Source organism: Phyllostomus hastatus, unplaced genomic scaffold, assembly GCF_019186645.2.
Source record: "Phyllostomus hastatus isolate PE091 unplaced genomic scaffold, TTU_PhHast_1.1 phas_scaffold_501, whole genome shotgun sequence".
Classification (NCBI taxonomy): Eukaryota; Metazoa; Chordata; class Mammalia; order Chiroptera; family Phyllostomidae; genus Phyllostomus; species Phyllostomus hastatus.
The window spans coordinates 39,408,597-39,657,812 of NW_025334033.1; the positions used below are offsets into that span (position 1 = coordinate 39,408,597).

A 249,216-nucleotide genomic window follows, 5' to 3' on the forward strand; every position below is an offset into this window, starting at 1 on the left:
GCTGTGGGCTGAAGGAATAAGAGAAGACTTTAGGACAATGCGTCATCGCGTGCTTCTCTGTGTGGGGCCATCTGTGAGTGTGGGAGAGTTCCGAGGGTGAGCAGAGTAGGTGGGGCAGAGTGAACGGAGCAGGCTTAGCAGAGAAGATAACACTTGACTCTGGCCTTCAGAGTAAGATTTCAGTTAGTGGAAGGCTCTCTGCAGAATGGGAGTGGGGTGCGGGGCAAGAGCCAGGGCCAAGAGTGAGAAGGGACCTGCAGGAAGATCCTGCTCTCTCCACCTTCACAGCCGGCCGCGAATATGTAGAGTGTTTAAACGCTGATGTGCCACCTGTGGCCTGGCTCCCTGGGCACACCCACCATACAGCCATCCCCGCATGTGGCCCCTTCCCAGAACCACTTCTTGGAAGCCAGACACCAATCCCCTTTGTAACCCCATCTCACAGGTGGGCAGAGAAGGGTGTGCAGGACCCCCAGCCCTCAGCGCTTCTCAGTCCCCAGGAATTTCTCCCGTAGGTCTCCCCCCTGCTCTCTTCAGAACCTTCTCTCTCTCTTCACTCTCTCCAGACACCCAGCGTCATCCAATCAATGGGCTTGCAGTCTTGTGAAAGAGAGGAAAGGCTTCTAGTGCTGTGCTTTCCTCACACAGGGAGGACTTCCAGTGGGTCCAGGTAATCTTAGCACATCCGGGAGAGGGGAAAATTCGGGAGGCAAACAAAACTACCTCAATACATTATGCTTCCTCACATTTCTCCCAGTGGCTGTAGGACCTCTTTCTGTTTTCCTAAAACAGGTATAAATAAGTAAATGTAAAAGCTGTCAAAATAAAAAGAGTAGGAAGTCAAGCCCAGGTGCTGGGTTCCAACCCAATCTGTGTCCTCTGGGGAACTTAGAATCTAACAGAAAATACCGAAGCCCAGCCGGGACATTTCTTGCCAATGACCTTGTTAATTAAATACTGCAACAGGGCCTGGTGTGGGAGCAGGACCCTTTGTAACTATAAGATCATTGAATTGAGGAGAGTACAAACTGAACTGCGACAAAGATATTTGATGATGATTTGCCTCTTTGAGAGATGAGATTAAATAACTCAGAAAATTAAGTGACACATTGGAATTCAACACCACCAGTTTTCCCTCCACGGCCTGCTGCTCAGTCTCCTGAGACCTCCCAGTGTCCCAGCAGTGAATACTTGGTGCACATATCGCAACAGTGCCCAGTGGAACAAAAGAAATATTGACAGCAGATGGGAATGAATTGATTTCAAAACCAAAGTGTAAATAATTTCTCTTTACTAAAGAGGAGGTATGCTCCCATCCTGGTACTCAGGGAAGCTGCCAATTTTTTTTAGGAAAAAACACAATTAGCTGAAGTGCTTGAAGAATAGAATATTGAGGTTACCTCGGCATTAGCTAGAAAATGCAATCTATATAACTTTATATGAAAAGCTGAGAATGCATTATAAAATAATTAGACTCGGCCTATTTTCCTGCCTAAGTATTAATTTCCTTATAATAAAATTAAATTTCTTTTTATATAAGGAGTATTATGTAATAGGTATAGTATATGTTTTAACCTCCCTTCAGCACCCCCATATAAGCATCCAATGGTGGACTTTTCTAATCTCAATTGGGAAGAAGTTGAAGGGAAAACAGAACTTTGCTTACATCCCTCCATTGTTGGCAGGAAGGTTCCTGCCCACTTCTACGAGCAAGTCAGGGCCCGCAAGGCATCCCTAATATTCAGAGCTAGCTGGTCTTGTTCTAGGATTTATGGTCTACTTGCATAGTTGCTTTCCAGGGTCCCCCTACCAACATCCCAGAACCAAAAGGAGCAAAGATGTTAGCTTCACAGAACACTGTGTGGGAGAGGTGTTGGCCAGAAAGCTATGGCTGACACGCTGCACTTTTCTCACTGCCTTGTAGTCTGGTTTTTGTCATGCTTGTTGTTGTTAACAGCACCTAATTTGGTTACCTTAAACAGAAGGACACCTTAACTGACCAGGGTAGAGCTAAGGTGGCAGGAGTTCTGTTTATTTTAAAATGACGCAAGCCCTGTTTACTGTCTCTGATTATGTTGCTTAGAAACCTCGTAATTGTGGCTTGATTCCAATTTACAAATGGAACATTTGGAAAACTATGGAAAAATGTTCTTGGAACTCTGTCATCATTCGGGGAAACTTTTTTATGTTAGCCCTTTGTATCTCTCCATGTATTACATACAAATTTATAGATATATGTAACTTAAAAGTATTGCTTTTGGGTTGTTACTCCATATATCATAGAGGAAACATTTTCTTCTTTTCCCCAAGTTCCTGCCTCATGATAAAAGAGACTCTTCCACTAAATTGGTGGTGTTGGAAAGAAACCTTTCACCGTCCTTTCCTCCGTTCATTCTTCCCAAGGAGGGAGAGTGGCCAAACCTAGTGAGCAGACCAGCCCCTACAGGCCAGGGTCCATGTGTCAGCACCCACGGCCTACATGCGGCCCCTCTCTTTCTCTCTAGTGAGAGATGGCTTCGCTGCACCTGTCTCTACCCACCCCTCCCCCACTCTGAAGCCTGCTGAGGAAGGGCCTGTCCCTGTAGGTAAAAGCCAATACTTGCCCAGCTGCTTTGCCAGGACTGGGTTGGTAAATGCAATGCAAGGCATGAGGACTGAGGAAGGAGTCTTGGTCCCTAGTCCAAGCCACATTGTCCAGTCCAGCTTTCCCAGCAATCAGCTGTTGCTTTGGTTTCTTATTCCTACATCTATTTCTCAGTCTGCCTGGAACTAGGCTGTGATTGAGTCAAGCCCCAGCAGATGGGCAGCATGAAATCATGGACCAGGAGCATCTTCATACCTGGAAGGAATCTTACACATCATGCTGAATAATTCTCTCATGTTCTGTGAGCAAATTAAAATCTGGAGGCTTTAAACTACTTGCCTAAAGTTACTCAGATAGTTGGTGATCAAGATGAGAGGAGAAATAGGCTCTCTGGGCTTTGGATTCAGTGCTCTTTCCACTACTGTTCTGTTCTTCAGGGCCAGCCTTGGTCATAGGCACTTGAAATCTTTGTACCATATGTGTCTCCTGCCATCTTCTTTGGGGGACTTCATCATCCGAAGATGCTCTTTTAGAAATCAGGTCTCTCAGCTCCGAGGAACCTTTGCCATCGCCTCACCTGAGGAAATCACTGTAAGAGCCATGCATGCTACTAAACTTACTGTGGCGATCACTTTGTAAGATATGTAAATGTTGAATCACTGCATTGTATACCTGAAACAATACTAACATTGTATGTCAGCTATAGTTTAAAATAATTTTTTTAAAAAAAGAGTGGTGCACAGAATATTGGCAATAGCTGAAGCTTCTCCACCACCAAAATCAATGAGAAAAATTTCACAGAATAAATTTACATTACACACTAAAAAAAATCTACCCTGGCTGGCATGGCTCAGTGGATTGAGCACCGGCCTATGAAACAAAGGGTCGCTGGTTAGATTCCCAGCCAGGGCACATGCCTGGGTTGCAGGCCAGTCTGTGGTGGGTGGTGCATGAGAGGCAACCACACATTGATGTTTTTCTCCCTCTCTTTCTTCCTCCCTTCCCCTCTGCCTAAAAATTAATAAATAAAATCTTTAATTAAAAACCTTCTATAAACCTTGAAAGGTATGAGACGACTGCCCGTGCGATGTGGCAACATGGTTCCTCTTGCACACTTGGCCAAAGGAGGGGTAGATGTCTTCTTTCCCCTCAACTATGAAACCACACTTCCTCTCAATTTGGTTGGGCCACTTTAGGTCATGGGCTCCCTACAAATAACTGTCACCAGCGGTATGCTGTATGAGACAAAGGGCATGGGATTGCTAACATGGCTTATATGTCCTGGGAAGAGAGGCCATTCTTCCCAAACCGTATGACCGTGAGACAATGGCCAATAAGTGTTGATACATCAGCCATAATGTTCTCGACCTCAACCCCTTGCCAAGCTAGTAAGTCCCATTAATATTTCAAGTCTCAGTTTAGAAGCACTCAATTCACTCATTCAGTACATATTAGTTGGGTGCCCGACACTCAGCTGGGTTTACAGTGGGAAACAAAATAGACAGAATCCCTGTTCCTGCGGAGTTTGCGGTTTAGTGGACAGGACAGAGATAAAACAAACAATTATAACGTGTGCCGGGTGCTCCGTGGGACAGCGGGTTCCTATGAGAGTGGGGTCCAGATGAAGACTTGGCGTCAGAAATGGCCATCTCGAAGAAATGCAGTTCAGCTCCACCCTGACGGGCGCATCAAAAGTCACCAGGCGATGGGCAGAAGAAACAACAGACAGAAACATGTAGGAGAAACAGCTCAAGGTTACCGACTAAGAGTCTTGTCTCTTTTCACTTCACTGATCTTTGGCTTCTTGATTTTTCCTTCCTGAATAATTTTAACATCTGGGGACACTTGTAATATAATACAAAATTTTTAAACCTACATAATACCAATGTAAAGGCCTCACTTCCAGCAGGTGAAGGGGGCAAATAGAGAGGGAAAGTCAGGAGGATAGGTGTACCAATGTCCCATCTATATAGAGAAGGCTTGCAATACTGACTACATTGATGGGACCACACATAAAAGTATAAATACATTATTTAAATTTATAAAACAATTAACTTCAGCTTTAAGATAAACTTGGGCACAAGCTTTGGCTTTCTGTCCCTTTCGAGCCCCATTGGAATAAAAATGTAGAAGTCCTAAGATAAAGAAAATCATCACAAGATATTAGAGCAGGGGTCCCCAACCCCTGCGCTAGGGACCTGTACCCATCTGTGGCCTGTTAGAAATGGGGTCGCACAGCAGGAGGTGAGCAGCTGGGAAGCGAGGAAAGTTTCATCTGCATTTACAGCTGCTTCCCACAGTCCTGAGCTCTGCCTCCTGTCAGATTAGTGGCGGCATTAGATTTTCATCGGAGCACGAACCCTACTGTGAATGGCACACGTGAGGGATTCTAGGTTGCACGCTCCTCGTTAAGTATCCAGTGCCTGATGGTGGTGGAGCTGAGATAGTGATGCTAGCACTGGGGAGCGGCCACAAGTACAGATTATCATTGGCAGAGAGACCATAATAATTCAGCTGCTTGCAGACTCATATCAAAACCCTATCAGTGAGTGGCACATGACAATTAAGCTGCTTCTGGTGGCAGGCTATAAAGCCATCACCCCCCACCCCCAGTCCATGGAAAATTGTCTTCCACAAAACTGGTCCCTGGTGCCAAAAAGTTTGGGGACCACTGATTTACAGAACAAAAGAGGGAAGGAAAGAACCTGTCCCTGGACTGCATTTGATACCATGGTTAATAATATAAAAATTTTAGTTGTTCTTTAAACAATACTTTATATGCTCTGTTAACAGAAGTGTCTCTGCTTTCTTTTTTTTTTGCATTTACTGAATTTATAATTGTTTATTAACCCTAGTGTATTTATTTTATTTATTATTTAATTAAATTTATTGGGGTGACATTGGTTAATAAGATTATGTAGGTTTCCAGTGAAAATTTTTGTGATACATAATCTGTATACTGCATCGTGTGCCCACCATCCAAAGTCAAATCTTCTTCCATCACCATATACTTGACCCCTTTTACCTTTTGCTACCCTCCCCCACTTTTGTTTGGTAACCACCATGCTGTTGTCTGTGTTTATGAGTTTGTTTTCCTTGTTTGTTCACTGTTGCCTTCAGGTTTATATCCCGCATATGAGTGAAACCATATGGTTCTGTCTGACTTACTTCGCATAGTCTTATATTCTTAAGATCCATCCATACTATTGCAAATGGCAGTATTTTATCTTTTCCTGTGACTGAGTAGTATCTCATTGTGTAAATGATCTTACTGTATAAATTACCCAATCATCTATCGAAGGACACTGTAGTTGTTTCCATGTCTTGGCCACTGTGAATAATGCTGCTCTGTTTTCTGTCAAGTAAAAATCAGTAAGTGAACAGAGTATCCTTTTAACCATTCCTTCTATTTCAAAGCAATAACTGCCCAGACCCAGAAGAGGACCAGAAAATCTCCTGGTACATCTTGTGTCACATCATGATAACAGACTGTTACGTATCTCTAAGGTGGAAGAAACCGGAGAGGTTTTTCTATAAAGACTTCAGAAGTGTCTGAATATTGTGTTAGTTTCATTGAAATTTGAATATTTGAAATTGTGTGCTGTAATCTATGGTATTATGCAAAAAAAAGGTGTTAAAAAATAACATAGTCTAAGTAGTAGTGGCAAAAATTCAGTGCACAATGGAACCTCATCGCTTAAAGACTGGTGTTGTTTTGGTGGAAACCTGAGAAATTATACAAGATTGGCAACTGGGTTTGCTCCTCACCTACCTGGCTACAAATCTCAGGGAGTTCAAGATGAATCGCGCATTTGGCAATAGCTATGAGACAAATTTAGAAGTGCCATCCATGGAAAATCTGAGAACAGCAAGGCCCTGCGCGCGGCAGGAAAGCTCAGCTGGCTGAAGCTCGATGTTACCCTGGTGTGGTCTCGGTTTCAAGTCCCTGCCATCTTCAATTTAAACTGAAGATAGTACAGTCGCTTTCAGAATTGTCAGCAAACAGAGTCAAAAGAATATTAGATTTATAACCCAAGGGGAGAAATGGGCAAAGTCGACTTTATACAGTTAATATTACCAAATATTTTATGCATCAAAATACCCAGATGAAAATCCAGCAGGACAGGTCTAAGTTTCATGTGCGTGGAAGCTATCCAACTTGGGTCTTAGGAAAAAATTTCGATTTAGACTCCGACAACCTGGGATTCAGCCCCAGCTCTGGAAAAGTTCTAGCTTTCAATCTTAGACATTAAGATAATTTCTATTTCGTGGCATGGATTGGAGGGTCATTTGAGACCATGTGAATGTTTTGTAAACCATGATACACTGTGCAAAGTATCCTACTCCAACACCGCTCACCTGTTTCTGGACCATACCCTTTCCAACACCTCCAGATTTTGTTCTATAAAAAATTCCCAACACTCCCAGGGGAGAACCCCATGTGAAGATGGAGGCAGGGGTCAGAGAGATGAGTCTGTGAGCCACGGAATGCCGAGACTGCCGGCAAGCACCAGGAGTTGGAAGAGAGGCATGGAACTGACTTCTCTTCAGAGCTTCTAGAAGAAATCAACCCTGCTGACATCTTGATTTTCAGACATCTGGCCTCCAAAACGGCTGTTTTAAGCCAGTAAATTTGTGGTCATTTGTTACTGCAGCCCTTGGAAATTAATACAGCTTTTCATCTGAGAGCTGACCGTTCAAATCCCTTAACACTCAGCAGCCCCATTTCTAGGAATATGCCCAAAGAAACTTTGCACATAAACACCTCATTCATAAAATAATACACTTTGTTCATAAAATAATGCAACTTGTCCCACCATGGACTGGATAACGTAACACAGTCACAAAATGGAATATTTATATAGTAGTGAAAATGGATGATTTACAGCTACATGCAAGAGCATGGAGAAGTCTTGGGAATCTAATGTTGGGTGAGAAAGTAAGTCCCAGAAGACTACACACAGTGCAATTTTGTTTTTATGGAGTGCAATACTAGCAAGAATAAGCAAAATATTGAGCAGACATATATCTGCAATAAAGTAGTTCCTTAAAAAACTACATATGTCCTTACCATATGATTAAGCAATTTCACCTTCAAGCAATTATCCAGACAGATTAAAACTTAGGCTTACACCAAACCTGTACACAAATGCTCAGCCTCTTTCACAATAGCCGACACACAGAAACAAGCCAAATGCCTCCAACAGATGAACAGGTTAAATTGTGCTACATCTCTATGTGGAATACTACTCAGCAATAAAATACATAAACTATTGATAAACACAAGAACTTGGATAAATTGCATTATGCTGTGTGAAAAAAGCAAATCTCAAAAGTATACACACTATATGATTCCATTAATATAGCATTCTTGAAATGAGAAAATAATAGAGATGGAAAACAGGTGAGTGGTGACTAATGGTTAGAAAGTTCCACCACTATTTTGTCATATAGTGCTGGAACTATTACAACGTTGGGGGTGGGGGGGATGGGGACAACTGTAATAGAACAACAATAAAAAAATTTAATTAAAAATTTTTTAAAAAGAATCTTCCACTTGGCAGATACATTCAAATCTTCCTCATTATAATATTCTCCCTGACCCCTGCACACACTGTGTTGACAGCTAACCCTTCACAGCTGAATTTACTGAAAGGCTGATGGCAGTGGAACTGTCCCTGGGGACAGGAGAAGGACTTTGGCTGCTGCGGTCACCTCTATCACTGTCTTTCAACTCTGGCATCCATAGCAAGCTGGGAATTCCACCAAAATGAAGGAAGCTTCTTTATCTTTTAGCCTAGCTTATGAAGAGAGAGAAAAAAGCAGGTAAAGACACAGAGCCACTTCTTGTCATAAAAAGGCAGAGGAGAAACCTCCTGAAGGTGTGAACTTGGCCACCTTTGAACCCATCCTTCCATCCGACCTCAGCACTGATCCCTGCCTCCCTCTCCTGCCCCACTTCCCGCTCTTTTCTCCTGCCTTTGCACATTGCTCTTCAGCAACATCGAAAGTCTTGTTCTTTTAAGTTCCCTTATCTTTATGTGCATCCTGTTTCTTCTGCTTGGAATGCCTTGCCTGCGCATGCCCCTTTAGCCTTAAACTCCCAGGAGACCAAGTTGACCTTTAAACACTAAATGCACAGACCCTCTATTTTGGTAAGAACAATGAAGGAAGTTGAAGAAAAAACAATAATGTTTCTGATATAACTGAAGTTGTTAGGATAACATAAAAGAACTCTGAAGGCGTAAAGTCCAAGTATCTCAGCATTTTGCTCAGGGGATGCTCCTAAAAATAAAGGGAGAGAGTACTATGAAAATACGAAGCACTATAACAAAGAATCTAGTAGATGAAATTAGAATGACTAAAATAGCAAGAAAAGCTAGTGACAACTATGTGCGTTACATGTTCCAAATAGCATTTGTCATCTGGATCAGAGGCACCCACGAAGTGAGCCTTTAGGTCTGAAAGACATTGAAGCTTCTTCACTGTCACCAAGTCCCCGGTGGCTAATGTGCTAAACTCAACTCAAACCTGAATTATGTGAATGAATAGCCGTCAGCATAGTTATGACACAATCAAGAAGCAAATTGTTTTCTTCTATGATGTTTATGGTTTCGGGTCTAACACTTAAATCTTTGATCCATTTTTAATTTATTCTTGTGTATGGTGTAAGAAGGTAATCTAGCTTCATTTTTCTACATGTATCTGTCCAATTTTCCCAACACTATTTTTGAATAAACAATCTTTAACTAATTACATGTGCTTGAAACCATAAAAATTATAGAAGAAAACATAGGCAGCAAATCTTGGACATTGCTCGTAACAATATTTTATCAGATATATCTCCCCAGGCAAGGAAAACAAAAAAATAAATGGGACTACATCAAACTAAAAAGGTTTTGCACAGCAAAGGAAATCATCAACAAAATAAAAAGACAACCTGGAAAATGGGAGACCATCTTCACCAGTACATCTGATAAGGAGTAATATCTAAAAGTTATAAAGAACTTACAAAACTCAAAGCCAAATAAACAAACAACCCAATTAAAAGATGGGCAAAGGACCTGGACAGACACTTCCCTAAAGAAGACATACAGAGGGCCCATAGACATATGAAAAGATGCAAATTAAAACCACAATGAGATATCATCCCCCACCTGTCAGAAAGGCTATCATCAATAAATCAACAAATAAGTGCAAGGGAGGATGTGGAGAAAGGGGAACGCTTTTGCACTGTTGGTGGGAATGCACACTGGTGCAGCCACTGTGGAAAACAGTATGAATATACCTCAAAAAATTAAAAATGAATCTGCCTTTCAACCCAGCTATCTGACTTCTGGGAATATATCCAAAGGAACCCAAAGCACTAATCTGAAAGAGCATAAGCACCCCTATGTTCATTGCAGCTTTATTTGAAATCACCAAGATATGGAAGCAGCCCATGTCTATCAGTAGATGAGTGGATAAAACAACTATGGGACATTTACACGATGGAATACTACTTGGCCATAAAAAAAGAAGAAAAATTTTACCCTTTTTGACATTATGGATGGACCTAGAGACTATTATGCTAAGTGAAATAAGCCAGTCAGAGAAAGACAAATACCATATGATCTCACTCACGTGGAATCTAATGAACAAACTGAAATAACAAGGAAAGTGGGGACAGACTCCTAGATGGAAAGCAGGATGGAATCTGGGGGAAGAAAGGCTGTGGGGTAGAGGGACTGAGCAAAAAGGAAAAAGGACTCATGGACATGGACAACAGTGTGGTGATTGCTGGGGGGGAGGGGGATATAGGGGGGCAAAATGGTAATGGAAAAATAGAGTAAAGATTAAATTAAAAAATTAAAATTAAAATTAATAAAAAGGAAGTACATTGTCCAGGTGCATAATCTCTTATTGCACAATCACTCAGTAAGTCTGACACCATCTGTATTTCAAAGAGGCAAACAGCTTACTATGGCCTTTAAATTATTTCTGCCATGAGGTGGAATGGAAGAGGTATTCCCTTTTTAAAAGAGGGATATGTCATTAACGGGGACAATCAGACCGTTTCTGGTCACAGTAAAAGAACGAACCAAAGGGTCTACACGTAACTATTACTTTTTTCTGTGAATCTTTTTATTACCGTCTACCACATCTCTTTCACTGCTCTTATGACCCCCTTCTGCACCTCCTAATTGTTGCACATTTTCACTCTGCTGTGGTTTATTTGTTCATGTATCTGTCTCTCTTCCTGGACTATAAGCCATTTAAGGACAGAGGCATTTGGTACTGTTTTGCTCTCTGTGTCTGCTCAGGCTTGACCATGTAGCTGCCTGATTACACTAACCCTAACTAAAAAAGGACTCTGTGTCATCCCCAGGAATGTTGCTGGTGCATGAGTATGCTAAGCAAAGCAAAGAATACACATGCATTTTATTGACCAGAACTCTGATACCTAAGTAGGAGCAATATTCAACACAAAGCCCAGTTTCCTGACAGGACTTTAAATCAAATGTTCTTTGTTTTTGAGAATCTCTCCCAATCTCTTGCTGCCTTTGTCTGTTCTTGGTGATTGTCTAATGCTCTCCTCATAAAGCTGTTTTTACTTCTAACATCATTGACCAAAAGGTATTGAACACCTTATTAAGAAATAGATTTTTTCCTAATCTACTTTTAATTTAAATATTTATTGTTTATGCTATTACAGTGTCCCAATTTTCCCCTCTTTGCTACCCTCCACCCAGCCCGCCCCCAACTCCTGCAGTCCCTCCCACACTGTTGTCAGTGGCCGTGGGTCATTCATACATGTTCTTTGACTAATTCCTTCACCTTCTTTCCACCAGTCCCCACTTGCCCCCCCTTACAGCTGTCAGTCTGTTCAATGTCTCTACGCCTCTAGTTTTATTTTGATCGTTAGTTTATTTTGTTCATTAGATTCCACTTGTAAGTGAGGTCATATGATATTTGAAAAAAAGAAATAGTTTTTTAGTGAAATTAAGTCTTACATTTACTTCCCAATTTTGCACCCCTACCATCACTCATCCCAAAGATGATCTAGCCTCCCCTGCACAGTACATCAGTTACCGCCCTGTGAGCGTCATCCCCTTAGATACAATGTAACCAGAGCTCCTTGCCTAGGTACCAGCTTAGCACGTCCATCCCAAGGCTTGTTGGCAAAGTAGCCTCCACTGTGCTTTCCTTCATACATGCTACACATCATTGGGCAATTCATGAACTTGAATTTTCTATGAAAATACCCTTGAAAAAAGTGCAGTCTGTCCATCTTTACATAGAAAAGCCAGCAAAGGAAATAAATGGCTTAGGGATGACTTTTTTCATGTCCTGATAGGAAGCATTCCTTTTGCATGATGGAATGTCTAACTATCACGATAAAGATACATTCTCTCCGCATATCCTCTGTCTGGGTTGTTTAGCCGAGGGGCAGTGCCTGAAGAGAGGAGCAGAAGGCTGGAAGTCATGGGTTCAGCATTCTAGACTCAGCTTGGTATTAGCTCTGTGACTTTGGTCAAGTCACCTACTTCTTTCAGTTGTCATTGTTGATTTCACCCGACAAGCCCTTGAATTAAGCTTAAATAAAAAACAAACTAATAAAAAACTAAAACTGTGATAAAGGTGTTTTCATCAAGAACTGTGAAGGGTCACCCTGGCCAGGTGGCTCATTTGGTTGGAGTGTTGTATAGCACTCCATGTATAGCACATATAGCAAAAGGTTTTGAGGGTTTAATTCCCAGTCAGGGGACATGCCTAGCTTGTGAGTTTGATCCCCAATCAGGGTGCCTGTGGGAGGCAACTAATCAATGTTTCTCTCTCTCTCTCTCCCTCCCTTCCCCCACCCATTCTGTCTCTAAAATCAGTAAAACATATCCTTAGGTGAGGATTCAAAGAAAAGAAGAAGAACTGTGAGGCATCTAAGATTTACCCTACTTGAAATTGAAAAAGTTAGCCTGGCACGATTTCAGGGGTGCTGGCAAAAACATGAGAAAAAACCCTGTTATCATGGCATAGGAAGCAGCATGAGCGCCATTGTGTTTGCATCAGCTCTTCATGTGCCCAGGTCGCACGGGTGTGACAGCTGGTCCCCAAACGAAGACTGCACGTAGTTCATTGCATTTCAGGGCAGGATCCCTGATTTTAGGGAACCCGAATTTTTTTACAGTTAAGCAATGAGCATGCCTGCCTTTGCCTCAGAGGGAGACACTCCATCTTCCAAAGCTGTTTGCTATACACATATCCTTGAAAAGAAGCACAGAGCAAAGAGCAATCGAAGCCTTGCTCAGCAGACATGCAGAAATGTGGGAGACCCATGCAGACTAGGCTCCCAGAATTTGGCAACCTTTGTGTAAAGGAAGTATGTCCTACTCATCTATCACTTTATTGGGAAAACTATTTCTAGATGATGTAGTAAATTGATTTTTCTTTAGAGTTCAAACTGAATGCAAGTGATCTTTTTTCTATAATCACCTCACCCTATAGGAGCCTTAGTTTCATAAATGTGAAGTATTGATACTATATCTATTTAAGGGGACTTCATATTGAGTCATCGTGTCTACTATTACTGGGTACTGATATGGACCTGATACTGCCCTAGGTCTGTGCTTGACATATTTTATCTCATTTTGACTTTAAAAAGTACTGCAAGATTTTACAGAAGTTGGAAAGTGACGCTAAATAAATGATCAAGATCAAAGTACTTCAACTTTCTACTGCCATGCCTTCCCACTGACCTGTGTGGTCGGTTAGTTGACAACAAACACCATGTGGAAGTGACCTGATACCTAAGTCATAGTCGCTGAAAATTAAAGTTCACTAAGTGCTGCCTGGTCGTCAGTCATTCTTCCTGTCTCTGGTCATGAGGGCATCAGTTTCTAGAGTGTCTGAGAAATTATCTGTGGAGGATGTGAAGATGCAGATTCCTGGGCCACGACCCAAGAGACTCTGACCCAACTGATCTTTGTTGTGGCCCCATAGCCTCTATTTTAAACAAGTTCATCGAAGTATTTTAATGCAGGTGCTCATTGAACATCGTCTGAAAAACACTGGGACCCTCGGCTACAAAGAGAATGACGACAGAAGACCAGGTTGCCACTCCAGAACAGATGACAATTCTACAAGTGTCAGAGTGCTGGTGAATTTAAAAGGCTATTAAAAAGCTAATTGGGAGGCAAAGTGTATTAATCAATTGATTGACTGATTGATCAATTCATACATTATTTTTAGCCAGATGTGGAATCTAGCTATACAAAACATTGGAAAAGATAATATCAAAATTTGGTAAATACAGAAGTGATCACACTGGCTATTTTATGACGTAAACTAAGGATTGTGGACCCTGGTCTGCTCATAAGGAAGGTTTCTTTCTTACTTCCCAAAGGTTTCATGAGAAATAGTAATGAGAGCCAAGCAGAGAAATGCTGTGAGATTTGCGCCTCTTGCAGCTTCAGCATTTTGCTGAACTTTGGATGTAATAACATTAGCTGGTGGGGGTTTTGTACAAATGAAGATGATTTTCCAAGTGCCTACGCCTCACACAGTGTAGGCACTCGTTAGGTCGCAGTAATACTGCATGCTTCTCTGTGTCTCCACCAACATTGGAGCAGAGGGAAGATGCTGCTGACTCCGCCTCCGTCAGGTTTAGCACAGGGTGTGGGGTGCGTGCTCGCGAGCGCTGGCAAAGCCTAGTTTTGGATCCGAGCCCTGGGCTCCGTGCTGAGGGTCCTGCCGAGAGCAGTGCATATTCCAAGGAAGAGCTTCCACCAGAAGGCGGCACTTTTACTCATTGTAGATACGATGTCAGGTTTTGCCTGTTTTTCAAGGTTGTCTCCAGTAGAGCTGAAGAGAAATCACTGATATTGTATTTAATGATTTCAGTGCGTGTTTTGTAAACACAGGGTCCCGCAGAAGTAATGCCTGCTTGAGTGTGGTTGGTACGGTAATAACATGGGTGTAATAATTTATAGCTTTAATTTGAACATTTCACCTAAAATGTCATATGGCATGCATGAGTGTGCTAGTGTTATGTTACACAAGTATATGCTTATGGTTTTGTAATTAAAAAGGGGGCACTATTTGTGCTGGACCCTGTATAATAGGAGGTCTAATCCTAGTGAAATGAGACAATTATTTTATTTTAAATAGAGGATATAGATAGGCAATAAGATGAAGTAAAGGTTGCAATATATTTTAGGTTGGCATTTAAAGGCCATTTGTCGTTTCCTGTGTGAAAGCTGCAATATATAACTCATTAGCTTTTTTATTTTTGTTGTTCAAATTCTGTCTTCAGTAGAATGAGCCAAACAATTCCTTTCATGCCCTCTACTGGACATTTGAATTAAACCTCAATAACACGACAAAGTAGCCAAAATAGTAATATACAGGATCTTCAAAACCTTTTTTTTAATAGCTTTTTTAAAATTAAAATTTAGCTACATCAGTTCACTGGTGTCAGAATTCTTTTTTCTGTGCCTAAAATGCAAATTTCAGAGTCAGCTCTTCCCATTGTGTAGAAACCATTGGCTGAGGGGAAGGGAGTGGATAGATGTGGCTTGCATTGCTGCCGCCTTTGGGGCTTGGGGCGTCTCTAAAGAGTGGCTGTGCTGCTATGATACGTAGAAAGCCTTTACTTGCCCTGGCTGGGCAGCTCAGTTGGTTAGAGCGTCGTCCCGATGCACCAAGTGTGTGGGTTGGATCCCTGGTTGGGGCACATACAAGAATCAACCAATGAATGCACAGATAAGTGGAGCAAGAAATCACTGTTTCTCTTTCTCTCTGTCTCTCAAAATCAAATAAAAATAAAACACAAATAAACAATCCTCTATTTCATTGCTGTCCTTATTCACCAGTCCTATCTGCGGGCAGGTGAGACTCATACAGAAGGGTGAAGCGGTAGAATGGCCCATCAGTGACAAATTCTTCCTATTAGCTGTCCGTTGCACACACAGAACCCATCAGGAAAACAAAGGAGTACCTCACCTGACCATCTGGTGGCCTATGGCCATCCCTACAGAATAACTTGGCTGTCTGGCCTGATGTCGCCCAACCCCAATTCATCCCACCTACTCTCTCTCAGGGCTGATTTTTTCTCAGCGGGACCATACCAGTGATTCAATATTGAACTTGTTGCAGGGCAGTTGGTACACAGCCACTCCCCTTGGCTACCACATGCCACTCCCCACCCCTGGACCTCTGGGCCTCCCACAATCAAGTGATTGAAAGGCCTAGTCTACTTGCCCTAGGAAACGTCCTGGTCCAGTCCACCCAGCCTCCTAGATCCATCAGAACCTACTCGGGCCCACACGGCTGCAGTCCTGTCTGCGTTAACCACGGCCTTCATACATCACTCTCATAGTGTTACTTACTACGTAGCTAGAATTCAGCAGGGCTACAGTAGAAAGCAGGGCTTCCAGTTCTCAGCCTATGATTTCCTATGTGTCAATAATAGGTAGTAAGATTTCTGGAGCACTTGCGAGCCAGGCACAATAGGCATCATTTTATTCACTCTTTACATCAGCCTTGCTTGACAGATGAGTAAACCAGAAACATGCCACAGCTAGTGCATGGGAGAGCAAGAATGTGAGGCAGATCTGAGCAATACCAGCACCAAATGGTTAGTGAGACTCCCCCAATGTTGCAACCCGAGGATAGTACAGAGACTTCGCAGCACTGCGGAGGTGCTGCGGCAGAGCAGTATCCGGAAGTGGTTTACACGGAGGCAGGATCGCTGGGATGCATGCAGGGCCCCCAACAGGGAGATCGCACTGGAAGTGGACAATCTCCCACCTTTGCTATCATATCATCTTGGTTACGGAGTCATCCCCTCTACTTCAAGGAGGGCAAGGGAACTGAACTTTGGATCGCCTGTGCTTCTCGTAGAAACCGCGTAGGAGGGACCCAGACTCCTCCTTCCACTTGGATTTTATCGTTGAGTGCTCAAGGAACTTTAAAAGAAAGTACAGTGATGACTCTCATACAAGTATAAAACAAACATGTGTTAAATCTTTCATTTAACTAGTTAATTAAGTGAGGGAACTGGTAAAATGAGGGCCTCGAATAACTCAACAGGAAATTCCATTAAGTAGATAAAAGTATAATTACTTGGTAATTGAGAGAGTAAGGCTCCATTAACAACCAGTTCAAAGGAGAAGCCAAAAAGCAGAGGCACTTATAAACTGGGAATACTGAAATGAATTTGCAAGTGCAAACAGTACTGGTACATTTTTGGAGAAGGGAGGAGAAAGTCAATTAGCCTTTTACTGGATGGAGTTTACTTGTATGTCTAAGACATATTTCCATTGCTCTTAGTTTTTTACAAGTTAACCTTGCACTTCCTGGAATTATAAGATACCCTAACCAAAGGCATATCCCCAGTGGTTCCAGTATCTCCTTGAAAAGATATTAATCTTGTTGGCTAGTTCCAGTATCGTCAATGTTTCCTTACACAAATCCAGTAGAAGAAAAATGAATCAGATTGATCCATGAGCACTCCCCTTCCCTTATGAGCAGTTGCCATTTGGTGTGGATTGAGGAATTGGTAAGAAAGATCAGGAAAATTAACTACTTACTCTGCAGCACCAGTCCCAATAGAGTACCTCAGAGATGCATTATAGAAGCAAATATATTTTGTCATTCATTTGTTCATGCAACTAATTCTTATTGACACCTACTACATGCCTGGCTCTAGGAAAACCAGGAGTTTACATGGTTTCCAGGGAACTATTCAAGTAACTGTTACTAAACAAACAAACAAACAAACATTTAACCCCAAATACAGTGAGCTACAAAGTTTGAAAGCACAGTGTAAAAAATCCTGTTCACCTCTTAGTGGTCTGACCAGCTTGCTCATCCATGTTCTTCATGGTTGATACAAATTGTGTGTGATTTTTTTCCACCATAATCTTCTTTCATCCACTCCCACCATCCCCAGCCCTAATGCCAGAACATTCTTGGTTATGTTAAAAGTCTGTTAGAATACCCCAGCAAAGTAGTAGGTCTTAAAGCTGACATCACAGTGCGCCTGGGGTAAGCTTTTTTATGTTAAAATCATATCCTTCTCCAACAAAGGAATAAGTCAAAAGAGCCTTATTTCCAGTTATCTGGTCCTCAGTCATCTTATCTAAGGCATTATCTAGACTGGATTCAAACTTTGCAAAAACTTCAAAGTAAATTAGATCTGTGAGAAGGGAAACACAAACCACAAATGGGCAGGAGTGCCCTGAGTGGGCTGAAAGAAAGGTGACACATATTCACCAGTAGGTGGCAGTGTTGCTTCTTCAAACATCTCGCATCAGACGGGATCTTAAATCTAAGGATAGACACTAAGTGGGTATTTCTTGATTCATTCTGCACTTAATTTGTAAGTACTCTTTACAGAAAAGAATGTGACTTAATTCTATCTCAAAGTTCACCATAATAATAGTACTCAAAATATACATAAAGGCAAAATATAATAATAAGAATTGTTTTGTACATTGTGAGCCCATAGACACATACTGAACCATCACTATGTGGAAGATTCTCTTCCAGAAGTTCTGAGCAGAGGACATAGAAGAGTAAAGGACTTCGACCTTTAAGAAATGGGGAAGATACTTGGAAAGAAAAACTATATTCATAAAATCATCAGAACTTCTCTTTAAAAAAAATAAAATTTTTCAGGCTTCAATCTAACTAAGTGCTCCTAGACCATTCTTCCTCAGAGACACTCAACTTGTCGCTTCCTGTCTAACCCTGAGATTTTTCTTCATGCTTAGTCTCTTGGGGCCATGTTTTCCTTACCCCTTTCACGTGTTGGATGTAAAGTTTCTCAGCCCTTTACATTTTGGTGCTGGAGGCAAAGAAAATAAGTCTTGAAGTAGCCCCTTCCCAGTGTAAGTAAAGTTTTGCCAGACAGCCAGGTAATCCCCCCACACCCCTCCCCCGCCCTACTCCCAGATCCTGGATGACCCTGACTTCTCAAGGCCAATGTGGTACTGCTCACAGGGACCGCAGTAGTAGAACCACACTTAGCAAAGTTAGGCAGCCAAGAACTGCAAAAAACAAAAACAAAATTTAAAAAAATGTTAAAGGGCTTAATCTTGCTCATATTCTCGACTTGAACCATTTAACAATCTACATTTCATGATATTTACTAACTTGTTATGACAAACAGAAGCCCCTCTGTTTGCCAAACAGTAACAATAGTGACTGATAGCCTGTCCTAGGTCTTTTTCTCTATCACGCTAGGAAGGCTTTGCCTTGGTCTTGATGAAATGAAAGTCACTGTGTGAACACCGCATCTATGGCATTAGGCCCTGACTCAGAAAGCTCATTAGTTCATCTCAGGGAGTGTCTCCAGCACAACTTAGCATAACTGCAGAATTCACATAGCTGGGGTAGAAGGAGTGATTATGTGTGTGTCAGTTTACTCTACCTTATTTACAGGCAAAAAAACACAAAACACAATCAACCTTCCCACGGCCCCCTGATCCATCTACTGCTCCCTCTTCTCACCACCCACCTCTTAGGTCTGAGATTGTTTTGCTGGTTAAAGCTCACTGCGGAGAACACAGCAGCTAATGCTACAGAGCTGGGGAAATGCCAGGTCAGTAAGTGAACCACTAAAGCCGCATGCGCCTGCTCCACAAATGCCTATTTTTCATAGTTAGTGGGCTTCGAAGTTAAATGGCTAAGACAGACAATGTGAAGAAAAATAAGACCACAGCCAAACAGAACCTACACTAGGGCTAAAATTAAGTCTTCATACTAATCATGCATTTTTAATGTGAATGTTTATGAAAATCGCCACTTAATGCTTCAACAGTGTTTTTCTTCATTGGTTATTTATGATGTTTTGAACTGAAACCATGAACTAAATGGGAAAGCCGGAGAAAGGCCAGGGGTTTATTTAACACCCAACAACCTTGTCCTATCATAAATAAAAAGAAGAAAGCCCATCATCTCTCTGAGCTGCATCACAGTAAGTAAATTTAAAAAGAAAAAGCTACCAGAATTCGTCACACGTTTTTTTCCTCCCATCCTGAAATTCCCTGATGACATAATGTCTGAGTGGTTTGTTTTCTCTGCTAGGGATTCTCTGCCGATTTGTTTACTTTAATTGTGTCATTTTATTGTTTGGAATGTAACTATATAGAATCATTTTTAATAAAATTGGACAGCTAATAATTAAATGCCTTCACCCAAGTGAAAACATCTTGGGGGAAAGGGAGGCGGTGCTGGAGATAACACTAACTTAGGTCCAGAGCAGAAGAAAGAAGGGCCTGCGCCCCAAGGAGTGAATCCGGACCCCTGGTCTGTTCAATTCTTTAGGGCCAGACCCCTCCTGGAATGCAGTTTTTATTTTGAATCTTGGGTGCAAGATTCCCTAGGGGAGTATTAAAGGTCTGCCGTGGAATTGCCCTGGGATTAAGCTTCTTCAAACAAATTTGCCCCTGAAAAAGGAGTTCCGGAGCCCACGTGCTGAGGCTCCGGGCCGGACTGTTGTTTATTTGCTTGTGTGTCTCTCGAATTAAGATGTGTCCTAAACAGTCATCCGATCAATTCTGCCATCTTCGAACAAGCTGACACTGGTGCTGGCCTCTGCGTCCTGAAAAAAAGGCATGAATCCCCAGTTCACACTCAGAATAATCCCCAGAAATGTTGTCGACAGATTTAGAAAAAGCTCGAGGTCAACGGAAGATCTGGGACCCACCCTAGGGGACTTGTGAGGCAGCTTATTTCTGTTTCAGGTAGTGATCTGTGAGTCACTCTGGCCATTCCCACGTCTAAAGGGGACTTTCCAAGTTCTGTTTTTACAAAGACAAGAGATTTTGCACCCCACGGCAAAGGAGGCGCAGCGAACAAGATACACTGACCACTGTAAGTGCTCTCATCGTCCATTTATCCTTGGAGAATGATGGCTTTCCTCCTGGGGACCATGTCGCGGCTCCAAATCCTCCAGCTGAGTTGTTGGTAAAGGTGAACTTCACTTGAGACATGACAGACGGTGGACTGTGCTGGTCTGCACCTGCAGCTCGCTCTTAAAATAGAGCATTCTTGCCTGGGCGCCCTCTGAGGTGACCTGTAGAGCTGTAGTAAGAGGGGGTGAAGCAGTTAATAAAACCGGCAGGAGCTGCCAGGCCCTCAAACCTGAGGGTTAGCTGGGCTCGCCCAAAGGGCCGGCTCATGGCCAAGGCTGAAACACTTGGATTGCTGCAGATTTCCCTGCTGTGTAGATAGGGGGTGAGGGCTCTTCCATAACAGTGGAACCCACTTCTAGAAGCATCTCTAGCTGTGCACACAGACTTAGTGCTAACCACGTGTGGGTCAACACGTGACACCAGTAAGTGGTTTTAAGAATAAAACAAAGTCACAGTTATTTCTCTTTTATTCAGTTACAGTTGATCCTCAATGTTATGTTGGCTGCAGGTGTACAGCACAGTGGTTAGACTTGCATGTAACTTACAAAGTGGCCCCCCGACAAGCCTGGTACCCCCGGCAGCACACGTAGTTATTGCACCATTACCGACCGTGTTCTCCATGCCAGACTATACATCCCTAAAAGTCACAGCTCTTTCTCACTCTGAGTTGCATTACATGAGTGTGTTCACATTGTGAAAAATCTTCACAGGGCCCACTTAAAATTGTGTGCATTTCCATATACTTCAATAAGAAGTTTACTTTTAAAAAGGCAGAAGATGGCTATAGATATGAGGTCAGCAAGTTATGGTCAGTACGCCAAATCTTGCCACCTACTACTGCTTTTTATTGCCTGTGAGCCAGGAATGGTTTGTATGTTTTTAAATAGAGGAAAAATGGTAATGTTTTGTGCATGTGAAAATCACTTGAACTTCAAATTTCAGTGTCCTTGAAGGCTTTATTGACACAGAAACATCAATTTCTTCACATAGCGTGTCTGGCTGTGTTTGGGCTGCAACAGCACAGCTGCTTAGCTGAGAAAGAGAAAGTGTGACCTGAAAACCTGAAATATTTGCATTTACACTTGACTCTCAAACAGCATGAGTTTGAAATGCATGGGTCTACTTACAGTGAGGGTTTTTTTCAGTAAATACTATAAATGTATGTTTTCTTTCTTATGATTTTTTAAAAATGTCTTTCTTTAATTGATTTTTCAATTATAATTGACACATTAGTTTCAAGAGTGCAGCACAGTGATTAGACATTTATATACCTTGCAAAATGATCATCCCAGTAAGTCTAGTACCCATTTGGTACCATGATTAGCTATTAAAATGATTTTCTTAAAAACATTTTTTCTCTAGTCTACTTTATTGTAAAAATAGAATATGTAATACATATAACATACAAAATGTATGTTAATCGACTGTATATATGATCACTAAGGCTCCCAATCAACAGTAGGCTACTAGTAGTGAAGTTTTAGGGGAGTCAAAAAGTTATATGACAAATGTCACCTTCACAGTGGGGAGGGGGTGTCAGCGCCCCTCACCCCTGCATTGTTTGAGGGTCAACTACGCATTATTATATTATAATATAGCATATTATGTACAAATATTGTATTTATATCTTGTTTTTTACAGAAACTGTTTGCTGACCCTTGTTCCTGGCTTAAGAAGACAAAGGACAAAGGACAACTACATGCAGTGCATGATTCTTGATAGGACCTAGATCAGAAAAAAAAAAAAAAGGAGGGGGCATTTTGGAAGCAACTCCGGAAATGTAAGTACACTCTGTGTGATTGGGTCACATTGTTAAAACCGCGTGGAACTTCCTGGTGGATAACAGGGTCCGGTTATGTGGGAGAACGTCCTTGCCCGTGGGAGATGCAGGCTGTCGCAACTCACTCGCAAATGACTGAGGGAGATGCGCTCAGAAAAGCATACAAATTTACCACAGATGTGATAAGATGTTAACAATTAGTGGATTTAGGTGAAGGATGCGAATGCTTAGCCTACTAGTCTTTGAACATTTCTGTAGTTTTGAAAGGTTTCAAAATAAAAAGTTGGGGAAAATAAAAATACAAGCCTAAAAACCATAGTATTTCAAAAAGAAGTCACACAACATAATGGATGGGCAGCCCGTGCTGAGGGTCAGTCAGTTAGTACAAATGGTCTGAGGTTTGCACATAAACCTCTCTGGCAGTTGTACTCGGGGTTGCCATCCGTCAGCCCACGGCTCTCATCTGGTGGCTTTTTCAGAATTCTCCTTTCTGTTTGTTTTTTGAGCCAGTTCCAGACTGCAAGGGGTTTACCAAGATTTACTTGTTACTCGGTCTCCACCTTCGAAGCAGAAGTGATAGTGTTTATCCAGTCCTTAGGGAAACTAAAAAAATTACCTCCCACATAAATGTACTTTTTAGTTTTTCCTAGTGCGCCACAGAAATGTGTCATTAACTGTCACGCTGCCTTTTAAGAATTATTAGATTCCTTGAAGATTTATTATCTCTTTAATCAGAGCAAGCTCTTAACACACCAGTAATGATCGGTAGTGAACCAGTAATTATACACCATTTTCAACCTATATTTTATGTGTGTGTGTTTTATGGGAGTTTCTTTTCTAAATTATGCCTCTGTCTGTGGGCAGCAATTTTGAGGTTTAGGAACCAGCTGAGGGATCGATTATCTTGAAAGGTGGCATGAGGCTGTGCAAGGGCGTGGAAATTCTGTGTAGAAGCACTGGCAGGCAGGGGCCTGGACGCATTGGCAGCTCTGGAATGTAGTAAATGTCACTGTCACTCTTCAGGACAAGTCCCTTGGCTCCTGTGTCAGGTTGACTTAATGTTATTTTATCACAATTCATTTTTGTCTCAGGTTGTCGAGCAGAGACTGTGCAGGTTGTGGCTTCTCAAGGAAACGAAAACAGCATTTGTTTTATTAATAGAGTCAATGGTCTTTTCAGAACAAAACTGCAGATCAGAAACAAATTATTCTTTCCTTACTGGCTGAGATTGAAAACAGCTCCCAACTGTAACAGAAAGGAACTAGGCTTAATGTAAAAATGCATGAACCAATTTCTAAAAATAAAATTGGAAGCACTTTCATTGCTACAGCCTTCATTCCAGGAAAGTGAGTTATGTGAGTGTCTTATATTGTTTTATGGAACTTGGAGATTAAAATGATTTTTGGTAGACACCGTGTCGGCTTCCTCCTCGAGTCAGTCCAGAATGCAGCCGAACAGAATTTTAGGGGAAAAAAATGAATGACTGTTACTGGCAGTGAAACAACTGGCCATTGCCAATAGCTTTTTGAGCATATATATACACTGTTTGCACTCCGTTCAGACGGTTTGATCAGTCGTGTCCACACAGACTAGACGTCCTATCCCAGCAGCCCCTCTCCAAGCTGCTTTCTGATGACCCGCTTGCTCCACTGCTTGGAGGAAGGGGACAGCAGTTAGCTCTTTGTGGCCCCATCCTCAACTCCCACTCCAGGCCAGCCACAGGCAGCTTTCTCCTCCACCTCCAAGGAGACGGAGCTCTGCTGGAAATGAATGTTTGGTGAGCCCTGCAAAAGGCTTTTATAAAGGAAAGCACAAATGGTAAATAGTCAGACACAGGCATGGGAATGATACATTTTCCCTCTCCTTCTTGGGAATTTCTTTGTATTCTCCAGTCCTTCTGTCTTTTGTGCTGAACCTTGAGCCCGAGGCTTCTGGCCAAGGAGAAGGGAGGACACCAAACAGCCCAGGAAGGACACAAGAATGAAATAGCTGCCTTCGAAACCTGCAATGAATTCCAAAACGGGTTCTTAAACCTACGTGATCCTATTAACCAATGTCACCCCCATACATTTAACAAATATTAAATAAGTAAAAAGTTAAAAATAAAAAAAAATACGTTCTTAAATCTATGGCAGAGGCAGGTTCAGAAGGAAAAAAAAAGGGGGAGAAGGGCAGTTCTTGCCCTGGCTGGCGAGGCTCAGTGGATTGAGTACCAGCCTGGGAACCAAGAGGTCACTGGTTTGGTTCCCTGTGGGGGCACATGCCTGGGTTGGGGGCGTGCAAGGGGCAACTGCTCTCACATGTTGAAGTTTCTCTCCCTTTCTTTCTCCCTCCCTCCCCCTCTCTCTGAAAATAAATAAATAAATAAATAGCTGTCCTGAGCTCCAGAAATGAAAGAACATGAAGTGTTCAGAACACAGTCCTTACATTACAAAGTCCAGTGTCTGACTGGAAACTCATTTTTTTCTGAAATACAGGGAAAAAAGTAAGAACACTTGAGGGAGGAAGCTGAAGAGACAAGGAGAGTGAAAAGACAGAGAGGGAGTTAATGATGTGGGTCTTTGTAAAAAGCTCCTGGGCCCAAATCCTTAGGAGGGAAGGGGTGATGGGTCCCCCCAGAAAGATGTGGGAAGACAAGATGGAAGGACGACTGGTGCCCTGGGTCTGTCTGGCGTGCTGGGAGGAAATGACCTTCCAGCGTACCCCATGCCAGTGTGGAGTGGCATGGGAAGGCTGGGGCAGAGGCAGAGGCAGAAAGGATGTGAGGCTGACCCACATGCTCCAGATGCCACCTGGAGTTCCCTCGGCACCTGCAGCACCTGAAGGAGGCCTGAGAGTGATCAGGGACTGAGTGAGCCCAGAGAGAACCAAATTGCCAGAGTACAGAGGAGGGAGAGAGGCTCCTGCAGCAGAGGCTGCAGAGTGGGCAGCCAGAGCTGGAGATGAGATGGAAAAAGTTGTTGAGTTTCAGAAGCTCAGCAGTCATCGCCAGAGTGAAGTCAGAAATCACATCAACGGGGGGAAAGCTTCAGCCAGCAGAGCGATTGCCCCGAGGCAAGGCAAGCCCGTTGTGAGAACCAGCTTTGAGTTATATCGACAGCAGAAAAGGGATGGCAGCCCAAAAGGTCTCTCAATGCCAGGATTATACACAAATCCCCCAGGGCCGAAGACCACTCACTCCTGGGAGCTGAGGAGAAGGGGGAAGGAAGAGGTGCAACAGGAAATGATTATGCACCTCCAAAGAGGCTGGACCTAAGCTAAATGCAGTGGTTCCTGAACAAAGGCAGTTTTGTCCCTCCAGGGACATTTAAAAATGTTTGGAGACATTTTTTGGTTGGTACATGGAGGGGGAGGGGGAGTAGCTACAGGCGTCTAATTGGCAGAGGCCAAGGATGCTGCTAAACACTCTGGAATGCTCGGGACAGCCCTCCCAACACAGAATTACCCAGCCCAAAACATGAGTAGTGTTGAGGGTGGGAAACCCTGAGTCAAACTGATTGAGTTACCACCATTAGCAGAAATGAAAACATGGGAAATGTTCAAAAAAGTTATATTTTTGCACAGTTGAGTTTATGTGACTGAACAAACACACGTGTGGATATATGCATGCAAACAATACAATACAAAGGCAGATATTGGAAGAAAATGATGAGTTACAGCACAGCCCTGAGGAACTTTAATGTTAAGGTTAGGGAGGAAAAACCAGTAAAGAAGACTTGGGGGAGGGACAGCAAGCCTCACCCCCACCTCCACCCCCCCCCCAAAATAAAACCCTAAGAGTGTGCACTGTCAAAAAGAAAAGAGCAGGTCAAGGACAGAGCAGCCAGCTATGTAAAACACTCTAAGTAGTGAAAGTGACTAGTAAGAAGTGTGTCAATTAAATTCAGTCTCCTGTCTAGGAGGTGGGAAGCAATGAGATCCAGAAGACATGGGAAGGAATTAGCTTTAGATAGGAAAGGAGCTTCCTCCTCCATTGCAACCTCAGAGGCAAAATTGTCTGTTGAGTTTTCCACATCAAAGGCAAAATTGTCTGTGGAAACTGAGATGGAAAGAAAAGAAGAGAAGCCAAAGAATGTGGAAGCTTTCAAATGGTAATTATGAAGAGTAGGAAGGTCAGTCAATGAAAGAGTCATGGTAAGGCACATGGGCAGTGTTGAACGCCCCTTTGAGGTTGGTGGTCCTGAAATTGTAGTGATAATGATCAGTGTGTTATGTGATAATTTCCCCAGCACTTCTCAGCTCCCTGATGCATTCGCAGAGAAGATACACAGCTGGGTCAGCCAGCCTAGGGTTTTGTAGGAGCAGGGGTTCTTAGCCAAGGGTTTGTGTCAGACTCACATTGGAATTTTGGGGAAACACACACATGCATAGACTACATCCCAGAGTTCTGGCTCCATAAACCTGATGGTTGTGGTCCATAAATCCCTTTAATTCCTCACATGTGCAACCCCAGTTAGCAACCACTCATCTATTTGGGTGTAACCAAAGAGAGACTGGCAAAGGGGTTGTTAGCAAGGACGGGATTAGAATGGTGGCAGTAACATCTAAACCGGATTGAAGAAAGAAGTCACAGCATCTCACAGGTCAGAATAACACAGAGATCAATAGATAGGAGGTCTCAAAGAAGTTAAATAACATGATGTTCTTTGTAGAAAAAGTATTGATAGCAGGTTTTGGATTAAACAAATTTAGGGTACATTTTCATTTGCACCATAAATTTTTGTAGAGGAGAAAGAAATAACCTGTCATTTCCCATAAAGCTGTGTTTTCTTATAAACGACGGCTTGTCATTTCTTTGGCACTAATTGAACACTGACGTTGCCGAAGCCCAGCTATGCCATACGAGGCTGCCCACAGGGGTGCTAAGCATTTCCGCATTATTCACAGGTGTCTTCCCGCAGCGGACAGAGAGCAGAGAGGCAGAGGCACTTGAAGCACTGGAAGAGGAAACCCGATGAGAAGGGCTGTCCCCACACGGACCACTGAGCCTCCGCCCTTCCACTGTGAGCCACTGTCTTGTCCTGCAAACTGCAACACAGCAACACTGAGTAAGAGGCGGAAATGGAGACTTTCTTAAATAATGCAGACTTTGCCATTTTCCTGCACATTTACTTTTATAATTATCCTTAGAGAAAATAAAGCGAGTACGAAAAAGAACATTATTTTAGGCTGGAGGCAGAAGGAAGACTTAGGATAGTAAGGGCTTTGGGAAGTGAACTGAGGAGAATATTTACCTCTGGTCAATAAATTATCTAACAGATCATCTCTGTAAGACCAGGGAACCTCTAGAGCCATCTCTGAAGCTGTCTTCTCCTCTGAAGAACATCGGCTGACATTCCCGTCCCCCTCGGCCCTTCCACGCAACTCTGTCAGCAGCGGAGCTCGGAAGGACCTCCTCCTTGCAGCATTCTCTGCAGGACAACTTACTCTACTATAATTATGTAGCTCCCAAGTTTTTGTTTTTAGTTTTTCCAGGATTGGGTCCAAACTCATGGGAGGGGCAGAGAAGGTTCTTCACGGTCCAGCCACTGGCTCGCTCTCCAGCCCTATCTGCTATCACTTCCCTTTTTCTGTCTCTGAAGCCTGCACGTTAGTCACACCAAGCAATGGCATTTCTTGGTGACAATATGCTGTCATGACTGTGTCTTGAGTATCTCGGAACACACTCTCCCACATCTTCAGGATGGGAGACAGAGATGCAGGCTCTAGCCTCAGCTTTGCCATCATACAGCGGCCTCAGTTTCTCCCTCAACAAAATAAGGGGCTTGGAGACTTAGCACTTGTCATGTGTGGGCCCTGGGTCAAACCTGGCCCCCGTGTACACCTTGATAGGCACAGTGGGGGGGTGTGTGCGCGTGCCAGTCTCCAGTCCAGCCTATCCCCTCCCCCGACTCTCTCACCTGTACCCAGCAGCTGACACATTTACATTAGTACCTGGCCCCTGAAAGCACGTGAATTGGCACCAAAAGGCCAGATGATTTCTAAGGCTTCTTCCAGGTCTAACAACATGTGAAATAAATTAACTCCAAAACTCAGATTCGAGCAGATGGTAAATGTGCAGGAAACGTACAACCTCAGCCTCAGGTACCAGAGACCCTATCAAAAAGTCCTGCACCGACACCAGAACCTTTCCAAAACCATCAGGTCCCCTTGATTGGTCCCACATGGCTAACGAATGGGCTCTCTCTTACCATGCGGCTCAGCAGGTATCACCTCCATTGCTCCCAGGATGGTCTGTTCTCCACAGGAAACCAAAATGATTTCTCCAAAGAACACCTGTTTCTTTTGAAGTTGTAACCCAATGATCAATAACCTTTATTTCCTTCCTGAATAATAATTTATATGAGAGAAAATGTAGGTCCTAATCTTTCTCATTCTAGCACTGCCCAGCACCTGCAGGTTCAGCTGCAGCGGAGGAAAGCTGGGGCCCATTCCCCCCAGCACTTGACGCTGACAGGATCACAAACCACTGGAATTCCGGCCCGCTCTGGGGGAGCTCGTCGTTCAGGCTCCGTGATATATGCTCACCGACTCCCCACATCCATTGCCTTTGACATGAGGAGGACGGCCTTTTCTTTGACCAAAGCCCAACTCATCTTGAACTTGTTTGAGCTTTTTTTTTCACGCTAAACTCATGCTGTTCAGGTGTGATAAGAACAAATAAATCACCCAATTCACCCCAAAGGGGAAAGGTATGACAACTGCTAAAGGGCAGAGGGCTGGGTCAGAGGGTCTCTCAGGACCCCCGCTACCTCAGCGATGTTATGACTCCAAGTCCGTGGAGAGATAATGCCAGACTGGGGATGCCTCGCTGTATCTTATGAATAAAAATTGCTGGAAAAGTGTAATGATCTACATTAAGAAATTTCTCCTCGAAGATGAAAAAAAAAAGGAATCATTGAGGAAGTATATGTGGAGACACCAACTTCTGGACGTGAACAAGAAAAAAAAAAGGCCAAAGTAAAGCAAGAATATGCACCCAGAGATTTGAGAATTATGTTCACGCGATGATCTACAGCTCTAGAGAGTCCAGACCTGGGGGACTCAGAATGATTTACAACTGCCAAGCTCTGTATAAGAAATATAGTGAAAGGTGGAGGAAAAGAAGATAGCTAGTGTCTCAATAAGTGCCTATAACCCTCTGAGAAATAGCTAAGCACTTTAAAAGTTATAAACAAATAGATGACCATTTCTAACCTTGATTAACCTGTTGGAAGCAAGTACATATTATGACTGAAAAGACAGGGTAGGGGTATTCATGCAACTAGAATCATAGCAGTTTTCAAGTAATTTCATTCATTTGAAATTATCTTTTACTTCTGAAACTCATTTGGTTAGGCAGTGTTTCAACTAAAAACCCTACAAGTTGGTTATCTAGTATACATGTAGAACTGCATTTTAATAACTCTTTATCCACACAGCTGACAAAAAGCATTGTCTTTCAACTACATTAAAAAGAAAGATCAACATGAAAAAGAGGAGAAAAAAGCAACAAAAGGGAAAGAAGGAAGGAGGGAGAGAGGAAACGAGGGAGCAAGGCAGGGAAGAAGATAAGGGAGGAGGAGGAGGAGGATCCAGGAACAGAGAGAACTTTTCTGAAAAGATGTTTGAAACAATGGCCTTTGGGAAGGTAGGTATCAAAGTGCTACAGAGAGGCTAGGATAAGATAAAAAGGCAGCTCAGAGAGAGGAAGTAGTCAGTCCAAGATCACACAGATAAGGGATAGGGCAGGACTTGAACTCAGAATCTAGCACCCTTTCCCACAATCCCAAGCTGTCTACCTGGGTAGCAACCTGGCCACTCAGTGAGTGTGGCTTCCCAAGATGGCCCTACAGGTTACCACTCAGCAAGGCAAGGTTAACAAAGTTTCCCCCTCCCATTCTCTGCCCCCAAAGGAATGACAGCATTGGTAATTGATAAACTATATGTATTTGCAACCAAAGAGAATAAAAACAGACTCTCATTCCTAAATAACACGTCTGGGGAAAAGTCTGCATAATTGGCGAACATTTGGCACACTTTATTTTTCTCCTCTGTATAAATAGACAACATTAAGTATTTGTACGGCAAATGCAGAGCAAATCAAATATATGTGGCCAATGAACCTTGTTAGAATGCCTTTTTCTGCTTCACCAGGCTTTCCTGCAGAATCGGCTCCTTGGGAAGTGAAGGCACACACTGGTGTGGCGTGTCAAGCCACACCTTGGGCCTTCCACTGAATGTTTCCCAAACACGCAAGGGGAGCTATCCTGTTTAACAGCTCTGAAATTTCCCCGCCTTTTAGTTGCAATATGTTGTATGTTATAGTGAAAGAGGAGCTTTTGATACTATCTTGGCTGATTTTATGGATGCTGCTTTACAAATAAAATGCATAGAAAATTTGAATCGATTTGGTTATGGCAGAAACTGTTTTGAGGCAACATGCAAAATATCCATCTAAAATATTTCTGCCAGAAATTTTTAGAAGTATTTTTCTTAAAATATGGGCATATTTTTCCTCTATTTATCCATAAGGCAATAGAGTAAATTAAGCCTTTAAGTTTTAAAAATTCATTTTGTTTCAAAATTTAGCCAAAGAATCCAAAATCTGATTTATTAGTTAAATAAATTTTAAAACATCAGATGTATATCCACTTAAAAATCAGGAAAAAAGCACAGCAGTAATGAAATAAAACAAACTATAACACCCCAAATCTCTACCCATGAGTAATCATCAAAAAAAATGTTATACACAGTCATTAGGGTCACAAAATAGAGAACTAATGCTAAATTCAACATTTTATAGTTTGATTCTACTTATGTTCGGTTTCATGAACAATGCTAAGTAAGACAACTCAGTTCCCTAAGTCTGAGAATCTAAGAACCATATAGCTGCCATTTACAAAACATTTGCTGTAACCCAGCTACTAGACTGAGTACCTTACGTGCATTACCTCCCTTGTTTAATCCTCACAATAACTTACGAAGTGGGTAGATTTTAATTCCATGTGATAAATGCCTAAAGTTTGGAGACATCCCACAAGGCCACGGAAATAATAAAACTCTCCTGAGTCAAACTATTCCTGACTCCTGAAGCTGGGCTCAATCATTAAGCGATGTTAACTTGCTATTAAAGAAGTCCATTGTGCATTCATTCAAACACTGCTATTGATCGGAGAAGCAGTGGGAGTTTGAAAGCAGGATCAGACTCGGTTTTTAGGGAGCTCATTCAGGCAGTGGAGTGGTGTTACCTACATGGAGGAGGAAACTGGTGGCGAGGGCCCAGCTTAGGATGCCATTGCAGCAGTCTGAACGAGACCTGAAGAAGACCTCCGCGTAGGTAGCTGTGATGGAGACGAGGAATCACTCAGTATGTAGTAGTATGGTAGCATTAGTAACAGTGGGTGGGAAACTGAATAGTGGCGGGTGAGGGAGAATGAGTTCTGGAGGATGACTCTGTCTTCTAGCTTAGAGCCTGTGTGATGACATTGATGACAGATAAAAAGGCTCAGAACAAGGTGAGGAGGACTGTGGGGTGATGAACTCGGTTTGGGTGTCTGAGGTTACTCAGCTAGGTATGCAGAGCTAAAGATAGTTTTAGGTAGGAATCATGACCACCAGCATGGAGGTTAAAGTCAAGGGAATAAGGGACTCACTCAGGAAGAGGTTATGGAGTTAGAAGAGGAAAAAGACCAGCACATGGAACCTTGTGCAACACCAGCACCTACGAATCAGGCAGAAAAGGAGGAACAAACAGAAGACGCCCAGAAGCAGAGTGCTGAGAGCCGGAGAACTGTAGGGAGCTAGCTGTACTCTGAAAGCAAACATAGGCATTTCAAGAAGGAGATGATACAGGGAAGCCAAGCAGAAGAGGTCCAAATATAGATCTTTGGATTTAGCCATTAAAAAGCTATCAGCACAGGGTAAATCAAGCAGTGGAAGTCGATGTCATTTTAGAGTTACTGGAGCCTGTCTGGGATTCGGAATAAACTTCTGTCCTGATGGGAGGCGGCTGTAGGAATCTCACTATGGCTTCAAAAAAATATAGGCCTGGCACTTGGTGTTCCTACAAATTCTGAACTATGTGTCTAACTGGATTCAAAACACTGATATTGCTTGACTTAACTTTTTATTTAAATTCAAAGTGAGAGGACTTTTAGACAATAAATGCTTGGCTTCCCAGAATTGTTTTTATGTAACGAACAGGAACATGCTACACAAAGGATAGAAGCCCCGAGACTTTGCTTAAATCTGTACACACATTTATTTCAAGACCTGTGTTATGCAGGACTAGTCCTGATGACAGAGATCTCTAGTTTGTTTACCTAAATGGCTGACGTGAGGCTATCACATGCCTGGCAGTGTTGCCAACGGTCCCCTGGGCCTGCAGTTTTGAAATCATGTGATTTGCAATAAATGTTTAATTTGGGGATTCCCATCTCAAGTTTTGTACATTAAAGAAAACTTTATTTTATTTTTATATTGTATTATTTTAATGCAGATTATTCAGATTCACATAAAATACACCCACACTGTTTGTATTAAATAATGTTACTTTACATATAAAATAATTAAGTAGGCTTTTCAAAGGATAATATTTGACAAATTTAACTGAGATCACATTTTTACTTTACCATATCAGTTCCTAAAGAAGCTCTATACTAGTGTAAGATATATTAATCTTATCTTTAATCAAATATCAAAGTAGTCTAACATCTGGCCATTTAATATCCGTCTTTAAGAAGCTAATGGAACTTGTGAGGTGTTTGTGTCAGTTTGAACTAATCCCCACTTTGAGTGGGCCGCCTATGCCAGCCCTGTGTTTTATGTGAAAGGCATAAATTATTCTGTTTTACAGTTGAAACACTGCATCTCTGAGAAAGTGAAAAAGACAACTGGAGTTATGCACAAGGCAGAGATCAGATCAGACAAAGAATGGACCAAGTTCTGGGCTTCCAGGCCTGTTCTCACCTTTGTTACACCAACAGGCACTTCTGCACCCACACCCAACTCTGCCAATCTGGTGGAATTGATTGTATTGTTTGGGTTTCAGAAAAAAGTCTTTGTTTTGTCATTTTCATTTATAGTCAAATGGTAAGATGACAATGTTACCATATCTAGAACTAGAAGTATCTGTTACCTCAAAATCACAAATGCCAATGATATGTAATATATAATGGGTGGATATTAACGTGTTGACAAAGTCAACGTCAATGCTGACTGAGAAAGAATGGCTGTGTGAAGTATGTCCAGCTGCAAACATCCCATAGTCACAGAAAATAGGAGGGACTCTTTGAATAGAAAGGAAATCACTTAGTTTAGAGGCCTCAGAGAAGAAGACTTCAGCAACAGCAGTTGAACAAAGGAAAAAAAAAACACAATTTCATTTACGGTCCTATTCTGCAAAGACTGAATTCTAACAGAAGTGGGCATGTGAGAGAAAAATGGGTCTGACCAATGGAACAGAGTGTGGGGGAGGGATTTAAGTTTGGGGCTAGGATGCTGGAGTATCTAATTTTAAGGTCTTGCCAATGACTTGCAGCCTGATTTAACCCTAATTACTTATGCCCCCGCTTTCCCTCCAATGTTTCAAACTCTTTATCTACAGAAATCGTTGGGGGGAGGGATTGTTTGTAGTGTGCTTTGTGTGATACATGCTAAAGTAACAAACTAGGATAAAGAATTGTATTCAGTCCCAGCTGGAGACCAGTTAGATAGGCTGGACCAGCCAGACAACCTACAGCACGGGTGAATTTTTAAGAAGCAATCATTTTCCTTTCCTGTTCTGCATTTCAGTGTGGAAAATATTCGAAAGTACAGAAAAATAAAAATAATGGAATTTAACTATAAATCCAGAAATCATCATGGTAGACATTTGGTATATTTCTTGTGCTTGTGACACACTATTAATATGTACACTATTAAAGAGAAAAAGATTTTAATAAATTATAATCATACTGTATATAGTGCTTTGTAGCTTGCATTTTTCACCAAATAGATGATACCAATATTTTTAAAATAATCTTTGAGGACTTTTGGTAGCTCCCATATTCTGTTTATGCCACATTGGACATCTTTAAACATGAATCTTTGTATCTAATTCATATGATTAAAATAAATTTTGGGTGTCAAAATCACTGAGTAAAAGGATATGAACATTCTGGGCTCTTGATATATGTATATTCCCTAAGAACCTTCTAGAAAGGTTGTATCAAATTCAACATTGTTCAGTATTGTATGAGTGTACATTTCCTTGAAATTTATTTTTATTTCATCTTTAATATTTAATAATGTTTTTAAAAGAGTATTATGCTTGTTTTAAAATTTTTATTATTAATGAGAAATCTTATTGAGGTAAGATAAGTATATATACATTTTAATTGGTATTTCATCTTTTTTTCAGTCTAGAAGATACAACCTACCAGCTCATCAAAAAAAATGTCTAGCAGAGAAAAATTCCAACTTACTGTTAAAAAGAATCAGAAACTGGAAGCCCTAGAGGATGCTCGGCAGTCTACCAATGATCTAGAACAGGGATGGAGAACTTACCAAATACACGGTGCCTTTGTTCCTCCTCCTCTCCCTCCCCATTCATGGGCAGATAATTGGTCATCACCCTGTCTTCTCAGTTAGCCTAGATGTACTCTCAGAACTCTTCTCGAACCAACGCCTATCATTCTGAGCTATTTTTGAGTTGGTACTTGAAATAAAACCAGTTTTCCTCCCTGACCCAGAGTGTAGCCTACAATTCCAACAGAAAAGCTACAGGTAGAGAACCTACAATGTTGCGTGGTCATGGGACTCTTCCTCGGCTCTAGTCCCCTCTCAAATGTAGGTCACAGAAATGCAGAGTTGGCCACACACAAATTTTCCCACTTCATGTACTCCACTAATACATACAATGCGCTTGTGGAGGTTCCCATCCCCTTTCCACATCCTCCCGAGTTTCTAGAATAATTCTCCTTGAAGATACTCACTAAATGGCTGGCTGCCTAACAATGTAATTGTCAGGATTCACCTTAGGTCTCTTCAAGCTCAATATAAACTCTTCCTCCAAAGCTTGCCTTCACTGTCCAACATTTATTTATGTTTCTTCTCCCTTCATATCCCTTTCTGTTCAAATGTCCCTTTTTAATGAAGCTGTTACCATTCCCTAAAGAGACAGCATTTCATGGGACCCTGAATGGCCATGTCCATTCAACAAGCACATTAGAGGGTGACTGCTGTGTGGCATCTTTAGGGATTAATAAAATCATTCTTATGTAGCCCATCAATCTTGGAGAAATGGTTCTTTTTTATTTTGCTGCAAAAGAGGAAGCAGCTGGTGAAGAGTCGGTAATGAGAGCTGCACTTTCGATAAGCAGCAGGAAGGACCAGGCCAGAGGAGCTGATGACGAATGACCAGTCAGCCTTTCCCAGAATGGAGTTTCGCCTGGCTCCCAGTCTCTGCATTCCTCCTCTTCCAACAGCTTGGGCTGCGACACCCAATCCTGACCCTGTGCAGGAAGGATTTTGAGATATTCTAGTTCGATTTGAGATACAATGCATCTAGCTCTGACCTTGGTTATAAGACCTCATCATGGAAATTCCTACATATTCATTCAGTCACTTGTTATTCAACACTTTTGAGCACCTACTATGTGTCAGACACAGTAGTGAACACAACAGGCGTGATGCCTGACGGCGGCAATATATAGAATAATTGGGGGAGGCTTTAGTTGCTCCAGAATCTCCATCAGTGCCCCATCACACATCTATTCCTAGCCCTTATTCTAACCAGACTGCCACTCAGATCCTCTCCTATGGAAAGTCTGGAGCCACCACTTGTGTGGCCCCTGCCCTCATGGAGCTTACATTTAGTGGGTCAAGCACCAACATTTAAGCAGTCAATGGCAACCCAGGAGTACAGGTGCTCTGATTGGGGCACTAACTGGAGCTGTGGATACTCAAGAGGGACATTGAACCCAAGTGTTATCTTGGATGAAGGCTAAGGGAAACAGGGCAAATCACCAGATATGGGGCTGGGGAAGTGGGAGGGGCCAGATAAAAGAGGCTATATGCCACAGGGTTTGAACTCTATCCAAAAAGAAATGAGAAGCCAACACATTGACAACTAGCAAATAAATGGATCAGTTTGTGTTTAGAAAGACAACAGGGTGAGCAATGGAAGGGAGAGAAGCAAAGCTGGAGAAGAGGGCTTCATCCAGCCTACATATGGTCATGCGGCTGAAGCCAAAGGGTAGCGATAGGAAGAAGTATGAGAGTTGTATTAGTTTTCTAGGGCTGCTAGTACAAAGGACCATACATTGGGTGGCTTGAAACAATAGACAATTTATTAACTCACAGTTCTGGAGGCTAGAAGTTTGACATTAAGTTGTTGGCAATGCCCTGCTTCCTCTGATGCCTCTTCTGCAGAGAATCCTTCCTCACTCTTCTAACTGCTGGCATCGGACAGTAATCCCTGGCTTGTAGATTCACTGCTCCAGTCACATGGCCATCTCCTCCCTGTGTGTCTTCTCATTCTCTTCCCTCTGTGCAGGTTTGTCCCTGGGTCCAAATTTCTCCATTTTATAAGATCACCAGTTATATTGGATTAAATCCCACCCTAATGACTTCATTTTATTATATTTTTTAAATTATATTTCATTGCCCTGGCTGGCATAGCTCAGTGGATTGAGCAAGGGCTGCGAACCAAAGTGTCGCAGGTTCGATTCCCAGTCAGGGTACATGCCTGGGTTGCAGGCCATGACCCCCAGCAACTGCACATTGATGTTTCTCTCTCTCTCTCTCTCTTTCTCCCTCCCTTCCCTCTCTAAAAATAAATAAAATCTTTTAAAAAATTATATTTTATTGATTATGCTATGACAGTTGTCCTGATTTTTCCCCCTTTGCCCCCTTCCACCCAACACGCACCCACTCCCTCAGGCAATCCTCCCACCATTGTTCGTGTCCATGGGTCATGAGTACAAGTTCTTTGACTACTCCATTTCCTACACTGTACTTTACATCCCCATGGCTATTCTGTAACTAACTACTTGTTCTTCTTAATACCCTCATCTCTTCACCCATTTCCCCTCCCCCCCCCATCTGGCAACCTTCCAGTAACCACTTCTTTTCTCTTGCTTTTAAGAGTCTCTTTATCTTTAACCTTTGGCCTTTTAATAATGATATGTCTTGCAGTGGGCCTCTTTGCATCCATCATAATTGGGACTCTCTGCACTTCCTGGACTTGCATGTCTATTTCCTTCACCAAATTAGGGAAGTTTTCTTTCACTATTTTTTCAGATAGAGTTCCAATTTCTTGCTCTTTCTCTTCATCTGGCACCTCTATGAAGTGAATGTTGGACCTCTTAAAGTTGTCCCAGAGGCTGTTTATACTGTCCTCATTTTTTTGGATTATTTTTTCTTCTTGTTATTGTGCATGGTTATTTTTTGCTTCCTTATGTTTTAAATTATTGATTTGGTTCTTGGCTTCATACTTTCTACTGTTGTTACCCTGTAAGTTGTTACTTATTTCTTTTTTTTTAAAGATTTTATGTATTTATTTTCAGAGAGGGAAGGGAGGGAGAAAGAGAGAGAGAAACATCAATGTGCGGTTGCTGGGGGTCATGGCCTGCAACCCAGGCATGTACCCTGGCTGGGAATCGAACCTGCAACACTTTGGCTCGCAGTGTGCGCTCAAGCCACTGAGCTACATTAGCCAGGAAGTTGTTACTTATTTCAATTGGTGTATCCTTCATTTCTGACTTGGTCCTTTTTGTACTGCTGAGGTCCTCACTAAGATCCTTGAGCATCCTTATAAATATTGTTTTGAACTCTACATCTGATAGATTGCTTATCTCCATTTTGTTTGGCTCTTTTTCTGGAGTTTTGATCTATTTTCTTATTTGAACCATGTTTCTTTGTCTCCTTGTTTTGGCAGCCTCCCTGTGTTTGTTTCTATGTATTAGGTAGAGCTGCTTTGACTCTGTGTCTTGGTAGTGTTTCCTAATGTAGTAGGTGTCCTGTGGGGTCCAGTCATAGTCTCTCCTATCACCCAAGCTGGGTACTCGAGGTGCACCCTTTGTGTGAGCTGAATGCACCTCCTCTTGTAGTTGAGACTTGGTTGCTATTGGCAGATCAATGGGAGAAATTCACCTGGGCCAGTTAGCTGCAAGGATTGGCTGTGACCACTGACCACCAATCTCCACCTTCTGTGGAGGATCATCTGTGCAGTGGCAGGGTGGTGGTGCTCCAGCATGGTCCTTTGCTATCCACCGCATGTGTCCGCCCTGGGGTTTCCTAGGTATTGCAGGTCAAGGTCAGCCCCCACCCGTGTTTTGCCCGGAGCACCCTGCCTGAGCTGTAAAGCAATCAGAGATGACTGCTACTTGTTGCTAGTCTTCAACATTCACAGGTGAAGCCAAGCTGTAACTCTAATCTGGCTACCGCTCACTGAATCCAGCTGCTGCTTGTTTGATAGGCTTTAGGAACCAAGAGCAGCCAATCTTATGGAAAAGAAGCTTGAGTGGGCCCATAAATTAGAGTGGGTAGAGCCTCCCTGAATCTCTAAGGTGGGTCACACAGTGTTAGCCAGATTGATGGAGTCTCAGATTTGGTACCAGTCAGCTGGCTCTGTTGAGGGAGGGCTTAGGAAAGGGACAATGGCTTCTGCTCACCCTGATGTCAGACACCTCTATCTCTCCCTATATACCACTCTGCCCTTCAAGCTGCCACCTTGGTGCTGGAGCTCAAAGGGAGTAAGTCTAAGTAGGTGAGTCCATGTGTGGGTTCCCCAAGAGGAACTGCTTAGGGCCCCAGCAGCCTCCTCCACCAACTCAATCCCCACTGGTTTTCATAACCAGAAGTTGTGGGGACTCATCTTCCCGGCACTGGAATCCTGGGCTGGGGGTGGCCTGGTGTGGGTCTGGGGCTCCTTGCTCCCAAGATATCTCTCCCAAATTTTTATCCACAAGGGTGTGGGGCCCGCCCATTCCCTATCCACAGCAACTCCTACCAAGTCTGGATGGATGTGGTTTCTTCCAATTCTGTAGTTGTCAGACTTCCATTCAACTCAATTTCTGGTGTTCCTGAGTGACGGTTGTCCTATATTTTACCTGTAATTTTGATGTAGTTGTGTGAAAAGGCAAGCCATGTCTGCCTATGTCACCATCTTGACCAGAAGCCATGATCTCATTTTAACTTGATTACCTCTATAAAGACCCTGTTTCCCAAAACAGTCACATTCTGAGGTTCTGAGGATTGAAACTTCAACATCTCTTTTTTGAGGGACACAATTCAATACCGAACAATTTACTTCAAGTCCCAGTTTCTATCGGATGCCCTGGGTTAGATGGGTGCTTTGTTTCTTGAGCCTAAGCCCTTATCCTCTAAGCCTAAGCACTGCCTAGTTCTTAATAGCCTTCCTTCCAAAGGCTGGAGACTTGGCTCAGCCAGGGAAATGGGGTCTTTGGGACTTTCCGACTACCACTGCTTGCCAGGTCAGCTCTCAGAATATTTTCTGTATCTGAAGTCGTCAGCCAAATCTCTGTCAGTCTTCCACAACAGCTCATTCTCAGGATGCAACATTCCTGTTGTCAACTGCCATCCCTGACTATCATCTATTACCTATTTTACAATCCATTAGGTCAGTGTTTCTCAAACTGTGATCCACAGACCACCTGCAGCAGAAGCACTTAAGAGTCTTGTTAAAATATTATTTTACCCACCCTACCCCACTGAATCAGAACCTCTGGCTGTGGGTCCAAACTTCCATGTTGCTAACAAGCTGTCCCAGTGGTATTCATGAATCCTCAAGTTTAAGGATCGCTCCCCTGTCTTATGCACTCTGCTTCCCTGGATTTCTTGCAGCCCTTGCTGCAGGCTCTGCCTCTCAGTGTTAACACTACTTCTGGCTCGGCTTCCTCTGATGCCTCTAGCAGAGAATCCTTCCTCACTCTTCTAGATGCTGGCATTGGACAGCAATCCCTGGCTCATAGATCCTTGTGCTAGGCCCTCCTCCCTTTCCAGCCCATGTTATTATGGTTAAAACAATTTAGATCTCATAACCAGAGAGGGAAGAATAGTACCAAAGTAAACTATTCTTATGAAGGGAAGACCCAAGTTTGGAGATTTCACTTAGCCTAGTAAAGACATGTAATTACATACAACTGTAAAAATGAGAATAAAACTATTTATTGAAGGGCTCTAAGAATAAACCCCCAAATTAAAAACCTGATAAAGTATCTCTAACAAAACCATTCAAAGATTAAATATATGATATATTTATATATGTAGAAATGTATAAATATTATATATATGCATAAAATTAATGGTAGAGACAGACTATCCAGAACGATGATTGTTTCCCACAGCTCAAATACTCATCCCCACTCCATGGGGAAAAAGAATCATGGTTTGAAAGTTCTCAGTTACCTGATATGTAGTCTAACAGAGCAAATCTACTTTCTTCTTGGCATTTTTAAGGGTTTAGATTTTGGAGGGTTTGGCTCCAGTATAAGCAAGTTATACAATAGATGTATGCATGTATGTAAAAATACTATGTATTTTTTTAAATCTAAAAGTTTTCTTTTTATAATTAAATGGAAAAGAATATTATGGAAAAAGAATAGTCTGCAGGTAAAGGCTACAGTTGTGTCCTACTAGCTCTTTTTTGAAACAGTTCATTTTTATTGTATTTTTTCCATTAGCACTTATGCCCACTATACCCTCTTCCACCTCCACCCCCCCTTTCCACCCCAAAATACTTTAGGTCACAAATGAATTCTCACAATAGTCTGTAAGAGATTGAAGTTTCAACTGTATTTAATCACCAGAAGAGAGTGGGCATGGGGCCCAGTGTAGAATCAGCACTCCTGTGGGTACTGAATAAATATTTGATGATGTTGATTATATTCTTGCCGAAAGCTGAGAGACTGTCACTGACAGAGAGGTAAATGATCATCCCTCAAATGGTTTGTTCTTATCAGTACATAAAACTCATATCAGACTTTTACTTGTTAATAATATTACATGTGGTAACGACTGAGTTTTCTAAGCACAGATGCCTACCAGTTATTTGTAAGTAAAGCTTTCAGAATATCAAATTGGGTTGAGAAACTCCAAAACAACGCATGGGTTGGCAGAGTGACTGATCTCACTCTGTCATCAGAGTAAAGGAAGAACTGAGGTGATTGTTTAAATAGATTAAGTCTACATTTGATTGGATTTCAATAATATTTCCTGGGCATTTCCATCAAATTGTGTTGTTATTCACTTCATTTGTCCATTTTATAAAGATGAATGTATCACGATTACACTAAATTTAAAAGAAAGGTGCTTCTGTTCAATTTTTTTTAATTCAGCAAACTTGTATTTCTATCACCAACAATTAACGTGTTATGCCACCGACATTCGCTATGTCTTATTCATCTGTTTTTATCCATAACTCAAAAATAAACACCTTCTTGATTTTTCTTTTCTGTTTTTTTACAAGTATGTTGCTTAGTTGATGTGAGGGTGACAGTGTTTCATAGTAACTGTCAGAGCCAGGAGTTGGTGAATGTCTGATACCACTCGAGCCCTAGCAAATTTTACTCGAGTAAGAGGAAGACTGTCTTCGCTGCCTTCCTGTCTCCTTTGGTTTCAGGCTTACCATCTTCACCACACTCTCCATATTGAGCTTCCCTAAGTCATTCTTTGTGGTGCAAAGCCTCCTACTAAAATATTACTTAGGGTTGACACCCCATTACCCTCACCAAGTACCATGTAAAAGAAGAGACATAAAATGCTGCCATTCTCATTTTCCCCACTCCAATTCAAAGTATTTCCCTGAGCTCGGAATTAAGAAAATTTATCTGATTAAAGTAGCTCACGTTAATGTCATATACAAAGGAAGAATCTGTTAGATAAAATGTGGAAAGAAAAGAGGTGAAATAGGGTTCCCAATGTCATCAGCATTCAGTGACCCTTACCATTGCTGTCTACTTCTCCATGACAAGAGGAACAAATGGGATACCCCATCTTTGAAAAGATGCCCCCCTCATTTTCCTGTTTACTGTATCCCTTCCAATCTACCTTTCTATAACAGGTTAATTTCAGCCTTTCAAACTAAATATAACTATGCTTATTTTAAATATTTCAGCTACCATTGGCATTCAATATTATATTAGTTTCAGGGGTGCAGCATAGTGGTTAGACATTTATATAACTTACAAAGTAATTCCCCTGGATAAATGTATTACCCACCTGGCACCATACATTGTTATTACGGTATTATTGACTATATTCCCTGTGCTGTACTTTACATCTCCGTGAAATATGGCTATACATTGATGATCTTATATTTAGACTTCAGAAAGAGTTACTCTTTCATCTAGTACTTCTTCTGACACCCAAACAGAATTAAAGAAGAAAGCTTTGAGTTTTACTTCATTTTGTCTTCTTTTTACACAGGATTATCTTTTATATTTTTAGATATTGTGGGTAATTCCCAAATTATGTAAACAACCACACCCCTCTCTAAGTTTCAGTTATACTTAAATTAAACAACTTCCTTAAAGGACTTTTTGGAAAGCAGAGGCTGGCTTTGAAAGTGTGTGTCAATTTTTTGTTGAACACAATTCAAAAAACAGGCCCATAGCATGTGGTTGTGTTTATTTTTAATGTGCCGTTATAACGGAAGCCTTTGAGAGTCACAGAGTTGAGTTTTAAAAGGCCAAGGTAGCGGGGTTTTTAAATAATTACAGATTTCATAAGTTTAAAAATTGTGAACTACTATCCTTTATACTTCTATTTATTTTCTAATCAGACACATTGGGCTAAGTTCTATTTTCAAATGTACCTGAGCCCAGAGAGAAGAAACTCAAACAAAGGTCCAGCATACGGGTCCCAGTCAATCTTGAACCTCTAAGATCCAAACCCCACCAAGCTGAGTGAGCCTAGCAGCAGCACGAGCTCGGTGTAGGGGCTGACACACAGCAGTACCTGCACAACTCACATCGAGCAAAGCAGCATTTTGGGCTCAAGTCTGAATTGCTGTAGGAAGGTAAGTTTATGGCATTTTTTCCTCCATTTTGAGATTTGCCAACAGGGCTTCACATTAGGGAAAAAATATGACTCATATAACAGCAGAATGCATTTGTACAGAAGGATCGATAGACTTCAGCATGCGGATAGCCAACTTGGTACAGAAGCACTTCCATCTGATAAAAGTAGGGACAATCAAGGAGAAGCTACAACTAAGCACTCAAGAACCTACAAGGAGGACTGAGCCTGATGCAAATGCTGAATAAAGAGTAACACTTGAAGGCAAGCTGGTTGGTGACACTGCACCCATTACTGTGCAATACTAGAAGTCCACAGAAAAACCTTTATACTAGTAGGTGTGATGGCTGAAATACAGGTCCAGATACTACAACAAAGAGACCCAATAGTATAACAGCTTAAGTATGATGGGAATTTATTTCTTTCACACATTACTGACCAGAAGTAGTTGAACATCCCAGGGTGAGTAGGTGGCTCTGATTCAAAGTCAGATGGGGAGCCAAGTTGCTTTGATTTTGATACGCTGCCTCCTGCTAAAGTGCCCTCACCTCATTCTCGTGACTGATGGTGGCTCATTAGCAGCAGTAGACTGTGGTCCAGCCCTAAAGAGCAGGGAATGAGAAAGTAGAGGGCAGCTAGCCTTTTTCAATAACATGCCCCCAGAATTACATACACCACATAGCCTCATAACTAGATCCAAAGGAGTCTGGAAAAATCTAAAATGGACGGTGGAGCTTCTGCTCAAAGGAAAGTAGAAACTGGCGTGCAATTAGAATTTTCCCATAGTAGTTAAATGACAAGCTTCAAAATATGTGTGTGTTTATACACACACTCTCATACACAAGCATTCGTGAGAGTAGTTAGGGGTTTATGTGGAGAGCAATGTAACTTAATGGTAGATGGACCAAGAATAGACTTTGAGGCTAGGGAGGCCTGAGTTTGAATCCTGACCCTATCATTGACTGGCTATATAAGTTTTCATACCCATAAACAGGAGATAATTTTTACTTCATAGAAATGTTATAAGGGACCAATTAAATAATGTGTATTATTGGATAATAAAACACTTTTCTGGTCTTTGTTCTGAGTGTCTAGCAGGGAGTTTCTAAAACTCTTAGAATTTCCCAAGTGTCTTTGCCATTCATGAGCTCCTTAGGTCCACCCCTGGGTTTGCGCTAACAAGACGGAGATGGCTGAGGATGGGGCTGGTTAGCAGAAAGACCAACCATGTGATCAGAGTGTTGGGGCTTTGGGCCATGTGACAACAGCCCAATCTTCTGACTTGGTGTGTGTGGAGTGGTTGGTGGCAAGAAATGAAGTTCAGTCGTGTGGCCAATGATTCAATATGTAATAAAATCCCAATAAAAACTCTATGGACACCAGAGCTTGGAGGAGCTTCTTGGTGAACACCTTCTTGCCAGGACAGTGATGCTTTCTCATCCCACAAGGAGAACGCAAGGAGCTCAATGTTTGGGGCCCTCCCAGACCCTGCCCTATGTGTCTTGCCCTATTTGGTCCTAATTTGTGTCCTTTATAATGAAAGTTTAATAATAGGTATAGTATTTTCCTGAATTCTGCAAGTTGTTCTAGTGAACTATCAAAACTGGAGGGGCTGTAGGAATCCTTAAATTTGTAGCCAGCCAGTCAGTCAGATGGGCGGATGGCCTAGGGACCCCGAAGTGTGGCTGGCATCTGAAGTGAGGGCCGTCTTGTGGAGCACTGAGCCTGTATCTTGGATGGTTAGTGACAGAATGGAATCGAAGTCCATCAGTTGGTGTCAGGAAATGTTTAAAATGTTTAGACAGTACCTGGAAATGTGAGAGCTCAATAAAAGCTAAGTGCTATTATCACTTTTAATTAGTATTGCTAGGGTTATCATCCTTAATTGAGTGACTGGAGTTCCAGTGATGTTGAAATGATATTGAGCCATTATTCTACAGTCCTTATCGGAGTTTAGTAAGTGTTTTCCTCAACATGTGGCATCTCCAAGCCTCGTTCTACAAATAGAAAGTTGAAATGATTGCCTTGTGTCCCTACCAAGTTAGTGAAGAAAACCAGTACACCCCCAGGCCTTGCCTCAGATGAGAGACAATGACCACTCTCACTAGCACTCTCACTAGTTCAAAGGTTCCCATGTGACTGCCACTTACAAATGACATGGGCTTCTGAGCCCCCCAGAATTTGGAGTCATCTGAAGGAGGTAGTATTTAGTTTAAGCTAGAGGTCACTTTATGTATATATTTGAGGGCTGCCACCACGTGGGAAGGGGTTCTCAACTCACAAAGTCACCCTGCCTGGCTGGCCAAAGGCATGCGCTTTATAACAAAGAGGAACTATCAACATCTGGGCAAGGCATGGGGAAGATTTTTAAAATACAAAGGTGTGATAGAAAAAAACAAGTGATTTCCTGTTTGGCAGAACTATGTTCAAATTTAACCTTTTGTCATTAGCCAATTAAATGATTAAATTTTTTAATCTCTCTGAATCTTAGTTTTCCTCATATAAATTGGAGTAAAAGTGAGTTACTCATGAGGTGTTTGGGAGGAAGTGCTGCGATCAGATGATGCATGTAGGGCATTTACCACAGCACGTGCCTTCCTAGAAGCAACTGAATGCACGTTAGCTCCCATCCCCTTTCCCTTTGTGACGCATGGTGGGAGGGCAAGCCTTCCTCTCACTTACTATTTAAAAAGCCCAGTGCAGAAAGCTTTCTAGGATCGGATTACCAGTTATTCTTTTCCTGAAAGGCAAGTCTTAAATTACAGTTCTACTGTAAACATCTCCAAAACACTACAGGCAAAAAGATCAAGGAGATTTGCAGTTCTTAGAAGGATTCATGATATCCCCTGCAAGTTCATATTTCAAGGCTGATCTGTTGGTTTGATGGGATTCTGTCATCAGGAGTTTTCTTTCTCCATGTGGCTTATTAGAAGATAATCTGACCTTCACAGTTTATTTCCCACAATTTGTCCCTTAGCATGAGTAATATTTTCTATCACTTTGGCACTTTAGAGAACATTTCTATTCAGAATTCACCATATGGGATGGAACTGGATGCTTCCACTAATGAACATTTTTTAAAATTTAGTCAGAGCTTTTAACTCTTCAACTCTCCTCTCTCCCTGCTGCTAAAATCCTGCCTGCCTATCCTGCCAAGGCAGAAACAACTGCAAAGTTCAAGGTCAATTTCAACAGATAACTATTTATGTGATGCCACAGGGAAGCAGGATATAAATCCTTCAGAAGAAATATGCATTCATGGTGCACATGATCTATACATTTCTGGGCTTAAAAACTATACTAAGCAATTAATAATTAAGCATTTATAATTAAGTGTGCACCATTAATTATGAAAATGTTTACCCCAGTATTTCTCAGTGCTTCTACTTCATAAAACAGTAACTCACTGAAAAGTAGAAACAAACTAAATACCCAACCAATAAAAAATTAGTTAACAATTATGGAATTCTATATAATAGGACACTATTTGGCCATTAAAAATACAGAAGTATATTTATTAACATATTAAATATTAGCAATCTATATGTGCAAAAAATAAAATAATGTATAGTACAATGCCACAATTACATATTGTAAATTTATAAAAAACACAATTACATATTTATGAATTATTTAAATGCTATAAAAATGCCAGGGAAAATGTCTAAAAGGGTACGCACCAAAACACAAGGGATAGAACTACAGCTGATGGTTATTTTCTTCCTTTTTCTTGAATATAGTTTTTGTTTTCCTATAATGAACACGCATCATTGGCATCATTTTTAAGTCATTATTAAAATGATTATTTTCTGATCATCATACTAGGCTCAGTGTGATATAAGAACATCATAATAAGGCTTCACGGTAAAGAGAGTGTATGTGCTAGAAGAGGCCTTGAATCAGAAGTCCTAGCCCCAGCTGAGCGCCAGGATGCTGTGTCCATAATAAACTCGCTTCTGCACGAGATAACCTTGGGCAAGCCCTGCTCCTTTTCTATACATCACTTTTTCCACGTGGGAAAGCACGATGACATTCCACACCTCGATACATTATCAACGAGATTGGGTGCGTGCCTCTTACATGCTCTGGGTCACAGGAAAAGCCCGCCCGCTGTCAGCACGCTGAATTTCCATTAGTGATGTGAGCTACAGGGTTTGTTGGAGTATTTATTTAGTATTTCTATTTATTTTGCTATTATTAGATTATGTTCTGGAAACTTTTCCATGCATCATGGAGAGAGGCTTCTCTGTGGGTCATCTTGCATTGGTAATCATTTCCATCAGGAGCGGAGAGGCTGGGTTGCTTTTTACTTCTCTATTAAGTTTGAGGCTATCTTTCATAAATCTTTGTGTTGTTTGGTTTTGCAGTGAAGATTTTACTGAAGCAAAATTTTCCCTCTGACCACGGAGCTGGACAATTCAGTGAAAGGGAAATTAGGAGTTTGTAATGTCTGACTAGATAATAATAGCCCACTGATGAGAACATAGATTATAAACCGATTGGTTTATAGATTACCATAGATTGGTCTTCTTCAGCTTTTATGGTCTTTATTATTCTCTGTAACACTCTCTGGTTCAGATGCTTGGATCTTTCCAATATCTAATGATATGGGAAAACATTCATCCAATTATTTAAAAAAACAAGGGTTGGGAAATTGCTATCCATTGTTTCTTCAAATTAAACTTAACAGGATGAATCTGACATCGGGCCTTGAAATCAGCGTAAATAACAGCACCAATAAGCCTCACGTGGGTTGGTGAGACGCTCTTCCTGATTGGCTCTGCACTATTCACATTTCTGTGTGCGGCAGAAAACTGGAGCACCGAAAGCTTACTCTGAGGTTATGGATAACGGGTGGCTAACCATGATTCATTTAAAATTTCAATTAAATTGTTAATTAAAGTAGGTATCCCTGACTTAATATTTGATGCAAGAAAAGCTAAAAAAAAAAGTGATATACAACACTCCTGAAAAGCCACTGCCTGGTTCCATTATCACCTTTTTATATCTGTTGCTCACAGTAGCTATAGTAACAAGTTTTTAAGATGACAAACACACACCATCAAAGTCCTAGGCTGGTGCGCGACAGCTCTCAAATGGCTTTGTTCCAAGTCTAACATTTCCCTCCCTGCTTTTGCATCGCATTTCACCTCCAAAGCCTTGAGTAACTAACGTACCGCATGGGGATGGGCAGGCTAAAGGGAAAAGGGGGTGGAGGATGTTGGAGACAGGCTGCATTAGGGCCACCTGCCCTTTCAGAGAGAAAAAATGCAGAGGTCCAGTGCAGTGAGTGGGACTCAGGCCCCCCGGTGTGCTCAGTTGGGAAAGAGAAAGGCTGGTCTGTGACAGCTGTTGCATTGTTGAGAGCGAGGCTTGGCCAGCCCCCTCCGGGAGCAGAGATGGGGTCAGGCCCTGCGTTGCCGGGCCGCAAACTCACCGTAAACTCTCTTGGGCAGGGTGTGGGATGGGAGCATGGCTTCCAAATCTAGACTGAAAAAGGACAGATGATTTTTCAAGTACGGAAATACAGGCAAGGAAAGAGAAAGGGAGCAGCCAGGGGGAGAGGGAAGCTAAGCTAGAATTGGACTAGTGATTTTCATTGGGACTTACATACATTTTTGTATATTTCACCTAGTTTTTAGCAGAGATAGATAACGTGTTTAAACATGTTGTGGTAAAAAATAAAAGTGGTAAATAGAAACTATTCCATTTGGGCTTTTATATTTTTAACATAAAAGGGAGTCGACACTTGTATCCAAGACTGGCCTAGTATGCTAAAAGCACACTTTTCTGGCATTCCAGCAATTAAGAAAAATCTTCCAAAAAGGGGAAATTGCAGACTCCAAAAAACCCCTTTGGAAGACTCCGTATGAGCTTACAATACAGGGCATGTTACATGGGATAATTTTACACACACAAACTGAACGACAAACTAGTAATTTCCAAGCATTTCTTTAAAGGAAGCTTAATATTTTGGTTGGCAGTTGTGCCCAGGGGAAGTATTACATTAATAATACTTGCTTTTTACACTGTTGCTTTTCTTATGTAGTCAGAATGCTTTATGGTAGATCAGAACCACAGAGTGAAAAGAGAATGAATACATTTTAGCTTTTATGACTTACTGTTAAGAAGCACAAAAATAAAGCCCTGTCTCATGCCTGAGAGAAAGTTTCTATGATTTAAATGGCTTGAGAAACATAAAGATATGCGTGTGTGTATGTGTATAATAATCACTTAATCAGATGTGAGAAAAGTATACAACATTGCTTTGCTAATGAATATTATAATTATGTAACCTGGTCTTGGACTTACCGCATCGGGTTGGACCAAAATCCAATAATCCGGGGAAAAAAGCATTAAAAATTATGACCCATAATTCAAATGCTCCATTTCCTTAAGTCCTTGGTTTAGTCACATCTCTGACACAGCTAAGTGGAGAAATGACTTGTAGGAAAGAGTTCTAGAACTTTCCTGGATGTCTGAAGTGCTGCATATGACAGGTGGGCCTGAAAATCTCATTTGTTTGTTTCATTTCATGATGAGTACCCATGTAAGGGGTGGGCCAGGCGAGGCAACTATGAGTCCCATTCTGTTTATCTTACTGCTCTTTTTCTTGCTAAACTCAAGAGCAAAGCAGCAGCAGTTAAGAGGTCCAAGCTGTGCAATTGGTCCTTTATTTTGGTCCATTGGCAGACAAGTATGATGTGATTTCTTAATGCAAAGAGACAGATGCCACATATGCAGCCATCAGCAAAAGAAGGGTACGTTGTATTGATTGTGATAGCTAGGAATTGTGCTGATAAATACAGAGTTGGCATTTATGAGCATTATGCCCTGAGAAGTTAGACATTCAAGGTTAGACATATAAGGAAGTTGGGTGGGCTGTGGAGGGGCTCATCCCATCAGTGTATCAAAAGGCCCACTGAAGCCAGCACCCTCCCTGTCATTATCCCCCAGAGCTACCCCAGGGCATAGGCTTGGGGGCACCGGAGAGACCTGATATCATACACAGTTGTGCACCTTGGGCAAGTTATTTAATGTGTCTGAGTCTCAACTTATTGTCTATAAATCAATGTACTATTTTGAGAACTAACAAAGTATACAAAGTGCTTACTTAGCCCAGGGCCAGGTACAGGTTAGGCCTTTCCTCTTGCTCATCAGTCTTGGTCCCCTGCCACTTACTTCTCTGCTTTAAACCTATGCAGCAACAGGAAAGCTGTTCTTTTGCTTGATACCTTCATTTGCTCAACATTTTATTAGTCGTTGGTCTTCCAATTTTTTTCACGGTTGAAAAAGAACCATAAAAGGAGCAGAATGGCATAGAGTTGTCAGGAGGATAAAAAGAGGTAACGCACATAAGGTGCATGTTGGGGGTGGGCGTCCAGACTTTCATTCTCTCTACAAATACTTGCTGTGTGTGATGGCCAGGGGTGGAGGCAGACGTGCCCCCATCCATGTCGGGTGGGATAGGGCTACAGGGAAGTACTGGGACAGGGTGGGACACCAAAACCACCTCCCCAAAAGAGGTAATGACTGAGTTGAATCCTGGAATAAAAGAGAGAGGCTGCCAGATTGGGAGTAGGGGAGTGTAGGGAGAGCGTGTGAGAAAGGGAGGCGTGGGGAGGGAAGAAGGGCCAGGTAGATAGGACACCCCTGGAGCTTTCAGAGCCTGTCTCAGTTTCCTAATCTCAAATATGAGCAGCCAGGGATTGCCGCTCGGTGAGGAAAGCTCCTAACGTGAAAATGAGAGATCGTACCCCAAACAAACAAATGAAAGCTTTACTTTAAGGAAATAAAAATAATACAAGGACTTTACAAAAATCATTATTAATATCATCATTAAGATGAGGGCAAGTTCTGCGGCAGGATCAGTGGTTGCCAGGGGCTGAGAGCAATAGGGCGTGACTGCTAATGGGTACAGGGGTTCTCTCAGGGGTCATGAGATGTTCTAACATCACATCACAGTGATGGTGATACAACTCTAGAAAGACTCTAAAAGCCACTGAACTGTACACTTTAAATTAGTGAGTGATGTGGAAGGTGAAATATATCTCAATACATCTCCATCTCTTTTAAAAAGTCCCAGAACTATGGAATCATGAGAAGGGAAAAGCTTTATGAGGAAAACGACATTTCATCTTTGGATTAAATGTTGAGGAGTAGTTTGTCTCATTGAGAAAGGTGAAAGGACTTTTCAGGGAGAGAGAAAGCTAGGAATTGCAAACTGCACGGTATTTGGGAAATGCGCGGCCAGCACACTCCTGGAAAGAGGTTAGTGGGACGTGAGACTGGAAAACAAAATGAAGGTCTGATCAGCCGGTCTCAGCAGGAAACAAGAAGGAGTGATCAAAGGAGGGTAAGGAGAATGTGATGAAGAGATTGTTCACAGAAGGGAAAAAGGACCGGAACTCAGTGAGAACTACAGCCACAGGCAAGCGCCCAATCAGTTAGGGCCGTAGGTGGAGGAATGCTGCCAGACCTGGGAGGAAAGAAGGCCAGGGGGAAACGTACTGTGACATCTCTGTCTTCTCACTCCCCAGTCTTCTGTGAGCCGGCCCAGAAGGCACCCAGCGCAGCACCAGTGGACATCGTCCGCACAGGTCAGCTTCCTGGCGTGGAGAGCTGGGCTGGGCGTGAGGAGGGAGCCTGGAGAGGAAGCTGGCCTTGCCAAGGAGCCTGGACTTCGTCCTGCAGACAGGAGGAAACCATAACGGGGGCTTAAGTAGGGAAGCGACCGCCTTGTGCTGGTTTGGAGGGAGGGAGCCTAAAACTGGTTCCCAAAGTGTGGTCCCCAGACCAGCAGCACGTGCATCACCTGAAAACTTAGAAAGGCAAATTCTTGGACTCCCTCACAGGCTGACTGAGTCGGAAATCGTGGGCCTGGGCCCAGCAATCTATAGGCTAACCGCCGTGTCCGGTGATCTGATGTGTGCTGAAGATACAGAACCACGAACCTACAATGTTTTCCCTGAATCACGTTCTCAGCAAGATTATTGGAAAGTTGCAAATCACACCTGTCTGAAAGAAGAGTGCGGCCCAGCCTAAGCAGGGCCCCCACTTACAGGTTAGCAGCACCGTTCAGATAGAGTACCACAGCCTGGCTAACTGGACAGGGTGGAGAAGATACTAGGGACACACACGTCTTCCTTACTAACGAGGATTTACAGGAGCAAACCTCAGTCTATGGGGAAGGAAATGTAATAATCCTATATATCAGGATGATGTAAATCTTCAGTCCTAAAATAAATGGCCATTTGTTGAAAGAGCACACCTTTTCCCCTCGGAAAGAGACTGTGTGTGAAGGATTGCTTGTCCCATGTAAGAACCAGACAGACTGAAAGTAATCATACTTGAAAACAATCTAAACTGTATTCAAAACTGGGAGCTTGGCCAAATAAGTGATAGTACATCCTCAAATATAATACTATAGAGCATTATAATTGATGATTCATAAGAACATTTAATGTCATTTAAATTTTTGAAATTATTTTTATAATCTATATGATTCTATTATTTAAAAAAATTCCATGAACATTATGTATGCATGGAAATAATCTGGAGGGATATACTTAAAAATATTAATAATTCTTACCTCTAGCTGGTAAAATTACATGGGTTTTACTTATTTCTTTTATTTGTATTTTAGCAACTTTCAAAATTATCTTGCATTTTGAGATAATAAATACAAGTTATTTAAAAGAGAAGGCAGAACATATAATGAAGATATGGTAATATTTAAATACTTGAAATTTTAAAAATATGTACAATAGCTAAGTTACGATAAACAAAGTTAAAGGAGATGTCAGACTGACAAGATATTTGTAAATTATATGACAATGCATTAATAAGAATACCCCAATATAAAAGTTGGCTAAAGTCATAAACTGCAATCTATAAAAGAAGAAATATGAATGCATTATAAAACTATACAGGGCCTGTGTAGAAAAAGTCCAGCCATTGTTAATATAATGAGAATGCCTTGCACAACATCAGTGTAACCTGCAGCCAAGGAGAGTGGACTGGAATGTGAATGTGTGAACAATGACGACTTCACTGTACTAGTCAGTGGGGGTGGTAGATGTTGTTGAGTGAGCATGTGTACTGTGTGGCCATCGTATTCAAAATGACTGAGCAAGTACAGCAAAGAATCTGCATCAAATTTTGTGTTAAGCTTGTATTAAGCTTGAACATTCTTCCATGGAAATTATTTGGTTGATTCAGAAGGCCGCAGCTATGGGAAACTGGTGATTGGCAGCTTCATCATAAGAACACACCCACTCATGCATCACATCTAATGCAGAGTTTTTTTGGTGAAACATCAGAACACCCAGATGACTCAGCCCCACTACAGCCCAGATTTGGTGCCCTGGGACTTCTGGCTTTTCCCAAAACTAAAATCACCTTTGAAAGGCAAGAGATTTCAGACCATCAATGAGATTCAGGAAAATACAACAGGACAGTTGATGGTGATTGGGAGAACTGTGTGAGGTCTCACGGTGCCTACTTTGAAGGGGAATAAGGCATCATTGTCCTTTGAACAATCTTTCTTGTATCTTGTAACTTCTTCAATAAATGTCTCTATTTTTCATAGTACATGGCTGGATACTTTCTGAGCAGACCTAATGTATATTTAATCTTGCCAGTAATCAAAGAAATTAAAAATGAAAACAAGGTATACTGTTTTGCTTTTCTGATTGACAAAGATTTAAAATGAATAATCCAGAGTTTTTGAGACTGTGGGAAATAAATATGTTATCATGGCTTTGAAAGAATATAAATAGTTTCAAAATTTTGGGATGAAAATTTCAAAATGTGTTCTGAAAGCCCTAAAATACAGCCTTTGCCCACATAGGATTTTTGTTTCTGAGAATATAATTAGATAATTGTACATAAGTTTATGTTTAGCTATGAACATTGGAAAGGTGCTTAACCTCACTACTAACCTGAGAAACTCAAATTAAAATATGTTATCATTCACCCATGAGGCTGTCCAAATTAAAAATTTTTCTAATGTCAAGCATTGTCAAGGTTCTGAAAATACAGATATGTACTGTTGTTAGGAAGCTAACTTGGTATACCCCGCTTAGAAGACACATGTGACACCATTTAAAGAAGTAGTGTGCTTACTCTGTGACCCAATGATTATACTTTTGTCACATCTGACCTAGAGAAAAAGATGCACATCCACAAAGAGAGACTCATAAGAACATGTATGTCCATACAGTATTCATAAAAGACAAGAAAAAAAATAGGGGGAACATTCTTATGTAGGAAACAGAGAGGTAAGAGATAGTGAAGTCATAATATGGAGGAATAAGTTAGATTAATGTGCACCTACATGGGAGAAAATGTCAAACACATATTGGTGAGTGAGACAAGCAAACTGCAGAATGATATATACAGAATACAATTATTTATGTAAAAAACCCACAAGACATTACTAAATGTTTTTGAAACATGTGTTGCATGTATATGCACAAAAATAGATTACAATATGCACCCAACTCATCATAGTTACCTCCTCTGACGAGGAGGAAGGGGAACAGATTGGGAATTGGTCACCAAAGGGAATTTTTCATTTAAAAGACTCATCTTTTTTAAAAAAAGAATATTTGTACACTTTAAAAAATATTTATGTACATGGAAAGGCTGGGAAATAATGTGTTGAAACATGAATAGTAGTTAATTCTGAGTAGTGGGAAATGAGTGTTAGTTTCTGCTTTTGACATTTTTATTTATCAAAAATTCAAGATCTTTCCCCAAAGAGATGTATATAAAGAATTTTTATTATAGCTGTGTTAAAAAGAAGGAGGAGGAGGACAGACTGAGGGGAGGGGAGGAGGAACAAAGAAAAGAAAACTCTAAAAGGCTACATAGTATATATTCCAATCATATGACATCCTGGGAAACTCAGAACTGTAGAGACAGTGAAAAGATCAGTGGTTGCCAGGGGCTGAGGGAGGGAGAGGTGAACAGGAGGAGCACAGAGAGTTTGTAGGGCAGGTGAACTACCCTGTTGTGGCCCTATAACACTGGATTCATGTCATCACATATTTGCTCAAATCTACAGAATGCATGAAGCCAAATGTGCCCCCTCCCGTGAGCTGTGGACTGTGGAGGATGATGACGATGTGCCAGTGCAGGTTTGTCTGCTGTAACAGATGCACCACTCTGGTGCGGGTGCTGACAGTGAGGGCGGCTGTGCACGCGTGGGGGTGGGGGTCTGCAAGAACTCTCTGTACCTTCCCTTCAATTTTTCTGTGAATCTAAAACTGCGCTAAAAACATAGTCTATTTAAAAAAAGTAAAAGTTCTAACATTTGAGGTTTGATGAAAGTATGGTATATCATGAAAGAAACTGTCATTAAATAGATTAATGGTATGGATAAAGACATTTTTAAACTTACAAATATAAGATCAAAGTAAAAAAAGAAAGGCTGATGCAAACAGAATGTATGTTAGAAATCCATTCTGTGAAAAATACGCTAATTGTTTCCAAAGGATAGGTCTGCCCGAAACTTCATTTACCCATATTTTTCTCACTTATCTAACGTGAGCCTTACTGATTAAATAATAAAATTGATTTTCAAAAAAGTCTAGCAATGGTAAGGAAGAAAGTAAGTTAATGGCAAATCTAGTATCACCCTGTGATTTTTATTTAGCTTATATACATCTCTTTTATTATTTTTCTAAGAAATTACCCAGCAGATCCTTATTCCAAAAAGACACTCAGGATTTCATGCTCCCAAGGGAAACTTTATGATGGGCAAATATGATTTCATATGAAAATACAAATGATTTGTTGTGTTACCTCTAAATGTGGGTGAGCTAAGGACACAGCAATGAGCCCCATGCACAGGAACCTGGGTTCTAGCACCCGCCAGTATTTTTACAAATACTACAGTTTACACTGTAGAGAACCAAGCCACCTGACTCAGAATTACCTAGGCTTGTTAAAAATAAAGGTCTGCACAAGGTCTGACCCTCGGGAAGACCCTCTAAGGTTCTTACGTATGCTAAATTTAAAAGCCTTGGCCAGAGACTAACCACCAAATCAGTGATATTCCAGAACCATGCATTCTCCATCAAGTGCCAGTCCTCACAGATTGCAGGGAAGAAGACACAATAGCGCCCTTGAGCTTGCTTTGAAAAGCCCAAACACCAGAGAGGTGGAAGCTATTGTTATCAGTTACACTCCCTCCTAGACAGAGCCTTGGCATTTCAAAGAGCACCAGAGACAGAAGGAAAGGCTTCCAGGGTGAATTATCTGTAGTAGTCTCAGGAAAGATAGTAAGTCAGGGGATTCCTGTCGGTCCAAACCACAGCGCCAGGCCTATCAAATAGGTGATGAGCTTGCAAGATAAACTCCTAGGATGCAAGGAATCCTCCTGATACATCACAAAGGAAGTCTGCTTTTGACAAAGGACTTTCTTCTTCTTCTCAGTACCTCAGGATGATAACAAGCATTGCTTAACTGCTCCTTGGAAAACTTTAAAAATGATTTCCCTCTCCCTTTCTTGCCTCCAACCAAGTGCTGACTTGCTGAGGTGGAGATAGAACAAGAAAGCCAAGTGTCCCTCCTTAGTATGTGTGAGCTTCAGTGCACACAGAGCACCCTCTGAGGTGAGATATTCTAGACCTGCACTGTCCCCCATGTAGCCACTGGCCACATGCGAAAACAAGAATGTAAACAATCTAAATAATTTTTGATTACGTGTTAAAAAGATATTTTGCATATATTTGGTTAAAATTGATTTCACCTCCTTCCTTGTACTTTTTTCTAGAACATCTTAGAGTACATATGTGGCTCACAGTTTGTTTCTATCAGACAGCAGCTCTCTAGAATGAAAAGGTAAGCAGATGCTGCCTAGCAAAAAATATAAGTGACAAGTGTTTAGTTAGTCCGCTGCCTTTCAATCTAGCTTAAACGGAAGCACAATTTCCACTTCAAAAATGCCTTTCTCTGACCTTCACTCAAGTCACTGAGATTTCTCCCCCTTTCTCTGGTGAAGTTCCTTGTGGTGAAATGAGAAGTTCCTCAGAATCAGGGGTCTCATTGTGTGCTGACTTGTGCCTGGCTCCTTATCCACTATAAATGCAGGATAAAGATGCAGCCAACAATAACCACCATCCATGCAAGCACCTTGTGGCATTTGATTAACGTTTGGGGTTGTTCAATAGTGTTCAGATATGTAGATGCACAACTAGAGCTAATTGCTGGACATTTATTGCTAATGAGTGAAGGCTGATTAAGAGATGATATTAGAGGGTTCTGGTTAACTCTGAACAATAGATCAAAGGCAATTTAAGTGCCAGAAGAGAAGACACCTGTTTTGTGCAGAGCATAGGGAGTAATGAAGGGAAAAAGAAGCAAAGAGATTAGACTTGCAAAGAGAATATGTGTTTTGTAATCATAGCAGGAATACCTTGGCCTGAGAGGGGAATAGATGGACAAAAGGAATTTTAGATGTAAGCTTAGATTTTAACGCTAAAACAATTTCCCTAAACTGGGCAAAGCTGGAATTGATTGCACACCTTTTGCATTTATTTACACATTGAGCTCTTCTTACAAAATGATAAGTAGTTATGTGTGCATACGTACATCTGCAACCTACTCCAGCACGTGCACGTGTGGGCATGCACGCACACACACACACTCGCTCACACACTTCAGCTCACATCAACCCCCTTCTAAGGCTGGGAGCTCCACCGTTCCCATAACAACCCCTCATGGGAAACGTGGAGCTTTTCAAGTATGAATCTGAAAAAAATCTAGAGGATTGCAATGTTTAATTTTCAAACATTTGTTATTCTGGAGCTGCTTGTACCAGTGGGCAATGACCAAAACAGGGATTAACTTAAATCCAACTTTGGCCACATCAGGAAATCTGTGAGTCAGAAGGGGGAATTTGTAAAAATCACAGACACATTTTAAAGGATTAAGCAGCTCCCTTGCAGTGTCCTTCTGTGGTACCTGCCCCATTCCATCCTCTTCCAATACTCTTTTATTCTGTCCCCCCAACTTTTATTCTGCCTTGGTTTTTTGTATTATTTGTTTTCTAAATGTCCCAATATACTGTCAATTAAAGATAACTCATTTGCAAGACTCCTTTCCCAAAATTCATATGATTCTAGAAAACTAAGGACTAGCAGTTATTCACACGTTTGTGTAAACTTGTTTAATGACTGCTTAAAGCAGCTGTGTTAGAAAAATGGATGGAGGGACTGTGACTGAGAGGATGAGAGAGCAAGTGATTTTCGAAACCCGGAGCACTTTAGTAACTCAGACGGACATGCAGAGGAGCTGTGGTGGAGAATACAGAGTGAGTGGAGGAAGTGGGAGCCCAACGTCAGGGACACCAGACGCTGAGAGAGTGAGGCGAGGCATACTGTGAGGTGAGGCAACAGGTGCGTACATACTCCCCAGTTTAGATCTTTCTGGGGGGCCATCCATTCGCTCAGGAGAAAGAAAAGTCATGCTCTTTCCTCTCCTCTGCTCTTCATTCTTGCCACAACTGCCACTGGTCCCCACCATTGAGGACTCAGGCTAGCATGACTGATGCTGTGGCTACTTTACTCTGGGATGGACTTGCATTTTGGGTCATGTCTGAGGACCTGGTCACTATTAATAACATTATTTTTTTAAAAAAGCAAGTATTCTCTATGCAAGCAGGTGCAATGGGCATAAAATAGAGTTTTGGAACAAAATAATTCTTAAGATGTAAAGTACCCATACATATAGTTTAGATAACAGCTTTATGTTTTTAATAAAGTTGTTATTATTCTTGAGATGATTAACCTAGGATCCCAGAATAATGAATCATCCTTTTAATGAAAAAATTTCATTTCATAAAAAACTCTCCACATTGTTTTTTTTAAGATTATTTTTATCATCATGTCGCAGACTCATGAAAATGTTTTTAAGGACAGCACGTGGGGCCCTGTTCTAAGCTGCTCTGCAGCCTCCGTGCCAGTGCAGCTATTCCAGAGCTCTCTCTGCATCACATCTGATACCCGCAGCCACCCTGAGCTGACTTCCTCCTCTTCCTGCTTCAAAACCACTTGCCCCCTGCTAAACCTATCACCAAGTCCTTATTTCCTGTTTGAGGGAAAATGCTCCGCTCCCTGAACCGAATGAGGAATGGGGCTCTTCTTTGCTCAGGATCTGATGCCATATTTCTACTCAAATTGAATTAAATGACACATGTGCTCCATTTCTAGAACCTAACAGCAGAATGAAGTCACAAGAGAAAAACACAGAGCATTGCAGAGCAGTTAGAGGAGGGTTGTTCTCTTCTATTACAAATGCAGGGAATGGAAGTGCCAGTTTCACAACAGGGTCTGTGGGAGAAACCCTAAGCAGTAGCATTTGCAGATGTCCATCATGTAACCTCTCCCGCCATCACTGCTTTTGACATGATGTCACTGACTGCGGAGTTGGGAAGAGATGTGGAGTGGTACACCATGACAATAGAATTCCCATCATTCAAATTCGGGTGGCATCTCAAGACCATAGATAATAGTAGTAACAGTGAACAAGGGATGAGTTTTGAATAATCACTTTTATTTCTAATATAACTTATATAACTGTAAGTTTATATAATTTATACTATTAACTGTTTTTAATAAATGGCTCACAAAATTTCCAAAATCTAGCAATGGTTTCCGTGAGGCTGTGTTGTGGTTCCCCAACATACCCGTGATGTCCGTCTGCCTGGAGTGGGGGACTGTCGCCTGCATGTCTCCAGTAGGGATTGGACAGAGTGGAAAGCCTTCCTGAAATGATGGCTGTTGGGATCTGCCAAACTTATTTAATATTATCTTAGAGACATCTGGTGGGGTGGGTTTTTTTCTTTAAGATTCCTGTCCTAGCATTGACCTTATTCAAAGCTACTCAACTTGAAAATTCTTGTGGGCTTGTAGCCAGAGGTGGTGTAGCTTCCAGCATAGTTAACATATATCCAAAGTCAGGAGTGGACGACCCTGTTACTCAGAATCACTGTCAAACATGAGTGAAAAGTAATGGACTTCTATTTCACTTGTTTTAATTCTGTTTAGATTTAAATGAGTGTAATTTCCTAAAACAATGACATAAATCCCAGAGAAGAAAACATGTCACTTGTACGAAAGCAAAGCCAAAATAAAGCATTCCAAAATCTCCTTTTCCATTTTAACTGGGTGGCTTGTCTTCTGACAACCCCAAATATTATTTTAGGAGCTTGAGACATAGGGAGAGGGCAGAGACAACCCCAGAGAAAAGGTTACAATCACAGCTTGGTGAAGAGAAAATACTCTCACAAAGATAATATGCTATGACATAGTGTACTGAAGTGTGGCTTTCCATGAGAAATTCCACATCACAACGTTCTCATGTAAATGCAGGACTAAAGTCATCCCTAATCTCCAAATCCAGTGTTTAAGCGCTAACACAACCTGCTGTGAAACAAGGCTCTTACATAAATCCTGCACACTGTAATATTTCAGCTACAAAGGAGAATATATCTGCCAGGATAATTCCCAATGAGGAAAGTTCCAGAAAAAGTCAACAGAATTCTTTTTCTCCACAGAACACCCCCCAGCCCATTTTTTACTTGTAGACAAGGTCTTGCCACATGCGGATTGCCCATTTTAGGGTAAAAGAGCCCATACAGAAATTTGACATTTAAAGAGAAAGAGAAAATTAAAATTGTGTGACACACTGGGTAGGGGATGTTTTTGAAGCTAACACGGGATGGTTTGTCTAAAACGTGTGGCCAGAAACTCATACCAGTGGAAGGTCAGGGGAGTCTTCCTCTGAGAAGTCAGTCCTGACCAAGAGCGAGGGGACTGCGAGACTTCGGTCTTCAGAACCAGAAATAGCCAGCACCAGGGCTTCCATGTACGTAATTCGGGAAGCTCTCTGCATTTTCCGTGTCTGTTATTCTTGAGTTTTGGGTTGCTATCTTCAATTTTCAGATCTATTTTTATTTCCTAATCAGCTGTTCTACTGCTTTAGAACTTACATGACTAAATTGATTAACTAGCTCAGAATTGTTACCAAGTTGTCTTCCTCAAGAAGAACCAAATTTTACTGTTAAGACCCAGATAGATTTACCCGCTTCTCCTGACACTTCTTGGGGGTGGCTGCCAAGTTCAGTCCTGTTTCCCCTCTGGGAAGACTCCCACACAGGGCTAGGTCCTGAGTGATCACCTCTGAGCCACACAATCTTGTAATCTTTGCTATAGATGAGTGGTTCGGAAACACTCGTGTGTCAGAATCAGCTGGAGGACTTGTTAAAACACAGGCTGGGAGACCCAGCCCTGAAGTTGCTTTTCCAGTAGGTCTGTGGGTGGGGCTCAAGCATTTACACTTCTCACAAGTTCTCAGGTGACATTGATGTTACTGGTCTACACTTGAAGGACAGCTGCTGTGGATAATCAAGTCAGGGAGTTACTTTAAGATAGGGCAATCAGTGTCTCTCAGGTATCTGAAATTTGGAACAAAGAGACCAAGAGACTGAGGGCTACTAGAGCAGTGCTCTGGAAAGAAGGTCTCTAAACCACCACTGTTTAGATTTGCAGAGCTGGCCTTGGTTCTTAGGTGGACCCTTGGTTGTTCAACCCTTTGAATAAATCCTATTACATTTTTAATTTTGCATAAAATGGCCATAGAAAGTTTCTGTAGTCTGCCCCCAAAAGATAAGACATGAGTATATCTTAAGTGTTCCACCATGAAAACAAAATCCACTGTATTTAAAACATATATATATATATATATATATATATATATATATATATATATATAGTACAGGGAATTGGTCTCCTGGGTGATAGAAGTTCTAAAACAAATGGGCAATGAGAGATTAGCAACATCAGGAAGCTACCGCCACCCTTTGGCTAGAGGGACAGAGGGAGAAGGTGGCATTAACAGAAGCTGGAGTGATCTGGAAGAAGCTGGAACCACAACAGACTAGGCCAACTGAGGAAATGCTGCTGATGCTGCCAGGAACATCACCCAGGGCAACTCTGCAGAGGTGGAGAAGCACCCTGGCTTCTCTCTTCCTCCTGCTTCCTATCTCCCAGCAGCCCTCCCCACGCTGAGGACCTGGGGGAAGATGGCTTGTGATACTGAGGACAGCTTGGGGCACTGTGGAAGGGCAGAGTATGGATATGAACACTAGCCAAGAACTAGCACTGTCCCATTTGGATTTTTTTCTTCAAAGTACATTTTGCTTACTTAAAATTATTGAGATAATATGTACATGCTGTATAATTTCTCAGTTTCTTGTTAAGAATAAGATTTTCAGAAAATTCAAATAGGATTTTATTAACTTGTTTCATAATTCGGATAGACATTTCTAAGAATCTTGCGGGAAAAAATTGCAAATGATAACAAGAACTAGCATTTGTATAGCTCTTTCAATTTGAAAAGTGTTTTTATATGTATCATTTAATTTAACCCTCAAAAACCTTGTGAAGTAGGTTGCATTATTAGCCCCATTCTTAAAATAAGGAAACCAAGGCTCAGAGAGAATAAGCCACACAAAATAAACAAAGTCACACTGTTCAAAAGTGGTAAGATAGCATGATCCCCAACCTGGGCTCAGCACACAACATCAATTGTTGCAAAACAGCAGCCTACTATGTGAAAACACATGCAAGGCTACAAACGTAAAATTCTTTCTCTGTTGATATCCCATTTTCTCCCTTATCTAAAACCCAACATAAAACTTTGTAACCAGAACTAAGAGATTACTTTGAAAAATCAGCAAAATACCCTATGACATCTTTCCCCCTCCTTTACCTGTAGATGGTCAATTAAATCTGTTCTCAGTGGTCCCACAGCTTCCTAGTTAATAGGCAATGATTATGGGACAAGACAAATCATTTCTCATAAGATCATTCTAGAACAGCAGCAGTTTTTTTTTAATAAGAAAAAACGTAAAGAAACTCATTGACTGATAATATAAATTAATAGACAGAATGGGTATTTTTGTTGGCTATGAGATTATTTAGTTATCTAGAAAGAATTAAATACAACTCATAATGAGAAAGAGAGAGAGGGAGGGAGGGAGGGAGAGAGAGATAAAGAGAGAGAGGGAGAGAGAGAAAGAGACAGAGAGAGAGAGGCAGAGGCAGAGAGAGAGAGATATCCCTTCTGTCTCCATAGGAGTTAAGCTTCTGGTCCTAGGTCCACAGACTGTGCTTCTCATGCTGAAGAACAATCTTTGTTTCCCCTGGTTACCAGTGAAACAGTGTGCCGGAATCAGTTCAAATCCATTGCACTTATAGCAAAATGCTTCCAAACATAATGCCTTGCTTTCAATATTTATCTATGTTTATATCTGTTTCATAGGAACTACAGCATAGGAAGCACACATGCACATCCCCACATTCATGTGCTTATACTCTATTGTGCACGATGTCCTTTATATATGGAGATGAGCTATGTAATATGGCACGTCCTTATAATATTAATTGCTATAAAGAATAGATTTTTTCCCCCAGCAGACTCCATTCTCTCCTTCACTGCTGAAAACCCAAGAGAGCTTGCTGTAAGGGTTTGTCCTATAAAGTTACTTGTCAGTGTTCCTGAATAATATACTTTTTTTCTATAAGGATAAGCCCTGCCTTATGGAGACTCTCCACATCCAATTTGACTAAATTAATATCAGGCTCACTGATTATATTTCCATCTAAAAGCTTTACACAGTCATAAAACTGGGAGAGCTTTTAGAATCATCCCAGGTCAAGTTTCTTGACTATTTTCCCACAATGAAGTGCAATGCATTAAGCCTACTAAACCTTCCCATTAGCTAGAGTATCACTGATTGTACTCTTGATCTGATGGCCAATGGAACATTTGTATTGTCTGGGTTTCATTTAAGACAATATTTGGAATGGATGGAATAGCTCAGAACAGGAGAGCAACATTCAAAGTTATCTTCCTTCAGTGGAGAAAAATGTGTCTGGTACGTAAGCAATAGGCTTGTTTAAAGAAAATCGGAATTCGGCACTAAAACACCTCTCAGTAGAACAAAGCATTTTCCTCTCCCCTGAGATCCTCAACTAGTTTCATGAATATTTTTCTCTTGAAACTAAGTTATCGTTGCCCAATAAAATGAGAAACTAAATGATAAGGCTTCCATCAACAATTAGGTGGAGAATTGTTTAAAATCTTAATTGTGAACTTTCTTTTTACAAGACATACAGTATTCAAGAGATTTTGCTAGCAGAGGTGCGGTGTGAGCTGATCGATAAATGTGACTTCGACATCAAATGCGGTTATAATGTATTCTACTTTTACAACTGGAATAATTAGATGCACTTTTTTTCCTTTTAAAAATGAAAATGGAGACTGGCTCTCAATGTTAATTTTTTTCATATTTGGTATTGATTGGACAATCAAAAATGCCACGGAAATATCTTACACGTTAAAAATAAAACCTTGAAGGTTCAGAATTCAGATACACACCTTTTGCTCACCTTTAAATAAACGTTTAGGTATATATTAAGATCACGGCAATTTGCGAACTGCACATTGTTCGATTTAGGCCATTTAAAATTTTTTGAAGCTAAAAGCATGGGTACAATGTTACGGATTTAAAAGTACATTTGTACGTATACATCTCATTTATTAAAACTTTAGAAAAAGATGTCTTCCTGAGAGTTGAAAGCCATCAGAGCGGGAAGTCTGCCGCAGCGAAGAACAAAAGCATGGCTGCGCGGTAGTATTATCTCTGCAGCCGCAGCAGCAGCACCAGCAGCAGCAGGCTCCCTGAGGGAGGGTTTGCGGCGACTGTCTTGTCTGTTACACTGCATTTTTATTAGTGACAGCCTCCGTTATTCTGTCAGCCCAGCCAACTAAGCTGTTCCCCGCGAACTCCGTTAAATGGGAGAAGGAGAGACAGAAAGGTAAATTATACCGAGTGGGGAACACGGGGATTTATTTCTCTCCTTCAAGGTGGGCTTCGCTTCATCCTCGGGGACGTGGGGGAATTCCTGGACTGTATTTAACCCAGAAACCCGTGCGTCCAATTAATTAGTTGCTACACATAGGAAAGGCAGTGAAAGGCTTTATCTTCTGTTTCCAGCTGGGGCCAACAGCGCCGGGCTGGTCAGAGCTGCCTGGCCGGTGTGCACTAGCCCCGGACCCTTTCGGGCCCTCAGAACCCCCACCCACCGAGTGGAGGTCAAGTCAAAGAGCACGACCGCAGGGTGCCCCCCATTCTCGCCCGAGCTGTCCACAGCTTAGCTTCTAAACGACCACCGCTAACACTGCAAGGCTCGAGGGCGGGGAGGGGGCGGGTCCTGATGGGGGCGGGACTAGGGGGCGGAGACCTAGAGGCCGGGAAATGCGTCGGGAAGTGTAGTTCTGCTAACCCCAGTAGCGTAGCCACCCAGTCTCTGCTTGTGAAATTGGGACTACAACTCTCAGGAGTCTGCGGGCCCAATAAGGGAAACCCATGCGCAGTGGGCGCCACATCGTATCCTATCAGCGGAGGAGAGGGTGATGTCACCTGCGAGTTGGTAACCTACGAGCGGCTGTGAAGGAAACTGTTTAACCGGATCCCATTGTACCCGGAGCGCAGAGCCGCCTTTCCAGCATGCGGGGGCTGCTCAGGTAAGGGCGCTGTGCCGTCTCCGTCGCCTCACTCATTCATTAAGTGGCACCGCGCGGTGGCGTGGGGGTGGGTGCGCTTTTTCGGGCCGGCGCTTGTTTCGCGGCGCGCCTTCCAGCTGCCTCCCTGGAGCTCTCAGACCAGTGGGTAAATATTAAACTCGTCCTTCAGGTTGGGTCTGGGTGGGAACAGGACCTAGAGAGCTCCCGGCTGCCAAGCTGGATTTGGGAAAATGGCTGCAAGCACGGCGCAAAGCGAGGCGAGCACAGAGGAAGGCGCCCCCGAGGATAAGGGTCCCTCCCTCTTTTCTTTCAGAGTAGCTCGGATGCCGGCAGGGTACCAGGTACAGCCACCTTGCTGCAGTCACGCGGGGGCTAGGGCGCTGGGGGTCTTGGCCTCGGCTGCGCGCTGCGGGCAATGCTGCTGTTGAAAACTGCTGGCTGGGGAGGCTCCCAGGGAAAATCTTGAGGTTTGGTGGATTCAGAGGTGGCGACAGGGAAGGAGGAAGTCTGAGAAGAATCCCCACCACGCCTGGCACCTTCACTTACTCGAAAGGGATGGGACAACTGTAATTCAGGCAAAGTTGTAAGCTAAAGGTTTCAAAAGAGAGAGGGGGAACCCGCGCTGTGGAAGGAGCAAGGGGTGTTGGCGACTGCGGAGAGGGACGCTGCGCCGCCTGCGGACCGGGTTCCAGGCGCAGCAGAGCGTTCCTGCCCCTGGTCTTTCCGAGGAGGGCGCATCTTGGTCCATCCTGTACTGATTGCTCCCTCGACAAAGAGCACCTGAGCTGGAGTGAAGCGTCTGCCCGCAGCTCTGGGGTGGGAGGTGGTAAAGCAGTGGAGGTGTTGAATAATCTACTGGTAAGGCTCGCTGTGGGGCAGGAGGGCTCGGTGACCGGGTTTTCCCAGCTGGTGCCGAAAACTCAGCTGCTTGTGATGTGCTTGACCTTCGATGGGAGAAAAGTGCGAGGCCCAAGAACTCTATAAAGTCCTCTGAAAACGGGAGTATTTCCTTTCCCGTTCTAGCACCCTTGTTCTTTAGCTTACTCACTGGTTGATCAAACCCTGCTAAGGGCAGTGTTCAACTTGCTCACAGCCTGGTTTTCTGTGTCCAGGAATAGATAAACCCACGTTCCATTTCTCCCAATCACGCCCCCTTTTGCCCCGCTGCCCACCACCACCCGCAGATGAGCATCAAGAGAAAATGCCACCCGTGACCGTTTTGCTGTCATTAAACTGGTAGTTTCTTGAGGCTCGAGAAGGACCTAGTGAATTGAATCGAATCGGAGTTTGTCTGCAAGATGAATCCCGTTGCCATGGCGACTCCTGCCGTCGGAATCTTAACTGCTCTCACTGCTGTTTCAATTCGATGTGGCTCTGCGGGCAGCTGGGAGGGAGTGGCCAGTGAGAGTGGTCAAATGCTCGCCCTGGGCCCAGCTGCTCTTTCCTCCTCACCGGTTTCACAGCCCTGGGGTTCTATCCATTTTCGTGTAAATGGATTGGACACAGTTCTTAGCCCCTTTCCCTCTCAGAGTGCCCATGCCTGTCTTTTCACTTCCCTTCCCAGAAGTAATTGTTTGGAGCCTTTTTCCTGAGGCATATCTGAAAATTACAATTGAAAGATATCTTTTCCCCTTTCAGGCTAGTTACTTCATTTTCCTAGTACCGTGTATTATAGTGTTGGAGGTACCTTCCCCACGAGGGAGCCCTCTGTTCTACTGGAAGAGAGCTCCCTGGCCACCAGTAAAGGTCCTTGATTTGACTTAGGTACAACTCACTGGAAGTTTTTATGGACAAGTAATAACGGAAATTGAATTCTGGAAGTCACTGCCATCCCTTGTGGTTCTGATAAAATCTAAAAGCCTGCCTAGAGGATTCAGGTTCTTGAGAGTGAAGCAAGCTGGCCTGGGATCTAGGAAGCCTGCTCTGGGCCCTAGGCTGCCTCTGGCACTACTGGCTACCCACTGTGGGGTTAATCCCTTGTCTGGGGACCTCAGTCATGGTTGGTGTGGGGAGAAGAGTACAGAGGGTTTCCTAAGGTTGGTTCTAGGTAGAAAATTTTGTGACTTTAAGAAGGACTTGGTCATTGTCTTTTGTTTTTCTCAAAGAAATCTGAAATGAGAGTTTAAATGCAGCTTCTAACACTGTGGCGTTGGGTTAATATCTCTGAGCCTCATGTGTATGGCAAAATAACCTTGCTATTCATGGCAAGCCTTTAAAGTGGGCAAGGCAAGACATGTTACTATTATATTATTTCTACTACTACTATTATTTCAGTATATGGACTTCTATTTGTTCTTTTATGTTAGAATTAATTGTTTAGATTTTGCCTTTTTTGAATGCAGTTATTTGCAACTTAGTTGCATTAAGTATAATTGATTACACAAGTATTTTGTTTCTCTTCTGCTCTCATTTCATACCAAGGTGTGTTATCCCAGATATTGCTGTTAAGGGGGGGTGTGTATCTGTGAGCATCTATACACGTGCCTTTGTGAGTAGGTCAGTGCTTGGGGGTGCTATGTGCCAGGTGGTTGACATTCACTGACTCCTTTTAAATAGGTAGATATTTCCCCATGAGGAAACAGAAATCAGAAGTTGTCACTTACTCTCTCTGGTTTTGTCCTAGATTATCAGCTGAAACAAAAATCTCTTTTATCTATTTACTTCCTGTCTCCCTATAATTCTGACACCAATTCCCATGTATGGAGTTTTCACCACTCCTCCAAGGTCTTTGAGAGCAGGGTCTTTGTCTTGTCTATCCCTGCCTCTCCGGCATTTAAATCAGTGCTTGTCCATGTGGTACTTAACAAATATTTGCGGAATCAATATTGAGTAGTAGAGCCATGACGGGAGATCCAAGATCTGTATTCTTTCCACGGATAGTTCTGTCATCAGTTGTAACATTCCTCTTAGCTTTCTGTCAAGCCGTTTCATCTCAGCATAAACTAAAACTCCTGTGTCACCTGTGACTTGAAGTATAAAAGGCCCTTCTATGTGTTTGAAATAGACATATTTTGTAATTATTTGCTTTTAGAATACATTCACCCATACAGAATTTTCCCTCTATAATTCTTTTTAAAAAGTTTTTATTTATTAATTTTGGAGAGAAAGAGGAAGAGAGGGGAGGGAGGGAGAGAGGGAAAGAGAGAGAGAGAGAGAAAATGAGAGGAGAGAGACATTGATTTGTTGTTCCACCTACTTACGCATTCATTGGTTGATACTTGTAAGTGCCCTGATCGGAGATCGAACCTGCAATGTTGGTGCATCAGGGCTATGCTCTAACCCACTGAGCTACCTGGCCAGGGCCCCTGTAATTTTTAATACAATTCTTATTACCCCAGACCAGACATTTCTAGATTTCTCTCCATTGTACTATCCTTGGCCCAGATAACATTCCCAGGAGGTGAATGACAGGAGAACAGACACTAAGACAAAGATACTTGGAAGCTTTTGCCAGGCCACCAATGGCTCCTGGGGCACCCTTTGGGTAGCAAAGCCCGACAATAGTGCTCTCTCTGGGATAGGGTTGTTCTCAGCAGGATCAGTTTGTTCTGGGCTGACCCGAGGGAGGAACAGGGTGGGAGACATTTGTCCAGTATTTGCAACATTCTGCTACCATGTGGTGAGTCGGGTTCTGTGGGTTTTCAGAAGTATGAATTAGTGAGGAGGTGTGATGGTGAAGAGGGTGTGGTGGGTTATGTCCTTGGGTGGTGCTTACAGGAGCTCAGTGAGTAGGTGCCAAGGAATTTGAATTCTGGCTTGCTTGCTTTGTGGACACGCTCTGGCTGTTACGAACGTGTGTGTTGTGTCTGCATGTGGTTTTATGTGAGCTACTTTGTTTAGAAGGCTGCTTTTGTTGGTGGTAGCATGGTCATCAGACCAAATCAGGTGTTTACCAACAAAATATAGTTAAGATTGAGAGTGTTTCATTTTGTAAATGTTTGGGGGATGGTATAAAGAGTGGTTTTGGCTTGAGAATCTCGAGTTCTGTGAAATCCCTTAAAAAGTTATAGCTGTTGGATGAGGGGAAGTGAGCTTTTCCAACAGAGCTTGGTACCACTGAGAACTTCAGGTGTTTGATTCAGGAGCTAATCAGAGAGCTTGTAACTTCTGTGGGACCCGCCCCCCCGCCACTCCGCCCCCCAGCTTCATGTCATGCCCCTGGTATTTCCAAGTGTTAAGTCTGTCCCTTATGTTGCAGGAAACAAAGCGATTTTGCCAAGTTATGTTAGCCACCTTGTTTAATTTCTAGAGGGGGCACCAGTCAAAATGAAAAACAAATTTCTATTTTATTTGTGATTTTTTCTTTGAATAGACACTGTGAACTATTGTCACTTATTTTAACATTACAATTTCTAACTTGGTAATTGGGGAAAACCTCTAAATGAATATATATTTTAAACACAGCAGTTCTTAGTGGTTTTCCCAAGAACTCAGTTTGGAGGCAATTGATAGCACAGGTAACATTTAAGAAATAGGTAAGGAGGGCAGTTTCTGTCTGTTGGCAGGGCAGGGTGGGGCAGGCCAGGCCGGGGCTGAGGATACTTCTCTTGAAGTTACATTCACTTAGCAGGTGCACTGTCTCAGCAGGATGGCTGAGAGCTGCTGATAGAGATTAGAACTGAAGGATAGATCTCTCTCTCCCCACCTTCACCCAACTTCCTCCAAGGCACCCCCACTGAAAGATGGACAGATGAAGATGAGATGCAAGTTGATTTTGGTGACCTACATTCCACTCGACTAGCAGACTATTTCTGTAGCAAAAAAAAAAAAAAAAGTACCTTTTTATCTTCTGGTATCCAGGGGAACAGAGAACTGAGCATTTCACAGCGAGTTTACATTCATAGCATACGTGTCCAAAAGTGAGTTCAGGGGCAACCCTGGAAATACTGTGATGGGCATACAGAGCCCCTTCCCTCCGTTAAACTGAGGTTGCCAAATATACCCTCAGCAGCCGTGGTGAGCTTATTGTCCTTGTTGATGATTAAGCATGCCTGGTTTTTCACCTCTGTCTGTGAATTTCTGCAATAATGGCTCCCCTCAGCTGGGGTGTGCACTCTTCTGAGTGTCTAAATTCTCCTTGTGCTTTCAGATTCAGCTGGAGTGCCACAGCTTCCAGGGAGCCTTCCCTGACTAGCCTTCAGCTTTCACCACCCGCCTCTGCTCCTTCCTCCTTAGGGCCTTTAGGCTGACCACACAGCTTAACTCTTACAGCTAATGTGATAACCAATAGTTAAGGTATGTGAAGTGCTTACCTTGTGCCAAGCCCTTCCTAATACTTCACGTGAGCTTAACCATTGCCCTCTCACAGCAACTGTATGAAGTAGGTACCATTATCACCATTTTGCAGGTGAGGAAATTGAGGCTTGAGGAAGTTAAGGAACTTTTCCTAGCTCAGGCCACACTGCTGGTAGGTAGCAGACCAGGTGGGGCACCCAGGCAGCATAGTTCTTTGCACCCTACACTCTGGTCTTGCTTCTAGTTTTCCAACATATTCTTTTTGCTCCGTCAAGTTGGGGGAACCACAACTTCCTTAACACTCTTAATTCTAAACAGTGCTAGGTCAATAAATGCTGGGTTGATTGAGAGTAAAAATGCTTCTACATTGAGTGGTATCTTATATGTAGTCTGATTTTCTGGAGCAGAAAATGTTGCATGAAGTTAAAAATGTTGCATTTGCTTATTTGAATGAGAAAACTTTTAACTCCCTTCTGTTTGCTGTGTGTAGGATAAGCATATTATTTGAAAATGGAAATGCTTATATTCCAAATCTACTTGGAGCCTGTCTAGCATTAGACCTATTTATTAACGGAGATAACTTTTCAGTAGGTTGAATCCCTTATCTGAAGAAAGCCCTTATCCAGAAAAGGGCCGCAGAGCCTGCCTAGTGAGTTAAGACTCCCATAACTTCTTAGCTTCCTTCTTCCCTGTTGTCTTTTAACATAAATTGTAAACGCTATTTTGAAGAGAAAATACTGAAAACTTTAGCAGTAGTCAACCACGTAATCTAATATTGGGTATCTTTAGATATTAAACTAAACTTTTTTTTCTCCTGCCTCAGAAGAAGGACTTTTATTTATTTTTGCAGTGGAGCAAATTTGGTGCCAAATACACAATTGCAATTCTTTTAAAACATAGTCATTATTGTGAATTAAGTGTGGAAAACTAGGGAAGCAAGTTCAGTTTCCAATGTAGCTGGTGCGATTTCCTGACTTACAATAGATCTTTTCCTTTTGGCTTAAAACTGGATATTATATCACTTTGGCAATATTTAATGAAGACAATTCACTAAAAAACTGTCATTCGGGGAAATAATAGGAAAATTATGCTCTAACAGCATATTGCAAGGGAAGGAAAATAACAACAAAAGACTTGTTAGTCATCCGGCTACTCAAACATAACATTCATTCACCAGACATTAATTTCAGAAGCTTTTTTATTTTTCCATTCATCTTGTTACACTTCCTAAGTATGTCATGCACCTTCAGTGACAACCTCAGCTCATTCTGTTCTATATATTGCACCAGGATTGAAGTTGAAGGTTGCCTGTGTTTCTGCCAGGTACACTATTAGGGTCACCTATTAAATGGGTCTTTGTCCTTTTCATTTAAAAAAAAATCTGTGACATTGGCAAATGTTGCCCATCTGATGGACTTTCTGAATTTAGACTTTTAAGAGAAGATAGCCCAGATCCGAGCATTGGGGATTGTGTGGGCAAGACAGATGTCCATCTTTTGTTTTTGAGATGGATTCTTCTATTCTGGCTTGTTGGCTAAGCTCTGTTTGTTAGTGACGTAAAATTCAGGTCAAGGGCATGGCTTAGTTTGACTTGTTTTGGAGCCACAAACTGCACCTGTAATCCTAGTCAACTTTTTTTTTCTTTAACTCACCATGCTCTTGGTTACAAAAGAGAGTAGACAGGACAATGTGGATATGTCAGTGCAATAGCCATCACCACTAGCAGCAAACAATGGCGCCAGATGATAAAATGAAGCGATGTAGGTCTTACTCTTTTCAGACTCCATGGATTGAGAGGCAAGGCTGTGCCAGCAGTTTGCCAAGGAACTATATGCGTCTGACAGGTATTCATCTGGGAAGAGAGGGTCAGGATTAGGGGACCCCTCCTAAAACTTTGTCAGAGCCCCGTAACGTGTCTTTTCCTTTCTTGGGTTATGCCTGAGGTCGTTAGGGGGTGTTTTGGTGCCACTTCTGGTCTTTACTCTCCTTTCATAAAGCTTTTGCAGATGCATACTTTAGAAGAAGAAGAGTGAGGGGTGGTGGTCAACATCACTCACAGGGTGAGTCAGACTGTTCCTGTGTGTCTAGGTGTAAATCTGTATTTGTTTCTTAGAGAGTTGGTAAAACCAAGCAGTGACATGTCTAGAGACAAGTTAAGTTAGAATCTGAAGCTCTATGATAGGGTTAGACTTGGGGCCCTCCTAAATCCCGAGAATGTATTACTAAACTTATTGTAAAAAGTTAAAGAAAATGAAAAGGACAGATTTAACCATTGAAGGATCTTTTTGCATTTTCTACTTTCTTCTTGGTAGCTGGTGAAATTGTGGATACAGAAAATGTCCTATGGTTCTATCCAAGGTCATTTATTTGTGTTTAAATGCATTTGCAGTTACCTCATTAGTAGTTGATTTAGGATGATGGTGGCAAAAGAAATAACAAAAACATTTGTTTCCTATTATGTTTGTATGTGGCAGTCATAGTTGCATTGGAGGTAGTCCCCCCCCCCCCCCCCACTTTGGCCAGCACTTAGTGGCCATTCAGACTAAAAGTCAGGGTGTGGAATGAAAAGTCGGGGTGCTAGAGTTGAGAGTTGAAACTGATGGCTGAAGTTGCATCGTGTTTTCGGAAGGTTAAATGAATGGCTTGTTATTATATTTTTGTTTTTTAAATCAAGAATAGAGATTGGATGGGACTGGAAAACCTCTGCCACCCACTTGGACATTTAGAGCTTGACATTCTGTGAGAAGGTGACACTTGCAACGACAGAAGTTCCAGGAACTGTAGCAAGAAACTGCCTTGCCTGCGACATTTTCTGCTAAGAGATTGATTTAAAATGTTAAAAAATATATGTTATTTTTAGTTTAACCCAGTTTCTTTTCAGGCTGTGACCGAAGCTTCCTTTCTCTCATACTCCATCTTTTCCTACTACAGCCCTTGCATTGTAACGTGAGTCTGGAGGACCAGTGAGCTGCGGCTCTCTTGGTGCCCCCAAGACAAGAAGACTGCTGTCCCCCGGCTTCCAGGTTCCATGTAAGGGGAGCCACAGTCTCTGACCTTCCAGAGGAACACACCTTTCCCTTTAGCCTAACAGGTGGGGAGCTGTGTAGCACAGAGAGGGGAAGGTTTACATTTCAATTCTCCAGCACTCAGGTTGTTTTTCTGATGGAACAAGTTGGGGGAAGTCAGTGGAAGGGAGGACGAGGGAGTTACTGGGTTTCACTTATCTTATCACTTGTTTCCCACTGGATTGTCTTTGTTTATACTGTCTCTTCGGGCCAGGAATTCCTCCAGCAGAAAGCATGCATGCGCGCGGGGAGACTCGGATGGCGCTTCCGTCTTGTGTTCTGCTGACTGGGCTTTCCTCCCTACCGCCCGGTACAAAAGGAGGGCCGGAGAGGTTTAACTTGCTTTAAATGTTTCCATTATGTGGATGAGAGAACTTAAAACACAGATTTGGGGCAAACATGTCAATGACTTTTCTGATGAGGAAAGAGGATGATGCTGAGTAGGTTAGAATTAAACATATAACTTATTTACGTTGGTAGAGAGTTTAGTCACAAATGTTTGACACCTTGAATGAAATCCCTTTGCCTTTGGTTGCTGCTTTGCAATTGCTCCAAGAACAGAGAAACACCACCAGTTGATTTTAGGTTCAGGTTTGGGTAATCTTGGCAGTTCCTTTAACATCCTGGGCCTCTGTTTCTTCCTCTGTGAAACAATGTGAAAATTCTAAAATTTTATGAGAAAGGCAGCACCTTAAAATAATGACTTCACTCATGTGGCACTGTGTAATGTTGGCGTACTATCCACTGGATTTCCCTAGAATGGAGATCAGTTGGCCACGGTTCTCCGCACAGCATACCTGAGACCCTGTTCTTGGCTGGAGCTAAGCCCTCCAGGCCTGATCTGTAGTGTGTTCTCCTTGACGGAACCGCTTCCAGTCACCTTCTCCAGTGTTGGCGCTCGGAAAGGCCCGTGTGAGGAGGCTGGGCAGTGTGTTTGAGGGATCGTCTAGTGCCGTTTAAGCTGGTAATTCTCTTTAAACCAGAGTTTGACCGCTGGTGGTACACGGAATAGATGCATCCAGTTGTCATATTTTCTTTGGCCAGCACAGTGTTATTCGTAAAACCGGAGCGATCTTAGCGAGCATGTACGCGCGGATTTGTCGCAGACCTCACCGCACCGTAGTGCTCATACACAGCCACTCTGTTTGCGTGATATTTCTCTAGCTCCTTGGCCCTCAAAGGCATTTGGGTTTGTGGTCCCTGTTTTAAGCCACATTAAGTTGTGACGGGAGTCTCTTCAAACATTTATCCAGCAGAGGGCCTGGCAGATGACCCACCCCAGGATCTTACAACCTCAGCACTGTGGACATTTTAGACTGGATAGCCCTCTGCTGTGCGGGGCTGTGCCATGCACAGTACATGTCCAGCGGCATCCTTGGCCTCTGCCCACTAGATGCCAGTAGCAACGTTTCCCCCAGCTGTCACAACCAAACATATCCAGACATTGCCAAATGCCCCCCGGGGAGGGGGCAAAATCAGCCTCAGTTGAGAGCCAGTTGACAGATTTTAGATGGTCCGAGAACTTTAAACACTGGACCAAGCTTGGATATTTAGGGATAAATTGGAATTCATCTGGGAAGCCCAGCTACCCTGCTGTTTTTATTTATTTGGGCAGTTGGTTAGAGCAAAGTAAAGGTCAGTGGATTAGGCCGTTTGGGGTCACTTCTCCATTCTTCCATGACCACTGCCTGGGAGGCCAGCCACATTTTCAGGACATGTCCTCGGTCACAACAGGGGACTCTGTGAGACACTGATGCTGGGTCAGGGCAAGCCCACCAGGGCTAGTGGGTAAACAGCTTTGAAGCCCGGGGCCTGTGTTGGTGGATCCGTAATGTTATCTGTGGGTAAGGAAGATGAAGCTTTGGGGAAAGGAAAGGTCATCTCTGTCATTATTGCCAAAGGCCAAAATGTTTAAAAAAAGAAAAAAGAGCCTGCAGCCTTTAAAAATGACAGCTTATCTTAAATCAGCAGTGTGGGAAGAGCTCTGAAAAGGATTAACAGAGTGACATTCCTTTTTTTTCTCACCCTTAACACAAGCAAGTCTTTAAAACTCCAAAACTTGGGCTTTGGCAACACTCAGACTTGCCTTGCCTCTCAGAAAAACATTGATAAGATTTTCAGGGTCCAAACGGAGAATGTTGTGAAGTTTCAATTAACCAACCCAAGCTCAGTTCCTGAGGAACTCATGCAAAGATAACGCCTGGGGAAGCACAGGGTTTCGGTTAAAAGGTAAACCTGAGTCGCTTCTCAGAGGGAGAGGTGGGACCTCTGAAGGGATGGTGGGTGCCTCTGCCCCACGGCTGTGTCTGTTCTACGTCCTGGGTGTGCACGTTTGTTCGTGGTGGATTTTAAAAGGAGATGCCTAAGGGTTTTGATTCAGTAGATCTGTGGTTTGGGCCCAACCTCCAGGATACCTCGAGCTCCGCAGGTAACTGATATTTAGCCAGGACTGGGAGCTAGTGGGAAGAGCAAGCAAGGATCCTGCCTGTGGGAAGTGTGGCTGTAGTCACAGATGTGTGCTGGGCCCATGGTTGCCTGGTTAAATTTTTTGTTTTTAAAAATTTTACCTCCACTTTGGCTTGAATTTTTTCTTTAACGTTTCTAGAATTTTGCATTTGTGAAAAGAGATTGCTCATTTACCTGTGGTATATTGTGTATTATCTGATACATGGAACCTGATGCTTCTAATAACCTGGAAGCTGTATTATATTTTTCAGGCTTTACTGAAAAGCTTGTGGAAGTGATCTTTTTTTCCGAGATGGTTCCCTGAGAGGATTCAATTTGTATATTAACCTATTGTTTCAAAGCTAAGGAAGCAGACCACCCTGTCCCAAATGACAAACACCATGAGGGCCCTGGAGAGGAAGTAGGTGGGACAGTAGTGGTTAGTGCTCTCTTACTAGCTTCTATTCTAGAAAATTCTCTAGGAAGGATCTAAATATTTCGCAGTTAAGTTTAACTCAGGGAGTTTCCCATCACACTTTTCTCCCTGGCATCGTAAACATGGGGTAGTTTTGTTTCTTGCAAATTTCCTTCTTGAATAGAGTCCTAGCGTTGTAACTGCCAAACATGGGAAATAGAATAAAATGGCTCCTTTCACTTGGATTTTGCTTAGAATTTTAGATCCAGATTTCTATCAAGCATAGCAGAGGCAAGGGAATGAGTAAGTGTTGGGGGAAAATATTATACTGGTCATTTTATGGACTATCTCATAAACCATGAAAGCAACATTTTAAAACATCATTCGTTTTAAAATGTCAAAAAATGTTTAAATGTTGAGCGTGAACATTTCAGAATGCTGTTCTAAATCCCAGGTCTTTTCCTTTGGAATCTAGAACTCCTGTTTTACTTAACCAAAGCTCAGATCATGCTCTGTTGTCAGCTTCAGAAACAAACAAACTACATTGTGCAATAGGCAAAGAGTCTCCCCAGTGAAAGACTCAGTTGCTTCCACTGGCAAGTCGTTTCATGTTTTGCTTTTTTGGATCATGTTCGTGTTTTCAAAGGAATATTCACAGCATTAGTTATAGGACGCAATACTCTACAATCACAAATCACACTTTTCTACTAATTGTTATGCCTACAGAGCAAATCTTCTATCAGTTTTAAAAAGATTTTATTTATTCATTTTTAGAGAGAAGGGAAGGGAGGAAGAAAGAAAGGGAGAGAAACAATGATGTACGAGAGATACATTGATCGGTTGTCTCTCACATGTGCCCAACTGGGGACCTGGCCCACAGCCCAGGCAAGTGCCCTGACTGGGAATCGAACCAGCAACTTTTTGGTTCCCAGGCCAGCACTCAATCCCCTGAGTGACACCAGTCAGGGCCCTTCAGTTTTTTTCATCCCTAAATGCTGATTTTGTGTCCCAGATGGTCAGTGCTTTCTAGTGCTAGAGAAAAATCTGTTAGCTTGACATACTATTAAAGAAAGAATGACAAATTAAAAAGTCTTACAGGGCTTCTTTATAGGGCAATGAAAATATTCTAAAATTAGGGGTAATGGTTACACAGTTTGTAGATAGACATCTGTCCTCCCTTATCCACAGGGGACATGTTTCAGGTTCCCCCCGAGAATGCCTGAAACCATAGATAGTACCAACCCTAAACATACTATGTATTTTTCTTATACATGCATACCTGTGATAACGTTTAATTTATAAATTAGGCACAGTAAGAGATTAACAACAGCTAATAATAAAATAGAGTAATTATAAAAATACACTGTAGTAAAAGTTATGTGAATGTGTCTCTCATACTGTCTCGTTGTACTGTACTCAACCTTGTGCTATGAGGTGGTAAAATGCCTGGTGATGAGAAGTAAGGTGAGTGACCAGGTATTGTGATGTAGCCTGGGATGCTACCATCGGCCTCCTGACGATCTGTCAGGAGGGGGATCCATCTGCTTTGAGCGTGTTGATGGTTGAGTGTCAGGAGCAGATGATGTCAGTGGTTGGGGCAATTCAATATTTTCAGACCGCGGTTTACTGTTGGTAACTGAAACCACAGAAAGCGAAACCACGAATTAGGTGGGGCAGAGGGAGGGTACTGACTAAAACCCACTGAACTCTACATTGTAAATGGATGAATTTTATGGTATGTGAATTGTCTCAATAAAGCTGTTATTTGAAAAAAAAACAACAATCAGACTAAGTTAAACTTTAGAAATATAATTTTAGAACCTTAGGGATAATACCTATGATTTTTCCATTTCTTTTCCTCATGTATATCTCAATTATTCCTCTAAATAAACAGAAGTATATCATGAACAAAGAATAGTTGTAATAATTCCTTAGTGCTTATGGACCACCTAAGACACGGGAAACTGTTATAAAGAAATTTTTATTGTAGTGGAATCTGGTTTATATTTTTCTTATACCTTCTAATTGTGAGCTAGGGCAGGTATTAAAGGGTAGAAAGCTTTGCATTATTTTATACCTGCTGTGATGATAGGATAGGCTAAGGTTTTGGTGATACATTCAGCTGTAGCACACTTTGCTTTAAACTTGTTCCATTCAATTATTTTGCAGGACTTTTCTGCTGTATAAGCCTTTACGCTGTAAAAAGCACTCAAGTATGTAATCTTGCCTGTAAAGCTAACTATGTGTGTTGGAAAAGAGATATTTTACTTATAAGGGATTATGTAACTGAAAGTTTCCCAAATTTCGATTAGTGACCCTTTGAGAAACACTGCATGGGAAGTTAGATTGTCGAATGTGTAGGTACTCACTTGGCACCTGCGGGATCATAAACTCGCGTGCAGAGGTAGGCTTCGAGTGCTGTGGTACTATTCAGGTAAAAGATGCTTATCCAGGCATATTAGTTTTATTGTTGCATAACGAATTGATACAAATTTAGTGGCTTAAAACTCCCACCAGGTCAGAAGTCCGACGTGCTATGGCTGGGTTCTCTGCTCAGGGTCTGCTCACGAGTCAGCCAAGGCTGCAGTTCTCAACTGGGGCTCAGGGACTCTTCCAAGCTCACTGGCTGTTGGCGGAATTTATTTTTTCATGGCTGTAGGACTGAGGACGGCTACCTGTTGGCCAGGGACTGCTTTTAGCTCCTGAAGGCCACCCACATTCCATGCCAGGTGGCCCACATTGGCAATGGATGTCTGCCTTCTTCCAGACTAGCTGGAGCACATTTCTCTGACTTTTCTTCTCTGCAATCAGTCAGAGAAAAGGGTCATTTATGGCCTCACCCGATTAGGTCAGGCCGATCATGGGTATTCTCCCGATGACCATATAATGCAACACCATTACGAGAGTGCTATCTTACCATATGGTTCTATTCACCCTGAAAAGATAGTGGAGGGGAGTCATTTAAAGTTCATCCTATGATACCATGTAACAAATTATGCCAATAGACTTTGCTGATTATTAAGATGAAAATCCAAAATTTAAAAACGAATGACACCTGACAAATGTGCTTCAGGACACCCTCAAGTCTTCCTAAAATAACTCCCCCTCACACTTACTGCTTTTTATCCCTACTTTTCTTGTTTTAAGTAGCATGAGCATGAAGATTTTTTAAAGAGCTGTATCATTGAAAAATTCCTACATACATGTAGAATTACTAATATAGCAGGTACGAGAATTCTCCATATACTCACAGCTTCACCAATTACCAATTTATGACTGATCTTTCATATCTACTGCCAACTACTTTCCATCAACTCTGGGATTACTTTATAGCATATTCCAGTCATCTTATAATTTCCTCTGTAAATATTTTAGCATTCATGTCCAAAAAAACCAGGAGTCTATTTTTTTTAAGATTTTATTTATTTTTATTTTTAAATAGAGGGGAAGGGAGGGAGAAAGAAAGGGAGAGAAACATCAGTGTGTGGTTGCCTCTCAAGCACCCCCTACTGGGGACCTGGCCTGCAACCCAGGCATGTGCCCTGATTGGGAATCAACCGGCAACCCTTTGATTTGCTGGCCAGTGCTCAATCCACTGAGCAACACCAGCCAGGGTGAAATCAGGACTCTTTTGAAAAACATAACTAAAATACCACTTTCTCTTTTTTTAAGATTTTAATTATTTATTTTTAGAGAGAGTGGAAGGGAAGGAGAAAGAGAAGGAGAGCAATATCAATGTGTGGTTGCCTGTTGTGCACCCCCCACTGGGGACCTGGCCCACAACCCAGGCATGTGCCCTGGCTGGGAATTGAATCAGCCAACCGTTGGTTCACAGACTGGCACTCAATCCAATGAGCTACACCAGCCAGGGCTAAAATACCACTCTTAAACCCGTAATAATTTTTATATTATTTCTTTAAAATTACCAAACACCTCATCAGTTTTCAAATTTACCCTTCACTTTTTAAAAAGTTTGTTCAACTCAGGATTTCAGTAAGTTTCATGTCACAGTTTTTGATGTGTCCCTTAGGCCTCTCTAAAGCCATGCAGTATTTTCCCTTGCAAATTACTTGAGAGGAGAACCCTATTTGTCTCACATAATTTCCCACAGCCTGGATCTCATGGTACAAATCTCTCTGTTTGTTGTAAACTGGTTAAGATGAAAATAATGCCATGGACCTATCTGATCACTAGAGACAGAAAAGCTGATTTTGTAAACAGAATGTATAGATAAAATTTACTAAATCTGTTTGTGTATACATATTTAGAAAAACATATACATATTTTGGAGAAGAGCAAGTAGGTTGGGTTATTCAGATAACTTATAGAGAGCAGTTTAAGTGTTATATACGTGCAGTGCATGAATGTACAGTTTAAATTCTTGTAGAAAATATACAACATATAGAATCATTAAGTGATACTTGGATTTGTTTAGTTTCTTGGCCTAAACGTTTTTGTTAAATCAGGTTTTAGCTTCCATAAAAGGAGAAAAAGTTCTTACGGAGGAAGGTGTTTTAGTTTTGAGTCTTGGAAAATAGCCATATTTAAAAATTCTGAACATCATGAAATAATTGCTTTTTTATAGTAGGGCTTTGCTAGTTATTTCATATCTGTAGGTTCTTCAAAAGCATATTCTTTTTTTCTCAAAGAATATGATATATAGTTTAAATCTTTACCATTGGACTATTCTGTTTTTTCTTTTAAAAAAATATTTTATTGATTATGCTATTACAGTTGTTCCAATTTCCCCCCATTCATCCCCCTCTACCTAGCACCCTCCATTCCCTCTGGCAATCCCCCCACCCTTAGTTCATGTCCATGGGTTGTGCATATAAGTTCTTTGGCTTGTCCATTTCCTATACTTGCTCTTAACATCCCCTTGCCTAATCTGTACCTACCAATTCATACTTCTAAATCTCTATACTTTATTCCCCTCTCTCCCCCCTCCCCTCCCAACTGCTAACCATCCAAATGATCTCCATATCTATGATTCTGTTTCTGTTCTGCTTGTTTGCTTAGTTTGTTTTTTAGATTCAATTGTTGGTAGTTGTGAATTTATTGCTGTTTTAATGTTTATAGTTTTGATCTTCTTTTGTTTATAAAGAAGCCCCTTTAACATTTCATGTAATAATGGCTTGGTGATGATGAACTCCTTTAGCTTTACCTTGTCTGGGAAGCACATTATCTGCCCTTCCTTTCTAAATGATAGTTTTGCTGGCTAGAGTAATCTAGGTTGTAGGTCTTTGCTTTTCATTACTTTGAATATTTGTTGCCAGTCCCTTTCAGCCTGCAAAGTTTCTTTTGGGAAATCAGCTGACAGTCTTATGGGAACTCTTTGGTAGGTAACTATCTGCTTTTTTCTTGCTGCTTTTAAGATTTTTTCTTTAACTTTTGGCATTTTAGTTATGATGTGCTTGGTGTGTTCCTCTTTGCATCCATCTTGTCTGGGACTCCTTGTGCTTCCTGGACTTGTATGTCTGTTTCCTTCACCAAATTAGGGAAGTTTTCTTTCATTATTTTTCAAATAAGTTTTCAATTTCTTGCTCTTTCACTTCTCCTTCCAGCATCCTTGTGATTCAAATGTTGGAATGTTTGAAGTTGTTCCAGAGGCTCCTTACACTGTCCTGTTTTTTTTAGATTCTTTTTTTCTTCTTGTTCTGATTGGTTGTTTTTTGCTTCCTTATGTTCTAAATTACTGATTTGATTCTCAGCTTCCTCCGCCCTACTGTTGTTTCCCTGTAATTGTTCTTTATTTCAGTCAGTGTATCCTTTGTTTCTGATTGGGTCTGTTTTATTCTGTTGAGGTCTTCACTAAGTTCCTTGAGCATCCTTATAAGTAGTATTTTGAACTCTGGATCTGACAGATTGCTTATCTCCATTTTGTTTAGTTCTTCTTCCGGAGTTTTGATCTGTTCTTTCATTTGGGCCATATTTCTTTGTCTCTTCATTTTGGCAGCCTCCCTGTGTTTGTTTCTATGTATTAGGTAGAGCTGATTTGACCTCCTGTCTTAGTAGCATGGCCTAAAGTAGAAGAGTACACTGTATGTTGGGTGGGACAGAGTTTTAGGTAATCGCCAGTGTGGGACAACCTCTGTGAACCAGGTTGATGGAGTCTTAGATATGGTGCTACCCACTCTGTGGCTCTGTGTAGGAGAGGGCTCAGAAAAGGAACAGTGGCCACTTCTTGGCCTCTGGAGTTTTGTCTGGGGGCAAGCTCTCCCCCAGCACTCGCCCTGATGCCAGATACTTCAGTTTTTCCCCAGATGCCACTGGTGCCCTTCAAGCTATCCCCCAATGCTGGAGCTCAAAGGGAGTGAGTCTGCATAAGTCCTAAGTCCGTTGCATTCCCTTTAAGAGGAGATGCCTGAAAATTCCAGTTTCCTCCACTGCTCCCAACCCCCACTGGTTTTTACAGCCAGAATTTAGGGGACCTGTCTTCCTGGCACTGGAACCCTGGGCTGGGTGGATCGTTGTGGGACTGGGATCCCTTGCTCCTAAGATATTTCTCCTGATTCTTATGCACCACATGTGAGTGTGGGACCAGCCCATTTGATGTCTCTCATCTCTGCCCCTCCTACTCACCTGAATGAATGTGACTTCTTTAATTCCTTGGTTGTTGGACTTCCATACAGCTAGATTTTCTTATTGTTCTGGGTGGTAGTTGTTTTGTAGTTTAGTTGTAATTTTTGCTGTGGTTATGCGAGGAAGTGAGTCATGTTGACTAGCACTCCATCTTGACCAGAAGTCAGAATATTTTTTTAAAGAAATGCAACACACTATTGTTTTAAGACAACAATCTTGTATGACTGCCATTGAAAGAAAGTAGAAGAGGTTATTTACTTTAAGTTTTGTTTTGTAGGGGAAATATCATTGGGTGGAGATAAGTAAAATGAACAGCATAATAGCTTAGAATACGGGATATAGAACTTTTTCTGTAAAGTGCCAGATAGTAAGTAATTTAGGCTTTTTGGGCCATACTGTCCCTGTCAACTATTTAATTCTTCCATTGTTATTCTACCCATGATTGCTGTAGATAATATGGAGACATGGATGTGACAAGTTGGGAAGAATCGACATTGTGACAATATTGAGTCTCCTTACCCATGAACAGGGAATGGCTCTCCATTTATTTAGTTCTTTGACTTTGTTCATCAGAGTTCTGTAGTTTTACTTATATAGGTACTGGCCTAATTAAAAGGAAAAAAAGTCAGAGGTAATCCCTGGAGGACCTGCTCTACCACAAATAGCACAACCCCGAAAAGATACTCAGTAGTCTCTCTTGCCCATATTTAAATCTTGGGTTTTTCCCCAAAAGTAGTCCTTTCTCTCACAACTGTTGTCCTCATGGGAAATTTGTTTAGTTTTTTAAATTATATTTTATTGATGATGCTATTACAGTTGTCCTGATTTTTCCCCCTTTGCCCCCCTCCATCCAGCACCCCCCATTTCCTCAGGCAATCCCCCCATCATTGTTTATGTCCATGGGTCATGCATGTAAGTTCTTTGGCTACTTCATTTCCTACACTGTACTTTACTCCCCCATGGCTATTCCGTAACTACCTGTCTGTACTTCTTAATCATCTCACCTCTTCACCCACTCCTCCAAACCTCCCTCCCATCTGGCAACCATCAAAACACTCTGCATATCCATGATTCTGTCTCTGTTCTTTTTGTTTGCTTAGTTTGTTTTTTAGATTCAGTTGTTGATACATATATACTTATTGGGATTTTAATGTTCATAGTTTTGATCACCTTCTTTTTCTTAAATAAGTCCCTTTAACATTTTATATAATAATGATTTGGTGATGATGAACTCCTTTAGTTTTTTCTTGTCTGGGAAGCTGTGTATCTGCCCTTTCTATTTTAAATGGTATGGAGAATTTATAAGGCAATTCTGAAGCTATTAGCTCAGAAACATTACATTCGATTATAAAAATTAATGTTGATTACTATATGAAAAAATGAAAATAAGGAAAGTATAAGGATGTAAAGAAAAATCTCACAAAGGAGACCCATAATGTTAACGTCATGGGAAAATGTATTTATGAAGTTTAAAAATATTTTAAATTACATATTATCTATGCTTTTTTGCATCCTTTCCCCAACCAAATGTTGTAATAGCATTTTTCAAGTTATTGTATCTTTTTTTATTGTGGTAAAAAATATCAATAAATTTACCATCTTAAGCATTTTTAAGTGTACAGTTTAGTAGTATTAAGTATATTAACAGTGTTATAAGACAGATTACAGAGCCTTTTTACCTTACAGACCTGAAACTCTTTACCAATTCCCCTTTTCCCTCTTCCCCTATCCTCTGGTAACCACCATTCTACTCTCTTTATGAATTTGGCTGCTTTACGTGCCTTAAGTAAGTGTAATAATATTTGACCTTTTATGACTGGCTTATTTTACTTAACATAAGGTCCTCAAGGTTCATTCCTTTTGTAGCAGGTGACAAGATTTCCTTCCTTTTTAAAGCTGTATAGTATTCCATTGCATGCATATACCACATTTTGTTTTCCCATCCACCCACTGATCCTCCATCCACCGACTGCTCCTACCTCTTAGCTATTGTGAATAATGCTGCTGTGAACATCGATGTGCAAATGTCTCTTTGAGACCCTGCTTTCAGTTTTTTGGGTATATATTCAGAGGTAGGGATATACCTAGAGCCTGGGTCATGTGGTAGTTCTGTTTTTAATATTTTGAGAAACTGCTATACTATTTTTCATAGCAGCTGTACCATTTTGCATTTGCACCAATAAAAGTGTACACTCTCACCAACATTTGTTGTTTCCTAGGGTTTTTTTTTATAGTAGTCATTTTAACAGGTGTAAGGTTATTAAAACTCTTAATAAATTTCTTAGATGGTGGCATTTATTTCCATTTTATGTGCTATATAGGGTAATCATTTTCCTAATGTTTTTTCCATTAAAAACATATGAACATTTTTTTCATGTTTCAGATCATTTTCTTAGGATACATTCTTAGAAATTAAATAAATAGGTCAAAAGCATGTAATTTTAAAGCTTTTTGTAAGTACTGCCAAATTGTCATCAAGAAAGGTTTTGCCAGTTGACATTGAATTATGTTATTAAAACATCTTTCACTTAACCAATGCCTATGCTGAATATTATCTTACAGTTGTCAGTGATTGAGTAACTGACGATTGCTATTACATTGTTGTTGTTGTTTTTTTAATTCTTACCAGAGGACATGTCCATTGATTTTTAGAGAGAGAGGAAGGGATGGGGGAAGGGAGAGAGAGAAAGAGAGAGAGGAACATCAATATGAGAGAGAAACATTTATATTTTGCTTCCCATACCATGCCCCAACTGGGGATTGAACCCACAACCCAGGTGTGTGCCCTGACCAAGGACAGAACCTGCAACCTTTTGGTGTACCAGACGATGCTCCAACCAACTGAGCCACCCAGCCAGGGTGCACTGTATTTTAATTTGTATTTTAAAAATTTGTTAAATCTTTTTTCTCTATACTAGCTGTAGTTTTTTCTTTGTTTCTCAAATAGCCTGTTTGTACATTAATCTATTTAAATCTCAATGTTTTGAATAGATCATAAAAGAGATTAATTAGCAATGCAAATATGAAGCTACCAGAACTTTTCATAAAGGCATTAGAAGGAAACTTGTGAGACCTCCAGGCACATTTAACATGACCAGAAATATTTCTCTGCAATTAAGGGTCTCAGGCTGCAGATTTGCAAAATTAATTCTCTTAATAAGCCCTTTCCTCATTATTTGAAGGGAAAACTTGGGTCAGCTCTGTCGTTTTATGGCCAGTTTGCATTTCCTGGAGTTTGCCTCAGTGGTTTTCCGACTGCATGTGGTTGTTCTGCAGGTAATGAGATTGCTACACAGAAGACAGAGTGAACAGGGAGATGATATGTAGTTTTTCCATTGGACTGAATATGTTTGGAAGAATAGGAGGTAGAACAATGAAATAATCCAAATATTATGAGGAGGGAGGCAGAAGTTTACATTAGAATGGTTTATTTGATGAAAGAAATGTTATGCCCAGTACTTTTTGTTTATAGGTAGTGTTGTAAAACAGACCCTCAAAATGCTTAGCTAAAGTATTTATAAAGCTCTGCCTGTGTACAGCACGTAATATTATAAAAATGCTGTACTCCTCACAGTCGGGTTGTCTTCATGTCATCGGTGTATCATAAGTCAATATTGTGGGGGAAATGGGTTTTCACCGACCCTAAGGGCTTTACCTTTTTTCTCATTTAAACAGAAACTAGTTGTAGATGGTTATGGTAACCCACTAATAGAACATAATGCAGTGTTTCCCAGCACATTTTAGAGAAGACCACTTATTCAGTATTTTCATGGTTCTGCTCCTATATTTTTTTCTGGGACTCTTGTTTTGAGGCTCCGAGGCTGTCCGTCTTCTTTCAAAGAATAACACAGTGCACCCATGTCCTGTGGAGCTTTCTCCAAGGCAGATGTGTGCAGGTAGTCCCTCTGCATTTGTTGGGAGATATGGTTTGACCCAGTGTGTGGAGGTTGTTAGGAGAGTGTTCTCTGGAGTAAGGACCAAGATTCTGAGGAGATCACTTTCGCACCCTCTTCCCTGAAACATCAATTCATGTCTTCCCAGTCCGGAAGAACGGACATTTCAGCCAGTTTGTTAGTTCCTAAGTACCATTCACATCACAAGTTGTTTGGCTCACTGTGAAATGGATGGAGCAGAATTTCCAAGAGTACCAAATGCCCTCCCTTTTTGACACATCTACTGAGAAGGTGGAGACCATTCTCAGCAATCAGACTGCTGACATTCCAGAATATGGCAATAGGATGTACAATTATTGTGAAGGCCTCCAGAGGCACCCAGCAGGGGGGCTCAGTCACATCAACCCAGAACTTGGTCCTCTTGGAAAGAAAAAGAGGCTCCAGTTGACAATTGGTGGGGAAGTAGAAAGGAACTGACTACCGCTCGCACTGTCTACTGTTGAGTACGGACCGTGATTACACTGGCCTTCCCTTACAAGCTGAGGTTTGTGTATATGCACTGCCTCATCAGCATTGTTATTCAGGAGAGTGGTCCTCTCATTGAAATTAAACATTTCTTGGGCAAAAAATACATCTGCAGGGTTCAGGTGAGGTCAGGCGTTGCTTGCTCAGTATCTCAAGCCCAGAAAGTTGAGTTAGTTCTTGAAGGAAACGACATTGAACTTGTATCAAATTCAGCTGCTTTGATTCAGTAAGCCAAAACAGTTAAAAACAAGGATATCAGAAAAATTTTGGATGGTATCTATGTTTCTAAAAAAGGAACAGTTCAGCAGGCTGATGAACAAGATCTGAGTTGCTCAGCAAGATGCCAGATGATTCTTCAGACTTATTTGTGATATTCTAAAGATGCAATAAAAGCCGTGTATTGATCTCAGGGAATAAAAGTACCAGAAGCCTTTCTAAGTAGGATTCAGACACTTTGCTCACACATTTTGTGGACAAATAACACCTCCAATGTAAAGGGGATCGTGAGATGTTTGATCTTAATTTTCTATGTTTTCTTGACTTGCAGTGGCAAAGTCTTGTGAAATATCTTCAATATGGAACAAAACAGAGACTATGATTTCTTTTATTCTGTGGCTGGTAAAGTTCTTCACTAAAAGTATTCAAACATGCTTTTCTTGTTAATGGTAAGGAATTCCATATTATTTTATGAATTGACCAAAGAAAGTGGTTTAAGAAATATAAAACACTGCTGTGTCATTTTCTGATTCTGCCACCCCTTATTAATTCTTATAAAGGTTTAGATAGACTGTATGACCAACGTATTTCCCATTTGGTAATTTTTTAAATTTAGATTTCATTTTTTAAAAAGGCTCGTCCTAAGTGGGGCAAACTTTGACATTTTGTAGGATAGTGTTAATTTTCTCTGGAGATTGGCAACTATTATTTGGTTTATATTTACTGAGAGTCTCACATGTATAATTTATCATGTTTTGAAGAAACATTTTTAATTCCTAAACTTAAAAGTGACAAAGTATAGCTTTATTTAACAGCAGTAATGCTATAATTTATTTAATACATCATGTAGTTGAGAGGCATGAACTTTTTTGAAGTGAGAACTTTTTTACAGTATCAAACCAATAGCCCTTATATTATGAATTGTCCCAAAGAGAACTAAGACAAGTTAATGGAGTCAAAGTTTAAAACTATATATTTTGACTCATGCTGTGTAGAAAGCTCTCCAGTGGGTGAACGCAAATTCCTTAGCCTGTTATCTCCTTGTATGACTTTGGCCAACCACCTTTTGGGCTTCAATCCCCTCAGCTGTGAAATGGAGAGGTTTGGGTTGACTCCCCAGTTCTGTGACAGTTCCATTGTATCTCCAGTGGCTTTTACAGGAGCACAGCATTCACTGTCTGAGTCGCCTCTGTTCTGAATCAGAAGTCAGGATGCCTCTTTCTCAGGCCTGGCACAGTTGAAACCTGGAATGAGTTATTTGACTTTCAATAAATTTAGTGTGATGACAGAATCAGAGTTAGAACTCAGGTCTCCACTAACCATTATATCTGAGATGATTAACTGACACTGGCCTGGATGTCAAATACATGTGTCCCTTCCCTCACTTCCTATTCCCTCCGAAGGCAAGGCCGACAGTGTTTATCCAACGATTGTCTGATGTGACATTTCCTCCCCAGCCCAGACAGGGCCTCAGAATCCTTCTCAAAGCAACATTCTAATGGCTGCAGCTAATGGACAAGGGCATCTAACTAGTTTGACATTGTTGTTAGTAGAATCTTTAAAATAAAAAAGGCCACTGTAAATTCTGTTAAGGAGATGTATATTGTTTAACAAGTGGAATATTGTTGCTTTCTGTTTAGCAGGGGTTCCCAATGTGATGATTCCTGTTGAATTTATAAAGCAACTATAGATTCCCATATGACCATGAACTTAGTTACACTTGAATGGATTTCAGTTTTATTAATCAGCGTATAAATTTATTTGGAAAGTGAGCCTACAGATCTGTATGAGATATTTCATATGCTTATAAATGAAAGGCTCCTTGTAATACCTTCCCACCCCACTCTCCATTCCTGCAAGAGTCAGGCATTAGAAACCATTATTGTATACTACTTTGTCTGTTTGTTTGTTTGTTTCATTTAAACTTTTGAAGTAGGATGAAGTTTTTGTTTTAAGAGATCTCCAGTTTTCACGCTGTGTGCAGTGGAGTCCCAGTTCCAGGAAGAGCCTCACAGGAGACGCCCCTCCCCATGTCCCACACCCCTTCCAGCATTACCCAGCCTGTCTGCCTCCAGCTCTTCTGTGTATTCGGGTTCTCCGTGAGATTTCATGTGGATAAAGGGTTTCACAGCTTTAAAATATCGAAAACTGCTGCTAGTTCCACCTTCCCATTTCTCACACAGTGTTTTGGGGGTTCCCTATAAGGATAAATAACCAGGATGCAGAGCTAGACCAAGGGACCTACAGGCCACTCCCCACCTGAGCTGCTGCTCACAGAGCCCCTGGAGGATGTCAGCTGATGCCACGCCGCTGGGAGTGCAGCACAGGCTCCCATGGGGGAAAAAATTGTTTACGTTATAACACCGGGGACTCAAATCTGCTTCCACCCTTGAATAAAAGGTTATGTGGTATGCATATTTGTAAATGTTGCCTTGTTTGGGTGTGGGCTTCTCTGTTTGTGGTGGGTGGAGGGATGGTGAAACCTTTTTTTAAAACTTGATTTTCTTTTGAAATACTAAAGAGCGATGCCATGGGCAGAAGACAGTTTCCTTTTCCGTTTCTCCCAGCACCGCGTCCCTTCCCTACTGTGTTTGCAGCATGCTTCCCTTGTCCTGATTTCAACCACTGTCCGAGCAGAGTCTTTGTTCTCTTCCCTGGATTTTGCCATCTATCAAAGCACAAACTGAGGGCTTACTTTTCTGCTGTGGTCACCTACTGCCGTCATTATATCAACATGCCATTGAGGTAGCAGCCAAATTATATGAACATGCCTGGTCTGGGCTACCTCTTTCTTTATTTTGCCTGGGTTTTTTTTTTTTTTTTTTTTTTTAAAGACTTTATTTATTTATTTCTAGAGAGGGAAGGGAGGGAGGGAGAGAGAGAGAAACATCAATGTGCGGTTGCTGGGGGCCGTGGCCTGCAACCCAGGAATGTACCCTGGCTGGGAATCGAACCTGGGACACTTTGGTTCCCAGCCCGCGCTCAATCCACTGAGCTACGCCAGCCAGGGCCTTGCCTGGGGTTTTAGCATGAAGCCAAATGTCCCTCCAAAACTTGCTGTAATTTCAAAGACTTGCTTCCCTCAGTTTACCTGGGACGTTCGGGCTGTAGGTGATCCAGAATGACAGTTTGCAGAGGGTGCTGTGTACAGCTCAGCTGCATCCCTGGGGTGGGGTGTTAAGTGTGTCCCGTTCAGAGTCCTCTGGTTGGCAGGGCCTGGGCAGTGCCGACTGCTCCCGCAGACCCCGGCAGGCTGCCTGCCTCCTCATGCTCCTCCGCACGGTCACGGCCTCATGGGCAGAAACGCTTTTCTGTTAACCGCGGCAGAGCCACGCACTTCGCCTCAGTCAGGACTTTCAACCCCCCCTTGTTGCTCATCGGATGAGCCAACAGTTAGGAATATAAAAGGAAGAAAGCAAACAAAACACAGGAAAGCCTTACACTAGAAACCTGGTCGTTAGACAACCGGGCAGTAACTTCAGCATCTAAGCCATAAAGCTGAGGTGGGAAGGGGGTTTCGGGAACTCAGTGAAAGACTCTCACTTGAGCAGGGATTTCTTCTTGTCGTTCCCCACACGGAAATTAAAAAGCTCTCTCTCTTTGTGGGTCGTATTTTCCTCTCATCTGTCAGCCCTCCAGCAGTCTCTTTTCTTCGGAGTGAACTAGGACGGCTGATCGCGATTCCTGTCCACCTAAGGTCAGACGCTGTACGAGAGCTTTAGCTGTCACAGCGCGTCACCAACACCATCACGAGCACCGCCAGAGAAAGACTCACCAGGCTCCCTTCCAGGGTGGGGGGAAAGCTGGGTGAGGCACTCCAGAGTGTGAAGGGCCCTTAAAGTCCATACAAGCTTACTTGCTTTGGTGAACATGTTTCACTGATGGTGACTTAGTTTCTTCCCCAGGCAAATTAGGAATTGGGGGGGGGGGGGGTGTTAAAGTATCCACTGCTCATATCTGTGTCACTGGAATTATTGATTAGCTTGCGACAATCACAGCCAAAATGACTGCTGTTTCAGGTAAACAGAGTAGCGGGTAACCTCAAGGATTATGACCCAGAAGCTGTTTCAAAAGGCATCCCTAGAAATCTGAGGAAGGTTTGTAGTCTTTAATGTGTCAGTGTCAATTTCCTGGTTTTGATAAGGTACCACAGTTATGTAAGATACCACCCATGGGGGATGTAGGCTACTTCTGTATATACATATTTGCCATTTCTTATGAGTCTATGGTTATAAAAAAAAATCAAAAGTTAAAAAAAAACCTGAGAAGAGTAATTACCATTTTAGGTGAGATGTTTCAGGTCTGAATTCTCTCCTTCCCTCCCTTCCTTTCTCCCTCAGCTTTGCTTTATTGTGGTATATTTTACAAACATAAGTCAACTGTTTTAGAGTCCAGTTAATTAGTTTTTTCTCAGGTCATTGGTTCACAGAATTGTACAGCCATCACCGCATTCTAACCCTAGACATTTTCAAGTCTCCAGACAGAAACTCCACAAACATCAGCAGTCATCTGTGTGCCCCACCCTCCCCACCCCTGTTGCCCCCTCCCGCCCCATCCACATCCCAGGCAGCCAGCAGGATGCTTTTTGTCTGTATATATCAGCCTATTCTGGACATTTAATATAAATGGAGTCATACAACATGCTGTCTTCTGTGGCTGGCGTCTTTCATTTAGTATAATGTTCTCAGAAATTCATCTATGTCACAGCATGTATCGGTACTTAACCCTTGGTTTTTGCCAAATAATATTCCATTTTATGGACATACCACATTTAGTTTATTCATGGACGTTAATGTTGTTTTCCTTCTTTGGCTAGTATGAATAATGCTGCTGTCAACATTTGTGTATAAGTTTTGTGTGAACATATGTTTTCAGTTCTCCTGGGGAAATACCTTAAGTGTGGGATTGCTGGGGCATATGGAGGCTGTGTTTAACATTTTGAGGAACTGCCAAACTGTTTTCCGAAGCGGCTGCACTGTTTTATACTCCCACCAGCAGTGAATGAGTGTTTCAGTTTCTCCACAGCTCAGGTGTTTCCTAAACACTGTGTTTTTGTGTTTACAAAATGTTTCCTCTTGTCTTCTAGGTGTGGGAGCATGGAGCTGAATGATAATTTGGAGGAAATGAAACAAATGAAAATCAAATAAATTATTTTCAGATTGGCTCAGTGTAGCTCTGGAAACCTTTCAGCACTGAGCCTACAAACCTTCCTGTTTGACTGGATATGACATTACCAGGAATTTTACTTTCCTGCTTTTATTCTCCCTGAGGAGAAAAAAAAAGAAATATGTCTTTTCCTCAGCTAGACATGGAGGGTTCAAACAAACATAAAAGACCCTTGAGTTATTAATAATTCCACGGGAACATGTGCTTGGGTTATGCCCAGATTAGTTTCTCTAAAGTCATTCTCTTGGTGCTTCCTCTGCACTGCTCTCCACCAGAGCGTAACCTAAGAGCTGAATCAAGGTTTGTTCAGTTGGTGTTTGGAAAAGAAACGGTGACTGGATGCTGGTCAGCTGGCTTGGGGCCGCTGGCAGGCCTGCCACCGGCCATGCTGTCTGCAGGCCGGAGCCGCTCGGGTTTTTTAAAGGCCTGCAGCAGGCGGTGGTGTTCGACTGCCCTGAGCTCAGAAACACGGGACCTTTTATGATCCGCCAGGGCAGTGAACAGGCCAGTCTGGGGATTCTGGAAGTGGCCCAGGACAGCAGCCAGAGACAAAACCCCAGCTCCTTTGCCCTGGGTGGCCAATTTGCAGAGTAGGCAGGGAAGGGGACACAAAGAAGTGTGATTCTTTGTTCTGGTATTATAAATATGACCACTCTTCCCGTGTTCTGGCCACTCTTGGTTACTTTTGGTCACACATTGGCAGTAAACAATCAGATTATTTTGCCGGCTAGAACCATTATAACAAAGGTTTCCTCTTATGATTGCCTTTCTCACGTGCCCCTTTTTTGTTCTTGCTGAGCAGAACTTTATGAGTGGTGTTTGCATGGGTAGATTCCCTCCAGGTTTTCACTCATACACCTGGCGTGAGCCTTTGACACACACTGCCCTCTGGTTGGGGCTCTCCACCTGCAGGTCGGGTCTAGACTGAAGGTGAGTGTTGGCTCTGAGGGCCTCTCCAGTGCTGCTTCCGCTGGTCTCCTGGAGCAGTTTCCAGTCTCACCTTTGACTTCCCTGGGATGTCTTAGCTCCAATCAGGAGGGGACCCATGTTCTGTTTTCTCTCTGTTAAAAACTGCTCCTCTTAGGCACAGTCTTTCAATGTCCTGTGTTATCTCTGTCAAGTCAATATCTTCCATTAAAATGAGGTTCGGGACATGTATGTATATGTATGTGTGAGTGTGTGGTTGAAATACCTGCCTACTTACAACACCATGATTAGATTAAAAAGTCTTCTAAAAGATTTTATTTATTTACTTTTAGAGAGAGGGAGAAAGAAAGGGAGAGAAACATCAATGTGCAAGAGATACATCAATAGGTTGCTTCTCACATGCTGACCCCGGCCCCTGCCCCAGGGATCAGGCCGCAATGCAGGCATGTGCCCTGCCCAGGAATGGAACCAGCAACCTTTCGGTTTGCAGGATGTTGCTCAATCCACTGAGCCATACCAGCCAGGGAGACCAAAAAAAGATTTTAAGCACATCATTTTCAAGGGTCAACTTGAAAATGTTAGCACAACAGAAATGTGTTCTGTTGGCTAACCCATTGTGCAATTTCTGCAGTAATTAATGTGTTTGGCTTAATGACATCAATCAGAACTAAAAAGAATTGAAGTCTAATGATATACAATACGTATATATTTCTTTTGACTTGTGGCCCAGCCATGCTTTGACCAGACCGAGAGTTCATATACCTTCCCAAACTCTCCAGAGTAGAAGTTCCCAGCAGTTTTTAAAAACGGACCTTCAATATACATTTGTTTGCCTGGCATTGTGTTTGCCCTGGTCTTGGGAGAAAGAGAACGGTCTGAAAAAGCTTGGTTCTCCTATGGGTGGGAAGTGGGCAGCTGGCTCTGCCTAATCTGTGTGTGCGCCCTTTCTGTTCCCGATCGCAGGGACTAGGAGAAGCAGCCTGTCTGACCCGCCGGGCTCAGGACTGCCTCCCTGTGTGAGTGGAACTGGTTTCTAAGGCAGTAGGCGGTTATCAAGCGTCAGTCATTGTTAACACTTCGTTTAGCTGCCTTTCCACTTGAGTGCTGTAAATGGATTTATCTACAGTGCATCTTACCCCCCAGAAAATCATCCTTTTATTTCTTTGTGACATTTTCACCTTTGATGGGCTTCTGATGATAGCAGTGTGGGTTTATAACAAGCTCTGAGTAAAGTTTGAGGTTTGATTCTTCTAAATAAAACATGTCTTATGTTGTTTAATAGGGTAGTGACTCGCTAGATGTAGCTATTTAAGTCGTAATTAGTTAAAATTAACAGTTCAGCTGCTCAGTCACACTGGTCACATTTTAGACTTTCATCAGCCTCCTGTGGCTAGTGGCAACTCCGTCGGACAGTGCCAAGTAGAACATATCCATCAAAACAGCAAGTTGGCTGGCTGTAGACTTTCCTTTACCCCAGAGGATCCAAGGAAGACATTAATCATCGTAAAGGAAAAGCTTTGCTTAGGTGAATTTAGGAGCTGGAAAATTTCTGCTGTCTTGAGCCTGAAATGAGAAAAGTTGTGTCGTTTATGGTGTTTGTTTGTTTTTCCTTTTTTTTTCTGGATAGTGTTTCCTGCCTGTGGTTTTGTTTGCAAAGGTCTGTGAATGTCCAGCAATCAGACTTGCTTTATTCAAATGCAAGTTTAATATTCTAAAATGGTATGTAAATAAGTTATTGTCTACCACCTCCTTCTAATTCTATGTCCAGGAGTAAGCTGAGAGTCAGTTAAAAATTTATCAAGATTTGATTATCACTAAGGATCTATTTTCTAAAGGTGTACATCTTACTCAGGTTTTGTCTTTTTGGGAGTTCAAGTTCACTTTGGTTTAAATGTATGTCTCTTGGTTTCTAGTTAAGACTGGGTGTTTGTTAATCATCTTTATCCACTTTGAAACTTGAATTTACAAGTTATACTTTGTAAATGGAAAAACTGAGCACAAATCTCCTCCTTTCTCAGTCCTCCATATATGACTGTTAAGTTATTCTTGCTTTTGTGTGACTGACAGGCAAGGGTTGGGGCTGCGTACAAGCTATATCACATACACAAACAATGCATTAGTTAGCTCTCCAGGAAGGTTTTGGCAAATGGACAGAAGAGTGACAATTAACTGAAAGACCTCTCCTAGATAATGTGAACATTCTCTCTTTAATTTTCAGTAACTTGTATAATTCTCAATGGCTTGAGGATATATAAGTGCATTCTTCCTAATGTTGGCATTTGGTGGTGATGGTGTATGTATTGAAAATGATATCTAAATTCCTCTCCAAACTTAGGCCAAGACTGTGATGCTGAAGAGAAATTTTACGCCCTTCACCCCCCTCCACCCCATCACCAGCCTATCTTCGAAACATTGTAGGTGAGGTAGTGTGAGTTGTTTGTTTTTTCTTCTTTTTAAAAAACAATCTTCGTGAGGGCTGGAAAAACTTACTCCATAGCAATTAGCTGGTCCGTGCCCTAACCTCCAGGGGAGGTCGTTGGTGTACTGTGGTGAGTATTCCGGTTCTTGTTCTCTGCTGCCTTCTGGCACAAACAAGGACACTTTTTATTCTTGTTATAGCACTTCAAGAAGGATTTTTACATTCTCTCCTTCATGAAGGATTACTCACATTCTTATTCTGTTGTTATGTTTCACACCTGCTTACAATTTGTGGTACAGTTTTTATTTTTTAAGTCCCCGGTAAATTTGTATGTAGACTACTATACAGTATTCTTTCCTCAAAGACTAGAGCCTAGGTTAAAGTCTAGATGACTGGAATTTCTACTCTCCAGGGCTGGATCTTAGATCTAGTCAAGACTTAGTGCCAGGGTCTTTTATATGTTCATGAACATATAAACATGTAATGGTTAGTGTGAACATGAACTTGGCCATCATGTGTTCTGATTCATTCAGCTCCTACTTTGGCTTCTTGCTCTCAGGATCCTGGTTTTCTAGAATGCCTTTGGTGCCTAATTCTTTGCCTCAGGGATGGTGGTACTACATCTAGCCATGCATTTACTCATTCTTTTTCTTAAAAAACATATTTTGCCCTGGCTGGCATAGCTCAGTGGATTGAGTGCAGGCTGCGAACCAAAGTGTGGCAGGTTCGATTCCCAGTCAGGGTACATGCCTGGGTTGCAGGCCATGACCCCCAGCAACCGCACATTGATGTTGCTCTCTCTCTATCGCCCTCCCTTCCCTCTCTAAAAATAAATAAATGAATAAATCTTTAAATATATATATATATATATTATTGATTATGCTATTACAGTTGTCCCAATTTCCCCCGCCTTGTCCCTTCCACCAGCATCCTCCATTCCTTATGGCAATCGCCTCCCTGCCTTTAGTTCATGTCCATGGGTCGTGCATATAAGTTCTTTGGCTTCTCCATTTCCTATACTGCTCTTAACATCCCCCTGTCTATTCTGTACTTACCAATTTGTACTTCTAAATCCCTACACCTTTTCCCCTTTTCTCCCTTTCCCCTCCCAACTGCTAATCATCCAAATGATCTCCACCATGCTTATGATTCTGTTTCTGATCCGCTTGTTTGTTTAGTTTGTTTTTTAGACTCAATTGTTGGTAGTTGTGAATTCATTGCTATTTTAATGTTCATAGTTTTGATCTCCTTTTTTAAATAAGTCCTTTTAACATTTCATATAATAATGGCTTGGTGATGATGAATCCTTTAGCTTTACCTTGTCTGGGAAGCACTTTATCTGCCCTTTGATTCTAAATGATAGCTTTGCTGCAGAGAATAATCTAGGTTTTAGGTCCTTGCTTTTCATCACTTTGAATACTTCTTGCCAGTCTCTTCTAGCCTACAAAGATTCTTTTAAGAAATCAGCTTAAAATGCCAAAGTTTAAAGATAAAGAGAGAATTTTAAAAGCAGCAAGAGTTAAGCAGATAGTTACCTACAAAGGAGTTTGCATTTATTCATTTTTAACTGTGGTCCAACATCTTCCTCCAAATGCATGCATTTACCTTGTGTGGGTGCTAGCCATAGACTGTGTTTGGGCTCAAGAGTGGTTTCTGCTATGGATGTGGTTATTTGTTTTGAAAATACACATTCTCTAGCATGGCATCCATTGCCCATCACTGAACCACAATGAAAAGTATCTTGGCTTCAGTTTTTAATTTTAAGCATCTGACCCAAGTTTCAAGGCGTCTGGGATTTTGTTTTACTAGAAGCTGCTGATATAGATTGACCTGAGGAAGAGATCCAAAGAAGTCAGACAACTGATGGATCTGTTCTCTACATTTCATAGAATTTAACTAAAATTTAAGCCCCTAAAAGACAAGGGCAAAATATTTTACTTTATTGTCTATACTTAACCTATAAGAAATTAGCCTATGGTACTTAATCTATAATTGGCTGATTGACTAACTCTAGAGCAAACATGCTTGGCATGGTTTTAAAGTTTTTGTTAACATTCAAAGGTACTAAAATTAAATATTCTACATTAAAAATTGTTGCCTAGTTTAGACAAAGAACTGGCTTATTACATGGTTTTCTCATTAACCACACATTATTGCTTCCAACAACACTTAGTCTGAATCTATTAATGATAATTAATATCTCTCATGAGGAAGCCAAAAAATGAATGTGGTTAGTGATGCAACACTGATGAAACTGTTTTTCCCTCTGACACAAGGTGGAATGAGGGCCTCCTCTTTCTTTGCCTTTGCTTCCCCTCCTGCCTTCCCCCGCAGAGTTGTTCAGCCCCATCACTCCCATTAGGCACCGGGAACCCTGAGAGAAGTACCATGTAGTTCGGGGATTCTGAGTTTGTCAGGGCGGTGCAGTCGCATGCTGGGGTTGGCAGGCAGAGATCTGGATTTGAGCCTGTCCTCGGGCCAGCTCTGCCGCTGCTAGCTCTGTGATTCCTGGCAAGGTTTGATCTAATTTTCCTTTTTATAAAATGACTGTTATGATGCCTGGCCTCTCTGCCTACTTACAGGAGGCTTGTGAAGATCAAAGGAGAAATGGTACGTGGAATCATTTTGCACTATACTGTAGGATGTATGATTTTACTATTAAAAAGCAATCAATTTCCCATGTATGTCTATGGATTGATACTTATATTCATTGAACCCTCTTATTCATGTGTCCGGAAGCTCCAGCTTTAGGACTTTGGGGCAACTAAGAACAACTGCAAGGAAGCGAATGAAACATATGCTAAAAATGTTTTAGTTGGTGGTTGATGATTTTTTTTTTGTATTTGATCAACTTGGTACCTGTCACTATTGATATTTTCAGGTGGTTTGATAATGCAGTTCGGGACATTTCTCACTAGAGTCCATAAGCAGACTTTCTACTGGGGGCACTCAGTTTGGTAGAGGGGTGCTGAACCGATGCCTCCTTCCTTGGTTTATGCTTGTCTAGGCTGGCATGGTTTGTACCTCTAAAATAGCATAGAGAAAGCACTAAGTAGCTCCAGAGTGGCTAATTCTTTGCTCTTTTCCTTTTAGTTAGTGCATCAGAATTATTTTGATGGCAAGTAAGAGAAACTAAACTTAAGCAACAGCAACAACAACAGCAACAGCAACAACAACAACAGCCAGAAGATTATGGAATAGTCTTTTTACGTGTAAGAACAGGTGGAAGGCACAGATGGCTCTGGAGATTTAGAACTCCAGGGAGAAAGTCTGCTTAGCCTATCCTTGGTCTTTGCTTAGCATTAGCACGTTTTTGGTAGGGTTGGAGGGATGGGGGACCTGACACCAATGGTGCAGTGAAAATCCTGTAAAATCAGTATGCCAGCCAGGCAAAAAGAACAAGAGATTTCAGCAGGATTCTCAGTTCTCTGAAATTAGGGGGCAACTTCACATGCTTCTATCCATGTATCTACCAGCATAAGATAAATCTCCCTTTCCCTTTTATTAGCAAGAGAAACAGAAATTGAGAAAGATTGAAGAGGGAAAGATCTTCATTGAGAGGCATTTGTCCTGTATATATAATATGAGGGCCCTTTCCCTAGACTCTAGGAGTGGACCATGGTACTCAATAGCATCCTCTGTCACTTTAAAGGCAGTGGGTGTCTATATAAGCTGACACTGCCTAGCTCCAGTCACAGAAGCTGCAGTGTGAATGGTGTTCCTGGAGTTATGCAAAGTTATGGTTTCTACCTTCCCATATCTTTGGCTATGTTTCTGTCAGATTGTTTTCCCACTTCTGGACTTTAATAAAAGTATCCAGTATATCTCTGTAGAATTCTCACTGAAACAACTAACTGCTGTTTTCAGTCAAAATATTTATTTCTTTTTCTATGGTCAAACTAATTAATACAGAGCATACCTTCAAAGTAATTCTCTTGTGTTCTAATTTTAGAGTTTGATTCTTTATACAGCCAGCCTAGCAAATACCAGTGGTGCTTTCAGAGAGTGAACCACTGTCCTGAAATAGGCTTACATGTGAACAGGAAAGGTGTGGTGCACCTTTCATTTCCTTCCTTCTGTTCCTCACTCCCGAACACGTGCTTTCAGTGAGGAGCGGGGAGAGTCTCTGGCTCTCCATTGCAGACCACCTGTGTAGGCCCCATCTTGCCCTCTTCCAGTGTTTGACCGAGACCACTGGTGGTGACAGTGTGAGATCTGTGATTCTGAAGGGCCTGAAGGGCCTGTTGGGGATGGGCAGGTATCAGAAGTGTAGTTTGCAAGTTTAATTTGTTCCAACAGAACATTTCTGTAGTGTTCGTCCTGTGCTGTATGAAGTATGCAGAGCAATGGGGGAGTTCCCGTGTGGGCCTGGATTGTCTGGATAGGTTATCTGTAACCTCATACTTGGGCCATTTTTCCCAGTGTTCCACACCCGACCTGGTGCTCACTGTACACACTGTAAGTACTTCCACTAAACTTGACTCTTCTTGAGAGTAGAGATGGGAGGGACCTTGTTTTCTGTCGTGGCGTCCCTGTTGGGCCCCCATGGGCACACCTAGGACAATCCAGTGAGTGGCACTCACTGCCAAGGGCAGTGGGACTCGGTGGCTTCTTATGCCCAGTCACCCCCACCAAGCTGTGTCTTTGTCTCATACCCAAACAGTTGAGGCAGCGCTGGCTGAAAGGACATCCCCATGTGACTTCTCTTTGCTCTCATATCCTGAAATGGGATCCTTTGGTACTTCATTTTTTTCCTGTTTGCACTTCCATGGCAGTTATATAATTTTAAGTAGCATGGAATGATGGAGTAAGGCTGTCTTTTTCTGCCCGCCATTGGGGAAAAGGGTTTACCTCAGCTGGAGGCAGCACCTGGCCACGAGTAGATACCCCTTCAATATTTTTTGTGGAAGTGCTGAAGTAACAACATGTTTTGATCTGTAGGTTGGTTTTTCCTACCACTTTCTTTTTCTTTTTCAGTCTTACGTTGGGGGGACCTAGGTGGTGATACAAAATCTTTGAAATTTGTGTCATGGTTGGAAAATGTAATCACAATGTCAGCATTCTGTCATTCTCTATTTATCTTTCTGTATGGAAAAAAATTATTATGGTTCCCACGGACACAATTCCGAGGATCTGATCATTTCTCATGACATAAGTTAGATATTAAGATGTTTTATCTAGAGGTAATCTCAGCTCATAGAATTTAGAAATTATATTCTTGCCCAGTATTGTCCATTGTCTCCCCACCCGAACATTTACATACAAGAGAAAACTAAAGGAAGGGGAAATTGAATTTTTACTATCGGTTGAAAATGATTTAGAGCATCACTTGATAATATCTGGAAATTCACTTAACTTAAACTGTTTTGCCTTCCCACACATTTTGAGTGAACTCTAAAAGAAAAATACCTCTGTAGAAGCAGATGGGTTATTTTTAGATTGCACTCCTATATTTGGGGCTTCATTACTCAGGTTTTACTCCCCCGGGGCCAGGCTCGTATTTGTGTGCACTGTGCTCGATGGCTTTTCCTTGTTTTTCTCTGTACCCAGAACCACCTGGAGGCCAGCACACTCAGCACACATGTCAGTTTGTAATCTGAATAAATCGTGTGTCTTATTTGTGGACCTTTTTCTTCTGCCCTTTTCCCAAGTGTTGTAGATCAAAAGGTTACTTTGTGTTAGATTTACTTCTGGCTTCAAGTAATTTATTTCTCCTGGTTACCAGTGGCAGCCATTGGTTGAATGAATACTCTCCATTTTTCTCTGAGTTGTAAGATGCCTTGATTTTCCCTTTTTTAAGAAAAGATATATTACATTTAGAAAATATTAGAGAAGTAGTCCAGTGAATTCTTTTTTTATGAGGATTTGATTATGAATATTTGTAGCTCTGATTAGCAAGCAAGTATTGAATCCAAGAAGCATTAGTAGGCTGATTTGGAAGATTCCTTGTAGGGTGCTTCCTCAATGCATGCCATTTTGCCCAACCTGAACATGTTTCCCAAAGACACTTGGTTTTTATTGAGCAGAGGATGCTCTTTGTAGTTTGTTTTCCATTACATTTGGAGATCTTCCTGACTCCAGTGAATCATTTAGCTTTCAGTTTATGTGAGTTGCAGTTTCTGATTTTTGTGAGTTTGATGTACAAACTCATTTCACATCACTCTTAAAGGAAGGTGATACCTAGAATAAAAAACCATGCAAATAAGATTAAAATGAAGGACTTCCGGCAAGATGGAGGCATAGGTGGACACACCGTACCTCCACACACAACCAAGATTAGAACAACAACAATTTAGAGGCAGAATAACACCCAGAACTGATAGAGAGAATTTATCTGAATGGAAGTCGGACAGCCAAGAAGTTGAAGTAGACCCGTTCATCCAGACTGGTAGGAGGGGCGGAGAGGAGGAGCGGGCGCGGGTCTCGGCGCTCTGAGTACAGGGAGAACTGGGCGCAAAAGGCACCCGGGAGTACGTAAGCCTTCTGGGACGCGCAAGATTGCAGCAGTGGACCCTGAGTACACAACCGGTGGCTGGCGGACCCAGTGAGGCAGCATTGTGGACCAGGGCAGAGCACGCAACGCAGGATCCCCGGGGGGGGGGGGGGGCGGGTACTGAGGCCCCAGGAGAGTGGAGCTACCGCCATTGTTCCCTCCTGCCCCCACATACAATGTCACAATCTAGCGACTGGGGTGCCCAGCCCCGGGGAACACCTAAGGCTCCACCCCTCACTGTAACAAGAGCGACCAGACTGGGAAGAAAAAAAAAAAAAAGGAGAGAGAGAGAGACATGTCTCCAACAGAAGAACAAATCAATCCTCCAGGACTCATCTTTTTGAGCAACCAAGAGATAGCCAGTCTATCAGATGCACAGTTCAAAACACTGGTGATCAGGAAGCTCACGGAATTGGTTGATTTTGGTCGAAAATTACATGAAAAAATGCAGGTTACCATAAAAGAGATGAAGGAAGATGCACGGAGAACCAATAGTGAAGGGAAGGAAACTGGGACTCAAAACAATAGAGTGGACCAGAAGGAAGAAAAAAACAACCAAGCAGGAAAGCATGAAGAAATAAGAATTCAAAAAAATGAGGAGAAGCTTAGGAACCTCCAGGACATCTTTAAACGTTTTAACATCCGAATTATAGGGGTACCAGAAGGGGAAAAGGAAAAGCAACAGATTGAGCACGTATTTGAACAAATAATAAAGGGGAACTTCCCCATTTTGGCAAAGGAAATAGACTTCCAGGAAATCCAAGAAGCTCAGAGAGCCCCAAAGAAGTTGGACCCAAGAAGAAACACACCAAGGCACATCATAATTACATTAGCAGAGATTAAAGGTAAGGAGAGCATCTTAGAAACAGCAAGGGAAAAGGAGACAGTTACATACAAAGGAGTTCCCTTATGGGAACTGTCAGCTGATTTCTCAAAAGAGACCTTACAGGCAAGAAGGGGCTGGAAAGAAGTATTCCCAGTCATGAAAGGCAAGGACCTACATCCCAGATTGCTCTATCCAGCAAAGCTTTCATTTAGAATGGAAGGGCAGATAAAGTGCTTCTCAGATAAGGTCAGGTTAAAGGAGTCCATCATCACCAAGCCCTTATTTTATGAAATGTTAAAGGGACTTATCTAAGAAAACAAGATCAAGAAAAAAACATGTATAGTAAAAGGACAGCAAACTCACAATTATTAACAAGTACACCTAAAGCAAAACCAAAAGAAACTAAGCAAACAACTAGAACAGGAACAGACCCACAGAAATGGAGATCACATGGAGTGTTAGCAACAGGGGAGTGGGAGGAGGAGAGAGGGGGAAAAGGTAGGGAGAATAAGTAGCATAAAATGTAGGTTGAAAATAGATAGGGGAGGGTAAGAATAGTATGGGAAATGTAGAAGCTAAAGAACTTATAAGTATGACACATGGACATGACTGAAGGGGGGATATGGGTAGGAGAGGGTACATAAGGTGGAGGGGAGTGAATGGGGGGAAATGGGACAACTGTAATAGCATAATCAATAAAATATATTAAAAAAAAGATTAAAATGAAGACCTCCATTTGATTGTAATCTACCCTGGTCCTTTGTGTATTCATTCTGCTGTCAATTTTGAAGTAAACACAGTAGAAAGGTTTCTCTGTTTGTGTACGTGTGCCAGGTGGTCAACAGGGGAGGGCTAAATTCTGGAAACTTGGGAAGAGTAAATAAGCTTGTTTAAAACCTACTTAATTAAATTTCTTGGTTGAAATTCAAGGGAAGGAGGTTTAACCCTGCCTTGTGGGTCGGCTTCTGTTCTCAGCAAGCCCTCGAGGACCCTTCAGCAAAACCATGGCTCTGGGTTGGGTGGTGGTTTCCCTCTCACAGAGGCACGGCTGACTTCCTGCCTATAAATAGTTCACTGTGTTGGATGAATGTCAAATAAGTTTCTCCCCCTATCACCCATTTTAATAGTAGTGTGTTTGAGATAATGGAACAGTGTGAGAGGGATAAATTTAGCTCTGTCAACTTACTAGTGTAAACCTGAGTTGATTTTCAGTTTCAGGCCCATCGTTAACTCACTTCCCCTTGGAAATGGAATTTCAGCTGTGGTGTAGAAGAGACAAACCATGTGACAAATCCATTCTTTCTCTGAGGGACTGTAGGTCTCTAGGTGGGCCTCTTAGCACTTCCTTACAAATAGATCCTCACAGGTGAGGAAGCGGAACTGGACTCACGCAGCCTTTGTTAGCTGGAAGTCCGACTGGGGCAGGGCCGAGAGGAGTGTAACTGGAGCAAACATTGCAGCCATGCGAGGGGGTGGTGGTGTGGACACTGGGGCTTAGAGGCTGTGTTCACAAACGGGAGTGCCCTTACCCAGGGAGGCAGTAGTGTTCCCCAGGGTAGCATGGAGCCTCTTCCGGGTTTCTTTCTGCTCAAGCAAATTAAACACTTAAAAAGATAAAACAGATATTAACTCAATTGACTAGAGACTTCTAAATCATGTGAATTTAAGAAGCATTATTCTATGGCATGCTAGACTCCTTCCACCATTCTGTTGTAAGAATAAAAGTTCTCTCTGTTGAGTAACTGTATAGTTGCTGTCAGTGTGTCTTTGGCTGCTTACAGTGATGTAGAGGGTAAAACACACCAAACTCAAATGTTTCTAGCAGCGAGGTAAAGTGAGTGATCATGGGCAGGAAAGCAGTCATTCCTTTCTGCACATTAAACACCCAAGAATATCAATTTCCACCTGTCTCCCATTTTTCTTTGGACATGTGGCAGGCTGTCTTCTGTTTTCTCACTTTTGATAGAAATGCAATCCCAAGAATTATTTTACTTTCCTCCTAATTCTTCTATAGGAAAAATAAAAGTACAAGCAATAATGATGAAAAATGGCAGCCAACCCCTGGCTTTGGTGTTGGAGAAAGAATAGGGAATGGTGGGACCATGCACTGAATTGGTGCTGCTCGGGAATGAAAGTCCTGTGCTAATGGAATGCTCAACAATTTGGCAATTAATGAAACTGCATTTTTAAACATTATTATTTTTTTAGGGAGACTTTGGTGTACTGGCTAGGAGTTTGGCTCTGGAGCCAGACAGCCAGGGTTCAAATCTTAGCCACATCACTTATTAGCTGTGTAACCTTGGGCAAGTATACTTAACCTTTGGGCCTCAGATCCTCGCTATAAAACGCCAATATTAAAAAAGATGTCATGGGCTTGTAGGTAGAACTTGATCAGATAGTTTATTTGTTGGCAAACCACCAATATACAACTTCTGTTTCAGAGCATAGACTGTGGGCATTTACTGCATCTTTGGTCAAGTTATTTAATGCTTTTGAGCCTGTTTCTAATCCCTTGTAAGTATGGCACAACAGAACCTGCTTCTGAGTCTGATGGAGATTCCGTGAAGTGAGGCATGTGAAGTGTGGTGGGCACAGTTGATAAATATACTGTTTATTGAGCACTTAGTAGAGCATCTGCCCACTCGAGGGCTGATACTATTTTACCCCCACTTCACAGGAGGAAACTGCGAGTCGATTGTGGGAGCTGCGCTGCGCAGGCTTTTCTCTAGCACGGCTGCAGCTGGAAGGTTCCCACTGCCGCATTTTTCTCAGAGTTGTTCTTCTGCAGCCTGTTCACATCTGCTTACAAACATCTGTGTCTGTCCCACACGGTGTTCGCCACGAGGAGAGCTTGTCCTGCGGCTCCGTGCCTTGTCACGGGAGGGCCAGTTGGATGTCATTCCTCCAGAATGTCTCAAAGGTAATTTTTCCTCCTAAATTTTGGTTGTTCACTGGTTTTATCAGAGCACCGCTGTCTTGGCCTTTCTTCTGAATGCCCTTGATGTCTTTTATTTTTGGATCTGAAGATGGAAAGTTGTCTTTTCAGATTCATACATCCTCTAAAAAGCTGGAGAGGAAAGGGGATTAACAGAGAGAGTGATATGGTAGCTGTTCAACATACTGAAAGTCAGCCCTCCATTTAGTTTGGCGATGGTGACACAGCCACGTGGTGCATCTCTGTAGGCTTTTGAGGAATAGTGCATTTTGTCCAAACCAGTCAACTCCTTGGAAAGATTTCTGGTGGGACATGCTCCCAGTTGGTATGCAGAGGTGGTAAGGAGAGACCTCACCTCATCCAATGAATAGCCTAGTAGACTTAAGAAAATAGACTTAATTATGCTTAATAACAGGAAGTTCCCTTTCTTTAAAAAAACAAATCTCATTTGAAATGGTCACTTTATGTCCTTACAATGAGAAGCACAGTCAGTCTTTTTGTGGACTGTGGGGAGTGAGTAATCACTTCCTTAGTAGAAACTGTTTCTAACAAAGTGTTCTTGCTTGAGCTCCTGGCATTTGAGGCTTCAGGTAATTTTTGGCAGATCAAAAGGAAAAAGTTGTGGCAGAATGAAGTTGCCAGAACAATCCTTACATTTTGATTAGTTTTCTATCTAGTAGTGTTTTCAATAGCTAAGGATCTGAAGACGGAAATTTATTAGGCTCGTGATTTTGCTTATTACTCATCACACATGTTCTGGCTCTCGCTGGCCCCTTTGACTTTGCCTTGGGTCTCTTGATCTCTTGTCCACTATGCTTCAGGTACATTAGTCACCTTCTTGTTTCTTGAGCAGGCCTAGCATTTCCTCCCCTCAAGCCCTTGGTTGTTCTCTCTGCCTGGGACAATCTTTAAATTTTTGCATGACTGGCTTCGTCTCATCATTCAAATCAGTTCCAGTGGCATCTTCCCAGCTGTCATTTTCATGGCCTTGCATCTGCTAAAGAATCACTACCTCTTCAGAATCCTTGCCCACTCTCTTTTAATATCCTGTTTTATCTACCTGAAATTAGAGTAATTATGTTTGCCTGTCTCCTCTCCCTAGACTATGACCTCCAGGAAGATGGGGGCCTGATCTTTCTGGCCCATTGATGGGCCTCTGGTGCTGAGAACAGTCCCCAAAGGTAGTTAATACATGCTTGTTAAATTAATGAATTAGTTTATTTTTAATGTGTTTTTTTAAACAACCCCAAACTTCTCTTATTTCATGCACTTAATGTAGACCAGGGGTCAGCAAACTTTGTCTATAAGGTGCTAGATTGTAACTGTTTTAGTTTGGAGGGGCCAACATATCTCTGCCAACGACTGCTATAGACAGTCTATAAACATGAGTGTGGATGTGATGCAATAAAACTTTATTTACAAACACTGTTGGTGAGGTGGGGCATGCCACATTTGGCCTGTAGGCTGCAGTTGGCCTACCCCTTGTGTAAAGTCCATCAGTTTTAACTTACACGTTCTGGAATGTATGTGGGAGAGTGTGGGATTTGAAGAGTACCTTTCTTAATTGGAGGCTCTCAGGTCACTTGGTTTACAGCTAGAGCATGTGAACATCTATTCCTATTCTGCTAGACAAGAACATGTAGTAAAATTATTTGTGACATGATTGAAACATTCTAGAAGAGCGACATCCCCCACATGGTGGAATACATATGGGAAATTGTTGTAACAGAAAAATTAAGTACTGATCTAGCATTGCAGTGGAAATACCAGGAGGAATATTTACAAGAATTGAAAGTCAAACTAGTTTATTTGGACCACGCCTGGCCAACCTAAGCCAATAGAAGGATTTAGTTTAGGCTAATGCAGCAAATCTAGGGGATGGAAGTATCTGAAGTTAATGGAGCACCTGATGTGCTTTTCTTCTGAAGAAGGAATAAACTCAAAGATACCTATGTGCTATTGAGTATACTTTTGAAAACCTAAACTTATAAAAAAAATTTTTTTAAAACTGGGATTGATACAGGCCCTTTTGACTCCAGTAAGACACTACCACATGACTGAGCTTCCCAGTAGCCAAGGAAACTGTTAGATCCTGGACAGTTTCCCTTCTCCCCACACTGCTCCTAAAAGCAGGAACCTGGTCAGTGGGACGTCTCTCTGAGCTAGCTCTTTCAGTTATTTGAAGGATCACAGATTCACAGATGATATGCCATATAGTTTGTCACTATATGCCACTTAGTTATGCACTTGTTGGTGGATCCTTGTGTACGCCCTGACCAGGTGTATAAGGTGTAAAAACCCTCAACCTTGGTGTATAAGGATGACTCTCTGACCAACTGAATTACCCAGGTAGGGCCCAATCAGGTTTTTTAATTGTGGTAAAAAACACATTCATGTAGGATTTTGAGATTTATTTGCTTGCTCTAGCTATTAAATTATCAAGAATCTATTTAGAATCACTTCTTGAGTCTTATTTCGTTGACATGTTTCATAATTAGTCTGTGACCTTGAGGAAAGCATTTAATCTCATTGCCCCATTATCTAGAAAATACAGATCAGCCCTCAAGTTTCTTTTATAATTTGTGATGAAGTTTAGTTGAGCACATACAGCAGCTCCAGTTTTGCTGGAAGTGGGAAAATTAGTGAAGTTCGTATATCCCTTTGAAGCTATCAGCTTGCTTTTAGATGATGTACTCATCAATTGCTTTTCCTTCAAAACTAAACAGTGTGCTTAGAATGATGTGTGAGGATGTCATTGACAATTTTGAAGGGTGGGATATTTGTTCTTTACATTGCGATCTTTCCCCCAGTGCATAGGTATGAAGGCTATTTAGAGAGAAATGTTGGAGGCACAAATAATTCATGTTCTTAACATAATGGCTCAGGCCCTAGGAAGATGAGTGTCCTGGATATCTTTCCTCAGTTTTGTTTGTGTGTTCTGTGAGATATCTTTTTGATCTTGTGAATCAGGGGGAGTTCAAGGAAGTGCAGCAGCACCCCTGTTCTCGGCTAGACCCAGATGGAACCCAGAGTTTCTCAGAATGTATTGCTAACTGGCAGCAGGCAGCTGGCTTATGGGCCCTTCCTTCAGCTTCACTAAGATGTAACAGTTCTCTAAAGGCCCATTCATATTTCATCTTTTTAAACAATTTTCTGAGGTCATCCTAATTGGAAGTGCCCTTATGTCCTCTGATCCCTTACAGCACTTAATGCCTCTTTTGTGGCTGTTATGTCCTTTGTTCTGTATTTTGCTGTGTTCATGAGTCTCTCCTCTGTTAGACTGTAAGCTCCTAAATGACTGGAACCAAGTGTGATTTCTCTTACTATTTCCCACCCTATCGCGACGTCTTGCATACAGTTTCTCCTTCCCCTGTGTCCTCAGAGCACATCTGCAGGTCAGCTTCTCCCTTTTATCTGCTTGATTTCTGAAAGACACAGAGTATGGCTTGTTCCATTTTGTATTCCTAATTTTTCACATACAACCCCAGACAAATAGCTGCTTAATGGATGTTTAGATGAATGAGAGAGTGAGTAAAGCTATAATTGACCCAATAAAACACTAGAATGTCTATATTTGTATGATTTTTTTGCTGCTATAGACACCTCCTGAAAGTATAATGCATTGCTCTTTAAAACATCAAATGTGTTGATGACACATAATAATCATCTATTTCAAACATAATTTAAATGATGTTTCTTCCATCGGAGCCTTTCAGTGAAAGAGCCTCAGGATCCCCTTTGCTGGGTGATTCTAGGTTGGGCAGGCTGGTGTTGCAGAGAAAATGTAAAAAGGATATTCTGATTTCAAGTTCCTACTCTGCTACTTAGGAGTGGTTTGACGCTGTGAAGGTCACTGCAGTACTCAAGGCTGGTTCCTCATCTGTAAATGTGAAATCATAATATCTGATTGCTTGTGCCTCCCTCTTCCTTTCTCAGGGTTGTTGGGAAAATCAAATGATGCGGTGCATACACAAGTACTTAGAAAACCATAAATTACCTTACAGAGGGAGTATACCATTACATGTTATGAAATAGGGTGACACCCTATCGTTTTAACACTTACATTTTTTGTGGTTATATAAAAGAAGTAATCCAACCTACAATTAGGACAGTTGGCTGTTACCCAGATAGGGGCCTCAAGTTCCACCTGTTATACACAAATCCTGAAGAAAAGGACAGCAAGTAGTGCCCAGTTAGTTCAACAGTTTCTTTACTGCCATGTTACTAGTTCTTTCTCTTCATGGAACAAGAGAGAGAAGTAGCTAATGAGTTTTACGCTCAGAGTAAAACACTGAATTTTATTCCCCATTTCCTCCTGGTTTCTCCGTCCCCTTCTCTCTCACCTTCTCCAACTAGTTTGATTACCTTTACCCGGGACACTTTTTTTTACAGGCCCCATGGTCGATTTTCAGATTCTTGATACTTTTCTTAAATTTTGCCTTGCTGTATGCTCCTCCCTCTCCTGTTATGTTTCTTCCCCTTCCTTCTCTCAAACTTGACTCCCAGAGACGGAGTTAGAGATGAAAATAAATAGTTTTGGACTGTGGCCTGTCTTTGAGAAAGAGGGGTGGGGGTGGTGATTTCTGAATGCCCCCTGCTTAGCAATGGTGATAACTTGTACATTCTACTAACCATCTCTTTTCAGCACCGTATCTACCAAAATTTGCATTATTTCTAAGCTTTGAGGAGTAAGTTCCTCATTAACTTATTTAAGATTCCTAGAAAGTCAGTGTAGCAAAATTTGTTTCCAAAAATAAGAACCTTTTGAGAAAAGAGGTGTTACATTATGTGCATGCTGATTTGTGGGCAACAAAATCTTTAGCATCTTCTCTAAAATGAGACATTTGTCTTTGGGTTTATGTCTTTATTAGGTTGACTATTAGGTTGGTTCTTAGAAAATAATAACACAGTAGCTTAAAAAAGATGAGCTTGTGGTTCCAGGGGCTATGGTGTGCAGAGAGAGAGAGTGGGCTTTGGGATGAGACAGGTAAGGTTTAACTGTTTGCTGATACCTTCTAGCTCTGTGAATTTTGTTCATATCTTACCTTATTATTGTGCAACTGCGATATGTTCTTCTGAGCATGATTATAAAAATGCACTAAAATCTTGCATGTTGATGTCCCACATCATCTTGGGGACTTGGGAGGTTCTCTGTAAGTGGTAGTGTCATCTCATTTAGTCAAGTGGAGCATGGATCAGGGTCTTTTGCATTGCCAGGGAACAGAAACTCCATTTAAATTGGCCTAAGGGGAAAAAAGTTCATTGAATCATACACTGGGAAGTTCAAGGGATATTTGATTGTGGCTCAGCTGGATCCAGCAGTTAAGTGATGTCACTGAAACCTCCTCATCTCCCTATCCCCCTTGTCCCTTCTCTTAGTTCTGCTTTTGTCTGTGCTGACTTCATCCTTGGGCATGTTCCAACATGTGGTGGGAAAAACAGCTATTGAAGTTACAGGTGTGTGTGGTCCTTCTATCGCATGATTCCAAGAAAAGCAGAGCACCTGTTCATCTGCAGCATCCACCCACACAAAGACCTCTGGTCTTCTTGGTGTTGTGTGCTCCTCTCTAGATCAGTTGCTCTCTCCAGGGGATGAAGTGCCCTGATTGGCCAAGGCAAGGCCATGTGCCCTTCTCTATGGACGGAGAGGCAGGACTTACTTAGTAGACTGCCCCCTTAGAAATACATGGTGGAGGTGAGGTAAAGTAATCCCTAAAGGTGTGCAAGGTAGACAGATAGGTAAGAGACGTATCCATTAGAGGTAGCTATCAGAGGTCCCAAAGACAGATACAGAATACTCTCAAATTTGCCGCGCGTGCGCGCGTGTGTGTGTGTGTGTTTAGGTTGATTATCCACAGACATCTCTGTCCTGGTTGCTTTTCCAGTATGAGCAAGTACAGTTGTTAACCAGCACGTTTTTCCACAAAGGGACCGGCTTTTACCTTTCATGTGCCACCACCCAGTGAGGTGGGCGGTGTTTAAAAGAGGAGTCACCAAGGAGGAGCCAGTAACCATATTAGCAAGAACATTGGTCACAGCCCTGTGTGCTACCAATGATTGAGAGAGAGACCTGCCGAAACAGATCGTCCTGGTTGATTATGTTCGTGGAGTGGAAAGTGGTACCTATAAGGTAAACGGCAACTTTAGAAGGAACATAAAAAAAGATGTGGGGCAGAGGGAAAAGGTGATGGTATATATGTAGAAACTATAAATAAGTAAGAATTAAACATTTCTGATCATGTCTTCAAGTAGTAGATTGAATGTTCCCTCGAAATACAAAGCTTAACTTTCTTGACTTTGGTATTTTGAAGTCTCTTTTAATGTTATACACCTCTGATTTTGGCATTGATTTTCTCGTCCCTCTTTAAAAAAATAGCGACCAGCATTTTGCCTTCATCTTTTGTGAACAGCTGTTAGGCTTGCATGTGGTGCCCTTCTGTATGTAATTTATACTTCCTGTTACTGTATTTGCTCGCCTATTCAAGGTGGGGTCAGAAGCCATGACAGGATCGGGGTGCACTGATTGCACTGCTATTGCAGTCCTTTCAGAATCTGGCTTTAGGAAGCAGGACTTTGGGATTGCTAAAATGGAACAAAACAATTCCTTAATTAGATACTTCTAGCCTTTTATATAATGTTCCTGGGGCTGCCACCCGGCGAGTAGATGTTCTAGAGATAAAGAGAGTAACATTTACCTCTATGCCAAACAGCACAGTGAATTTAAGGGGATTCTGAATTTCCCTGTGTGAGGGAAGGTGAGCAGCCGTGCATTCTGTTGCTGTGGCGGTGAGATGGGATCGGGTAGATGTGTAGCGCTGTCTTTAGTAAGTGCTTTGGTACCCTCTCTTCCTCCTCTTCCCCTTCCTCCTCTCTGATCCCATTTGAAATTGTAAGTAAAGGGAGACAGTCATTGCACATGTTGGTGTTCTACAGTTGAACAAACTGTTTTCCTTTGAGAGCGAGCAGTGGTAGGGTTGGGTGTCGTGACATGGCAAAGTGCGGAAATGCAAATGTTCTGTGAAGCAAGGTCGGTTCGTAGATATCCATTGACCTTGGACTGTATTCCCAGGAGGACACAATGAGATACTTAAGGATTGTTGCTTATCTCTTTCATTAATGCAGATAATGAATGTATATAAAGTACATTGAAAGTGCCTGGTAGATTGAAGAGGGTTATCACTAAGTTATTTTTAATTTTTATTTTTTAAAGATTTTACTTATTTGTTTTTAGAGAGAGAGGAAGGGAGGGAGAAAGGGAGAGAAACATTGATGTGAGACTCATTGATTGGTTGCCTCTTGCATGACCCCAACTGGGGACCTGGCCCACAACCCAGGCATGTGTCCTGACTAGGAATTGAACTGGTGACCTTTTGGTTTGCAGCCTGGCACTGAATCCACTGAGCCACACCAGCCAGGACACTTAAGTTATTTTTTTAAAATACTTGTTGGTAAACAAATATGGCTGTACCTTTCTAAACTTCCACAACAGCTTGATAATCAAAGGGAAAAAGAATGTAGTCCAAGCCCATATTTAAAAAAAAAATAAAGGGCAGATAAAGTGCTTCTCAGATAAGGTCAAGTTAAAGGAGTTCATCATCACCAAGCCCTTATTTCATGAAATGTTAAAGGGACTTATCTAAGAAAAAGAAGATAAAAAAACATGTATAGTAAAATGACAGCAAACTCACAATTATTAACAACCACACCTAAAACAAAAACAAAAAGAAACTAAGCAAACAACTAGAACAGGAACAGAACCATAGAAATGGAGATCACATGGAGCGTTAGCAACAGAGGAGTGGGACAGGGAGAGAGGGGGAAAAGTTACGGAGAATAAGTAGCATAAATGGTAGGTAGAAAATAGACAGGGGGAGGGCAAGAATAGTATGGGAAATGTAGAAGCTAAAGAACTTATGACACATGGACATGAACTAAAGGGGGGAATGTGGGTGGGAGGGGGTGTGCAGGGTAGAGGGGAATGAAGGGGGGTAATGGGACAACTGTAATAGCATAATCAATAAAATATATTTAAAAAATTAGTAGAAGGGACCATTTCCCTTCCTTTTCCAATCTCCACTTTATTCTCTAGAAGGAGCCACTCTTTATGGGTTTTTGTATCTATTATTTTATCGCATGCTAGACAATTTCTTCTCATGTTTAAATAAGTATATGTGATATACCTTGTTTATTGTATAACTAGAACTTTTTATTTACTATAATTTAGAACTTGGAATATCAGAAAAGATGCCTCATTTTTTAAAAGGCCATATAGTATTTCATTCTACAGGGCGGCCCCTAGGTCATGTAACCAGTCCTGTATTGATAGCGTCCCATATTTAGCCTCTTGGTAACTTTGGCTGTTTGACAGTATTCCTGAGAATATGAAATCCAAGTAAGTATGAACCTCAGTCCAGCTACTCTAGGCTTGGTAAATGAGTCCAAATAGCAATTTCAAGCAGAGCTTTTCTTATTACCACATTTAGAATAAATTTTGCAAGAGAAGCAGTCTCTTTAGTGTCTAGTCTTGAATCACCCAATAAAGCAACTACTGCTCTCGCCTAATTATACAGAAAATTATACCGAGTGGGGTGGAGTGGGCACACTGGGCAGTAGTCAGCTGCCTTCACACATCCCTTTTGATGACTGTGGAGTGAATTCTTCTTCATTTGGCTCAGGTTTAAATCAAGAGTGTGATAATCCATGTGAGTAATTAAAATTCAGTAAAGATCTTTCTTCACTATTTGTTTAGCTCCTGCCATTGCAGAATTGTTTATTAAGCTATGTGAATAACTTCCCAAGGATATTTATCACATAGAATCACCCGTGAAAAAACACACTCCTTATTGCAGCTGCTGCTAAGTTGTATTTTGGTTGGTTATTAGCTTTGCTTAATGAAAAGAAACGATCTATGAGTATGTATTAATTAATTTACCTGCTCAACACATGTGCTGTCCTGTCCTTGGCAGTGACTGCGAGTACTCACAACTTTTCCCTATTCCTTCTCTGTCCTCAAGATCTATGCATCACTTTCATTTTGTACAAGGTGGGTAGGCGGTTTCAAAGTGCCTGTTAAAAGGTGAGCACTTTTCCTGAGAGTGCATGCCTGGACTTGGTACTTCCTCAAGACTCTACCTTTGCATGGCTTCTTAATTCCCAGAAATGGCATCATTATCCATTATCCATTATCCATTATCCATCATCCATCATCCATTATCCATCTCTCTGTGTCATCTGGGATTTCTGGAAGTGACTTGAAACTCTGTTGCCAAAGGAGCTTGTTAAATCTGACAGGTATCAGAGCAAGGTCCTGCTGTCTTCGATATTTTCCCCAAGCTTGATAGGCACGTCTCACTGATGGATGCTGGACCATTTGTTCAGACCTGGCCACTTTTGTCCTATGAGCTATGTGTACTTATGTTCTCATAAAGATCTCAGAAAAATCCATTTTTGTTTCACTTTTCTGGGGAACATTTTCTTCCAAAGTAATGGTAACTTTATTTCCCTGAGACTGATAACAGTATACTGGTAATTACTTTGCAGTTTTCAGAATAAATTTCCTTTGCAGCTGTTTGCAATGAATATTTAGTGACATAGGAAGGAATCTGGTTTCAATTACATAAACTTTTTTGGAGGTGTGGTCAGGAAATAATTAGAATCACCGTATGGGACTGTGATTAGCATTCAGACCTCAATTTCATGAAATTCCTTGATAAAGTCTTAACTTGGTCCTGGGGAGACAATTTCTTACCTCCTATAAATCATATGATCACCATGTTTTCATCTGGTTCTGTAAGCATTGTGGTGACTTTTTTAGTGACTGATAAGGGGGGCCCCAAACATTTCACCTTTTAAAGATGGAGGCTCAGGAGAATGAACTTGAAAGACAATTGCTAGAAACCAGCCTTGAAGTTATTGTAGCCAAACAATCAGTGCCCCAATAAATATGGCTCATGCATCTTTTTTTGAAAGTACCTAAAAGTATAGAAGAATTTTGAAAATTGTACTAAATGTACTATTATACAGTTTTTAAAATATTTGACTGTATCTCAAAAATGTATTCAGTACTAAGTTTCATTCCCGTATGAGCATCCTTAAGCCTCTTGTTTTGGACTGTATCTGTGATGCCCTTATGATTTCTGAGCCACAATAGAAGTCTAATTGAAACGGAGCCAGATAAAAGGAAAATATAATAGAATTTCCTGACTTCTCTTCTAACTGGCCCTGTGACCATTTGAAGAATGTCCAACATAGTGGCTTTCGTGAACTGGAAATTCTCCCATAATTACCTCTTGGGGACATGCAGAATTTAAAACAAAATAAAACAAAACATTTTTTTAAAAAAGTTTGTCATGTTATTGTCCTTCTAGCTGGTGCCTGCAGCCTTGGGAATATTCTTCCTCTCTCGGTTTGCCAGAATTGGCATCTAGCATTGCATCCAAGTGTTTAGATTTGTTGACATAGAATCACTTTTAAAGGGGCCATCTTGGTGGATTTACAAATCAATATAATATTGACAATGAAGCTGCCTGCATTTTGGGGTATAGGTTTCAAGAATGCACAAAGCAAGCTGGAATTTTAAATAAAAGATATCAATGTAATGACTTACAAGTTTTCAGGTGTGTACTTAAGTTTTATGAGGTTATTGAGAAAGCTTACACACTTTCTCATTTTAATAGACTCCTGACATTTGCATGATGCATTTATGAGAGTTCATCATCCACGTGAAACTATTCATAGAGGCTCCAAAAAGCTTAGATGCACATGGAAATAATAGCCACCATTTATTGAGCATCTTCCATGTGCCAAGCATTTGGCTAAATATTTTAGTGACTTTACAGTTAATATTTCCACTTCTGGATGGATTTCTATCCATTCACATGTGTAGAAGTATGGATGTATAGAAGTATGGATTGTGTTGTGTGTATAGCTACAAATAACAGTTTTGTTTTAGTTTTAACATAAAAGGTGACACATATGTATTGTTATGCAACTTGATTTGTTTCTCCCCAGCCCCATGAATATGTTACATCTCTCAGTGTCAGTATCCATGGACCTAGCACATTCTTTGAACCTGGGCATAAGATTCTGTTTTCAGACTTGCCTGCCCATTAGAATCACCTGTAAAGTTTAGAAAAAGTCCCATGCCTGGGCCCTGACTACTGGAGAATCTGATATAATTGGTTCAGAGGCAATCCAGGGCATCAAGATAAGAGAACCAGTGTTTTATACTATGGATGCACCAACATGTATTAAAACATTCCTCTGATGAATGACACTTGGATGATTCTCTTGTTACCAATAACGAATCCTGTTTTCTTTATGTTACAATGTTGCAGTGTACATTTTGTTATTATGTCTCTGTGCCCATGTGTGAATGAGTATATCTGTAGGTTAATCCCTAGATATGCAATAGCAATTCTTAGATGTGACTCAAAGAGCTAGTATATTAAAAATAGCAGTAGGTAGATTGTCCCACTAAGGTGAACCAGTCAACTTTTCCGTCCACAGGTTATTAGATCGCCTGTTGTGGGGCTGAGGGCTCTCCCTGTTGTCCCCTTCCCCAGTTTAAAAAAAATAATTTTGTGCTGATTCTGGAGGGCTGTATATCTGAGTGCTTATGGCAGTTCCCAACATGAAGGGAGACTAGGGAAACCTCTGGTCAAAGCTTTATTTTCCTAGGTCTCTTTAGTGCCGTCCCTTTAAGATTAGTTTTATAGGCTGACATGACACAGTAATGCCTTCACTTCTGATTGTCAGAGGGTGTGTGTCTCTCATGAAGGGCTGGGGCAGTTCTGGTTGAAGACCAACACCCACTGACTAGAGCCATGCAACACCTGAAACAGGTGCAGCCCAGAGTGCCCCTTTACTGCCTTATTTCTATACTTAAACTTGCATTCCATTGAAGCTTTTACTATCATCTCTCCATAAACCTCTCCTGAAGATTTATTATGTAAAATTTGTAGGTAGAGTTTTTATGAAGGGCAGAGTGCTTCTTTCAAAGGGAGTTTCAGTTTTCATAATATGACTCCCCATCGTCTGTCCTTGTTGTTTCTGGGTGGCTTCTCCCCGCCTCGTCATGAGGAGGACTCACTAGGGAACAGCCCGAGCATAGGTGTGGCGCTCGCCTTGCCCAGAATGAGCCCCTCTGAGCAGCAGACTCATCCCACTGTCATTTTAAACCCAGGAATCGCCATGTATTTAGCTCACTATAAACATGTTTTATATTTGTAATGGCAAGTGGTGGCTGCGTCCACACATGTTCAGCATGATCTTGCTGAGGCAAAAGTGTGAAAGCCACTGGCCCTGGGTGCTCGCAGTGGGTTTTCTGTATTGGTGACCTATTTATAGTTACTTTCCTGGGCAGAGAAGATGCCCGTGGATGTAGAAAGCAGGCTGAGCAGTAGATGAGATCAGTGACTGAGGACAGTGCGAAGGGGAGGCGGGTTGAAGCTGCAGATTTCGGCGTCTTTGCAGGGACTGGGCTGGGTGTGCTCCGTGGTAGTTTTTGTGTAAGTGGTTGGACTGAACTGTTAAACCTGTTCAGTGCTGTAGAATATACAGGAAAGCGAAGGGCTTTTTTTTTTTTTTAATGCATTTTTGCACACACCCCCAAACCCTCAGAGAATTTCCCACAGTTTGCAGATAAGCTGACTAACCTGCAGAGCCTTGACTTAGTGATGACAACTGCCCTGTAGAGATTAAACCAGCCTCATTCCAGGAATTTGTTCTGCTGATACACACAGGAATGTCAGAGAAAGGAATCTGGCTCACATACTTTTCACCACACAGTAGCTGTCAAACATAAATTCCCCCTCCACCTTTGCAATATTGTTCCTGTTGCCCTTTGTAATGGCCACTCCACAGTCCGCCAGCTATAGAGAACTTAAGGATGCCGAAGTCATTCCTAAAGTCACTCCCAGGAAGAAGTGGTTGAGCTGGCACTGGAACCCAGGCCCTGCCTCCGCGGCTGCCTGTGTTACATTGTGTCCGTTCATCAGCTTTTCCCTAACCGAAGAGCACAGACATTGGCCGTGAAAACTATGGGGGCTTCCTAATAGCTGCCAGAGAAGCTAATTTTAACCAAGAACTTTGTTCTACATGGTGTTTCATTTTCTCCTGTTGCAATTGTATTAAAGTAATCTTGGCATAAAAGTAGTCGGAAGAACATGAAAAGAGGACCATAATTAGCGAGTTTCTAAATTTGCTTACAGTAAACATGAACATATAAAGCCCTCTAGGCAAGCTTTTCTTCCTTTATTTTCCGTTCAGAGAACTAGAGTTTCCCTAGGATGCCAGTAGACATTATCCTTCATAGAGACCTGTGTAGAAATACAAATTATACATACTTGGCAAGAGTGCTTTGATGATAAAATGTAGTGATAGCCTTTGAGAAGGAGTAAGGTTGAACAGCACTCGGCTGAGGCTGTGAAGGTCAGTGGCAGTCGTCACTTTTCCAGGGGACTGTGTCTCATGGCCCCGGGGCGGGGGCGGGGGGAAAGGGACCTAAACGTTGCAGTGAGGATGGCGCCCTGCGTCCTTGGCCCAGAACACTTCAGTTTGTCATCTCTAACTCACAGTGAGCGTTGCCTGGAGATCCGGAAAATATAGCTATTCAAACCAAGTGTATGACTGTCCAACTCTTCTCTCTCAGGGTTTGCCAGAATTGTTTCAGTTGTGAGAAGGTTCCCAAAATGCCTAATGATATATTTCTTTGGGGGCCATGTCTTTTAATATCAGTTGCATTTTCTATGTGGATGGCACCCAAAGGTTGGCTGGTTGTGGGGGAAGGCCTGAAACCTAAAATGCCTACAGTGTAGGGACCGTGGTGGAGAGACATTTGAAGAGGCCCCACGTTACCTGTAGCGGCGAAGGCTGATGTTGGGGCTATTTCTGTGGGATCAGCAGAGGGCCAGCGCATACAGAGTGCAGGTGGTTGCTGGTGTCTTGCCATGTACAAATGCCGCTCTTGCGACCGTGATGTTTTATTCTCGTGTCCTTTTTGAAAGACCTGCTTTCTTCAAGAGGCTGCCCACACTCCTGCTAACATGGTGCCCAGGACTGCGGGCTGCAGCCTGTGCACCGAGGGGCAGCCCTAGGGCCCAAGGGCAAGTGCTGTCTGGGCGCTGTGCCCCGGCCCCAGTCTGCTCTCAGTGCATAAATTCACAGAGAAACATGAGTGGGTAACAACAGAAAATGGTACTGGAACAGTGGGAATCAGCAATTTTGCACAGCAAGCTTTGGGAGATGTTGTTTACCACAGTCTGCCTGAAATTGGGACAAAATTGAACAAACAAGATGAGTTTGGTGCTTTGGGAAGTGTGAAAGCTGCCAGTGAACTCTCTTCTCCTTTATCAGGAAAAGTAACTGAAATTAATGAAGCTTTTGCAGAAAATCCAGGACTTGTCAACCAATCATTTTATGAAGATAGTTGGCTGATCAAGATACCACTGAGGAAGCCTGCAGAACTCGATGAACTAATGAAGGAAGAAGCATATGAGAAATACATGAAATCTACTGAGGAGTGAAAGTGGAACCTTCCTAAATAAAGTAGTATGAAATAACAACAAAAAAAGTTGCACGCTTTTTCTTTTCTCTCTCTCTCTCTGTCTCTCTCTCTCTCTGTCTCTCTCTCTCTCTCTGTCTCTCTCTCTCTCTCTCTCTCTGTCTCTCTCTCTCTCTCCCTCTCCCTCTTTCTCTCTCTCCCCGCCCTCTTTCTTTCTTTTCTTTCTTTTCTTTCTTTCCCAGCTTGTTAGAGAACAAAACTCGACCTCTTGGAAGAATGAGTGCTTTGATGTGACGATCAAGCTGTAGCTTCCTATGTTTGTGTAACCCTCCCACTGAACTTCGTCTTTGTACAGTCTGAGTGGAACACTTAGAGGCAATGAAGATAGAAACCCAAAAGGGGATTGTGATTTGCATTTCTTTCAGTTTCAGCTTGAATTTGTTTATTGACTGAACTCACAGACTGGCTGCGGGTCTGCAGGCCCAAGGGCACGGGCTCCCTGGCGAGGCTGTGCATTCTTTGGAGGGGAGCTCCGATGACACTTTGGGCTTGGCTCTTCTCCCAGATGATCAAGACGAGATGTCCTGGCTTCCAGACTGGTTTCTGTCACGTGAACAGCATGGACTTCCTCACTCAAGAACTGTGTTATATTGGCTGTAGGGATTTATGCCCTAAACCCATGGTTAAAGTATTGAGTCATGACAGAACAGTCATTGCCAGCTTTTTAGGGTGAAACCTAGAGGTCTCCTCCTTTGCTCTTTACATGAAGGAGAGGGTGTTTTTGGCAGCAGTGTGTGACTTAGGCTTGGAGAACAACTGTTAATTAAGTGCTGGCTGAGGCTGGGTCTGGCTTGATGGTGTGCGTGGACTTCACTTGGGTTCCTTCCTCCCTTATCTAGGGAGGAAGTGGGGGAGGCAGGGGATTGGTTCTGGCTTCCACTTTGCACACCCCCTGCCTGCGCCTATGCAGGGAGGACACAGGAGGGAGTGGCCTTGCTTCCGCTGCTCTGCTTTGGGCTGGGCAGCAAAAGTGTTTCCAGGGCGCTAGGGGCCCTTTCGAATGCTTGGCTTTGGGTTTCCTCGTTGATGGTGGGGTGCCTGCGTTGTCTTCTCCTTGCGTCAGAAAAGTCACTGGACTGACTGGACTGACTGCTGGGTGTATTTCCAGGAGCCCCTCCAAGAAGTGCCCTAATAGAACATCCTTTTGGGACCAAAGTACATGGGGAGGGCTGTCCCTACACTGGACACACTTACTGAGAAACGCCCTTTCCATTTCCTGATGGTGATGATGTTGAAACTTGCAGGGAAAACACATCTCCTTTCAAGTGTTTCTCCTACAACCTTTAGACTGTATCTCATGATTTTTTTTTAACGCTCCAAATAGTATTTGGCATCCAGTGTACTTGGGAAATGAAAGCAGACATGAGGAATGTGAGAGGAGAGTGAGATGGCCAAGGAAAGAAGCAAAGCAGTTTTTTTCCTTTCACATTCTTTGCGATAAGAGAATTTGGGTTAATGTTATCGTGTTGTTGAAACCCAAATTGCATGTCAGGGCCCTTCAGAAAAATGAAAAACATGGAGTAAACTGCAGCTCTGAAAACAAGAGGTATGGCCATTAAAATGGAGTGTTCTCCCAAGTATTCTAGCTGCTCCTATGGCGTAAGTTTTCTCTTGTCCATCTTTTATGTCTGTGGCATTGTTTCAGTGACTCCAGAGACCATTTATAATAAAGAAACAATGACAGTATTTTAGTGTTGAAATTATAATTGGAGAATTAAATGTGAATTACTGTCTTGATTAAAATAATAGAAATGGGCCATGGCATATGTGGTCCCCTATGCACTCTAAAAATACATGCAGAAACTCGCCTGTTGAACCAGCTTGGTGGCTGGGAGGAGCTCAGAGTCTCCCTTCCTTCCCCCTCCTCCATCATCTAAGCTGTTGTTTCCCATGTAACCACTTTAGTGACTAGGAAAACCTTGGTGACCTAGCCAGTGAGCATATTTCTCTGTTTGGACAGCCATCTGATAAATGTATGGCAGAAGTCTCTGGTGAACCAATTTAAATGATGTATAGATCAATGCAGATCTATTTTGTCTACATGATCATAGCTTCCCCCATAGATTTGGAACCGATCAGGTATTGCTTTGTGGAAAACGAACTGTCAGCATCACACAAGTGTTGTGACTTGGCATTATCAGAGGAAGATGTTAAAGAGGGTTTTCTTGCATACTGTAAGTTATTCTTCAGTGTTTTTTATCATCGTGATTATCATCATCTACATTCCTTAAGTTTGGCTCTCATTTTTTTTCTGACTGTTACCATGTTGAGAGTCCTGTTTGTTTTGTTAAAGACAGTACAAATGACTCTGACTTTGAATGAGGCCACAGATGGATTAAATTTCTCATTCTTTGCTAAGCAAAATGCACCTGCTCCAGAATCTTAAGTAGCTTTTTAATTGCTTCCTTGTGCACAGCATAGCAATAGTCATCTGTAATGTGGTAGATGGATTGCATTCTGGATGTCCCAGAAGTGACTTTCCCCTTCTGCAGCAATGCCAGAAGCTGAGATTAGAAGATGTCTTCTGGTTGAGGGCCCAGTTGTCATGGTGAATTAGTCCTTTCCTTCAAGCCAAGCTGATTAAAAGGGGCCCAAGATGTGGAAACATAGGCTCCTGGTTTCAGTAACTGAATTTCCTCTTTGCTGGACAGAAGGACCAGCTTCACTGCTCCCTAAATGTTCCTGCAAGGCTGTGATCTCTCTAATCTGTGGGCCATCTTCATCTATTTCTCAAGCACCAAACGCTGCATCTGGCCCATGGATTGAGGAGGCTCAGCTATGACAGCTGAGTAAGTGACTGGGTCTTGGGCAGTGTTCACTGGATGTAAGGAATGGGGTAACGTCTCAGAGACTCTCTTAGTGGGTCTATTTCCAACAGAGCTTACTTGAAGATGGGTGGGAAAAACAGGCACCAGTTAGTTCAGCCAGAAGAAATTTCTCTCTAAAGGGAAGGTGCAAATACCCCAAGGGTGAGGTCTGTTTGCGGGATTACTGTCAGCGTCAGAAAGTTTGACAAGTGGCTAAAGAACACTTGGCGATCTGATTGGCCTCTGACATTTTGGCAGTTGTGAAAAACAGATCTACAGGCCACTGTGGGAAGATCACACAATCACACAACCCTGAGGCTCAGGGATGAGATCGTTTGTTCACTTGGGCATTTGTGCTCTTGCAGTCAACAAATATTTGTTGAGAATAAGCTCTGTGCCAGGGACTGAATGGAGCATGGCCCCTGTCTCGGGATCTCATAGTCTAGTTGTGTGAAGCAGATATGATTTTCCTTTTAAACAACAACAATAATGCATTCAATTATGTATATATCGCTAGGGTTGCAGAAAGAAATGTGTGACCATCTCTGGGAAACTGAAGGTTTATAAATGCAGCAGAATTGAGTGGGTCTTGAATGGTGAGTGGAAGGTGGTCAGGTTAAGAAGGACTAGAGCACACGAGGCTGAGGGGACTGCCGGGCTGTGGGCTCAGAAGTGTGATCCCTGCTACGGTGTGATGACTGCATGCTCAGGGGTATGTGGGGGCCGGGGGCAGGTGGGCACACAGTATTCAGGGTGTCGGGACACAAGGGCAGAGAATAATGTAGGTAAGGGCCAGGACACTGAGGGCACTGTGATCCAGTCTGGGAGGTGGGACTCTATCCGGGAGATAGTGCAGGGCTGAGTGGCACAGTCAGATTGAGGACGTGCTGAGAATAAAGCCCAGACCCCTCACTCTGGTGTATGCGGCCCTGGGGTCTGGGCACCCCTGCCCTCTCCTGTTACTCACTGTGCCCCAGCCGCACTGGATGGGGGGGGTCTTTCTACCCTAACTCAAGCGTGCCAAGTTCCCCCACCTGCTTCTGGCTTCTGTGCACCCTCCTTCCTGTGTGGAATCTTCTTCCCTGACATTTGTAGAGCTGGTCCATTTACCCAGTAGGTCTCAGTTTAAATGCCCCTCCTGGAAAGGCCTTCCCTGATCGTGCTATCCACCGCCATTACCATTGGCTTCTTTCACTTTCTTCTTGCGTTCCCAGTAACACTCACCAAAATCAATACTTGTTTTAGTTCACCTGATTTTTTTTCTGCCTTCCTCAGAGTAAACAAGCTCTCTGAGGTTACATTGTCTCATTTTCATCCCTCTTTCCTATGTGCCTGTCCCGGTGCTTAAGATTTAATTGGTATTTGATCAGCATCTGGCTTCATGAATTAAATGGGTGAATATGATGGACCAGGGCAACTTCGACAACCCTCAACCCCTGGACCCACGTGGACACACCACCTGTTTCCGTGTGGTTCACAAGCAAAGAATGGTTTTCACATTTTTAAATGGTACAGCGAATCAAAAAAAGAATATTTTTTGACATGCCATTATATGAAATTCAGATTTCAGAATCCATAAATAAAGTTTTAGTGACCCATGGGCACACCCATGATCACAGATGCCTGTGGCTGCTTTCATGATAAAATGGTAGGGTTGATTAATTGTGATAGAGGTTTAATGGCCTGACAAGCCGGTAATATTTATTATCTGGCCCTTTGCAGAAAAGATTTGCCAACCTGGAGTCTGGGAATCAAGGGTCAGGGAGAAGAGTTAAGAAGCTGTTGCAGTGATTCCTAAGGGAGAGGCAGAGGCGGGTAGGCTGAACTGATGTCGTGACCTTGAGGTTGGAGAGGGTGGGGGCCAGATTCCAGCATATTAAGCAAGCAGGTTTCCTGACCTCTGCCAAGCTTCCCTGCCCCTCTCCCAGCCAATTAGGCTTCTCGGAATAAACATCTCTTTGCCTTTACCAGCAAATCAAGCCTCTCTCAAACTTTTCCGAATTGCCCCGCCTCCTCCCAAGTGCCCTCTAAAGCCTCATATGCGAAATGGGGATGATGGAATGATGTGATGGGTGTGAATGTACTTAACTAAAGTCAGGCACAGGGGCGGTTGCTGGGATCTCTCATTAGTGAAGTGCTAGGGCATTTAACTGGCTAGACATGTCTGCTGTCACTGAGGAGGTCAAGTGGAATGATTACTTTTGCTTCTTGTTTTGGTCTCCGTCTAGGAGACTCGGCCCTGAGCATTGGAGTTCCAGACGTGTGTATTAAAAATGGTTGCTTGGTAGAAATCTCACGTCTTTGCCATCATCTATAGTTTAAGTTTTCGTTTGAAAGAGGACCTTGTATTTGGGGTTCTACAGAGAAACCAGCATCAGACTTGGCCTTTGGGCTTTACTGAGGCTTTTGAACACAAATCACCTGTTAAGGCAATATTTTGTTCTCATTAAAATGATTTCAATTAGTTTCTTAAATGTACTAGGCTCTGTATCTTATTACACATCTCAGAAACTAGCCAAGACTCTCATATTCATTGGCTTATAGAACTATTGATGGTTTTTTAAGACTTAAAAAATGCTTTGGATTGATTGTTAGCTCTTAACATTTCCTCTTCGCCCACCCTCAATACAGCCAGAACACAGTATAACTTGGGTTTAAGTGAAACAACTTGCAAAATGCAAAACTAAAGCAGTTGTCTTTCTAAATACATTTAAAAAAACAAAGCAGTTGTTTTTCCATTCATTTCCCAAGTACTTTGGTGTTACTCCTACTTGTGTAAGGCACAATTCAACACTTGCGGTGGGCATTTCCTTTTGGAGTTGTCTCTTCAATGGGGGAGAAAGACCCAGATCACAAAGTACTCTGTTGATTGTGCATCCTGGGGTCGCAAAATGCTATGAGGGCCCAGACCACATTCCGTTGAGTAGGTTAGTACATGTGTCTCGTGTACTGTCATGAGCTGGAGACACAGCGATAAACAGTATATGTGAGGCCCCTGCCTATGAAATAATCCAATAGGGTGACTTCAAACAGTGGTGACCATGAAGAACAGATGGGCTAAAAGGATCGAGAGTGACTGGGGCATGGAAGGAGCACTACTGCAGATAGATGGTTGGAGATGTCTTCTGAAACAGTGAAACTTATGTTGAGGTCACAATGATGAGGAAAAATTGGCTATGCACAGATGTGGGCCAGAATATGCCACTGAAGGGCTTGGCTGGTCCAGAGGCCCTGAGGTAGGAGCCAGCACGGCCAGTGTAGGTGAAGTGCAGTGACTCACACAAAGAATGTTCCATCCGTGAGGTGGAGAGGCAGGCAGGGGCCAGCATGGAGACCCCCGGACACTGTTGGATGGCCTTTGTGTTATTCTTATAATTACAGTGAGTAACCACAGGAGGTTTTCTATAAAATAAGATTAGTAAGAAATAAGTCAAGATCCAAAATGGATAAAAGCACAGAGCGGCTGGAATTGAAGCTGGAGTGAGAAGATGACCTAAGGAAAATCCCTCATCTCTCCCCCATCTCCCATCTCATAGTGGGGCACTTACACCGTAGGCATTTCTAGCAGGCCAGTCAGTCTAGTCTGAAGACAACAGAGCCAGGGACTTCTCGTTTCCACCTGTCCCATTTGCAGGCATTAGGAAGTTCTTCCCTGTGTCTCCTTATAGCAGCTACCCACTGGTTTTAAATTTGGCCTTGGAGGTGACACAGCACTGTTCCTGTTTCTGGGTATCAGCACTGAAATCAGTTCAAGGATAGCTGCAGGCCTTTGCCTGCCCCTCGGGCCTTCCCTTCCCTTCGAGGACGTGCCTGCAGTGGTGTTAGCTCTGTATCAGGGCACACTGACACTGGCGGGACGTGGCGCTGGCTCTATCGTCTGATTATCTGCAGTGTACTCTCTGTGAGGGCGCTCAGCGTTCACTGTAGTTTCTCCAGCAAGGTCACCTGCCCACAGCTCTGAAAAATGAGAGTGGTCAAGACCTAATCACATTTGCTCCCTCTCTCTCTCTTTCAGAGAAGAGTAGGAGAGGCTTCTAAATTTAACTCCCTGTTGCCTGTGGGATGAATACAGGCTCCTCAGGCAGGGCTGCAGTGTCTCCACACTGGCACCCCTCTCCAGTCTGACTCCCCATGGCTTCTCCCCAAAATTTGCACCTTTGTGAATCCTTGTTCTGTCTTCCCTGCACGGATGCATTTCTCCTCCCCTGCCGGCACAACTCATGAAGGGCCAATTCACACCCTGCCTTTTTCTTTTTTCTTCCTACCTATCTCTTTTTAAAAATTGAAAATCTACAAAATTTATACACAAATATTTTCTCCCAAAAGAATGTTTCCTTTCTTACCTTTTCCCAGTCCCCTTTCTTTCTGTCAGTTAAGAATTTGCTGTGTATCTTTCCAGGCCTTTTGCTGTGCATTTACATATAAACGCTTTAAGTTTTTCTTTTTTCACTCGACAGTATAGTATCTTTGCAAGCCAGTACATACCATTGTAACTTTAAAAAACTATGCAGTCATTAAAAATGTGTTTTTATGGTAATCATTCAAATTTAAAAAGGTGTACAGTGAATAGTTCTCCAATTCCCTATTTTTATTTTGGATGTTATTGCCAGTTAACACTTTCTTACATCTATTCATACATGCTTTAAAACATGTAATCCTGTAGTACATAGTACATATATCGTGTAGCATCTTGAACTACATTTTCATATCTAGATACACAGATGCCTGTTCTTTTTAATGAGTGCAAAGTATTCTATTGTGTGAATACACTGTGATTCATTTAACCATCTCCGTATTAGTGAACTCATTTTATCTTTTATGTTTGGAAATCTCCAACCATTCTAGTTCATGTTAAGTCACTCTTCCTTTGTTCTAAATTTAAGTTATTTAACACAATCAACATTAACTGAGCGCCTCCTGTCTTCCTGGCACTGTGCAGGGCCCCAAGATGCTTAATACGTAGCTCCCTTCCCTCCGTTTGACTTATCACAGTCTCACAGGAGGATGCACTCCTACAAAACTTAGAAGGCGACGTGAGCTGGAATGGATAGATATGCCATAGCTGCTTAGCACATATATTATTAATTCTGCTTGGGGAAGGCAAAGAAGGGGAAATTAGAATTGCACTACAGAGGATGAGTAAGAGATCTGGGGGTAAGAAAGAGAAGGTCATTCATACAAGGGGAATAACAACATGAGTTGGCAGGAAAGAGCATGTAATGTACAAAGAATGGCCGGTAGCCCAATGTGATGTCGGCGTCTGCTGTGGTATAGGCTGACTGGGTTGCACTGTTTGCTCAGCAGCTGGTCATAGGAAACATTGAACAAGCGAGTAGAAAGACATGTGTGCTGTGCCCAACTGGACTCCAAACTCCCTGGGGTTATTCTCTCTATGCTCTGCAAGGCACTGCCATGGCCTCCAGAGCAGGGGACTCTTGAATTGGTCTGATTTTTTAAAAAATCATTTTTCACTTTGCACTCTTAACAATGTCATGTCCTCTTTTTGCAGAGTGTAGTCACTCAAGAAATAGAACAGCGTTCAGCCATGGCCCCAAGGAAGAGAGGTGGACGGGGGATTTCATTCATCTTTTGCTGTTTCCGAAATAACGATCACCCAGAAATCACATATCGGCTGCGAAATGACAGCAACTTTGCCCTTCAGACCATGGAGCCAGCATTACCCATGCCCCCTGTGGAGGAGCTGGATGTCATGTTCAGTGAACTGGTGGTAAGTCCCAGATTCCCATCCTGGCGGTGGGTGGGAGCTGGGAGGGAGAGGAGAGAATGTGCGTGGTTGGTTTGGCCAGCCGTGGGCTTGCCCTGCTTCAGTGAAATGACCCCCCTCTGTCCCTTATGTCTGCAGCCGCACTGTCAGCCCGGAGCCTGTGGAAAAAGGGGGGAAAGAGGAAGGTAGCATGACTACATCAAAGGGCCTTGCTGGTGCTTTAAGTGGAGCGATTTAGACCTTTAGGTCTTCAAACATGTGGCAGCAATGCATCCTAAGTTGCCCTTTCCAGTTCCTCTCCATCCCAACCAGAGTCTGTACTTGTGTGCATAAACAGTTCCCTCATCTGCCTCATACCTCCTGGGGGTCCCCCATACTTCTTTTATCCCCCACTCCCAGTGTACAGTATTAATGTCTTTCTAAAAATTAGTCATACTACCCCTCCTGTCCTTGACCCTTTGATGAAAGACATTATGACTAAAGTACAGTATAATTATTTACCCTAATGATAGGATTGCAATAATAACTGTTGTGGGAAACTTTTTATAGATGCTATCATATTTTAGAATCCACTATCCCAAAAGGAGCGCTGCCTCTGGTGTAAGTCCCACTCACTAAGAGGTATAAGGGCTTTCTTCAGCTTTGCTTCTCAGGTCCCTCTGGAGCAGTGTTTCTTTCCGTTCTGTGTGGCCAGAGGATATTAAGGCACTGGCATGGAGATTAGGAAGACCTTAGTTCAGATTACTGCTCTGAGTTTATTACCTGTATAAGTATGGAAAAAGCATATGACTTTTCTGAGCCTGTCTTCTGTAAAGTGGGGAAAAAATAATACTTCCTTCTAATTTGATGTAATATTTAAATGAGAATAACAAATAGTATAATGTCCCAGTGCCTGGTTCCAGGTTACATGAGTAGTCTGTCTGCCTTGGTCACCGCTGGCATTGTGTAATGGAGTTTATTCTACTCAGACGGTGTGTATTGTTCAACAGATACTAGGGAGTGCTGTTGTTCTGCGTGACTGCCTGTAAGTAAGGCAGGCTGTGTCACCGCCCTCCAGGGGCATTATCTGAACTGATCTGTGTCACTTCAGTGCTTCTAGACCAGAATTCACCTCTAAGCTTTTCTTTCCTACAAGATAAGCCGGGATGAGGGAGTACTATGAAGCTGTTGTTTGAGTTCAGGTCTCCTCCTGAGTAGGTTAACTCGTTGGCAAAAAGAAGAGAGTACTCTCGGCAGCATGTTTCTACATTATGGTACTGAATACTTCAGTGTTTCAGGCACCTCCGCCCTCTGCCATCTTCACCGCTACAGAACTCTGTTCTTGGTGTTAGCGAGGTGGTTCAAGCTAGAAAACTAGAACCTGCTCCCAAAGAGCTGACAGTTTCAGTAGCAAAGGGGACCCAAAAAGGGATAATGCCACCAATAAAAGAGGCACATCCCACTTGTGCATTGATGTGTGGAAATGTGATGGCAAACACAGTGATGAGGGAGGTGGTGGAGGGAAACTTTCTGGAGGAAGTGAGGTGGGAGGAGCCACAATTGAAGGTAAGAAGGGAAGCAGAGGGGACTGGTGTTAATGACTGTCTTAGTCATGGTAAGCCAGTTTTTCCTGTGATAGCAGAACCTCAGTGGTTACAACTGCAGAAGTAACCAGTGTCGGTCAGCTGTGGTTCTGCTCCTCCCCGTCTTCTCTCCAAGGCCCAGCCCTGGTGGAAGAGGAAAGCGAGACATGGTCAACTGCTAGCAGGCTCTGAGCTTGTGCTTGGAAATGACATGTCACTTCTGCCCACATTTCTTTGGCCAAGGCATAGCGTGTGGCCACTCCTGAGTTCACAGGACAAGGACGCATCGTCCTTCTGTAAAGATCGGTGCCATAAGTCACACGGCCAAGCCTGAGGTCATTGGTGCGGGTGGAGGACCCATAATTTTCTCTGAGGGAGGGGCAGTGAATCATCTGCCATGATGGCTACCAAGATGGGCAGCGGTGATGTGTTGACAGGCTTGGTTTTATTTCCCACTTAAAGCATGTTACAGCCAAAAGTCAACCTAAGGAGACCGATGTTGCTGATAGACAAAGACCTCCTCGGTGGTCGTGGGCAGAGCTAGTGCCCTCAAAGCATCCGCATCCCTTGTCCTTTCAATCATATTCTGTCATCCTCCCAAAATGAGCCCCAAGCCACAGGCTGTGTGGTGGCAGCGCCGTGTCCATCTCAAAGACAGCTCATTGTTCCGTGCGCATAAGGGAGAGAATTCCACCCTCTGCCTTGTCGATGTCTTTATTCTGTGTGAAAATCGCCTACAGCTGTTAGTTGTTAAAAAGTCAATGCCAAACCAGAACTTGAAGCTGAAACCATTGGAAAACAAATTATCTTGAGGTTTGTATCTGTCCTGGTGAGTGAGGGATGAATTTTTTGTCTACTTCTGATTTTAGGGACTTAGACCACAAATCCCTACAGCTGCCAAGGGTGTCCTGGGACAAGGGAAGTAGACTCAAAGCCTCTGGAAACCTCTGCCCTGGCTCTTCTCGAGCAGTTGCAGAGGCAGTTCGGCCTCTGCCAATTCACAGGAGAGGGAGGCCACGTGGGGCGGCGAGAGTGCATGGCCTTTGGAGTCGGGCCACTGCAACCCAGAGTGACATCATTTAAGGTGGTTTCTGTTGGAATCTGAGTTTGTTTTCTTGGCTATAACATGGGAATATAGACCCTTCTCTCCTCTAGGGTTGGTATGGAGATTAAAGCAGGTAACTTCTTTTAAAGGGCTGGCACCTAGTAGGGGCTGTACACCCCACATCCTAGTGCAGGCAGGTAATACAGGTATATTCTAGACACAACACCCTAACAAATAAATATCCCATGCTTTTCCTTTTCTTGAAAGCTAATCTGCCTCCCATGAGCAAGCCAACATGGGTCCCAGCCAATGTGGGTCCCAGCTTGTATCTGTTGGAAAGCATCTCATCAGAGCTGGTTTTTGCAAGGTAGTTCCCTTGGCCTTGTCTGATGAGTCACTCATTTGATGTTTTAAAAAGTGATACCAAATAGGTTGCTTTCAGAAGAGCTTACTGCAACCTTATCATCTCATAAATAAAGCAAGCCCAAATAGGAGGTCAGCTGTGTGAATCTTTAAAGAAAGTGGGCAGCGAGGAGTGCCTTGTACTCTAGCAGGCTCCCTGTCACAGCAGAAGAACAGCATCATTCCAGTTTCAGGAACTTGTGGTTTCTGGAGGTCCCGTTCCCACACCCACCTGTTGTTTTTTTCAAGATAACAACTTCATTGAGATAAAAATTCATGTGCCATATGATTCACCAATTAAAATGTACTATTCCCTTGCTTTTATTGTATTCACAGAACTTTGCAACCATCAGTACAATAAATTTTAGAACATTTTTGTCACCCTCCCCAAAAGCAACTCCTTTACCCATTTGCCATCGCTCCCCACTTCTCCCCAACCCTATCAACGCTTGGCAGCCTCTCGTCTGCTCTCTGTTTCTGTGAATTTGCCTATTCTGAGCATTTCATAGAAATGAAATCATAGAATATGTGGTTATATGTAGTCATTTGTGACTGGCTTCTTTCACTTAGCTTAAATGTTCTCAGGGCGCATTCATGTTGTTGCATATACCAGTACTTCATTTCTTTGTATTGTCAAATAATATTCCAGTGTATGGACATACCACATGTGTCTGTCCATTTGTCCTTGATGGACATTTGGGTTGCTGTCAGTCTTTACTATGAATAATGCTGCTATAAACATTCATATACCAGTTTTTGTGTGGGAATATATTTGCAGTTCTCATGGATCTATACCAGCACCTAAGAGTAGAATTTCTGATTCATATGGCAATACTGTGTTTAACTTTTGAGGAACTGCCAGACGGTTTCCCAAAGTGGCTGCATCATTTTACATTCCCGCCAACAGTGTATGAGGGTTTCAGTTTCCTCACATATTTGCCAGCTCTTGAGAGTTTGTGTAATCTCTGCTAACTATATGTCTTATGCCTTTGAGTATCAATCCTTTTTTCCCTTATTCCCTTCCCCACAAATCAGGAACATAACCAATCTGAGACCTAGCACTGTTGCCAGAAAATGGGAGTCAGCTAAAGTCTTGCCTTTGTTGCAGCCTTTTTAAAATTATTATTATTGATCTGGTTTATTTATTTATGTATGTATGTATAAAAATCATTTTTTATTTTCAATTACAGCTGACATACAATATTGTATTAGTTTCAGGTATACACCCCAGTGATTAGACGTTACATAACTTAGTGATCACCCTGACAAGTCTCGCACTGTCTGACCCCATACGTAGTTATTAGACTGTGGCTGATTGTGTTCCCTGTGCTGTACTTACATCCCCATGGCCATTCTGTAACTACCGATCTGTGCTTCTTAGTCCCTCCACCTTTTTCTCCCATCCCCCCAATCCCCCTCCTATCTGATTCTGTTTCCGTTCTGCTTGTTCATTTATTTGTCTTTTAGATTCAATTGTTGATAGCTGTGTACTTATTACCATTTGATTGGTCATATTTTTGATCTCCCTAAGACTGTCTGCAGGCTTTTAAAGGTCTTAGGTTATTCCCACCAACCTATTTGAAGAGTCCTAAGTATGACAACTCTATACACGGCTTTTGCTCAAGTAACTTTTCCATCTCAGTGTTAGTAATAGGAGATTTCTTTGGGGCTGAACAGCAAGCAGAATGTGTCATTATTTGACAGACGAATTCTTTTAACCTGTATGTGTGTGTGTTAAGTGCCGACTGGGGGCCAGGCCCTGAAGTAACTGGTAAGCAAAACAGACATGGACCTTAATTGCTTTGAGGGCCTGAAGGTCTGGGAGGGATGTGGGTAACTAAACACACAATCTGTGACCAGCCGCTATGAGATGAGCTGTGCTCAAGCAATACGTTTTGTGGGCAAATAACCTTTATCCCGTTTTTTTTGTTTGTTTACAAAGAGGAAGTTCCACTCACAGGTTCCATTTCTTTCGCTCTTAGCTCTCATGCTGAGGATAACATAGCCAGCTTCTCTTGCATCTCCTCTTTGGAATATGCAAAGCTCAGTTTCTCTCCTGTTCTCTATTTCCCTGCAAGTTAACCTGCTTCAGAAAACATATTCTGTGACCCTTGGTGCTATAAATTTCAGAGGAATGAGCCCCCTTTGGGGAGTTCTGCAGTTGCTCAGCTATCCTTATGATTGATGGGTAAATGGCTAATTCAGCATTGAAATCTCAGCAAGCCCACTTGTCTGCAGATGAAAGTTGGGTTCTCCCAACTTGTCATTTCCATTTGCTGATTCCTTAGCTTCGCTCTCAGATAACTCCAGACTTGTTGGGGAAGGAAGGTGCTATTTACTGACCTCTATCAATAAGCCCCACAGGTACCTAACCCAGTGTGAAGGACCTTGAAAGGCTTCCTGGAGGAAGTGACATTGAATGCAAGACATGAAAAACAAGACAGAATTATCGAGGCAAAGAGGAGGGAAAAGAGCATGCGCAAGTGCTGGGAGGTGACAGAAAGGATGGAAGGCTTAAGGAACTGAAAGTTCATACAGATGGAACATGAAACAAGCGGCTGTGGGCGCTGGGGGTTCTGGGAGACACGCCTGGAAAGGGGGCTGGGGATGGCTGTATTGTTCATTCAATTATGGATCTCAGATATTTTCTGAACCAGAGGAAAATACCTCTGGATTTTGTTTTTGTTTTTTTAGGCTGTTTCAGTGAACTAAATTTACCAAAGTATACCAAAATATTTGGCTACCTGGTTATATTTACAAAACATAATGATTGCTCTTTGTGGTCTCTGTGAGGTTTCGGTAAGTTTAGCAAAAGGTGTTATGACTCCCTGAGTAGGGTTGAGTATGTTTTCCTTTGAGTTCAGTTGTTGAGGTGAAACGCCTTCTTGTTGCAGTTCATACCTCTTAGCTATATTAATTTTGAAATAAAATTACTGGAAGCCTCCTTCCCCTTTTCTACTCAATGCCTAGGCTCTTGCATACACCAAGAGTTGATGGACCAAGGGTTTCCTTCAGAATATTTTACAGAAACAGGGACATTGGGATTGATATCTGCTCTCAGGCTTCCTATCCTCTTTTGCCTTGTGAAACATGCAAAATGTCCCCCTGCTTTTCCTGGCAAGATTTTCAGTGAGAAACCATGTTTAAGATAAGCCTGGTTATCATTTTTGAAGCTACTATAGTAAATCTGGTGTCTTAACAGCACACACACAGTTTGTGTACCTGGAATCAGTTTTACCAACTTATTAGAGGAAAGCTTTCATTTCTAGTAGTGTACATCACTGTGAATTTTTACCTAGTTGGAAATAATATGCAGTATGCACCCAAGTTTTCCTAAGCCTGAAATGTTACCAATTCCACTTTCTACTGTTTTTTTTTTGTTGTTGTTGTTAATCTACCATTTCTCCAACCCAGTGCTCAGTTTTCCATTTGTTTGGCCAATGAGTCTAATATTTTGAGATAATATAGAGTGTTGTGCCTCCCAGGAAATGTAAAATATTTCAAAGAAACTTGCTGAGAAATTTAACATATCTGATCATGAAACTGCCATTTATACTACTGAGGATTGTCAACAAAAGTTACAATCTCAGTGAGGAGTCTTGTAATGATGGATACCATAGGACGATGGGAAGATATGTATCTTTATAAACATAATTACTTACAGTAGGTCAGTTTAATTAAGTACTAAGGACATCCTGAATATTAATAACCAGCATAGAATTTGAAAAATGAAGATAGAAGGAATGAAAGAGTTTAGTCAATATATCAGAATTAGACAAATGCACAGTCAAGGTAAAATGTGCCAAGTGAATTCCTTTGGGAACCTGCATCAGTAATCTCTTCATTTTTCAATATAGTCTGAAGTCACTTTGGTATGAAAGGCGCTGCAGGAATCCAGATTAGTCTCACGGACTTGCCAGTGTACAGATTTTAGCCATGTGAATTGTAACCTATCTTCTCAGGGTGTCGATATAATTTTTTTCATTACTAGGGCTATTTTAAGCTCATTTTAATAATAAAATTCTTCCATTTTCACCAGAATTGATGAAAAGTTTCAACACTTTTTATCTTTATTTTTAAAACTAGTGTTTTATACTGAGACCATGACTAAGAATAGAAAGTTTCATATGGGAGCTACTATTATTCAGTTCCCTGTCTCCAAGAAAGGTGAAAATACTGGGTAGCAAGAATATTTGATTTCTTTCTTCTTCTGATAGAAATTTTTTCTATTTTTTAAATTTTTATAAGAAGAAAGAAGAAACTGGTTATAAGGAATCACAATTTTAATCAGTTGTTTCTTAATTAGAATGTAAAGGATTACTCAGGATTTAAGCAGAAGAAATCAGAGTACATAAAGACTTCAAAGATATATCTAGAACAGTCTCAAAGTATTCAGTTGTCTGGAAGCCAAAAGTCAGGGTTTATCAAAGGAATCACTATTAAAATTGTCCTATTTCCATGAGGTTAAAAATTATAAAAACTTACAGAGTTCAAAAGAGAAAATCACGTTTAGATGAAGGACATGGTTAGTTGACAGAGAAGAAAAAAATATAGAGTAGCTCCTCCCTTAACACTAGCATTTTTGGATAAATCGACTCGATGAGCACAAAGAAAAGTACTTAGAACAGCGCATCTGTGTATGTATGCTGTGTATCACAAAAGGAAGTGGGAATGTAGATACAGGCTTAAGTGTGTTCAGTGCTAAATTCCTGTCAAGTAGATGTGGGCTGCTGCCAGTGTACAATCAATCTAAGGATGACAGAAAATGACCCCAAACCCAGAACTTTATAAGTGCAATAAATTACTTTGGCCCTGAAAACTACTGATGGCTGTGATACAGAGTGATGTTGATATAGGTGGTTTTGCTTACTTATATCTGTTGCATTTGCATAGAACATTGCATTACTTCTAAGAATCAAAGTAGAGTTAGCAGTAGCCCTTCCTCCCTGTGGAGAAATGCATCCTTGTACTGGTTGAGGTCTTGTCTGCTTAGAGACAGTAAGATGGTCAACATGGATCCTTAAATTTCATACTTGTCCTCTGATTCACTAACCAAATGCAGTCAAGTTTAAGGTAAAACCACAAAACCATTTTATTCCTTGTAGTCCTAAATTTACCTTCTGATTTTGCTAAGATCATTTTATTGTCCTTTTCTACAGACCATGATATTTAGATTTTGACTGAATGTTAGTTAGATACTGTGTTATCAATCAATATGTTTATGATTGAAATTGGGGGAGCAGAGCATGGTGAGATGGAGTAAAGAAACTTTCTTTTTTGCCCTGGCTGGTATAGCTCAGTGGATTGAGTGCGGACTGCGAACCAAGGGGTTGCCAGTTCGATTCCCAGTCAGGGTACATGCCTGGGTTGCAGGCCAGGTTCCTGGTACAGGGCACTTGAGAGGCAATCACACATTGATAATCCTCTTACTCTCATTCTCCTCCACTTTACCTCTCTCTAAAAATGAAAAAATAAAATCTTAAGAAAAAAAAATTCTGTGCTTGTTTAAAAAATAATAAAAAATGCAGATACTCCAAAATCATCTCTGAACTTAATGATGCTGTTAGAACAATGGTTGTTTCATTGGCCTCCATGACTTTAATTACTATGAATCTTAAAGAGACTCCGAGCAGCATGTACCTACTTAGTTTTTGGCTAAGGTTTAAATCTGCTTATTTAATTTAAGCCTCAGACTACCATGTGCAAATTACACAGTGAACGTACTGTCTTGACTCTCCAATGCTCTACCTGTCCCCATATAAACCAGTAGAGGTTTTAAAACACTGGGAGAATAATTTAATGTTTATAAGTAGTATGTTCAGGTAAGCTTTCAAGTATAATTTTGGAAATGTGTTTCAGTAATGGCTGGAACAGTCTGGTAGTTTTTACAAATAACTGCACATGAGAAGATGTATTGATGCACATCTAAACATCATTTAAACATCTAAACATCATTTGCTTTTACAAAATATATGCCGCTCGGCCTGTGGAAGGTAAATGCCCAATATGTGGATGGTGTATTTTAGTTCTAAACTTTCCTCAAATATTTTTATTTGCTGCACTTCGATTCCTTTCCTCCCCCACCTTCAATTCCCAGAATTCCTCTGGAATTTAAAACTGTTTCTTCATGGGTATTATAGGAGCTCCAGGTTCCTGAAAAAGATACTTTTTCCCCTCTTGCCCAATATTAAATAAATCCACTATAAACATCCTACAGCTGCTAGTTGTTTATTTCATCACACAGTGTAATATTTAAGAACTAAACTAAACCAAATGAATGCAAGCTCACTCAGAATATGAATATTTATATGAATATATATATATATGTTGTTTTCAGGAAAGAGGGGCATTTCTTGCATATAGAAGGAAAAGCAAGCTGTCCTTTGGTCTTCTAAACAATCAGACACTTTGAGCTTGTTTCCATAGGGACACTCATTATATTAAATCCACTATGAATGTGCACCCTTGCACCTTCAGTGAGTAGAATTGCACACAGACATTGTATCTGGCTCTCTTACCCTCAGGATTCCCAGGGCCTGGAGCATCGCCTTTCCCAGGGTAGGTGCTCAGTAAAAGCTTATGGCCTGGGTGAATAACTGATTACTGGAGGATAGCACAGGCGGTGCTCAGTAAGATGTGAGTGAATGCATGCATGCATGAATGAATGGCTGCTGAATGTTTCAGCAGCTGGGTTTGTATTTTGGATTATTCTCGAAGTAGTAGTGACAGATTTGGGCTAGGCCTTGCACTCATTCTGCACCCTATCGCCTGATGTCATTCTCTTTGCTCTTCACTTGGAAGTCAGTTACAATGGGAACAACAAAGTGGCTGGCATGAAGGGTAGCAGATTAAAAGGATAAGTGTGCTAATGTTTAAGAAATATTTTCTGTTCTTAACAAGTCTCTCTACCAGATACTACATGAGAAAATAAATAGATGCAATGTGGGAAAGACTCATTGCACTATATGTCTTGTGACCCAATTAAAACTTAAAAATGTCACCTAAGCTGCCAAACAAGTCTCTGGAGGGAATGCTGAGCAGGTGTGGGAAGGGCTGACGAGAGCAGTGCTGGTATCACTGAGAGAGGGAGACATGTGTGGCTCTGGGCTTCGCGGTTGCCCACCCGCGCGTTTCTTGTCTGTCACCTTACAGCTGCTTCTGTGTCCCCAGAGACAAAGTCCCTCCATTCAATTAGGAAAACTCAGCTTAGACTTTCTCTCAATTAAGCCTTGTCAACAGAAGTTATACTAGATTGAACTGCAGGTGTAAAAACTGGAAATTGGGGCGGCTGGATAGACACGGGAATATGATTTTAACACATATTTAGAACAGAGCTGTTTATTTTAAATTATTGGAAAACTGCTGGTGATACAGACTAATTAAAAGTTGAAGTTCATTTAATGAGTTTCTAGTTGAAATAACACAAAGAAGCTAAATGAGACGCCTACAATTAACAGCAGACTTTGTCTAGCAGAATGTGGATAGTTTGCATTGCCTACTATTAAAGGCTGGAAGGGAAGTAGTGTAAAACACTCAACCATTGGTAGTAAGAAACCCAAAATTATTTCTACTAGTCAGCCTCTGCCTGTAGGATTCCTCAAGTCTTATTTTTATACACTGAAGGAAGACAGGTCTGTCAGACATAGCATTACTGTGTAGGTGGTAGTGAGTCATGTTGTGGCATTTTGTGAAATGACTAAGAATGTTGGCAGAAATCTTACAGGCTAAACACCTTTAAGGTTTGTTTTCTGGGTGTATACATCCCTTTTGAAATGTAAAACTCTGTTGTTTTCCATTTATGTTTTCCATTTATGTCTGCTCCTGACTGGTTAGGAGCAGCTAATAATTCAGAGTGTACCTCTGTTTAATAGGACAAAAATCTTATTTAACTTTCAAATTCCAAACGATCACTGGGAAGATAAAATACTGTTCTCAGGGTCATTGTGGTTAAATTTTAAGAGCTGCGTTGGCAGTTCATGACTCTTGGATGTGACGGTCATTTGCTGTGGTGGGGATAGATGTTCATAAACTTAAAGAATTGTCACAGCCCAATAGTACATTTTCTCCATACTGCCAAAGCACCACCCGTAAGTCCACCATCTGCCTTGCATGGCCTTTCCTCATGGTGGTGTAGTTGTCACCATGCCACATGACTGAAGGTCTGGTGACTTGCCCCTCCAAAGGTCTGACTTATTTCTGGCAGTGTTGAGTTGTAGGATGGGAGGACAGGGTTAATGACAGAGAGGGTGGAATCCAGAGAAGGCAGGCGTTGCTAATAGTGTTGGGTGTATGTGAAGCTCGCTGGGCCTGTGGGAAAACTTTGGCATGTGGGTCGGGTGAGGATGGGTGAATTGAAGGAGGCTTGTTTGCTGTGGGCAAATACTTGTTATATTTAATGTGAAGGAGAAAAGTTAGCCTTGTCTGAGTAATGATATGGTTAGAGATTCTGTGAGCTCTGTACATTCAGTCAGATAGATGGCCAAGGGCCATTAAAAAATCATACACACACACACACACACACACACACACACACACACACAGATCTACACACAACTCAACCAACCAAAAACACAAACACACACTGAACAATGAGTTGATTGTCAGGTGACGGCAGAGGCCTGCCTTAGCTTCTCCCTCTCCTCGGTTTCCTCCTCCATTCCCCCAGCATTAATCACATGCTCCTCCTGTCTCTCTGTGAAGGTATTAGTGTGTGTGTAAAGAATTAGCTTAACTCATTAGGATAGAAATCCTGAATTTCCTGTATTAGAGATTTCTCTCGTTAGCCGGAAACTTAATTGTTGACTCACAGAAATCTATTGATTTGGTAGATTTTCAAACAATGAATGCATTTCATATTGCTTTGGAGGTTTTATAAATAATCCCTCACTTCCATTTAGTTCACAGAGCTTTTTCAACTCCTTCAAGACCCTTATTGTACATTATTTCAAAATTCCTTCCCTTGCTTTATCTAGCAGATCAATCCATTTCCTTAGATTTATTTGTACTGTACCAATTGTTTTCTGATTTATGTAGATTTGTCAGTAGAGCTGCCTGCCTACTCTAGAGCATAGGTCTGGTGAGATTTCTTGGTACAGAACCTTTTAGAAGTAGGGCTTGATAATGTGCTTTGATAGGGATGAACCCCAGAACTTTAGTTCCCACAGCTGGGCTTCTCTTAAAGGTCCTTTCTTTTTAATAAAATACATATATAATTAATATCTTTCCTCTAAGATATTATAAATAATTTTATAACAATATAATTACTATCCTCTCCAAGAAGAAGGGTTTTGTTTGTTGGTTTTTCAGAAACTTGAACTTTCTGTGGAGAGGAATGATGCTTAATAAAATTTCTCCTTTCAACACTCGCTAAGCCATTTTCCTTGAATCAACTTTTAAAAAAATCCAATAATGAAAAAAAAACTTGGTGGCCAATGAATGGAGCCAGGCCATTCAAGTCTAAGGTATTGTGGCAGAATATTTGTTCCCTTTATCTTGGCATTAATTGCCAGTCCCCAAAGCAAGTGGACACGTGATCAGAAGTCCTGAAACGAGGCTGCTGTGGGAGGAGGAGGGGAGGGAGGGCAGGTTGGCAAAGGCCACGTCATAAAGGGTCTCAACCCACCAGCTAGGAAATTTGGGCTTTATCCTGAAAAGAAAGGGTACCGCTGAAGCCTTCTATCATCTTGTCTTTCTGACTAGATTCTAAATTCCATAAAATCAGGGTCTGTTATTCATCTTTGTGTTCTTTACAATGTCTGGCCTTGGTCCTGGAGTGGGTAGGACAGCGAGTAAGTGTTGATTGATCTCTAAGGCTGTGATAATCTCTTAGAGTCTTGCATGCCTGACTCAGCCATATTATTAAAATGGAATGAGTCAGAGCAGAGACAGTTTTGGAATGGAGGGGTGGAGGTCTTATTACACCCTGGGCACAGTGCCTAGGCACTCCCAGTTATTATCTAATTTAATCTATGTCAGTCTCCTGCTCAGAATCTGCCAGTGACCTCTGATTGCTCTTAGGATAAAGACCAAAGTTGATAGTGGCCTTCAAGGCTGCTGTTTACTGTCTGTAGTGCTTTTCTTGTTGTTGTTGTTGATTTTATTGTTGTTGTTGTTTAAACTATTTAGTTCCTAGCTATCTCTCAGATCTCACTTCACTTCCCAGGGGCAGTCTTCACTAACCCACCTTTCCCCACGACAAGTGGGCTCTTGAAGCTTCCTGTGTGAACATCATGTGATTATTGACTTCCTTTCCACCTGCTCAAGAATAGGAGCTCTGTGATACCTTTTTGTCCTCTATACCTAGCACAATGCCTGATGCTTAGTAGTCACTCAAAACACTTTTCTGGGCCCGGGTGGTATGGCTCAGTGGATTGAGTGCCATCCTGCAGACTGAAAAGTTATAGTTTGATTCCCAGTCAGGGCGCATGCCTGGGTTGCAGACCAGATCCCCAGTTGGGGGCACGCAAGAAGTAACCAATCAATATTCCTCTCACACATCAATATTTCTTCCCCTCTCTCTCTTTCGTCTTCCCCCTCTCTAAAAATAAATAAATAAAATATTTTAAAAATACGTTTTGGTTGCACGACTGAATCTTTGCGATACTATCAGACATATATTGTCACTCTCATTTTTCAGGTGAGGAAATTGAAAGTCAGAGGTTAAGTCACTTGTTCAAGGTTGCATAAGCCGGAAGACCCAGACCTGGAACTGAGGGATGTCTGACACCAAAACCCTCCTTTCTACTAATAGACAGCATGTGTTTTCATATTTGCATCAGTGTCATGATCCTACCTACCTGTTGAATGATCAGTAGAATGAACAGGCTAGTGGTTAAGAATGTGGGCTCTGTAACCAGACAGTCTAGACTCAAGTTTCTCTTCCACCTTTGTTACCTTGAGCAAGCTATTTAATCTCTCTGAATTCAGTTTCCTGGAAAATGCAGTAATATTATCCACTTAATGGGATTGTTGCAAGGATAGACTAAATTAACTCATATAAAACACTAACACTAAGCACACAGAATGTGCTCACTAATTGCTAGCTGTTACTATTATCAGTATCCATTCATTCTTTCCTTCCCTTTTTTTTTACTGTAATCTAAAATTATATCCAGAGACCCAATAGCAATTTTTAATTTATTTTATGGAAATTCATTTCTTGCATAAAACCATCTGTCCCTAAATCCTTGTCCAACTGAATTCTCTCAATTCAAAATTGGTCATTTCTGTGTCTCGGCAGAAGACACAGAAGTTCTTTGCCTCTAATAGCAAAATATGGTAACATTAATACCCTTTGCTGTGAATTTTTAGGTTTTAGCATTCACATTTCTTCACATCTCAAGCTCAGTTAGCAAAAACACAGTACCACAGTATAGTAAAAGATGCAATGTTAGTAACACTGTTCACTTTCCTACAAATCACAATCCTTTTCCCAAACTAAGCACCATATTACCAAGCTGTTTGGATAACTGACTCGCACAGCCCCCCCTCCCCAGCACCCCCCACCCCACCCCATGTAATCTTAATTGTTTGGAAGTGATTTATGTCACCATTACTTTCCCCACTTGTCAATAGGTGAAAACAGGTGTGACTTACAGGAAATTAAAAAAGAAAGGAAGGAAGAAAAATAATTACTTCACATATATAATAGTTGCATGCCAAAATTTAAACATTTTTAGCATGTTTCCTATAATGGAACTTTCTGTAAATATCATTCTTTCCCAGGTTATTCATTGTAGACATTCTTAACTAGCTTTTTTGTGGTTAAGATGTAATAGTATGTGGGTATGTTTTCCTGACTTAACTGTTTACCTTTGTTCTCAAAGAAGATTTCTGTTTAAAAGCTGAGGAATAACAACAGTATGCAGTTTGCCATCCCTCCCCACCTCCACCCCTGGTCAGGCATTACTCCCTGCTTAGTTGATGTTGCTAATCCTCACAGTAGCCCTGCAAGAGAAATGATATGCCCATCCTAGAGCTGAGGAAGTAAAAGTTTAATGAGATTAAGTATTTACCCAGGAAGCCAGCACGTATCAGGCCCTGAGTGGCCAGGCCCTGGTGGTATGGGTGTTAACGAGACAGGACTTCAGGGGATAAGGAGAATGAGCCTGGCAAAGTCAGTCAGAGTTTTACATGGAAGACCTTCAAGGCAGGCCGAGGAATGTGTAATTCATTTTGTAGGTAATGAGGGGTGAATGAAGGTCTTTGAACCAGGAGCTCAAAACAGTACAGGTGCTCTGCAGTTCCCAGACCAGCAGCATCGAAAACACTCAGAAACCTAATGGAAATGGAAATTCCTACACTTCCTCCCACCTGCTCAGTCCTATACACTGGGTGATCAGTGATGTGAGGAGTCCTCTCAGTGATTCTGATGCTTGCTCAAGTTTGAGAATTCACTCCTTAATGAATTCTGGCCCTGCTGTGGGAAGGAGTGGAAGGACAAGGAGGAACATGTGGAGGCTATTGCCAGAAGCCAAGGGAGAGGTTATTAGGGCATACGTTTGGGTGGTTTCACTGGAAATGAAACAAAGGGAAAATCATGAGACTTTTCAAGGCAGAAGTAATGGGACCTGATGACTAAGTGGAGGTAAGAGTTTGAGATAGAAAGTCAGGAACCACAAATGGCAGAATTGCAGATATACACCAAAGGCATTCAGAGAGAGGACTTGTTTATACTTCTCAGGAATCTAAACATAACTGTGCGTTAATTTATAGCATCTTTTTATAAATCTTACACCCAGTAATCCACTGCCCTCAACTAGATAACTTTCCCTGTGGGGATAAATACGAGCCCAATGCTCCAGTAATGGGCCAATAATACTACCAACCATGGATGGAGTTGTTAAATGCCAAGAACTCTCCTCTAAGTACTGTATATTCATGATCTGTTTGTTGTTACTCATTAATTATGGATGTTTGTAAATTCCCATCCCATAGTCTCCAATCTAAGCTGCACACCACTGTAAAATTTATGCTTCCAGACACTGGTCTGAGAGACCAAGAGTCTGGGCTCTGGAGTCCAGCCCATCATTTGCCAGGTGTGTGGTGTTGAGCAAGTCACTCACCCAGTCTTCTGCCTAAATTTCCCCCAGCTGTGTTAAACAGGTATTATTACAAGGAGTAGGTAACAATGAATGGAACTCTTAGGGTTGTTATGAGAACTAAATGAGAAAATGGCTGTACGATGCTTGGCACATGAAGTGTGAATAAATATCAGTGGAGTTGATGGCGATGAAAATTGTCACTCCACTGCTCAGAACCTTCATTGGATCTCCTTGGTGAAGACAATTAACTGCTTAGTCTGGTATTTAAGACTTTCTACGAACTAGTCACTCTGCTTCTCAAAGCTTTTATGTGATGATGCTTTTCATAATCCCAGTGCCTCAGCCAAGCTGGTCCTCACCCCCAAATGCACCGAGTCTGTGACCATATCCCAGCCTGTGACTCTGTTCCTCCGCTCCTCTGATCGCGTCCTAGTCCTTCAGGCCTCAGCCTGATATTCAGTGTTTGTGGAGCCATCCCTAGCAAGCTCTGATCTGTAATATGATTAATCCATTCAAACTTGAGCTTTGATGGGGTGCACTGATCAATGGACCCTCTGCAGCAGTGCATGTAACTCAGGATAACCTGTCTGTGCTCAGCCCACTTCCCCACACCCTTCAGCAAGTGCAGGGCCTCGCCTCCCTGCTGCGCTCGGTGCCAGGCCCCACGTGAGGGATGTGCTTTCTTGGTGGTGGAAACGTACACCTTAATGTAGCTTCTTGGTCTTTTCTGAGTTCATGTAAATATGTGTTGGTGTTTTTTTTTTCTCTCACTGATGATGCTGATAACTTCCTCTATTGGGATAACGGATAATCTATCAAATGCTAATTATTATTTTTCTTCTCAGGATGAACTTGATCTCACAGACAAACACAGGGAAGCCATGTTTGCACTTCCAGCTGAGAAGAAGTGGCAGATATACTGTAGCAAGAAAAAGGTAAGGTATCTATTGCATATGTGGTTAACTGGGAGATTATCAGTTTAGATTCCCTTTGCTTGCCCATTTCACCACCAGAATTCAGACAGCTGTCTGTAATATACAAACAAGACCGAAGCCGTTCTGCTGTGGCCTTGGTGCTGCCTTCGGCAAAGTGCCAACTCCTTGGATGTTGTTTTTATCAACATTTCACTAGACACCCCCACCCCCACCTTGTACCTGTAACTGTTACTCATAATCCTGTACAATTGAGACCCAAAAGTAACATTGGCTTACACAGTGATCAAAGTCTCCCCGCCCTGCCTCGCTCTTTATGTAAAAGTTTATGTATAGGTAGGTTAGGGCTAGTACTGTGAGGTCACAGTCCTCTCTGACTGCCTTCTAACAACTTTCCATTTTGCCATCTCTAAGGCGCCTTGTCCTCACGGTGTCTCTCCAGCCATTTCACATCTCAAATTAAGGGTGGAGGAAAGGGAAAGAAGGCAGAACCTCCCCACCTCCACTCTAAGGGGCATGTACGGGGAGATATACATCTGAATTCCCCCTCACGCCCCACTGTTAGCAAATATCCATACCTCATTGCAAGAAACACAGTCTTCATCTGGGTGGTCACCCCCACTTAAAAGCTGGGTGTTCTGTTACCTTCTTAGAAGGGGAGGATGGTATTGGCAGCAGAAACACTAAAGCTCTTATTGCAGAGCATCACCCTTTGGACTGTGTCTCCAGCAATCGAGTTCAGTCTTCTGTCTTTTAAACCCGGTGGCAAATTCTTAGACTAATCCCATCCCATTTCTGGAACCAGTCCTGCTCATGGCCATATTCAGACACTTTCCCTTCCCTTCTGTTCCAACAGAGCTTTGAATCAAGCTGGGGCTAACAGGAAGCGCAGGCCTTGTTACCTGGGAAACACCTGGGAGAGATGTTACCTCTCTCCACCAGGCAGTAGACACTCCGATTGCTCACTTTTGCCCCAGGGAAGCAAGAACAAACTACAGCAGTCCAGTATCTTTTCAAGACACAGTCTCCATCAGGGAAGCCTTTTCTTAGCTGACTTGTATGTATTTCGGGGCCTCCATTTGCCACATGGCTGTCTCTCAGTTCCTCTGTTCCCTCTTTGCTGCCTTGAGTACCTGGCGTGCCACCCTCCCAGGAGCCTTCTCCTGCGTGAGCCTGCTTGTGCCCCTCTCCAGACAGACTCCATGCCTCTGGGGGTGAGGCGCCATGTTTTCCTCATCTCTGTAACTCCAGCTTCCGATACTTTGAAACGAATGTCTGATGAGTGAACCACTAAGTTATCATCACTGTCATACTGACCTGTCAACAATTTGAAGCACATTTAATTTTCTACCTGAGCAGTTACCATTGATAAAACTCTGTGTGTGGTTTGGTTCCCGGGACCCTTGCTGAGAGATGCATCCAGCTGTAACTTCTCAATATGGTCTTCAAGCCGCTATCAGATCAGACCAGTTTGCTGTTTTAAGGGTTTCTGACCCAGTCATAACCAGGAGGGTGTGTTTGTGAGTGAATGTGTCCTCTTTTCCCATTCTCTTTGTACATATCTCACCAACCAGGAAACTTCTCTTTCATTGGACTGATTGCCATGACCCAGGAAGGAGATATAATACACTGGGAGAGAACTTTAAAATAAAATATAATGTGCTCAGTTCTGCAAGTAATGGTATTGTAAGGCCTTTGGAAGCAAGGGAACTTTCCACGTGCTCTTGGCCCCTAGAACTGAGAGAGAAAAGTCCTCAAGAGCCTATGTACACAGAGGACGTTGTCTGTTTTGGCTCATCCGAGAACAGATTTTTTTCCCCTCAAAATTAGGAAGCAATATGAAGTGGGGATTGAAGTATGCACCGGAGGAAAGGAAAGGGCAGGAAAATGGGAGCAGCTTACCGAGGGGAAAGTTTTCTTCTTTCCCAGATTTTATTACACCCCTGACAGCAATTGAAAGTTAATCATGGAAACTACTGCCCCTTAGATTAGAAAAGGCAAACCCTAGAGAATAGTAATGACCTAGGGCTCGCAGCTGCTGCTCATTTTTCAATTTCCAGGCCTATCAAATCCCCTTGCAAGCCTTGTCTCTTGTGCACATGTAGGAGGCTGGATATGGATGTGGCCACTGGCTCAAAATCCCATTTCTTGATGGATGGCCCCTTCCTGCGAATACCTGGCCAGATTGCACAGATCTTTGAGAATACAGTTCAGCTAGCTTCATTCCAGCAGCTTGGGTTTCTCGTGTGACTTAGCAGTGGCACAGCAGTGGGGGACAGCCACTTGAACTCTTTGGTGAGTCCCATGGGCTTATAGATCTACCTCACTTTAAAATGGATGGTGTCTGTGCCAAGGATTTTCTTGATCAGAGCTTCTCAGACATCTGAAACTACATGCTATGCTTTTGGTCTGAAACTGACCTTTTTTTCTTTATTGATGAGAGAGAGAGAAACATGGGTTTGTTGTTCCACTTATTTATGCATCATTGGTTGATTCTTATGTGTGCCCTGACTGGGGACCAGACCCACAACCTTGTTGTATTGGGGTGATGCTCTAACCAGTGGAGCTATCCAGCCAGGGCTGAAACTGACCTTTTTGAGCTGTCAATAATTCAGGAAATAATGCAGTGAATAAGAGAACACAAACACCCGAGCACAGAAAGGGCATGATGTTTACCTCTCTGCTGAGAATGTGATCTTCTAAGTGACGGGTTGACCGTCTTAGAATAGAGCCATGGTGGCTCTCCTCAATACTGAGAATGGATTATTTTCCTTAAACCATCTCTTGTGTAGCCTTTTTGAATAAGGCTTGCCACTAGCAAGCCCAGCCAAAGGCTGAGGGAAAGCTACCTACCTATGGCTCCTTCAGATCTCCCATCTTTCAAGATCAGAACCCAGGGCATTGCAGACATTCTCACACATAGTGAAGTCACAGGGTAAGGGCCCACAAAAGCCAACAGAAACAGGCACATGAGTAGGTGAAAGGCAGGCTTTCTGTTTAAAAGTGCACAGGACTGGGAACTAAAGATGGGGCCAGGTCTTTCTCAGCCAAGTGGCTCTTTTCCATCCCACAGTGACTAGAGTCCCAGCAGTGGCTATCTGCTTATCAAGCTCTGTGTTCATTTCTCAAACTTCTCTAAGGCTCTGGTTGAAAACCTATTTCCAGAGCCAAAATGAAAGCAGCAGAAGTATTTCTGGGGCTAAAAGAATTGGAAAGAACTAATTGGAATTTTGCCTAATTGAGTAATCCGGGGGAGAGCAGGAGATGGATGCTATGACCTTGTTGAAAGTCCAAACAAATCTGTAGAAATGGCTGGACCAGTTGGTCAGGCACGGTTTGTCATACACAGCAACCTACTGTCAAGTTTTTTAACTCTCATGAAAGGTCCCCCAAAAAGGTTTGTTGGTGGGGCCAGGCGGGGGTGGGGGGGGGTATTTTCAAATAGGAAATGTTTGTGGTTCTTATCTTTAAAGGTAATTCCCTTTTTAGTTCCAATCACAACATACTCTTTTGTTTAAGTGAGGTTTTTCCCCGGTCTCCAGCCAGAAACTGCATCTGTTAACAATCTTTTGGATTTTAAACTGAAGCTTTTTAAACAATGAACCATCTGACCACGAAAGGCATCTGGCCATGCTGTATTTGCTTATTGTTAACATGATTTTTAAACCCTGGGAAAAGTGAGGAGTAGGTCTTCGGAGAGGAGAAAACAAAATGGTATATCCACTGCATTATGGCCACAGCAATCTTATCAGCACAGGCAGGAACCTCCTTTAATTGCAGCTCTTCACCCGAGCAATTGTAATAGTCATGTCACTTAACCAGTCCTTAGCAGTATCCAGAACACACTTTTCCCCCTCCTTGAGCTTCAGAGTTTGCAAAGTGAGTGAATGGGGCTAGACACTGTTAGCTGTAGTGACATCAGATATGAAGGCAAAGTCAGGACCTAATTTTTCCTCCTTTCATATCTGATCTCTAAAGTCAAGACTTAAGTACAAGGTTTTGTAGTGTGCACATTACATTTCTGTATCTTTTGAGGTTTACTTGGGAGAAGGTGAATTTTTACTCTGCTGTTGAGTTTGTGTTTGACTCTAGTTTAAATTATTCCAGAATCTTGCCTAGCCTGGCTGCAGTTCAGCTGTTGTGATTTGCACAGTGTACTGATTCTGAAGACATCTAGGAAAAGTGTGGATCCTAATTGGATCACCTCCCCACTCCTCTCCCCAGAAAGGAATTCTCCTTTCACCAAACACACACAGAGATCAAGTTTGCATTGTGTATGGTCATCAGGATACACTTCCTTCAGTTCCTTGAGAGTTGAGGCCCTCCTGCATTTGGGGCACCTGGACGGAGTGGTTTAATCAAAACACAGATTTAAAGGAACATGTGCTAAAGTGGTGGAATTAAAGACAAAAGGAATCATCAGTTTTCCACACAACTGTCAGACAAATGAGCTGGGAAAGAAAGATGGTACGGTAATCCTCTAGTTGTTCCCAGTACCCTAATGAGAAGCTGCTGTGGGTCTGTGGGTAGGAGGAGCATGAATGGGTGGGCATTCAACCTGAGAGATTTGAAAGGAAGGACAGGTTAGACATCATCTTTCTTTACTGCAGTTGTTCGAATAATTAGAGTGAGCTTGGGATTTTCAGTGCCCACTTTCCTAGATGTCAAGATTTGGGAGAGAGAAGCAGTAATTGGGGGGAAACTAGATTTCAGTAACACGATTTCTAGACTTGTTGAGAGGTACCTTGTTTGGTCTCCTACTATTGAGTTCTCACCCTGATAATGGATTCCAGTTGGCATTTGTGCTCCTAATTTGAAGAAGTTGAAGAAAGCTCAGGAGTAATGATCAGAAGTAGGATTGGGCTGTCTTTCCCTATTTATTTCTCTAAAGACTAGACGAGGGAGGCATAGGAGTTGGAGGATAATGGGCATTTCCAGCCTCCATGTCTCTGAAACTCTCTGCCTCATCTACCTATTTCTTGGCTCTGAGAGATGAGGATTTGTATATAATCCCAGATGGAAATAGTAAGAAACAACAAGCTTTGAGTATCAGGGAACTTAACTTAATGAAACAATGAATTGGTGAAGGGCAGGTTGGTATGGAAATCACCTGATATGTATTGGGCCCCTTCTCTGGGACAGACTCTTGGCAAGGTTCTGAGGATGATCGAACCAGCAAGTCAATTATCCTGGAGTAGGAGATCCTGGTAGGAGAAGCAGATAAAATCAAGTAACTGCCAGGTCTTGTCATAAGTGCTGTTATAGGGTAAGGAGACAGGCTGTCGGGAGAAAGCCACCAAGGCTCTGGGGGTGTATGTATATGACTGAGATGAGTTTCTCCACCACTCTAACCTGTCCAGTGGTTACTCCAGTGAAAGAGCTGATGTCCTGCTTTTATCCCATCATCTAGAAACCAGCTCCTTTTCCAATGGTTGAGCTATGTTTGCATGCACTGTATACTTTCCCTCTTGATTTGTACTTTGTTCTTTGTTGCTTTTGCCAATGCTTAAAGGGCCAAATTTAGACTGTTGGCCTAATCTGATCTTGACTAAATGCAATTTGTAGGGCTTGTTAGGAAATCTATAAAGAGGCTTGAACTTTGGAAAAATAATGACACTGGGATTGGGGGGAGTGGAGACTGAAATAACTGAGGTTTATTCAGCCTGCAGAAGAGAAAGGTAGAAACTTCAACACAAGCTGATGTTCACTGATTATACCCCAGTGGAGCTATAGTATCTCCTGAAATATTATCAACTTTCAGATGGTAAAAGGCAGCTGCCTCAAACCCTCCCAGTAAAACCACACTGACAGTCTGACCCCTCCCGACTCAAGGGTTAACTCCTAGTATGGCACAACAGGGGACTCCCGGACCCTGTGCCCACATTGCATCATTGGTTCCAATTCATTGATGCCCATGCTGTAGTGTTGATAAATATTTTGAACGTTGTCCTAAACATGAGATGCTGACTGACCTGAAGATGGTGACCAAAACCATTTGATAGTATATATCCAGATCCTGAAACCTTCCTCTTCTAGTTGATCCCACAGACGTGGTGAGAGTTAGAGGTGAAAAACTGTGTGCAGTGTTCTTTCCAGTGTTGTCCCTGATAGCCAAGGATTGTAAACAACCTGAAGGAGGGTGGTTGTATTACAGTGCACAACCATAACAGCATCTCCAGCCACTAAAACGTCCTATTTTCAGAATAATTTTAATCGCATGGGAAACTGCTCAGCATGCAATAATAAGATGAAGAAAAATACACAAAACTGTTACCAGTACGATCAAAAGTTTGCAAAAAGAGTACATATGAAGGAAGCAAACAGACATGGTATTTGTCTGTTGTGGCTTATTTATTGTGATTTATATTCTTCTCTTGGTATAAATTTTCCACAGTGCTTAGTTCTCCCTCCTACCTAGGAATATTGTTTTCCTAATTGTAAAAAAGAAAATGCATACCCTATATTTTGTATCAATGAAGTTTCAGTCAGAGAAGCAGCAGGACTGGACACGGACGGACACACACACACACACACACACACACGACACACACACACGAGGGATCTGCCCTTCGGCAGTCCTGGAAGCCGGCTCAGCACTCAATAGAGCTCTTGTCTTTGCACGGAGCGCTGGAGCTTCATGTCCGTGGACAGGCTGGAGCCCACGAGGACCAACGGAAGCCTTTGTCAGCTCTCGTTGCTTTGTCTCTCCTGTGGGGGTCCTGCGGGAGCCTGAGCCGTAGTCACGGCCTTCGTCGCGCGCACACACACATGGAGGCACGCACGCACGCATGCACGCACGGAGGCACGCACTCTCCCGGCCCCGATAGACGAAGAGGATCCAGGGAAAGGAGAGGCAGTTGCAGACCGGCTGGTCGCTCTGCACCGATAAGCAGATCCCGCTTGGCGGACTGCGTGGGTGCCCGGGAAAATGGTGGCCACCTGGCTTCCGCCCTCGTCTGCCATGAGAGGCTCGCCCTTCTCTCACCCGGACACCCACAAGGAAGGGTTTCGTTCAGCCTAGCCCACTGGAGCATTAGAAAGCCACCGCATATTTCTATTGAAATTAGGAGGAAAAATAAATATTATTTAAAATGAAACCAGTGTTTGTGTTGTCAAGACAACCCTGGCTTTTTTTTCCGCCCCTTTTTTTGTCTAGCTTGTGGAACCTTTTTCTTTCTCTCTTTTTCTACTCCTGCCCGGATGCATTAAAAGAAAGGTAAATCTGTAAACCACCCAGAGTGTTTCAATATAATTTCTGGTTTAAGCAGTAATTGTGAGAACATGGTGATTTGGGGCCTAATGAGATTTCCTTAGTTTCTACCCAGAAATCCACTGAATCCGAGTTTCTCGTTACCCTTTCCCACTAAGTAGCTTAATCTCAAAGCTAGTGATTCATTTAATTTCCTTATTTTATTTTTACTACAAAAAAAATGCTACTGAAACGAACACCAAATTTTGGATTTGGAGTACAAAATTTAAGGATTCTCTGCCTCTAGCAGCCTTTAAATTGAAGTTGTATTCCAATAAGGGCAGTTGATTCGTGAGTGTTTCTTTGCCTCCTCCTCCTGCCATTACTTTGTTCAATAACAGCAGTTAAGGGAATTTTTCCCCAGTGTTACCAATTCTGTCATTCCAGTCATACCTGCTTGCCACCCCTGCCTTGTCCAGAATGTATTTTCATAAATGTTGACTCTCAGTGGCCAGCTTCAGTAATGAAGGAGCAGTAAACCAACTTGCCCATAGAATGAACCAAAACATACCCATCTTTCTTCTTTGGTGCGTGGACAAGTGACCAAATCAAAAATATTGTAGACACCTTCTGGAGTCTTCTGTTGGGGTTTTTCGGGCTTGAAATATTGCTAGTGAAAGGATACAACATTAAGAGATTTCATTAAACAAGTCAATTTTCAGAAATAAGTAACTTACTAGGTTGAAGTGAGCCAGATTTACAAGTGCCCTGTTCAGCAACAAAATTTGTTCAGAGTTGCGGCATTAAAATTCAGTAATAAACCTAGCTATGTGATTTCCAAAATTAAGCTAACAAAGCAAAACTTCAATGCTGAGATTATAAAAGAAAGTTTCAGCACACTTGCAGATACTGTTATTGATGGAAATCTTAAACCTAGTTACCAGAGCAGACATTCTGGGTTCCAATAAATTGGCACTTTCTAAAATTTCTTTAAAAAAAAAAAAACCACAAAACTAGCAAACCTCAAGTTATGGGATAAATTATTATTTCCTGGTTTATAATTTTATTTTTGTGAAATTTTCAATGTATAAAAATGTGCAGAATATAATAAGCACCCACATTTAACAAATGCCAACATTTTATCTTTTCCTCTTGGGTTTTTTTAAGACATAAAACATATGGTTGAATCCCACTGGTGTCTTCTGTTCTGAAGGTGGTGTGTGTTTTTCTTTCCTCATCCACATATTTATGACTTTACTCTTCACATTTAAATTCATAAACAAATGTATGTTTTGTTTTTTTTTTCATTTTAACTGTAATTAATAATATTGCACTACACAAAAATGCCACAGTTTAATTATTTTATCCCCCTTTGGATAATACTTCCAATTTTTTAAAGATTTTATTTATTCATTTTTAGACAGAGGGTTAGGGAGGGAGAAAGAGAGGGAGAGAAACACTGATGTGTGGTTGCCTCTTGCATGTCCCCAACCAGGGACTCAGCCTGCAGCCCAGGCATGTGCCCTGACCAGGAATCAAACTGGTGACCCTTTGGTTCTCAGGCTGGCACCCAGTCCACTGAGCCACACCAGCCAGGGCTCCAATTTTTTATTAAAAAATATTGCATGTGTTCAAAAATGTCTCTAGGATAGATAGCTAGACACCTAATTACTGGGTTGTTTGGTATGCACCTAATTACTGGGTTGTTTGGTATGAACATTTCACCTTTAATTGCCTCCAAAGTGGTTGTAGTTGCCAGTGAATTAGTTGCCAATTATCTGAGAGGCTGGTGCTGTCTGAGAGGAGATAATTAGTTCTCCTTGCCCTGATCAATCACTTTAAGTAAGTTTGAATGTTTCAGGTACCAGAAAACTGTGAATAAATTTCTTCCATTTTCCCCCATATGTCTTAGCAAATCTAATTGAAGTAAAAAATTACTGGAATAGAAGGTGTTCATTTAAAAAAGGAAAACCCAATATTTAAAAAGTGAAATCACTCCATTCAAATACCCATCAAGCCATACAAAAGTACAAAATGTTAGAAGTACAAAAAAATGGACAATTCACCCAGCACTGTATTTATGTGATTTGACTGACTGCGAAGGAAACTGCTCTGTGTGTGGTTCACCCTTCCTCTTCTCAAGCTCTCTTTACACTCTCAGTTCCAGCCCCAGGCAAATTACGTTTCCATCTCCCAGGCTCTTGACTGATCACCAAGCGCAGGAAGCTCCTCTGAGGCATTCACCGCTTCCCTAATGGGTGACTAAGGGGCAGGTGCAGAATCAGCTCATCTGGGCAAACAAAGCAGATTAGCTGTGTCTGGAAATCACACAACTAGTCTCTTTCTCCTCCTCTAACCACAGCATCTTTATCTCCAGCATCTCCTTATAAAAGTTGGGAAAACCTCTTTCTTACACTCCTTGACTCCTTCGAATATTGAGAAATTGAGATGTGCCGCTGGCTGTCTAGTCCCCAGGCCAAAATTCTGAGCTAGTGTCTATGTACAAGTCAACTTTTGGATTTGGGGGTTGTTGATTCTTCAGTCTAGAAGTACTCGGTTTTGTTCTTTAGAGCACTGTAGAAGCAGTGACTATGCATCTGCTTTGTGGATGCCATCTCTCTTCAGTGTTTCCTTATACTTGCGTTTCTTCATTGTGCTAGCCCTTTATCCAGGACTTTGCTTTCTTTGTAATTAGGGAACACCGGGCTGTAAGAGAGTGGAGAGAATGACCCCATGTTTGTGTTCACTTATAATCATTCAAACAACAATAAAGATAAGTAAGCAATGTACAGCTGAGAGAAAGTAAGATAATTTCTTGTTGGACAAACCCGTTAATGTGGAGTCATGGAGAGCGTGGGAGTGGCGTGTCCTGTGGAGCTCTATTTCCTCCTCTGGAACAGAGGCTAGGAAAGCAACTCCCACAGCTTCCGCACTGTGCTTGTCACTCATGCCGCCCTGGTGCTGCACTATGGGGAGAACACGCTTGCTTAGGCTCCCGTCAGAGACTTGGAGCTCTAGGTTTCAATGGAAGCCCTTAGGAGGGTAGTGGTGTTCCGCTGCCACAAAGCAGCTGTCTTTGGCTTCCCAATCTTAATTCCTAGGCAGGTTCGTTTTGACAGCTCCGGCACAGGACACCTTCTATCATGTGTTGATTGCAGAGGTAGGAGTACATGACAGCCTTTTTAGGAGCTCCAAATCTTTGCCACAGAGTACTTGTCAGCAGTGCTATTGGGAACCAAGGTTCCAACTGCAACTGCATGGGGCCCTTTGAGCGCCTTGCCTGTGTGGATTGAGCACGTAGGCACAACTCCGTTTCACTTCCAGCATTCTGCACCTACCAGTGCAGAACTGCACATTGAGTGAGCACTCTCCTGAGAGAGAGCCATGTCTCTGGTGGAAGGGGATCTCACTGTATCTCATATCTGAGAATCCAGAAGTAGCTGCCCAGTCTCATTATCACCAGCCCAATGGACCCCTGAGGGACATACAGCACAGTAAACACTCCAGAACAATTTATACGCATATTTATTTATTCTTTTCACTAGTAGCTCTAGCACACTTAATACTGTTGGATTCATGTTATGCTTGGTACATTTCAAAGTTTCACCGAACCCTTGCTCCCGCCACCCACACAAAGCATGAAGAAGCTTTGAGCTTCCAGTGTAAGTTAGAATGTGCTGCTAATACCTCTAATTTAGGCTTTTCCAAATTCCTTATACTTTAGGAACCTAGTACAAAGTCGACCAAAGAATACCGACTCCAAATTACAGAGTCTTAAATTCTCTTGTTCTTCGTCATTGCAGTACAGAACAACATTTCTATCCCCAAACGTAGATGTTTCCTCAGTTTCTAAGCTGTACTTCCGCATGTCCTCACATTTAAACATAACTGAAATAGGGGCATCTTCCAACTGATGCTTTTCTTCTTTATTTTCTTTTGCCAAAGATGCTGTCATTGATTCAGTAGTATGCCCCAGAGTCAGTGATGCTTAAAGTCAGGAATATGATTGTGACTCTCCTTCTGGGGCACAATTAGCCCTGGCATAGCATTTTCCAGTCATCCTGGAAATGCTTCCATGAATGGAATATGCCTTTGTAGGCTTACTGTTTCCCCCAATTCTCTTCTTAGTTTAATTACTGTTTTCCAAAGTCTTCCCTTTATAGCCTCGTGTTAAGCATTATATTGCAAATCATAAACACACTTTGATTGTTTTCCCAAGAGCAGGTTTCAGAACATCAAAACCTGCTTTATGGCATTCCGAACGGCTGGTCTGGTAGCAGCAAATCTGGTAGCAAGATGTGAGGCATCAAAGGCCATTGACACCACTGATTGGATTTCCACCCTGCATAAGGGAAGTGATGTGTGTCCAAACATGTACATTTACCAACCAGCTGGTCCAAATTGTACTTAGGGTTGTAGCACTCCATGGCGACATGTGGACCCAAGACTTGACTCTTAACAAGCTACATAGAAGTAATTTGTTTTATGTCTCTGTATACGTTTGTGTCATAGGCAACAGGGGAATGTGGGCTTGTATCATTTCTGAAAATAGTAATTGGAGAATGTTTCTTTTTCTTTGCCATGAAAATGAGGGGGAATTGTCATCTAAAATTGGCTTCAGATGTTGGAGTCATACGGATTGAGATTTGTAGGCTCCAGTTATATTCCATGCTGTGAAGTACTCTGCCAAAGAATGACTTGTTAATAAACAAAACAAATGTCTTGTAGTTGGGGAAGTGATGTAAAGTCTCAGCTTTTAGTTCTAGGTAAGGATTGTTGACTGTGTTTTAGACATATCAGAACATGTGATGCATTTCCCCCCAGGATCCTATGCCATATGACTTTTAGGATTTCAAGTCTGTAAAGCCGGCCAAGACCTTTTTGGGAAAGGAGAGGCCATTGTAACAGACAGACCCCTGAGCTGTTTCAGAAATGCAGTTGATTTCCTTACACTCTTGAAGTCTTATTGTTACTTGTCTCTTTGTTTCATTGCTGCTCTTCCCCATCAAGAGACTAGATGCCTTTGAAGCAGCACTCTCTTCTTGCCTTTCTGGGGTTATGTTGTTCAGGGGAGAACAAAAGTGATAGCTGGTTGAGAACTGCAGTGCAGGCTGGCTTTTCAGTGTGCTCTGTTTCATTTCAGGTCATTCAGAAATTTTTGATGATTTGTACCAGTGTAAATAAAGTTTGTGACAATAAGAAAAATAAATAATGCAACAATTTCACGCTATCAAAGAAACGTTTCAAAGCACTTTTCCCAGTAGAGCTTAGAAATATTTACATTTGATTTTTATTTTCAAGCTATGTTAAGATTGGCATTCAATAAAAATGCACAAGTTACTAATACTTTACTATTTCTTTATATCAAGATGAGAAGAGGGAGTAAAGTCTATAAATGAGCACAGTTCGTTGTAGCTATACTTGCAAAGACTGAGAACCTATTGTCAGAATAAGTTTGTGATCTTGTAAGAAACTCCCAGTGCTCAAGTTTGGAAACATATTCTCATGTCTCATGTCTCATATTCATGGATCACTAACAAGGAAAGCAGGGAACTTTGTTCTTTTATTGATATTTATGTATTCTAACACCTAGAACAGTGCCTAGGCCATTAAAAAACTCAATAAATGTTTATTGGGTGAGTAAATGGATGAAAAGGAGAGCAAATGACTTTTTAGATTCAGTTCGGCGCTGTGAATTTTGAGTGTGATGACAGAAGGTTTCTGTTCCTATCCCACCCTTGAGACACCCTATGTTCAGAAGTATAGTGTTAATATTGCTCCCAAGTTATGTAAGTGCTACTTTTAAATGGCATCTGGCTTCAGACCAAACTATTAGGCAACAGTGATCAAGTTTAGTTTATTTTCTAGCTGGAGGTCGGAGGGCATGGGGCTTGGGTCTAAACTCACTGAGCCCACAGCTTTTGATTTGTTTTGTTTTGTTTTATGAGCAGTGCAAGAAGTCTTAGAGGTACTCCAGTGATTTGCCCAGCAAGTTTCTGGGTGGGATGGAGGACCAGGTGCAGCAGTGCGTGTAAGGGGAATAGAGTGGAGTGGTCTCATGGTTTCGAACCAGAGACTCCGTGATTCACACAGCCTAGACAAGGCAATGGAAAGAGGCAGAATTGGGGTAAAATGGTCAGGATGGGGTAGGTGTTCTTGAGCAAGAGCTTTGGGCAGGCCTGAGCAATTGGGCGACTTAGGTGTGGGGAGCCTGGAGCAGTGTTTGTCATACAGCTTGGCTCCCACGTTATACCTTCAGAGATTGTGTTCTCCTCAGCCAGGAAGTACTAGTCATGTATCTCTTATTCTGCTACATGGTAATCATATTAAAATGGGCGGAGGGAGGGGATTACTGAAAATTCTCTCTGTGGCACTCTGCAGAGTGATCTCCACTTTTCACTGTCTTTGAGCTATTTAACCAATCTGAAAATTGTTTTAAAAACCTGATAGTGCAAATAATTCTTGTCTGTTGAAATGCAGATTGTCTAATGCAATTGATTACTGGCCCGTTGGTCAGTTTTGTATCCATTCCTAAACAGATGCCTATATATGTCTTTGCCCCTTAGGTTCTCTTCCGAGCCCATTGTAACATCTTACCGGTTTCCTCATTTATTAAGGAGTTCACTAAAATCTTTGACATCAGTTTGTGACATAATTCTACCTTTTAAAAATTTGTCCTCTTCTATCCTAAGAACACTAAAACACCAATCCAAAAGAACCTGTGCATCCCAATGTTCATAGCAGCACAATTTACAATAGCTAGATGCTGGAAGCAACCAAGATGCCCATCAGTAAATGAATGGATCAAAAAACTATGGTACATTTACACAATGGAATTCTATGCAGCAGAAAGAAAGAAGGAGCTCCTACCCTTTGCAACAGCGTGGATGGAGCTGGAAAGCATTATGCTAAGCGAAATAAGCCAGGCGGTGAAAGACAAATACCATATGATCTCACCTTTAACAGGAACCTAACAAAGAAGCAAGCAAAATATAACCAAAGACACTGAAATAGAGGACAGGCTGACAGTGACCACAGGGGAGAGTAGAGGGAATTTCAGGGGACATCGGGAAGGGTTCACGGGAACAAACTTAAAGGACACATGGTCAAAAACTAGGGGGAGGGTGGTAATGGGAGGGAAGTGGGGAAGGGTGGGAAGGAGGGCTGGACTGGGAGTAAAAAGGAGAAAACTGTATTTGAACAATGATTAAAATAAAATTTTTAAAATAAAATAATAAATAAATAAATAAAAATAAAAAGTTGCCCTCTAATAATATAGAATTTTTAACATAGAGGATTGAGAAAGGGACTAACATTCTAAGTTAGGGGTGTCAGACTCATTTTCACTGGGGGCCACATCAGCCTCGCGGTTGCGTTCAAAGGGCCAAATGTAATTTCCAACTCCTTAACAGTTAAGGAGTAGTTACATTTATACAGTCCTAAAATTATTTTGGCCCTTTGAAGGCAACCTCGAGGCCAGTGGCCCCTGGTGAAAATGAGTTTGACACCCCTGCTCAAAGTGATCTGAGACCTTGAATAATATTTTAGGCTGGAGTACATGATGTCACAGGAGGCTCTCTGTGGGAACACATGCATTGCGTATTGATTCTGATGAGCTTCATATCCAAATAGACCAAAGAAGGGGAAGGATCAGGGCTCCAGGGTTCAGAAGAGGTGTCGGGCTTCACACACACACTCATGCAGAGGTTCCCATGACGTCTGAAGCATAATGGTTGTACAGGAGGGAGAAGGGGCTCAGAAGTGTGATCCAGAGACCTGAAGGATGATGCTCGGAAGGGTCTTTAACATTCCACAAAGTTTCTTGGCAGTTCCTATTCACTCAGTTTTAATTCTTTAACTTATATTTATGTTTTAGAGATAAAGTGTCCTCAATCTTGTAACAAGAAAACTAAGTTTACTATTGCTAAAATAGACATACTTAATAAAGCAAGGACTGTCCACGTTTACCTCTGCTTCTTATGGCATGCATCTTTCATTTCTAAATCACAAATGCTATGTGCTAGGGACCATCAGTGGGCAAGAACTTGCTCTTTTTCTTCTTGGGGAGACATTTGGGTCAGACTCTTGCAGTTGTGCTCTTGGGGGAGACTGTCTAGAGTCATGGCTCGCTGACAGGCCATGTGAGAAGAGCCCTTCATAGGCATCAAGATATATTTGTTGGAGTTATTTTTGTGAAGAATGGACATGAAGGTATGATGAACTTATGGAAAATTTGAGATTTATTTATGAATCGAGGAAGATAAACTTGTGCTGCAGAGCCAGTGGAGATTTTTTGGCTTGGTTAAAGAGGAGACTTTGGGAGAACGTGCCAGCTTTATTCAAATTGTTTAAATATTTGCTGATTATAGCTCATAGGAGAAATTAGACTTACTCCATGAAGTTCCCAAGGGCAACACTAAGGTCAACAAGTGCTTGAAGTTACAAGGAGGCATCTGTCAATTCAGTATGAGGTGAATTTCCTAACAGAGCACTGGCCGTGACTGTGGACCCTGGAAGCCTTCACTCGGAGAGCACACGATCGATCACCTGCTGATGACTTATATAAAGGACCCCTGGTAAGGGAAACTCAAACGAGGTGTCTCCAGGGTCAAAGACCTAGCTGTATAACTACACGATGACTTTCCTTAAAAACATGCAGATGTTTTATAGCATTAGGAAAAAGGGGACAGATTTGCTTTTCTTTCATGACTCTAAATGCTAAATATCGAAGCCATTGTTTTTGCAAAGTCACCCTTCAGTCTTTCCAGCAAATGACTTGACATTCTGAAGCTTAGGAGGGCGTGTTGGATTTCCTGGCAGATGAAGAAGCTGCTGTTCTGTGTGGGCCCAACCGGATTTGGCAACAGATGTACTTCATGTATAATTGTGGTAGTAGCCAAAAAATGTAACCAGGATCAGCAGTCCCAGGAACCACATGACTGTCTTGAAATGTGACAACATAGGAATTATTTTTTGAAATCAACTGCCACCCTTTGACAAGCTTCGGACATAGGATCTTGTTTTAGCCCACTATTAAGGGTTAGAGGTTAGCACTGGAATGACTGAGTGAAGCAACAGTCTCAGAAATCCAGGATTGTGGACCTGCTGGTTCTTTTCTTCCCAGTGAAAGATGAATAAGAGAAAGAGTCAGGGGCTAATATCAGGACATAAAGGACCCTGGGATGCTATGCTACTTTAACACTTCCAGGGAGGAGTGAGCTTGATATGAAGGTAGATTTTTCAGGCATGGTAGGTCCTGCTACTTCTCTAGAAAGTTTAGGTTACTGGGCAAATTTCAAACCCTTCTTGAGCTGATTTTAACTTACAGTTGGGGTTTACTAGAGACAGAGTGGCTTCAAGAAGAAGAAAAAGCATGGAAAATAGTTGATGATCAAGTTAGAATTTTGATGTACTCCCACCCTCTTGAGAGCCAAACTGTATCTAGCACAGGGGTTGACAAACTGGCGCTGGGCCAGATCTGGCCAGTCACCTGTTTTTGTAATGCAGTACCATTGAAACGTGGCAGTGCTCATGCATTGAAGTGTTGTCTGTGGCTGCCTTTTGCACTCCACAGTGGCAGTTGCATAGTTGCAACAGACTGTGTGGTCTGTCTGCAAAGCCTTAAACATTTACTATCTGGCCCTTTACAGAAAACACAAGAGGTTGTGCTAGTCTGAGCTGTTCCTTTACACTTCATCCTGGCTATCTTTTGAGAAGATACTGGTTACACTATTGTTAAGGTTGAGGGCAGAGTTAGCAGAGGTGATTAAGAAGGGCTTCCACAAAATCCTTTCCCATCTTCCATCGTGCCTGCTCTTCCTTTCCTGTCCCTTCGATCCAGTTTTGCTCACATTGACTCCTGTTTCCTGTCACTCACTTGAGTATAATGGATGCCACACGCATCATGGAGACATTTTGGCTTTTCTGCCTCTTTCTAACTAGAATCCTGTAAAAATTGTAGGTGCAGCATGAATGCATTTATTAGCATTGTGAGTGGACCTATGAAATCTAGTATAGTTGTGACAAATTAATGCAACAGGTGACTATTTCAGTCATTACCAAAGGATAGAATTTTTTTGATCCTATAAATAATCACAGTTAACATGTTCTCTTGTAGCATTTTCTTTACAAGTGGAATAGGTGTTCATTGGCATTTAGTTGTGTTTTGTCCTGTGCTGCAAATTATCAGAATGACATTTACTTCATACTATCATACCAAAACAATGCTTTGCTGCTGTTGAAATTCATTTGGTTAAACCTTAATATGTCCCTACTGTATGGGGGTTGATGGTACTCAGACATTGCTAAAGGATTGTGAGGGGATCCAGACAGGGAAAGAAGAGCGGATCTGTCTTTTCTAGCAAGCGGTGTCTAAGAACTTCATGGGTACGTGATGAGCACACGGAGACTTAGAGCTTTAGTTGGCCAAGCGCTTGTTGCATCAGTCTGTGATTTGTGGTCTTGTGAACACAAAGCATGTCCTTTACCCGTGTCCCCGAGCATGTCCTTTACCGTTGATTGACCTTCACACAGCCTATTTTGGGCCTTACCAAGAGCATCTTAAACTGAAGAAAAACTACTAGTTCTTATGTATTATTACTTGGGAAATGACCCTATTGAAATTTTGCCCTGTATTAATTTCAGAAGTTTTTATTTTTAAAGACTTAATTTTTAAACTGCACTGGGTCCCACTTATATATTACTGAAAGATTTCAGCTGCTACCAAGACTTTGTTTGCCACACAAATATGTAAGTGTGGAAATTTAGAAAATTTTAGCATGCTTTGGGTACATAAATCTTAGCCCAAATCATAGATTCTTTCTCTGCACAGATAGTTGATACTGGGATTATAGAGTTATAGTGAATTTTAGAACTAGAAAATCCATGATAGGAAGATAATTAGAGAAGTGTTTTTAAATATCTGCTGCACCCCAAGGGTGGAGACCAGAGACACCCCAAACATTGCAGGGTGATTTGATGCATTTCACTTTGCACAGAGCAGCAGCAAAAGCAAAGCTCTTGTCCTAATGGAGCATGACGTGCTTTCGAACTTCTATTTTAATTGTGAAAACGGTGCATGTTCTCTGTAGAAGTTTGGATTGCACACAAGTTTAAGTAAAAGACCTACTGCTGCTGAGAGGTGGCTGTTGTTAAATTTTATTGTATTTATTTTCGGAAATATTTGTGTGTAAAGTGTATATATTTTTTCTACAGATAGGAAATAATATTCTGAAGTACTTGTACCACAGTACATTTTGTCATTTTTCATATCGTTACATAATTCTATTTCATTCTTTATTCCTGCTATAAGATAATGTGCTCAACCTTCCCCCTTTTTATTGGTTAGCTTTATAATTCACTTGTTCAGACAGCACTAACAGTGAAAAAAAGTTCTCTGTAATATATATCTGTGCAAATCTAAATATGTAATTGTGGGCTAAATTCCTGAAAGTAGACTTCTAGGGTCAAAAGCTGTGTGTGTGTTTTAATTTGACAGTTACTGCCAAAATTTACCTCCAAACTGGTTGCTTCAATTTTTATAGTTGTAGTAACAGGGACTTAGTTAGCATGGCCACAGCTAGAGATTCTGGAACAGTCTCATTGTCATCCTAGCTAACATTCATTGAGCACATTCTGTGTATATTGTTCCCAGCACTTTTTTAACTTGCATTAACTTTTCAGGTCTTCACAATGACCTTATGAGGTAGGCTCCCATTCTATAGATAAGGAAACTAAAACTGAGTCACACAGGCAAGTCACTTGTCTTGCTTACCTTTAGTCACTTAAGGCAGTGACTGAGAATTCAAATGCATGTCTGTTGATGGCGCTAAAAGTGACTGTGTTTGAGTTTCTTATGGGGAAGTGGTTAAGAGAGAAAAGGTAGCTTTGCACTTAATGTGTATTGCTTGTGGTTCATCTGAGGTCTAATCTTAGAAAGAAGTTGCTCTGATTTTTTCCTACTGACTCTGAATTTTTGGCAAGGTGACCTTTGGCATCTCACCTGTCCCCTCTGCGCCTCTTGTTTCCTCTTTATTAAAGTGGGTATAATAACAACACCTACTTCATGAAGTAGATTAAATAAAGAGCACAGTGCCTAGAACAGTGTTTGACACATAAGCTATATATGTGTTCAATTTTGCTATTGCTTCCATTGTAACTTCCTTTCTATATTTTTTAAAGATTTTATTTATTTATTTTTAGAGAGAGTGGAAGGGAGGGAGAAACATCAGTGTGTGGTTGCCTCTCACGTGGCCCCCACTGGAGACATGGCCTGCAACCCAGGCATGTGCCCTGACTGGGAATTGAACTGGCTACCATTTGGTTCAGTCCACACTCAATCCACTGAGCTACACCAACCAGGGCCCTTCATACATTTTATACAATCTTGTATATGTTCCACTTGTTTCTCCAGAACAAATACATAGAACTGAGACAGATGGCTAGAAGAAGAACACCTGTTAGAGGGGGTAAAACCAGGACCCAGTTGCCTTCCAGGAGTAGCACACATGTTGACTCCATCAGTGGTGTCTTTCATGGACTTCCTAGGGGAGTAGCTCTCTCCTGGCCAATCTCAGTGTCCAGGGGTCCTCAGGGGACTCCCAGGGAGCAATCACACTCATTTCCTTCTGTTCTGTGCCTCCGTAGAACTACACGCTCCGGCAGCCACACCAGGTAGGAGAGAGTTGATTCACAGATGGGAATTTCAGTTGGCTACTGTAGCGCACATCTGTATAGAAGGACCAGGGTTGCACAAGGGAAACCAGAGCTGCATTGATGGAACGAAGAACTCTGAGAACTGCCCCCCCAGAAGTATAGTGACTACACTTGGTACATTTATGAGAAGTTTTCACATATGTGAGCTCATTTGATTTTCTCAGTCCTGAGGCATGTGAAATGAAAATAAGTCTTCCCCTTATTTTGACTACAGTATCTAGGTCTACTATTAATCTGTTTACATCATTAAAGCATTTCCAAAGTGTAGCAATTTCTCCATATATATTAATCTTCAGTTTCTAAAATGAGCTCTGTTTTATAACCATGACTATTAAGCTTGCAACAGACAGGCTCTCATGGGACCCTGAACACGGGGCGTGACTTTGTTGTAGTTCTGGAAGTTTGCCCTAGTTTGGGGGAATAAAAAGATCTGGCACCTTCTATTTCATTTTATAGGTTCAAATACCATTGAATATCATTATGGGCTTTGGCTTGCTGAGCAGGCTGGTGACAGTGGGATTGCGTGAACTTTACTACTCTGTTTTAAGGGGAGAGAAGGGTTCGGCCTTTCCACTGACATTTAGCTAGTTTAGTAACATATGTTAAATAATAATCAAGGGCTCTTCTAAAAACTCATCAGATTTCCTAAGCCTTTTGGAACCATGGAAGTGTAATCCAGCCCAACTTCAAAGCCACTGGGGTAGCCTTTGTCCTCATCAGCTGGCTTGTTCAGTCTCTAAGTGAAATTCATGCAACCGCCTGAGTTCAGATATCAGTTACTGCCAGCTTTTAAGGCATTGTAAGCAATAGTTACTTTGCCCCCTTTTTGTGACTACTTAAAGAATAGTTTTGAAATTACGTTTCATTTTTCTTACCCAAGTAGACAAGTGGACCTGTCTAGAAAGATTGCTTACAGAAAGTTTATTTTTGAGGGAAAGTATAGAACTGAAATTAAAAGTCCCCCATCCCCAAAACTGCTATCCTGAGGATTGGGATTCTGACACCAGTTAATAGGTAATAACTACTTCATTATATGGTAACAGGTACTAGTAACTGGTCTAGTATCTTCTCCAAGGGGATGGGGTGGGGGGCAGGGGAGGTTGATTGTACTAAGCTGCTTTCTGAATGTGAGGCTAGAGAATAGGTGAACTTTGAGTCTGTTTGATCACAAATGACTTGCAGCACAAATATGCATGGAGAGAAGCTGTCCCATTCATTCATTCATTCATTCATTCGTTTGTTTTGGAGCTGTGGGTTCAGCTGGCACAGACTTCCCATTCACAGAATACCTGGGGGCTTCGAGTCACTCTGGTTTCTAAGGCATAAGACTGGCTGGTGCAGTTTAGGAGTAGGTTCCTGAATTCCTTGGGTTTCAGTTCTCTTCAGCTGAGATGCGTTACATTTTTTATCCAAACTCACGATCTGTCATAGCCTGAGGTCTGGGCCTAGGACTAATGTGTGTTCATTTTATTGCCTTCCATTCAATGTCAGGCTTTATTCTCCATCCTCGTTGAAGCAGTACCTAGTTTTGGTCACATCAGATTAAACCCTCATTCAAAATTTTCACTTTCTGCCGAGTTCAGAATAAACTAACTGAAAAAATCTAGTTAACAACTGGCTAAATCTTGTGTTCATTTTTAAAGACAACTTTCTCTCTCTTGTGGATTTCATCTGGACGAATCGTCCAGCAGTGCTGTCCTCAGTGTGACACAGAACTTGGAGATCCTTTGTCCTGGCAGCAAACACGGTGCCCTGCCCAAGGCTACTGTACCCCCAAAGGAAAACAGCCTCACACTGTGATGTGGCTAAGTTCCCATTTAAATGACGTCCGCACTCTCTGGAAATTGATAGGGGAGACCACCCTAGTCCAGTGGACAGTCTGACGATTGAAAGCCAGCATTGACAGACAGATACTTTCTATCTCACTGCCTTCTAAGGGTTTGTGTGAGCCATTTTCTAGACACTGTGGAAGTCGGATGTGCTTATGACCCGGATGTGTATACATCTGGTGGTATATCACATTTTTGTTTTTCTCTTTAGGACCAGGAAGAAAACAAGGGAGCAACCAGTTGGCCTGAATTCTACATCGATCAGCTGAACTCCATGGCTGCTGTAGGTACACTTTCTGTTCTTCCAACACCTGTTTAAAATACAAGTCTGGTACAAAGCACACAGTTGCACAATAAATCCACTTGAGTAAGAACTACCAAATGTCATTATCTTTCCAACTCCATTCCAAATGCTCATTGTTGGGAAAAGGGGGAGTGGCAGGCAGGAGTGGTACTTGGCAAAATGTTTTTTTTTCCAGTATGTTTTAAATAAAATCAGCACACCCTCAAATGTGAATTTAATGTTATAAGAGGAAATCTAATCTTAAATCTGGCTGATGTTCAACTTTAAGTTGCAATTGCTGTTACAATTATTTGGAGTTTAGTTATGGCAGCACCATTCTAAAAGTTAATGTCATTTACAAATAGTGCAGTGAAACTATCTCTTCATTGTTCTCCTCCCATTCTCTTATTTACTGAGGGTTTGCTTAGTTCCTGGGTTCTTGATTTCACTGGGCACCAAGGCACTTTTTACTCATATAAATAACAAAAAAAAAGTGCATGGTGTAAGTGGTGTTTTGAAAAGGCATGATGCTAATAATAACACCCACTGAGATGTCCTTGGGGATGTATTTTGACGCATGTATTTTTGGTTTAATCATTGCTTAAAATGCATCCTCAATGTCTAAAATATGCATTCTGATCACATGGATGTCTCTGTTATGTCAGCATTCTGAGCAGCTTGAGGAGCCACGTATTGATCCTTACTGAAGTATGCAACAGAAAACGAGTCATGAACCTCTGAGCCTCAGTAACTTAAATCCTGTTTCTGTTGCCCATAGTGGAACACAGCCTTTGCCTCAGTGGACTCGCTCATGAGTTTAAGAGTCAATCTGTCCAATTCAGCTTTGAGTTCATAGTATCCAAACAGATGATAGCTTCCATGGTGCTTTTTGCTACCTCTTTCTTTCTTGCCTTCCCCAGAGTCTTTACGAAGAACTAGTTTCTTATCACTTAAAGCAAACATTTAGCTGCTGCTGCAGCAAAAGTTAAAAACTGACTGGAACACGTGAATCATTCACACCTTTGCTAAACTTTCAGAGAGGCCTTGACTTTTGGTAACTTCTTCTTTTCTAGCCTCTCCTTTGAAGATGCTGCTTCTACTGTCACACAATGAATAATAGACAGTCTGGTAAATGTGAACAGAGCTGTATAAATTATAGAGGCTTTGGCCCCAAGGGTTTCTAGTCTAAAAGCATAGCAGAAAAGGACAAAATAACCACCACATCCTCCTCGTACAAGGCATCCTACGCATTGGAGAAGATGACGAGAGGGTGATTTGCGCATTTATATGAATGTGTTAGCAGAATGTGAGGCTTGTGATGACCGGCAGGGATTTTCTGTACTTCCATCTAAACCATAATCATGTAGAGCCATTTACATTTCCTGCATGTGAAGGTTCTTTTCTGAATTCTTGTTCTTTGCTGTTAGGGGATAAAGGCAGGCTCTCTTTCTAATTAAGTCAGCATTGTTTGCTATCTAACAAAGCCAGCAAAGCTTCTTTGTTAATGAAATCATTTATATAAATGGAAAAGCACTAAACACTATGGATTTTTCCTTTCTTCAAATTTCAGGGCAGTTGGGTTAATTTGTCCTTTAGTGACTTAACCCAGGCCTTGTTGGGAGTCAACCTGGCTCCCTTCCTACTCCGAGGGTCCCTGGTGTGCCAGCCTGTGACCCTCCTCCAGGAGCCACCTTTCTCCATTCAGTTCCTTGGATGGCCCTTTGCTTCATTCACTGCATTCACAAGTTGTGCACATCCTAATTATATTTGCTTCTAAATCCAACGTCCTTTCCAAGAGAATCTCAAGGCTATTAAATTGTCAGCCACTTTGCTGTTCTTTATGTGTTAAACACCTAACAAAGCTTTCTAATGCTCCTTCAAGGTCCCAGCCAGCATCTTTGCAGGATTAAAGGTGAAAGGCATTAACAGTTCGTGAATTAAGGAGACCTGGGAACTACTGTGTGCATAAAGCAATAAGGAGGCCTGATGAGACTGGAAACTGCGGAATTTTCTGTTTTCCTCACCATGCGTGTTGCCACTACCTCCTCCCATAGTTCTGGATAATCTCTCTGATAACTGTCTTAGAGAAGGCCTTAAGACATGTGGTAGAAATCCTGAGACATTTTCCCTAGGGATTGGAAAGGCACACAGTTCCTTCAAATCCTTTTATGGCCTGGCAGCTGGACTCTGGCTCTGCGCTTAGGAAATTGTTGGAGGGGCATTTGTCCATTGTCATCATCCATTGTCTTCAGCATCAGTAGCAACTGCTGCTACTGAGTGTGGGTCATGTGATAAGCAGTATAACAGACACTTTACATGTTGTCTTAAAGGCTTACAAGCACCCTGTGCTTTAAGTGCTATTTATAGATAAGGAGCCTGAGATCAGAGAAAGGTTACCTTGCCCAAGGTCATCTAATTAGGAAGTGGTACAGCTGGAATTTAAACCTATGGTTCCTGAGCTCAAAGACTCCTTCCCAATTTGCTCTCACTAACTTGGGTTAAAAACCTGTAAAAGAGGCCTGGTTAAACACCCCACCCCCCGCCCCCCCCAACTTTCCTGAAGTGGGGCAGGCATCTGTTTTCTTTAAGGGGCAGGCCTTGAGTGATAAACAATCCAAGTCAAGGACTGCAGCACTTACTGGCTTGTGAAGCTGTTTGTGGAACAAGTTCAGTTACTTACGTAAGCCTCCTAACAAGAATGCTTTATTCTTAAAGGACCCCTGAATGATCTGTTAAAGAGTGAAAAAGAGCAATAAAAGAGTGCAGCCCTGCAGGGTTCTGGGAGGACCCAGGCCTTCCTTGTGTGTGACTTTTCTGTGCACTCAGGAAGGAAGGATGGGAAATGAAACTCAGTGTGCTTAGCCCAGTGACTTAGTGATTCCACACCAATGAAATGTTCCAGACCGGTGCTTGGCCCCAGGTTCCCAGGCTGGGATGACTCTCATCTGTGCCCTTCCCTCAGCCCTGCATGTTCCAGTGCATCCTCTAGCAGCTTTGACCAGAACACCCTCTGCCGGGATACACTTTGTCTTTTACCCCCTTCTCATGGGAGCAGGGATTTATTAAGTGCACAGAGCACCCAAAGAGGGTCACAGGACTGTCCTGCATGTGCCAAGATGCGTACTGGGTGTTGGGTATAGCAGCCACTTTTAGAAATGTAGGCATATCCCCCTTTTCCACAAAAAGTTGCAAAGAAGCCTTCCTCCTAAATGTAAAGCTTGAAATCTTGACTTCCCATAAGTTATTTTATTTTGAAAAGTCACATTAGAATGTTAGATTCATCTACGTATCCTCAGTTTTCTCAATACAATAAACAATCTTAGATTTATATCTCATATCATATACAAAAAAGAGCATATTGTCTTTTGTTGTGAGAGGAAAATAATGGGCCTTATATTGGGAGGGGAAATTCCAATTTAGCTTTCTTGACTTTTTGTAAACCTCTGTCCGAAGTCTACTAGGGAGAAACTCATTGTAGTGTGCTTTTATACAGATGTTCCATCTTCTTCAAGATTGTTAAGATAAATACATGTATCTTCTCTTAGTATTAGTGAGCCACAAGAAAAAAATGTGAGTAGTCTTTAATTTGGGGATAGTTTTGTGTGATTAAGCTTAGGAACAAGGAGTGATATTCATAAAAGGCTTGATTCTAAGCTGCAGATTCAAAGTGATTGCTTAAGAGGCTAGAGTTCAGCTGTGCCATAGAAGATTAAACGTACTTGGCTGTATTTGTGCTGAATTTTCCAGGGGATGGGTCTCACGGAGCTGTGAAGGAATTCGCCGGCTATTTCTGCACACAGCTTCTTCCCCAACCGTCCTCTGGTGACAGCTGTCCAGACGCATCACTGGCCAGAGGACAGCTTTAGCAGAAACAATCACAGTTTAAAAAACAAGGCTTCACTGGTTTTTATTTCAGTTGCCATAAATGATACTGATATATTTGTTTGCTTTGGGCTTTACTCCCCTAATTATGAAGTCCAAGTTAGGCTTCAGTTAACATCTAGTTACTTAATGCCGATACTACAAACTAAGGGGGAAAATGGAGTAAAGTCCCCCCACACCCTTGGTGATTTGTGGCGCCGAAAGAAAGGGAGAGACTGCATCATTGTGACACACTGGATAAGAGCCAAACATTTATTTTTCAACACCCCAATCTGTTCCCCAATTGTGCATTTCATCAGAATTGGTGACAGTACAAAAATTGAGATAGACAAGCATGTGTTCAAGGGACCGGTGCTCCCAAGGGGAGAGGCACCTGGGACCATACACTGGGGATACTTTTAGTACAATTAGCTGATCATGGGGTGAAAGGAATGGAAGAGACTTTTTACCAAGTTTATAAGCCTTACAAGCATTTGTGACTTATATAATATCAATTGAGATTTGGTTCCTTAGAGCCTCATTCTTCCCAGTGAGGTCCACGGACCCGCAGCGTCCGCATTGCGCAGAAATAGTCAGAAGTGCAGCACGTTAGGCTTCATGAACCCAGACACGCCACGTCAGAACCTGCGCTTCCACAAGATGCCCAAGTGACTCATATCCACATTAGAGTTGGGACTCGCTGCTCTAGCAGCCCCCTGGGTACAGAGTGTGTGCGCGCGCATGCGTACACACACACACACACACACACACACACACTCACACTCGCGCGCTCTCGATCCCTCCCTATCCTGATTTCCAAGGGACGTTGAGTCATTTCTAAAACTTCAACGTTTCCTCTGAAGGAATTGTCCATCTTAGTATCAGGTCCAATTTAATTCTTCCTTTAAAAACTAATTTATTAATAAAATAGTAAAAGGTTACACTTTTCATCTGAGGAATGAGAGAAATAGGGCGGCAGGATTGCTGCCCACCTCAGTTTGGTAGTGCGAAAGTGAGACTTTAATTGCACAGGATGTTAAAATTAACTACAGGTTAACTCTTCTTTCTACCAAATACAAATTTATCAGAGTGTAGTTACACAAACATTTGGACAACTTAACCTCTACTGATTTCTAAACATGTCCTTAAAGCTTTGTTTAAAATCTGAAAGAACTAACTTTTAGTAGAGATAACAAATCTAGAATTCTTGGTGCTTTTGCTCTACATTTTGGCTTGTCGTAAATCTTTGTTATAGATTTATTATTTACTTTTATTAAAAGTGATGGTAGCACATAACCTGTGGGTTTGTCTTGCTTGTCCCATAATTAAAACATAAAATTGGAAGAAGTAACTTCAGTTTTCTTTGCACAGAGAAAATCTCTGCTGGCGTTAGAGAAGGAAGAAGAAGAAGAGAGAAGTAAAACTATAGAGAGTTTGAAGACAGCACTAAGGACAAAACCAATGAGGTAATTTTTTTCCTGGGTAGTGTACACCACTTGCCTGTTTTCTTTTTATTTTCTTCTCTTCTCCTCTATTCTTTCTTCCTCCCTTTTCTTACTTTCTTTTCTTCTTCCCTGCCTCCCTGCTGCAATAGCCATACTTTTGAGGAAGTCTTAAAAGCATGCAATTGACCCTGGCTGGTGTAGCTCAATGGATTGAGCGTGGGCCTGTGAACCAAAGGATCATGGTTCGATTCCCAGTGAGGGCACATGCCTGGGTTGCAGGCCAGTTCCCAGCAGGGGATGCATGGGAGGCAACCATGCATTGATATTTCTCTCCCTTTCTCCTTCCCTTACCCTCTAAAGATAAATAAATAAAATCTTTAAAAAAAAAAAGCATGCAATTGAACCATGGACGAAATGCTTTAATCACTGAACATTCAACAAATTGATTTTCTTTAATTAAAAGATATGCAAGCAGCCATTAAAATGGCTAAAATTGAAAAAGACAGAGACTAACAAGTGTTGACGTGGATGTGGAGAAATTGCCACCCTCATCAGTTGCTGGTGGGAATGAAAACCAGCGCAGCCACTTTGGAAGACAGTTGGATAGTTTCTCAGAATGTTAAACGCAGTATTACCACATGACCCAACAATTGTACCCCTCAATGTGTGGCAAGGAAAATGCAAAAGGTATCCTCCAAAAGTCATATGCAAATATTCATATCAGCATCGTTCAGAATAGACAAAAAGGTAAAACAACCCAAATTCTATCACCCAATGAGTAAATACAATGTGATAAATCTATACAGTGGTTTACTCAGCCATAAAAAAGAATGGAGTACTGGCACACCCTACAACATAAATGAACCTTGAAAATATCTGTGCAAACTGAAGGAAGCCAGACTACAAAGAACTACATATTGTATGATTCCGTTATAGAAAATATCCATAAAATGCCAATGCGTAGATACAGAAAGATTAGTGATTGCCTGGGTTGGACATGAAGGGGAAATAGTGTTTGGGGGTAATGAAATTGATAACTTTTCTAAAATCACGTAGTGGCAATGGTTGCACAACTCTGAATACATTAAAAAAAAATCCCAAACTGATTATACATTTGGAAGTGTTAATTTTATGGCATTTGAATTATACCTCAAAAACATTTATTAAAAAGAGGGTGCGCAATTGGTTTCTACTGTGTGCCTCCCACACCTTCATTTTCTATTAATTCCGCTAAGGTTTGGTGGGATTTGGGGCTTATAGGAACAGTCCATTAGCACAGGTGCTATGAATGAAACCAACTGGTTTAACCAGCGTGGCTATACCTGGGTCATGTGGTTGGATGAAAGGCTGAAAATAAAGATTTCCTTGCTTTATTTGACTATAAAATGCTAACTAAGAAAAACCTCCTGATTCATCAAAAATGTATAGTTATATCACAGAGGTTTTCTAGCCTATCCTAACTAGATAAGTGTTCCCTCCATGGATGTGTTCCGAGTTGTCAGATGTCAGCAGGTACCCAAGACTAAATTAGTTTGGAAATTCCTAGGGTAGTCAGATGAACAGGTTAGGTTACTTCTGAACTTTTCAGAGGCTTAACATGCAAGTGTACATTGTGAATGATTCTTGTTGATTGGCTTTATAGTAAATAAATGCCATAAATATCAATAAAATTAATACATAGTGATAACATATTGCATTTATTTATTTTATATATTTAGATTCTGTGTAGCATGCCATACAAATAAAGGGTTTTGCTACAAAGCCTTAGGGATACAGATTATCATTTGCTTGGCAAGCAAATACCCTGGAGTTGAAGGATTCTCTCTGACTCTCACTGATAAGCGGCCTGCCTGCCTCAGTGGGCCTCACGTGGGGGCTGGATGCTACGATAGCACAGCACCAGCAGGTAACAACCTAATGCAGATGTTCTGAGTGCCTTCTTCTGACTTTCTGTGCTTGTATGTCCTGTTAATTGGTTCTTGGTTAGTTGAGATCTATATAACTCAAATGGAGATTTTTTTCCCCATACGTCTGGTTAGACCTGACCATTGGGTCTGTGCTGAGGAAGAGGCCAGGAATCAAGAAGACTTCCATCACTGTAAGCCTTTTGGTACTTTAGGAACTGCATTTTCTTCCTTTCTCCTGCTTGGCACCTCCTAAACTTTTCCATTAAGGGTCCATTAAGGGATAATACAAAATTCCAAAGAGTCTGAAGTCTGATGCATTTTAACCTCCTCCTGACAGGTTTGTAACCAGATTCATCGACTTGGATGGCCTGTCATGTATTCTGAACTTTCTAAAGACCATGGACTACGAGACCTCGGAGTCTCGCATACATACCTCTCTCATTGGATGTATCAAAGCGCTAATGAACAACTCTCAAGGTCGGGCTCATGTCCTGGCGCATTCTGAGAGTATTAACGTCATTGCTCAGAGTCTGAGCACAGAGAACATTAAAACGAAGGTGGCCGTGCTGGAAATCTTGGGCGCCGTGTGCCTGGTTCCCGGGGGCCACAAGAAGGTTCTGCAGGCCATGCTGCACTATCAGAAGTACGCCAGCGAAAGGACCCGCTTCCAGGTGGGTGTGTTTCCTCGCCACTGCTGCTTTCACCCCTCCAGCAGGTACCTTTACCGGCACTGAGCAGGGAACTTAATTCAAGAGTTCCCTTGGTGACGGCTCATACTGCCATGTCAAGCATTTCTTTCCTCTTAGGTTTTGGTACCAGAGAGTATGCTTTCTGTAGTTGATCAGCCTGGGATTTCAGATTTACTGAACTCGAAAACATGGCCCTGCTTCCTACATGCTATAGACCACACACATCGTTCGAACCCACTAAGGGGGGTGTTCCCTGAAAATGTTACAGGTTGCCACTCTTGATTTAGGATCACTATAAACAGTCCAATAATGTCACTACATTTACACTCACACATAAAAAGCAAGCAGAGTTAATGAAGCACAGTCTTCTGTACTTTGTGTACAGTATGTATTGTAAACATATATGGTATTAAGAATTTTGAAAAAGTATGTAGGCCTTATTTTTTAAGTGGTTTTCTGTGGATCAGTATAATTATGATTAACCACAAGATTTTAAAGGTTCCAAGTATAAAAAAATTAATAAAATGAGTGTAAGGTTAGTAATGATTCACTCCTCTTTTTTAATGTTTGTCTCCTTGGTAGACGTTAATTAATGATTTGGACAAAAGCACGGGGCGGTACCGAGATGAAGTGAGTCTGAAGACCGCCATCATGTCCTTCATCAATGCAGTGCTAAGTCAAGGCGCGGGAGTGGTAAGAACCCTTTGTATCAGAGTATAAAACATATATTATTAAAGAATATTTATTAAAAAGACTATGGCCCTGGCTGGTGTGGCTCAGTGGGTCGGACTTTGAACTGAAAGGTCACCAGTTTGATTCCTGGTCGGGACACATGCCTGGGTTGCAGGTTCAGTCCCAGTTGGGGCATGTACAAGAAGCAACCCATTGATGTTTCGCTCCCTGTCTTCCTCCCTCCCTTCCCCTCTCTCTAAAAATAAATAAATAAAATATTTAAAAACAAACAAACAGCAGCAACAACACAGGTTTCCAGGTCTCCTGCCCAGCATCGCTGATACACTTGGTCCAGAGCAGGGCCTGAGAATTTGCGTTAAAAGAAAAGATTACTGACTACATAGTCTAAAGAGCATAAATATGTATTTTCTCACCCTTTTACTTTCAGGAAAGTTTGGACTTTAGACTTCATCTTCGCTATGAATTTCTGATGTTAGGAATTCAACCTGTAATAGATAAATTAAGGGAACATGAGAATTCGACATTAGATAGGTAAGTCAAACTGTTGTCTGAGGCAGTTCGTTCTTTTCCCTGTGTATAATGCCACTCTGTGAACTGCTTGTGACCTGTCTGTAACATCAGGTGCTTGCACCAGAGTGTTGATCCAGCCAGTGGTGTTTATTATACTAAGACTTTCTTGATAAAAGAAGCAGCACGTTGTGTAGAGAACTTAGTGTGGGTTTTGGCACTAGCCCTGAATCCATATCCCAGACTTGGTTCCTACATTCCTATGTTTGTGGAGTGTTCCACTTTTAATGTCTTCTTTTAATTGTCTTTCAGGCATTTAGACTTTTTTGAAATGCTCCGAAATGAAGATGAACTAGAATTTGCCAAAAGATTCGAGCTGGTATGTATGCTTACAGTCAGCCTGATTCTACTCATCAGCTTGGGGGCTCTCCCGTTCATAACATGTGTCATGGTGCAGTGTGACCCAAGGGCAACCTCAGAGTTCTGTTGTGCTGCCTAAGTGGCAGGATGAGCGTCTATTTGCCTTTGATTCACCTGCCTTGCATTGTGGGCATTGAGGAACTTGGGTGTTTGACTTAGATTTCTTTTTCCTGTGAAATAGGTTCACATAGACACAAAAAGTGCAACTCAGATGTTTGAGCTGACCAGGAAGAGGCTGACTCACAGTGAAGCTTACCCTCACTTCATGTCCATCCTGCACCACTGCCTCCAGATGCCTTGTGAGTGTTTGTCCTTTTGAGATTCAGACATCTTCCAAAGGGCCCTGTCTTCTGAACAGTGCTGATTAGGTTGGGTGCACAGCCGGGATTTCAAACCTTGGGTTTGTTACAGTCAGCCTATGGGGTGTTGTGAAGTTCTCAAAATGAAATTATATAACTTATAATGATTCTATAAGTTATAATGATTTTATAAGTTATAATGATTTAAAGAATAAATATATGCCTTACAACACATTCAGAAAGGAGTATAAAGTTCCTCTCAATCAGCTAAACGATCATCACAGGTCTGAATTCCAGAAACTTTGGGAAGTGGAGGTACAGATGTTAACACATCTCTGGGTCTGTGACTGGGTCTTCAGATGACCACTTGAAAAATAGTCACTCTAGTTTAGAAATAATTTGAAGTATTTTCTACCATTGTTTCCTTTTTTAGACAAGAGAAGTGGCAACACCGTTCAGTACTGGCTACTGCTGGATAGAATTATACAGCAGATAGTTATCCAAAATGACAAAGGACAGGACCCTGACTCCACACCTTTGGAAAACTTTAATATTAAGAATGTTGTACGGATGTAAGTTTCTTCTTATTTTGCTCTCTCTAAGATAATAGTAGCAATGTAAGACACTCATTTTAATCCTACTTTAAAATAGCAGCTGGGAGAACTGAAATGTTTTAGAGGTCAAATGTGAGTCTTTTATCCACACATGTATTATATCTAAGTATCATGTGGATTTTAATGGGCTTCGAGCATGCTGAGGGTTTTCTCTGCAGTAGGCCATTTTTGTACCTAGAGAGCATGCATTTAGCAGTGGTCTTTCTAAGTTTTTGTAATGAATGCTCCTTTAACTGTTACACAGGCTGGTTAATGAAAATGAAGTTAAGCAGTGGAAAGAACAAGCAGAAAAAATGAGAAAAGGTACGTGAGGAGGCCCTGACGAGAAAGGAGACCATAGTGTTGGTTACTGGACAACTGACTCTACTTTCTGTATATTTCAGAAATTTACATTGATGCCTCTTATTAACTTTAGTGCATACAACTTTCTTTTTCCTGTCCTAAGGGCATTTTCTACTGACTTTTCTTGAGTTAAGCTACTTTAGTTTCCCAAATATTTCACCCTTTTACTCAAGATTTGTTAATTCAGATATTCTTAACTATCAACCTTCCCAAACCACCCCCAACTCCATAGGGCTCTTTAAAGCACACCAGATTTTAAATTTAATAAGGAACACCAAGGATTACCCAGGATTCTAAAAAAAAAAAAAAAAAAAAAAAAACACAGGGCACTTGGTTTCAGCGGCCCAATTCTTCACGTGACTTTACATTTGGCACCAATAACAAAAAGAGAAAAAATGCAGAGGGTCACTGACCACTATAGAGACATGTATTATGAAACATTAACAAGCCAGCTACTGGGGAGTATTTGAATATGTCTTCCCTATTAACACAGAGCATCGATGACAGGAAGGGCATTTGTGCCCATCACTGTGCCAGCCTCTCACAGAGTGGATGTAACTTTCTCCCCTCCTTCAAAATCTCAGCAAATTAGAGTTGGCCCCTGTGAGAAAGAAGTCCTGCTCTCAGCCACTGCTCCTTCACTGCGTGGATGGCGACTTCCTGTTCCTTTTCCAAGTTACTCACTCACAGCCAGTGAAGCATGAGAGCACTTATCCTGATACTTAATGTTAAACGGAAGGTCCAAGAGATGCTAAAGCAGTTCCTTCCGTCTTGTCACATTTGTCCTTTCCCTGGAGCAGAAAAGTAGGGCCACCACAGCTACAGGGAAATACTGAATGTGAAGTACTGTAATATTCCAAGTTCCTGGTATGAATCAGATTGCTTTTTAAAAACTAAGGTTGCACATCCATTTTTATAAATAAATTTCAGAAACTTCTATAGGAAAAAAATAGAAACACTGATTAAAAATTAGGGTAAAGAGATTATACCAAGGAGAAAATGATCAATGAGTGGTATTTTGGGGTTACACCCTTAGACAATGGAGGCTCAGGTGTGCAGGTTGAGGGGGAGCTTGGGACGTAAGCTGTGGAGTCATTCAGTCGTGCATTCAGTGGTTACTCCTTGAGTGCCGGTATGCATCAGGCACTGTGCCCGGCTCTGGGTCTGAGTCTCAGCTCTGCTCCTGGTCACGTGGGTGGGCTAGGTCACGTTCTCTTTTCCTACAGTGTCCTTCTCTGTAACAGTGATTCTAAGTCTAAATCACAGAGTTCTCATGGAGATAAAATGACAAAAGGAATGTAAGGACTGTACCATAGTTTCTGGCACATGCTAGTTGCACGATAAATGATAGGGACTTCTGTAGGATGTAGGAGGCTGCAGTGGTACAAGAGAAAATGGTCAGAAGGAGAACAGGATGTTTTAAAGTGAGGTCAAGGGTAGAGTGTGAAAGGGGACATCGTAGATAAAATTCTTTTCTGGAAGCTTCCAGTGGCAAAGTTGTATTAAAGAGGACACGTGCTGATGAATTCGTCAGAGGGTGGAGGCTTCGAGGAGACAGGAAGTTCTGTGGGCCTGAGAGGTGAAGGATATCTGAGGAGAATTCCCTCTAGTGCGGCACACTCCCCTGAGTGCTGAATAAAAGCTTAGCAAATGGGTGTCGTTTGTGGAGAGGATCCTTTAGGCTGGCAAATGGGTGCCGTTTGTGTAGAGCTTCCCAAACCTGGCATTACATCAGAAGCATGTAAGGAGCACTTGAAAACCACAGATCCGCGAGCCCTGCCCCCAGCCCACCGAGGAGAGGTGCTGGGATGAGGTCCAGGGGTCCTGAGAGGTGGGTCTTTCAGGTGGTTCTGAGGCAAGGCCAGATTTGTCAGAGAGAAATGGCTAGGGACAGAAAGTCAAGTCTCACAGCTTTCAGAGAGGAATAAAGTGGAGCTAGAAGAAGGAAAAGGGGAAACACTGAGGGGGGTTCAGGTGGGTCTCTGACTGCACAAACGGTAGCAGTGGCAGAAGTGGGTTAATGATCACCGTCAGTCTGCAGCTGGTAAAATCTAAGGATTTTAGTGTCTTGAACCCTTTTCTGCAAACTCTGAGTTTGGAAGACTCAGAAGAGGGAAAGTAAGAGACAGAGAAGGCAAAATTTTAAATGTGTTCTCAAATTCAGACATAGAGACAAATTCTGTATAACTCTGCCCCAATGGATTATATCTCTAGTGGGTTTCTTGATGTAAAAAGGATAGGAATCGGGGCCAAGTATTTGCAATTAAGATCTGCAGCCTAACCTTCATTAGTCCAATTTTCCAAAGCTCATCACTCTTCATTAGCTCTAGAATCGGCAGACATGTTGGCAATGTAAATAAGCATTATCACTAAAATGGATGCTTTGTTCCATTAGCAGGGTTGGGGCAATCAGTTAAACTGCTGATGAGAGCTAATATTTTCTCCCTACATTATGGTGATTCTCATAAGATATTCAATGCTGAAGTGGTAACATTTGCTTTCATAAGTGTTAAGAATTGTTTGCCAGAGGCATAAAATTCTTCAAGTTCAAGTAGCTTTCTGAGGGGGGATGGGAAAAGTGACTGCTTTGGAACAAACACTGGGTCTGGTAGCAGCATTTCCTCACAGTGCAAGATCCTCCCTTTCAGCCCCTCTGCTAGTCGGACATAAGCCAGAAAACCTAGTTAATAAGCCCTGGACCTCTCTCCTCATTTCTAATCTGTGAAAAGAGGCCCTTTTAATATTTGTTTTCCCCAATGTAGGTAACAAGCCATTTCTATGACAGGATTCTGAATTAATTACTCAACAGGCACCATTCTCCTCCACAAGAACTGTGACTCTAGGGTCTCTTCTTCCATCTTTTACAAAACATTGTAGTTAATAAAGTTGCCTATCTGAAGTCCCCTTGAAGTACAAACACCACTGAACCCACAAGTCGCTCCCCTTGATGGAGAAGAGCAATAATATTTACCCAATAAAGAGCTTCGCAATCCTTAGTCAATTTTCTTTTTAGAGAAAATGCTTCAGCTTTGAAGAGCCCCTTGTTTTCATGTCTGATTGTTTTCATGTGCAGAGCACAACGAGCTACAACAGAAATTGGAAAAGAAAGAGAGAGAATGTGATGCCAAGACCCAAGAGAAGGAGGAGATGATGCAGACCTTAAACAAAATGAAAGAGAAGCTTGAAAAGGAGACCACTGAGCATAAGCAAGTCAAGCAGCAGGTGGCAGATCTCACGGCCCAGCTCCACGAGCTCAGCAGGGTGAGGACCAAGGGCAGCCCGGAGCCCCTCATCCTTAAGTGGCCAGCTCCTCACTGGGGGAGTAAAACCTGAGCCGTCTCCTGCTTTCTCACAGTGGTTGGGAGACTTGCTCCCTCTGCTATCATGTAGGCTGGGCAGCAGAGGCGATCTGAGGTGGGAAGGGTGTTTTTAAATGTTAATAAGGATCCTCTGATACAGAGCAAGGTTAAAATGAAAACTGATATCATGAAAACCAAACTGGATGATGGTTCAAAAGTGAGAGGCATGGGAACGCTTTGCAAACAAGCACTAGAGTGCCAGATACAAAGGTCTGACCCAATAGAGTCCACCAAGGCCTGGAAGGTCTGTTTAACCTAGTGTTCCTCAAAACCCACATTCTCAGAGGTGTGACTTTCTCTAAAATTTTGGGCAAAGCACCAAACTCTCAAAAGCATCCAATGAATTTACTCCTTCCATTGATCTTCTCTTTTCCTATTTTATCTCTGCAGAGGGCCATCTGTGCTTCAGTCCCAGGGGGACCCTCACCCGGGGCCCCAGGGGGACCCTTTCCTTCCTCTGCACCAGGATCTCTCCTTCCTCCCCCCCCACCACCACCTCTACCAGGGGGAGTGCTTCCTCCTCCACCCCCGCCCCTCCCTCCTGGTGGTCCTCCCCCTCCGCCTGGTCCCCCTCCCCTAGGGGGAGTCATGCCACCTCCCGGTGCTCCACTGGGTCTGACACTGAAGAAGAAAAACATTCCTCAGCCCACCAACGCCCTGAAGTCCTTCAACTGGTCTAAGCTGCCCGAGGTAAGCCATTTGTTCGGTGTCCCCTCCGATGGATGGCATCAGCAGCTCGCTGTGCTGGCACAGAAAGGGGAGCAGCCCTGGCTGTTAAGTGACTTCATCTTCTAGTATGGGCTCAGGATTCTCACCAGCTCAGATATTTAAGTGATAAATCTTCTGAAATATATGACATGTTGTTTGAAGCCAGCTCACTTTGAGCATCTGGTGGAATGAAAAATTGGGAATAGCAGCATTTGAAAATACAACCATGTCTGTTCTTTTTGTGTGTAACTGTAAACCCTAGCACTTATTAACTTAATGTTTGCAGAACAAACTGGAAGGAACTGTATGGACTGAAATTGATGATACAAAAGTCTTCAAAATTCTAGATCTCGAAGACCTGGAGCGAACTTTCTCTGCCTACCAAAGACAGCAGGTAACAGCATGTGCCCTCCAGATGGTGCAGAGGGAAAAACAGGTCTCTGTGCCTGGTCCCTGGGCCATCTGCCAGAACCATGACACGATAGGGATCTTGGTTCTCGGCTGTTCGGTCTACCCTGGCATGTTCCTGCAAAGCAGCATGGCATATGTGTCCACACATGTGTGCCTGTCAGTGTGTGGGTGTGCAAACATGTCGAAGGTGTGTCTGTATTTAGATAAGCTTCTTGTTAGGGAGCTTCATATCCTGCTTTGTGTCCAAGACCTTGTCTCCATTGGCGGAAGTTCTGTATATTATTATCACTAGTGCTTAGTCAAAATAATGTTTATTTCTGAAGCCATTGTAGTTTATCTGACTTTTAAAATATATATTTAGCAAATGATTATTATCAGAAGTGGGCTATTTGTTTCAAATAGATGGAGCCTTTAGAAGTATGGGAGTTGGTAAAGGACTAAACTCTGGCGGTTAGCTAGAACCTAGAGAGAAGTTTTTACTGTGTTGTGACCGTGATTGACTCCAAAGGGGGCTGGGAAGACCGAGGAAGTGCACAGATGGCAGCAGTCCCAATGTGACCCAGTGATTGCCGACATGGCCAAGCAGTCCGTGTCATGTGTGAGCCCTTGCTCACATCTGTGACACCTCTCACTCCTTGAGAGGGCATCTTAGTAGGACCTCTTCGGGGAGGTGGACCAGAAGAGGTCATGGCAAGGTGGCTAGGTTCAGAGGGTTTTGGAAGAACAGGTAGAGTGGGATCTGGGGAGGGAAATGTGAAGTCCTGAGTGTGAGAAGGATGACTGTGGGAGAGGAAAAGTGAGGAGAGCAGAGTACGCCTTAAATGGGAACACATCCTCAGGCAAGCAGCACGCCTCCGTGTCCGCTTAGTCTTGGCCTGGTTCCTAAGGAAGAGTGTCTCAGAACAGAACTGCTGAGCTCGGGGGAGAAGATGGCCTGAGGCTGGGGAGAAACAAGCTGAGAGCTTTTATTTTCAAATGGCCTTTGAAACATCCGAAATTGAAAAAAAAATGTGGTATGTCCTTTAGCCAGAATATTTTCACTTAGAGGGAAAGCGTCCCTGCAGTGCATTTTCGTGCTGTTTCAGAAAAGTGCAGAAATTCAGACTGTTGCCGGTCATGGCAGCATAGCCCTAAAATGGGAGCCCTTTGCTGGGGCCACATAGCAGTATGAGGGCAAACTCGTGCGGGGTCGTAGGCACCGTTAAAGGAAATGAAGAACGGGAAGGTAAGACGATAAGACATTGTCCAGTGAGAAGCCAGACACTTTGCCTTTCACATAAAGCAGGTGTGCAGAGCCCTCACACAGCAGGTGTTCAGTGCACACTCGTTCCTGATGGGCTGCAAAGGGCCTCCTCTCTCTGCTGTCGCAGGAACCTATTCCCTGGGCCTTGACATGAAGTCTTAGGCTATTTTAGCTGATTTCCTGGTAGACTCAAATAATTTTCTGACCTCATTACATGCCCCATTGATTTCCTACTTCAGTTTCAGTCACTAAAACTGGTCCATTTTGGTTGCTGAAGGTGAAGGTTAGGGAAGTAAATTAAAAGAAGGGAAGACAGCAGTTATTCCAAATGATGCTATTCAAGTCTGAGCATGTGGATTGCATTTATTATGAAGGCAGGTGGTTGAAAGACCCAAGTTTATAAGACTCGTAATTAACTGGTTTTCAGCAGAAGGTGCAAAAGGATGCTGCCAAAATGCTCTGGGACAAATATGTGGACAGTTCTCAAGAGCTCTAGGAGACAAGATTGCAGAAAGCCTGGCAACTGGGTAATTGTCTCCTAGCAACCAGTCACTGTTTGAGTAATCAGTAGTCATTCCAGTCAGGAAAGACCAGAACATTTCAGTTGTACTTAACACTAAGTAGACTGGTAAGCAGAATCATTCATGACATTTTCAATAGCACTTCCTTGAGAAAAATTTCAACACGCCTGCTCGGCTTGATTCAAGTACGTTTCTCCTCTTGGTGCAAGAATTTGAGATGAGAACTTTAAGCCATAAATGTGTTTCCCAAATGAAGGAAATTTGAGCCATTTAATTGAATTTACTGAATGTTAAGAGACAGAAAGTCGAAAGATGCGCGCATTATGGTAGGAAAGTGTAGGACAGAATAAAGGAAACAGGGTGCCTGTCATCGGATGTCCCCTAGTCTCATAACTGATGACAATGCCAAACCTATGCATTTTCATTTTAGTCCTGGCAAAGTACTATATAATTATCACACTTGAACTGCTTTCTTTTCCACTCCCAAATGAATACTGGGAGCCTATTTTTCCTATGGTATCTCCTCATTATTCCCTCCATAGTTAAAAAAAAAAAACTGGTCAAACTCTTTGTACTTCATCCAGTTGTGGGGCCGAGTAAATTTCTGAGACAGGAAAGGGACACATGCATGCCATTGTCTGCATGCATGCTACAAGAGGAAGATTTTGGAGGAAAAAAAGTCTCAAATATCAGGTCAGTTTAAGTTAGGTGAACACTGATTAATGACATTTAGGAAAGATTTTATACGAATGTATATACGTACACACACAAGATATGCTCCTTTGATTTGAGAAATGTATCATTAAAAATAGGACAAATATTTGCACTGTCTGTTTTGTATATGAAGTACTTCAAATGATACAAATGTATTAAACTGTTGCACAGGCCTACAGGGCCACTTGGAGTGTTAGAGCAGAGATGAGAGAAATAAGGTGAACTAACAGATGATAATCAAACTTGATCACCAGTTTTGGGACTGAGTACAGTGTGTACAGTTCCCACTCTCTTCAGCCCTAAAGTTCAGTTCTCAGGGAGCTCTTACACTTATTTTTTAATTTAATCCTCACACTAGTTTTATGAAGTGAGTGTTACTCCTATTTCACAGAAGAAGAAAAAAACAGCTCAGTGGTGTTCGTGTCTGAACAGGTGGCACAGTCACCTTGGGCACAGTCGGGTGTACAAGTAGCCTGATTCTTAGTTTCACGTTGTTCTTGTGCCATGGTTTTATTCATTATGAAGGTCGGGTTTTGGAAAGGATTTTCTTAAACTGCAGTTTTAAGAAAAAGACCATTCTTATTCAGGATTTTTTTTTTCGGTGTGGATATCAAAGGTGTACAGAGCTGATTATGTAAGCTTATGTGCCACATGAAATGGAATTTAATAGCGTGCAGTTATTCCCCTGCTCACATTCCAAAAGTTCATTCGAAAGTCAATTTCTTTAATCTCAAAACCCCTTTTTCTCATTAAAACTATATTATACAAACAGCTACAAAAGACTTAATTTTATTATATAAGGCAGTACATTGCATAATAATGCTATTTCAGATACAATTAAGCACTGTTCATCTTGGTTCTATGGGAAGGTTTATCTTGAGATGTTATAAATTCATTCTCCCTATCCAAGTAGTCAGACAGAGGGAAATGAACTTGACATTTGCCGAAAGGGAGTTATATCTTTGTAGCAATAAATTAACAGCTCACTGTCTTAATTCTTCCTCCCTGCTCTTTGCCTGGGGACACCCCTTCTTTACAGGTTGTGTTATCAGCACATAGAAAGCCTTTCTGCTCTGGTTTAGGGCACGAAGGGTAACTGCCGTCTCAGGTCCACCATCTGATGTCTCCAGCTGATATGTACTACACACGTTATTCTTGGAGTCCCTTTGAAACTTTTAATGGTATCCTCTGATTTTTATAAGTGGTCAAAGAATTTTTCTTTTTATTCTTTTAACATTTTTTATTATTCTATATATCTAGTTTCCACATTGAAAAATTGTAATTTAGAATATCTATTTCAGTAGTCTTGGTCCTTAGCTATGACACATGAACACCAAAGAGAAAGTTGTAAATGATGGTTTTTCTTAAGACTAAAATGTAAGGTAGAGGTTCTGTAACTAGACTCCACGGTAAGAGTTAATCAAATACAGAGTTTATATAAGTATTAGTATATGCATTTTTCTGGAGAGGGATCCCTAGCTTTTACCAGATTTGCAAAAGAATCTCAACCTCAAAAAGATTAAGAACCATTCATGTAAGGGCTATTATTATCCAAGAAGTGCTGAGGCATTATTTCATTGTGGAACCCTGTCTACAGGAATCTATCAGTACTAGCTCCTGAGAGTGCGAGTCCCGAGTTCCTGCTTACATTCCACACCTGACGCTCTACACCGAGAATCATCTGGAAAAATCAGACATCCTGTTATGTGAAGCCAAATACAGACAATTCTATCATGTTGGTTCAAGCCAGCTAGTGAAGAATTTAAACTTTCAGAAAAGAATGTTAACTTATTTGAAATAGGGCTGGAAACATTGTTATTTTTATCATACCCCATCTAATAAGCTTTGTGATTTCACTTAAAATGTGATGATTAAAGGACTCTTAAAGAAGGGGCATTGTAAGGCTAACAGTTAACCAAACTCTCCCATGGCATTCCTCATCCTCACCTCTGGAAAGAGAAGATACATTGCTTAGCTATTAACTGTTACACTTATTGCTGCTGCTGATTACAAATGGGAGATCTCGACCAACCGTTCTTCAACTTAGCTGAAAGCGGAATAGGAGAAAAAAATAACTTGATCATCAGCTTGAAATATGAGATAGTTTTATGGTAGCTTCCAAGTATTTCATTCATAACAGGTACTGTACAAAATGCTTTACATGCATTATCACATTTAATTTTCACATTAACAATCCAGCTGTTGATCTCATTTACGGACAGACTGAGAGCTGGAACACACCTAGTTATTGATAGTTGCCTGATTCCACAGCGCATTCCAGTAGGGGTCAGAAATCTCAATTTCCTGAGGGTGGGAACTTACAGAGATTTACCAGAGAAGTTTCTTTCTTGAAGGCCAGACAGTGAGAGCCAGATCTAAATTCAACAAGCAACTTGTCTCCTTGAGTGAGAAAAGGTAGAGTAAGACCTTGTGGAGTTCACATCACCTTAGTTTTTTCTGTACTTGAAAGAAACTCCTTTTACAGGGAAAGAGTTCTAAGGACTTTCAGAGTAGAAAAATGGACAGTGACAACAGGGACAAAAGAAAACGGTGACATCAGAGAAGAAAGTTTTCTCGTGATTATCAGATTATTTTTTAAATGCCATTCTAGAAAAGCAGTCCCTTCTTGTGTGGCTGGAGCCAGAGGAGGGCACATCTCGTGTCCCAATAGAAGAATGGTGTGAAACAAGTTGTCTGTGTGCAGCTGGCCTGGGCGGTGCTGCCAGGACCAGTGAGGCCTTGAGGAATTGGCCGAGCAAAGCTGGTTGTGCAAGTGGTTGGCCCGAAAGCTGAGGTGTGTTTTTGCACACTGAAGCTGTATTTGTTCCCTCATGGCAAAACATGCAAAGAAAGCTCTAACTTTCTCATAACTTGTCAGTGATTTCTTCCTCTTTTTCATCTTCACTCCAAGTCTTTTTTTCCTGTGGACTATTTCAAGAAGAGGCTATTGACTTTTGCATGCTCGAAATAGCCCTAAGGCAGTTGGGACAGGGCCACCAATGACTAGACACCACATGAATCCCTTATTGTCTCACAATTGCACCTTCTATCTTTTTCCTCATACCTACCTGTAACACCAACGGGCATTGTTTGGACTGAGGGATACAGAGGGTTACTATTACTGACCCATGTTGTTGAACCAGTCTTCTGTCTTTTCATAATCCTTCCTGTGATACAAGAAGACAAAGGATTACTTCCACTATATATATATATATATATTGCTAGTAGTATATGACAATGGGAATAATTTCCTTAAGTTGATTCAATTGATTTTTTTAACTGCAAAAGTCATGTTGAATAAATGAAGCCCAATGGTCCTTTCAAACAGGACGTGTTCTTTCCACCCTGAGTCTTTCTGGAGTGTTTTAAGTCCATCCTTTTCCCAGTTTGATTTCCACCATTGAAAATGAGGCACAGCACATGCCGTCTTCCTTCTCTGCCCCGAGCACTCAGCACCACGCCCTTATTTGTGTTTCCAGCCAGGCTCTCCCATCTTCCTTAACTCTTATTGCCACTCCTAGGGGCATAAATCGCCTCTTTCCCTGTGTCACTGATTTCCTTGACTTTCGAGAATTTGTTGCTGTGATTTCTGAACTGCATGTGTCTGATTTGCCTTTTCCATGCCTCTGCCATGGCTGTAGGATTTCTTTGTGAACAGTAACTCCAAGCAGGTAAGTGCACTACTACCTAAACCTTGCTTAGTGTAAACTCCTTGGATCAGTGGAAGCTGGAAACGCCTTGGTTATCACGTTTGGGTCAGATGGTGTAATGCAGTGTCTAGGTAATTTCACAATGGGTTTCAACTCTTAGCTGAAATCTCATCAAGGCAAAAGACAGTTGTTAAGTTTGTTCACACAATGTGTTCTCACTATAAATTCCACATTGTCTTTGTTTTCTAAATGGTTATACAATTCCAGAGCTCCTTGGTTTCCTTACAATTCTTTAAATGCCATGATCCATTTTTTAAATGGATCCTGACCTCTAATTAGATCACAGTTACTATTTATCAAGTTAGTCTGTGTTTTTACCTTGATGTCCAATTTACTCAAACCGTATCATATATACTTGTTTTATGCTTCTCCTCCATAAATTATGACTGGCCATCATTGCTTACAGCTTTCTGTACAGCAGCAGAGTACAGAAAGTAATCTGCAAGCAGTGTTTCACTGCGAACTCAAGTAATCGGACTAATGCCTCGAGCTGTCCTCTCCCCTTGAGCTGTCCATCAGTCTCCAGGGTAACGAAAGGTACCACACAGGCTCAGGAGCTTCCTGTTGCACATGAAGACGTTTGGGGGTCTTCATTGTTCCGCTTTCTGAGTGCTCAGGGTGCAAACGGTTCTAGGGTGAATGTGCCCTGAGAATGGCTGGACCGGCAGTGGCAGGCCTCAGCTGAGCATGATTCACAGTGACAGTTCTGTCTGCTGTCCATGGGGAGGTGGGGGACAAAAGAAGGGCACCAGTCACTGATAATTTATGCACACTCAGCTTCTTCAATTTAGAAGCACTTTGTTCTTCCAGATAATGCTTTTTCAAATGTGGGTGGTCGGCTTTTCTTATTATTTCCCTTGGTCGACTAGATGTTAGGCTTTGTTTCAATTCCGCCACCTCCCTGCACCCCCCACCCCCGACCATCTCAGTTTTGTTGTGTGTGTGGGAGTGGGTATGTGTGCGCGTGCAGAGAAAATATGAAGGGAAAGTATGCGTCTGAAGCGGCAGTGCCCTGTTGGACTGTGATGGATTTCTTTCATGCTCTTTGCAGAAAGAAGCAGATGCCATCGATGACACACTGAGTTCCAAACTTAAAGTCAAGGAGCTGTCGGTGATTGACGGTCGGAGGGCTCAGAACTGCAACATCCTTCTCTCCAGGTATTGTTGATGTTGAGTAAACATTTCTGGTAGGACCAGCGTCTCTATCATGTGACTCCAAAACACATGTTTTTACCTGTTGTTTCAACGGGCGGAGGTGCTGTTCTTCAGACTGCCCGCTGTCTGAGGTGGGGCAGCTGCGGTGCTCGCTTTCCCGGGTGAATCCATCAGCTGCCTGCCTCCTTTCTCAGTGTCATTTCTGCAGACTCCTCCACTTGAAAAGCGGAACATGCCAAGTCAATGTTTGTGTTCGTTTGTTTATTGTTTCCCAGATAGCCTGTTAAACAGACTTTTATTTATACTTCTCGGCTTCAGAGTCATTTGGCTATTGAGAAACACTCAATAGCCAATTTTTTCCTTCCAAGTTTTTTTTTTCCTTATAAAGTCACCTTTTTATACCTTAAGGTTATATGATTTCATACCCTTTCCTAACATTTTTATGACTAAAAGAATATGTAAATCCAAACCTCAATGAAATGCTAATTTAGCTGATTCAGCCCCATTCAGAAATCTGTCTTATAATTCGCAAACCGTCACAACCTTTGGAACTTGAAAAGAAGAAAGGACATTTGGGAGCCTGGAATCTGATGGTCACTTCGGGTCATCGTGGGCATTTCAAGTAGCCCATCTGGGTCTAGTTTCTTCTTTTCTCTGAAAGGGCCTTCCACAGTAGGCAAAGATACCTAATGCTTGTGGGTGAAAGAAGACGTAAAGAATCCCGAACTGTGAGGCTTGAAGTGTCAGTCCCATTGGTTACATTCTAGAAAGAATGTTGTGTACGCACTGGGGCTGGTGTAAGATGACTTCTCTTTCAGGGAGAGTAAAGCGGGAAAGTAGTCGTCCTTCGTTTTCAGATGGTCTTAGAGTAAGTTTCTTCTAACACAGTGCTGCTTGGTTTTCAGCATGGAGGCTTGATCGTTAGCCAGATATGTATTACTTCGGGGACCGAGTGTTTCTTTTAGTGAAAGAGAAATTGAAGCCTAGCGAGATCCCTGAGTTTTAAAACAACTAATAAGGTAACGTGAACCACGCCGTTAGCTGGCCTTGCATTTCTGCCCCTGGAAGAATGGGAGCTGGGTAAGCGGCCGGCTCTGCCTTCATCTCCCCGGCCTCTTCCCCCGTCACACGCGCAGGGCGACGCCACTGGAAATAATCGGAGGTGCTCTCATTTTCCTTCCGCAGTGTGCGCGCTGTTTTGTTTCAGTTTCTTTTTACAAATAGCATCCTCAACAGCAAAATAAAATTAAAATTGGGGCGGGGGGGTTGATTTTAATTCTAGAATTCTTTCCTGTATTTTCTAGAGGAATACTGAAAATGGTTTGACAAAGGCAGACCTCACTCTTGAGTTTCTGTTGAAACTTCTGTAGTGTTGAAGTGCCCATAGGAGTATAAATTAAATTGTGACCCACTTCCTTACAGGAAGATTGTTCTCAGTACTAGTGCCAACTAGGGTAATTACACTACTTATAGATAAGGCTACATCTCTTGCTGGCAAGTTTCCCATCCCATAATTGAAGGAATTGTTTCATATTTGTGGTATATAACTCCCTTGTTACCTCAAAAGTGTCAGAACCTAAAGTGACTTAGAACTTGAATGTGTCCGAACTCTCCCTAGAAGACAGTTTTGTGAATATTCCTCATATTAGTTAGATTATCTATTAAAATCCAATTTAATGAATAAGTGCTATTACAATGCCCATAATTAAAAGTTATTGTGCATAACTAAGTAAGTTCGAGTCTCAGTTGACCTAATGGTAATTGAGCTTTATTGATCAGATTCTAAAACCTTCTCTCCCACAGAGGATTCGTTAACACATGCTTTTCTGCTCAGTGATCAATAGTTTTAGCCCTCTCCTCAGGCTGACACGCCACATGTGCTGCAGTAAAGGTAACAAAATTCAAGCAGGTTTCATTTTAATTTGCTTTTTTAATTTAGGTTTTTTAACCAGTCAGCAGTTTCCCTTGCTCTCGTTCTTCCCTTGTCACTGGTAATGCATTCCCACCCACTAAGGGAGTGAGGGGCTTCTGCGAGAGCACACTTGGTACTCTCTTAGGGAGTTTGCCTGGCACTCTACCGGGTGCCATCAGACGTACCCACACTTAAGACAGCACTGCTGCCTTGGGGAGCTCATGGCTGATTGGAGAAGAAAGATGACACAGGCAAGGTGGCGTGTGAACAATTCAGGGTTTCGAGTGGCCTGACTGGAAGGAGACAGGAGCCCAGCCAAGTGAGAGGGGCACCGGCAGGGTTTACTAGACACTGGGCCTCGAAGAGCAACAACAGTTACGTGGGCGGCGGGACCGAGGTAGTTCCAGGGAGGCATGCACAGGATGAAAGGCACCGGAAGGGCATCATCTGCTAACAGCAAGAGCCCTGGGATTGCAGGAGACCGTTATCACCTGGACTGAACGAGACCAGGCAGGAGAGCCTGCACCCCATGCCTGACGCCTTCGTGAGGGCATGAGTCAGGCCCGGATGGAGCCATACCCTCCTTGTCTATAAAGTGGAGATTATGGAAGCAGTCGCCTTGCGGTGGGCTTGTGAGAACTGGACCTGGCAGGATGCCATGGTGTGGTAGCTGCTTAGTCAGTGGCCTGTTTATGTGCCCATGAGATCAGAGATTGGCAGTTTGTCTGGGAGGAGGGCACTTTGTTTTAATAAAGTTTCGAGTTTGAGCTCTCAGAGGTTCGCAGGATAGGCTGGAAGGGGTCAGGAACTGGAGGCAAAGGCAGCCCTCAGGTGGGAGGCTCTTTCTCTTGTCCAGGTGACACTAACAAGGGACAGAGTTGGGAGAGATGAAGAAACTCTGACTAGGACACGAAGACTGATTCTGTGCATAGAGACAATGAATAGGAACGTTTCCAAGTTGATGTCAAGATTTCTTACCATTCCATGCTTATTCTCTTTCTTCTTTTCTGCGTATTTCATTCCCAAAGGATAGCAACCCTCTCTGTTTCTTATCTCGCTGACTAGGAATTTAATTCCCAGCAATGTAGTCATCACACCAAATTTCACCACAGTGAAAAGTCTGATGTTTTCCACTTTAATGAGTGCATATGTCCACAGTGTTTGGTGATCCTTAAAAGCTTTTCCTTACCCACACACTATGAAAGCCGGTGGCTGTGGACCCTTTGGGCAGAGGCCCTTGCCACAGCCTCTCCTGGGGCCGAGCAGCCAATCAGAAAGAAAGTCCTTCCCACCCCAGGGGCGAAGCAGGGAAGAAGGCACAGGCCCTTTCTCTATGCTTGCAGCCTGAGTGGCCAGGGTCACTCACAACTCCTGAGAAAGAGAGTGGCTGGAAGACAGGAGTTTGAATCAGAAGCTCCGGGCACCAGGGACCCTGCCTTTCACAGACCTGAGAAGGGAATGGAGTGAGAGCCCATTCCTCTGGCCCCAGGCAGAGTGAGCAAAGGCTTTTCTCCTGCATGTCTGTAGGCAGCGTGTGGCCACCTAAAACTCACTCTGCTTCATTCCCGAAAACAGGCCTCTCTCTTCCAAAAGGAGAAAAAACAAAAAAGACAGAAAGAAAACTGGAAGCTGGTTTATATGCAAAATGAACCCCCCTAAAAAACACTTTTATAAAGTGTCCTGCCATTCTTTTTTTCCAGATGCTCACTTACCATGGCAGCCAGGGTGTAGTAAACCACAAAAAGCTACTTTAAAGTAGGAGGATTTGGCTTAAATCCACTGAAGCAGAGCTCAGGCTGATGCAGCCATCCATTCCTAACTTACTGTAATTACGCCTGGATGTTTCAATTCTCTTGGCACATTTTTTAAATACTTGAGTAGAGCAAGGTAGATTTAAATACTGTTTTGAAATGGCCAGTTTGTTTCCTGCCTTGTAAAGAAAGTTGAAGTGGATGCCTCAGAAGTTGCCACCCTCCGGCACACCAGAGCACTGCCAAGCTTTAAAAGCAATTAAAAGGTTAGAACTGGTAGGGTCCTTAAATTACAGAGATTAGCAACTCATTCTGTGAATGACAGATGATACTAAGAACTCGGCAACCTATGGAACCATCCTGGAGGGCGGCATTCCCTTCTCCTCTTTCCCCAAAGGTACAGTTTCTTTGTCTGCTCCAACAGGCCACGTGCAAGGCAGTATGTTGACAGGTAGATTTTCTTAAGTACTACCCATTAAAATCTCAAGTCTCTTTGTGGGCTACATTAAGAGAAAGCAAAATTGTTATGTATTAGAGCTAGCATTTAGTCCAGACAGCCTCTCGGGGGCGGGGGGGCGGGGGTTGAGGAGCATAAATATATACAATTTCAAAAGCAAGAAGTTCTGCGCTCCATATGGGGAGCTAATGAAATGCAAATCTGATACTTCAAGTATTGTTCTCACTCTGATTTTCAGCTCTTTTCCTTTTAAATGCAAAACAGAAGGACTCAGCAGAATTGTACCATAAAGTGGTTTCTTCAGCTTAGTGTAAGAAGGACACAGAACTAATTTATTTTTTTCTTATAAGTGGAGCTTTTCTCGTGATGACTACAGACGTTTCCACAGCCAGTTGGTTTTCATTAGTGGCAGTTTCAGCCTCCCCTGATGTCCCTCTTCCTCGGCCTTGCGGGGCCGCGCTGTGGTGTCGGCCCTCAGCTGACTCAAGAGCCTTTGGTGTCCTGGAACCAAGGGCTGCCCAGGGCGTGGATGGTGGAGGCCTTGATGCTGGAATGGTTTTTCTTCCATCATACATTTTACCCATGCCAACTTGCCTAATCATTCCATTTAAGTGTGGGGCTTTTCCATCATGATGTTCTAGTGAACATCAAATTTATGAGGCATTAGGCACCGACTGTGCCAGGTGACTAGAACAATCTGTGCAAGTCTGCTCAGGTCCAGGGTTGCCAGCCACCACCCAGGAGTTCTGGTGGCACTACAACTTGGACCAGGCGATGGAGTGGGATTTTATTTTATTTTATTATTTTTTTATTTATTTATTTTTAGAACATGGACAATAGGGCATGTTGCCTACATGCTATATTTGGATATGAAAACATGAAAGAGGAGAGCATGGTATTAGTAAAACAAGATTCCCAAATGTCTGTTCCTTCTCGGTCCTGCTTATTGGCACGTGAAACCACGTTCAGTTTTTAAATGGCAGGATGGGTGGTTTTAACAAGATCACATCAAAATCTAGAGGAAAGGACAAGCCAGACATGTCCAGAGCAGGCTCCACCTGGCATTCCGTCCTCCCTCCTCAGCCTTCGTGTCCGCCCTGCTCTCGGCCAGCCCTCCCGTGCGTCCTGTGTGCCTCCGTCTCGAGTGTTGCAGCTTACCACTGGGTTCTCTCAAACATTATACTCACCTTTAAAATACATACCACGTCTTCTAACTCTTTTTCATCACTCCCAAGCTTACTGGGTAGTGTATGCAGAGAGGAAACTAGGGTGAAATAATAGGTATGAGAGTACTTTGGAAATTGTTCATCATAACCCTACAAAGCATTGTTTAATGATCAAATAACTGCATGTGACCACTAAGGTTCCATTAAGTATTGCTACCTTTTTTCCTCGGGTGTAGAAAAACCTCCCTTGTAGAGTGTATTGTACAGTGTGTTGAGCCCTTCAGTGGCCAGGCAGTACGCTAAACAGTTTACATGCACAAGTATTATTTTACTTTCTTCTCCCTCTCTCCTTCTCTCTCTCTCCTTTATATAGATGTAGTTATTATTGTCCCTATTTTATAGATGAGGAAACTGAGGCAAAGAAAAACTTTTTTCAAGATCACACTGGCTGAGAACTATCAGAGCCAGATCTGGGACCCAGCTGGTCTGACGCCAAAGCTCCTGCTTCAGACGTTACATTTGAGGGCTGTTTGCCTTGCTCTATATTTGAGCTTAATTATGTCCTTCTAGTCCTAAATGTTATTCTTCTTGAAGATCACAGACTAGAAGAACAGATCAAATGACATTAATATGCCACATTAGCGGTAGCTTGTAAGGAAGTGAGCTTTTAAAGTAAGTCTGGATCTAATGCTTACAAACAAAACAAAAGAATGCCTGTTGTTGCAGCTAACAATCTGATGGAGACGTTGTGGCCCTGGTTATGACTACTGGCTGTGCCTGCTAAACACACGTTTTTACGTTTTAATTTCATGACTCTTGATAGTCAATACTCTGGTGTCCTGACATAATCAATACATCCTTAATTACATTAGGAAACCATATAAATTCATGGTACACAGAAAACGGATTTGTGATTTTGCTTAAATCCTTCCTGTGAGATATTTTAGGAGAGCAATGCTTATTAATGGAACTTGGGATTAGCAATCAAGAATGTTGGGTTTGTGGGAGACACTGCCACTTTCTGTGTATTTGACCGTGAGCAAATTGCTTAACTATTCTGAGTCCCAGTTGCTTCCTCTATTTAAAAAAAAAAAAAAAAAAAAAAAGCCCATCACAGCTATTTCAGAAGTTCAGATGAAGTAACATGTGAAAACTCCTCAACTATGAAGTGCTTAGACATTTTTATATATTAACTTGTTCAATTGTTTAACAATAACATAGATTCTAAGCTTATTTAAAGCCATTTTCAATGTAACAGCGAGATTTAAACACTCCTGATGTGTAATCAAAGTAAGATTTTAGTTTTCCTCTTTCACCTGCAATCCGTGGGTGTATTAAAGAAAACGGTGGTGTGTGGGAGCTGTCGCTACTTCTCATCCGCTAATCCCTTGCTTGAGGAAACTAAACGACAGAACATAACAGCTTTGTTCACTGTGTCAGCAGAGCATTACAAAGCCCTGAAAGAATGTTAAAGCAGTTTCAAAATACTATTTTTAGGTGCAATATTGACAGGAAATAAGCTTTCACTGAGAGATTTTTGAGCAAAACAGTACTTGAAAATCAGCAGCTGGAGTAGCAAAATGAATTATCTTCCATTAAATTTTAATGTGCAAGCCAGTATCGTTAACAACAAAACAAAATATTCTTTCCCCAGGTTGAAATTATCCAACGATGAAATCAAACGGGCAATTCTAACAATGGACGAGCAGGAAGATCTGCCCAAGGACATGCTGGAACAGGTGAGCTGCCAGACGTCCCTCAGAGCACAAGCGGCAGCTGACTCTCAGCAGGGAGTGAGAGAGTGAGAAGATCTGGTTGCTGCTGGTAGAAAGTTCCTTCATCTCTGAACTGAGGCAGTTGAGCCCAGGTTCCATAGGGTTCTTTTAGGAATTATATGACTTTATTCTCTCCCCAAAATGATTGGTGAGAAGCAAGGTAACAAGTCCGTCAAATGTCTGGGATCCACAATGCCAGCTCTGTCCCTCATGCTGCTGTTACATTGCTATGCCCTTGTAGGTCATATGCACCTATCAGCTCTAGTGGACAATCCCTTCCTCAGGAATACTAAGAATCTCACTAGCACCATGGGATCGCACCTGTGTCTTGGCCTTGGCTCACCAGTCTCACTACCATAAAGCCACCGATAAACCCCTAGCACTGTCATCTACATCTAAATTCTCATGTATGTCCTAAGGTGGGATTTAAACTTCTTAGGGCTCAGTCTTGTCTCAACATCAAGTGGCATTCCTCTTGTGTCATAAATGGCAGTACATTCATTTGCCAGGACTAGCAAGTATGGGATGGGTTTACACGCAGTCAGCACACACCTCGTTCATGGTATTTAGAGACAACTTGTATCATCTTCAGCAGGCAAGCCGAGTGTGGTGACCTCACCTCCCTTCATGCAGTATTTCTGCAATGCACTCTGTGCCGCCTCTCCAACTATGTCATGCGGTGTTCAGCAGCTTTGTTCATTTGTCCCTCGAATGACAGTGTTGTTAACTAGCAGATACCCTAGGGATTATCACCTGTCTCTTGTTCCATGCTTTGTAGAGATGGTCCGGGAATACTTTAAGACTGTCTGTCTGCTTGTCTCATTGTCCTTGGGACAGAATCACATTTTGAGTGATTTTAGTCGTGAGGTCCATGTTCATTAGAGGCAAGTACACTGAAGGTTGACTTGGACACAAGCAATCATGATTCCAGGCCGAACTTGAGGGCTTCTCTGTGGGCATGCTCAGTTCCCAAGAGCAGAGGAAAAGAATCTTATGTGTTGCTGGCTGTGATCCTGGGTGGCGAGGAGCTCCAGGTGGGGTGCCTGTCTGCAGGTACATTTCTAACGGTTCTCACTGATGTCCTAATAGGCCTCCGATACAGGGCAGGGAAGAGTGATGTATGCGGTGTCACCACAACTAAATGGAGCTGCCCTCCCTGAAGCCACTGTAGCTGCAATTGTCCTAGTGAAAACCCTCACACTTAGCAATGGGGAAACTTCATGCTGTCCTTGTAAGGTTTGATTTGGGTGCAAAAGTAGTTAATGCCTGTGTTTCCAAGTCTGTTGTTAGGACACTCTGTATATGAAGAGTTTAAAAGTAATTCCTAAACCTCAGATTCATTTTTTCCTCCACATGCTCCTCCCTCCTTCGCTGTGTATCAGAACAGTCTCTGCCCCTCCCCGGCCCCCAGGGCCCGGGCACCGCAGTTGTCTGCATCAGAAGCTGCTCACCCGGAGTGGAGGGCTACGCAGAAAGTTCCCTTAGTCTTTAGGACTTCAGCCCCTATTGACAAGGTCATGTGTTTAAAATTCCACAAGATCTGTTTACTGTGAAAATTGCATCCAGCAAAATTCCTCCTTGAGGGAAAGGAGTTCAGAATATTGCCAAAAGGGCTTGCAGTGCAAATAGAATGTACTTCAAATAAATACAAGTAAGGAAATCAGTCTACTGAAGCAGAATCTGGCCAACTAGGATACTTTTGACCTGGCATCTCTGATAATTCTGCATCTCATGCTCTGCTCATGTCTCGTGCTCTTCCCTTTCCTCCTGATTCTGCCATTTCTCCTGTGGTTCCTCGTCCTTCATACAGTGCTCTCCCCAGACAAGCACTGACACCAGCACCTCTTTCCTCCTCTCTGCGATTTGCATCTGAGCCACATTCATTTCCTCCTCTCCTGCTGCTTTTAGCTGCTGGGCTCAGAACTCAGATGAGATCAATACACTCTTTCTTGGTGTTTGTCTAATTCTTCTCTCAAAACTATCCATGCACACTCTGTTATTTGACTGTGTTCTGAGAAGGACTGTGCCTTCAGCATGTTCCTCTTTCTGTTCTTTTGTACATAATGAAAGAGAGTTTAGTTGCCGGGTTACCCTGAACAGGGGCCTGTGGGCTCGGCATAATGAGTAGGGCCAATACCTAAGACTGGAACTGCAGTTCCTTGCCCAGTAGATAAAAATCCAAATTAAGGGGGAAAAACAAGCCTTTTTTTTCTGTCTTTCTTCCTTGCCCTTGCCTGCTACCTCCCCTCCTTGCACTGAGGAAACACAAGAAGATTCTTGTCCTGCCCACTATCGGTTTGAACAACAGAACATAAATAACCAGAAGCGATCAAACCACCAGACCTGTGAACTCCCTGGCATCCACTTCCATCCCCACCCAGCCCTTCCACCCCATTAGGGAAGAGGGGTGCCCCTGGCCCATCCCACCCGTCTGCTCAGGGACCCGGCCTGATTGGAGACTCTGCCTCTCTCCTGGATGTTTCACCTCTCCCTCTTGACATGTAACTTGTTTGAGTCTCGGGTTTTCTCACACACGCCTCTTAAGACTGCACATCCCCATCCAGCTGCTGTCCTCTCTCTTTGCACACAGCCCATGCTCTTGAAAGCCTGCCCCACTCACCTCCTGTTGACACTTCTTCAACTCCCTGCAGTCTGTCTGCCCTGCCTCCTTAAAGCTGTTCTCACTAAGAACACGCAAAGTCCTTGTCGCCAAAGCCAGGGGGCACTTCGCAGTCCTTATCTTCCTGGATTTCTTGGTGGTGTGTGGCAGTGATGGACACTTGCTCCCGATGAAACGCCTTCTTCCTTTGGTCCTGTGGTCCCACATAGGCACCCCCACTGCCTCCTTTGAAGGTTCTTCTTCTTGGCCTCATCCCTTAAATGCTGGCTTCCCTGGAACCCTGCATTTTTTCTCCTGGTGGCTGTCCAGGTTGCCTCACTCACATGTGTGCACGTTTCAACCCATACCAAGGCTTTCTCTTCAAAACAGGTAGGATTCCAGACCCATCTGTCCACCTGTGCAGTGGAAATCACTACTTGGTTCTCTTGCCAGTATTTCAAGCACCATACTTACCTTCCGCCCGCCCACCCTTCATCAGCTTTCTCTGTTCGGGCTTCCTGTTACACTCCATGCACATGGTTGCCTAAGCCAGGAGCCTGGACCTCATCCTTTTGACTCTCATCTGCTGTAATTCATCTGCCCACAAGCCAAGCCAGTTCTATTCAAAACCCCCCAATAGCTCTAGATTCTCCCCACCCACCCTCTCTGTAGGCCAGCATCATCTCTTACCTGGGTGACTGCCTCAGCCATCCAGTCACAACCCCCCAATACTTTCGGTCCCTTCTGTGTCCATTCTTCAGGCACAGGAACCTTTCTGAAATGCAAACTCATTCCTCTGCTTAAGATTTCCGTTTGTCCAAGTACCCTCAAGATAAGGTCTGAGCCTCTTCAAAGGCCTTTGCTACTCCCTGACCTTGACCTCAGCTTCCCTCTCCCCTGCCATCACAGCTGTGTCACCCATGGCAGACCCTGGCACATGATGTGCACTTTGCCTGGAATATATTTCCAACCTCGTATCATTCACTCCTCCCCTGTAGTCCCAGTTCTCTCCCTCTGCTGCCCGCACCCGTCCTGACTGCCTTTGCTGAGATGCCATAGTTAAAGTCCACAAACGTCTGAAACCGGCTAAATGGAGCACCCGATGTTAGCATCAAGTTATGGGGAAGATCTTGAGGTCCATGGGGTCGGTGTAATTTTTTTTTTAATGTCTACAGACATTTGGTCTAGAAAACAGCACAGAGGCCTGTGCATACCCATCCACATACTTGTTCCTTTAAAGGAGATCAGACACACAGAAGTGCTTTTTCCACTGTAAACGTTATTGCCGTTTCTTCCACATTCCATGCTCGTTTCTTCCTCCAAAATAAAATATGGAACTAAAAACTTCAAATCCCACTGCATTCCTCTCATCCAACTCTACATGGAGAAAAAAAAAGAGAGCAAGGGAGAGAATTAGATAAGCCAGACAAGCAAACTGAATGGAAAATGCACATAGAATAGCTCATTCCAGCATGATGTAATAGAAATAAGCGTGGAGCTGGGGGTCAAGAGGCAGGCCCTGTTTCTGATGATGACACACGTCTGCGCTGTGACCCTGGGTGAGGTTTTTAATGTCTCGACCTCATGTGCTAATTAGAGGATTGCGTCTCCAAGGTCCCTTGAATGGTCTCTGTAAAGTAGACCCTGGCAAAGAGCTGCCCCAATGCAGGTTAGAGAGGCAGTGTAATCACTTGTGAGCAGAGCTTATAAACTAAACAAAAGTTAAAATTTCATCTTGGGACAAATTAACTGAAAGAGTGAAAAATTACTGGTGTAAATTAAGTTAAAAACCTCACTTTTAATATTTGTGTGTACTTTTTAGCTCTTGAAATTTGTTCCTGAAAAAAGCGACATTGACCTTTTGGAGGAACATAAACATGAGCTGGATCGGATGGCCAAGGCTGACAGGTTCCTCTTTGAGATGAGCCGGTGAGTTTAAAAATGCTTAAAAACTAAAGATGCCCCTTACCTTTGTAAGGAACTTAACCTTTTGATTCATGTTGAATTGTCTGTTTTAACTTGAAGCATTTTTGAATTCCAGAATCTTTTTGAGCGTGAGTTATATGGAATTTGTTTAATTGAGTTCTTGCCCATTGGTGAGACAGGGTCGGGGTTTCCTCACAATTATCGCTACTTCTGGGCCTTTTTGACTCATGGGCTTTGACCTGTTCAAGGCATACCTTGTCCTGGGTCCAGTCAGTGTCATTGTTCACACCTCTTTGATTTTGGGGGGTTGTGTCTCTCTCCCCCTACTTCCTCAGCATCTCAAGTTGTTTTAAAATGGAAAACAGTGGGCAGACTCTGTGCTGTTAGCCTGGAGCCCACATGACTGAACAGCCGGGATCTGGGTATCAAACCATGACACGTGCAGACATCACTAATCGATGATGGCATTCTGCCCCCAGAGCCTTGGCAAGCTTTCTCAGCCCTTCTCCAGAAGTCCCTGAGGCAGCCACTGCATCTTAATCGAGTTTGGCATGTGAGCTGAGTGTCTTTGCCACCCTAGGCCTAGCTAATTGATTCCACATTAGAGAAGGACCAGTGGTCCCGAAACTCTCAGTCCACCCCAGGGCACAGCTCTTCCCGATGCCAAAGGCCAGCTAACGTGGCCATGGTGGACATGCCTTTTACCCTATATTTCTGCCTTCTACAGACTTATATTTGTTGTTGTTCTACCTGAACTTGTCTGCTGCGGTAGGACAAAGGATGGTTTTCAAGTTTTGGCAGGTGTGTCCAGCAACCTATGTGCAGACAAACCAGGTGGCCAGCCACAGTAGGTGCCAATTAGTCATTGCCCAGATCTTTGCGTGCATCTCAGTTAATCCTCCCGTCAGCCCTGCCAGGATGGCTGTGAGGTCCAAAGCTGTTCTCTTCCCTGAAACAGAGGAGTTAAGCTTCCTGTCCAAGGTCACCTAATAAAAGGAGAACCTGGGCTGCGAACCCAGGTCCATCTGACTGTGGCAGTGATTCCTGAAGGTCTGGGCCACAATGCCTGCCCTCACCCCTCAGCAGCAGAGCAGCTCTCCTCGGTGGTGACCAGCATCCTTGTGATCTTGAGTAGCTAGTTTGCTGTCTTGGAAGCAGAGCTTGCCGGCCCAAGGGAGCAGACTGGGAGCTAACTGGACGAAAGAGGAGGATTTGGGGCTGTGAGAGAGGCGAGCATGTGAGAGAACACTGGAGGCAGTTCTGTACTGTGGTTTTTCCATGGGTAAACTCTGTGGAAAGCTAAGAAGCAAGGGAGAAGTGCAGGGAACACCCTTTATTTGCAGCAGAATGGGGAGTCTTATCATTTACATCCTTTTCATCCCTTCCTGTTCACTAGAGCAGCTGGGACTCTGAGGGAGGGAAGGGGCTGTAGTCTATAGCAGCCACCCATTGCCTAATCTGATGGGAGATGACGCCCTGGTGCAGTTGCCGAAACAGCCCCTGTGGGTCAGAGGAAGCTGGGCCCTCTGGGTCAAGTGCCTTGCGCCCGTCTCTCTCTGTCTGGAGTTGGAGAGATTGCTCTGAGGTATCCCACCTCCACATCCGTTAAGTGAGCATGGACGTATTAAGTGAATGTTCATTACCCTATGCTTGTTCTTCCAGAATTAATCATTATCAGCAAAGATTGCAGTCGCTGTATTTCAAAAAGAAGTTTGCAGAGCGGGTGGCAGAAGTTAAACCCAAAGTGGAAGGTAAAGTCAAAAGGGAGCAGCCCTGATTGAGTGTGATGATCGTCTTAAGTGCCCGTATACAAGTGTAGTCTCAGCTCGTAGAGTAAACAGGATTCCTTCGGTGATTTCTTTGCCCAAAATCTTTTGACATTCTCATGGATAATTCCTTCAGGTCAGCGCTTGGCTCACTGACCTGGCCACACTTCCTGGGCTCCTCTGCAGTATTGGGCTTTTGACCACATGGGTGTTAGTGAGGAATATATTTCACTGCCACTAGCATTAAACCTTTAATTAGCGTTTCTTGCAAGAGGGACTCCCTAGATTTTTTCTAAAAGAAGATTTGAGGCTATAAATATGGGTTGTTTTTGAGGCTATTAAATTTGTAAATGATTGAAATGTGGTCAAGGCCACTGAAGAGCACAGCCCCAGCAGGCAGACTGGAATCAGGACCCTACTTGAGCCCTGATCCCTGAGGGTACCTGCAAGCTGTCACATGTAACACATTTGACCGCTTTTTCTGTCAATGGAATTGATCAGCAGTCCTGTTGGATCTCACTCACCCTGGGCAAGAAGGTGTTTACAAAGGAATGTGGGAAGTGCACTTTCTGTCCTGGGTCTTTCTAAGTGCTTCTGACTGATGAGTCAGCTGCGGCAAGGCCTGGGACAGGGTAGGATTGTGCAGCTGACTAGGGGTGTGGGGCGGGGTCTCTTAGACAGCTTCTGCTGCCTCTGCTTGTCCTCTTGCCCTCTGCTCCTAGTTTAGGTGTTTTGGAAGTGCCCTGCTCATCTAACAACCCAGTCTTGCACCTTCAGTAGATGCTATTAGGTGTGTGGACTTAAGGTGGATATTTCTGAAAAGTCTTTCTTGTAATAGTTGTGTTTCTGTACATTTTGTTTTGAAGCGATTCGCTCTGGCTCAGAAGAGGTGTTTAGGAGCAGTGCCCTGAAGCAGTTGCTAGAAGTGGTTTTGGCATTTGGAAATTACATGAACAAAGGCCAAAGAGGCAATGCGTATGGATTCAAGATATCCAGCCTAAACAAGATCGCTGACACAAAATCCAGTATTGACAAGTAAGTGTGGGATCTTCCAACGCTGGAGAACCCAGGCACTTCGGTCAGGGCTGAAATGTGTACCCCTCTGGCCCTGCACCTCCACGGTGCTGCGTTGTCCGGTTTGCACTTGTCCCTCTCACCCCTCTCTGTTCTCTCTCACAGCCACAGGTGTCCCCAAGTGCCCCCTGGGCCAAGTACCCTTCATCCATTTTCAGCCCACAGGGATAGCATCTAGTCCACGGGTTTTGTTTTTTGGGTTTCCTTAGATAAAGTTTTTATTTTAGTATGATACACTGAAGACAAATGCACTAATCATAAATATACATCTGATGAATTGTCACAAATCGGACACATCTGTGAAACTAGTGCCCAGGCAGAGAGCTGGACTCCACCAGCGCTGCGGTAGCTGGCTCCTGGCCTCGCCCAGGCGCCACCCTCCCGGGAGAGCCATGCTCCTTGGGGAAGAGAACAGCCTGATGGCTGGTGATACCGTCTGAAGCTTGTTGGGTTTGTACACATTGAAGCTCGCAGGTATATGTGTAAATGCCTCTTGGCTGTTGGTATTTAGCTGCTCATCACAAGACTTATGAAAATGCTAGAGAGTGCATTTCTAGAAAGTGCGTTTTAAGTGAGCAGATCCTTGTTAGAGACACTGAGATGTGAAAACGCGCCGAGGCTGTCGGCGTGCAGGGGCGTTGAGAGTGTTTAGTCTGGTGTCCCGAGAACCGTGTTTCTCTGCAGTTCTCACTGACTTCAAAGGGACACACACTATTGTTTCCAAGGTAAACTTCTCTGTGCCCGCATTCTTTTTTTTTAATGTGGGCTGTTCACCCTAATTATTCCTAACTAGTGAGGCAGAGTGTCATGGCAGAGAAAGAGATGAAGCCATCCCCTAAGAAATGACATTCAAATTGCAGGGCTGTTCCGCGTTTTTGCATCATGTAGACATAAATGAACAAAGGGCAGCTCACTGCCGCCTTATTTTTAACGTAAGCACTTGGTCCTTCTGTGGCATACAGCACTTTCACATTTAATTGTCCCAACAGCCTGTGAACTACGCAGGCCGAGCGCTGTATCTCCTGTTGTCGGACAACGAAACCGAGGCAGACTCTGCCGGCTTGCCTAAGGTCGCGGCAAGCAGGGTAATTGACCTTACAGGTTTTTGAGACATATTTATTAGTCTGTCCGCAGCTCTCCTCTACCACAAAAAATAGATCTTATTTGAAGGGTGCAGTCAATAACTATAGCATCTCACTCCATAACAAGAGCAGCATCCTCTTACGGAAGGATGTTCTCTTCAGCTGGGCTTGCAGGTCGTGGGGGAAGGAAAGCCTCACTACCAGTCAATCCCGTTCTCCCTCTCCCTCTCCCTCTCCCTCCTCCTCCCCCCTCCCCCGCCCCCTCTCCCAGACACACACACCAGCCTTGCATCCCCTTTGTCCTCCCCAGCTTACTGATAACCTGACACCTACCACATGATTCTCTGCTTATCAGAGTTACTACAGAATTTATCTAATCCACAAGCCTTTTCAAAACAAATAAATTAAAAACATTTCTCATCTCTTTCTTTTTCCTTTTTTTTCTGCCTGTGAATACTTGGTCCCCCAAAGCAGCACTCGTGTCTTATAAACGTATAGTGCCCAGCAGAGTGCCTTGCTTAACAAGCAGCCCCTCGGGGAATGTTCAGTTGAATCTAATCAGACTGCATCAGAGTGGGACGGTCAGCGTGAAGGGTGCTCCCTCTGCATCAAAGCCTTGTTTCTGGTAATGACAAGAGGATGATCAAATGTGTGCTTTAGTTGTTTTTCAATTCTTCAAGAATTTATTCAGTCAAATGAGGTGTTATTTGGATAGCAGACATATCTGGAAGCTCTGATCTGGTTTTAAGTCTTTCTATGCTAAGAAACATACATGGGGTAATTTAAAATTAATTTCTCTAAATAAAAAAGCATTTCTCTGAAATATGAAGAAACATGGCATTTCTCTTTCTTTGATGGCAGTTGGGATTTCGCTCCCTCGGGCCATTCCTCATGTAGCAGGCACATGGGCAGACGCGTAGATTCTGTGAACAGCAAAATTGACATGCAGTGATACAGCTGAACATCTGCAGAAGAAGTGGCTGGGGTTTCTGATTGTTCTCCAGTTATTGAGAGCCAGAAAAACAAGGGATTTTTTTTTTTTTTTTACATGTGAGCCAGTTGACTCAGAGGAATAGGATTACATTGACTCTCTTAAGCTAAAGGGCAACCAGAAGTGGCTTTCATTGTTATGGGAAAGAAAATTGTGTGACAGCTCTGCCACTTTAGCTGGAAGTGGGTGGGACTGTTGTGACTTAGCATTGTGAATTAGTAGACTACCTAAAAATTAAGGAAACGTTTTAAAAGAAATGCATTGTGTTCTCCTGATTTCTGATAATGTTCAGTAAGACTAGTAGTTCGTGGTCCTGGCTGTCATTGTGTTGGCCAAGTCCGTTTAGTTTTTTCCATAAAATAAAAGACACATTTTTGCATTTTCACCAATAACTTTATTGCTTTAGATATTCTGAATATGCCAGCTATCTCCCACATGGCATAATGTTAATTCTCTTTTTTTATTCGATTTTTATTGTATTTTTCCCATTACCATTTATATTGTTCTCAATGTCTCAATTTGATCACTGTCAACTTCAGCTGGTCTACCTGACCATGGAGCATAGTTCAGCAAGAAATGTCCAGCATGAAACTTTGCAAACCACTTTTTTTTTTTTTTTTTTAGAGAGGGAAGGGAGGGAGAAAGAGAGAGAGAAAGAAACATCAATATGCGGTTACTGGGGGCCATGGCCTGCAGCCCAGGTATATGCCCTGGCTGGGAATCAAACCTGCGACACTTTGGTTTGCAGCCCGCACTCAATCCACTGAGCTACACCAGACAGGGCGCACAAACCACTTTTGACACAGTCAGTCAGTCACAGCGACCTCTCCATACACTGCACAAATCTTGTTTCAGTTGCATTTTTTACCTCCGTATTTTCTTCTATTTTCAATATTAAAATGGCTACACAAAAAATTACCAATTTTGATAAGTTTTTTTAAATGCTTGCTGATATGATACAATCTAAGAATGTTGTTTTGAATGAAGTTAAAGACAACTAAGTGCTCCTAGAACCATCCTATAGGAAAACACAAACAAACTTCTTGGCCAACCCAATAGAATCACTGGAGAGTTTCTAAAATACCCATGCCTGGCCCCACCTCATTCCAATTAAGTGAATCTTAGTTTGGCCCAGGTATCTGGGATCCAGGTGATTATCACGTGGGAGTCAGGACAGTGGGGCCAGACTACCATAGCTCTGCCTAGTAGACAGTGTTATCAGATGCCTGCCTTATCAACCCAGGTCACTCCGTGTTCAGGGCTGTCGCCACTGAAGAGGGAGGTGGGTTTTGTGGTTAGGAGCTAAAGTGTTGCTAAAATTAGGAAGTGGATTCTTGGCCACCAGGATATTATATCCATGATGGCACAATCCTGGCCCACTTCCAGGCCCAGCCCTGAAATACAGAGCTTTCTAACTCTGACTACCCTTTGCTGCAACAGCAAAACAAATGAGTCAGAGAGGAAAAGCGTTATCATAGAGATGAGAGAAACCTCAAATGAGAATTATCACTGATTGTCATCAGGGAGTTGCTGCTGTGTACTTTTTAGACTTGCAGTTAGCCATCCTTGTTAGTGGGTTAAACGTACCCCCCGCCCCCCGTCCCCACCCCACCCTGTGGCTATGCACTCCCCGGGCTCCCTTTTTCTGGGGGCCGGTGCACGGGGAAGGACTAGCCTCACTGGAGACGGTTCAGATTCATTCCCGTCACCCGCCACGGTACCCAGGTTATGAAGGTTGTTCATTATGGGCCAAAGAAGTCATTCTTATCCCCTGCCCTTTCCTTGTAGAAGATGTATGCTTCCTTTTGAAATATATTCACATAAATTTCAGGTAGGCTCTCCCTTTGTCCCCTTCTCTTGAGAATCCTTGCCTTATCAGAACCTCCAAAGTTTGAAATAGTGCAGGAATATGGCATTCTCGTGGGTTCAACCACTTGAATATACAAATCATATGCAGATATTAACCATAGTTAATATTCTTTTCTTCTTTAATTATAGGAACATTACACTTTTGCACTATCTCATAACTATTGTGGAAAATAAATACCCGAAGGTTCTCAATCTAAATGAAGAACTGCGGGACATTCCTCAAGCAGCAAAAGTAAAGTAAGTACTTCCAGCGAATTTTTTCATTTTTTATATCACTTGGACTGTGCTTTAGCCATTGAGGGAGTGAGTTAGCTTTGCCTGAAAAGGGTTCTTCTGTTTGCATTCCCCTGAATACTAGCATATGAAATAAAGTTTGAATCTTATCCAAATCACTCAAATGTGTTTCGTGGTTTTGAATATACGTGTGTGTTCTAGCTCCTTTGGAATACCCCTGCATGCAATGTTTAACTTCCACAAGCCCTTATTATGAGTTTAGTCAGAGTATGTATTGAGTTGAGGAATGTGGTTTCACTAGTACTTTTCAAAGGCAGTTCTATTAAAATATAGGTAGTGATATGAGGATAGACGGGTAAGCAAATAGAAGACCTGAATGTCAGGGCTTTCATAGTTTTCACATGTGCACACTCCCAGAAACCAAGGCAACCTCTTAATGGAAAGCAGTCTTTATGCAAATGAAGACACTAAAAATAAAACGTGGAAAGTTGCCAGACTTTTACCACAAACTTCACACCACTCTTCAGAGACTGAGGAGCAGGCAGTTTTCCTTGCTGTTGTCTATCCTCCTCCTTTTGGCCTTCAAAAAAATTTTTTAACTGCATCTTTCTGCAGTCAGTTTGAAAAGCATGGTAAGCAGACTAACTCTTTCTCTCTGTGGAGGTTGGTAGAAATGTACCGTGTAAGACATGAAGTTAAAATGTTAAAGTAAATGAAGTGTTGGTGTATTTGTTTATACGTGAGTTATCTGTGGGAATGAAGTTATGTTCTTTCATTTAAAAGTCTTCAAGTAGAAAGCATTATGGAAGAAACTCAGGAAGCTTTCTTGGTGTTTTAATAAAAGCAAAAACAATGAAAACTAGTTAATACAACTTTAAGAAAAATCATTGTTGATTGAAATTTAAACCATCAGCTTGTACTCCGCACGTCACCAGCACGGTGGTGAGTAGCCATGCACAGTATCATAAAGAGCACAGCGTGAACGTGCTTGTGGGTAAGCACGTGACCTGCTGGCTCAGAGGGAGTGCACGTGGCCAGAAACTCACTTTCACAGAGTAATTTGCTTAAGCAAGATCTCTGAAATTAAAACATGAAGTATTTTTGTACAGATGGAAAGATATTCGTATTCTGTTGTTTTCAACCTATAAATTATACCTACTGGCTGTGGAAAAATAAAAAGCATAATTGCACAAGTTTAAAATAGTGTTGTCTTTCTATGAGATCTGAACACTGAAGGGAACTTTGAACATTTAAAATGTATTGAATATGTATCAGTCACATGTTGGTTACTAAAATGTTGCCGTTTGCGACAGCATGACTGAGCTGGACAAAGAAATAAGCACCCTGAGAAGTGGCCTGAAAGCAGTAGAGACGGTGAGTATCTGTTTCTCATTCTAATTCCCAGGCTCGTCACTGAGTTTAGTGCTGGTGGTATCCAGCAGATGAATAGCTGGTTGCCTTGGCATGTGGTATGTCCAGATCAACATCTACTGATTTAAGAAAAGAGAACAAATCAGCAACGATGGAGAAGCACAGGCAGGATGTGTTTAGCCAGGCAACTCCAGAAGTCAGGGTGTCACTGGAGTGGGAGCTGGGAAGCTGGACCTGGAGTCCCACCAGTTTCCTGCCTGCAAGGCAGGACTCACTGAAGTGGGCTGGACTAGGTCATCTTCAAGGGTCCCTCAGTGTCCACGTTCTGGTAACAAACAATGTTTGCTCTTTCTGTAATGGAACTGTTGTCTTCGAGTCGGTCCTGTGGGGAATATTTATTGAGCAAGCACTTGGTTGTACTGTCCCTTCTCAAGGTGAGGGGTCATGAAGATTCATAATCCTTGCCCTCCAGGTGTTGCCACGGCCAAGAGTAGTCAGGCCAGAGGACATTCACGTGTAATCAGTTTGACCACATCCAGATAAGCACAGTGATTACAAAGGTGCCTTCCGCAAGAAGGGTGGATTTGGGTTAGTCTGAGCCTTATGGAATGCCTGGCATGTACTGGAGGAAACTTCTGGAGGAGATGAACTTTGAGCTGTGCTGAGTTCAGTAAACTTAGGTGCATAGGAGGGAGGTTGTCCCAGGTGTACAAACAGCCTGGCCCAGACCTCAGCAGAAGGCAGGCAGGTTCAGACTGCTGCAAGCAGAGGTGTCGGTGGAATGGGCCATGGCTGGGATGGCTCGGTGCCACCGGACACTGCACAAATGCAGCCACCAGTGCGGAGGCAGGTCCTGGGAAGAGAAACCTCGCTCAGGAGAGTGGACGTAGCTCTGCCTGGCACTTGGTGAAGGAGACTGATGCATAGGCAGCTTGGGAAGGCGCCCTTCTCTTAGATATTTTTCAAAACTATGCCATAGAAAGAAGTTGACTTCATTAAAAGACATACCTCTAATAAAAATTTAAGTTATATTGTCTAACCAGTCTCTTCTGTTTGTTTTTAATAAATTAGGGAGCATGTAACATTTTCTTTATTCCCTGGGGGGAGGTGGGGTTTTTAAAGAGAAAAGCAGATGAACTAATTGAGTGAACTCTTTCCTCCCAGCCCCAGTGGGCTGAGAGACTGCGTGAGTACGAAGGGTGTCCTCCACTCTCAGGGCCAAACTGGACAAGGGAAGTTCAGGACAGGGCTTGTCTTACTTCCTCCCAGCAGACGGCTTCCTTGAGGCAGGCAGTTATGATGGCCCCAAGGCCTGACCATGGATGCTCTGACTCTTGCATCTGAGCTGAGCTATGTCACAGCCAGGCACGGAGTACGGGGCCAAGGAAGTTTTGTGTTTGAAGTTTAGTGAAGGTAGTTTTGCTGACGTCTCTCCAGCACCTGGGTCATGTGCACTGTCCCATGCTCTTCATAGGAAAGAGGTGACAGAAGCCCGCCCCTCCCCCGGCAGCTTAAATGTCAAGATGCAGCATGGGAAAGAAATATCAGGAGGCAGCCATTGGCCGGCCTAAATATCCATGTATCCTAATAGTGATTTGCGCAAACTGATTGTGTTGTTTGGAGACATCAAACATGGAATTCTTATGAAATTACACATTAATGAAACACGTTAAGATTCCCTTCACATTTGCACCCCCCCACACACACACAATGCTCAGTTTCCAGGCTGACGTGCTGGAACTGCTGCCATATTTTCCAATCAGAGCAAGCTCTATAAATCATGAGTTTCCATTCTTGTTGTTTCATTTGATTATCAACGTGATGGAGATACTGCCCTCTTTTTATAAGTGAAGAAACTGAGGCCCAGGCCAGTTTGGTGCTGTGTCATGGACCAGCACCAAATCAGGGGTGGAACTGAGTCAGAGCCCATAGCCTGTGTAGGAGGGTAACCTCTACACTCTTGCTTGTCAATACATCTGCCAAAGCAGATGAAGGAGAAAACAGATCGAGAGTGTAGAGCCAGATCAAGCCGGTTGGTATACAGCGTAGTTGTTACTGAGACGCTGGAGTCAAGCAGACCTGAGTTCAAATTCTGACCCTACCACATATCAGTTACTTGACTTTGCACAAGGATTTCAAACTCTCTAAACCTCCATTTCTGTGACTCTACTGTGGGATCGTAATGCCTCACCATAGTGGTGTTGTGGGGTTAAATAAGAAAGTTATCTGGCAGTGGTTGAAATTAATTATTAAATTTGAATTTGAATATCTGTGTGTTCACCACCATGGTAATGGAGAATCTGGATAATGAACAAGGCACTGATACTCCTTACTTGCCTGTTCACAAAAACTGAATGATGTGGACAAGAAAAAACCTGGTAGCTGATTACGGTGCCAAATGCTGCAGCTAAAATCCTGCTGACCCAGACAGCGTGGTGTGGGAAGTAAGTAGACCTGGGAGATGGGGAAAGAAGAGAACAGAATCAAGATACCAGAATTCTTGTTTAACTTATATTAACTTTATCCAAATATGATCTGCTTACCTTTAAGCCAGTATATGAAATCACACTAATGAGGTACTCAGATGATTAGTCAAATGGCCGTTTGCAAATATGTGGGTGCGCCTGGGCCTGGCTCTGGTGTGGAGAGCAGGAGAGCAGCTGGAGCTAGAGCATCACACAGAGTTTCAGAGCAGGTTTCTGTCATTAAATTTGAGGCATATAGAAAATGGGGGGAGGTGTGCCCGCATTCAAAGCCGACATTGACGTTCTCTATGTCCTGTGTTTCAGGAGCTGGAATATCAGAAGTCTCAGCCTCCGCAGCCTGGAGATAAGTTTGTGTCTGTCGTCAGCCAGTTCATCACGGTAGCCAGCTTCAGCTTCTCTGACGTTGAAGATCTTCTGGCAGAAGCCAAAGACCTGGTAAAGTTCCCCTTGCACACTGAGTGTTGTTTGATAGGGCTGGTACTTTCAGATATTATACTCGAAGTATATTTTCATTTCTAGGCTGTGATCAGTTGAAACAACAATCTTTTTGTCTGATTGGCCTGTGTTGCCTTTAGGTCAGCAAGACCATCAAGTGTCTGAATGGTGTGAAGCTAAAAAATAAACCAAGACAGTTTTCTCTTGGTTAGTAGTGGATCAAAGTACTAACCCCTGGAAACCAGAAAAGAGTAGATAATGAAAACCAAAGTCGGGCTGAAATGTGCAGTCAGGTGGGACCAAGGTCCTGTGCACAGTGCCTGTGATAACATGCTCTCCTGAGATGCGGACTCGGGAGGACAGGACACTTCCTCTGGAAATTTCTAGCAGAACTTATTAGATGAAATGCCTCTTAATCCTCAGCCTTGTTGCAAGAGAAATATTTTTAAGATATTTCTTTTTATAGTTTTTGCTATTTCAAAATGTTGTTTTCCTCTAGAGGAAAAGTTATTGTAGGGTAATTACCAAGACCTTTAAATCCTCCTGCCCCACCCGCCTCACTGTCTCTTTCTCTCTTGTTATTTCCTCTTCCAAAACAGACACACGTTCACAGGCATACATTCTCTCCCACCCTTTCTCACTGTGTGTATATGACAGTAAGCCCCTACCACAACCTACTGAGTGCTTCCTATGGAAATATTCAGTTGCCACAGTTTTGGCTTTAACCTGAATCTTTCCTTTGCAACTTGAGTAATGGATGCCATTTTCTGTAGTCACGTGTTCAGTTATAAACTTGGATGCTTGTTTATGTAAGGGTACACACATATTGGTTAAAGTTCAGAAGTACACTGTGTTAAAATACATTAGATAGTCTCAACATTAAGCCCCCTTTCCAACATTATTAAATAAATGGAAAGACCATATGTGTTCAAATGACTGCAGCTAGAGGCCCAGCCTCTGGTATCCCATGCCCACAGTGAGCCCGCTGCGTCAGCCCCTCCACGGGGGTAGCCCTCTCTGTCTCATGTGTGCCTCACCACTCTGGGGTACACTCTGTAAAGGAAGGGGACACCCCCTGGCCCCACCCCAAATTGGGCAGTAGAATACCTACTTCGTTAAGGGCTCAAACATTTTTATTAGAATCAACTGGAGAGTTAATATTTGATTTAAACACACACTCAAAGTCTATTTTTCTCCCCTGTATTTTAGCGTGGGAACTTTAGTCTGGAACTAGTTTTCTTCAGATTTCTAAGTCAAAAATATACATGACTTCATCGTCACTAGAATTCCTAGATAAAAAGATCATTCAGGATGGCTTGAAGTACATGAACTTGAATGTTTTAGAAACACATTCGTAGGCTGTCTATTGCCATTTTGTTCATACCAGGACTTTTAGAAATTAGCTTATAAAACCATAGAAGAAGCTAAAGCGCTGTTTGTGGTGTATGAAGAATGCTGTGCTTTTTCCTCAAGAGCTCTGGTTGCTAATAGAATATTTCCAAATAAGTAAAGCATTGAGAGCAACTCCTCAGTGAAGGAAAAAATAGTAAAAGAATATTTTTATTATAAATGTAAAGATATGAAATACTTATAAAATGTCATATGTATACATACACACACCATAATTAACCATTGTTTATTTAAGAATAAATATGGAGGGGGAATTGAAGAAGGGTAGTCCGAAGGTACAAACGTCCAATAAGGTACGTGAGTCCCGGGGATGGCGATGCACAGCGTGGTGACTGTAGTTAGCACTGCCGTGTGCTGTGCCCAATGGTGTTAAGAGAGTAGGCCTAAGAGTTCTTCTTGTAAGGAAAAGTAGTTTTCCCTTCCCTTTGATACCTATGTGACGTGATGGATGTTAACTGAACTTTTGTGGTCATTATTGCACAAAATATATAAGTAATTATGTTGTACATCTTAAACTTATGCAGTGCTGTCTGCAATTATATCTCAGTAAAACTGGAGGGGGAATAAAATGAAAGAGAGTAGATATTGAAGACATTTCCTTTAGGTAGATAGTATCACTGAAATATCAGAAACACTTAGTATCATAAAGGCGAGCAATGCAAGAGAATGAAAACCAGTTAGAAATTCTTGTGCTGGGGGACTGCAGAAACTCATAGTCTAAATATGAAAAAAGTTAAAGATCTGGAAAACTTGAAGTAGTTAATTAGGCATAGGGATGAGTATTTATTTGACTTTGAAGCTAGAAATACCATCCTTAGTAGCTTAGGAGTAATGGCCTGAGATCCTCACAGAAGGAAGAAAACTCTGACAAACAGTGTGCCCGGCACCGAGCCTTGTCTGGGTGACCATGCCGATGCCGCGGCTCCTGTCTCAAGTCGTGAAGGCAACTACTGGGAGAACTCAAGTTAGAAACAGTTAAAACTAAAAAGACTGGGAATATTATTTTGTTTCCATATATACATAATTTCTTATATATTTCCCTTAATAATCAGTTATTGTTTTCTAATTAAGGCCCAAGAAATATCATAATAATGCTGTAGCATTATTTATGATTAGAAAGAGCATCTAAGAAGCACTGGATCCCATTTGCTTTTGATATTAACCATATGGCACCAATAAATGATATTAAACTACTTCAAAGGAAAGTTAAAAGTACAAGTTTCCCTTCCCCTGCTGAGTTTGCTATTAGTTTTATGTCTTGAGTGCTCTGCCCTATGATATTTTGCTTTCTTGTTTTTACTACTGTTTAGTTAATAAAAAGTCATAGGAGGTAATCATAGATGTTAAGCTGAAATGAGGCAGACAAGAATAAATGGTTTCAAAAGCCGAGGAGTATTAAATTTATTTTACTTTAGAAATGGCTGATAGACATGTCTGGCCGCCAAAGATAAATATAGGCTCACTAAAACCCAGCAAGTTAAATTCGACTCAGTTTGAGCTTCAGTCCTAGAGGGATTTATATTTGATCACGGAACTCTCTTGGAACTCGAAACTTCTTAAAACCTCCTTTTTTTCCCCCAGTTTACTAAAGCAGTGAAACACTTTGGAGAGGAAGCTGGCAAAATACAGCCGGATGAGTTCTTCGGCATTTTCGATCAGTTTCTTCAAGCCGTGTCAGATGCCAAACAAGAGAACGAGAACATGAGAAGGAAGAAGGAGGAGGAAGAGCGCCGGGCCCGCATGGAAGCACAGGTGAGAGGAGAGCGGTGAGCTGGCCCCCCGCCCCTGCGAGTCCTGCTGCTGCGGCTCCTGGGTTTGCGAGCCGCCCTCCGGTGTGCCCACGAGGAGGAGGGCGTCACAGCGCTCTCTCGAATGTCGCTGGAAGTTTAAATTGGTATAAAGTTTCTCTTGGGCAATTTGGCAGTCTCTCTCCAAAGCCTGAAAAATTATATCCATATCCTTTGATCTGGAATTCCATTTTTTACAAATTATGCTAAAGAAATAGTCATAAATTTGCACAAAGAGAACAGCGGTCTTTATAATTGCCCCAATCTGGAAACAACCCAAATGTTTACCAGCCAGACATTAGTTCTAAATGATGTAATAGCTACATAATGAAATATTTATGCAGTCCTTAGTAGTCATGTCTTCAAAGGTTATTTGATAATGCAAGGAAGCTTTCAAAATGGTTTCTGCATGAAATCTTTTTTAAAATAAGTGTAAGTATAGAAAATAATAGCGGTGTGATACTGCCCCAAAAAGTTCACAATGCTTATCTCTTGATAGTAGAATTAAGGATGAATTTTTCCCTTTTTGTTTATCTGAATTACCTAAATTTTCTATAATGTATGTGTGTTATTTGGCCTTTAATAGTAGTAACTCTTTCATAGTGAGTTCCAGGCAGTCACAGTAGACACAGGCTAAGCCTTTGATGTGAGGGAAGGGGCCCGACGAGTATGTGCTTTAGTCTCTCTGTGCTGTCAAAGAAACCAGTATTTGAGATCTATTTAGTAGTGATAACTTTCTTGTTCCATTATAGAAATATTAATTGCTTCAATTGCTCTTTCTTTTTTTAGCTAGAGTATCTTGAGGTTTACCTAGATTCTAGATGGTGGGATTCTAAGCACAAAGTAGTGGCCACTTTTCTTCATTGCTCATTGCTTCTACAGCGAGACCTCATGTCCCAGTTACCCCTCTCTTGTGACATTAAGAGGGCTTAGCAGCTGTAGATGAACATGGCTCGGTATGGCTGGAGCATTGCTGAATTGCGCAGAACGCGTCACCACTGAAAACCAAATACAGCACTTGGACATTTCTAAAAGGGTACTTTCTATTTGCAGCTCAAAGAACAACGTGAAAGGGAACGTAAAATGAGGAAAGCTAAAGAGAACAGTGAGGAAGGCGGAGAGTTTGATGACCTGGTTTCAGCTTTACGCTCAGGAGAAGTGTTTGACAAGGACCTTTCTAAGCTGAAACGGAATCGCAAACGCATTACCAACCAGGTGACGGACAGCAGCCGAGAGAGGCCGATTACAAAACTTAATTTCTAATTTTCCTTGAATACTTTTTTAGAAAGCTCATTAGCAGCCCGTTGAAGTGACTAGACCTTTCCATTACACTGCCTTGCAAATCCGAACAGTGGCAATTTCTTCTTTCATCTGTGAGTGAATGTGTGAATGTGTGTATGTAAATGTATGTGTATATGTATATTAAAAAATGTATATAGAAGTCGGGTGTTGTCTGGAGACCTATCTGTATGGTTTTTCAAAGCCCGTGTCAGTGTTTGTGCTCAGAAACCCTTTCTGTCTGCATTCCTGGTGGGTGTGGCTCATTTTCTTCCCCGGAACACCACGACTGTTCAGAAGCACAATACTGTCTCCTGAAAGGGATGGCGGAGACATTCCCTGGAGTAAAAAGAAAAACAAAAGAGAAAAAAGAAAGCTTGAGAAATATTTTATGGTTTCCAAGCTTGTTATACTTTGAAATTATTTTCATCGGTGAAACTGGGGTTGGAAACATAGAGATTTAAAGCGTGTTTTGATAGCCGACCGTGCGATGCTGGTGCGTCGCATCAGGAACTGACAGGACCAGCTTAGAATTTCTGACGTGTGTGCGGGCGCAGTCTGTAGATGCTTGTGGAGGACATCTTGCACACAATCTGAATTATGTAGAATGTCAATCAGAAATTTTTTATATATTTAAAACTTGGACATCAATTTTTTTTCTAATTTCATCGAGTTCTCTGCCAGGCATCTTGATGATTTCTTTGCATCGCTTTCAAAAAGAACACTATCTAAATGCAATCCATGCCCTCGTTAAAGAGCAAGATTGCCCAAATGTGCTTGTTGTTCTAACAATATAGATATATAAACTTTAAAAAATAAAATTTCCCACCCAAGACCTAAAAGGAGGACTTCTCTGAAGGGATCAAAATTATTTTTAAAAACTTTTATGGGGTGCCTTCCTTTTTTTTTTTTTTGTATTCTCTATTTTCTGTTTTTTAGGACAAGCTGCATCTTCTGTAAATAGGTCTGGACTCAATGCACAAAATGTCAGTACCACCAACAGAGATGGCCAGGCCTGTTTATCTCTAAGTATGTCTGAAGTGCTTTCCTGTTATATGTTGTCATTTTAAATTGTGTGTCAGTAAAGCTACCTGTAAAACTTCAGTCCAAAAGATAAAGCTCTCAGGGAGAAATGAATAAAAACAATGAACATTAGAAAATAAAATATAGATGCTTACCATTAACCTACCAACTCTTAATATCCTTAAATTATATATAAAAAGGACTGTTACTTTTTTTTTTTTTTTGGCTTTGCTTTATTTATTTGTAGTCGGGGAGGGGGACTAAGGTTCTCTCTTTTCTTTCCAACAATCCTGTTGTGGTTGGGTTTCCTGTGGAAAGAGTAGTTTGTCCTGTTGCACTAGAACCTTATTTACTCACTAAATTGAGGTTTTCAGTCAATTAACAAATATTTATTAAACACCTACTATGTGGCAGGCATAGTAGGGCTACAATGGTAAGCAAGACAGAACCCCTGCCCCCAAGGAGCTCACATTCCAATGGGGATATTAGGGGTGAACAGAATACCAATGCGTGCGCTGTACAGGAATCGTGCTATTTAAAAATAATTTGTATAAACTGTAATGCTTAGCACAGATGGCAAGGCCTCTGTGCTACGTGAAAGCTGTGAAATAGTGCTCTAAGAGGTATCCAGAGCTGTAGTTTTACATTTTCCCCCTCCTCGAAAACTTAGTGACTTTCTACATAGTATGTGAAAGTAAATGACTCCAGCAAATAAAACAGTCATAAATACCCAGCAGAGGTTGCGCTCCCCCAACCCGTGGTTACCAAGGTCTGCAAGTACACCGCGTTAAAGGCACAGACGGAGACTTTGCTCAAAGAAGCCTTGGTGAGGAGGAGCAGATATGCTGATGGAGTTGTCTATTCCTTAACTAAAGTGCCTCTATGTATATTCTTTTCTCTTTATAGCAGGAGAAATTTGGTCTGGCTCAATTTTGGAACTGGACCTTGAAACTGGCTTTGGTTTACAGTGTCAGGAGTAGACAAGCGGAGGGAGAGTCATGTAGAGGAGCAAGCTCGTGTGTCACGTCCCCTGTGCCCTTCCTGATCGTCCTCACTTTGATACGGCCATCCTGGTAGCCTCCTTTGCCATCTCCATTTTTGGTTTCTGTCCCCAAAAGCTGTGGGCAGGTAGTTCCATGTGCCATTGTTGAAAAAAAATCTACTTTTTTAGATTGGTGCTGGTGTAAGTAGCCACTTTTCTCTCTTGGGTGTGTATTTTTAAAGTTTTTTGTTTGTTTGTTTTTTAAATTAATGCCAAAAAAGTAAAAACATTATAATTTGCAAACTTAATTATATGTCTTGTATCTTATTAGCTTAGTAGTTTGAACCACTTAGTCATTAGGTGCAAGACTGTTGTTATAGTACCAAGAAAAAAATGTTGTATGTGTTATGAAACTGTACATTTTTTTAAATAGCAATATGCAATAAAGAGATGAATTCATTGGGTGTATGTGTATGCTTTCTGTGGGTTATTAAAACATCATCATAAATTTCTTTGCACTTTCCACCATCAAATTTAAATATTGTGCATTGTTTACTAAATTAGAAATATGTACCTATTTTTTAACTCATACACACTGGACCTAGAAGGACATAGTTTTCTCTTACGGCAGAATTCAGTGTGTCCACAGGCTGCCATATGCCACCTCTTCCTGCAACTGTCTCTCTAATCTCTTTGTATAACTGTGAGTTGTACAATTGCGGGGTGGGGCTGCTGATGGAATTATTCAGCTGGGGGTATTGAAAAGACTCTCATCTCTAGACTCAAAACATAGTTCATTTTGAATGTTTTCCTTTTTAAAAATGAATTAATGTATAGTATAGGTCCATATGGAAAGTGTTACCTGTGCAGAACAAGGAAAGTGTTTTTTCGTCTTCTGAAAACTGGGGCTTTCTCTTGGTCCCACATCCTGTGGCTGCCTGGCTGTCCTCAACCCATTCTGAAGTCAAGCTGAAAACAAATTGTCCCAGGGGTTGATAGAGGACCCAAGCACTTCTGACCTTCAGAATGGATTCATGATGTCCTTGTAATTACTGACCATCTTGTTTTTCATCTAGTCACTGGATACTGCGTAGTATCCAAAGGCTACTTTGTTCTCTTACACTTTGCTCTCATTCAGGTGGAAGAGAGCCTTCTGTCCCTTTGAACAAATTGTATATTCCATCCCTCAGGCCGAATGTACCTGCCATTGGCTATGTGTACATTTGAGCATGAAGCTGTGCACAGAACCACATAGACCTTCAGTTGCCCTTGATGTGTTTGATAGAAATGGGGGGAAACATGAGACTCTCAGATCACTAACTACATGTTTACATCTTTAGTTTACCCCCAAAAATCGTCACTGGGGAAATGTGCTTCTGTCAAGAGGTGGAGCTATTCAACCCCTCCGGAACTTTGCCCCTTCTCTGTAGCTTAACATGGGTTTATGTGAGGCAAAAGGATAATCTTTAGTAAACTAGTTTGGGTGCAATTATTCAAAAGACTATGTTCTGAAATGGTCTTTTTGTGTGCGTGAGATTTTGTTCCTACCAAGTGGAAAACCTAAATTAAGAACTCGCGAGGTGCCTCGGTTACTTCGTGCCGTTCAGTTCCATAGACACCGGCCATGAGAACCGTTGGACGGCGTGTGGAGAGATTTGGAGTCAAGGCTCAGGGCCTCTCGCATCGGGTCTTTTGCAGACCGGCACTGTGTTGAGTTAGGTGCCTGTTTTGCTGAGTTTCTTCATCCCCATCTCCCCTGCTGATAGGAAGTCTGCTGAGTCTGAAAACCTGTTGAGTTCAGAATTAAGAGATGGCCAAAAATCTGTAAATCCTTCATCTTAAAGAAAGTTTAGAATCCTAGAGGAAGAAGTTTCTTGTTTATGGATTTCTGTGTTTTCCACAGCAAAGCCCAATCAAAATTATTTTTCATCGTTCTGGTGGGGAGAACACCAGATCTGACCTTTGGTCTCTTCCAAGGCACGCTTTTTTCTGCTGCGGCCAGCTGCGTGTTTCCATGGCATCAAACAAACACCATGAGCACAGGACTGCACCCAAGGGGGGTTGACAAAGGAGATCCCTATTATTATCAAACTTCGATGTTTTTAATTTTCATGGGAGGGCAGTTTTGAAGGATAATGTTGCCATGTCATTCCGATAAAGTATCTGCTCTCCCTGCTCCTCTGCCTGTGGTTTCTTTCCCTGGGAGGAGGAAGGAAAGGAACAGCTCATCGCTGGTCCTCAGGACCATCTCTCATTTCATCCTGCACCCACTATGGCCCTGTGGGGACATCTCTGTGACAAAGGGATCTGCAATCCTTGTGCTGATGACCGCTTCTTGTTAGTGGTCTCGCCCCACTCCCTGACCCTGGCCTCCAGTGTAGAGAAACTTTATTATGTCCAGTGAAATGTGAGGACCACCTGGCTCTTCTGAGACTGGAAGGGTGCTCAGAACGGAGGTGATAGTGATGCTGAGCAGGTGGGGGGAAGAGAGGGAGGCGCCTCTACCAGCTTCTTGGGAAGAGAATAGCCCCTGTGTGCATGGGCAAGACACTTCCTAACCTTCCGGCTGAGTTGCCCTGCTCCCTTGTACGTCCCCCCACCCCACTGAGTGAAGCTCCCTTTGGTAACCTACTGTGCCCCTCGACTTCCCCGGTTTATCCACATCTGTGTGTACCTCCAAAAAACAGCCCAGCGGGGTAGCTTCTCACACGTCCCTGTACTTGCAGTTAAGACCACTACCCTTTGAGACTTCAGCCTGGTCTCTAAAACCTCCAGATTAACTCTTTGGCCAATAGAACCATGCCATCCACTCCTTAACTCAAGGGTATCAAACTCATTTTCACTGGGGGCCACATCAGCCTCATGGTTGTCTTCAAAGGACCGAATGTAATTTGAGGACTGTACAAATATAACTACTCCTTTACAGTTAAGCGAGAGCTCAGCACACCACTGGGTAGAAACAAGGTACCCGGCCCGATAAAACAAGGTGGAGGGCTGGATTCAGCCCGAGGGCCTTGTGTTTGCCACCTGTGCCTTAGCTCCACTTTAGGAGCTGGGGGGTGGGCAGAAATGAAAGGATTGTTTGTCACTAGTGAGCTAACCATGCTCAGGCAGTTCAGATTATAAGCCACTAGGATCTCCAGTTTCAGACAGTTTCTGCAAGCTGACTCAGAGGGCTCACAAGAAGGGCCTGTTCTTCCTCCCTCCCACCCTCCCTCCCTTCCTTCTCTCAAATCATCTTCATTCCACCATGAAGGCATCATTATTAGGAATTTTCTTTAAAAGACTTGCAGAAACAGTTCTCTCCTACTCCCTCGAATGTGAGGTATTTGACCCTGAAATGCAGCAGCTTAGTGACCTGACACTTTTATGGCTGGTGAGTTCCCACTAAAAGCTGGGTCTTTCAGTGTCCACAGAACCGCTGCTAGGCGTGGGGTCATGGAGCCCTGTGTCACTAGAGTAGTGACTTGGGGATCCATGCAATGGGAAGAGGCACCTCTGCCAAGGGATCTGGAGAATGGATGCTTCAAGGTCTATTGGCATTGACTCCCTCACTAGAATGGGGCGAAGGTGGTCCTGATGAATCCTAAAACCGGCTATAGTCGCTAAAGAGCTCCCCATGGAAGATCCCTTGTGCCAATTTGTAAGCAGCACAGTGGGACCTAATAACTCTGAGTTCCAGAGTTGTCTACTGCCCTTGAACATGAGCTGTGACCTTGGGTGAGTCTCCTAAACCCCTTCACTTCCTTTTTTGGGAGCTGGGCAGAGAGCAGTTGTAAAGCTCCCCATTACAGGGTGGAGCAGTGCTGCCTCAGACTCCTGCCGCAAACTTACTAACTGGAATTAAACTCCCCTGGTCGGACTGCACATCAGCCACAGCCTAGAAACCCTGTCTCCACCCTGGCTGGCTGGAAGGGCAAGGGCTCAGAGCAGATTCCATTTCAGCAGTGAAGAGGCTCATTCCAGGGTCTCCTGTTTTACCAGATAACTGTGGTAACAGAGATCCTCAGAGTCCCATCGGGGCTGCACCGAAACCACCTGCATTGATTTAGTCACAAGATCAATGTATGGTTTCTTTCTGTAAAGGTAGTGGCGACTGAGTGTGTGGCTGGAAGGGAAGGCAGGAACAAATCAAACTACATGGATGGGCCCATGGCGCCCTTCACCAGAGTGGCCACAGCTGGAGAGCTGTGTTCTCAGGGACAATGCATTTCAAAGAGCGACACCGACAAACAGAAATGCATCTGGTCCGGAGGTTCAAAAACTGACTCAGAAACATCCACTGACAGGAAACTTCTAGCCTACAAGGAAATAGGGCAGCCAGCCTCGAATAGTTGAACAGAAGACATTCTGGATTTTACCAGACAGCAGGACTGCAACCAACAAGTGAGAGTCACCAGCAAATTACTTCCATTTTTCTTAACCCACTGAGAATTTTTGAACTCCTTTGATAACCAGCAGTTGGACAGGTGCTGTGTGAAGGTACTGAGTCCACCATCCCCCAAGGCAGGCAGACCTCCCAACAGGACACCTTAGAGCCCGGATGACCGCCTGTCACGTCTGGGCTGCAATAATCAGTGCCCCTGACAGCGTTCCCCCTCCAGAAGAAGATCTAGGCCAAAATCGTATATTGTACTTAGTCATTCTGTCTCTTTAGCCTCTAAATAAGACTCTTTAGCCTTTCTTTGTCTTTTATGTCATTGACACGTTTTTGAAGAATAATCCTATGGTAGGCAGAATAATGTCCCTCAAGGATGTTCATATCCTAATCCCCCAAAACTTATGAATATGCTACCTGACATGGCAAGGAAGGCTTGATTAAATTAAGGGTCTGGAGACCGGAAGAGTTCCCTGGATCTCCCACGTGGGCTCAGTGCTGTCACAGGTCCTCAGGAGAGGGAGGCCAGAGCGCCTGAGAGCAGCAGCTGTGAGAAAGGAAGCTGGGTGGAGTGGAGCGACCGCTGGCTCCGAGGACAGACGCCACAAACCAAGAGACACAAGCCCCCTCCCACCTTTTTTTTTAACTGTAATTCCCGCTGTGTCGGATCTGCCTGACGTTTCTGCTTGTCAGGTCGAGGCTCTGCATTCTCCACCGGAAGACGGCATAGGCGGTGTTGGGGAGTCACACAACGTTCGCCTGTCCCCCTAGGGAATAGACATTTTCATCACTCAGTCAAGGTGTCACCCAGTTTCTTCTCTGTATAATTACAGGGTTTTGTTCTCTCTTGCAATTAACAAGCTGCTTGTTTCCCATCAAAATTTCCCCCTAGAGTCAGCAACTGTCGGTGATCCTTGGCTGAAACCATCTTTACCAGGGTGGCTGGACAATGACGGGATGGCTCAGCTCCAACGGTCTCTCTACAGTGACCCTTGGCCTCAGCTCTCCACTTTAAGTGAGAGCCCTCCCAGCTCCTCCTTCACTAACCTTCCTCTGATCAATGCAGGAGTGTGCATTCTATTTGTTTTCCAGTGGCTTATAATTTGTTACTGAACTTAATTTGTTTTTATACTCAAATTATTCCAGATCTGATTTGAAGAGGGCCCCTCAAGCTTGCTCCTGTGTCCTTGTAATATGTCCCATTTAAAAACATAATTTTCTAACTTCCTGACACAACAAAAGCTTCCAGGTTGATCTTGTGCCCACCCTGCCCCAGGCCTGGAGTGAGCCGTTTCTGCAGGGAACTCTGACGCTTTTAGTGGGAAATAACATTAGAGACTGAGATTAACTTTGCTTCTTGACCTGTTTCACGGACAGTGAGGAAATGTAAACAGGTGTATATCCATATAACATACATGCACGCAAATATGCGTGTGCACATAGACATCTTTATATAATGCAGATATTTTAGAAATAGTGACTTCACACCAGTACCTCAAATTCTAGCCCACCCTAAATTCAATCAGTTCTCACTGTCTCCACTGTTATTATCCTGGACTAAGCATCTCTCTTCTACATTATGGCAATGGCCTCCTAACTGGTGTCTTGGTTTCAGTCTTTACTGCCACCATGATCTATTCTCATCACCACAGTGGAAGTGATGCTTTCAAATACATGTAAAGTCATGTCACTCTGCTGAACTGCTCCAGAGGCTCCCCTTCTCACTTAGAAGTAAACGAGGCAGTTCTCACAATGGCATCCTAGACCCTCCGTGGTCTGGATGCCAGCCCAGCACCATCGCCCTTCCGCCCATATCCTCACCACTTGTCCTCTTCCTCTCTCTGCTCCAGCTGGACTGGCTTCCTCCTCTCTCTTGATCACACCACGTGCCAACCTCCATCAGAGTCTTTGCGCTTCTGTTTCCTTTGCCTTAAACACTCTCCCCGTTCTTCACTTTCTGTCATCTCCTCCAGATCTCTCTTCCAATGTAACCTTCTCAGTGAAGACATCCTCGCCGCGCAGGTCACCGTGACAACCCAGGCCCATCCCGGCACCCATCCCTGTTCTCTGCTCCATTTTTCTTCGTAACACTGACCATTCATATATTTTGCATATCATTTGTTTATTACATTCCTGATCCTACGCCACCCGCTAGAATAAAAGCTACATGAAGTTAGCGATGTTTGTTTTGTGCACCAAGTATTCCAGCATTTGGAACAAGGTCTGACATATTGGAGGTACTCGATAAATATTTGTTAAGTTGAATGAATGACTTCAATGTATCCCTCTATGCTTTGATAGATCAAATAGGCAAAAAATAGAGACATAAGGATAATGAAATTGATGGTTTATTCCTTAGATGTACTTTAAACAAGGATGTATTTGAAAGTCTGAATCTCTCTTTTTAAATGCTTATGACAGTGTTTCTCAACAGCAACTGTTACATTTTGGGTCAAATGGTTAGTTCTTTGTAGTGGAAGCTGTTGTGGGCATTGGAGGATGTTCAGCAGCATCCCTCACCTTTACCCATTAGTTCACCACCCCAGGTTGTAACCACCAAAAACATCTCTAGATTGCCAAATGTCCCCGGGGGGGGGTAGAAATGCCCCCAGTTGAGACCCACTCACCTATGCCTATATTCCTAAAATTGAGCTGTACTTACACAAAAAGAACAGGATTTAACAATAAAAGTTTAAATAAAAGTTATCACAATCATTTGGGTAAAATCTTACATGAAATATTGGGTCAGAAGTTAACCAAAACCAGTATAGAAGACACTCAGTTAAATTTCAATTTCAGGTAATAAATTATTTTTAGTGTAACTCTGTCCCATGCAGTACTTGGGGTATACTTACACTAAGAATTTATCTTTTGTTTATCTGAAATTGAAATTTAACTGGGAGTCTTATATTTTTATTTGCTAAATCTGGCAACTCTGATATCCACAACAATGGCTGTAACATCATTACATGTGAAAACACAGCCACTGCACACAGAACACAGCCCCAACTGTACTCAAAGGCAGGGGGTGTTTGCTGATGCCTTCATTTCTTAAGCAGAGAAATGATTTTTTTTTTAAAGATTTTATTTATTTATTTTTAGAGAGGGAAGGGAGGGAGAGAGAGAGAGAGAGAGAAACATCAATGTGCGGTTGCTGGGGGTTATGGCCTGCAACCCAGGCATGTACCCTGGCTGGGAATCGAACCTGGGACACTTTGGTTCCCAGCCCGCGCTCCATCCACTGAGCTACGCCAGCCAGGGCTTGAGAAATGATTTAAATGAACTAACTGCTTAACTTAAAAATGAGAAAATAACCAAAAATACCAACTAAAATAAGTCATCTAAAGGAGTGCCTCCCAGCTAAGTTAATGTAAAGGAAGGACCCGTCCCCACCCTACTCAGAGCCTGCAGTGAGAGTACAACACTCCCGCAGCTCTGGTTCTCAGACAGGGCTGGGCACATTTAATAATGTGTCTGCATCTGCTCAGCACCATCTTCTATTAATGTCTTTTTCATTTAGATGTATTTCCACTCATCTTTTTCATGCTGGGTGATGTCCAGCAGATTTTGTCTACAGCCTCTGATCTTTCGACTAAAGGAAACTCTTGAGTCACAAGCATAGCTATTATTGCTTGAGCTGGTGACTACAGAAAGGACCTAATTTACGTCCACTTAGTTGGTTTAGTGAGATTAGCTGAAACCTAGAGAAGCTCACCGTCCCCCTCACGCACTGGTGCCCAGCATCTTGGCTGAGGCGTCCAGCGTTTTCAAGGCATCCCTCACACATCTCCGCAGACATTTTCAGGGAGATGGCAACACCTCGCTCCAAGGCCTCAGTACTGAAGACATGAACCTGTGAGGGACTGGACTCCCTGAAGGAAGTGACTGTATCAACTAACTTTGAGAACCAGGATGGGAACAAAGAAATAAGGCCTGTTGTGTACAATGAGCTACCCCTGTACTGTCATTTCCCGAGCGGCGGTCTTCTTATCTGCAGCGGCTCCGTTGCCAAATTTCAACTTGGAAGAGCATTACAAGGGGAAAAAATCCAAATCCTTATGTAGTATTTCCTAGTTAGTAAACACAGGATTTCCTGCATGCGAAATGATGTCAACAAATTGCCTTCAAACATGGCCCAGTGACACTGCTCCGCTGGGCACAGAGCAGCTTGCTGATGGAGACCTCCGCCAGCTGAGCGAGGGGCTTGCCAAGCGCGCAGCAGCATTCACAGGGCTGCGCGTCCCCGCCGGCCGGTGCGCCGCAGACCTCAGCGCGCATTTCACAGTGATTCCCACTCAGTCTCAGTGTTTCGTGTGTTTACATGTCCCCCAAAGAGAGTCTAGAAGTGTGAATCACACTTTTCTTCTGACAGCTCACGTGGGCACCATGGTGATTGTTAAAGAGGTAGGGAGGCGGGTGGTCAACAGAGGCTTTTGCTTCATTGGCTTTACATGTATTTATTTATTTATTTATTTAATCTTTTTAGAAAACCCCCACTCAAGGATGTTTATTAATTTTAGATATGTTTATTGATGAGAGAGAGAGAAAGGAACATCAGAAATACCGATGTGCGAGAGAACACCAATCAGAACACTGTAGGTGCCCCTACCAGAGGTCAAACCCGCAACCTAGGTTCGTGCCCTGGCTGGGGATCAAAGCTGCAGCCTTTTGGTGTATGAAATGACGGTCCAGACAAGTGAGCCACCCAGCCAGGGCAATTCACTGGCTTTAAAAATAAAAAGATGGGGGCATTGTGGAGGGTTGACGCTGAGTTTTCGAGTACTTGTGTGTGTTTCTGGGAGGAAAGGCTAAACTTTCCAACTCACAATCTCCGGAGGAAGGAAGTGTGTTCAGCAAAGGGGCAGGAATCTTTTCCCCTCAGACATAATTCTAGTCGCACCAGGATGATTTGTAAATAGGCATTAGAAACAGCTCCTTTCCTCATTTCCCATTCCTAATAAGGTGCTTGTGATGAACTAAGTGACTGAAATTCTCTCCCCAGACTTCAGTGCCTCTTTGTTTGAAAACCCTACGGTAGTGAGTTCCTTCCGGAAGCATGCGGTTTCAGAATTCCCAGCACACACTGTTAGCCTGAAACTCATCTGAACTTTACTCATCACAGTGATGTAGCAGAGTCACAGCAAACGCTCGCTCCAGTTTGCCAAAGGACAGAGGATGTACAGATTTGGATCACACATCAGAGTTCTGCAGAAACATGTGTCCCTGCCAGTGGAAGTTACTACAGAGGAAGAGCCAGGGTAACTCTTCGTAGTGAGCATTTATAATATTCTTTCTACAGTGTTGCCCTGGTTGCTGCCTAGTATAAATACAGGCTATGCCCCTGGACACAATCTCTACGACATGCTGTGTTCCTGGAACACAGATCTGCAGCTTTGGTGAGTTGCCACCATCCATTCATTAGTCCCCTGGGCTTGGTCGTTGACAATCCAAGAGTACCTAGCGGTTCACCATGTCTCTAAGCTTCAATAAATTTATGAAAATGACCTCGTTATCCAGGCTGGTGTGGCTCCATGGACTGAGTGCCATCCTGCAAACCAAAGCATTGCCGGTTCGATTCCCAGTCCAGGGCACATGCCTGGGTTGCTTGCCAGGTGCTCAGTAGGGTGCACTCAAGAGGCAACCACACACTGATATTTCTTTCCCTCCCTTTCTCCCTTCCTTCCCCTCTCTCTAAAAATAAATAAAAATAAATAAAATCTTTAGAAGGAAAAAGAAAATGACCTCATTAAAATAGGATTCTACAAATTTCCATTATTAACATTTGAGAAGAAATTCCCTTTCAGAATAATAATAACTACCATTTATTAAGGCTAGACACTGTAATAAGCATTTCCCATAAAACAACCCAAGAAAAATCCAGTGTCCCATATTTTCAAGATAAGGAAACTGAGACTCAGGAAAATTAAGAAATTTACTGAAGATCACACAAAATTCAACCATTATCTGACCAAAGAGTCTGAACCCTTAACAAATATTCGGTAGAAAGGAAATTACAGAAAGCACTGTCATTATTATCTACCTAATATACATATATTTTTATTTCTATGTTAGCTGCTATTTTCTGAGATTAAAAACTCAAGTGTAGCCTTGGCTGGTGTGGATCAGTAGACTGAGCACCAGCTTGTGGACTGAAAGGTCTCTGGTTCAATTCCCAGTCAGGACACCTGCCTGGGTTGTGAGCCAGGTCTCCAGTTGGGGGCCTGTGAGAGGCAATTGACCAATGTTTCTCTTGCGCATGGATGTTTATCTCCCTCTCTTTCTTCTTCCTTTCCCTTATCTCTAAATAAATACAATCTTAAAAATAAAAAAAATAAAAACGAAGTGTAGAACAGAACCTGTAGCTACCTCTCTGGGGGCCATTTCAGTTTGCTGTTGCATGTAGGAATTTTCTGATAGAGTAGTCATAGAATCACAGGGCTGGAAGGGACCTGAAAGGATTATAAGTGGACACCTGCTTTAGTTTCCTACCATCACCCCCCCTCCTTCTGCTAACCGTCCTCTCCCACCAGATGGTCAATTGAAATGTTCTTATCCCCCTAGATCAAATGATAGACATGTGACACGAGCAAAGTGATTAGAGCTGAGGAACCCCAAGTCTGGTTCCCATGACAGTCCCCGAAGAGACTGTTCACAGCTCCTGCTACCCAGAACTCAGGAGCGCCCTGGTTCCAGTCTTTTCTGAAGCTTAGTTCTTCAGCTTTCCCCGCAATTCCGAAAACTGCCCCAAGGCAGACTCTGTTGGTTGGAACTGAAGAATCCTAACTGACACAAATGTCTAATCTGGGGTCTTCAAGGAACTGAGGGGCCAGACAAGTGAGGCACCTGCTCTCCACTTCTGCTTCAGCCAAAGGGCTATGCTTGTTGTTAACAAGGGTTTTGTTAATGATGTTTGAAAAGTCAGCCCTGACTGGTGTGGCTCAGTTAGTTGGGTGTCATCCCACAAAGCGTAAGTTTGCTGGTTTGATTCTCCATCAGGGCACCTGCCGGGGTTGCAGTTTCAGTCCCCGGACAGGGCAGGTATGAGAGACAACTGATTGATGTTTCTCTCACACATCGATGTTTCTCTTCCTCACTTTCTCTCTCCCTTTCCCATTTCTAACAATAAGGTAAAGGCATTTTAAAATCTTTTAAAAAATCACTCATTATTCTAGTCTAAGCACCCATAATCCTTGGTAACTCAAATTGTGCCCATCTAGCTCAGCTTTTGGGGACTTTGATTTTGGCTGTTATATTCATTTATTTTTCAAATAAATTCAAACGTGAGGAGAGGGTGGCACCTCAGAGCTCTTTTAATCTCACCACTGTTTACACCCAATCAAGACAGAGGTGGAAACAACCGCCATCTCAGGTCACGTCCTGCTGACAACCCTTTCAAACCTGGTTCCAAATTACATCTAAACTTTCCTTTAAACAACATGTTATCATCACTACATTGCAAATATACAATGGCACCTTTGTTTGTGTACATTTTCAGTGCTGGCAGTTTTTATTATTTTTAACTCCGTGGCTGTCAAAAGAAGTTTGTTCAATAATTTATTTTCAGAGTTATTGAACTTGAAACTTGTAAAATGTAAAAGGACCATTTCTAATTCAAAATTAAATCTAAGGAAGCTGACCAGAACTTTTAAACTATACTCCCTGCTCCTCATACTATCCCTCTCCAAAAAGGCCAGAGTCCAAAAGGACTCAAATCTGACTTGGAGATTTTTGGCAGGAGAGTGACTGTAATCTTATATTTAACTGTGAATATCTATTTTTTTCTGAAAAATAAGATTACCTTTTTTTCTTCCTATTTTATTAAATGAGCTAAAATCAATATGAAAACCTGAAGGGCATCTAAATAGTTACATCAGCTTTGGGGTGGTTTTCCAAATTCTAGCCCGGAGTGTATGGCGTGGCAGTCGGAACAGATAGTCAGGGCAGGAACCAACTGAATTCCTAATGTTTAGATGGGAATTAGTTTTTAACCTGAAACATATTTTCCACTGGAAATTGTGTTTAAAATGATAGCTATGTCCCCAAGGTTAGCCTAGTATTCCAGTAAATAGTCCTAGTTTATGGGGAAAAGAAGGGACCAGTGTTAAAATCTGACACCCCATTCTTTGACCCTTACCCCAGCTTTCCAGGGCCCTTTACTTCCCCTGGCCTCCCCTGGGGTCCTGCTTGCAGCTGCCACCATCAGTTCACCTGCGGCAAAGTTACAGCGGGGGCTCATTAAAACGAACACTACTATGGCCACCTCTTACATAGAACTTTCTAAAAGTGGGGCCAAGGAATCTGCAAACTGGGTGCCCAGGGGATCCTTTTCAACAGTAAGGGTTGAGAGCCCAAATGGATTGGTTTCTAATTGCTGACTTCCAACTCCACCCCCACCCCAATCCAAGCTGCTATTCACTCAAGCTGGCTGATCTCAGCTCAAGTGAAAAGAAAAGGAGGAAATTAATGAGAGTTTACTGAAGATTTGAATGATGGTTTCCTCAGGGTTCCTGCTCTTTTCTCTGCCTGTGGAAACCCTTGACCTAAAGATAATCATTTTTAACAACTAGATATATTTCTCTTCAGAAAGAGATAGAGAAAGCTGGTTTTATGGGGGCGGGGGATTGGAATTATATAGAGAGATCTTATATAATAAAGTCTTACATATAAAATGTATTTTTCCACCTGTTTTGTGACAGCAGAATTTTTAATGATTACCTAATATTTTAATTTTATGAATTTGATACATTCCCCATGGAACATTTATTTATTGCTTATTATAAACAAGGCTCTGATGAACATTTTGAATTTGCCTTTGACAGAATCATGTTTCCCTTGAGGTTTATATCTGGAAGTAGAATTCATAGTTTCTCACCACAGACTGCCCAAGTACCCTCTGGGAAGGATCGCGCCAGTTTCCACTCCCAGCCGATGGAGGTGAGAGTTCCCTTCTACCAACCACACCATCATCAACATTGAGTAATACCAAGGTTAGGAAACTTTTAGGCACTTCTCTAAAAACTTGGGGATGACCCAAGCTGTGACTTCAGAGAACAAAGGGGTAGGGAGAGAGGAATAACCCAGAGTGTGGGCAGAGCCCTGGCGTGGGAGGCAGCAGCGGGATCCCTGGTGCCCAGACCTGGTGACTCTCATCCCGCCGAGTCTTGGGGAGCCACACCCGCAGGGAGGCTGAGCAGGTTGGTGGCCCCGGTCCAGGGAGAAGCACTCACCTGGCATGCACCTCTTACATTTGCAGGCAGAATTATGAAATCGGTTATTTGCACATGTTAGCTTGGATAAGAATTAAGAATTACACAAGGCAAAAATTAAAACTCAGATTCTGAGATCCACCCAGAGATCCTGATTCAGACAGCTCAGGAGTTTACATTTTTATTAAGAACCCCACGTGAGTCCAACCTAAGTGGCCTAGGACCTCACATGGAGGAATATTAAACTAAAGGAAGGGAAGAACGTTTCTGGAATGCCAACCCTATAAACCAAACTTATTTCGTCTCAGAAAATTACTCCAGTATTACCCCTTCCTAGAGGAATCCACTCTGGACAGTTTCATGATATCATCAATTTTTGTTGTTCTATTTTGAAATGGACCTTGGCACTCAGAAGTTGCTACAACTGGCCTAGCCTTTGACCCAGCACTAAGAATGGGTGACTTCAGCTCTACACAATTCTGGTTCGTGAGGATGGTGCAGAGGCCCCCACTGGTCGCCTTTCCCTCTCTAGCCTCATGAACCGGCTCTAACCGGGTTTAGTGCAGGGTGGTGCTAACTGGAGAGCAAAGATTGCAAATGCTGGCACAGACTTGTGACGGGACATTCCTTTGTGGTGCAAAAGCAGCCTGTAAAATACAGGCTGCAGTGTGCAGAGTCAGGGACCATGTACCTTTGACGTCCTGGGAGAGGGTCCCCAGGCTAGGCCTCCCTGTCCCTCGCAGCGCTGGGAAGAGCACTCCACTTTTGCCACTTCCAATCACCATCTCCACGGGAGCTTAAAGGGGCTCTGTCAGCATGGCTTAGATCCAAAGATCAAGTTCAAGGGAGGTAAAAAGAGTTTGCAGAAATGATGTACTAGACAAACCTTAACGTCAGGCAAAGTAGGTAGTTACCCACTGTTAAGGACTGAATTACATCCATTCGAAATTCATATGTTGAAGTCCTAACTCCCAGAATTTGGCTGTACTTGAAGATACGGTCTTTAAAGAGGTAATTAAGGTTAAACGACTTCACTAGGGTGGTCCTTAATCTAATATGATTAGTGTCCTTATACAAAGAGGAGATTAGGACACAGAGACACAGAAGAAAGATCGATCGTGTGAAGATGGAGGGAGAAGACAGCTGCCTGGACGCTAAGAAGAGGCCTCACACTGAAACAACCTTGCCGACCCCTGGATCTCGGACTTCTAGCCTCCAGAATCCTGAGAAAATAACTTTCTGTTGTTTAAGCCACCCAGCCTGTAGTGCTTGGTTACAGCAGCCCTACCAAACTTCTACTCCCATTAGAGTATGTTCTGAAAACACATCTCCCCTCGGTGCCTGGAACACTCCATTAGAGTCAGCCCTTTGGCTTTGGCTGTTCAGTTTAACAGTCTCTTACTTAATATCAATACCACACACACACACACACACGTTCTTGTCGCTCCTTCTAGGCCAGGCAGCTGGCTTACTTATCTTTGTATTCTCAGGCCACATATCAGGGTCTCCATCTAGTGGAATTCAACACATTTATTACATACTTACTATATGCCAGACATGCTAAGTAATAAAGACATTAAAATAGAGACATAATCCTTATATTTGAGACACTCACTGTCTGGGGAGGGAGAACCATGCGCTGTTTCAGGGCTCTGGTGACGAGAGCTTTAGGAGGACAGAGGTGGAAATGACTAATTTTGCCCGAGGGACCTGGGGAGCTGTCCCAGCAAATATAAGTTTGAAAGGATGAGTAGGAGGTTTCAAGATGGAGAAGTATGTTCTGAAACACAGGCGTCTCAAGGGAAGCCTGTTTGGAAATGACGAGAACTGCAGTGTCACTTGAGTATAGGGTTACTAGGAGAAACTCAAGTGGCCACGTGCACCATCCTCTGCTCAGGACAAAACCACTCTGCTTAGCACACATTGGTTGAGAGAATTCTCCAGCCTCCCCAGACTCTTCCAACACCTCTGAAGCACATGGACTGGCTCTTGACAACCCAAACCGACCAGCCCCATTCCTGTGTGTTGGCTTTCAAGAGCAGAGGGCATCCGGCATGAGAGCCAAAGTCCATCTCACCACCATGGACCAACATTCCCAGGCCTGCTTCCTGCGTCTGGAGAGCCGGAAAGGACCCAAAGTAAGAGATGTGGTTCAAGCTAGCCCCTCACATCTGCTCAGGAGAACATAATGTCTTTACTCCTGTCTGTGTGTCCAAGGTTCATTCCGCTGGTCAGGAATCCTGACGGCGTTCCTACTCCTTCCTCTCTGTGTGGTCAATCCAAAATCTGTGTGTTTTGGCAAATAATTGATATTCTTTCTCTTGACAGACCATTTCCCATGTTATTCACCTACAGGGTTTCTGTGGTCCAGCGTTCTGTCACGTCCCAGCTGGCCAGGAGTGTGTAACAGTCATTAATGGTACAGCTGCTTTTTAAAAATAATCTGGGCTTAGATAAATTTAAAACTGTTTGTGTTAAAACACATGTATCTAGATGGGCGGAAATGTTCACTTGTGTTAAGTATCTTCCAAAATTAATATCAAAGCTAATAATAATGGTTGCCCATTATCCAAATGGTAAAATATTCATTTTCACTTTTTGAGATGTAGAAGAAGAATAAAAACTATTTTTGAAAAAGTATTTCCTGACTGATCTAAACCAAAGCATAATTCTAGAACCAGCTACCTCCCCCCTGCCTTTGGCTTCCTCATAATCTGTTTTGAGAAAGAGAAAATTTTTGGAAGGTGACTATTCAAATGTTGAATTTCCTTTTTCAGAAAGAATCTTTAGCGGCTTATACAATCATTGACCAACACATCTCTTCATCCCATAATACTCCTTGACATCAACTGACTGATTTTTAAAATAACGGCTTGAGATATAATTCATATTATACAATTCACTCACTCAAAGTGTACAATTCAATAGCTTTTAGTATATTCACAAATTGTGCAACTACAATCAATTTGAAAACATCTCACCACATCACAAAGAACCCCCACACCCATTAGCAGGCACTTCCATTTCCCGTTTCCTTCCTCTCACCCCTGGGAAACCACTTTCTGTGTCTTTAGGTTTGCCTAATTCTAGGCTTTTCATATTAATGGAATTAAACAATATATGGTCTTTTGTGACTGGCTTCTTTTACTTAGCGTAATGTTTTCCTAATTACCCATGTTGTGAGATCAGTATTTCGTTCCTTTTCATTGCTGAGCGATACTCAGTTGTGTGGATATACCATTTTCGTTTACCCCCTCGTCAGCCGATGGCCATTGGGTTGATTCTACTGCTTGGCTTGTGTGCAATGCCCTGCACATGCTTTTGTATGGACATGTGCTTTCACACATTTCATACGGAATGCAAGTACCAGGTCAAATCACTCTGATTGTGTTTCAGTGTTGAATGAGGACACTCCTGACTTCATGACTGATGAACACAGTCAAGGCACCCGCGAGACACCAGTGCGAAGGCGTCTGCCAGACAACACAGCTGGTCAGTGCTGCTCCCAGGGACTTAGAAAAGAGTCCCTTTTGTTGCCAACATTTGTACATGATTTCTTGCACAAAACAGGGATTGGTGACAACTCACCTCTGACTTACAGAGGATGAATCAGTGAGTGGGCCAGAAGCTGTGTCTGCTGACTATAAGAAAATGTCTGTGAATCGGACATACTAACCACACAAACCACTGTTTCAGGTCAAAGGTGGCCTTTCAGTAAGATGCCCTCTCCTCCTTTGTGTCATAGGTAATTGCTTAATTGCTATATAGCACCCACGATTTCCAGGGAAGACCAAAAAGACTGTAATGTCAGGAATTCTTGCCATTATTTTGTCAACATGAGTACTGGGTATTTTCTCTATTTGTAAAACAATTCATCTCAACACAGAATGTCTGGAATGAGCCAGGGTTTGTGTTCAGTGCAGGGGGTAAAAGGATGACTAAGACATGGCCACAGTCCTTAAAAGCCCACAGCCCCAGTGACCAGGATGAGATGACAAGCTGACTAATCACCAGCGCCGGGCATGCATTAGGGCATGGCCATTCAGATGAAGGACGAAGCGCCACCCGTTGGTGGCATCAGGGAAACTTCAAGAAAGAAATGGCATTTAATGTGTCTTGAAGGATAAGATTTGATATGCAAATGTATATGGAGAAAGCATTGCAGAATTGCATATGAATAAAAGCAGATAAGCAAGAAAGCATAACGTTATTTGGGTGAGTTCAGATTTAAACTTTCTCAGTGCTACTTACTAACTGTAATACTTTGGACAATTTACCTGAATTTTCCAAAGACTCAGTTTCTTCATTTGTAAAATTGGCAATAATATCATCATATGTGGTAAAGATTTAATGATACAACATATTTAAAATATTCATCACAGTGTCTAAAACATAGTAAGTGCTCAATAAAAAGTTGGTTTCAAGCCCTGGCTGGTGTAGCTCAGTGGATTGAGCATGGGCTGCAAACCAAAGTGTCGCAGGTTCAATTCTCAGTCAGGGTACATGCCTGGGTTGCAGGCCATGACCCCCAGCAACCGCACACTGATGTTTCTCTCTCTCCCTCTTTCTCCCTCCCTTCCCTCTCTAAAAATAAATAAATAAAATCTTTTTTAAAAAAGTTGGTTTCAAGTGGCTGGGTCAGAATACAGGCAGATACAAGGGAACAGAAAGTAGGTTGGACCCATAAATAGAGAGCCTTGATGTAGGATGAGAGGTTGGAACTTGGAGTCCCCAAGCAATAAGGCATCACAGAGACTGGGAGCAGGGGAAAAGCCGAGCAGCAGAGCTGGTTGGCCTGAGCATGCAGAATGGGACAAAACGGGGCTACACCTTAGAAAACTGTAGCAGCAGTCCTAGGGAAAGGTAATGAGGACCTGAGATAGGGCAGAAAGAACACAGCTGGAAATGAGGAGCCAGTTTGAAAGGCTTTACAAAGACAGACTATATAGGCCGCAGCAACTGCTTCAATTTTGGAGGCAAAAGAGAAGCCAAAGCTTTTGAGACTATTTCTCTGAGGAATCTAGTAATATCATCAAACAGGAGAAATGAATTAAGAGGAAAGGTAGTGAGTTCGGCTTTGGCTCTGAGGAGTTCCAGGTGCCTGTGAGACGCTGGTGTGAAGGTGTCCAGCTGATAAGTAGGAATGGAGACAAGAAGTCCAGGCCGGAGACTCGGGTGCTCCCTGCAGAACTGGTGGAAGCGAGGGGCTGGGTGACACGGGACTTCACAGGAGAATCAAGGCTGCCATAAAGGAGAAGAGAAACAAGAACTGAGGACAGGTGCCAGTTCTACGTGTCTGTTGAGTTTACACATTGGGAAATCCTTCACGAACTGTCACGTACTGCAAACACTCAAGTCGATGAGAAACAGAGGAAGGGACAGCTGCCACGGGTGAGGGCTCAGGCAGTCCCTTCCTGAACCAATAGTCCAACTCCGGTTTTTTGATAGATCTGATAAACACTCAAACAAAATAACCACGCTGCTAGTCCGTGGATAACTGGATGTGAGAACCGAGGAACCTGAGGCTAGAGGAAGGCAGGGCCGCAAGGCAGGAGGCCTCTGTGTACCCTGCTGCCCAGGTGCCAGCACTTCTCACCTGTAATCACAGGCTTCTCACGAGGACCTTGAGAGGTAATTACTTTATCTCCAATTTTCAGACAAGGAATGGTGACTAAGAAAAGTTAAAGTTGACCAAGGTCAAAAATCTAGTAAGTGGCAGAGCTGGACTTTGAGCCTCTATTTGTCTACCTCGAGTGAGCCTTTTTTCTACTAAGGAACATTTTGTCGGATTTGTCAAGGTTCCTACACTGTTCACCACCACGGTCCCTGGTGCTACAACTCTGACCTTGAGGCTGACCTTGAGGCTGCAGCTCATGGCCTGGGACCTTTTATCCCCCTTAAACCATTTAACATTTCTCCCTTTTATGCAACCTTTACTATTCCATATAGTTTTCTGAGTACATTTTATTTTCAAATGCCTTTGATTGAATGAAAGAAAACTATACCTATTTCAGATGAACTATTTTTCCTATGCCCTTCTTAGAGAAATCCGTGATGAGAGAAGTGTTAAAATAAATTCTGTGTCAGTGAAAAGGTGAGTCTTAGCCAAAGCATTAATAAATGACTTTTCATAATCAGAATCGCAAGAGTAAAAAAGATAAATTTGAAGACATTTAGCAGCAATAAAGATCTATTCTACAAATGTGAGAATTACTAATAGTTGTATATTTTAGTTGCTTATGGGTAATGCAACCATAATAGCCATTTTGTACAAAATACATGACAAATCATAGTAAACTAAGAATTCATGTGTAAATCAATTTATGAATTTAATAGCAGTTATGCTTCCCTCATACAATACACTAAAAAAGTCTTCCTTGCCCCAGGGAAGTACACACACAGTAAAGCATGCCTAGTGAAGTCTGCAATTTTCCTGAAATAAATCACTACTTGCCAGCATTAAGTGGAAACAGTAATTTATAGGGCTGCAGTGAACACAAGCTTTTAAAATTATGCTCTGTCCTAGGGGGAAACTACCCCCATAGAAATGCATTTACAAGAAAATAATTGGAAAAGTTCGGAAGCTTGGGCACTAAGTGTATTTTGCAGTGGCATAATATTTTATTGCCATCATTATTTGCCTTAACTTAAAGTGCTTATCAGGCTTGATCTCAGCCCTAAGAAAATTTAAAGTAATAGAAGAGCAGTCAAAGTAGACCCACCTCACTACAACAATATCCCTGACTCTTCATATTTGAGGATTTCTAAAGTCTTCTAAGCTCTTTCTCACACTGCTTCTCAAAACGGTTCCTTGCCTAGAATAAATAAGGAATTTATAAATGCAGATTTATAAGCCACTTGACAAGGTAATTTGTAAATGAGGTTGGACCTAAGGATGAGCCACTGTGTTTTATTAAGATTGAAACCAGTGTCCAGTTTCTGCGGGGGATTTTTTTCTCTCTGGCCAGAAGAAATTTGAAAAGTTTTCCTTTTATGGCTTTAGTTAAAAAGAGAGTTAAACCCTAGCCCACTCTTAGGAGCTCACAGCGTTGTGTGTTTCCGTACGTCAGCCCCCATAAACTTCATTTTCTGGCCAACCTCCCCCAGGGTCTTCCACGTTAACCCCCTCCCCTTGCCTACACCCACCTTTCTTTTCTTTTTTCTTTTTTTAAAAAATGTCCTTTATTTATTTTTAGAGAGAGGGGAAGGGAGGGAGAAAGAGAGGGAAAGAAACATGGATTAGTTGCCTCTTACATGCCCTAACTGGGGACCTGGCCCGCAACCCAGGCATGTGTCCTGACCAGGAATTGAACCTCAACCCTTTGGTTCACAGGCCGGCCCTCAATCCACTGAATCACAGCAGCCAGGGCTTCTTTTTTTTTTTTTTTTCTTATACCCACTTTTCTTCTGAGCTCCTTGTAAACCCCTTGCTTGGATTAATCCCATTGTCTGGCTTTTCACACCCCACAGAGGGCCGCTATGCCCAAATAGTATAAAACAAACGAAGAGCATCCCCAGTATATGTGGACTGAAGCCATCGCAAATTCAAGTTTTCTGACTGTCCCCCTGCCCCGCCCCCTCAGCACTGTTCCATAGGATACCCTCGGTCAGTCTTCAGTTCCATCCTCTTCAAAAGCTATTGCAAGTCTCTTCCTCCCCCACCTCCTCCTCAGACCACATGACTCCTCCAGAGTAAATGACTTCCCCTCTTGAGTTTACCCACTCCTCACTCACTTTCATTCTTTCCTTTCATTTGGAGGAAGAAGCGTACTCCCACCACCTTCTCAGGAGTCTTGCACCATTAATAATTACTGCTCTGGTCTGACTGTTCTCTTTCTCCTTCGCGGCTGATTCTTTCCCTTAGCAGGCACAGACGCATCTGGCCTCTCCAGCACCTCCCTGGTCCACTCCTTGGGCTGACAGTTCCTACATATAGGTGGTCCCAGGGTTCTCTTCAAAGCTCTCTTCTTTCATGACTCTCTGTGCTTTCCTCAGCTGCCCATATCTTCCCTACAACAGTCAGAGTGCAGTCAGGAGACAGAGCCACACCAGTTATTTTAACCATAAAAAATTAATATAAAAAATTGTTAACTAGGCAGAATGTTGTTAACCAGGTAACTGAATGAGTGAAGAGGAAACTTGAAGTAGCATCCGTAACCACCTCTAGGGCTGAAGGAGCAAAAGAAGAGGTTGGAATCATTAAAACTAGAACTTAGAGGAGAGTTCCCATGGGGTGGGACCCAGACGTCAGGGAGGGAGCATAACTGAGGACTCCTAGGGTGTCTAAGTGGGGGCAAGGGGAAGCTGGTTCTGCAAGTGTTAGAAAAACTGCACACTGGACCCGGCAGCTGCTACTGGAACCAGCTGCAACTGTTGGAGTGAAGAAGCGAGGCCGGAGGGGATTGAACCCTTCTTTCTCCTTCAGCCCTACAGCCTCCCTCTATTGGCAAAACCTAAGAAGGAGTTAGCCGGCAAAGCGGAAATGTGGCCTGTGGAATCCCAGCTCCAGCATCTTCAGATTGAAGATGTAAGCATTAGAGGGTGACTTTGGATTGAGAGGTAAAAATTGGCTCCTCCCCATAACCTCGAATTCCACTGGAGGGCTCAAAAGCCCATCTCGCAGGCTCAAGCCTCTCTTGAGCCCCGGACTCATTTAGCCAATATTTATCTGAATGCCCTACAGTGTGACTTCAAACTCAATGTGTTCTAAATTGCTCTCATTATACTTTTCTTTGTCCTTCCCAACGCTGACCCTGTCTTCCACCCTGCTTTCCCCAGATGAAGGAATATCATTACCATGTATGAAAGAAATAAATGTTACTTCATCATTGACACTCCCTGTCCCTTACTCTCCAGACTCAACCCTTCCAGAGTCCTTTCACTTCTCACCTCTCAAGTCAGTTCCCTCCTCACATCCCCATCACCACTCTCTTAGTCTCGACACTCCTCATTTCTGACTGGATTAAGGCACTGTCCCTTAACTAACTAGCTTCGCTGTCTCATATGTGACTCTGCTACCACAGCCTGGGCCCTGATTTCTTGCCAGGAAACTCTATACAAACAGAGCGATCATTCCGAAGTGCAAATGTTATCACCCTGATTTCTCCTTAAAATCCTTTACTCCTTTTCTTTACCCACCAAAATTTATTTCTCTTTGGCCTGATTTAGCAAGCCCTCCAGTCTTAATTCCTATGCCTGCTTCTGCCGCCAACCCCCCTGCTAGCCCAACCAAAATGCAGTGATCTGAGCTCACAGCACGGCTCTGCTTTCCCCGCCCTTGCCCCGTGCCCCCACCTCTGCACATCTGTACATCCCATCTTCTGAGCGAGTCTTCCCATTTCTCACTTCTGACCCTTCCTCTCCTTTCTAACCCATTTCTCGCCTTCAGGACCGAGCACAAGTTCTGACTCCTAGGGGGATTCTCTCTGTCTCAGTCCCTAGTCTGGGAGTGTCTCTTCCATGGGCCCCCATAACGCTTTGTGGTGGGTCTTCTTGGTGGAATCGCTGAGTGGCTAAGCGTGAGAGTGCTGGGGCCATGTTCAGTTCCATGTGCTTCATCTTCGGTCTGCGTGACTTTGGGAAAGTCATTTCACCTCACCACGCCTCGGTTCCCACACGTGTAAACTGAGATTTATAATAGTACCTTCCTGATAGGTGCTTGTGCAGATTAAATGAGATAATTGTAAAAGCCCAATGCCAGTTTTTAATCATTCTTTTTGAAATGTCTAATTCTTCTGGCTGTTGGTACACGTATGATTTTGAAGCCAGGACACAATTGATAGTACACTGCTTTAGAACACCACTCTTCCGCTAAAACTCATGAACACATTTATTTTGGAAGGGCTGGGACCAACCAGATGGATACTGTGATTGCCTTGATTCCATAATTATTTGGGAATGGGCTCAAGTCTTACGTTTTCTGAAGCACGAAGGCCTCCTACTTCCTCCAGGAAAAAGTGTGAATGTTTTGCCAGCCCTGGATGCTCTGGCCAAAGTTAAAGTGAGTTTGGTGGGAATGCCATTAACTTCTTATGGGAAAGATGAACTCAGCCAGCACCCTGTTTCTGCCTCCCCGTTATGCTGGGGTCCCGACTGGGCCTGGGGAGGGCCATCCAGTGAAGCATGAGCCGCAGTAGCACGGCTCAGTCAGCCAGCAGGCCTCTCTGTTCTACCTTGACCCAAACTCTCCTTCTAAACATTTACTTATGCTTTCCATCCCAAGGTCCAATGGGACCGTAAAACATATTATTATTCCAAAAGAGTTTACCCCCTGACTAATTCGTTCTACCGCACACAGAGAAAAAAGACCACTACACAGCAGCCAATAGCACGGGACTTCCCCAGAGAACCCTCTGACCACCATGTACGAAGCTCTCACATGCAACCGTGGGGACCGCAGTGCTTGGGGAAGGTACACGTGCAGAATGAAGACACACAAATGGATTTTGTTTTTATTTTTTCACCAGACCCATCCTTGACTTTTCACAGACTTCCCAGCAGAAGAATCGGAATAGATGATAACATGCGAGAAAAATGTTCTCCCGTCGTCTGTGTTCCTCGGGAGGGCCATTTGCATGCATGTGGATCGGCAGCTGAGAGCCCCAGTTGTCTCATGCCGTGGGTGGGGAGGTCACACTGCTCCCTGGGAGCAGGAATGGAGTGACCTCTGTCTTCCAGTCCTCTGGGAGGATTCGGCTCATGTCCAGCCACAGGCTGTCACCTCAGATGGCCTCAGCGAAGCAGAGTAAGTTCCTGGGGAGGTAACATCAGCCTGACTGCATAATGCCCTCTTGTGTCTCCCCTCCCCCAGCACCGACTCGGACACTCCCACCACTGGGCTGTGAAAATAACCAGGAAAAGTAGAATAGGGATGTGGGTATTTTTAATGCAACATGTTTTTTTTTCTTTGTTCAAAAAAAAATCTCTCCTTAATGAAAAAGCAAGAGGGCTCAAATATGGGAAGAAAAGTCTGAAGTACTGGTGTCTCGAGGGGAACTTTCCTCCCGAGGATACAAGATTGCAGCAGGACCGTGCTGCCTGGGAATGGCTGGTTTTCCACTGACTGATGTATGGGATCACAAAACCAGGCTGCAGGCAAACATTTTGCATGGATTCCTCATCATCGTTAGATGTTACAAGTTTATTATATTTATAGCTAAGGCACTACAACCGAATTATGAGAGCCTCTACTGGCTTCTTACTCTTCCACACAAGTGCCCTCCTGCCTGGCCTGAAGAAGGGTGACTGGTGTGTGTGTCCTGCGTGAAAAGAAGCTGGTGCAGACTATTGATGGGAGCCATTTCGGCCATTTTTAAATTGGTGAGAAGTATAATTTTCATTTTTAAAAGGCAGAGTTATCCTGTGTCACGCATTGTAAAAAAAATAACAAAGTTAAAAAAAAAAGAGCATCTAGTGGCTTAACCAGCTGGCTTTTGAATATACTTTTACATGAATATATTTGAGTGTATTTCTTTCTAATTCTGAAATTGGTTTTGGTCTAGGATTGTGGAAAGTCATTTCCTAAAAACTAACCTACAAAATAGATGAAGTAAGTTGATTTCATACTTTTTTCCCTTTAACAAAGGAAATCTTCATTAAATGAAATCTTGCATAGATGCCCAATATGTAGAATGGGTAAGAAATTAATTAATTAATAATAATAATAAGGCAGCTTTGGCAGAAGCAGAGGGTACAGGATCCTAGCTCTCCTGGCTGCCATGTCCCCCTCATAGTGACACCAAGGGCCCTCTGGACACAGCAGCTGAAATACGCAAATAAGCACATGCAAAGATGTTCACCATCATTAGCCCTCAGGGAAATGCAAATGAAAACTGCAGTGAGATGTCACTGCACTCCTCCCAGAAGAGCTAAAGTGAAAAAGAGTGACAACACCAGTACTGGCCAGGATAAGAGACAGAATCACTCGTGCATATCTCATGGGAACGTAAAATGGTGCAGCCACTCCACCAAATAATGGCAGTTTCTTAAAAAAATTAAACATGTGACTACTGTCCAACCCAACAACTGAACTCCCAGCCATTTGTCTTGGATAAATAATGATTTAGATTTACGTAAAAGCCCACACACCCTACACACAAATGTTCATATGAGCTCTATTTGTAATAGCCTCCCACATGAACAACCAAGATGTTTTTCAACAGATGAATGGTTGACCAAACTTTGGTACCATAAAATAATACTCAGAATAGTACTGTGGGTTGATATTCAGCAATGAGAAAGAACTGATCATTGATATATGTGACCTGGATCAATCTCCAGAGAATTATGCCATACAAAGAAAGCCAATCCAAAAGGTTATTCTAGTCATATAAAATTCTTAAAATGACAGAATTACAGAAATAGAGAACAGATTAGTGGGTGTCAGGTTAAGACTGTGGGAGAGGACTGGGTGTGGCTACGAAAGGGCCCCTCAGAGGGTTCTGACAGCGAAGGAAAGGTCCTGGACCTGGTCTGTATCAGCATCAGTATCCTGGTTGTTCTACAGGTTTGCAAGACGTTGCTGTTGGGGAAAAGGTACATGGCATCTCTATTATTTTATGCAACTGCATGGGAATCTACAATTTTCTTTCAGTAAAAAGTTTAACTATAATTTCTTTATATTATCCAAAAAGTTGACCTCTCTAAATACTATGTCTGTGATTCCAAGTAACCCCAAACGGCTACAACTTGTTTGCCACATGCCTGTGGTTTTATCCTGTTCAGAGCTTATCCTTCTGTCTTCTGGAGGTGGTCAGGGTGCCTCTCACATGGATGCCAGCACCTAGCAAAGCTCAACTTTCCTTCTTCATGGTAAAGCTGAACTTTCCTCCTTCCCCATTCAGTCCGAAGCATTCACTAGAGTACTGCTTTTCAATCAACACAGGATTCAATGCTGGAAATAAACCTGTATTTTTAAGTTCATTTCTCTGGTTAACTGGGTAGGAAGTTAAAAGGCCATAAGGCAGTGAAAGTAATCAAGAGATAAATAATATCAGCAAGAGCTGTTTGGTTGTCTCATTAATCGGTGGCATGTACCTACTTAACTCTAAAAATAATTTAGGATGCATTGCTTTAAAAAATACATATTATATACCATGGTAGGCTGAATTATGGTTCCCCAAAGAGGTTCATGTCGTCATCCCTGGGACCTATGAATATGTGACCTTATATGACAAAAGGGACTCTGCAGATAAAATTAATTTAAGCGTTTAAGATAGGGAGAGAATCCTGGAGCATCCAGGTTGGTCCAATGTAATCACAAGAGTCTTTACAAAACGGAGAAAAGAGGCCCGAGAGAGACAGCGCTGTGATGATGGACGCGGAGGCTGGAGTGGTGGGGCTCTGAGCCAAGGACTTCCGGAGCCTCTGGGAGCGGGAAGAGGTAAGGAATGGGTTCTCTTCTGAAGCCTGCGGGAGGAGCCAGCCTGGCTGACACCCTGGTTTCAGTCTGGTAAGACTCACTTCAGACTCCTGAACTCCGAACTCGAAGAGAAGACTAAACGTGTGTTGTTTTAAGCCAATAAGTTTGTGATAATTTGTTATAGCAGTAACAAAACATTAATACATACATCACAAAACTGTTCAATCTAAAAAGGAGAAAACAGAGAGAAATAGATAAAGCAAAAGCTTACTCTCTCTTCTAATTTTATTGAAATATTATTTTGATAGCAAGACTTACTTCTTATAAACTGCATGTAGACTATATACTTAAATGCATACCAAAAAAGTCAAATCCCATAGCAAGATATTGGGTCATTTCTAATAATTATCTTTTTTTAACTCCGCTAGTAAACAAGCCCATATTAGGAATTCTTTTTTAAAACTTTTAAGCATTTCTGTCATTTGTCTTAGCCTCAGTAAGAGTTGAACTCAATCTTCTCCCTTTTCTGTATTCCCATTTGGGGAAAGCCAGGAGTCCAGTAAATCACAGCAGAATGACTTACAGCTGTCCACGTGCCTCTTCTTTCTCTGGTTCATGTTTGGAGGCAGCTCTATGTTCTTTGGCATCACTCCCTTTACCGTTAAATCGTCACCGTTCATTTACTCATTCAGGGGGTAATTACTCCGGCATATGTGTATGCACACATGTAAATATGCATACATATATAGTAGGGATTCAATGATTCCTCTTACTTACAGTATATATGTCAAAACAGTGAATATTCTGCTCTTCCAAAGAGTGAATCTTAAAACATGATATCATGCTCTAGAAAGAATCTCTAGAAAGGTTCTTTAGGACATTAATAATAAGTGGTTTGAGAGGATTGAAAAAAGACATTGTGATCCTCAGGAGTCAGCAAAGTGATCTGCTGGCTTAGCATGGCTAACCCAGTAGATTATTAGCATTTACCTAATACAGGGGCTTCTGGTCAGTTCTCTTGTTCCAATATACTCTGTATCCCACAGGCTCCCACTGGTATCAGACTCTGTTCCGCAGAGTACCTACTCATTGTAATGACTTAACTAGAACAATGTTTTTACCAAGCTAATATACACGTGGCTTTAAACATAATTGTGATATACTTTGTAAATTTGCCACACAAGTGTACACACCATTC

The 249,216-nt window shown here is 42.4% G+C and overlaps 1 protein-coding gene across 5 annotated transcripts; it reads left to right on the forward strand.

Annotated features, from left to right (window-relative positions):
* The first annotated feature begins 65,741 nt into the window (after window positions 1-65,741).
* On the forward strand, window positions 65,742-221,533 carry DAAM1 (dishevelled associated activator of morphogenesis 1). 5 transcript variants are annotated; one of them, XM_045822617.1, is made up of 27 exons: window positions 65,801-65,866; window positions 106,751-106,993; window positions 129,888-130,106; window positions 147,001-147,090; window positions 169,031-169,102; window positions 174,335-174,429; window positions 176,653-176,986; window positions 177,587-177,697; window positions 178,125-178,228; window positions 178,517-178,583; window positions 178,806-178,923; window positions 179,357-179,495; window positions 179,782-179,840; window positions 182,953-183,140; window positions 183,629-183,928; window positions 184,233-184,340; window positions 190,477-190,506; window positions 191,597-191,703; window positions 198,641-198,725; window positions 203,183-203,289; window positions 204,949-205,037; window positions 205,919-206,087; window positions 210,198-210,305; window positions 211,616-211,676; window positions 214,463-214,594; window positions 217,586-217,756; window positions 218,845-221,533. In XM_045822617.1, the coding sequence occupies exons 2-27, from the start codon at window positions 106,967-106,969 to the stop codon at window positions 219,052-219,054; spliced, it is 3,300 nt and encodes a 1,099-aa protein (XP_045678573.1). In that variant the 5' UTR covers window positions 65,801-65,866; window positions 106,751-106,966; the 3' UTR covers window positions 219,055-221,533. The 5 variants fall into 5 exon arrangements, with proteins under 5 accessions (XP_045678574.1, XP_045678573.1, XP_045678571.1 ...); XM_045822618.1 differs by lacking the exon at window positions 106,751-106,993 and having other exon boundaries at window positions 65,742-65,866; XM_045822615.1 differs by lacking the exons at window positions 65,801-65,866; window positions 106,751-106,993 and adding an exon at window positions 66,082-66,207.
* The last annotated feature ends 27,683 nt before the right edge of the window (window positions 221,534-249,216 follow it).

What these genes read in the sequence shown, in the direction of transcription:
- DAAM1 (XM_045822615.1), top strand. Translation starts at nt 66,097, where the DNA reads ATGGCTGCAAGCACGGCGCAAAGCGAGGCGAGCACAGAGGAAGGCGCC. An exon ending in AGCTCCACGAGCTCAGCAGG is followed by an intron (nt 183,141 to 183,628) that starts GTGAGGACCAAG and finishes TTATCTCTGCAG; the next exon opens with AGGGCCATCTGTGCTTCAGT. An exon ending in TGAACAGTAACTCCAAGCAG is followed by an intron (nt 190,507 to 191,596) that starts GTAAGTGCACTA and finishes TGCTCTTTGCAG; the next exon opens with AAAGAAGCAGATGCCATCGA.